The sequence below is a fragment of the Lepisma saccharinum genome, chromosome 1, assembly GCF_977018435.1.
Source record: "Lepisma saccharinum chromosome 1, izLepSacc3.1, whole genome shotgun sequence".
NCBI lineage: Eukaryota > Metazoa > Arthropoda > Insecta > Zygentoma > Lepismatidae > Lepisma > Lepisma saccharinum.
The window spans coordinates 189,577,326-189,859,563 of NC_139229.1; the positions used below are offsets into that span (position 1 = coordinate 189,577,326).

Consider the following 282,238-nt stretch of genomic DNA (forward strand, 5'->3'; position numbering starts at 1 on the left):
AAAGTCGGCAAGGCGTCTGATTGCCATGCTGGTGACTCGGGGTTGGTGATCTCGTAGAGGAATTCTTTGGATAATGAATACTTGTGGAATTCCAATGCTCTACAAGTTCTTAAAGCATTACAGGAAGGTCGATGATTCAAATGTCGAGCAGTTTCAGTGCCCGAGAATTTTCTTCAAGTGGAGAGTAAGCGTTAAGTTCGAGATAACATTTTTCGAGTAAACACGGACATGATCATAGTCTCTACTGTTCAATGTATTTGATGTGTCGACAACTCGGCTATGTTATCTACCCCCTCTCTTTTGATTTATATTTTTTAAGCAGTTCAAGATAGAGAAATAATGGAACATGTGAACGTAACGCAAATACTTGAGATATTCAAGTCCATTGTCTTCGTTGGAAAAGAAAAACTGATAACATTTCGACATTGCCAACGATTAACGTTACTCATGACTGGTCTGGTCGGTCAATCAAGCACTTCGTGTGACGTTCCTTCGTGACGTACATCGACAATTATTAAGAATAATTTAAAAAAGAAATATTGAAGCGCCTCTTTGATTACTAAATTCCATGAATAATTGAAAGTAAGTTGATTCATATGGGGTATTTATTGCGTAAGACATTGAATAATTATTCAATGAACAACGATAGCATCTTATTTTTTCCTAAGGTCCATACGAGTAAACCCTCTTATCTTACATCCACTTGAACAGTTTCGTGCAGAGGCGGCGATTGGGTTCCAAAACTGGGGGACGTAAGGTACCAAAACTGAGGGGCAAGTACAGTTTACTTTCTCTTGGTAGATAAGGTTTTGCATAGTGCGTGGGCAAAAGTGGCAAAAAGTTGGGGGGGGGGGGGTAACTGCTCCACGTCGCCGCCACTGGTTTCGTGTATGTTTAAGCTCCTTTTTTATTCTTGCATCGAGCCTAGATTTCGCTTTCGTGAAGAAAATGGGTCTATTAATTAACTTGCTCTATTTTCCTATCCACAACTGCATTGGAAAAGGGTTTATTTTTACCAGTCAACCCTCTCTTTTAGAAAAAAAAACGATTTTGCTTTTAATTTGGATGCATGCAAATAATTTCGCATCTTATTTTTCATACTTTCATTGCTGGTATTTTTCTGTTACAATACTCTGTACCGAAATTCTGTAAAACTTAACTGGATAGTTGTGTTTCTAGTTGACCGTATTTCAGGAACTCGTATACCCCATGTGCTGGTGTGATCTCTCTTTAACCAATACTTGTTTACAACTCGGGATTGACTCACTTCTTATCTATTAGACTTGAATGTTAGGAGATGAAATACAAAACTAAACGCTTAGAGATGACATCTGTCCTGCTCAACCCTTCCATATTGGCATGATTGGAATCGAGAATAATTGTAAGAAGAACAACAACAACAATAATAATAATAATAATAAATAAATGTAATAGGAAGCAAGTTAGCTTTGGCGCTCGTATTGTTTTTTATCGTCAAATGATGCATCGAGAAGCAAGGTGTGTGTGTAATGTGCGAAAATTCGAGGTGTGTAGGTACTGTGGGATGCATTGCTCGGTAAGTTGTTCATGACTATTTTCATTGTTTTTTCTCTTGCATCATGCGCGTTTTTAAGGAATAGATTTTACATGGCTGGCGCAGTGGGTCAGCAGGTTGTTTGGTGTTTTGTTTCAGTACTTGAAGCTCTCTCACTGCGTAAAACAAAACGAATAAACATGATAATGGACAATTTTTGTTTCGTAATACTTATGTTTCCCACTGCACAACTGTTACTAAGCGCATCATTTTGCGTTAAACACCGCTTAACTTCTAAGCAAATAATTATCCGTCATAATTAAACCCTAAATTAGTGTATTGCCACTGCTACCAAAGATTTTTTAAAACATGTCTGCTATTCTGAAGAAGTAAATTCGAATCACAATATCTGTGATAAATTTGTTTCAAGTCTTGACCTCTTATATCTTTGAAAAATGTTACTTCCTTTCATACGCGCTCATCACATGCTCAGAAAGCCAGCTTCATAGTGCGTAGTTCAACACGTAGATTGATTGATACGAAGAAGTTGCCTGAAATAAGTATTTATTGATAGGAAGTTTTATCTCACAGATTGTTTTCCCCTTTAACACCACAATGAATTGTTCTGCCCCGTAACTCTAAACTAATTTTCTGCATTTTAACGCTGAAAGTGTAAGAGTCAATAAAATACCATTGCCTCTGCCAATGGTCCTTAAGTTCAAACCTCCGTAGAACGAATGTACGTCGTGTTAAACTTTTATCTCTCTCCTGTTCTTAGCAAAGAGGTATCTTGGCATATAAGCGAGGAATCTGTAAGTGCATAACGTGCAGCGTAAGATAATAATCAAATTCAGATGACGAAGTGACAATTAGTAGTGAGCAAGACTGAATGGTTTGGATTATTTTATTTCTCTTTTCTGTCAATTTTGACTATGAGGATGAATGATGATACAAATGAAATTGATGAAGGGACACTCACAAAGAACATCCATGCGCAGGTCGGGATTCGAACCAGGGACCCCTGGCGTCGTAGCACGCTGTGCTAACCACTCCGCCGCTGAGGTCGGCACAGTCAACAAGAGGATGTACTAAATACTAAAGTAGTTTCCGATTGTGAACTTGTACTTCTGTGTCTCGATACTTCACACATGTTACATAGTGTCTCGTGTGAACTGGCGGAAATAATGGGATTGCCGACATAACAGAATGCACAGAGTGCTATTTGAAAATTTTCCAGTGGATGGGGGATGGTTTCCAGTAATAGCTATCAAATTTCAGATGTTGTGTTTCATCCATGTACCACAGAATGGCCAAATTTATATTCCTGGAAGTTTTTTTTTTACATAAATAACTGTGACTAAAATTAAATTATATGTGCGAAATATAGAAATTTAAGTTGACATTAATTTTCCAGGGAGGGGGATTCCCTCTTAACCACTTTGCGGACGTCCATAGTCAACTTGATATTAAGCGTACATTGTCCTTTTTGTTTGTAACAACTTGAAAACGATAAACTTAAATATTTATGAAATGTTAATACTCTGTTTTTCGAGCGAAAACAGTCGCTACTATAATTTAGACTGATCTGCATTTAAGCATTGAAGAACTGTTGTCTACAGCAAATCTGCTTAGCCGATCCGATTTGATTTATGCTAAATCGGACTGGAGCATACGCCTCCCTTGTCCCTCGACTCTGAATTATTGACGGGGACGTGTCCCTCCGTTGATGACGCATTATAATAGTCACAGATAGACTAATCAGGAAGTGACTTATGTAAGGAATGCGACGCATGACACTTTGAATACATTGTTGGTATAAACAATGACGCAGGAATCTTTTTCATTTGGGGACGGTGGTAGTAAGAAGTTCAACCTCCATACATATTAACATTCAAAATGTTTATTTTATTTACTTTTTACATTTTTATAACTATTCTCAAGATAGTTTTTGACAAGTTTTCAAAATACGAGTATGCAAATATATATAAAGCTCTGGGCTTCATTCTAATGCTTTGTATTGAAGGGTGTAAAATATGCCGACGTGCCATCAATTTTAAATCAGTCAGTAAATCAATCTCACAAAGAACATCCATGCGCAGGTCGGGATTCGAACCAGGGACCCCTGGCGTCGTAGCGCGGTGTACTAACCACTCTGCCACGGAGGGCGGCACAGATTAAGTAAGGTAACTAGAACCATAAATGGAATAATAGGTTCGAATTCTTTCGAACAGATAGTGTTGGCAAAATAAACTTTTTTGTGTTTAGCTAATAAGAAAGGAGATTATCTGAACAGTTGCATGCTGCGTCTATCAAATTATTTGACTGTACTCCCCCTTGCATAAATTTGGGGTGTTGCACTATACATCTGTTGTTTTCCAGTTCCTGCGCTACAGGGTATACTGGTGCTAATAAATATTTACTATTTAGGAAACCAAGTAAAAATTATTTTGATGAAACAGCGATTTAAACTCACTGGTTCAATTCAGTGTGATTAACGAGAACATGTCGACACAAGTGGTTTGTTATTTGGTTATTTTATATACTCTTTGTGGATGGATTTCTACTGCAAGGTTAACTAACCATGATCACACATGGATTGTTTGGCAGTCGAGGATTCGAACTCACAGATCCCTGGTTTTCTAAATCATAAGATTCAAAGCTGGCAGGCAGAAAGGGTAGTTCACTTCATTCTGGTGGTGGTGATTCTGATGATGGTAGTTTAATAGCCTTGTAATCAAGGAGTCCTGGCAGGCCCGTAGCCAGGATTTTATTTCGGGGGGGGGGGGGCTCATCCCTTATCAGCAGAAGCGTCGCCAGAAATTATTACCACTGTTATAGGGGTCAAGTGCCCATATTTCGGATACTTAATTTCAAATTAGATTTTCAGTACCTAAATGTAAACAAAATAAGCCATAAATGTGTTGATAAACATTGAACATATATTTATGAATGTTACTGAAAGTTATATTAACATTTATAAGAAATACTTGGTATATTTCATGAAACAAAGAATTGTATGCATATTTTTAGTCTGACAAAAAGGTTGCCTAATGTCGGATAGGGTATTTCCTAATTTCGGATAGGCTTACTAATGAGTAAAGGGTGCACAATTTCGGATAGTCGAAATTAGGTACCCGTGTAGCATCCGAAATTAGGAAACCCAGTCGCATAATCAATATGGCGATTCTGTGCGTTTCCCCTCTGAAATAATGTGACTGAAACTACGTAATAATGTTTGCTGAATCTCTCAAGATTATATAAAATTTAGACAGAAGTGAGAAAATACTAACCTTATAGTTGTAGGCCTTAAGTTTGGATGGTGAAATATTACATCAAAACTGCGGAAAAGTCAGAAATATCAGCCACACAGTAACGAAACATTGCTCAAGGTCACGCACAAGGGTGAAACTGGGGGACGATGTAGCGTGTTAGTTGGCACTATCTGCACTTCGGTGCTGCTGTTCTAAGGTGGAAATTTCTTGGTATCCGAAATTAGGAACCTATCCGAAATATGGGCACTTGACCCTAATTGTCATTTTACAATAAAATATATTATGAGTTATTAAAAATAAACCAATTTTAATCCAAATTTATTGTTATTATATTTATTATTATTATAATTATATAAATGGAGGGACTTTGCTATTCGATCCACCATATGAGTGACATTATTTCTCTTCCATTTTGTGCAATTAGTGTACTGAAATTCATACTTATTGTATTTTGTTATTAACTTTTACACATTCCGTTCAAAAAACGACTTTACAAGTTAGAGGCAAATTTTACTCATAAAGTTTACATTCTGTGACCTCTCACAAAGAAAACTTTAAATTTTGGGAGTTGTGGATCATTTATTCTTTGGATTAAATGGTAGAATATAAATATATAAGCTGGTTGCTCTATTATACACTAAACTATTTTCAATCTAATGTTTAATATTGCTAAAGAAGTAAAATTAATTACCACTATACACTATTTAAATTAGATATTAATATAATTTCGGGGAGGGGGCTTTAGCCCTCTTAGCCCTCCTTCTGGCTACATGCCTGGGTCATGGGTTAGGGGGGAGAAACGTAGTGGTTCTGATCCCACTTTAAAAATTTAAACTTTAAGCTTTAGGTCCCATCCTGAATAACGTTTCTGTGATAAAACTCAAGCTGTTAGAAAACACAGTTTATAAGTTAGAGGTTTAAGTTCTTGTTAAGGTTTCTTTTTAAGTTTTGCTAGGTATTTATTAAAAGTTCAGGTCATAAGTGCATTTTTAAGTTGCACATGTTGGTGATTTTTTGTCATAGAAATCCTAGCCTTAGTCATAACACTTAAAAATACATAAACATTGAAAACATATTGTGAATCCCCTCCCATAGACAGTAGCGCCACATGCCCGACAACGTCGATAGCTGACATCCGGCAAACTCATCGCAAAACCAGTTTCTCTTGCGGTACTCGCTAAACCCAAGTACAACGAGTCAAGGATAATGATTCCACAGGTTCCGACTTGCGAGGCTAACTGTATTCGTATTCGAATGGAAGTTTCTATATTTCCAGGATTTTCCGGGACACGACCTGAAGGGAGCCGCTGTGTCCCGGAGTCACGAAATAATTCCACGGGACAGTGTCCTGGTTTCCAAACAAAACTGAGAAATAACTGCTCTAAAATGATTTTTATGGTTAGACAAAAGGGAGGAATACCAGGAGAAGTCTCTGGCTTCTTGTAAACAGACGAAATATTTGCTGCAGCACGTATCAACTTCTCCGACCGTAGTTGCAATTTCTCCTCTTATCTTTATTACTTGATTATATTCGTTCTCTGTTACGTTTTTCCCTCTATCTCACATGCTTTCTCATTCTTTCTCAGTTATTCCCTCTCTCTCTCTTTTTCTCTGTTGTTCTGTTTCTCACCTCTACCCCCCTCCCCTTTTCATCTTCTGTCAAGTTTGAATCGTCAGTATTTTAATTTTTCTACGTGTCGCTATCCTCTTGCCCTTCCTCAGCATGTCTCTTGATTTCATTCTCTAGGACTCTTTCTCTTTTTCATTCTTCTTCATTTACTTCTTGTTGTATTGTTTTGTTTCTCCCTCTCTCTCTCTCTTTCTCCTTTTTATTTCTATTACCCCATTCTACTTTTTCTTCATTCTCTATTTCTACATCTTTCTTATCGTTCTGTTTATTTTCTATTTCCTCTCGCTTTCGTTTAATACTCATTTGTGGTTGGGATGGGAAGATGTGTTTTAACATTTTTCATTAGCAACCATATTCTTTATGTGATGAGAGACGGAATGGTGTGATGCATGCTTACCAGAGGGTGGATTTACTTGTGTTAAAATAGGACAATCTGCATGAAAGAAACTGAAAAAAAGCTAGTAACAATACAAAATATCAACATAATAATTATTTCAATGAATTGCAGGAGGATATATTATTGCATCATCTTCTAACACTCTACATTTCTATTATGATAATATTCTTCAAAAGATCTTCATTTACAATACAAGTTGCATCCGTGTTTCCAGTAAGCTATGTGAATATTGTACATCATACAACACAGTTTCTGATATATTGTAACCGTACTCAGATAACGTGCACATTGATATTAAATAATACTGTTAATACTCATCTCAGCGGCCGAGCTCGTAGAGTGACCAATTCAGTCACCGACAGGGTATGTGCTCACACCGAGTGAGGGTATGTGCTGAAATTCTGGCCACACTTTCATTTCATTTAACTGCAAATGCATATTTATTCAAGGACGAAGTTCAACCTATGTCTGCTCTCCCATCTATTCGAGTTGGATACATAGCACGATACAAAAATCATACGAGTGAGACAATGGTGTAGCGCAGTTCTCTGGAGCAAGTAAAATATTAGGGCCCCCTCAGTGGAAAAAAGAAACATCGTGATGATGCCAGAGTGGAACGGACGCACAATAGTTAGCAACCTCCCCCCCACCTAAGTTGTAAAATGAAATAACTTTAACCCTTCCTTCCCATTTTTTGTCATCGACTAAAGCTATGTATCAGTTTAGTAGTTTGTGGAAACTAAATCTGAGTGGTCTGAATCTCTGATAAATAACTGAATGAAGACATTAGAAATATTTTCCCTTACTTCAACACGGTGGCACAGCCAGGATTCTTTTTTAAGGAAGGTGAAGGCTTCACACAGCCAACTATTTTGTTCGTGATCCTTTGTATTTTTTGTTTGGAACGTTTTTTTTTTTTTTGTAAATGGAAATTGTTTAAATGATAGTAAACACTCCTTTTTTGGACTTAGATGTGGATGCACATTCAGCTCAGAAAGCCATTCTCTGGCTGCACTAGGCCAAGATTGAACGTAAGAGCCGCTCACATTATGCTTCTAATACTAATAGTTAGTTATATAGTCAAGCAAACTTATGATTTCAGTTACGGGGGTTGAACTGGACCTCTACATTGTCGATGGTGACCTAATATCAAAGGGTCAATTGCAATCTGCTGCTAAGAAGTAAAGGCGGACTCAAGTCTTAAGAGATAGAAAATTATTATTATTTATTATCTCAATAGAGTTACAATTAAGCCATACAACATTTCTTTTTCAACAGTATTAATACAAATAATGACTTGATGCAGCGACTGAACTTTATTCACTGAAAATTTGTCACTCAATGAAATGCCGATTGGAGCACTTTTATCACTGTATACGTTGTATACCCTGCGTGGCGGAATTTGGGGCTACTGGACTTAAGAGCAAAGGGAAAATTGCCCCTGGGCTCAACAGCCTGAGTTTTTGGGCCCCTTTAAAGTAAAACCTAAGAGGTGTGAAGGTTGTAGGAAATTTATCTCAGATCTTATTTCAATCTCATACTGAGGCTTGGGGGTTCCCTTGAAAATATTTGGTGGGAAGTTATATTTTAAATATCACGTAATATTACTGGTAATAAAAAAGGTCATAAATTATCAAGTTTGTTTCTTTAGGTAACAATAAGGCATCGATTGGTAGAGCAACTGAACCTTTCTTCGGAACTGTAGACGATTGGCACACTACACTACTATTACAAAAACCACGTAGCTATAAAGGTATGAGATGAGAGTAGCTTCCTATCGATTGCCATCTATGAACAAGAAACTTAATTCTGAATTTCGGAGGAGACCTATAATCTCAAGTTGCGCGGGCCCCTCTGGCTGAGACAACACACCACTGCTTATTATCGCAGACGTTCTGATATATGTTACTGGGAACCAACTTTCTGTTTCGTAAATCCATTATTTTTTTTTAAATAAGCGACACTAACTGCTGAATTTATGGGATTATATAAACTTTTAGGATCACAGAGAGAGAATATAGCGGGGCCCCTGCAGCTCGGGACCTCCCCGCATTGCGGGGGTTGCGGGGGCGGCTGCTATGCCACTGGAGTAAGACAAAAGAAGAAGAAAATACATGCTACAACTTCGCACAGAAGGGTATGCATGTGAAAAAGTAGGGTTATCCTCATCGTGCCAGCATAAAGTAATGCACAGTTAAATTATGGATCAAGAATTATGGAAATATATAACAAACACTGCTAATTTTGCAAAACAATTTGAATTGAACAAAATGCAATGGCGTTTTTACCGAGGAATTTTCTTTTCCAGATTTCTGTATTTCTTTTAAATAGTCATGCTGCTCACTTTTTAAAAGCTTATTTGGAGCTATACTGTGTTGTTGAGTCTGTTTTAAAGTTCATTTTATGAACAGAAAGGACTGGACCTACAAGTTAAAGTTGGAGCCGAACCACAGTGTATTTTCCTTCATCGAACCCAGACCCCTTGATAACAAGGCGTCCACATCATGTTTCTTCCAAAAAAATTAACACGTTAAAAGTACAATCTTGCCTCTCCTTTCCCTCCTTAAACTGAAGTTCTAACTTCTCCTGCAAATCTTTAATGAACAATAATTTTGTATATTCTGTTAAAATGTTGTTATTATGCAGTGTTATAAGTTACGACACTAATTGAGTTATATCTGATCCATTTCATACAATCATCACACCTCGTCGTTGCGATTAACCTAATTGATAGAAATCACTCAAAAATACATTAACAACAATGATGATAGCGTTAACTTATCTCTGATGTGTGTGAAACACCGCAACGAAAATGTTTGCAACTTTGTCAATCTCCCATGCATTTGAACCAAGGATGGTCGTTGTTTCTTTTGTTTTTTCGTTGGCCACTAATTAGACAATCACCATAGCCCCTCTCTCGCTGATTACCGTGTCCAACTTAACACTTCAACATATGTCTCTAACTTGACGGCGACGACTCTTCGCTCTTTACATTTCAAAGAAGTGGCACATCCTTCGTTTAGCAACCGTGTCCTGAATTCTCTTTTGGCTTTGAATTATTCATGGAGGACCCATTTACATGCCACATATTCGTACACCGAAATACTTCTCTTTAACTCTGTGAGATATGCTCCACACTAGCTTCCAAAAACAATCAAGAAGAATGTTAAATTTAAAGAGTTGAGTTCATTTATGGGATGAACGATGTTTATAAGTCAAATCAATGAACAATGAATGTAGAGAGGGTGTACTTGAGAACTTTCTCTTACCTTATTTTGAAATTTTAATTTATGATTTGAGATAATATAGTTTAAATCAAACTCTCTATAACAATAGAAACAATGACGTAGTATGTGAAATATGCTTCCGTCTTGAAATTATATGTATTAAAATCCGCATGATTAGGAGCCCAGATTTAGGAGAGTTTGGGATCTCAATTTGCAAAAGGGCTTCCACTGAAAAGGAAAAATAAATTTGAGAAGAGTCCCAAGATGAAAAAAAAATAGATTCTGGAATATTACTAAAATTATGAGAATCAACATTATAACTAGGATCATGATAAATTTGCGTAAAATTTGTGTATACATTTCACGTATATTACCAAAAACCGTGCATAATAATAAATAACTTATTTTTTCTTTTGTAATTTTCGTCCTTCAACTTAAAATTCTGCTGACAAGATAAAACCTTCCCTATGATGAAAATAAGAAAATCTGTTTCATTTTGTTGGTTCTCACAGGTAATAATCTGCGCAGTTGTGTGTGGACTGTGGAGATCTTTCATTTGGCTTTTGACGCAGAGTTCTTTGATCGTACGATATAAATATGCCAATATAATTAGATTCACGTGCTAGAAGAACTTTTCTTTTTATCTAGGAGACTGCAGGATTTTGTTAGCCTAAGAGTATTTAATCCGAGTCTGCACTTGATGTCGTGTCATCACGAGTCGTGGGTTTCAATTGTAGTTTGGCTAGGATTTTCATGACTTACCATATTTTTTTGGTAAGGGTGATGTGTTCCCTAAATATATAGAAATTCATATTGTGAAGAAACTAATTGAATTAAGCTGCTTTTTAAGGGCATATTTCGGCATATTTGGCCATTTATACGTAATAGAGCATATTTTGATGGATTTTCGGTCATATTCAGCATATTTTAGCTTTTTCAAGAAATTTACAGCCATTTTCGGAGTGGATCTGTTCACTCGAGGTTTTTTTTGGACTGCAGCAAAATCTTTTTCATTTTTATTTGAAAATTTCGAGAAAGTATTCATTGTGCATTGCAACTCGTGCCCATAAAGTGAACTAAAAATTGTTCGTATGTGAAAATATTTCAGTATACCTATAGCCTATTAGATATTGATGTTTGAAACAGTCCAGTTATAAGGGCATATTTTTCAAATTCTAGTGCATATTTTGTAAAATTTTAGGTCATTAGAGCATATTTTATTTGGCATATTTTGGTGATTTTTCGGTCATAAAAATCCTAGCCCTGATTTTAATCATTATCTGCACTACAAATGTGAGAGATACAGACAATAATCAAACAAGACAAGCAACCAAATCCCGTGACGCAAGCAGCCCGATGAGATCCAAGTCTGCCAAGCGGTTTTCCGTTTGTCGGTGTGTGGTCAGCGCATCGTGTCCCATCGACGCTGTTGGCTTGCTTTCGAGACGGGAGTCCGTAACGATTAGTGTCAAGTATCTCCCCAATTCTCCTCACGATGGTGGGTCTACCACGAAATTTTGAAACTCGCACCAGGAATCGAAGTCGGGACCCTCGAACCAAAGGCGAGAGCTCTAACCATATTTATTTATTTTTACATCACTTACTGTCTATTTACACATAGTGTTATTTACACAGATCTACACATAGCGAGATACAAGCTCGTACCCAGGATTCTTTTGAGGGGGCAGATCCGAAAATGTGGAACAAAGAGAAGATCCGAAATGCTGTATTAGGCTCTTTTGCGTCGCTTTTCTGCCAAGTTTGTCTAATCGCGACGATGAGGATGAGTGGCGATATGATGAAATTGATGAAGGAACACACAAAATCACCCATTCTCAGGTCGAGATTCGAACTCGGGACCCCTGACGTCGTAGCACGCTGTGATAACCTTTTTTTTTTTTTTTTTTAAAAAAAAAGGAAACCTCTTAAGCTGTAGTTTTCCCCACCTCAACATCATATCAATTTAACTCGTTTATACTACTTCTTCATTCAGGTCTTCAGGACAGATTAAGACAAACATCCATGTCTTATTCGAACCCGGGACCCCTGGCGTTGTACTGCGCTCACCACTCCGCCAATGATGTTGGAGTATTATAGACAGTGGCGGCGATTGGGCCCCAAAACCGGGGTTGGACCAAGATGCCAAAACTAGGGGGGCAAAGACAGCATACTTTCCTTTGTAGATAAGATATAGCATAGTGTAGGGGCAAAAGTGGCGAAAACCGGGGGGGGGGGGCAACTGCTGGGTGGGCCCTGGGGCCGCTTACCCTATCCGAGATCACCCATTCCGAGAATCGAACCTGTCAGTCCCTACCATTGCCAGAAAAAGGGATTGAGAAAGAAACGCTAAAATGTAGAGAAAAATTCAGAGATGTAAATTCGTAATTTTCCCAAGTGAGCCAACGTTTAAAAATATGTCCAATTTGATAGTTATTTATTTATATATTTATTTTAATCGTAAAAAGTCTGTTGTTAACAGTAATGTACCTCATCGAAACAGCATCTCCGTGCTACAAAGATACTGGGGAGATGTTTTCCAATCCATCTTATTGACTCCTGCTAATCGGTCTGTTACACAATAGGTCTAAATCACCGAGTAAAGCCTGTACACCTGCAAGCCAATGAGATGCCGTGGTCCATTAACATCTCTCAGTGGAACCGTTTTCTTCTTTCTTTTCCTCTGCACATCACATGTTTAGCTGGTAAAGAGGTTTCGGTCTTTCTACCAGTGGACGTCTTGTTTAGTGGATATCTGGACGTGTTTCTCTCTCTCTAGCAGTGTTTCACCTTACCTTCCGGAAAACCCTAAATCTTCCAGCATGGCACACGGAGGTGGCGAGGGTGAAAACCCCATATACGGACCATTTTTTGGAGTAATGGGGGCTGCTGCTGCCATAATTTTCAGCTGTAAGTATCGAAATTTTGCTGCAAAATGTGTTTGTGGAGTCATCAGAGTTGCCAAGTGCAGCCGAAATGGTCACTAAATTTCGAGAATTTGCGATTGTAGTGAATGATCATGAAAAAATGTTGATAATTTCTATCTGCAATTGAATAGCCTGTTGGTCACGTTAGCGTACTACTGTTTTAATGTACAGTAGTTAAGTATGCAAAATTTGGCAAAATTCGAATTGGACAATAGGACATTGCGCTACGACGTCAGGAGTCCCGGGTTCGAAACCCGGCCTGAATATGAGTGTTTGTGAGTGTCCATTCATCAATTTCATCATATCATCACCCATCCCCATCTTCACAATTAGCCAAAAGTGGCAGAAAGGCGAAGTAAAAATAAAACTAAATCAATCAATCAATCAATCAATCAAAATCGAATTGAACAAATGCAACATTCGGTATTTTTACCGAGGAACTTTCCTTTTCACATTTCTATATTTTCAAAAACATTTTGATCTTTGTTACTGAAGATAATTCAATTCTTCTTCCATAATAATACAAATAGTAATAATACAAAAGTTCTTTTTTAATTTTATTTTTATTTGAAGTTTAACCAAAGGATCACTGATCACATTTTTATAACTCACTTGGAGTTGTAGTTCTGTTCTATCATGATTATTAAACAAAAAATTAACACACAATCGTGGCACTCCCACCTTAAAATGAAGTTCGAACACATACTGCAAATTCTTTACGAACAAGAATTTTGTGGGTGCCTTCATTACCAGCAATTCTAAATTTGGTTTTGGTTTGAGTTGATGTTGTAAGTCCACTTTGTGCACAGTAAGGCTAATCGGGACCGTACCTACAGTATAGAGTGGAATCCGAACCACTATGTGCCTCCACCAGTTTCACAATTTTCAATGGAGTTTGATTGATTTAATTTATTTCATTTCATTTTTCTGCTACTTTTGGCTAATCGCTAAGATGAGGATGAGTGATGATATAATGAAAACGATGAAGGGACACTCACAAGACAGGCCCTGATTCGAACCCGGGTCCCCTGGCGTCATTGCGCGCTGTGCTAAACACTCTACAATGAACTTAGTTAACACAAAGTACGAATGTTGATGTTTCATTGGAGTCGCAACAAGTTTAAAAATAAAATTACATAAGCAGTGAGTGACATTATAATGGATCAATTTCAAACTTGTGTACCTAAACCAAACTTAAAATTTATATTAAGCAGTAAAATGCCCGTTTAATATGTCCATCCATATTACCGTTTTTTTAAAAAAAATATGTGACCAACAAAACTTTGAGATAGGTATTTAACAATAAACTATTAACAAACGAAACAAAAACTAGTGTAATATTTAAAATGCTTGTTGCGATTATAAACTCATGTGTCGATTCTACTATCTGATGTGTAGAAATCATTAGGATTGTCACCATTTCAGGGTTCTTGCTCTAAGACATGGTTGATTGGTTGATTTGGTGTTTGAGTGCAATTTATGCACATTAAGGCTAATCGGGACGGGACCTACAGTTTAAAGTGGGATCTGAACCACTATGCGCCTCCACCGGGCATCGAGCCCGGGACCCCTTGATTACAAGGCGACGACACTACCACTGCCCCATCGGGGTGCCCATTCCCTCAAGGCCAATGGCGCATCCCCCCAAAATCATGTCATGCGTCCCCCACCCCCTCACCATCATATCATTCGCTTCCTCAAACCATATCGTAATCCGCACAAAGTATTTAATTACGACAGCGTGTCTACCGAAAGTAACTTTTCCTTAGCTTTACTTAACACTATATTTGATCTGCCCTTCCTTCCTAAACAGAAGTGCCCATCACTCAAGGCCACTCATAAAATCGTTGATCATAATCGAGAATATCGTTTGTCTTGTAATGCAGCTATAGTGTAAAAACTTCATATTTCCCTCATTAAAGCGCCAAACTCGCATCCTAGCAACACATGATTGCGAGCGAAGCGAGCAAGAAAATTTTTACATCCATTTCTTTGCAGGCTTTTAAGAATATTAATTTAATGGGGTGTCAATACTTTCTTACGATCCCGAGATATTTAGTCTTTTCCAGCTTCTCTTTTGGCACGTTCGGGGTCGAAAACGTATGGATATCATATCTTGAAATACAGTCTCCAAAATTTAATGTTCGAACTATTTCTCCACTACAGAAATCCCTTCACAATCTAAGATTTAACACTTTGTCAAGAACTTACTCTCTCCTCATTAAAATGTAATACTCAATCCTACCACCAAAATTTCCATGCCAATTTTAGACTTACTGTTGATATTGAAGAATGGGTATTGCCTCCTCCAAAATATTAATTCTCAGTCTCGACACCAGAATTTCCGCAACAGTCTAAGACAATACTAATACACAAGAATTGGATACCACCCTCAATTTAATGCTCAATCCTCCTCTAACTAAAATACCCGCCATAATCTAAGACCTAAAGTTGGATACTGTCCGGCCCAATGTTTAATTCATTCAGAATCCCCTCCCCCCCCTAGAATACACGGGTCTATTAAGGCCTAATATTATGTAAAGGTTGGATATCCCCCGCCTTCGATAATACCCTTAAACACTTTCATTTCTTCATCTAATGAATTAAATATGGTGCATTTAAGGTGTAAAATTTTTACATATATTTTGGAAAAATATAAAAATTTTGAATTTTATATTATTTGAAGAGAACAACTCCCCCCCCCAAAAAAAAAATCTCGATGGCGCAATCTACGCCATAATCCCCCCCTTGTGGGCACCCCTGAGGCTAAGGCATGGAAGCAGGGTCGGGAATAATTGTTGTCACCCTTAGACCAGCGTAAGAAATCCGCCCCTGCCTCATCTGTTCTATGAAGGTTTCGTGACAATTTATATAATTGTTAGAATTTTCAAATGTGTAGATATATATCACATAAAGTGGAAATAAAGTTGAAGTATCACAATGGAGGATTTCTCTACAACCTGACGTATTCCAGCCAATGGCATTAACTGATGATTCTATGCTTGCCTCACTGTTTATAACCAACACTTGCGTCTTCCTAGTTATCAACATTGAATGAAGGATCATCTACCGTTGATTTTTAGAAAAATACCTTTATTTTTAACTAACTCATTTATATTTTCTCGTTTTCATCCGTTTCCTATAATCATAATTCATCGTGATTAATCTAAAAAGCGACGTTATTTAACCAAGATGCAAGTTAATTCGAGGCGAGCTCGAGAACACCGTTTTAAATTCAAAACGAGAACGAGACCGAGACTTAATGTCCGAGAGACTTTAGTACATCGATCACTGAACTACCAAGCCATGGACCTAATTCTCACAAAGGATGGACTGAATATTTTTAAATACATTTTCCTAGTTGACAAATCCTTGAAGGTGTATTGTTTTATGTTTAATGGAAAGAGAAATAAAAAGTTGTCACGATAATCTCTATTTGCAAGATCTTTAACGTTATAAAACTTTAGGTCTTCCCTTGTACTAATTTCTGATATAGCGACAGATCATTTTAGATTGTCTATTGTCTCTCGCGACCAAACAGGACGAGCGATTAATTTATGTTCCCTTGGGCTAATATTTAGTTTAGTTTATTTAGTTTAGTCGCGTTTCTTTCGATTTTGGCTAATCCAGAAGATGCTGATGAAATGAATATTGATAAGATGAAATATATGAAAGGACAATCACAAACGCACACGGTCCAAAATGTCAACATCTCTTCCACGTAGTGCAGCCTGGACTGCATTTTCCAGACTAGCGAGGCTCTGGCGTGTAGACTCTCGGCCAGTATAACCCTTCGTGGGGCTCAATCAATCAACGAACAAATAATTCGCTTAAGAGAAGCGCCAAAAAGATATACTCTCGCTTGGCTGACTTCGAGTCTAATATGTATCATATAATCCAAAGCTCTTCATAGCTATAGTTCCATATACTATAAAAATGCATATTTGTTATACCTTTTTAAAGTTATCATTTCTTATTTTTTTAAAGAAAAATAATGCCATTGAAAAGATTCTTCATTGAGAATCAAGTCGACTGCATTGCAAAAACGTCATCTGAAGTTTACCTTTGTTCTTATCATTCGACGAGCAAGCCATTATCAGACTCGTAAAACTTCCTGTCTGCTAACTTCTCGGTCACTCATTCACGCAGTATCCGGTTTTCTTCCCCTTCGCATGATTACCGTGGTGTTGCACTTCCAGTGAAAAGGAAAGGTGGGGGGGGGGGGGGGTGTCAGCTTTACTTCCTTGCTACAGCATTTCCAGGTTGCAATATAAAATCTTAGTTATGTAAGACTGCATCCAGTCAGGGGCGTAGCGAGGATTTTCTTTTCGGAAGAGGTCGAACCTTGAAGAAGAAAAGAAAAACCTGCGAGTTGGCAAATTTTTATTAGGAGGAAAATAAACTTGCCATCATTTATATAAATTGTGAGTGTTTGGAAAGTTGTTTTTAGAAAGTACTTGTAATTGAGCTATAGTTAAATTCTCCAAAACAGCTACTTTAAAAGCTGATTTTTTAAAATTTATTCTATTACTCGTATAATATATTTCGTGTATGAATTGCAAGGCGTTGTTATTGTACTTTTTTTTTTTTGCACTAAGTGAAACATGACTGTATAAGTCCGTGGCGGAGTGATTAGCACATCGCGCTACGACGCCAGGAGTCCCGGGTTCGAATGACCATGAAAAAATAAATATTAATTTTCATTACTTTATGATTAACGTAATGTATTTTTAAAATATATAGAGTAATACAATTAAAAGCGAACCCCATGCGCGTATTTAAGGGGGGAGGATTCAACGGGTCCAAACCTCCCTCTTTGGTTCAGTTAAATAACCACATTACCTGTTCTATCCGCTATGAGCAAAGACTTGTTCGTAAAAATTTCTTCAGACTTATTTTGTAATAAATTACAAGAGTATAGAACGGGATACGGATGGGAAAGAATCAACTCCACACACCAGATGGGACTGCAAAGCAAATGTCTGCAATTTTCCTGATAGTTTCGGAATTTCTCTGGAAAATACTCAGAAAACTCCTGACATTTCACAAATTCTATAATGCCATATGTAATTTCTGCCCGAAGCAGCTGCTTGTGAAATTATAGCGCGAACATTATAATTTCATTAGAAGTTCACGATATGGTTTGTTACCATTCAAGACTTAAGTATTCCTCAGTTTCTAATTTTTTGATAATTTGAAATTTCCCAACTGTTTGATAATCCCGAAAGTCGATAAACCATTTTCCAAACTCTAGATCGGAATGGGAAACTTGTATCTATTGGAAATTGTAACTGCATCTGGCTTAGCTTCAGCTATTAGTACTTCTACTCTCTCTGGGTTGAGTGGGTGGCTGTGGATTTAGGAAAAAAAATAGTTGGTGAAGAATATGATGGTGCTGATGTAATGGGTGGTAGAATTAAGGGGGTGAGATAAATAGATAATTTCAGAGAAGTGTCGAAAAGCAATTTTTGTACATTGTTCAGCACATATTTTAACCCTGGCTATTGCCCATTTTTGTGGAATTTCTGCTATATTGAGACTGTCAAATCAGTTATAATTTTTCCCCTCGAGTCTTCTCAAAGCAACAGCCCCTCGGTGTTTAGCACATCGTGGGTCCCGGGTTCGAAACCCGGAATGGGCATGGGAGTTTGTGGGTGTTCATTCATCAATTTCATCATGTCATCACTCATCCCGATCTTCGGAAATTTGCCAAAAGTGGCACAAAAAGCGAAATAAAATAATTCAAATAAATCAATCAATCTTCTCAAAGTAATTTGGTTGTTAAAAATGCAGTGCAAGATAGCTAGGGAAGTACTGCAACGTTCTCAAATTGTTTGACTCAAGATGGACAGAAAAGTATCAATACTCAGAAGGGTGACTTGTGAAATTGTATACACTAATAGTAGAAACTTTACTGTTGTCCATTTTTTGGACCATTTTGTAGTAGAAATGAAGCCAAGTTTCTCTGAACACAGTCAACACATTGAAAAATTGCAACAACTTATCCCAATATGAAATGCCTATTCCTCATTCATTGGAACAGAGTGTCAAAATGTTGGATGGGCTGGTTGATATTTTTTAAATTTTCAAATCTGAATGAAAAATGTGGCAAACAGTAATTGAAAAGACATGTCCAGGGTCTGCATTGTAGGCAGTAGAAAATTGTGACAAGCTCTTGTACTCAAATATGCACAAATTGTTGGTGATCTTGGCTACACTGCCAGTTTCATCTGCAACACCCGAGAGGATGTGTTTAACATTAAGGAGGTTGAAATAATGTCCTCGCAATTCAACGGGAGATCCTCGACTAATGGACCCTGCACTGTTAAGTGTGCATACATACGAATATTAAAATAACACCGATGATGTTATTTTCAGTTTTGTAGCAAGGAGGAAAAGACAAATTCTAACATTGTAATTATTTTTTAAAGAGAAGCTGGGAATAACTTTTTCAAAAGCATTTTCTGCTCATTTTATGTAGAAAAGTTAGAAGTTCGTAGATAGACTTAATTTAATAAATGTGTGACCTTTCATGTAGTGGCAGAGTGGATTTTGATAGCCAGATCATACCTAGGGACGCAATACGTCCCGGATTTTCAGGGACAATCCCGGAATGGTATCATTTGTCCCGGTGTTCCGAATAGTTTCTTCGGGATGCACAATTGTCCTGGAATCGGGTGGGAAAGAAGAAACGATTAAGACTATACTTTCCTGAACTTTTTTTTATACATGTATTTAAATGCATGGACGTAATTTTAAGATGCTCATTTTACAAAACAATCTAACTCTACATTGAACCACTCCCTCTCAATAATACAAGAGTTAACGAGATACAGACGATTCTGCAAATATCTTTGACTTCACGATGGCGCTACCATCTGCTAACAGTGCTGAATTTTAATTGTGATTCTCTTCCATTGTATAGTAACCTGCTTACTACGAGGGTCACTATTTATATTTTGAGCCTAACAATGAAAAAAACAGGAATTTGGCATTGAAAACTGCTTTATTGTTTTTCGAAGTATTCTCCTTTATGGTCAATACACTTTTGCATTCGTTCGAACCATTTGTCAAAGCAGTTTTTCCAATCTTCTTGAGACACCTCCATAATATGGTTTTTGAACGCATCAACGGCGTCTTCCGCCGACGAAAATCGTTGTCCACGCAATTTATTCTTGACATTCGGGAACAAGAAGAAGTCATTGGGTGCCAAATCAGGACTGTACGGCGGATGACCCATCAATTCGATTTTTTGACTGTTCATAAAGTTGGTTGTTAGACGAGATGTGTGACAGCTGGCATTGTCTTGATGAAGAATGATCCGACGGCGTTTGTTTGTTTTCCGTATTTGACCGAAGACCTCTGGCAAAGAAATTGTTGTGTACCATTCAGAGTTGACCGTTCTACGTTCCTCTAAAGGCACAGTTGCCACATGACCAGTTTTCCCGAAAAAACAGGCGACCATTTGTTTCGATGTGCTTCGAGCGCGAACAACTTTTGTTGGATTGGGTTCATCTTGAAACACCCATACAGTCGACTGCTGTTTACGTTCCGGCTCATATGCATATATCCATGATTCGTCACCTGTTACAATCTTATATACGTCTTTTGAAGCACCACGATTGTATTTATTGAGCACTTGTTTGCACCAATTGACGCGAGCGTCTTTTTGGGTTTTTGTCAAATTGTGTGGGATCCAACGAGAACATACCTTTCTCACAGCTAAATGATCACGTAATATTTTATATATGCTGGTGGAACTAATGCCTATGGTTGCCTCAATCTCACAGTATGTCACATGACGATCTTGCAGTATTAGGTTTTGCACAGCATCAATGTTTTCTTGAACAACAACTGATTTTGGACGACCTTCGCGAATCTCGTCGGTGAGCGAATGGCGGCCACGATTAAATTCGTTATACCAGCGTTTCACAGTGGCAAAGGATGGGGCTTCGTCGCCAAATGTGGAAGTAAGTTGATCGATGCACTCTTGTCTCGATAATCCACGTCGAAAATCGTAAAACATCATCGCACGAAAATGTTCACGAGTTAATTCAATTTTATTGTTGTCGCGCAATCTCCAAGGCAACATAAACAACACAAATCAAGCTATTGACAAAACATTCGAAGTACGTTATGGTCAATAATGCCAGACGATTCCGTGCAAACGTCAAATTGCGCCTAACTTCAATCAGTGTTGCCAAGGCTCAAAATATAAATAGTGGCCCTCGTAGTTTGCCAACATTTTGGAAGGGCAGCCCTCGGTGAACCCATACTTGGCTATGCCAATGCGTCCAGTGTCAATCTTATTTTACTTTTTATGAACTTAGCAAGTTAGAAGAAAAAACATGACTAAATATAAGACCAGTCTGCTGCTAAGGATTTAGACATTCTTTCTGCAAAAAAGGATTTGATATGCTAATGGATCTTTCAGTCAACTTGAGTTATTCTTGTAGTTTCACCTAACTCTAGAAGGACAGCTTTGTTCATATTTAATATTTCAACCTCGTTAGTCGCGATCACGGAGGTAAGAGGTGATGAATCTATTCCTTATACGGGATTTACTGATTTAATTTACTTCGCTTTTAATGCCATTTTTGGCTAATTTGCGAAGATGATATGATGAAATAGATGAATGGACACTCACTAAACATCCATGCCCAGACCGGGATTCGAACCCGGGACCCCTGGCGTCATAGCGCGATGTGCTAACCACTCCGCCACGGGAGCCGGCCTTATTCAGGATTCAAACCCGGACTTATACGAGAGTCATGTTTTACTTGCGTAAATAGCTCTCAAAGACGCATAATGTATGACAGATATGTTAACGTATTGTTTATTGATGGAACAAATACAAACTGTGCTCTCTTTAGGTTGGATAATCTGATTTCTGGTTGTATGGATAAGTATTAACTGTACAATTCTTAAGCTTTCAAAGCCTGACTTGTACTTGTTTCAATGTGTCAGTTTATACCAGGTGTTTTTTCGGAGTAGAATACATGTGTGAGAGATCTCTCTCTGTGCTTTCTCTCTCTCTCTCTCTCTCTCCCTCTCTGTGTGATATTTGTATTCACACAATACATACATATGTGTGTGTATGTACGTATGTATATAAAGACTAAACAAAAAGATTTTTATGTGTATTATTAGTTAGGCTTTAAAAAATATTCACATCCAAAAGCATGCTTGTCAAACTTACCTTAAAATAAGTTCTCTTGAAATTATATCTGATTTATAAACATTTCTTGATATGGAATTGTCTGCCTCCTGGCACATTTCTTTCACTTCAACTTCAATCTCTCAAAACTCTGGAAGTGTAACCTCTTATCGAGATTGTTTACTAAACCTTAAACGAAAGTAATCTTTATACAATGGAAACTTCGAAGCTATCCATTTCGAATAAAAATTGTTAACTTACAGTGGATATTGGGAGGAAGGGGGGGGGGGGGGCGTGCAAAAAAAAAAGTTTGTCCCTCTTGTGCTTTTGCAGAATTTTCTTGTTTTCTGAAGTAGACATATGTTGGTTTCTCCTCCAAGAAGCAGCCTGCATCAGCATTTGACCATCTTATTCTTGACGTTGCCAATGACCTGTTCAGGAAATATTGTAAGCATGCATGTATGGAAAATGGATAGCAAAGTACAGAATATAATTGGAATGTTATTCACTCCTTTACAAAGTTCCTGTGCACTTTACTGGTTTCAGAAGTCGAACTTAAAATGAGCCAAAAGATAAAAAGAAATATCTAACATTAAAAGACGTTTATTTCACGCCACCTGCAAGTGATAACACATTGTGTCCACTGATTGCGATAATTTTTATCAGCTATGATGTTTCAATAGAGATGAACATCCGATAAGAGCGTGAACTTTGATATTCTTATTGATTGGAGTCATAAATTCAAAAACGAAGGTTTCCATTCGCCATCAGGATTATTGTAGCATTTCTGAACCAATGGAAACAGGATATACATTTTCTTATCACCGTTTTCACCTCACAAGTTGGCTATCTAATAAGCACAATCCAGAATAGTCACCTTTCGTGTGTCGGCAGCTTGGAAGCTGTTATAGTACTCTTTGCTTTAGTGATTTAATTTGCAAAAAGTGAAAATGGGGGATAACCTTATCGACGGTTGTGTATATGCTGACTGTTCGGACAAACCCAGCTATGCTCCATTTTTCGGCGCGATGGGTGTTGCTGCGTCCATTATATTTAGCTGTAAGTACCAAAAATTTCTAGAACAAAAGATGGGCGAAGATGGTCTAAATTATGCAAAGATCTGCTTCGAACATTACAAACATTATGGTAGGACCCATCAGTGTGCAAAAATGTACGAGTTAATAAGTGTCTAAAGACATATATGTATATTATGAACGTACCTAGGTAGAGAATTGAGGTGTATTTATTTAGAAACGGAGCTAAAAAATATATATGTAGTTTTTCTGGATTGGCATGGTTACAGAATAGATATGATAAGCCAATTGCACAATTATCTCCTTATCTTCTTTAAAATAAGTTTATGTTATGTCAAGATCTCGCTACACAATAAAGAAAACTACGATAGAAGATATATAAGGCGATGCACAATTGTCGTCAGTTATGAGAAATCTCAAAGTTTCATCGCCACATACGTACCCACTTCTCCACACAGTCGCCTTGGACATTGACGCACTTGTCGTACCTTGACACCAGTTTAACCATCCTCTCCTCGTAACATGTTGCCGCCTGGCGATTCAACCAGTCCATGACAGTGTCCTCCAGTTCCTCGTTACCTCCAGAGCTTGTACCAGCAATGTTCCTTATCTTCTAAAAAAGGTAAAAGCTCGAAGCTGCGTCGATTCTCTTGAATGACGTGGTCCACCTTTTCTTTCAGTACATCCGTGATGACAGAACGTCGCCCTGATCGCTCCGCGTCATGAACGTCTGTTCTCCCATTCTGCACCATTTCCGGACACTTGTCACGTTTATAAGGCTATCTTTAGACGAAAGCATTTTCCTTGGCATTTTTCTTAACATTTATGCCATGGTCAAAATGTTACCGTGTAAAGTGAAATATCTTATGACATTTCTCAAGAATATGATTCTTTCTCTTTCAGTAGCATTTTTCGTAGCATACCCAATCAGAAGCGACCTCAAGGTCACGAATGCAGATGTAATGGCGGCCGAGCGAGATGTAAACAACGTCTCACTTCAAATTTTTAAAAGGCCTCCCCGATGGCGCAGTGGTAACGTCGTCGCCTTGTAATCAACGGGTCCCGTGCTCGATACCCGGTGGAGACAAATAGGGGTTCGGATCCCACTTTAAACTGTAGGTCCAGTCCCGATTAGCCTTACTGTGCATAAAGTGGACTTAAAAACACCAAATGAAATACATTTTTAAAGACCATTGAACCAAAAGGAATAACGTTTCCTATGAGACGGTACTAGGTACAAATCAATGGCGCTGCTTAAATACTGTACATAAATTATAACGTATACAGTACACGTATGGAAGAATGTTTTAGTTGTTTAAATTGTGAACAAACCGTGCACTAACCGATATGTTACACAAAATGCTTCCGTGTATAAGATTTTTGGAAGGATTTCCGTAGCATTTATTCTAAATGAAATGCTTCGGTCTAAATCGGGTCAAACACGTTTGCTATAGATTGAAACCATTCTCCGATGACTGTCACTGGGTCTAACGTTTTCTGCCTGCAAAAAAGGAATCACGCCAAGCACCTTACAGTCTGCGGGATTTGCAATCGGCGCGTTCATTGTTACAGCTTGTTACGCTCCACCACCCAAACAGGTCGGCGGCACCAACTGCACCAAGCAACCATCTACACCACATGAACACTGCGAAAGAATGACCGACTGGAACGAAACAGTTGCGCGGGGCTGTATTCACAAACGTTCTTCACTTTCCGAATGACCTACGTACATGTGGCTTATCATTTATTTTAATTACTAAAATATTCACAAGTTATTAACATTCTAGTGTACACTCACGAATAGAACGAAGTATAAAAGCTATGTAGCATATGGAAAGGATATATGCACTAATACACTGTTCTTCTAAATACAGTTAAGTTGAAGATCTATAAGTGCAATAATATTTTGCTCAAGATTTATATTTACTACGTTTCTAGGGGGGAAAAAATATTGTTTTTAAGTCCACTACGACACTACATGCTTATATATTAAACCGTATATTAATCACCTCCAGAGTATTTGCAACACTTCTCCCTAAACAAGGTACTTACCATTCGAGTTTTTGCTTCATATTCTGTTATTCTGTATTGTTTGAACATAGGGATGAAAAAATCTTGTACGCCCCTTTATGAAGTTTCTGCTCTCAAGGCACCGTGGGAAGAGGTGTGGAAGGAGAGGGATTAATAGATGAAGAAAGTAGAGGCCGTTGTAAGGAAGAGTTCAATACAACCTACAGTTTATAGTTTGTTGATCCAGTTTACTGTGCAATGTACCTCCACTGAAAATTGAACACGGGACCACTACGATATCGAGAATGCCCGACTATGCTGAGTGTAGACTAAACTATCTCAGTTTTTTGATATCTTGAGTTTTGTTAAATATTGCGCGGAATCGCGTTCAAGAAAATTCCCAAGAGCACAGTGGTCCTCAGCATTTCTTTCTTTATCGTACACTATCCTTTGTTGTGACTCCCTGTGGCACTTAACGTACAGTTGGCCGAATTTTGTGTAAGAAACGACAAGCTCAAATTTCTCAATAATTAGTCAAACCTATTATTGCAAGCCAATAAATTCTCTGAAATATGTTTAAGCCCTTGAGTATTTTCTCATGTTTCTTTTTCAAAATTAATATTGAGTAAAATTATTTTAATTATTTTACTCAATATTATATCAATTATATCACAAAATCTCAGAGGTTTCGCGGAACGCCTAGCGAATTTCACGGCACACCCGTTGAGAACTAAAAGTCGAATCACACGAAACTGGATATCCAGTAGGAATGCCCTAGTTGGCGCTGAACTGGCTACCTGGGTGGAAATCATGGCCGCCGGGCTGGCTGCTTGACTAGTTTTGAGGAATAGGCCATGTTCTAATTGCAATTGGCTTTCCTCGACTGGATTATGTGCAACAGCCAATCAGAGCCAAGTTTGGCCATGTGAAGATAACCTGCGAGTTTACTAAAGGAAAGTTTTTGTCTGTGGCTGTTTTTGTTCGCTCTTTGATAAAAGAAAAAGTAACAGAGATGATGTACATTCGTGTTCAGTTCATTTATATTTAGGTATTTATGCAAAGCGATGAGATTTGTACGTGACAAATAAGATTAGCCGATAATCAAAATCCTGATTATTACAAGTATATTAAATGTTTGATATATTTAGTTGAACAAAATATTTTAATTTTAAATGAATCCTGAGAATCTTATGTATGAATATGCATACCCGAGTTCATTAAAAAGCTTGTTCAGTACGCATTTATTACCATATTTTCTTTCGAGACAATTTCTAGTCCATACTTTTCTTCCTTAAGTTTTAATAACAGCAGTAATTCTCCTATAACGTTCTTCAAATCGATCGTCCGTCTATTTAGATTCACTGCTCTGCGCAATGTCTTATGGGAACAAAAGTATACCGACAAGTAAGATAACAAGTATCGTGTGAGGTGAAATCTAGAAGATAGATAGCCAGTCCAGCCCCAACTAGGGCATTCCTACTGGGATTCCAGTTCCGTGTGATTCGACCTTGAGGGAATAATAGCAAACAATATTATGCAAAAACAACCAACATTCGGAAACCACAGACAAGAAACTTTCCTTTAGTAAACTCGCAGATTATCCTCACATGACCTGTCGATGTATATATCAAAAGTCAATTATATATGGTTTTCTGTGAATTTGAGAGGCATGTTGTGAACCACACTGAATAAAATTCGAAATGTTCAACAGAAGCAGAGTAGCTTTAAACTGTTTATTTAACTGCACACGAAACCGAAACAAGCCATAGAACGCAATAAAATATTTTCCATACTTCCATTCAAAGTTTCGTTTCTTATTTCTACATTGGTGTAACTTACTGATACATTTCAGGCGGTACGTAACTAACTTGTAACTCCCACACTCCCACAAATACAATCAGATAATTATGTTTCTGGTCAGTGCTCGAAGTGGAAATTCGTAGCTGGGGGATATGCTTGGTCAAATTTGGGAATAGATGCTTGCTAGGATCAACATGGATACAGTGGATCACATGCGGCGATATTTTATGCAAATTCCCCCCACTTCGAGAACTGTTTTTGGTACCATTTTTAAAGAATGAGTTCACACATCCAAAAGTTATGTAGGTCAAAGTTCGCTGTACCAACACAAATGGTACCAAATAATTCATGTACTTACTTATATAATTGAAGCTGTTAGTATGGCGAGAGGACTAGAGATAAAACTTTAAATAAAAAATAATAATAAAAAAAAAACACTTTATTTTGAATATTTTGAAATATGGAATCCTTTGTATATTTCTTATTTACAAAATGTGCGGAATCTGTATGCCTCCAGTACCAAAACATCATGGCAAGAAAGAGAATTTTTCGAAATATCGATATAACTTCGGGGAAAATGAGGTTATGCTCTGAGTCTCCATTTCTATACCTTTCGAATGAGCTCAGAAAATGAACCCTTTAGCTTCATTCGTTCTGAAGTTTTATGAACTTTTCAACCTCTATATTGAAAACATCCAATGGAATTCGAAGGAAAAATATTTATAATTAGTAATGGAAGTACACCCCCCATTCTGGAAATTTAATAAAAACATGCAAATGTGTCAATTGTGTTGTCCTTTGGAGTACAATGAACTTACTTCAACCTTAGGGGATTGCGAAATACGTTGGGTACATTTTCGCTGCGTTAATTTAGGGTGCAACTGCAACATCCACTTTTCTATACTACAATTCATGGGCGTTGGCTAGGCAGAAAATAACAGTAGAGCAGTCACGAATCACGTAGCTTAAAGGAAGTGACACCTGTCGCTCGGTGTGTGGAGTTGGAAATAGAACTAACCTTCCTCCACATGCAAGGATTGAGCACACAGGAAGTTGATTGTGGCTTAGCACATGATTTAGCCAAGGGCAGGACCTTGACCCTGGAACTGTTCTAGGAAGTGTTTATGCTTACAAGATCTCGATATCACTAAAGATATCACCTTCCTCCTAAGATGTGTCATTCAGATCTCGCAAGGTGGAGAAAGGTTAGTACTATTTCCAACTCCACGTGCCGAGCGACAGGCAAGTAGCAGTTCGTTTAAGCTACGTGAGTGCTTTACTGTTACTTCCTGCGTAGCCAACGTCCATGAATTGTGGTATGCAACAAGTGCACGTTATAATTCGCTCCACCATACCTTAAATGGTGCCCATCTAAAATCCTTAACTAATTGGCATACCCTCGCATTTAAACATAAGAGGAACTCAGGTATACTACAACATGTTTCATGATTTAATCTAGCAAGTAAATACGACATTATATTGGTTTCAAAAATTGAGGACAAGAAAATTATTAGTAATAGAAAGTGTAGATTATTACCACATAGAAATTTAGCACCATTCCCAAATAAAATTGTCTCATTTTCAGTGGGTTATAACAAAAGTGTCGATTGGGTCATGAAAGAAACGTCAAGAGTTCTTCATAATAGGATTAACTGCTTTTTGGATGACCTGATTTATTTTTGAAGATATCTGGAGATGAAGTAATTACTGAGGGGCAACATTAAATCGTATATCTACAATCCACACTATAGTTCACTAAGGATTAAGTGCAAATTCCAATATAGGCGGAGGGCTTAGGTGCAGATGTCTCAACTGTGGAGGTGGGATGTTGAATAATAATCTCTGGACTGAATAAGGAATAATAATCTCTGGACTGAATAAGACCAGGCTGGTTCTGGTCATCTATGGAACAAGGGTGTACTGTACTTATTGTAATGAAGGGAGAGTACAATGTATAAACCGTTTTACTTATTACTGTTTCATTTACATATAGGTTTGTATAGTCGACGCGCTAGCTACGTTAACGACCGGCTGCCTTTGAAGTCCACGGAGCGCGCCCACCAGCTCCAACAATCACTTTCAATGCAAAGTGTTGCCACACATCTACTCTCCACATCTACTCTACGCCACCTTGTCCCTCCGCGCACAAGAACCTTCCCACGGTCTCCACATTCAAGTTGCAAAGTACGGCAACAGCGTATCCGCAGTCATGTGACTGAGACTCCACGTGGAGTCGACGAGCAGAATGACAGCTGCGTCCATTGGCTGAAGGACTCCACGTGGAGTAGACGAGCAGAATTACAGCTGCGCCCATTGGCTGAAGGTTGAGTGTGATTGGACGAAAACAACTCGCCCGCTATTTATCCCCACCCACGTTTATGGCGGCGAGTTTCTTTAGTCTTCGACGTTAACGAAGCAAACGCGTGCACTATATACAGACGTTACTAATTACAGGTCATGAAATGACCTAAAAATAATTTTCTGCCTTTAAAATGAAAGCTTCGTGTGGATATTAATGTGTCTGACAAATTTACAATTCATGATGGGTTAAAACAAGGAGATGCATTATCACCATTGCAAGGACATATTTAGGGGGTCCAGGGGGTCCGGACCCCCGAAAGATTTATCAATTAACAAAATTAAATAATGAAAAATATATTCGTTTAGCTGTTGTTGTATAATTTCCTCTTGAACTTATTGGAAGACAAGGATTATATTGAGATCATACGGCTTTGAGGGACAGGAAGGACGTATTTAGGAGGGGCCCAGGGGTCCGGACCCCCCGAAAGACTTACCAAGTACTAAAATTAAGTAATGAAAATATTAGCATTTGTTGTATAATTGATGGTCATTAATTTCCTCTGAACTTTTTTTAATCAGAAACATACTTTTCTCCAACTACATGTGACATCATTTTTGATGTTTGATAAATATTCAATTGTTCATCTATTTGACATTAATTTCAATGCCAGAGCACTTGTTTTTATGTAAATTATTCCGATCTCAACTAAAGGTAAGCTACGTAATGAATATGCACTGTTATATCTCTATTTTCATAGCTACAGTATTTTTACCTAATCGTGTAATAATTATATAATATTAATTTATATATTGTAATTTGTATTAATTTGACTTAATATAATTATTTAAATTATTTTAATTTAAACATTATCATTATTATTATTCCTGAGATACTTGATTCGGACCCCCCCGCCCCTCCCGAAACATATTTCTAGATACGTGCCTGCACCATTGCTCTTTAATTTTGCCTTAGAATATGCTGTTAGGAAGGTATAAGAAACTCATGAAGGACTAAAATTAAACGCTGTGACTCAGTTGTTAGCATATGCAGATGATGTAGACTCACTAGGGGATGATAAAAATACAATTAAGAATAATGCTAAAGTATTTTTCAGAGCAGTTAAAGAGATAGGTTTGGAAGTTAGCAAAGAGAAAACTAAATATACAGAATGCTTGCAGGCCGAAACCAAGTGTTAGGTAATAATCAAAATCTAATTATTAATAACAACTCGTTTGAACCAGTTTCCAAATTCAAGTACTTGGGAGTAATACTAACAAATGAAACTCATATTAAAGAGGAAATAAAAAGCAGGCTTAATTCAGGAAATGCGTATTGCTTTTCTCTTCATAAACTTTTATCTTCTTGTATAAGAAACTAAAAGTTAAAATATACAAGACAGTAATTTTGCCTGGAGTATTATATGGATGCGAAACTTGGTCCCTTACATTAAAAGAGGAACATAAATTAAGAGTATTTGAAAATAAAATCCTTAGAAAAATATTTGTACCTAAAAGGGATGAGGAGACAGGTGTGTGGAGAAGGTTACATAATTTGTATTCATGTCCAGATATTATTAGAATGATTAAATCAAGAAGACTTAGGTGGGCAGGCCATGTGGCACGAATGGGAGAGGAAAGAAGAATTTGCAGGATTCTTATTTGGAAACCTGATGGTAAGAGACCAGTAAGAAGGCCAAGACGAAGATGGAGAGATAACGTTGAGATGGACCTAAAGGAAATCTGTAGGGATGGAAAAGAGTGGATAGATCTTGCTCAGGATAGGGACAGATGGAAGGCCTGTGTTGCTGCAGCCATGAACCTTCGGGTTTAAGTAGACTAGAGAGTTAGTTAAAATGAAAGCTTGATTTTTTCATAAATTACAAGAGAGTAGTTGAATAATTCGATAAAACTCGTTGTTTGCTTGTTTAAACTACCAAGGCAAAGGGGAAAGAGCAATTAAGTGCCAAAGCAGTTTTCTTTTGTTGCATATCCATATGAAGGCAGCTTAACTGCCAACCCAAACAATTAGTTTGTTTTCTATATACTGTGTCAATGGAAGGCCTATGGATTTCAGTGGAAGGTGACTTTGTTTTAGTAGCCATTATTTCCGCACATTCGACTACGTTTCTTTCATTATTATTTTCTAAATAAAAAGAATCGATCCAAAATTGATGATAACCCCCATCAATCCTTTCTGGGTACGTTGCTTAACAGCGAAACTCTCGGATATATTTTGTATACATTTTTTCACGCCTGTGCGTTTGAGTTATGATATAATATTATTTAACCCGTAAATAATATTGGATAATTCTTCCTTTCTTTCTATTGCGGTTATTTTACTTCGTTTTCCACCTCTTGTTCAGAAGGGAGAAATACATCTATGCATTAACGGCCATGGGGTGCCAAAACTGGTGTTGGGGGAGGAGTTTACGTTCTCTGGTAGACAAGGCTTATCATAAGGGGTCATAGTGCGGGAGCAACTGTCTCCTCCCTCCCACTGCCATAAACCAGGGTTCGAACCTGGGACTTTCGACTTCGTAGCGTGTGAAAAATTTGACGGACATCGCCAATGGCGTAGCTATCACGCTCTTGTCTTTTAATCAAGGGGTTTCCGGTTCGTTCTCATGTGGAGGCACATTGCACAATGGTTCGGATTCCACTTTAAACTCCCGGGTTCGATACCCGGTGAAGGCACATAGTGGTTCGGATCCCACTTTAAACTGTAGGTCCAGTCCCGATTAGCCTTAGGGTCGGTTGCACCATCTCCGCTTAACGTCTTATCCCCCACTTAACACCATTTTGCGGTTCATCAATGTCCTCCTAACGTTACCTAGCACTTAAAGTCCCGGTGTAACGTAAGTGGCGGTCGGGCTTCACCTAACGCGTTAAGTGCCGGATAAACATGGAAAAGCAGTACTTAATGTGCATAAAGTGGACTTAAAGCAACAAATCAATCAATGAATCCACTTTAAACTGTAAGTTCACTCCCAATTAGTCTGTATGAACATAAAATGGACTTAAAACAAACAAAAAAAATTAAACAATGACGATTGATTGATTTAGTTTATTTTACTTTGCTTTTCTGCCAATTTTGGCTATTTGTGAAGTTGAGGATGAATGGTGATAAGATGAAGGCGATGACTGGACGATCACAAACAGATGGACAACACACAACTAGTTTTGCTTACGAGACGAGGCACTTCCCGTCTCGTCTTGTAAAAGGGACGGAACAAGGGAATAATATTTTCGAGTCGGACGGAACAGATCAAAGTCTCGTGAGCAACACTACACACAACCAAGCCCCATAGAGGATTATTCTCACCATATGTCCAGAGGTCATAGCCTCATTAGTTGCAAAAATGCAGGGGGGTCAGAACCAAGTTTCTCAAAATAATAATAATAATGTTTAAACAAAAATAGTTATATTAAATTAATTAAAATAGAATTAATCAAAATATTCAAATTAATGAATATTATATTTTTATTACATGAATAGGTACAAGGACGCTGTAAGAGTAGTGATATAACAGTACGTATACATTATCTAGCTCACGTGTGGTTAAGGTCGGCAAAATTTGTACAGAAAAAACTGCCCTGACAAGGAAATTAATGTCAAATAGATGAAGAATTGAATATTTATTAAATATAATAAAAAGTTGTTAGATCCAGTTTACGAAAAGTTAAAGTTACTGGTGATATTTTATGAATGTTAAGTTGTAAGTTGTAATTCATCTTGCAGAAATCTACTTTCCCACTGTCACTCAAGGTAGTATGATTACAATATAATACTTGCTTTCCAATAAGTTTGGCAGAAATAAATAACCCTCCATTAAAGAACAAGTATATTTTCATTATTTGATTTAAGTTATTTCAATATTTTCATTATTTAATTTTTGTAATTAGTAAGTTTTTCGGGGGGTCCTAACTCCTGGAGCCCCCTCCCCCTAAATACGTCCTTTTCGAGAGTGCACAACGTGGAAGTGAGGTTGACATTTGGGTGTCTTCGAAAAGGGTCACCCCCAGTGATGAATGTAAAATCAGATATTCCTTGCATTCTGACATCAGATCTTGACTCCCATTCGCTTATTTTAAATTGTTGGGAGGGGCATAGGTTATAATACATCAGTCTTACATACATATACATAACAGCTGACTTCCAAGCTCAAATGGTTAGCATAGAGCGCTACGACGCTAGTTGTACCGGGTTCGAATCTCTGCCTGGGTATAGGCACAGAGAAATAATAGTTTTATACTCTCTGGCACTGGCGTACGCAGGATTATTACATAGCTACGTTGTAAGGGGGGGGGGGTGGAATAACACTATAAAATATTTCAAATTACCATTTTTAACCTTCGTCTTAAATGTTGTTTAAAAGACAAAAAAGTTGCAATATTTATAAGGCAGGGTCTCAGTTATCACTTTGGTTTTCCCCTCGAGTTCTTTTACTGCTTTGAAAATTTTGATTTTCTTAAAATTTCGGGAAGCCCCCTCTGTGTACGCCAGTGCCTCTGGTATAGGTGTTAGGTGTTCCTTGTGAGTGTCCATTCATAATCGCTCATCCTCATCGTCGGGATTAGCCAAAAGTGGCAGAAAAGCGACGCTAAATAACAAAAATGAAATAAAATATACATAAACATTTTTTGGATTACTGAAGGGCATATCCACCCATCCACGTACGACGCAAGTGCTGATTTACCACAACAAATTATTTACAGGCAAATAATCTGTTAAAGTATGTTTTTACATTACAAGTGTGGATTCCGGTGCTCTTTTATTTGGCATTTGAAGTTTTAGAAGCGTGCTAGTAATATTTAATGTAATACTAGTGATATCTCGGAAACAACCTGCAAACGCTGTTCTACGCTACGTTACCAGGACAAAGTTACTACGAGAGTTCTTATTCGACATCCGTTGAAACCTATATACACGTAAGCCAATGGCAAACAGTCATACAACGTGCTTCTAGCTGACAGCTACCATCACATGATCTGAGGGCATAGTAAGCCATATTTGTCAGTGGGCCGGTCATTAGTGAGCAGACACATTTTTACGCGTAGTAGTTATTTATTGTTGTACATATACCCGATCTCGCACAATGTCTCACACGGAAAACCCTGGAAATCCTATCTATGGACCATTTTTCGGAGTGATGGGAGCAGCCTCAGCGATCGTTTTTAGTTGTGAGTGGAATTTTGTATTGATTTCAGATGCGTGTTAAAATCTGAATTTGTCGGTCTGCATTATATATTCCAACATATTTCGGCTAAGCCAGGTTATTTTGTATAAAATGCTTTAATTCGCTTAGCCCTTCTCTACACATAAAATATAAGTTGGTACAACTATAGGCTAACTATTTTGTTGATATAATGATGTAGCAGAAGAGACTATTGCAGACGATTTTGTAAGGATATGTCATTTGGATATTTCAAAAAGTTGAATCACCTCTGGTTTTTCCGGATCAGGAACGTGGTATATTACATGTATGCTGATATGAAGCTTGATGAAAGAGATCCTGTGCACGTGTCCATTTCATTATTGGAGCTTAAAATATGGGAAATCATGGTAGCATTTTTTTTGTGTTACATATGCTGTGAAATCGAGAACATTTAAAAGGTCACGAAATGATTAGTCTGAGGAGGGACACCGCAATGATTCATGCATGACTATCCAAATATAAGAGTGTTTAGTATCTGTTAATATAGACTCTTAAATTAAATTGTGGCTACCACATGAGAAATGTAGATTGATATAATCAGGCTGAGCACGGAAATTAGCGACACGGCTGTTCGTTACGTGTGCGCCTGAGGGCAGAAAGTAAAGTGCAAAATAGGGCGTCTTAATTTACGCCCCTTTTCTATAGAATTATTCACTGAATAATTTTATCCTTCTTGAAACGCAGGAATTGTAAAACGTTAACATTTCAATAAATGCCGTTGCCTAAATAAGCAATAGCATTTCACACAAGGCTGTTTTTCTAGGTTGGTGAAAACAGGAAGGTGAAACTGATGTTTAATGTGTTAATGGTTTGCATCCATTACCAAATTTCGTTATGAATTTACAAGAATCAGTTTTAAATGCAAGGTCAGATACTTTTTAAATCTCCTGTCAAGTATGGCATACTGTTAAAATAGGATTTGCACATGGAGTGAACCAATATTCTATTCTATCAAAATCCATGTGGTAAATCAGCCTACAGAGTATGTAGATATAAGAAGTTATTGTTGAAAGCTCACGTTTTATTAAAGTAATGACATCAGGGTGGGGTCAATTTCCACACAGCTGTAGAGGGTGGGGGTCTTAGTTTTCTGTGTGTGGGTTTGAATTTGCCAGTACTATTTTCCCCAGTTGTTAAATTAACATGTTTCACCCTTTGCAAGTTAGGCCTAAATCAATGGTTTAGGATTTTTTGCATATTAAATGAAAAATGTAATTATGCTTCTTTCAGAAACTCAACATTATATGACTTGAATTGAAGTGGGTCATATTGGTGCAATTTGGGTTGTATGAGAAATTATTTTCATGCTACATTCTAGGGGTTCCAAAGCAAATAATCATTGAAATCCATGATAAACTATGAAGTAAATTTGTTAGTTTCTCGTGAAAGCCAATGAGAATGCAACAGAACAGTAGGTTTACTGTACGATGCACACGTTGCACAAGAAAACCTATGTTGTTTCCCATTAGGTTCATGTAATTCTTGTAATTAACCCGTAAACCCTCAATTATGACAATATTATATTTTTCATGGGGTGAGGGTATTAAAACCACATTTACTAATATAAAGTTGATGTAACAGTTTGTTGCAAGCATGTAGTATGTGTAACTAGTTCATGTTGATCAGTTCTGATGTACAAATTATAGATGTACATGCAAAACAAGAATTTTTGAGGTAGTTGGTTGTACATTGGGGATGTAAAATTAAACGGTGACCTTTCTCTCCGTTATGGTGTGTGCTTTGTGTGGTTCTTTCTTAAGCGAAATCGTAACTTTGATTCCACACATGTTCTTTGAGATCTGAGATTTGATGTATATTCAGGAATAACCTGCATATGACACCTCTTGTCAACCATATGGAAACAACTTCAACCTTCCAGGAAGCAGTGTTGAATGTAATTTTTTGTCTTTAATTTGAATGGCTTTCTATATATTTGTTACATTCTAGTTAGGGCTATTGGTTGCCAGTGTATCTCCATTTTTATTTTACCTTCTGTATTTACGTTCATAGTTTTGGAGGTGGTTGAAGCTATAAACTCCTGCATATAGGGGGTTGGAGGCACATTGCACAGTGGTTTGAATCCCACTTTTAAACTAGATAGTCCTGATTAGCCTATCTGTGCATAAAGTGGACTTAATTCAAACAAATTCCTGCATATAGGAGATGTAATTTCCTAAGATTGTTCACCTGTACCCAGTACCTTATGCTTTCAGGCTAAACAAAACTAATGTTTCTTGAAATGAAACTGCTTTCAACTAAACAGCAAAACAATTTTTAGACTATCCATTTGTGCTTATTTTGTATTTCAAATGATAACATACACCGCTAGTATCTCTGTTATATGTTGAGATTTGAATTGTACCTTTTGTAAATGTAATATGTACATTCTGATATAATGAAATTAAGTGCCAGACAGATATATATATGTAACTGCTGTTACTTGTAGTAATAGTAAACAATGGTAAAGCAGGAAGTTGGTGTAATTCCACTAAGAACCTTTGGAGCGAATTTACAATACCGGAAGTTTCTTCAATTGCTTTACAATTCGGCATACTCGCTAATTTTGGCCTGATAATCATGAATCTGCAGTTAAAATTTGGCGGTCACTTCTAGAAATTGCAAAAAAAGTAAAAAAAAGTGGATCCCTGAACGGAGTAAACACCCTTGATTTATGAAGAAAACTATTTTTTGCAATAATTAGCATTTCAAAACTGTGTATGATGACCCTTAATTTTAACTATGCTTGCCTAACCTAACCTTACCGTGAATGGTTCGTGGGGCAAACATGTTTTCCACCTTTATGCAAGATGCCATTTTCTCATGCAAATCAATGGTCCATGCAACGGGTCTCACTTATTGCACAACACTTGAGCAACGATTGTAGCAAGACCGTTGTACGGAAAGGAAGATTTCTTCATAAGAGTATGGAGAATCATAGTGGTAATTGACAAGGTTATTTTGAAATTTCTAGACGTAACCTCCAATTTTTAACTGCAGATTTGTGATTACGAGGTCAAAATTAGTGAGTATGCCGAATTTGAAAGCAATTGGAGAAACTTCCGGTATTGTAAATTTATACCGAATCTATTTTTAAAAAATTGGAGAAACGGCACTCTTTTGAGATTTTCTTTCTTCAGTCTGCGATGTGTAGGGTTGGAACCTGTGTTTATAATGAAACTGCAAGTACAAGATGCTAGACAAACACACAGAAAGAACTCCTGGAAATATGTTGCCAGACAGGCAAAGTTGTAGTAGTGGCATATATTGTTCTAGTTAAGATTCAGTATTGCTTTTATGTTCAATAGAAGTGTGAAGTCCACTTTATGCACAGATAGGCTAATTGGGACTAGACCTACAGTTTATAGTGGGATTCAATCAACTGTCCACCTCAAACCAAGTACCCCTTGATTGCAAGGTGATAACGTTACTGCTATGCCATTGAAGAGACTAGATCACCAAAAAAAAAAAAAATGTTCTGCCAGCTCTTAGATGTCGATGGTAATTGCATCAGAATGACATCAGTGTCAGTTGGTCTTGTGTGTCCTGATAGGCAATAAACTACATTAAGAAATTAATTTTGCATTGCAGCTGTGACAAGCAAAGCAAAATATGTTGGTCTATGATTTCATAACAGAAAGAATTAATTTTATGCTTGAACTTTGGTCATGGAAAATATTAATAACACTGGCCCAGTGGAGAACAGTTTGCTAGTCATAGTTATATAACAAAGAACCTTCAGTTAAGAGCCAGCCTATTTGAATTGCTATACAGAATATAACCCCTCTCCTCAAATTGAAATTATGCACCTTTTACCTTTGTGTGATTAATATTTTTTTTAATTATATCATTTTTAAATATTTTTTTTTACTTTTAACAAGTCATAATACCCAATACCCAACTGGTGCAATATTCTCTATTGTTGGCTGGCTGAACTGTAATATATTGTTCTGGTATACAACAAGCAGTAATAATAGCAGCATCTTGATCATCAAATGGCTCAGTTTTGAAGGTCATTGGCTGGTAACACTTTTACAAAATCCATATTTGCCACTGGTGTAGAACAAAATTCTAGTGTCAGTTTTGCATGACAAGAAATGTGCGTGCATGCTTTTTATACCATTCATGAAGTTCTTACATCTAAATAAACTTGTGTAATGGTGTATGTAAGCAAAATTACATGCTTGATGTGAAATTACTTCTTGTTTTACCTTTGCATATAATGCTCTTGATAATGGAACCACAATTTACCATTGTAATTCTAATTTATTTTTATAAATAAATTTGAGGATTATCATATTTTTTTCCTTTTCTTTCAGCACTTGGTGCAGCATACGGAACAGCCAAATCAGGAACTGGCATTGCCGCCATGTCGGTGATGAGGCCAGAGTTGATTATGAAATCCATCATTCCTGTAGTTATGGCTGGTATCATTGCTATTTATGGTTTGGTGGTAGCGGTTTTGATAGCTGGTCAATTGGAAGAACCATCAGGTTACAGCTTGTATAAGTGAGTATTGCATCATTTTTAGTAGAAGTATTTGAATATGCCAAATATCAGTGACTATTCCTACATGCTCATTGTCTATGAAAAGTAACTTATTTGGGTGGGGATATGTACAGGTCCTGGATAGGAAATAGGACTATTGGAAATGAGACTAAATACTAAATTCCAATTCATAGTACCCTCATTAAAGTTGTCGTAGCTAGGGCTTGATGTGCAGTAAAGTGCATGCACATTATTGTTTCATAGTCTGAGGTGGGAGAAGTGATGTCTCGTGGCAACCAAAACTAGAGGGGAAATAGGTTACAAATTCTGCCAAATGGTGTCACTTTAGATGACAAATTTTAAATTTATTTAATGGCCAAGGTAATGAGAAATTGTGATATTCATGTTTCATAAGTTTTCGCATATTAAGTCATACAGAGATCACCAAGAAGAAATTGAATGCTAGCAGATTTAGTTGTAGAATTTTCTAACAGAAGGAATGAAATTGAGAAGGGAAGTTGCCAGGCAATTTTGCCAAAATTTCTGTAATTTTTAGTAACATGCTATTTAAAACATGTATTTTATATCTACATGATGTAGACTATATTATTGTAATTCAAATGTATTTTCCACTGGACACGTAAAACTAAAAAAAAAGGTACATGTGTGTGATCACTTGGCAAGCAACAAGATTGTGTAATTTTTTCAGTCAGATGCTATTTTTTTTTCTCCTTTGAAATTTTTATTTATTGCTTTAAGCTTATAACTGAATAAAGCTATGGAATACCAAATGAAAATTTTTGCCTTGTTAACTTCTTGCTTCTAAGAAGTCTGAATTGTTTACAGTTCTCTGAGAAAAGATTAGGCTAGAGGTTTAAATTGAGCACCACTAAACCGTTTGCACTTCCATACTTATTTTCCCTACCTGCCTCGTCAGAGAATGTTCTGAGACATGTAAAGAGAGTCCATTGTAGGTGGCACAGTGGCGTGCAAGCTTCACGATTCTTGCGGAAAAAAATTACAGAATTAATGATCTGTAACCAACAACATGTTTGTAATTTAGACAACGTGAAAATATATATAGATATTAGTGTAATGTTCACTTGTGGCTGCACATGGCAGTGAGGCATCTCTACTGTCATTATGAGCACCCACCTCTGGTCAGTAAGGTAATTGAAAAAGGACTAGTCATTTCAAGAGATGTGATTGCGTAGTTTGTAGAGTATCTGCTATGCATGAGACCTGGAGTGGGTGATCTAATTTTCCATTCTTGTCCCTGCATGAAGTGGCTCTGGGGTTCAGTAAGTAAGCTGCAAGTGAGTAAGTTCCTTTGGGGATAAAGGTTGTAGGAGAGTGATGCTAATCACATCACCTCCAAAAATGGCTGGGATTTAGAATGTATGGGGCTCTATCTTCACATCCCTCATGCATGTTAATGGCACAGTACAGTGTACATGGGGAACTTGACCATTTACCTTAGTTATTTCATCTGTTTAGGAACATACAGAAGTTTCAACGTTAAAATAGAAAGATGCAAATGCAGTTCGTTAGCCTTTTTTTTTTAAAGCTGGTAACTAATAAACTGGAGATATTGGTATATGAACTGATTGGTACCCATGGAACATATCACAATTATATTTTTTATAGTAATCATGATAAAGCCTTTTGTTTTATGTGAAATGAAAATTAATGTACCTTAGGGCTACTGGTACTGCTGATTATGTACTAATATTGGCAAACAATTGGTGTTTGCAATTCGAAAAACTTAATATTACTACTCATTTTAAATGTCTCATTTGAAAGTTTTACCAAAGATAATGTGAATGCCCTGAGCTGTTGCTTTAATTTGTGCAGTGATTATAGTTAGGGTTACCAGATCACTATAAGGGGTAAAGTAGGACATGCTGTTCAAAAACTTAGGGCTTTAAGTCAAAATGTAGGACACAGATTATTTGTAGTAAATAATACACCTTACTAGAATATGGTAGCAAGTAATATAAAATTGACACATTTTCAGTAAAATAAGTGTGTGTGTTAGTGATTTCTTAAATACAAAATTCCCAAGCTTGTAATCAATACACCTGTTACTGAACATGATTTGTTTTGTGGCCAATTTTCCTGAAAATTTAATGTTTAGTCAAAATATACTTATGAAACTCTGAACACCCAAACTCTTTGAAATTATCCTGAACTAGTGCAAAAAGTACACTATGAAAGTACTCTCAGCATTTGCATTATGACCTAGAATGGCAAACAAATATTCAGCAATTAACACAACTTGAAGTAATGTGAAACATAATGTCCTTAAAATAACTTGAAATGGTTCCAGCAGTTTTATTTGTGGTCGTTTTTTAGTTCAATTACTTTGTTTCATGTACCCCTTGCTTTACAATGAAAATATTGAATAAGAATGTGAAACACCTTTTAGGATTCACAATTACTCCATTGGTATAAGCCCCAAAGCAAGAAATTTCTCTTAGGCATCAACAGAATGTGGCCCCAAAATTTTGGTGATTAATACTCTTCGGTCTTTGTTCTAGCACATCACACTTTTTGCAGTGTCTGAATCAAAATCAATTTCACTGTTGAGTTTGAGAGTGCAGTCCATAGACTTGTAACTTGCATGATGTTTACCTATAATTTCTTTTTACTCTTCTGAAACACTTGTTTTCTTAATCAAAATTATGTCCGGGAAAAAGAGGACATCTGGAAGCCCTAATTATAGTAAGTGTTGGGGAGGTAAGAAGCAAAATTTGCCTCTAGCAAGTATTCTGTTATGTTGGGAAAAAATATTTCTCAAAGAGCTTTAATTTCATTCTGCAAATATAATTTTATGCAATAGAATTCCATTAACCTTTCAACACCACCCATATTTTTCATTTCTCTGGAACGTGATTTTTAATTTTTTTTATTTATATACACATGGAGGGATGGTATACTTGAATTTTAATGCAGTACAAGTATTGTGTGTCAAAAGATTTTTCCTTAAGGAAACCCATTTGAATTTAAAAGTGTGGGCTTTTCAAACATTAGGATATATACAAATAAAACATCAAATGGGAACTGCTTGTTGTCGTGTGTTGCTGTTAGTGGTTTAGCTGCAGATTTTATCATTGACAGTTTGTGATGGAGGTATTTGAGGCACAGCAACCATGACTCAATTCAAAAACCTTAAATACTATACCATGTACTACTGTTCATTTTAAATGCCTTACTTGGAAGGTTATATACAGCTTCACACTGGGAGAATATAGGCATCATTGTTTCAAAGGCAGCAGCACTGACAGAAAATTCAACACAGGTTAAAACAGTGGAAGCTGAGAATCAGTCTCCTGGGTGAGCTTGAGTTTTTTCGCTGAAATTTCTACTCTGGCATTGCTAGTATTTCTCATTCCACTGTGTAGCCAAGATGCAGCAGTCTTCCTTCCACAAAGAACATAACTGGTATGAAAGCTGCTTTGGGTTATTCTACACCAAAGTTAATACGCTGTATGCCACTTGCAAAAACAAAAACAGATTTTGTAAGACACTTTATAAACTTCGGTATGAGGAAAACTGGTTGCATTTGTAGGATATATTCATTGATTGCTATGTATACATATATACAATAGTTCTTTAATATTGCATAATACAATTTAAGTTATTTTTAATATGAACTAATTGCGTTATTCTAGGCACTCAACAGAATTTTCTATTTACCTCTGGATCATTGTGGGGCCACGATGATTCAATGAAGAATTTTTATGTAAAATTTACATTTTCTTCTACTGTACTGGATTCAAAATTTCACTTATGCATGGTCCTGACACCTCTTCTCTCTTGCCCAAAGAAAACTTCAACTCTTATGCTAAATAGTTGATACAAGTTCAAAATCTCCTACATAAAAAAGTTCCAGCAGTTGAGGGTTAAGACATGTGCATAGCTGCTGTTAATTGTAGGCAATATCTGTAACTTCACAGTAGGATTAGGGAGAAATTGTAAAAGATACATAAAAATGCAGTTGGAAGTTTGGTTGAAGATAGACGTAACATTTATTAAGAGATCATTACTAAAATCAAAGCGATCTTGAAATTCTATTTTTTTTTCTCTTCCGTCAAACCCTTGAACCAATCAGCTTGGTCTTGTTGCTATGGTGAGAAGAAATTCTTGTGGTATTATTGCCAAACTTATGCCTGACAGCAAAAGTTTTTGAAACAGATGGCAAAGGCATCCCCAACAAGGCCAAGCCATGGATAAGCCTAATGGTCGCTGCAGGGAGCAAATGAATGTGTGCGAGATTCTCTCTCCATGAACTGTGAGCGAAGGGTGCATGTTGACAGCAAAAATTAGCCGTGCGGTCTAAGGCATAATGGTTTGGGCTCTGGCACTCATGCAGGTTCGAGTCTCCTGGAGAAAGCATAGCAACTTTTCTTTTGATTTTTTGACGTGTACGAGACCAGTGGCCATCCAACATCGTGACAAAATTGGGGAGTTATGATTGAGTAGCATAACCCAATTGTGGGAACCTTCAACGACGACTGGGGGTTCGTCATGCTGACTCCACGTTACCCCGTAACTTGTTGGATGATCTCCAACCTTGGGGGAGTGAGTAAGATCAGGTGGGAGTGAGGCTGGCAGTCAGTAAGTAGGTCCGGTCCCTCAATGGGCTGTTGTGCCATGGATTTTTAAGTAATTTATATTTGTATTATCATTCCAGTGATGCAAATAAAAAAATTATGAAAGAAAGAGAAGATATAATTAAACGAAGACCAATAAAAATCTGATTTTTTAAAAACTCAAAACTTCACAAATGAAGCATACCCCCTCCAAATTGAAGGGTGTGAGGGGAGGCGGTGACAGAGGAGCACCCGCCACCACTTTCCCTTTGCCTCTCACTCATTGACTATCATACACATTCACTTATTTCAACTTTTCCTTAGGTTATTAGTTGTCTTTGAGTTGATAAGATGATTTGATATTTTCTCTCCCTCACATAAGAATTAATTTTTTGCAGTAGAAATGTGATTTGGTTGTGACGTGTCTGGAAAACAGGGAATTTTGCAGATTTAATTTGCAGTCTGTAATTTAAGTGTATTTTAGAGTCTGCAAGAGAAAAAGTTGCAAAATGAACAAGCAGTTCACTTCCACTTCTGGATTCGGTTCTTGTGATTCCACTTCGAAGAGAGATTCAGTTTAGAAACTTGTTTCTTTTGTTCTTATGATTCTCAGTCTTGTGCAAAATTGCGTTTCCTTCAAATTACTGTAATAAATTTTCACTTTTATAATACTATAAAACTTGCAGTCCAAATATCTGATTGATACCTAAGGTACATTGACAATATAATCATAATTATCGGAAAGGTTGGTAAAGTGAGGTTATATATTGTATATTGTGTATGGTTTCTGAACTTTTTCTGTTTTTATAATGTGGAGATCTGATATGGTGAAATAATGTACCTCTGTTACCTTAGCCTGAAGGATAGATGCATATGATTGAAGCACCCAATAATTTTGATGCCGATCATAATTTTAGATTTTACTATTCGAATTTTCACATGTTCTTGTGTGTAGAATGAAATTTGCTAAAAAAAAAAAAAAATTATGAAAGTAAAAAATATTTATACTAATTAATGGATTATATATTTAATTGAAAAACAAGAGGTTCAAAAGCAAAAATCGTGATAAACATGTCTGGAAAAAAATCATTTTTGGACTGGAAATGTGAGGAAATTTCATAATCAAAAACCCATAACAACCCTGCTTTTCAAAGTCGGTGAATAGCACTCATGTGCCAGTTTCATTATTTTTAGATAAGTTCAGGTTTTTAAAATAATTAACCAATGAAACCACTTTTCCAAACTCCAATGCTAATTAACATTGCTGCAGTGGACATATGTCCAGAAATTTCGTAAGTGTATATCTCTCTCCCTATTCATTTTGTCCACTGAGAAAGGCAGTGAATGAGTTATTGAAGTTTGCTTCAATCCCTATTCCAGTCCATATGCCATGCATTCAGCTTTTAAGGTACTTACTAGGAAGGCAAGGTCATGCCCATCCACCAGAGCTACAAAGAAAAGGAAATTAGAAGATTCTAAGATATGTATTTTTGTTTGATTTCATCACACTAGATTTAGAATTTCCTTTCTCCTGTAATGTGTTGAGTGAAATAAATTAGAATTTTTCATTATGTTAACTGGAATATTTAAAAAATGACATTCTTGCTATAAAGCCAGAGAAATTTTGACAAATAATGGGTAAAAACTACCACACCTTTGCAGTATTAAATATTAGGTAAATTTTTGGTCTGAATATGAATATCCTATCAATCCTCTAAAACATTTTTTTTATTCATCTGTCCATTTGCACAAGTTGGAACAAAATCCATTGAAGTAGGTCTTGAAGCTTTCCTATTCAACAAATCTATTGCTTATTCAGGGCCATAATTAATAACAGGTGCGGCAGTGAAATGGGCGATTTTGCAACCCTGGAAATAGCAAGTTACGTAAGGAATCAGAAAACGGGAGTGGTGCCATCTGGACAACAAAACTTTGCCATTGACACTGATATCGGTGTTCAGTCAAAATGGCACCGTGAACAACGCGGTTTTGCTGTAAAGGCGTTTACAAAACCATCGACAGCTACATCGCCGTGCAGAGTTTTTGTCACACGCCCTTACGGCAAAACCGCGTTGTTCACGGGTTCACTACACCATTTCGACTGAACACCGATATCAGTGTCAATGGCAAAGTTTTGTTGTCCAGGTGGCACCACTCCCGTTTTCTGATTCCTTACGTAACTTGCTATTTCCAGGGTTGCAAAATCGCCAGTTTCACTGCTGCACCTGTTATTTCATTGAATGAAAGCGGTTACGCGTTCTAGCAAATATTTGTAGCATTAAATATTGTGATAGTCCTTCTATACCTCAGAAACACCTTAAGAATCTTGTGGACCGTAATACCAATAAGATATCAGTTATCTAGATTAGCCTAATTGGGAAATTGCTTCGAACATATCAGATGCTAGCAGAGAAAGGCACTAATGTATAACATTTGTGTTCTGTTTAGGATATTACATGGATTCTTCTCTTGCATTTCAGAGGATTCATTCATCTTGGAGCAGGTCTTGCTGTCGGTTTGAGTGGTTTAGCTGCCGGTTTTGCCATTGGCATAGTTGGTGATGCGGGCGTTCGAGGCACAGCCCAACAACCACGTCTCTTTGTAGGCATGATCTTGATCCTTATCTTTGCTGAAGTGTTGGGTCTATACGGTCTTATTGTTGCTATCTACTTGTATACCAAATAAACTGTAGTGTGAGTGAATCAGTTTCCACTTTACAAGATGTCCCTTCATTACTGAAAAGGAATAAGATTGTCAGATATGCTGATGGTGATATTGAAGATAACTTAATTTCCATCAGTGTAGTAGTTAAGATTGGCAGAAATTTTAAAATTTGTTTGAAGTTTAAAAAAAAAGCACAATTATCAGGTTAATGTACCAAATATTGTATTCCAGACAAGAAGTGTGTTGGTTGAAAGTGAGTGTGATGTTTTATGATTATTTAATGTCTGTGTGAACATATCAAAGCATGTTGTATTCTGATCAAAATTTCAACTGATGAGTTCCTGTAGTTTTGATAATTGTTTTTGCTTAATATATATATATATTTTTAAAAGGTATTAAGCAGCTTTGTGTACATTATTATTAGTATAACAGTTTTGTTTGCCCACTAAGTGGGTGGAAACTTTCAGGCAACACATTTCTGTTAGAGAATAATCATGATCCCGAATGAGAACCAAGTAGAACCAGTGCTGACACATTTCACTTGCTGCAGACGAATTCCATTGAGTGTCATGTACTGTGGTTGTAGCTTCATTTTTTTTTTTTTTTTGAATGAGTGTGGGCTTGGCATTTGAGTGAATGTGTAAAAAAAATAGAGCTGATCGTAGGTCAATAAAAGACTTGTTACTATGGTTACATAAAGAGTAAATTTTGTGATGCGTTAGATGGTAGGATTCTAGGCACCATTTCACTGTGAGAATGACCTGAGTGTTGATCTCTTTGTACATTCCATTTCCTGTAACTTTGGTGTAATTGGAAGATAAAAAAGAAAAAAAAGCCATGTTATCTGTTAATTTGTCTACCTAGCTTGCATACATACTTTTGGAGCACTTTAAACATGTAATAGCCATTGAGATTGAATATTTAGTAACAGTATGTGTGAACAAACAAAATAAAAAAAAATAAAAGGAAAGTTGGAGATTGTGCTTTTGTAGATCAAGAATTTTGTCATAAAGTACGTATTACAACTAGGCAACAATGAACTGTGTTCACTAATATATATAATCTTCTCCCATTGACCTAATATCAGATTTTAGAACCTTTATTGTGATTTCTGAAGGTTTTCGTGTTTGCTCAGTTAATCTGTAATGTAAGGAAGGTAGTTTGCATTTGACAATTACATCTTGATCACAATATTACATGTCTTCTACAGTGCAGAATCACTGGATTGTCAGAAACATAATTGTCGACACTTTATTCAATGTTTTGTCTTCTGAATTCACGGAGCAGGTTTCAACTTGGATGATGTTGTAGACTGCCTTGGATGTGTATCCCATAGTATCGCCTTTGGTTGCAATGTTGAAGAATGTTAAGTTCCATTGTGTGAATATTGTATAAAAGTACTTGAACTCGCATTGATATGTTATTCATCATAATGTATTCATAGGATGTTTGTTGTTGGTGTACGAATGAAATGGTAAAATAAAGTATATAAAGTTAACACTGCAGTTTAATATAAAACACCTATATATTCTGCAGTTGAAACTTTGGTGTGTGCCATGTGTTGTGGTAAATACACTAATTGTATATAGTTACATATACTCTCGTTGAATCCAAGAAATGTAACTTTATCCGGGTGTGTTATGATTTATATACTCTAGCCTACACTTCTGAACGAGAATTAAAACAGTCAAAAGTAAGTGGTTACAGGTGATTATGTACATAAGCTAGTTAAAGTTGTGTTCAGTTTTTGAACAATACATTAGATCTTTACAAGAAAAGTATTCTATTGGGTAGTAACAATAGAAGAATTCAGTTAGTTTCCTCCAATTTTGTTCAAATATGTGCATTTCCAAACTGACCCTTGGATGTGGTGCTTGTTTTTCAATGCAGAATGAAGGAAGTTGATGTAAGTATATTACAAATAACCCAGTATTACTTTTTGAATCATCATCATCAATCTAAGGATATTAAGTCGGTTAAAATATTCATCCATAGCCACGAACGTAAGTGTTTGAAATGTTCTATGAATCCAATATAATTTTGGAAGAGTTTCAACTTGGTGGTTAATCCAAGTCTAGTAATTAAAATAGTGCTATGATTGTAAAATGTGTAATATATTTAAAAATAAAATGTATAATATGCATTTTCAAGAGTTTTATTAATCTTGTTTTGAGAAGTACGAAAAATCTTGATATAAATTATTTGCTGAAATTTAGAATTAAAAAAAAATATTTCCAACTTCATTCCCATGTGTAGAAATGGGAACTTTTCAACAGTTTTGCATGAAAGTTGACTAGTATTAAACTAATATATAAAAAAAGTGAAAGTGCTCGCCTGTGCTTTGCACCACACCATGAAGGTGTATAGGGGGTGTGGAGTTAGAGCCCCACATTTTCTTGACAGCCGAAGGTGGGGGTGATGTGCTCAGCACCATACCCCTGGCTGCCTTTACCCCCCCCCCTCCAGAGTTTCCTGCAGGTACCCACTTTATAGGATGCTGGGTGGGTGCCTTAAAGGTCCATTTTTATTTTTAATAATGGTGGTAGTTAATCTTCAAAAAGGTGAAGTAGTAGTGATAAATAGGTGCATTAGTTTTCCTCGAGGATATACAAAAACTTCTCCCATTACAGTCTGACACTTCTGGTTGTAATGATTTTATCAATAGGGGCTTCTGCTTATTCACACATGTACACCCTAATAAATCTGTAATGCAATTAATTTTTATTAAACTTTCTCACTGGACACTATCTCCTTCAAAACATCAAACTTTCCCACACTCAATCGGCTTCTCTTGACCAGCACCTGCCGCTTAGATACGTTCGCTTTGCAAAAGTTGCAGTGTGCTAGTTTGTCACAGTTTGCAACATGCAAGAAGAGAGGATTCGCTCTTCTAGCTCGCAGTATTATGGGCTAAACTTGCACTGCTAGTGTTACAAACGCAGTGTTACAATCACATTCCATTCGAGATCGTGCAGTGGAGCAGAGGCAAACACACACCGTAAATAGAGGGATTTTTTTTTTGGGGGGGGGGGGAGTGAACTTCTATGGTATCTTCGCCAACACTGTTCCGAACATGACGGGGGGCAGGAAAGGAGGGAGGGAGAGGGATAACTGAATGGGAAAGAAACACTTGCTTTAAACAATGTCTTGCATTGCATTTGCTTATTAGTCTTGGCCAAAATAAACTGTCCTTGTGGTCGAATTATCCACCCGCGCAAATGGAACGTGGATCAGTCAGCAGTTTTCCATTGCATGGCAAAATTGTTACTTTCAAAAGCTCGTTGCTGTTTCATTGCAAAGTGAACATGATGAAAGGAAAAACTGTACATAGCGAAAGCAGAGATGTAATATTTAATGTTGTTGAATATTTGGAGGGAAGTTAGTCAAGTGTGCAACAACTGCAGTAATAAGACCCATAAAGTGGAAAGAAAAGAGAAATTCTGAAGTATGAAGCAGGGCAACTTGAACTGAGTGAGTACTATCATTTTCTTTAATATTTATTTTTCGCTTGATTTTCTTGGTTTGATCAGTCTGTGATTAGAAATAAACAACTGCTAAATAGATTAAAACTGATTTTCTGCATGTAGTCATTGGACTGGCTACCTTGTTTGCAGGAGTGGCTCAAGATAAAATTTTCACCCAGGTGAGATGGATTTTTGATGTCCCCTACTTTCCACATTCCTCCAATATAAATCATAACCATGTTGTATATTTACGGTTTTAATGACTAAAAATAACAGCCTTAAGTTAAAAATACTTTAATGCTGTTAAAGAACACGTTTATTCTAGGTGTGTGTTTATTTAACACCTACATAATGACATCAAAACAATAATCTCTTAGCTTCAATTGCTAAATGATTTTGTAATATACTTATTTAAGTTATTCATCAGTAGCTTCAATTAATTCCAACTCTCTTTAAAACCAATAGCCACACAGCTGGTGGAGGCACATAGTGGTTCGGACTCATCTTTAAACTGTAGGTCGTCTATTTGCTTTTCGGTGCATAAAGTGGACTTAAAAAAATTAATTCACTCTTAGGATTTGGCTCTAATCAAGGAGAATGCCCCCTGTTAGGTGCCCCTGCTTGTTAGATGTATGCAAAAATTATTATTTTTGTTCACTATTATCAGCAGAGCTAGGGAGAAAGTTTTTACTAAATATTTTGCAAATCTAGAAGAATATTGTAGATTGGTATTTCTGTGTTTTTAGTGCTTTTGTCAGGTTATCGTATGTTGAATTATCTATACCCAATAACATCGCTCTTCTCGTGATCAACTGAAAATTCAGAGATATATCATTAATATTTTTTATATTTTTCATGAAAAAACTCTCCCATAGCCTCGTTTTCAGTACAAGGTGCTCATAACTTTGGTTGTCAAAACATTTAGCATCATTATGTACACAAAAATTGGAGCGAGTATTTGAGAGGGGGTGATAAAAAGACAATTCCTCTGGAAGCGAGGCTCAAGTGTACACCCATAAAGTCAAACCACCAGCCACCACTGGATTCCATTGAAGGTTAATGACAACCCAGAAGTGTTTGTGACAACAATAAGTGGCTCAGTGCCATGGGTGCTTATGTAGAAAAATAGCTCAAGGTATGTACTGTCAGAGTAAAACTAACTTTTTCGTTCTTTTTTTTTTGTATTACCAAATGGGTACTACTTTCTTGATGTGCCTCGTATTAATAACACTGGTCAACATGATTTTTTTTTCACAGTACAATAATAATAACCAAAGTTAACTCCAGAATATTGTTCCTTGCTTAAAGTATTTGCTTTGCTGCCTTCCCAGAAATCAAGAGAAATAATCACTTGTGGGTGCAACTATCTAAACATTTTCGTATTTTTGAACATATTCTGTAAGCAAGTCTCCATTTATTTACTTCTATTGAAGTTTGTCCTTTGATATTCACCTTTGGTTCTTTTTTTTTTGAATATTGCATTGTGCATTCTCAGTGCACACTGAATAATGTAGGTACAGTAGAGCGTCGATTATCCGAAGTAATTGGGGGACATGGGTGTTCGGAAAACTGGTTTGTTCGGATAATCGAACTGTACATGTTTATTTGCCAAAAAGAAGTACTGTACAGTAAATTTATTCATAAAAACAGGCATCTCTTTAAGTATGTATTACAAAGTAACGTACAATGGCAACTTTAGTAGGAATATATAGTATGTGGTACAGTTTATTAAACAAAAATATGTACATATTACATACGCATTTTGCATGAACAATACACACAGTACACAAAATTAACGTTTAAAAAAATCCTTTATTTTGGTCTGTCTAAGCAAGCCTACACGCTTACGAGCAGCTAAGTCACGTACTTTTTTCATTACAGATATCTGAAAGTGAGCGAGTACACAGTTCGGTTAAGCGGTCGTTCGGTTGACCGACGTTCGGATAATCGACGCTCTACTGTACTAGAATTTTTATGTAGTTTGTGGTGGAAATTACAGAACTCTGTAATTGTCTGAACATATCTAAGTGTTCACGAAGATCTTGAAAATTTTGGAGCATTATAGTCCAAAATTGTAGAATGTTTTTAGTTTATCTTTTGGAACATAACATTTTGGAACTTGAAACGATTATAAAAATGTATTACAGTATGTAGTTTGTTTCCGGGCTTTTTTTTTTTTTAATTTTGTCCAAGAATTCATTGCAACATTCATTATTATTTAATTGAAAGTGTCAGTTTCACTTTATTTGCTAACATTTCCTAGTAATATATATTATTGACTGCCCTGTATTTTTACATAATGTCCCAATGTTTGCCTAGTAATCTGGTATGACATCTTTCAAGTTGAAATTATGGATTTGCATAGATTGCCAAATCAGTCATTTATTGTTGCCGTATCTTCCTAACAAACTGTTCTTGTAATAGCTAACAAACAATAATTGCAAGGCTTCTTTCTGCAGAGAACCAACCTAAAACAACTAACTTTTTTACTGTATCACAATATAATTAGTGTGTGCTCACATAGCCTACGTATGTTCACACAAACTGTTAAATTATCCTTGACTTTAGCACCATGCATCTTTTCATATCAACTTTCAAGAAGAGCTTGAGAAATGCAATCTATGCCTAGCTTTATGCTATATATGAGCATCTTCACAAAAGTTTCAATTTCGCACTACAACAGAACTTTTTCCCCTGCAAACAAAAACTAGGCAAGCTCATCCGTCTGTTGACCTATTGACTGGGAATTTATACTATTCTAATGTAAATCTTCCTACATATACTAGAATGAGAATTTGACAGTTTTGAAAGGATGTTGATAGTAGGTAAACATATTTTCAAATGACAGTTTCACTCCTCCCAGTGCATAGCCAAGTTACACCAAACATAACCATAAGTAATTTTTTGTTATGACAGGCAACAGTTGCGACGATTAGGGAAGGCAGTTGCCCCCCCCCCCTTTTTGCCACTTTTGCCCCGCACTATGCTAAACTTTATCTACCAAGCGAAAGTCAACTGTCCTTGCCCCTTAGTTTGGAACCCAATCGCGAACACTGACAGGCAACATGACTAACTGGAAACAATACTGTGGTTAAGATGAACAAGTGCCTTTTCTATGATTAGTTACAATTAGTGCGATTCTCCAAATTAGTCTCTAGTTTCAGAATTGGGACTTTTCATTTGTGCACGTGTCACATCACCATTATCATGTTGCAGGACAGAAAATCAGTGAGTAGAGTAGAGAGAAAATCATAGGATATAATCGGTAGAAAACTTATATTTACAAACTATCAGTAGTAAGTTTATTTTAATTTTCATTGATGACTTGGAAAATCCAAGTATGGTGTCCTATTTTCATTTTCATTTCAAAATTTTCAATTTTAATACAGTAAATTCGCGATTAACCGAGGCTCCGGGTTAACCGAGGGAGTGGTTGGAAAACATCGCGCTTCATAACGCACCCCCTGTTTATTTACTAGTAAGTTGGAGTCAAGTTACCGTCCGCGCTGCACATGTTCGTTACATTGTCGGTGTATCCGATTGTTACGGTTGTGGTTAATTCTGTGTATAGGCTTATTCTAAGCCAGTAATGTAGTATGAGTGGCAAACGGAAAAGGTGTGTCCAAAATACTATGAAAGACTGAAAAAGTAATCTTCTCATTTATGTTGTACTAGTAATAAATAAGTACTATACAGTTTTAAGTGTTGTTTTGTCATTTACGACCTATTAGCACATTATCTCCGTATTATCCGAGGTAGTCTCTGTCCCAATTAGCTCGGATAATCGCGAGTCTACTGTACTTGGAAATTTAGGTTGAAACATGTGATCTCTTCACCATTATGACAAAATCATGGACAATTGTAGTTGTGATGTTTTGTATTTTGTCATCCGAAATGATATTCAAACATTAGAAAAAGTTCAAAACTTTTAAAATTTTAATTTTAAAAAGAAAAGCAGCAATATACAGTAAAACCTGTTAATCCATACTAATGGGGGGGGGGATAAGTTGACCGGTTTAACCACTATTGTATGGTTTAACGAAAGTCCGGATTATCTGAAATAACCTAAAAGAACAGTAGAAAGTGCATTAAAACTCCGTTTATAGCAACAAAACACGTTTGTTATGGTGTATTGAAAGGGCATAGTCTAAATACACTATATAGTACAGTACAAAGTCTGCGGGAAACAGAATTTCATCATTGGTTGACTGCCGTTTCTTTGGGAAGTTCTCTTGTTGACTTCTAGCCACATTTAAAACCTTGCATTCTGCTTTTTTTTTGCCTGTCCGGCTCATTGGGGTCCGGCTTAACGAGGTTTTACTGTATACGCAATTCTCCCCGAGATGCACTATATCGGCTTAAAACTTTAATAACTTGGTCTAATATATTGAAATTAATTTGTGTTGAACAAAAAATGTCATCAAAGGAGGAAAACAATTGTATTGTCACGGACACTTCTGGGTTGTAAAATCAATAGGCTTTCAATGGTATTGTTACAACCAAGAAGTGTCCATGATTGTATTTGTAGGACGGGAATTAAATTAAATTTATTTACAATTCCTGGATTGTTAAAGACCCAGGAACTCATACATTCTAATCAATCACGTATCTAGAAATATATTTCGATGGGGATCCGAACTATGTGTCTCAAAATAATAATAATAATAGTATTAAAATATTCAAATCAATTAATGTATTTTTATTACATGAATAGGTACAAAGACGGGTCAAGGATAGTGATGTAACAGCACGTATTCATTATCTAGCTTACGTACAGCTAAGTTCGGAAAAAATAAAACAACCTGCCTGGCAAGGAAATCAATGTCAAGTAGATAAAGAATTGAATATTGAATATAAAAAATGGATGTTAGATCCAGTTGACGAAAAGTAAAGTCCCTGGTAATATTTTATGCATAGGTACTGTAGTACTGTAGTATAACAGATCTTGCATAAATCTTCTTTCGTACTGTCATTCAAAGTCGTATGATCCCAATATAATGCTTACCTTTCAATTAGTTCAGCTGATTAAACAAGAAGTATATTTTCATTATTTAATTTTAGTTATTTTATTATTTCATTACTTTCATTATTTAATTTTAATACTTAGTAGGTGTTTCGACGAGGTTCGGACCTCTTGGTCCTCCCTAAGTACGTCCTTGATTCTAATGGTTTTTATTGGGGTTCCTTTACAGGACCGGAACTTTTTTTCTCGCACAATTTAAATTCGGTACAAGTTACGCATTGTTTCATTGGAAAAAAAATCCTGGACCGTATTTAAATTAATCCGGAACATAAGGTTCCTGGATCGAATTGATAAACTTTAAACAAAAAGTTTCTTTATGGTCTAGAACCCATTTACACCTGATGATTTTCTCTCCTGGACCGGAATTGAATTTATTAAGAATTCCTGGACCTTTAACAACCCTGGTCCTAACCGTCTGACTTACAACCGACCTCATTCCCCTGGGAATTTTCATTCATCATTGGAATTTCTTATTTCTCATCTATAGACATGCGTACTTCTGGGACTTTCAACGGAATCATTACAAGGCACAACCCAACCGGTTGTCCAAAACGGGGACATTGCATATTTTCCAGAAAAATGTTTTTCCTGCCTCCCCGAATGTATTTTGTACACAAACAACATTGTTTCCTGATAATCTAGGACCTACTGAGAAAAGAATTTGAAACATTTTTTTCATTGATAATTTTGCTTTTGGTAGCCCAAAATATGTTGTCCCCATTTTAGACGACTCTCCCCTACCCAGTGTTGTTCGATGCAGAATGAAGCTACATGGGAGCGGGTGAAATTAGTTTTTTTTTCTTTCATCTAATTATCATTCGGTCTTACCGTTGCTAAGTCTCCTAAAGAGTTAAGAAAACTGACAATAAATAATCGAATACACGCGAAACTACCGCACCCCCTCATGGATACATCAAACAATAAACACATCTTTCCTCACGTGCAAGCAACATTCCATTCAAATTGAGAAGCTACTTTTCCCACTTCCCATTTGTCATGTTTGTTTGTCTCAAATTGTAAATAAGGTATTGCGATATCTTGGAAGCTGTTTTTCTCTTTTCCAATTGTTGCATTAGTTTGTCCTTCTCGTATCATTGACGTTTTGGCTGTACCGTTTCAAGACAGGGATTAATGCCTGCTTTTCTTTAGTTGGTTCCGACTTGAATGTGGGCATTACGGTTACCTTGTGCCTGGCAGTAAGTCCATTGCACGCACAAAAGTTTTTTTACGTAACTGACATGAAGTAATCTTTTTCAGTCAAAGGGGTTAGAAATAGGGCAGTTCATTTCTAACTGTAGCATTCTTGCCTGTGATGCAACCATTATTCGGTTGATTTAGAAGTTGCATTTCCTATTTCCTTCCACAGCAGTATTACTTTTTGGCCCGCTGTATGTAGTATTTTAAAAGTAACAGGCTACTCACTGTCGCCCGTTTATATTAATACTCGTTTGGTTTTTAAACAAATAAATACAGATGTAAATATGGCGTATGAAGATACTAAAATAGCTAAAATTCGCTGCTGTCATTGATAGATGAGGAGATATGACCTTTTATTAATATATTCAACAATTATTTGGACAGTAGTTGTAGGCATGGAATAAAGGGCCTGTCAATGCGATAAAGAGGGCATTGTCAAGCTGAACAGGCTCGTGTAGGGTAGCCAGCTGGTCCTTGCGTATATCGTGAGAAGTGGCGACGCTTTAGATACAAAAATGATCGGCGGGACGGCGGCATAGTCAGAGATGGGGCCACACAAAAAAATCTCAGAAGTTTGAAAATTAATACAGAATCTTATGATAAAAGTTTATGTAACGACAGTTTTCCGTGCCCTCTCAGCAGGGGTCTACGGGAATAAATAATTAAATTATACATTAATAGCCAAAATATTATTTCTAAAAACTGGGCGGGGCGTGGTAAACCTTGCCCCCCCCTTTAGATTCACTAGTGATCAATTTCCATTTTTCGTAGAGGAAAAGAACACAACACATAGTATCCGTAGCAACACCTATATAAACAGATAACTGGTTGACGTTTTCAACACGAAAGAAAAAAAGCTGGTAGAATCATGTGGAAATGCTACAGATCAGACATTTCATCAAGGAAGATAGGTTTGAACATTGCACGTACACATACAGGGTGTCGAAGAACGTTCTCTCACAGATAAGGCAAATTGTGAAAAAGGTAAAGCAAGTCTTGAGTTTTGCGAACGATCGCTCTTTTTGAAATTCTATAAATAAAAAGAGGGTTGTCCGATCTTGATGAAATTTTAGCACGGTGCGGGCAGAGTGGTTTTAAATACATTTATTTATTTTCAGATTTTTAAAATTTGTCAAAAAACCGTTATCATCAACTTTGCGAAACAACTTTTTCTTAGTATTGGGTAGTCCTACAAATAAAATATTGATCTTGTTTTGAAGCTCTTTGCATCTCTTTTTAAAATCCGTTATCATTGTCAATTCACATTGCGAAACCGATTTCAGACAGATTTTTATTCAACGGAGTAAATATGTACGTTTAACGTGGCAAGACCGTACGCACCGACTCGCAGTGACAATCCGCAGTTTCCACGATTCAACGGACCCCGCTGTGTGATAAAATTGATAACGTTTTTTTTTACAAATTTTAAAAATCTGAAAATTAGGAATTGTATTTAAAACCTTTCTGCCTGCACCATACTAAGAATTGATTGGACCACCCGTTTTTTATTTATAGAATTTCAAAGAGAGCCATCGTTTGCAAAACTCGAAAAAAGCGGTACTTTTTTTGTTCTCACCACGATAAAAAATAGAAGGTATACTCGAAAAGAAATTTAGTTAGCATAGATTAACACAGAATTGAATAAGCTACATTTTTATGTAACTCGTTTTTATTTAGGTCTACTGGTTAATTTTTAAATGGAGTCCAAACTCGAGTTTTTATAATTTTTAATCCGACAGTAGAGAGGAATTGGCAAAACTGTCGGCGAATTAAAAAATGTGGTAAGTATGCCCAATATGGTAAAAGAAGTATTGAAAATGAAGGACATGCTCAAAAGGTATTAATTTTTAGTTTCTTTTTCTTTTATTTCCCCAGTTCGACTTGATGTGTCCGAATAATTTGTGTGGTCTGAGAAATGTTTATGTATGTTAAATTAACCGGAAGAGCAATTTTGTTTTGTATTTCAATATTTAGTTACATTTGATGGAGTTTGTTACCAATGTTATCGAAAACCCTTGATTGCCCAGATATTAAGCGAGCGTATGTACGTAAATAAGTAAAACACTTAGATAACTTGCTCAACTTGGCCACAACGGCGTTAATGAAATCTTCCAGAGACTGAAGTCTGAGTTACGTAGGGTCTTGATGAGCAGCGTGGGAGTGATGACTTCTGGGGCTCACACATTTCATTTTCAGATGGTCATTGTGGCTTATTCTGACACGGAAGGACATGGCCTTCAAGTAGTCCACAGCTATCTAGAATTTCAATGTGAATTTTAGGAAATTGACGATCAATACACTGTTGTGGGAATCATACCGTCGACTTTTTTTTTTTTGGGGGGGGGGGGCTTCCACTCCCTTCTTCCCAATTCCTCAACGTAAGCCAGATAACAATTGCTCCCAGCATCCTCTCCCAGGTTATTTTGAGAGTATGTACAACAAAAACGCTGGTAAGCATTCCTTCTTTATAGGCTCTATTCGTTTAGTAGAGCATGCATGCTATTCCTTTCTAGATACATACCTTGAACAGAAAAATGTCAACAAATTATATAGTTAACTGACATGATTTTACCTAAGTTTTATGTTACATATTTTTACATATTTGCCAGGATATTACATATTTTATATATTTGCTATTTACTTTACATAAAACAACATTTTTTCGGTAATTTCTTCCTATCTTGATCCGTTTTCCTATATTTTTGATCTCTGAAACATGATGAAGAAAATTTGTAGCTCATGTGATGTCATATTTTCTTATCAATGAGATGCTTAGTGCTTACGGTCACTTAAAATTGACTGCCAAGTCGAAAGACAGGCTGAAGAAGAAGAAGAAAAAACAAAACACGGGAACTGTTATTTATCGAAAGATGCTGGAGTTTCTCCCACCCCCCTTCTGGTTACATATTTTCGTTTCGCTTTTAGGTTTAGGCAAAGTAAATAGAAACTTGACATCGGTGGACAAGAAAGCTACTTTCCTGTACGTAGCGAGTTACACAATATGTTCCCTTGTACAAAAGTATTACAAGATTAGCTATGTATATTTTCATTCGATTGTTCTTTCTGTAGACGCTTTATTTTACAATTTGTTTCGAAATCTACAATAATTTGCGATGTGAAAAGTAATTAATAGTTTACAAAATTGGTTTCTTAAATATGTACATTTTGCTGTATTTTTTTGAGTTCATAATTTTGATACAATTTTTAATTTGAACAACTTATGTCCTTAAAATTATGTTGATTATGTTCAAATAAAATAAATATCTAGCAGAATTCTTGAAATTGCTTGGATACTCGATTGTTATTAAGATTACACATACTTTGACACTATATATTTAGCTACATATCCTTTCGATAAAACATATTTTAAGGTACATATTTTATCAATTATTGTTACATATTTATGTACATATTTTGTTCTTTGATATTACATAAAAATCCAGGGTCTTCTGATTTTTAAACCACGTGTTATTGTTGCACGTACTTTCTGGCACGCTGTTAGTAGGCTATGTGAATATTTTTATTTCATAGTAATTTTTTCATTAAATTCAATTTCCTTCGTCATATATATCGTGTATATCAGTCCTCCCCCTAATAAATTATAACCTTACACTTAGAGCAGCAGTAAAACCTGCCCTAAGTCACTCACGGGGACAAAATTTAATTATATCATCGCAAGGAATGAATATTACTTTTATTGCCTGATGAAGCATAGCTTGACATTTAATATTCGCTTACGATATATCGTTGCAGCAATACGTCAAGCGACTGCGACAGATTTATGACTACGTTTCCGTTTGAAGCAAGTCGCCTGTGAGGGAAGTGGCATTAATGGATGTTCGATGCTAATCCGCTCAGTTTACTTATGACGTCACAAGGTAGCATAGGAGCAAACAGAACTTCAGTCACGGGGCTTTCACGAGTATCCGTCTGCAGCACATCCTACCAGCACAGCGCTTTGAATTCAATTCTGGTTTCTTTTTAAATGTCCATTCAAAGTTTGTTTTTGTTTTTTGTGGGTATAACAGAGTTGACGTAATTGATACACATAAACAGTTGTGAAGTTATTTTGTGGCTCCCGTTGAATATTACAATTCGGATAACTTCTATTGTTGATAAGTCATCTAAGTTCACTGGCAGTAAACAGTTCAGTATTCCCGCCCCCAGTAATTTCCAGCTCGAATTGTGGCATTGCTGTCCTAGCAACGTTTAACCACACTTTATTATTTCCTCCATCCCTTCAGAAGATATACAGTAATTACATGCATTGACAATTATACAAACACGCAACATACGTTCGTAAATGGAATTTTCCCATATTTGTAACACCATCTGTTACATTTCTGGGATTATACAAAATTTCACGAACACATAGAGAACGTTGCGGAAACCCTTCGCTTCATCTCATTGAAGGGCTTGCGGGGTCGGTCTCTACGCCACTGTCTAGCAGCAGGGGGGAAAAATCCTCCGGTGACGTCTAATGTCCTAATGTCCAGTTCACAAATATATGTAACCGATCAAACCACCACTCTCTCTTTTGATTATGCACTTTCGCCCATTACTTTTACTTTACCCGAAAATTAAAGCAGAGCTGGTGTTCGCCATTTAACCACAAACAATAATCTTGTTAATGCTGTGGGCTCCTTCCTGGAAATGTACTCTACAGTCTGTATCTGTGCTTTATCACCAAGCAAGTACGCTCACTAAAAATGAACTGGAAGTTTGGGGGAAATATTGACCTTAAAACTATCCCTTGAACTTTTTGATCACTCCTCGTATATTAACGTGCAAATTTTTAAAATGTATTGCATAAATACACTTCGAAACAGTCACGGGATTTTCCAGGGTAGAAATGTACCTCCCCCACCTCGTAGCTCATGCAGATAACACAATAAATACATTGTTGTTGAAATGCAAGCGATGTGAGTCAGCAATAATATATTTCCCTAGTATAGATAAAAAGAGAGAACAATTGCATAATGAACGCATCAAAAGTAGGAGAATTGTCCACGATGTGAGATTGACGTAAGTTGAGGCAAATTTATGAAGTTAATTACTAATATTTTAAAATATTTCTTTCTTTAAAGAAAGTAATGTTTCGTGGCTAATCGCTCTTAAATATCCAGTTTTAAAAGTGGCACGTAACAAACGCGTGCCCACACTCGAACCAGGGCAGTAAATATCATCCTGAGAGACAAGTCCATTCTGAGGTATTCTAATAGAAACGGGTATCGGTAGCTTGAATTGCCTAATTGCCTTCTGACGAGTCTTCTGTCTCTGTAATCCGACCAGGTGAAGGGGGGCTAGGGGCAATAACCTTAACTTTTCATTTTCCTTTTCCCCTTAAATTTGACAGGAAGGGGGTTGTTTAAGGCCAGAAAAGTGAGGGCGGGGGTTTCTTTTTTTTCCGTCTGAAGGAAACACACCCAGTCTTACGGTCTTGTTTCGATATTATTGTTGTGTTGATCTTCTCAGCCCAGACTGTCTGTACGATTCATAGACATCTATCGATCAAGAAGTACTCTTAATACAGTCCTCGATGACGACTGACCCAATATATTCATTTATGCTCATATTGTATAAATATTCACTATTGTGAATACTCATATCTTGTATGAGTTCGCATGTATCTTAGAAACGAGGTTGAATAGCTGTGTTGTTACGAAGTGTCATGTTGTAACTTAATCTACAACATTTTGTGTTTTAAATCATGTATTTGCTTTAATTATTGCAACGATTACGAGATGTGTACAGTGCAACGCACACATATAAAATATATTGTATATAATACAATTATTCTTTGTTCAGTTCAGAAGTGCTGAGTCGCAATAATATAGCTTGCTGCCTTTCATACGTGTATGAGCATTAAATGATATGCAACATATTGGCGCTCAGTATCTAACATCGTTTGCGAGTGAACTTCTCTTGCCACAATCTAAAACATTTTTGAAACTACATGTCAGATTTCCTGTTATGTATGCACACTACAGAACAGTCCGTTTTAACACCAAATCCTTGAACTTTAAAGATAGGCTTGGTTTTGGCCGGTCTTCATTACGGTGAAAAACGATATTGCCTAAAATGGTACATACATTTATTGCGTGCTCAACAGTGAGAGAAATTTGAGGACGTTCAAGAATTTGTGTACACACTCGACATGGGCATTACGTAATAGGAATGTGGCCTAGTCATGCTTCTTTTTTGGTCTCGAATGATTGGAAGTTAGTAATGATATTTACAGCTGGTCTCCCAACGGTAACACGTCTATTTTTGTGTAACACATCTTTCTCTCACTGGCACTGCACACACCCCTTAACACCACCAACTGACTCCAGCCAACCACGAATTCAGGCCCAAGAGCATTGAAAAGGTTGTGGATTGCTGATTATAAAGCAGTTGTCTTACTTGGCTTCGAAATAGTAAAATAACAGGTACTAGAGCCAGTGGCGTGCCAAGGATTTTCGAAATGGAGGGGTTATGTACACTTTTTCTGGTAGTCAGCCCTCATTTTGCCATCTTTTCCTGCCTTTGACGTTCTTCTTCTTTTTAAAAGAATACTGGGCCAAGGGGGGGGGGTATGACCCCCACCAACCCCCCTTTTTGGGCACGCCACTGTCTAGAGCAAGCGAACGAAATTAAGCCAAGTGACTCGAGAGGGCTTGACCAATGAACTCGCGAGAGAAGTGAGTGCAGTTGCTTGCAGCAGCTCGCACTGCTTTGCTTCGCCAACTCGCTTTATACTCTTCTCTTCCGTTATGTACGGCCTTGCTCCACAGATTCCAGGGATAGAGTTGTAGTAATAGTCTTCTTGATGTATTCGCCCCTTACTTCTTGTTATTAGTAATAGATTTTATTGTGGCGAATTTCATGAACATCGAATGACTGCAATGAAAGAAAGGCATATCTTCCGCTTGCGTCATTTCCCGCTACTTGATGACTCAACTTGTATGTATTCATCCTAGCAAAAAGAACGTTATGAAGTATTGCAATTTTTCATAGTTCGTGTGTAGTTATAAATAAATAATTATATAAGAACCTTTCGTTCCTTGTCACCTTAAACGTTCATCGATAAACATTATACTCCCCATTATCCTATGAATTCAGTCATACATTTTTGTTTAAAATATTCATATTGACAGAAGCAATAGAAATGCCAATTGTGCTGGGGTTAATATCCACATGAAACTCGACGGAAACCATTCGCTTATGAATGATTCTGGTATGAATAACTATCGCGTGACATATGGAAAGCATTCACAGCCGCACAAAGAGATATACCGTGGAAGACTGTCTTCAAATTACGCACTTCTCTCATATGATTACAGAAAAGAAATACGTTATTTGTCATGATAACAAAAATTGTTAAATTGCTTGATTGCGTGTAATAGGAACAACGCAACATTCTTTATCGTTAAGCAATAAGGAAAGGGGTTTTACGATAGCGTAAGATTAACGTACGGTGAACTAAAGCAGGTATAAATATATCATTGCAACTTCTTCCTTATTCGCAACATAATAATAATAATAATAATAATAATAATAATCAGAAGGATGATAACGATAAAGATAATAATAATAAGCAAGAAAAAGAGAAGTGAACTTGGGAACTTTTGGCTGATTGAGAGAAAATGGTCAAGGTAACCAGCAAATAATGAGTAGCTATTTTTAAGTCCACTTTATGGACAGATAGGCTAATCGGGACTGAACCTAAAGTTGAAAGTGGTATCCAACAGATAATGAGTTGACGTCTACCGTTAGATTAACAGCGACGAGATGGAAGTACGATGGATAAGAAAATGATGTGAGGAAATGGAAAGAAAAGCCCATGGCCTTTGTTAAAGGTACTATCCCAGCAAATCATCTGCGTGACTGGAGAAAGCTTCAGAATGACTAAACACATATTTGAACAGCGATCTTCCGAATAGAAAGGCAAAAGGCATTAAAGCTCGTAGAGAAATAGATGTTGAACAATTGTCTTAATCCTATATGCAAGTGGGGTGTCAGTATTGGATCTGTTTAATGTTCTATTTCCATAATAGTATTCTGATTTTCCCTTCATTTTCATAAATTAATGTATTAACAAAATACTTTAAGTAAATCAAATATGGTTGTTGGATATTAACCATCATACTAATATCACCCGTGCACGTATTGTCTAAAGTTAATATGCGTGGATGAGTTGGTTTATTTTACTTTACCACTTTTGGCTAATTGCGAAGATGGGGATGAGTGATGATATGATGAAATTGATGAATGGACACTCACAAACACCCATACCCAGGCCGGGATTCGAACCCGGGACCCTGGCGTCGTACAGAATGCTCGAGTATTTCAATATTATCAGAATTTTGGGTATTTCAACATTATAACTTGGTGTCTGGACGTTAATACTGGGCATTCTTGGTGTTTCGACATTTCCGGTGTTCAGAATATATCCTAATTGTTTCTATAGGTGAATTTCGATGTCTCAATATTTTTTATACCGGCTCGGTACAGCGGCGTTTAACGTCATTCTCTGGTAGGACAATGTGACTCTTTTTTTGGAACTCGCCCTTTGGATTCATTGTTTTAGACGTCGTGTTCGGGGTGATCCCTTGATTTTTTAGGAATTATAGGAGAGATTTGTTGTTAATTTTAGTTGGGTCGGAGAAGGGTACTAAAGTTTAAATGTTACGGGGGGGGGGGTCGTCCCCTCCGCCATAGTCCTCACCTTTAAGCCGCCTATGATTCGTCATTTCTCTAATTGTCGTTATAATTCTACAAGTAAAGAATGTCAACTCTACACTCCCAACTCCGAGCTATTTTTTGTTACCTTATCAGTACTATGCTATCTTGCCTTCAGTCCATAGTTCGTTATTTTTATTTCTTTAAGAATATATGAGGCAACAGTGGGTACAATATGCATAAATTATCCAACTCCAGATTGAATACCACACTGGCCACTGCCAAAGTTAACTTCGAGTAGCCCTACTACACGGTAGTACAGTCGACAGCAAAGATAATAGTGGTCATAGTCTTCACCACGATGTTCATTCACTCCATTGTCCATAATGTGATGTTGAAGAATTGAAACAAAAATGCGAGAAATGCTCTGGTATCTGTGAAACCTTATTCCTTTAAAAAACATAGGATAGAGAAGAAAAAACAACGAAAATAGCGATGGACAATTTCGCCATCATTATCGTTTCCGCCGAATTGTAGAGTAGGATGCATAAGTATTAACAAGCAAATCGTCTATGTTCATCCTATTTGTTTTAAGCAATGAGAGCTTCAAGACTTGAATCAAAACACCATATAAGCTGTCCATAACCTCTGCACCAGCATTCCATTCTTAAAAACACGTAGGATGAAAGAGAAAAATTAATGAAAATAGTCATTGACAATTTGATTGACTGATTGAGTTCGTGTTTTAAGTCCACTTCATGCACAGAAATTCTAATCGGGCAAGTGGGATCCGAACCACTATGTGCCTCCACCGTGTATCTACCCGGGGCCCCTTTCATGGACAATTTGACGAGCAATACTTGTGCATACGACCATTGTACAGTATATTCTGATTCAACTAATTCCTCTTCTGTTGTTTATACAAATTGTACGTGTATGGGCAACGAATTAGTTGTAAGCACAATCGACTAAGATAATAGGAGACAAATTGTTCGTCTCTATTTTTCGTTTTTCATTTTGCAACCTATGACTTTTTATGGGAAGCCTCTGCCCAGTGACGTTTATACAAGGTTCGCCCATAACATAAAAACGAACTTTTTTGTGAACAAATGACTTTATCACCTTCAAAATAATCACCAGAGGAGGCAATACACTTTGACCAGCGTTTGTACAGGTCTTAGAAACACTGTTGATAGTCATTGACAGTAAGTGTTCGCAAAATATGCGTAACATTTAATATAATTTCCGCGACGTCGTCAAATCTTCGCCCTTTCATAGCCATTTTAAGCTTGGGAAAAAGGAACAAATCAGCAGGCGATAAGTCCGGAGAATATGGAGGGTGATTGATCACTGTCACTGAATGCTTAGCAAGGTATTGTTGTACAGACAATGCGGTATGAGGCCGAGCATTATCGTGTAACAGAAACCATTGGCCAGATTCACAGAGGCCCTTCCTAACCCGCTTCATCCGGTTTCTGAGTCGACCAAGCACTTCCTTGTAATACCACTGATTGATTGTTTGGTTAGGGACAAATTCATGGTGGATCAGTCCTTGGGAACTTTCTCCACATTGTCATCATTCCTTGACGTTGAATGGCGTCCTGATCTTGGTTCACCCTCGACACTTTCAAGTCCGCCTTTGAAACGATTGTACCAGTCATACACCTAGGTTCTTGATAATGCTACGGGCAGTGTATCATCTGTAACGTTTCGGTAAACGATTTACCCAATTTGTAACAAAACTTTATGCTGTAACGTTGTTCCATCTTGGTGCGCGTATTTTGTACGTCGCCTGCACAGTACCTGCAGCTGACGCACGCTTGCCCCTATACCGACTGCCTGTAACAGGTTGAAACAGTGGCGCAGGAACGGGGGGGTACAGGGGTACATTGTACCCCCGCAAATTTTTGAAGGGGGGTACTGTACTCCCCTAAATCCGTAAATCGAGTTGTACCCCCTGTACCCCCCTTTGGTAATTTGACAGCAGACGGAAGGTGCTACTGTTAAAATTACCTATTATCAATTCGCCCAATAAAAAATGTATTATTGTTTATAAATTTTAAGCATTATAGTCCTTACCACAGAAATTCAAAACATTTAATTGTAAACTTATTATACTACATTGTGCTTGCTACTAGTTAGTTCATTGACCTAAGTTCTTCGAAACCTCTTTAAGGAAATGAAAATTGTTTAAAATGTGTGTGGAACGATGGAATCAGATTGACTCTCAGACAATTACGCTGCAGACGATTGCTGCTTTGCGTAAGGGGGGGTACACATTTATAAAGCAGTGGTCACGTCGATTCGAAGATAAGGTACAAATCTTCATCAGAAGAGTATATGACTGACCCCATTTTCTTTTGAATTTATAATGGAATTTTCCAAAACGGAACACTTACACGAACGAGACGAGACACCACAGACCAACTGGGGGGGGGTGTTACAATGCACTCCTGCACCTCACCCATATTTTTCATAAATTTGTAAGAGGGTGTTGGGAAAACTATACTTAAACCTATATATTAAGATATATTTTTTTAAAAAAATAGAGTGCCGATTAGCCTATCTGAGAATGAGGTGAATTTGGAATAAGTTTTCATAACTTCAGAGTGGAAACCGAAAGAAAAATAAGCACAAACAAGAACGAGAAGGACCTCACCACACAGGAGACGAGATGAGGCTGTGACAATTCTCGACTCATCGCATCGCGATATCATCATTCCTAGGTGAAATGAAATCTTTCCTAGACATTTAAGCAGGGTGCAATTTGCGATTTTATCAGAGGGGGGACTATTTTTTTACCTATGCATTAGGTATACTTATAATTGGACATAAATTGCTTAAAATCTAATTGTGATATCGAATGCAATACAAACACAACGCCATTTTATGTTAAACTCTAAAGTCAAATTGTAAGAAAATTACATTAGTCACATGAATGCACGAGATAAATGAGACTCACTGCAGGTTCTATTGGTAGATTTTGGATTGGATTTACAAGGTCTCTGGGAGTAAGATGGGAATATTTGATTGATTGATTTTGTTTATTTTACTTCGCATTTCTGCCACTTTTGGCTAATCGCGAAGATGGGGATGAGTGATGATGATATGATGAAATTGATGGACACTCAAAAATAACAACCATGGGCAGGCCAGGATTCGAACCTGGGACCTCAGGCGTCATAGCGTGCTATGCTAACCCCTCCACCACGGAGTACGGCGAGGTGGGAATGTGTTTTGGATTTTCTTTGTAGATGCGAAAATCTTTAACTGTGACGCGCACATGCTTCTGCTTACATTAAAGTTTACATTTTCACATGAACGAGAAATTGACATGTCATCCTAAAACACACGCATGTATCTGCATTTAATACCACTACATACGAAAATAAATCTTGGCCGGCTCTTCACATTGTCCACCAAAAATTGAAAAGAAAGAATAAACTTTTGAGCGTATGGCTTTCCTTGCTACTTCTGAGAGCTGAAGGATTTCGGTTTTGTAAATGTACCGAATGATACACTAGACTCTCACTAATTCGGCCATTCCTTGCATATATGGGTGCCGGATTCGCGGAAGTGCCGGATTATTGAGAGGGTCGGAAAGCCTCAGTTCAACTTATCTAAAATTTCGAGTTTCTGCTTGAGGTCAAGCCTAACGTGTTTTCTTTTAGAAGCCATAGTATGTACTGAACTTTAGTGTAAGAAAGTCACAATTTCAAATACTGTACGTATGTATAGCATTGTTTAACATTTTTAACTAACAACATTGTTGAACACGATAATTCATTGTTGTGCGCGTCATTTCTGCTTGAGTGACTACAGGCCGGATGTGGTTGATTGATTGATTTAGTTTATTTTACTTCGCGTTTTTTGTGCCTCTTGGCTAATTTGCGAAGATGGGGATGAGTGATGAAATTGATGAATGGACATTCACAAACAACCAAGCCCGACCGGGATTCGAACCCGGGACCCTTGGCGTCGCAGCGCGATGTGCTAACCACTCTGCCACAGGGTCGGGCAAGGCCAGATGTGGGCCGGACTACTGAGAGGGCGGACTATTGAGGGCCGGATTAGCGAGAGTCTAGTGTATTACTTTCAGTACTTGAAGAGCGTCATTAGGTACAGCTAATTATATTACAAATAAATGATTTGTCAAATTTTTCACAAATATTTCAAAGTTCGACTTCTTACGAGTTGATTGGGAACCATCTGAACTAATTTTTTTCTTTTTTAATACAACACCCTATAGATGTCTGAGAAAATACCAAATACATGGCTTCTAAAAGGCATTGGATGTGGTACACATCTGCCATAAATTGTTTAGATATTTTTATGCGTAGCTATGGGACTTTTAAAATTAGAATGAACGGAACTGAAGTGGAACTCTATATAATGTAGTTTCTATATCCAGTGGGTGGGAGATGATTATTCCTGGTTGGGGTGGCTCAAGATCCCCCTCACTCCTGATTTTCCGTTCAGACCCACCGGAGCAGCCAGTGTTGTCACATCGGATTGGCAGAAAAGAGCTAAATCCCGCCTAAATAGGAATACAATTTCTGCGAAGCAAATAGAGGCAGAGCCTAGGCTGGATTGAACTACAACTGAGACCAGTTAGGTAATAGACGAAAGTATAGTTCCTTTGTTTGATTCGTGATTTGGACAAACCTTGCTCCAAAATACTAAGTTGGTAACAGTAGTACGTACAGCTGGGTTTCCCTTCCACGAAGGAGCGGAGTTCTGTCGTCTGCTCAGTGCTCACCACACAAACGTCAAACTGACCCGAGAAAAGTGTGGTTCTTCTTCTTCCCCTTCGCAACTCATTTCAAAGAAACAGAGACAGATGAAGAATTGGCAAGGGTCTACCACTATTCATTGGATTTTCGTGGTAACTGTCTCATGAGTGGTAGTTCTTTCTAGGAGTGTTTGTAGCTAAATCAATGTTCTGATAGCAAAACAAGAACGAAATGAACAAATATCTAGCTCGAAGAAATGTTTTCTTTACCGAAGGGGGGGGGGGGATAACGTCTAGCAGGCATAAATGTCGTACTGATAGCCGGTAACACTTTTTAAAAAGTCACGCCACGCCACTGGCCTTATATGTCTCAGAATAGTTATCCGATTTTAAAATCTGTTTTTTTTTCTTGTTTTTTTTAAAAAAAACTTAAATTCTAACAAAAACAATTAAAAATATTTATGCATATTTTGCATTAAATAACAGGACATTCGTGTGTGCTGTTCTAAAAGAGAATATTTCTCATGGCTTCACATTATACCTAGGTATCAAGGACGTTTTTGTGGGGGTCCAGGGGGTCCGGACCCCTTCCCCACAAAAGACTTACCAAGTAGTAAAAGTAATTTATCAAAATATAATTGTTTAGCATTTGTTATACTCAATTTTCATCAATGCCAATACCATGCTTGAACAGCGTAACAATTAAAAGTTAGGGTGCGGCAGAAATATCTCCCGGATTTCATTTGTGAATAACAAAGCAACGATACATGTTATGCAAAACTTTATTGAACAGTTGGAAAGAACAAGGTTTACCATTTTATTGCACATTTGCAAAGAACAAAATGTTCCAATTATTTTTTACAAAATAGCCACAAGTCACCATTTTGGGTGAGATAGTTGACTTTGTTTTAAAATGATATCGTCCAAATGCCGATCTGCACAGTGTACCCATTTCTGAAGTCTCGCCCTGAAGTTCTGCATTACCCTCCTAGTCATGCCTGGTCGGTATTGCCGCTCTTTCCTGTCTGATACCATCTTTCAGATCATTGGCTGTCCTCGGCCTTCCTTGGTAAACTTTAGCCTGCAGGTACTCCCACAGAAAGAAGTCGCAGGGTGCGAGCTCGGGGGAACGAGTTGTCAATGGAAGGTGACTTCGAAGTGAGATCAGACGCCCTGGAAACATTTCACGTAGCACGTTCATCGATACGCGTGCTGTGGCACCATCCTGTTGGAACCACACAGCCAATTAGCCACGTTTGTTCGATTGCGGCTGCAGGAAGTTGCGTAACATCCATACATAACGGTCAGACGTTACATTTACTGCGTGCCGTCTTCCTCAAAAAGCTAGGGGCGTTCATGGAGTTGTCTCGGTACATATGGGAAACAAAATGGTAACCCTTGTTCTTTCCAACTGTGAAATAAAATTTTGCATAACCTCTATCGTTGCTTTGTTATTCACGAATGAAATCCGGGAGTTATTTCTGCTGCACCCTGTATACTCGATGTTTTTTTCCGCTGAACTTATTGGAAGGCAAGGAATTTGGCTCATATGGCTTTCAAGGATTCCAAAGATTTATGTACACTACTAATGATAATATCCATAAAATATTAATCAGGAACTTTACTTTTCGTTAATTGGATCTAACTCCTTTTTTTGTTATTCAATAAATATTCAATTATTTTTCTATCCGACATTAAATTCCTTGCCAGGGCAGTTGTTTTTGTGCAAATCTTGGCGATCTTAACTAGATGTAAGCTAGATAATGAATACTTGCTGTTATATTTCTATTCTTTTACTATCTTTTACCTATTCATGTAATAATAACAATACAATATTAATTCATGTACATATTTAATTAATTTATTAATTAAATTAAATATAATTATCCTAATTATTATTATTGCGACACTTGATTGGACACACACACACACACACACACACACATATATATATATATATATATATATATATATATATATATATATATATATATATATATATATATATATATATATATATGGGAATTTTGTACCCCCCCAAATGAAAAACGTTCCTGCGCCACTGGGTTGAAACATACACTGACGGGAAGTTTAGAAGATATAGCTCTTTGCAGTGTTGCCAGAATACGGTACCTTTTTATTTGGTTTGGTTCTTTATTTTTGACAGTTCGGTTTCTTTATGGGCGGACCTTGTATTTCGATTCAAAACTCTCAAATTGCCGAAAACAGAATGGTGGACAAGTTGCCCACTGTACGTTACAGCGTGATATTGATCACATTCACATATTTGTACCCTGGATTAGATAATCTTACAATGAAGAAGAATAAAAGAAAACACGGAAGAAATATAAAATAATTACCACTTAAATCGAATCAATTTCGTATCGGTTGAATAGTTATGCTTTCTAATATGATGTTATTGAGCAGCAAGCTACCTCATTAGCAAGACGTGTGTAGCTATAGTACCTGCAAACACGGCAAAGTGTGTTGGCAGAGTTTTCGTATTCTGTAACCTGTGCTAAAAAGGAAAGCAAACTTTCCTCACATGTTTCTCGGCCAACTGCTCCCTCACACTGCTTCCTGTAAAGGAATTATAAAGGCCACAATGGCGTATTTGCGATTTTATTTCGGTACAGAGGGAGGCAGGGGTGTTTGCATGTGTCTACAGCACCGTAGAGACAGCAATTGCATCAGACAATCATACGTTATGGGTATTAATTTACAGAATATGAATTTGTATGCCAACAAAGGATATTAATAAGATTTAAATATGCCAATGAATGGGACTATCAGGTTCGAGGAACTTTTTCTAACTAACGCTGACCTCGACAGAATCTATCTTCTATATATTTAAAAATGTATGTCTGTGCGTGGGTGTGTGTATGTATGTTTGTTCCGGCATAACTCTCGAACGCCTGGAGCAATTTCAACCAAACTTGGTACACGTATCACTTGCAATGTGGAAAAAATACTTTGAGGGTAAGACACCCCCTGGCACCCCTAGGGGTGGGGTGGGAATTGGTAACATGTAAAAATAATCGAAAACGACCGATATCAGTCGGTAACGCGTCTGACTACCATGCTAAAAGTCCCGGGTTCGATCCCCGGCCGGTTCAAATCCGGGAACTTTTCTAACGTTGGAAGTGGCCCCGGCGCCCACCCAGCGACGAATAACATGGGTACCTGGGGGAAACCCTGGGGGGGGGGGGTAAAGGCGGTCAGGGGCGTGGTGCTGATCACATCACCCCCTCTCACGACCGGATCAAGAAAGTGTGCGTCGTTACCACACCCCCTATATGCCTTCATGGCGTAGTGCTAAGCACAGGGAAACACTTTACCTTTTTTTTTACCTTTTTATTAAATTTCGCACAAACATACATCCGTGATTCTATGCAATCCTGCACAACGATAGTGTTTCTCGGGTTGTCTAACATTCAGGCTGATATGACTTTGTGTTGCGAAAATGCCCGATATTAGTGTGGAATCCATACTCTTCGGAGTCGCTCCAAATGCCGTTTAACTCCAAGTTCATCACCCATCGGCATGGGGGTGAGACGGGGTGAAAAATAAAATGCCACAAATGACCTAGATAAGTGTCGAATCCATAGGTTTCGGAGTCGCTAAGCTAATTGGTGACATTCACGATCACATTTAAAATTAGTTGCATTTTACACTATAGTTAGAATTCATTATTTTCCTGTCTAATACAAGATTGGGATAAATAAATACCCGGTCAACGCCGGTGAATCAGCTAATAATATATAAACCAACCAGACAATGCCAGCTAAATATTGTCTAACAAACGCCTCCAAGCGAGAACAGTTGGAAGTAAAGATAGCAAGCGCACTACACAAACGCTAATCACTCTACGTGCTGGGGAAAAGGTTTATGACCTCTTCATGTCTTGCAGGAACAGGCACGATACGTGCAAATTGCGTGAAGAGTTGGTCGGTGTCGGCCACTTGTTGAGGCTCTCGGTGCATCGTCATGCTCGGTTGGCACGTATCTAAATCACAGCACGACCGACTGATGACTGCATATCAGAATATATCTCCACGCGCCAATGAACGGAATCTTGCGGTTTGAAAAGGATGTTGGCAAGGCAAGTCTTTTTCAATTCAGTCTTCAGCCTTCGTTTCGCTAATTTCCTGTCGCGGTCGACTCAATGACAGACATTTTGCTCGTCGAATTTTATGGAACAGATCTTGCCGTGTTAATTCATCAGTTTCATTGATGGTTTTGGATATATCCACATTGATACATCTGAACACTGAAGTGCAATATTTTTGCCTCTCGACATTTATTAGAATTATACAATAATTTTTGTCATTACTGTTGCTCACGAGATGAGATAAAACAAACATTTTCGAAACGAAACACGAGACAAGAAGGCATTTTCACGAGACGAAACAGACAGACCGAAGTCTCGTTTCGTCTCGGTTTTGAGACAAGACAAACTAGTATTTTCGACACTAGACGGCATTGTCACGAGACTAGACGAGACAGACCAAAGTCTCGTCTCGTGAGCAACTTAACTCCAATATAAATACTTTGTATTAAGTCAGGGGCCTAACTGTTACTTGAACGATTTGTCCATGTTCATATTACATTTTACTTACACTGAAGATAATGCCTCAACATAAATTACATAGCCTATAATTTATGTCGAACCATTATCTTTAGTGTAAGTAAAATCTATAACCCCGTGGCGGAGTTGCTAGCACAGCGCGCTACAAAGCCATGGGTCCCGGGTTCGAATCCCGGCTAGGACTGGGATGTTTGTGCTTGTTCGAAAACGAGTAAAAACGAGAATAGTGAAAATTGACATGTGTGAAAGTTTGAGAAATGTGTGAATGACGGGGAATACTGCCGAATAGGGGTATTCCTTTGAGAGAAAAAAAAGAATGGTTAGCACATCGCGCTACGACGCCAGTGGCCCGAGTTCGAATCCCGGCCTGGGCATGGATGTTTGTGAGTGTCCATGCATCAATTTTATCATATCATCACTCGTCCCTATCTTCGCAATTAGCCAAATGTGGCATAAAAACGAAGTAAAATAAAGTAAATCAATAAAAATCAATAAACTATAGATTATTACATAAAAAAAAACCCTTATGGCTTTATCCATAAATTATCGTTTGCATTGCACAATTGAGCTCTGGTTTAGAACCCCAGGTAATGAAGGTATGGATGTTCTTTACATTTTTTCCCTCATTACCATAATTTATCCGATAAACGTAACGATATACATGTGCGATATAAAGTGAAAAATGAACAAGAATTAGACTCTGGGAAAAAGTGAAAACAAAACACATATAAAGCACTTTAATCACCAATAATTTTAGACATATTGTATGTCACAGAAACTTGATGTTGGCCGTTGGGAGGGACGATTGTTCCCAGCACACTCAGGTTATTTGTGTGCCCTTTGTACCCTTGTCACACCATTTGTTCGCATGCTTGAATTAAATGCATCAAATTGATATTTCTGAACAGCCAGCGCACGCACGCAGTACAGTAATCAAAAATAAAGACGCAAAATTACAATCATTACGGAACATCCTGGCATGCAAAGTTGGGACAAATTGCTATAATAAAAAACAGAAATGACCTTCGATGCAAGAACATAAAGGATAGTCCACAAGGCACGTCATGTGTTCAGAAAGTTACTGCGGTATTTGTTATTTGGATGCATATTTTAATTAGTATTTGATTGTGTGATGTCCTCCCCCCCCCCCTCTCTCTCTCTCTCTCTCTCTCTCTTAGTGTGTGTGGGCAGGGGGTGTGACACAGAGAGAGAGAGGGAAGGAGGGAGGGAGAGAGAGAGAGATTTCTTCACGTGAACTTTTTACCCGAGATGCTGAGACCGGCTTACTATATGAAAGGGTCTCTCCGATGGCGTAGTAGTCACGTTGGCGGCTTGTAATCAAGGGGTCCGGGTTCGATCCACGGTGGAGGCACATTGCACACTTCAAGACTTTAGTTCTCGTTTAGCCTGTCTGGCCTTGAAACAAACTTGACTAATTTTTGTCTATCCGATACAATGTGCCTAACCTGGAGATCGAACCCGGAACACCTTGATTACAAGGCGATACGTCATCAGGGAGCTCCGAGAAATCCAAAGTGCTAGGAATTTCATTGATATTGGCAAGGTGATATTTCTGAACCAGCAGAGTTCACATGAACATATATACATGCATACTTGACCATATTCTACGTGCTATTGTATATTTTAATCATATTTAGCGTATTTTTGTTTTTTCAACGTGAGAGGAACTTTATTTTATACGTAGTTATTACCGAATTGGATTAAATTTGCTAATCTTGTGTGAGACGAATTCGAAAGAAACTTGTAGGTGCAACGCTTCTTTGGCTGGCAATAGACTGTCATTAATATTTGAAAATTGATTGATTTGATTTGACTTATTTTATGTCCCTTTTATGACACTTTTGGCTAATCGCGAAGATGAGGATAGTGGTAATGAGATGAATTGATGAACGGACGATCACAAACGCACATGAACTGAACACAACAAAAAGTCTCATGGACGATTATACTAGCTGTGAGTACAGAAGCCAAAATGAGTGTATTTACATTTGAAAATTTATATAAATTAGCCATTAAAGTTTCCTCTGTGTAACAAACAATATTTCGTTGTAATAAACCTATTACTTTAAAAGTTGTAGGTTTTTAAAATCCTGCAGGGCTTTTAAAGCACACTGTATATTGCAAATCGCCGCAATTCTGAACCACTTACATGAAAATATCCTCGCACGTGGTATTGATATTTGGAATAAAGTAAACGTTCCTACATTCTTTCAAATTTTATAATTTTTGTTTCTCTTCTGTTTTTATTCTTACACAAATAATTCACTTCGTGAAGAAAATAAGTACTCGCATATAACTAGAAATGTATATTGTTTTGGGGACATATTTTAAACATTTAAGGCATATTTATGGAAATTTTAAGTATAAGCTAAGTGCATTTTATAATTTGCATATTTTTGTGATTTTTAGATCATGAAAATCCCAGCGTCAGTGATTAGCCTTATGGTTTCTACCTTCGAGGGAGAAGTGATTGAACAGAAGTGTCGATGATGTCATCACATGGACTCGCTCGGAATCCAAGCATTTCACATGCTGGATGTTACGAGTATCGTCGAATCACGTGTCCACTTCAAAGATAATAGTTACAGAAAAGAACGAGGACACGTAATCAGGAAAAAATGGGTACTGATACCGATAAGGTATTTTGTGTGCGATAAGTAGAGGTTTCTTCATGGGAGAGCATTCGTTATATTTATTTTCATTCCGAGCTGAGGATTTTCCGTGTCGTTTCATGCAAAGAACCTTATACTTCTATAATTGTTAGAAGAGGAAACGTAATAGTAAATTAAACTAAGTGAAATCAACATGGTAGATGCTGTTATTTAATTTATTTGTACGTTAGGTTAACCACGACCATGAGGATGGATATTGAGGATGGTTGAAAATAGAGTCGCAAATGTTGTTGCATTAACCGGGTTTCGAACCAAGTCTTCATATTGTTACCTGCTCTTTGCAGACCAGCGAGGCTGATGAATTTCCACCATATTTAATTAAGTCTGCTGGCATGAAATCAGTGACAGGTGCTTTGTTATTTTTCAACTTTTTACCAGCATGTTTAGCTTCGTCGATGCCAGGTTTTGGACTAAAAGTTCACCTGTGTGAATTTCATTTATTCCTGATACGGTTGTAACGATACAATTTGCTTTCAATGGTATTGTTACACCCAGGAGTGTCCGTGACTGTACGTACATTTTACAAATCATTGAAGTAATTTTCCCACCTGCTCAAAATACCATTTGGATTAGCCAATAATATTGCCATTTTTTTATATTTTATTAAATTTGTTTTAGGTTGCCATCCTTTTCTAAACTCATTTACTCCTTTTCTGGTTTCAATTTTATAAATTTTGCATTTTAAATAATATATTTTTATTTCTGAAAGTGCGAGTAACTACACGTTTTATTCCACTATAGCTATTTAAATTCATAGCATTAGAGTCCTTTAAACACCTTAGTTTGGTTTACTTTCTTTTGGTTTATGATGTCCTAATTGTTACTGTTGCTGTATGTCACGTATATATTCCAACTTCTTATCTTATCCCTATCTGTTTCATTGAAATCTTCTTTATCGTATAGATCTTGCAAAATGTTAAATCTATTAGATAATGTAATCTTTCTTAAGTCTATCATATGTAAACTTTCCTGAATCCATTTTTATTTGTTTTTCATAATTTACTATTGAGAGTATTTATCTAATTTAGCAATTACTAAGTAATAATCACTTGCATGTCAGAGCCTCTATATGAACGTAGAATAGAGTTGTTGTTAACTCTGTGCCTAACACCCAATATGAATGGGGATCGCACCTGTCATTGGTTTGCGGATCCTTCAGCTGGGCGGACCGCATACCGCTAGTTCACCAACAATCATATCCCACCTCTGCCATTATGGGACGCTCATAGAGCTATGGCAGGCTATCTCTCCCCCTCCGGAATACAGTAACGTAACTAAAATGAATTTTTGACTGGTTGCAGAATATACTTAGTGCGAATGGATTTATCTGAAATAAAACTTCACTGTTACATTGAAAAGTAATATATTCTTGATACCATAACTCTATAAAAACTATTGATTGATCACACCTGTGTTTGAAATCATAAATAATGAAGCCAGTAGTTAGATTTAAAAACAAAACGCCTTTTGTATTTCTTATCACTTGCATTTAATTTAATCTTTAGTTGTTATGGAAAAGTTTGAAACTCGATTTATGTTGTAAAACCCAATAGACAAAGACTAGATTGCAAGATTTTCATTCACAGGATAAAAATATATGGTAAAGAAACATGTTATCAGTACTTTGACTGTTCAAACGTTAACAAATATGTCCACAGTTATGAATCCTCACATTGGTGAGCGAAATGCAGAAAAAAAGCAACTGGAAAGGAAGTAGACAAGGTTTTGCGGAGTCAAGGGGGGGGGGGAGGGGCAGGGGATTGGTATTAATTGTAAAGGTAGGCATGAGAATTGGAACAGCCAACAGAGCGAGCGCGGCTGCGTGTGTGAGAAACATATTAACATACTTAGAATGCACGATATAAGGACACATTCAAGGCTGGAGACTACGAAAGAAGTGCAGCATGGGAAATGGACTGAGAATCTTCACGTGTTGCAAGAACTCAATAATCGATATTCTCGTTTTTAAAATTAGTTTTTTGCATCTAGTCAAGGAAGTAAATATCACTTTCGTATATTATATTATCTTTGTATTGTATTTTTGTTGTTTAGCGTTACTTTTCTTCAATCTCTAGGTAATCGCGAAGATGAGAATGGTATTGAGACGAAACTGATGAAGGGACTCATGCTTAGGGCCGGATTCGGACTAGGGAGCTTCGGTTGCGAGATCGTCGTACAATATATTATGTAGACAACATATGCGAAGCGCGCGCAAACACACACATCCATATATTCACGCATATAACATTTACTTTCACATTACATTTTCATAAAAAAACGCAAGAGTTTTTCTTATAACTTGCAAATTAGTTCCAAACTATTTCCTAATTCGAGAATCTTCGTTTTATTTAATGAGCCTACTGATCCACAATCCAGTTCTTTCTGATCGTTTTCCACTCTATTCTTTCTAGAATCCTTAAATAAATTGTCAATATAAATCTTTTCTTTTTGTTGTACAATCGAGCATAAAGTCAAATTATCAAAATGGGCGGATGGTGTCCCCTCAGAAAGAAAATTTACTTTAATTTAAAATTTACGAATCACACCTCCACCTGCCTCATTTTCGCCATGTTAAACTATAGGAGCATTTCCCAGCTATTCACACGATACCACCCTAATCCCATTTGACGGTTCCCACTGCAAAGGCTCACGCCGACGTCAGAGAATTCCGGATGGGGTGGGCTCAAGGATATTAATTAATTCGAGTAAGAGAGAAAATAGAAGAGAGAGAATCAGAAGAAAGAAAACCAGAAGAAGGGAGAGAAATGAAAGAGAAGTAAGGCAATAGGTCATTGAGTAAGAATCTTTTTTCAACGCTCTCTCTCTTTCTACATCTTTCACTCTTTCTTTCTTCTCTGCTTTTCTCTTTCTTCTATTTTCTTTACTATCTTTTTCCTATTGCCTTACTTCTCTCTCATTTCTCTCCCTTTTTCTGGTTTTCTTTCTTCTGATTCTCTCTCTTCTATTTTCTCCCTTACTCGAATTATTTTTTTTCTTCCTTCTTTCTTTATTTCTTATCTCTCTTTGTTCTCTGCTCTTTATTTCATTTCCTTTACTCTTAATTTCTCTCTTAGTCTATTTTTCTCTTTGCTTCACTCTTCCTTTTCTTCTCTCTTTTTTCTGTTTTTCTTTCTTCTGTTTCTTTTACTCTAATAATTTTTCTCTCTCCCTTTTTCTTTCTTCATTTATCTCTCTGACTTTCTTTATTGCTTTTCTCTTTCTTCTATTTCCTTAACTCACTTTTCTATCTTACTCTACATCTTTTTCTCTTTTCTTCTCTCTCTTCACTTTTTAACTTTCTTTGTTCTTCTATCGCTGTTTCCGAAAATTTCTCATTCCTATTCGATGACGCTCCTGCAAATATATAAAGAAATAATTCGAATCTTTACCAGCATTCAGCATCAGGTTAGTTTCAACGTGTCGATTGATGTGATATGCAAGGAGGCGACTGGCCTCCCCGATGGCGCAGTGGTAGCGTCGTCGCCTTGTAATCTAGGGGTCCCAGGTTCGATACCCGGTGGAGGCACAAGTGGTTCGGATCTCACCTTAAACTGTAGGTCCAGTCCCGATTAGCCTTACTGTGCATAAAGTGGACTTAAAACAACAAATCAACAGCAAGGAGGCGACTGGAATTTTACAAGCGACGGTCAAGGGTCTGCTTAGCTGCTAGTCAAGGGCGACTTTTTTTCCTCTTGTGTCAGCATTGTCGAGCTAGAAGTTTGAGAATGAATCGTGCCATGTGACAATATACTTGGAAAGGAAGGAGTAAATTCTTTCGTGAGTGATACTACAGTCTGTCGTAAACCATGGGAAACAGTTTTTACTCTTCCGTAATCCCCCCCTTCCACTTTACTAAGAATGGTGCGTTCCCATGACGATTATCACCAAGGATTTACGCATTTTCAGTTCTGTGGCCTTTCCACGGAAAGAGGAAGGTAATTATTTGTGGAATTTTCAACATCCACGCTGCGTTACTATTTATCTTTTTTTTTTCCTGGTGGACGGAGTGGCGCGAAAATGGCGAAACCCGTTACATAAATAACTGGCTTCGTTGAAGGTCATTTTATTGTAGTGCAGTTGAATGCGAAGATGACCTAGGTCGCAAGGAAATATAGTTCAGGACGACGCGAGTAAAGATTGGGTGGAGAGGCAGAGAGATGGGCTGGAATATATTTTAGGGAGGCTGCGATATAGCGAAACGGACGAATATGCTACGTCTGATGCTTTTACAAGGTTAAGCGAACGTTGAGGTTGTTTCTTAGGTCTTATTCAAGACTACAAAATTCTTCCCCTTTTTTCTTTCCTCTCTTCTTTCTCTCTCTCTCTCTTTCTCTTTCTCTGTCATATTTCCATCTTCCTCTCACTCTTCCTTTCTTTCATGACTTATTTTTCACTTTCTGGCTCTTTATTTTCTTTTTCTTTGACTTTCTATCATTCTCTACCTCTTTCTATTTTTTCTTGCTCTACCTTTCTTCCTCTCGTTCTTGACATATTTCTATATACAGCAAAACCTCGTTAATCCGAACCCCGATAAGCCGGACTTAGCTTAATCCGGACAGCCAAAAGGCCAGAAAAAAAAGCAGAATGCAAGGTTTTAAATGTGGCTAGAAGTCAACAAGAGAACTTCCCAAAGAAAAGGCAGTCAACCAATGATGAAATTCTGTTTCCCGCAAACTTTCTACTGTACTGTATAGTGTATTTAGGCATATGCCCTTTAAATACACCATAATAAACGTGTTTTGTTGGTATAAACATAGTTTTAGTGCACTTTCTACTGTTCTTTTAGGTTATTTCAGTTCATCCGGACTTTCGTTAAACCTGTCAACTTATCCCCCCATTAGTCCGGATTAACGAGGTTTTACTGCGCTTATATTCATATTTTGTTTTTGTCTTTCTTTTTTTCTCTCTCTCTCTCTCTGTTTTGCTCCACAATAAACAGTTATAAAAGTGGTACTTGGGTGGGTAGAAGGGCAAGTTAAGACTAATTCATGATGGTCTAGAGCAGTGGTTCTCAAACTTTCTTCTCATTGTACCCTATAGTCGTAAGTAAACGTCTAATGAGCCCCCCCCCCCCGTAGGTTTTCTCCGAATAGTGGTGTTTGGGGAATTGTTTGGCTACCTGATTGGTATGGTGTTTTTGATATGTTGGAGCCGTGTATCTGCAATATAGCAAAATTACATTCGTGATGTATGTGGAAAGATGGTAAACCAAGAGACATTAGATTCCTGCTTTTATTATTTTATTGGGTGTTCATACGTTTACCTGATTAGTTACAAGAATAAAAATGTGAAACACATGTATGCTCAGAAGTATACAAAAAACTTTATTTTTCTTATATTTTTCCAGAGTTATTGAAATATAAAAGAAAGAACAAAAATAAGTTTCTAAACAAACTATCAACGCAATTTTTGAGTTTTTATTGTAAATCTCTAGTTTGTTGTGAAACGGATGTGCCTGCATACCCTGACACAGTTTCTTGATGTCTGGTTGTGCAATTGAAACTTTCAATCGGAGATTCGCCCTCAAATTTAGCCTATTATAGATTTCGAACGAGTATTTTATTTCAAAACATATAAACAAAGATAAGAGTGTCAGTGACAAATTGATCCATATTTTCCTGTTGAGCGTTAAAGCTATGAAGTCTGAAACAATTAAGTCTGCTGCTCTACACACCTGCAGCAAAAATGTTGGCATGTGGGTATTTTCGGCATTTCTCTTCCGAGCTGATCGCGTACCCCATTCAAATCGTTCATGTACCCCTGGGGGTACGCGTACCACAGTTTGAGAACCACTGGTCTGGAGCCCACCCTATAGGAACGCTTCTGGATGATTATGTCAAGCAAATTGTCCACCGTCATTAAAAAAAAAAGGCAAGAATTCCATCCCGCACATACACGCTTCAGATTGCTCATAGTGCGTTGCTCTCCACTTCATCTAAAAATAGTGTATGAAACTCGTGAAGTTTTCCTTTATACGCGCAGTCTGGTCTAGTGCACATGCAGAATCTAAATCCGAATTATCAGAATCTTGATAGCTATCCTTCGTTAAATCAAAATGTATCTGAGGTGGCCGAGCACGTTGAGCAATGGACACACTAGCTTGCTACCGAAAGTTTACTCTTTTCAGCACCAGTTGGGCATATATTTCAATATCGTCCGAATGGGCACTGGTAAAAAAAAGAAAAAAAACGTTGTACAAGGGAGTATAACTTTCTCCCCGTGTTGCAACTAGAAGCGTCTATGGAGAAAAACACAACTTCAACTACAAGTTACAGCTAATCAAATGGAAGTTTCGGCTTTTCCGCTTGACAATCATATCTTCAATCTGTCCTCTTTCCGTTGATATATTTTTCTATGTCATCGCACGTTTAATATTCCCAAGAGAACAAATAAAATAATACTCCCATAAGCGTAATACATTTCTCCTTGCCTCCTACGGCCATCCTGGCAGTGTTGCCAAACCTGATGCGCATAAAAGAGCTAAATTTCACCTTAAATGGATCTAAAGTTGACTTTCATGGAGCTAGATTTACGAAGTCTGGATAAAGTGCCTCCTTTTGAGAACTTAAAGCTAGAACATTGGTTAAATGTAATAAATTAAATTATGTAAGTATACATATAAATAGTGTTTGTGAGTGGGTTTATAAGACTCATAATTTGAGAATTTAACACAAATTGTTACACAACCTAAGATAAAGATAGAAAATTAAACCTTTGCAAACCAAATAGCATCCAGCTGTATGACCGATTCAATTATTGTTTCACGAGACATTACATAACCCTAGCTAGAAATTCTTAAGCTCAGGGCGATAATATAATACGGTTTATCTTTCAAAGAACTCACCCCCTCCGTTTTCTTGGGGTAAATATAATTATTTTAGTAACCCATAACAATAATTACGTGAATTTTATCTTCCTGTGACAAGAAGTTAGAAATACGGATTCGATATATTTTTGTTCCAAATGATGCACCTGCTTTAAATTAAGCAACATACCAACACTAAGCATTATATTTTAAGAAGTGATGTTATAGATAATTATAATCAGTGGCGTAGCATTGGCATTTCGGGTGGGAACGACAAGTCCGAAGGAAGGGTCGACTCTTTTTTGCTTAATAATTTACTTATGGAATTATTCCCCACAGGTATTTTATTTGCCTGAAGTCTGCTGGGGTTTTCAATAAAACATCACCCATGCATGTTTTAGCTAGAAAATTAGATGCCTCATTATGCCACAAATGTTTTGAACTCTGGTGTTTTATACCTTTTTTATACCTTTCTGCATGGCGCAAGTTATTAAAAAACCTACCCCAATCGCAAGCGCCTCTGAACAACAGTAGACGTCATTGTTGTGGATGATCCAACTACTGATTGATATGTTTTATTTTGCTTCGCTTTTCTACCATTTTTGGTTAATCGCGAATATGAATATGAGTGATGAAGTTGATGAAGGAACACTCACAAAGAACACCCGTGCTTACGCCGGGATTCGAACCAGGGACCTCTGTCGTCTTGGCGCGCTGTGCAAAACACTCTGACACGGAGGTGGGTTGATGATCCAACTATCGTACACTCTACTGACGCAACAGTGCAGATTAGTAATTCAGACCACTGTTTATTGCATCTGGAGAATGCTGATAAATATTTTAAAATAATTTTGTTCAGAGACCAGTCGATGTGAAGCAGGTTCGTACCCAAGGGGGTATGGAGGCCATGCCCCCACCCCTTCGAGCCATGAACATTTTTAATTTGAACGTATAAAAACCTACAAAAATTACGTTGATAGTTTTTCAAATTTTGCACGAATTCCGATTTTGTCCTTGCGCAAATGATTTGGTTGTTTTTGGACAGAGGCAGTCTCTAGAAGTCTGCAGTCTGCAATATTGGGCTATTTTAGTTTTATAACCATTGATGCAAGGCTATCAGACGTTCTGATTTAGTCGGGACAGTCCATTCCTTTTAATCCATGTCCCGACTTTTTCGTCTCGACTCGGACATTACTTGCTATAAAGAAAGACTTTGCACCACTGCAGACATTGTACTGGTTATGTAGGACTTTCTGTAGAATACTGTGTACATTTTTAAAATTGTCTGAACTTTTTATGAGTTAAAAACAGTTGTTTGGCACTCGACAAATAGGAACCCCTTGATTGTTGAATGCTTTCTTCTATTACAGTGTCACTAATGTTTCACATAATTAGAATAGAGGGGAATTTTCTATACTCTTTATATTATAGAAGAAAGAACTGCAATACAGAACCAACCATACAAGGGACATTTAGCTCTCCACCTGCACTGTGAGGTCTGTGATCCCTTTCGTCACCACTGAGCAGAAGGATAAAAAACTTTTGTTTTCTTTCTCCGACATCAGGGTTTTTCTGCAACTGATGTTCATTCTGCAACTCAATGGCTTAGGGTTAATATATTATGTAAATAGAAAAATCCACTTCACAGCAGAATCGTTGCTAGATTTTGGGGCAAAAAATTGCCTGAAGTACTTTTAACATGTATTGTTATTTGTCCAAAACACTCAAGAAATTTAAGTGCATTATCGTATTTACGAAATTCTGTCGATCGGATTTTTTTTTTTTTTTTTACTGCAACTTTTCTTCTTTTCTACTTGCAATTGTCTTGAACATAAATACATAGTGGTGTGACCGTACAACATACGACTTTCACAGTGTGCAGAGGACATCAAGGCCAAAAAAATCGATCCTACGAGCCGTTGAAAATGACATTTTCTATCCCACATGTATGCAACCCCATTTATAGGGACATTGAATTTTCGCGATGCGCGAAATCGAGAAATGTGAAAAAAAGATTCAATTTTGAACATTCTGCACGTAACTACACCCCCAATGATGAAATATGCCTGAGTTTTATTCGCGAAGTAACGCGAAATGTGTGCTTTTCCACGAAATGAACGCTTTTTCGCGAAATAACCGTGAAATATCATCAAATTAAGTAGGAAACACGCAAAAACCGGCAATCGAGGTTGCGCGCGCAAACTGTCGATTTGTAACGAAACGTTTGCTTAAAGTTTCCTACCACTAGCAGCTGAAGAACGTTCTATCTTCGATCACATCAGGAAGACGCAGGAAATTGGGATTTTCCATGCACATAATCTCAGTTCGAAAACTTCGTTCCCTGTCAAGCTTCTTCCCCCGAATGTTTGCTCAACTTCGAGTTTCATTGAACTTGCTAGCTGTAGCAGCGATAAGATTAGTCTGTTCCCGCACATCAAGGGAAACAATGGTGCCATTGGTGTTCAGTCATGAATGAATTTTGTTTATCATTATGTGATTTTTAACATGTGTTTGTGTATGTGCAGTAGTGATTATTTTATTTGTTGGACAGCAAGGATATCCTTTAAATACATACAATGAATAAATCACTTGAGATATGCAATTTAGAAATGAAGTGATTTTGTGTTGATGTTTTCTTTTTGGTTGGACAGCTAAGTACTTGTGCATGTGCACAGTATATAAAAATGAAGTAGTTTATCAATTTATAGCTCTTTTGTATGTTGTTTCCTCTCATAATGAAAAAGTGTGTGCATTTTTTTTCACCGCTGGTATATACCGCTGATGTACCATTTTATTTACCGCTCTCCTCAGTTTTTATTTACCATAAATTTGTGTCCCTACCCATTTAATATCTTCTTGCTTGCCACTGGCATTTATTTTTACTGTCGAATAAGATTCTAAAAGTGAAAATACACCATAGAAACAATATTTTGCCAGCAGACACACTACCAGGGTGAAGTCACTTAGCCGTTCCCTTCAGATAATTTATTTACAGGGTTTGCGCTGAGTCCAAAGTCCTGGACAACTGGAGGAGTCAGAAAAACAAGGCTAGAACTAAGGTCATTGGAAACAAATGATTCTTTCTAAAAAAAAAAAAAAAAAAAATTCAAAACCTGATTTTTGCTTGGCAGAATTTGTAACCGGAAACACGTTTCGTTTTATCTTCCCAACAATCTTCCTTTTGGGTAATATTGCTTTTAAAAATGTTCTTTCATTTATTTTCAAAAATGTTCAACAAACGTGATTCCTTTGATTAACTTACAAAGTTGAAGTGTAACTCTTATTTTTTTAGCATGTTAAATCATTACACAGTTATGTAAAATACTTGGAAAAGTCATGGACTTTGTAAAATGGGTGTGAACCCTCATCTATCAACCCCACACACATGTGTTGCTTTTCTTAGGCTATTTGAATTGTTTAACATTATGCATACATGTAGTCTACCTGTATCATACAATTTTTCTTTTCGCTCTCTGACAGAAACAAAGGTCAGGGCAAACTGCAAATATTTGGCACGTGGTTGTATACATATAGGTTAGAAAATGTTGTTCTTCCTCATTTCGTAGCAAATGAGAAAATTTCTGTAACCACCCTCTCCCATACACTCCCCCATATATATATATATATATATATATATATATATATATATATATATATATATATATATATATATATATATAGACACACGCACACACACACACACACACAGTGTATATTATGAGAGAAAATTTATGAAAATTCGCCTATGGGTCTGGCCCCCCTCAAAAAATCCTGGGCATGGGCCTGATGTGAAGAGTTTTCAAATGCTAAACATTTCCACTGACATAATATTAAGCAGTTAGATATAGAAAAAATAATAATAATAATAAAAGAATAGTTTTGCGGGTTAAGTGGTAGAGCAGCCACAGTCTGAACTTCTACCATGTGGACTTCACCAACTTATTTGACAAATACTGTCAACTTCGCTGTTTGTGCGATAAATTATACAATGCAGTGGTCATTAAGAAGTGGGGTACATTGGGTTTGGTAAAGTTACGTCAGTCAATATTGTGTATTGTAGTATCACGCAGCAAGAGCGCGAAGAAACGAGTAGGAATTCTGCTTCTGTCGTCTGCGACGGAAGGAAGGAAGGGTCACGTGTGCCGTAGAACCAATCACGTAGCTCTCTGCTCCGTAAGCCGGCGTTCAAGAGAGCATTGCGCGCGTGCTGTAGAGATATAAGCTTTCCCTCCAGATAGGCACCAAGAAATATAGAGTCCTTTACACCAAACTGCCCGGCGGCCGGCCAGGAAAGGCATTGGAAAAAAATGCTAGAACGAGTGTTGTTAGTGGAGCGTTTCAACCGGATCACGAAAAATAGCTATTATAATGCCATGAAGGTCAAACATACGTGATGAAATTAGTCAAGTTTTACTTTATATTTACAGCATTTACGCATTTTTGAAATTTTAAATCAGGGAACGCCGGGCGTACTATAATGCTACGCCACTGTAGATAATATAGTTTATATCTTGTAATTCAGCTATAGTATGAAACTTCACATTCACCCCAAGTAAAACGCCAAACACGCAGTTTTAGAACAGATTAATGCAAGCGAAGCGACCATGAAAATTTTTACATCCATTTCTTTGCAGGCTTTGGAGAATATTAATTTAATGGTGTGTCAATAATTTCTTAGGATTCCGAGATATTTAGTCTTTTCCAGCTTTTCTTTTGGTACGTTCGGGATCGAAAACGTGTGGATACCATATCGCTAAATACAGTCTCCAAAATTTAATGTTCGAACTCTCTCTCCACTACAGAAATCCCTTGACAATCTATCAAGATCTTCCTATCCCACCTTCAAATTTAATACTCAATCCTACGACCAAAATTTCCATGCCAATTGTAGACTCACTGTTGATATTGAAGAGTTGATATTGCCTCCTTCAAAAAATTACTTCTCAATCTCCACACCAGAATTTCCGCAACATTCTAAGACAATAGTAATACACAAGAATTGACTAGCCCCTCAATATAATGCTCAATCCCCCTCTAACTAAAATACCCGCCATACTGCTCCCACAACGTTTAATTAAGAATCCGCCCCAAAATCCACTTGTCAATTAAGGTATTATATGTAAGAGTTGGATATTTCTCCCTCCCCCCTTCTTCGATAATACACTTAAAAACTTTCTTTTCTTCATCTAATGAATTAATAATATGGTGCATTTGAGGTGTAAAATTTGTACATATGTTTTGAAAAAATATATAAATGTTGAATTTTATATTATTTGAAGGGGAAAAATCGTCCCCAAAAATCTCGATGGCGTAGTCTACGCCATAATCCTCCCGTGGGCACCCCTGGCCTCTATTCAGCCTCGAGATGACACCGAAAGCAAGGCAGGCATTTACAACTGGAAAATTTCGTATGTCTCGTCTCAATATGACTTCTACTACAGCATAGTGCATCCAAATGTCAAGAACCTGTGCTTATCTCTGTATTCCGAAAGAGTCGTTATCAATGACAATGTGATTCTCAGAAATAATTTTTTTAGTGTATGATGAAACGTATTGACATAATATGAAAACAGAAAATGACGTACTTTTCTGCTTATTGGGAACAGGTTGATGATTCGTATTAATGTGATGTGCACGGGGAGGAGGGGTTATGATGAAGGCTATACCGCCCCCTTTTGGGCCAGCTACTCTAAAAATAAAATAAAAGTTACATATCTGAAAAGGTGACACCAGTGTGCCGAGAAAAAAATCGGGAGGGATTTTGACAGGATCGTAATTTTCATAAACTATACAAACACACACACACACACATATACACAATGAGAGAGAGAGAGAAAATTGTTTCGAAAAAACAAAAAATAGCTTCTTGTCACCAAATATCTGTTTAAATAGGTGACAAATAGATGATTGTTCAACAGAACCAAATTCCCTTAGTAATCATTCACATTTGTTTACAGTTAAAAAATTACAAAATTGAGTAAAAATTTGCCTAATTTAGTGAAGGCTAGATACCAAATGTGTTTGTTTACGGTTACCAAAAGCTTAACCAAAACGTGCTTTGTCAATTCAAACAAATTATTTTTCTCTGTACCGTACGTATTTATATATAAATTCAGCATTAACAGTTCCTACATGCATTTTTCGTATGTTTGTTACTTTACATCTATGTGCACTCACCGACAATAAAAATGATACACCTAGATCCTGGAACACTCGCTTTCCTGCAGTGCGTTACGTGTGTTGCTTAACTGTATGGCGATGAGTAGATCGTAATGACAAATTTTCAATGACAAGTTCTTCCACCGCCGTGAGGTTAGGCAACACACATAACGCACTGCAGGGAAGCGAATGTTTCAGGATCTAGGTGTAGGATTTTTGACTGTACATAGACATTTCGAATTCTACACACTTCTTCCTAAAGTGTTTGGTTCTGCATCTCTAGAATAAGCAGTTAAGAACTTTTAATGAAGAACTATTCTAAGTTCCACGACTTGAGGAAACTGAAAATCAGAAAATAGTTTCAGGAAATCGGAATCGTGACGAGGATATTTACTTCCAGATCCTATTTTAATTTAAGAGAAAAATCGTTACAACATATTTCAGTCAAATGGTTATATTACCAACAATTCTATTCCATGTGAGAATAATAAAATGGGAGACTTTCGATTTAAATATTCCGAATATAAAATAAGTGTGGACATAGGAAGTTGATTTTGTATACTTTATTTATAGTACTAAGAAAATATAAAAAAATGGAGAGGCTTGACTTCTATGCCGATCCAGCCAGAGGCAGGGAACAGCGAAGGATGATGACTAATATTTCAGAGATACTTCGGGAGGTTGAACTTCTCTCTCGGCACCACCTTGAAGGGTAGTAAGATGTGATTTTGACTGCGAGTAAAGGTTGAGCTACGCATTTCAGTGGCGGTTTCAGAGTGAACATCGTTCGATTTTCCTGGTCGTGCCCAAAGGTGTTGCACTGTTTCGAACCATGGACGAGCCACGAACGATCCTCAACGCTTTACATATACTTTTCAATGCACTGTGAACCTGGAAATGATATTATTATTAATAATAACAAAATCAAATGCATGAAAACAGTACACAACGTGTGTTTGTATATATGTATATAAGTAAATAAATAATTGAAGGCTATGTTAAACCTGAAAAATCACGAGGGAATTTTAAATTTTCCTTCATTCTAGAATCTGCTCTAAAACTACCCTTGGTAAGGACTGGATCCGGGAAGAAAAAGGTAGAAATTGCTTGATCCGCTCGTGGCAGGTGACGCATTCATTTCTCTTGTACACCCAACGGCACAAGTAATAGTGGGCAAATTGTCCATTACCACTTTCATTCAGTCTGTTTTCCCAAGAATTGATATAAAAAAGTCAATAAGGACAACATCTACTTAACACTAGCAAAATTCCATTCCTTAAAACAATAGGATGTAGAATTTAAAATAATGAAAATAGGTCAATTTGGCTACCAATATCTTCACCGTTCGCTTCGTTAATGTTGAACCGGACAGCCGTACGTAACGTACCTAACTCGAAGGACTTCCGTTCCTGAATCATCCCTGAAATGTATGGTTGAACCTCTAGTTATAACTTTCCATCCCCTTGAGACATTTTGCCCTCTTATATTGGCCGTTGATTTCTCGACTAATGATCTCCCTATCCAATGTTCTGTGTCGCCTCCATAATTTTCATCCAATCTTCATCGTCACCATTAACCTAAAGAGCGACGTTTGTTTTCATGGTCAAAAGTAAGAAAAATCAAGAAACATGGAACTTTCCCACCGGTGTGAAGCATTGAAATCATCTGCTACATAAATGTCTAGAATTTCACAACCACATTGCCACCTCGCGTTCCCACTGGAGAAAGTTTCAAAACACCACGCAGCTCAACGATTACAGCTCGTTGGTTTCGCTTATCTTGGTAGATGTCTCCACCAGCAAGGAGAAGGAATCAGATTCTTTTATTTCCTTTCGGAAAAAAATGAAAGGGTGTTTTGTAGTTGCAAATTGTCAACCTTGAGAAAACACGTATACCATCTACCTGGTGGAAGTGCACCGTAGTGAAGAAACATATCAGATTAATCCACTGATAAAGATTTAACTTTAACACATTGCTGACAAGATTGTGAAAAAGTTAAACATGACTTACGTTTCCAATCACGAGTGATGACGTAAAGAGATACACACCACAAACATACATACAACATTAATCCTAATCACATTTTATTTCGTGACTGAAAACACGATTGTTAATCTAGTATTAAGTATACTTATAAAAATGTATATTATTTAAAGCAGCTGCGATAGGGGCATCCTTGTTGCTACGATGGGCCATGGGTTCGATTATTTGGTGAGTTAACTCGGGCAGGGAATTTTCCATTGATGTCCCCCATAATCAACTCACGTAGCCTCTTGTTAATCGGTACAGCATTACCTAGGAACAACTAAAGGATGCTGAGCTTAGACTACTAGAAGCACAGCGCACTACGACGCCAGGGGCCAGGGTTCGAATCCTTGCCTGGGTGTTCATCGTGAGTGTTCCGTCATCAGTTACATCAAATCATCCCTCATCCTCATCGTGGCGATTAGTCAAAAGTGGCAGAAAAGCGACGCTAAATAACAAAAATCAAAATCAGGTAAGAAGTGTTCAAATTTAGTTGTAATTGTCACGACGTCTGTTGAACCATGCTGTCACTGCGAGTCGGGTTAGCGACAGCGCGTGCTGTGTTGCCAAGTTTAACTCATATCTTTACCCCGTTGAATAGAAATCTGTATAAAATCGGTTTCGCAACGTGAACTGACGTTGATAATGGGTTTTAAAAGAAGCTGCAATGAGCTTCAAAACAAGCCCAAAATCGTATTTGCAAGAATATCCAATAATAACAAGAAGTTGTTTCGCAAAAATTTTTGGCCGAATAAAAAAAAATTGAAAATCATGAATTGTAATTAAAACTACCTGTTTTTATTTCAACACGGTCAGAGCACAAGCTTTTTTATTTGTAGAATTTCAAAGAGAACGGTCATTTAGAAAACATAAAAAACCGGCACAATTTTTTGTTCTCACGACGATAAAAAATGGATTAACGCAAAATTGAATGAGCTAAATTTTGATGTAACTCGTTTTTATGTAGGTCTACTTCTCGTGGTTAAATTTTAATTAAAGTCCAAACTCAAGTATCCATATAATTTTTAATTCGATACTAATCTTCAGCCCCGTAGCTAGATACATTGGCACCCTTTGTCCCCCCCCCCAATCCGTGATGCTAGCACCGACATTTCCTTCGATATTTTCTTCTTCTGTGCCATGGTTTGTGATTTTTACATCCTACAAATTTTGAAATGAGGGAAAAACTGAAAATAATAATATCGGTTATATTGAAAGATTCGTAGTTTGCATTCTGATTTAAAAATTTAGTATATTTAAGAATATTTCAGTAAAGTCTTAATGTCTGAAGAACATCTTTAAAAACGTACTACTTTGGGAATCAGAAAATTCCAGCAGTGTGTTACCAGCATATAAGCCTACAAGTAAAGGAAGACAAAACAGTTAAGAATAATAATTAAAATAAATAATACAGTGTGCAGTACGTTCTCAGTAGAAAAAAATGTAATTAAAATTACTGAACTCTGCTTAAAAAGAAATTGCTATATTTCATAAAACTAACAACAGCGACGCGCGAAGCCAGGATTTTATTTTTCGGAATGGGATGACAGAGATAAACATTTCAGGACAAGCTGAGAATGTCAGTAAGTGCATAATGTAAAATGTGCATTATGTTTGTATATCTATATACAGGGTAAGCCTGTAACTTTGTATCAACCTCTTAAATCGAAAAGGATTTATGCTGGAGAGTGGAGACATTTTCGTGACGTGATGTAACAGAGAACGTCATGTACGGAGTTGAATTGTGACGTCTATTTTCATAAGGTGAACCTCCAAAGGAAGCAGAACACTTCCTTCGTTACTTGAAAAATCTGGAACAAAAGCCAAGTAGCACCTTGTATGTTTTACTTCTCCCCTTACCTCTGCCAAGTGTACCTCAGCCTCCATAGCCTCGCCTCGTACAGTATTTTCATAAATTTATTTTTTATTTTTCTTTCTTTTATTTTTGTAAAATGACTTGGAGCCTAACTTATTGGAGGTGCAGAAGATGGACTTCAGATTTCAGGAGGTTTAAAAAAATATCCCTAAGTAGTGGGATTGACTGTATTATGAGCACCACTTACAAGTGTAGAAAAGAAGAGGTTTTTGATTGAACAACCCGATTTGGCTACACTTAAAACAATGTCAAGAGGGGCATATGCCCCAATTCTTCAAGTGTGATATGCCATGATTTTTTAAGAATTTTGAATTCTAGTGTAGAATAGAAGAAGCCTCAACAGACAGATTTGCTTACACTTAAAATTATGTCAAATACCCATATGATCTTATTGTTTATAGTGTGTTTTTCTGTCAAAATCCCAAGAATCCCCCCCCCTCAGACAGATTCGGCCATGTGTGTAAAAGCTATATCTGTGTGATTGTTGTTCATAAACTTGTCAAAAATATGGCTTTTTTGTTATTGTTTTTGGCCATATTTCTATGCTCTACAACTTACAGATCTAATTCAATACAAAATGCAAGCAAAAATTTGAGCTGTTGCCTGCTTTTTTTCTAATTTCTGATCAATTCCATTGCTCGGGGTAAGCAATTATTTAGCTCGGAAATGCATGAATTGATATTAATCTATCAAAAGACTAATGTTTTGCTTACATGCCTTGCCGGCACGCAAGAGATATAATCTACACAGCTAGAAGGGGCCATTAATAATATTTCTGTGTGATTCACTGAAGGGGCTATTAATCTTTCTGTGCGACAGGGGAAAGTGTAACAAAGATCATTGAGATAAAGATACAAATTTTCTGACACAGTGGCAATGAACTGCCTTTCATGCTGAAACCAATTCTTATTCTGATAATACGAGCATAGGCAAGGCTTAGAGAATATTATGACAGTTCAAAATCCAATTTTGTCTGTATTAGGGTCTCAGAACCTAGTAAAATGTGGATATATTCCATATGGAGAAGTGTTAATATTGCTAGGGGCTCTGGGTTTGAGTCCTGATAAAATGTGTAAGATTGAAATACATACAACAAAATAATATGCCCACACATGAGATATTCACTGCTAGCTGATATACAGTTGAGGTTTCAAAGCTGGTAGAGTGTCTGGGCCTCTTCGACAGCAAAGTGTTGGTATTATTGCTTTGTAATCAAGGGGCTTCTGTGTTTGAATCGGCCCTCTAGAATTGCTCTGTGACTCTCTCATTTCTTACATCATAAACATATGATTTTTCACCTATGAGAATAACACTACATATGGTGTCATCAGGTAATGCCTCATGGAATTCACAGATAATTTTAATATTTGTCCTGTCATTAACCACAACTTGTTTCCTTTTTGAAGTGTTGATTACAAACATGGGTCTCTGTGCTTTGAATTCATCTGGTGTGTAATACATGTCAGTATTGCCAGTAGTGACCCTTTTGTATGATGTAAATGCCTCATATAATTTAAGGAAATCATCCTTGGACATGTCTAAATTATAATTTTCTCTAGGAAATACCTCATTTCTGCCATTTTTAAGATAAATGTTCTTGATGTTGCAGCTATCAAATTTACTTGAATTTTTTTCCTGATTATTGTGTCTTCCAGTCTGAAACAGTACCACTACAAAATCCGGCATGTCATATTGTATACTGGAGAATGAATTTGTAGCATCAAACTCATAATAGGCACCAGATGCGGGCTTCTGTACACATTGATATGTATAAAATTGTAGAGGAATCTGTGGATTTTTTATTATATCTGCTTTGTATTTAAGAGCATAACTGGCTTCATATTCAACAACTGGGATTCTTAGCTCCATAGTCTGAATAATGCATTTGCCTGCATCTGGTAGGGTATTAGGCAGAGCTTCCCCTGTAGAGTTTAATGTACTGTACCTCATCAAAGCATTATTATCATTGGCAGCTCTTCTAAATGTGATTCTTAAACCACCCTTCCACATAATATCTTTGTAATCTGAGAAGAATCCTGGCAACAGGCGCATTGGGAACAGCACAGTGTGGCTCTTAGATATAATTTTATCACCAGCCTCAAATCCACCTATTTTGTAGTAAGAAGCCTCGGTTTTGGATAATTTTAGTGTGGCCAAAGCTGTGGAGGTAATGCCGGGATAATCCACTCTGTTTATAACAACACCATGCTTTCTGATCTCAATTTCAGAGAACAGATGCGGCACAAAATTATCAACCAATCTTATATTTGAATTTGCCGGATAATCTGTTCCATCGAGCTTTACAACATCAAATTTGATGTATAGATCTGCTCTGTGGGGGTGTATAAAGCCATCCCCCACATCAAGATCAACCTCAATCTCTGTGTTGGGTTGATTTAAATTTGCAAATGTCCTCCTGTTTGGGGGGAATGATTGTAGCTCATAGCTCTCAATATTTTCCATTTTTTTCTTGTATGTATTTTTATTTAAATATTAATCTCTATGATAGCAGTTGTTGTGGCTCCAGCAAAATCAACTAATTCTTCTTTTTCATTAGTGACCATCAATTCAATATTATCTATTCTATTATGGCACACAGGAAAATATAATGTTGGGGATGGATTGTAGATGATGGGCTCCATAAATTCAGAATTAGGTTTGAATGTTGCAATGATGCCAGTTTGTTTGTGAGTGCTTATGCCATTTGATTTGGTGATCATACCCTCAGCCACATTACAGTGAATATTCAGAGTCTCTATGGCTAAGAATTTGGGTATATTCATAGCAGTGTGTTTGATGGCTGCTTCAAGTTTTGTGTTGTTCTCAAATCCTAACAGCTCTCCTATAGTACCCAGATCCACTGTCTCTGTAGCAGATACAATCTCCACTCTGTGAGTGACAGAATTTTGAGTTAAAACTATACCTCTGGGTAATTGAGCATTTAGAGTGGACAGATTATACTGCCCTGGAGTGATGACAATTTTTTGATCCCCAACTGCAATTGTGTTGTTGTGGTGTGTAATATTAGGGATCAAGTACATGCCATAAAATGCTCTGAGAGCTATTGTTTTGGGATACACTATGTCATCATGTAATTTGAGTTTCAATATTGAATTTTGGCTGGTGAGATGGAATACCCCCATGATGTTTTAAATACCACAAGGCTTTTTGAAAATTTTCAATTGATGGTTTATTTATTTGAGACATATATCTAAGAACAGATAAACACAAATGTCCGCAATTAACATCTTTGAAGTTTTGAACATGGGCATTATTGTAATAAAGATTAGTTGATTTTAGATATTTTATTAAATTTTCAGGTGGAACACTTCCAAATGAATCAAACACAAATGCCTCATTTTTTAAATATTTAAGATAACAGATCCAGTGAGTGCCCTGATTTTTGTACTTATCCAAATTAACAATGCCACACTCTTTGTTGAGTGGTTGTTCTGGCAAAGAATCAGACATGTACACACCTCTAAAATGTTTGATGCCCAGTGGCTTGATTAAAGCTTCAATATCTTGGTTTGTAAGCGGCTCTTGTTTTTTTAAAACTTATTCATGGCTCTCTTAACACCTTTGCCTTGTTTCTCAATGGCCAGGTTATGGCGCTTCAATTCATCTAATTCTGCCCTATTCTTCTTGGCATCTATTACTGTTTTTGCTATGGCGGCTGATCCCCCGGCCAAGCTCCCCACAGCCCCGAGAGCAGCTAAGATGGCCGGGATGGTAAATATGAATCCCCCCACATGTGATTTTTTTCTTGATTGCTGTAATTTTTTTAATTGGGGGGTACTAAGCAACAATTTCATACCATGGCCCTTGGCAATACAAGAATTTTTTTTCTTGCGCTGCTTTTTTGTTAAGAGACTATCAATAGTTTTAAGAGATTTAAGACCTGCATAAGGTATTTGATACATAACACCCTTGGCCTTCATTGTAGGTTTATTATATACATATTCACAACCCCCACCCCAGTTTTTGTTTGGTGTTCATAGCTATGGTGGTTCCCAATGCTGCTATTTTTTCACTTAAAGAAGCATCTTTGCTTACAAATCTACCAAATGCAGCCTCTTCTAATTTCTTGTCTGCAACATGTCTCTTGTCAAGATCAGAATGTGTGTTGTATGCTATGTCATGGTCTCTACAAGCAGCATCTAGGGGATTAACACCAGGATCACCTCTGTTTAATCTATGGTCCAATTTTGTGCCTGGACCACAATACTGATAGCCTGGAATGTGTAGTTCAAATGGCAGCTTGTTTATAATGTCATTAACCAAGCCCCGACCCTCAGAGATATTCCAAAATTTAGGTGGTAGAGTATTAATAATTTTTATAAGATATCCAATCCCCTTAGTGTCATTCACTATAAAATTAGACAATTTGGTGCTTATCATGTCCATAATTCCAACTTTTTCATTGTAAAAATTGTGGTTGCCAGCATTTTCCTCCCCAGCTATCACCAATAACCTATCTACAAGTTTCCTGACATCATCAACCCACACAAATTCTTTGGGCAGGGTGTTGTATTGTTTGATTCCACTGCCAGTCTTGATCTGTGACCATATGGGCTTGATTAAATTATTGTATTTTGCCCCACTGCTAGACTTGACTCTTTTTTGTGTGGGATCATTGTTCTGGTATAGAGCATCTGATTTTATTAATATTTCTTTGTAATATTCATAATCTTGATCTGTATAGCTGCCAGGTCTCTTCCTAGTCATCAGTTCCCACAATCCAGGTGTGCCGGGGTACTTAACAAAAGCACCTTTTTCTCCGAGACGAGATTCTGAATATACAATCAGATCATCTCCCATAAATGTTACTCTGAAATTGCCAATTCTATGTATGATGCTACCATCACGCTCTGTGTCAGCATATAAGCCAAAAACCTCATCTTTGTTGTCTTTAGATGTGCTTAAATATTTTTGAGCAAGAAGACCCAATTCAATAGGATCCTGAGTAGCTTCAATTCTTCTAGGAGCAATAGGACTAGGTGTATGAATACTGGAAAGTGGGGTGAATGGATAATCTAATATGTTTCTTGCAGCTACAGGTACAAGCTCTGTGATCAAATTTTGATTTTGCTCTGTAACAGTTTTGATATTTTTACCTAATTCACCAATAGCATCAATTATAGGCTGTTCTGTTTGTTTGTGTTTTTCATAGATTCCCCGGTTCTCTGATTTCCATCCCTTAAATCTTTTTACAAGATAATCTCTTAATTTAAGATCATCAATAATTGGTCTTTTCATGGTTATTTATTTATGTTTCAATGTCTAGAAAATTGTTGATTTTATTTCTATATTTGCCACTATTGGGTGTTCTTGTCATATCAATTGTGACAAACCCATAACTGTCCTGGTTCCAGCACTTACTGCAAAACTTGGAAAAATCATTGTAGCTCAAGTCCTCACCTACATATTCATCATGTATGTGTTTGAGGTTGGTATGATCCTGATGAAACACACATATAAAATTGCTGTTGTCTCGGATCAGTTGCTTCGGTATTTTTGAAAAAGTCTGTGCCAGGTAGAAACAATCTATGTTTTTGTGTCGGCCCTGTGTAAAGAAATTTCTAACCTTGTTTTGATTATCCAGTATAATGTCATCAAACACAACAACAGAATTATCGAGACATTCATGGAGTGGCTTAACATCTGGTTCAAAAGTGGCTATATCCAATCCATCATATAGCTTCATCAGCTGCTGATATTTTAATTGTTCCAAGCTCTTAGAGAAGATATACAAGTGCCTGTTTTTCCAGTCTAACCAGTTGGGTGCCAATAAAAAATTATCAACCATTAGTGTAGTTTTACCACAAGCAGATGGCCCAACAATAAGACACCTAATATTATCAGGCAGCAAGTTGCCATTTCTCTTATTCTGCTGTTCAGGTTCTGGCAGCCTCTTTATAACATCCCAGGTGTTCATATTATTATTTTGTCTGCATCGATCCAGCTGTGTTCTGGGAGTCCTAGCCATTTGACAAGTAACTTGTTGCCTTTTCTGCGGATGATTTTTTCTATGAGATATGTGTCAGGCTGTTTAGTTTTGCTGAGCTCTTCTTCATAGAACCTGCCTTTGAGAATTTCTCCTCGGTGATCCTTTATTATATATGTGTTAAGGGTCCCAGGTTTAACTTGAACCACTGTAAATAATTCAGTGCTCCAGTTTCTTGTAAAGCCTCTTTTGAATAAGTGCTTATATTTGCTGATTCTTACTTGTTCACCCACCTTGTATTTGGCTTTTCTTGTTATTGGCTGGTTTCTAGGATAATAAACAGTACTGATCAATTTTTGCTCATCAGATGAAGTTATTTCAGAGGGTTTCATGTTGATTGTGGAATGGACCGAGTTGTTATATTTATGTAGAAGTTCTGGAAGAATATTAATCCATTTATAATTACCTTGGAGGGTAAATTGTTTATACATATGATTTTTTAAGGTTTTGTTGAATCTCTCTACAATTGAGGCCTTGAGGTCACTGTAACTCGAATAATGTTGTATTGCCTGGCTTTTAATAAATTGTTGAAACATTGAATTATAAAATTATTTGCCATTATCTGTTTGTAAATAGCGCGGTGATCTTCCACTCTGATTGATGATTGTTCTGATGGCTTCTGTAACACATTTTCCAGTCTTGGATTTGAGTGGCACAGCCCAGGCAAATTTTGAAAATGTATCTATAACAGTGAGTAGATACTTGTAGCCCTTGTTGATTTTGTCTAAGTTTTTCAGCTGTCCACTTGCCATTTCAATCAAGTCGCTCTGCCATAAATCATCTATGCCCTTTGTGACTACTGGCAGTCTCTTAAAATTATGTCTGGCTTGTCTGTGTAATTCATCAACAATAATTTGTCTAGACATAATATGTAAACAAGAATATTGCAACTATGGGGTGTTCAGCAGCTGATACTACAGGATTTTCTAAATATAATTTGTCCCCTATTTGTATTTTAAATTCCAGAGAGCCATCATCTTCAGCATAGGCTGTTTCTAATGTATTGGGATCTGTAAAATCCTCCAATTCTACACTGGTGATTTTCACTTTGTTATCAGCATTTGTTATTGATAAGGTAGGGTAGTGGTGTGCCTGTGGTTGAAGCCAATATTTGATCTTGATTGGTCTCAATGTGCCCCCAACAAAAAACTGGTAATAAAATTGTGCAGGGGACAGCATATATATTTTGCCACCTGGTGTAAATGGTGAATCATATTCTTTGTTGGGGATGCTGTACAATTCAAGAATTACTGTATGTTTAGGATTTTCAATTATGCCTGTTATTTCTTTTTCTGCTGTAAGCAATCTACTTGTTACAGATTCAAGGTGCTCATTGATGGTCCTAACAACATCATCATGGCCTGGCTTGATTTTTATGTCCACAACAAGTTTTTTGTATTGTTGTACAATCTCTTGAAGCTGGGTGGCAAAAACAGACAGAGCATTTGCTTGATTGGATTCCATGGTCCCTAGCTGTTGCTTGATATTGTTGTAAATTTTCAACAACTGCCAATTTTGAATTTTGAGCAGTAAGATCATGGACCTGTCTTCTGATATCCTCAAACAGGGCATGCAGTTCATTAATATGTTGATTAGTTGGAAGAGTGGCCACTGTCTGAGTGAGATGCTTGATCTCTGCCTGGATATTCTTGATATCTTCTGATTTCAATATGCGATTCACTGCTCTCTTAATATTTTTAAGTTCCTGTGATGTAGGCAGATTTGATACTGTATTTTGCAAAGATTCAAGTGCCAATTTTACATTGTTTAATTCAGAAGCATCAGCCACATTTTGCATAGCATTTTGGAGCAGGGCTATATCTGCCTGAGTGGGTGTGGATTGTTGTAAAATTTCAAGTTTTGTTTGGATATCATCGATCAAGTGATGAAAATGAGATAGCTCAGATTCAGTGTTGAGGTTTTCAAGCTTTGTGATTTGGTGCTGGACACTGACAAGGGTATCTACAATCCCAGGCAGGCGGGATTCTAGTACATTTGTCAAATCACTTTACACTGCTGCTATTGTACCTTCAAGATGGGTTATGGTACTTTGAATTTTTCCAAAATCTTCATATGTTTCAAGTTGCAGCTTAATATTGGCTACACTGCGAGTTATTGCACTCAAAGCATCAGAAGATGGCAAGTTGTTCATAAAATTTTCAAGTGTCTCAATTTTTTCTTTAACCTCGGCTATGGCATTGTTCAGAGGATCCAGATTTGGTATCTCCAGTGACTGAATCTGTTCTTTTAGAGTGGAAATCACTAGATCAAAATCTTCTGGTGATTTTATGCTTTTGACAATTGTTTGGAGCTGTGTCTGGACATTATTTATCTGTTCTTCTAATTGTTGTTTCAATTGCTCAGAGTTGTTAGCCTGGGTCTTAAATTTGGCTTGAAGAGCTGCTACAGCTTCTTCTAAACTTTGAAAATTATCCAATGTGGCCAAATCAGTATATTTCTGAAGCAATAATTTGAGTTCAGAATCAATTTTAAGAAAAGGGTCCATGCATTGTGATTGCAAATTTGTAATTTCTAATTGAAGACTGGCATTGAGTGTGGTTTGTAAAGCTTGTAAATCACTTCTTAATTTCTTGACTCTGACATCAAGCATCAGAATCTCATCACTGTGATCTTCATGTCTTGTATGGCCAAATATATCATTAGGCATTTTTGTTTTAGCGGTTATTTATTATTGAATATCTAATTCTTAATTCTATAAAAAAGGGTATAAGCTTGTCATAGGATCCCGGGACCTCAATATATAAGCAGTCACCAGCAGAAACAGTATAAACAGTGCCAGAAATCATGTTTGAGTGCTTAATTCTATAAATATTTCTCCCTACTGAAATTTTAACATCACCCTCAGGGGTTGTAATAAATTGCAATTGCCCACCTACAGGTAATTGGTAATGATTTAAATTATTGTTAAATATGTACAATGTTTTACCTGTTTTATCATCAATATCTGTAAGTATGCTGTTCAGATGAATAATTAATAAACCACTTAGTTTAGATATCATATCAGAAGAGGGTTGTGGTGTTGGCAGCTCCATAATAGCCTGTTTTTTGAACCCAAATAAGTTCATAGGCATGTTTATTTATTTCAAATCATGCTCTGTGTTTGGGCATTGATTCCCACTTTTCAAATCACAATGACCCCATGGTAGAGTATGTATGCTACATGATAAAATACATCTCTTATCATCATGTGGGTCCAGAGCCACTTTTCTTACAATATTGCTAGTCAATAAGTGATACACACTCTGAATTCTGGATTCTGATGTTTTGATTGTGCTACATGATTTGAGGCAATTTTTGTAATCTTCAAATTCAAGCTCTTTTTCCACAGTCACTCTGCCAATGCCCTTGGCTTTTTTGGCAACAACACCACTACATGTTTCAAAACTGTACATCTTGGCCCTTAACCCAGCAAATGCCACAATAACATCACCAAGTGTCTCATCTTTTAACTTGCCAGGCACTTTTTTGTTGTGGGGTTGAATCTTTGTATGTTCACTGGTATCAAAATATTCAAGCAATTCAGGCTGTGACATATCTTTATAAACATCTTCTGTTTTAATATCAAGAACAAAACTATCTGTATCCATGTACATCAGTTTTACACTATCACCATAAAAAGGTTTCAACACATCATAATACAATTTTATCATGTGTAATTTGGCCAATTCCAATATCACAGCCCCTACATAAATAGGTTTATCAAACTTAATTTTTGTTTTTTTCATGTTGAAAAGTGCCATATTTTCATCATAAATTCTTCTATAATTGAAATTAGGCTTTGCAACCAATTTTTTGCTCAGGCTGGGGTCAGTAATTATTTTAACATCGGTATGTTTTCTGACATTTTCAATAGTTTTGCCATACACAGAATTGACCATCAATTTAAACAAGGCCTTATCAAATTGGCTTTTTGCAGATGTTCGAAGCTCTGTGTTTGTATTAATATAAGGCTTCAACCATCTTGAGTGCCTGAACCTCAAAACTTTGCCAACTTTGCTCACTTGGACACCATGATGCATCAGGAACTGGAGGTTTTTGTAATATATGACATAACCCTGATTTGGCTCCAGTGTCATCATCAATTTCTTCTGTTTAGAGCCAGGTGAGCACTGAACCTCGGGAATTGGGGGCAGATCAGAAAATTTGTTGTGTAAATTATCTGGAATTGTCAGATCAACCTCTAAGAAGAGGCCATAGTTACTGTCATCAAAATCCTTAAGATCTTCAATATTGAAATCTTCAACCCATTCAAGCCCTGCATGTGGCAATTTTTTCATCATGGCATAACCATACAGGCTGTTTGCATCCACATACAATATATAATTTGATTGCAGTGCTGGATTATAATCAGGAATATATTTGTTATTTGCTATGGCATATCTCTGAGAGCATTGTACCATGCCCCCTCTTATACATTGCTCCATAAACAGATACATATCTTGATCTTGGATCAGATCCAAATGCATTTTAGTGTTTAAAAACATTGCTGACCATGCTAGGCCCGGAGCACTGTAAAAATACATTGGATCCAGTTTATAATTTTGCATGGAAGATTTTCTGAATGCCTGCAGTATATCAGCTAAGAGGGTCACATCAAGTTTTAAATATGCCATGTGATAATCACCAAATGTCTGGCATTTTAAATTGTTCCACATCAACTGGGCATGGTGATAATCATCATCACTGATTCCAGATCCTCTGATTTTGCTGTAAAACTCTTGTTGTGGTGGCAGAGCAGACTCATCAAATTTAGAAAAATCTGTAACATAATCATATGGATATACACCCTTCCGCCTAATTAATTTCAGGTCCTGATTTGGAAACAAAGCACATGTGATTTTGAATTGATCATCAGATAATTGAGTGGCCAGTGTAGCCAGGCTAGCAGACAGAATTCTGTAGGAATCAAGAAATCTTAAGTGAATAGGAACACCATTAACTTTAATTATTTTGCTAATAGCAATATATTTCTCATCATTTTCAGCTAAAATATTTAAATTCTGCTTGTCAAACCCCTCGTACCTGATCAAATGATGAAAATCATAATTGGATGCTCCATGGCAAAATATAGGGATAAATTTTGGTCTCTGGATCTTAATATTACAGCTATTACACAGGGCCATTTTGAATTTACCATCTGCATGAGAATGGTGTTTCACCTTGATTTTTGTATCTGAAAATTCAGAATCACATACCGGGCATTTTTCTGCATTGTTGAAATCTTCAATCTGTTTCTCTGTTAAAGGCAACATAGGTTTTGATTTTAATAAGACATTAGATGCTATGTCACGGCACTCATTTTCTATTCTATGTGCAAATTTTTTGATGGAATCTGCTCCCATGTATGAATCTTTTTTACTAACAACACCATCCTGTACAATCACATAATAAAAACTAGAAGGTTCATGTAACTGGTATGGTGTAATTGAAGATTCCTCAGGATCTGGGCTACAGAATGCAAGAGATTTGAGATTTGATTCAAAATCACAGACTATATATGCTGGGTGTTCCAACAAGGCTTCAAATTTTTTGAATTCTGCATTTTCAATTGGCATTGGCATCACCATATGAACAGGTTTATAGTTGCCACAGTATTTCAGATGCTCAATTAACTTGTTTTTAGCAATTTCTGCATTCTCTTCACGAATTTTTTTTACCATTTTTTGACCATAAAATACAGTTAAACATCTTCGGCACAACTTGAATATTGTATTGGATTTGTCTAGTTGTTTTCTCACTAAAGCTTCAAGATTATGTATCAGAGTGTAATGATATGTGCCATCCCCTTCAATTAAGAGCAGATCAATCGGAACAGCAGAATCATCATCAAATGTACTGATTATGAGAGGTGCTATCAAGCAATTGCCACGGCCAGTGGAACAAATAAATACATTAATAGATAATTGTTTACCATTAATATCCCGGGCCTTTTTTTCAAATTTATCAATATTCTGACAGACATTGGATATTCTAAACCCTCCATTGCTTCATCAAAATCATGTTCATGCTGTTTATAATAACTTATTCTCTGAGGATTCCTTGGAACTGGATACAAAGCAGCTAAAATACACCACAAAAAGCATTTCTCATCATTATTTTTTATATTAACCACGGCTTGTTTGTTTTTAATATTGGCAGGTAATGGCAGATATGTAGATCCTTGTAATGGGCTGAATTCAGAAATATTAATATATAACTTGTGTGGAGATCCGCATAGGCTCCATCCTGACTCTTTTCCAGCAAATTCAGAGTGTTTAATATTCAATTGATCTATCAAACTGCTTATTATTTTGTCTGAATTTGCATTTGAGTATACCGGTACAGTTTCTGTTATGTGGGGCTGTGTAAATTTTGTGCCGTTTGGTTTCTTATATTGTGTAAACAATTTGAGGGACAGCTTATAAGAGCCATTTTGTGTATTTAGAATTGCCTGCATATCAGAATTTATACTGTTCAAAAAATTGTTAATACCACATCTTGGCTCTGATACAAACCGATAATCCCTTAATTGGCCATTAAAACTGCTATGGATGGGTTCATAGCGTGGCTGCTTTGCGGGTCCAGCATTAACAGGTGCTTCATGCTTCCTTTTCAGACCAGATGTAGATGGTTGTGAGGGCAATATTGATGACTGTACATAAGAATTACACTTATGCCATTTGTAATATGCCTTGCTTAATATTTTATGGCATCTTGGACATATTTTTGTAGCCTTTCTGCATTTCTTACGATCACAATTATGCCGGTGCCTGGCCCAATTAGAACTAGATATATTTTTATTGCATTGATTGCAATATTTTTGGTTTGGCATTTTTGTTGTTGTTTATTATATAAAATTTCTTGGGGTTCAAATCAAAATTCTATACAAAATATCAGTTGGGTTCAGCAGTTAGTGGCTGAGCTGGTGCTTTTATACCCAAACAACAGCAGTAACTAGGTTTTGGTGATAGTTTTGCTCTATTATGCTGATGTACAACACACTTCACCAGGTTTAAAACCTCATCTCTATATCAACTAAATACAATTCAAAATTGGATTTTGAACTGTGCAATAAATATTCTGTAAGTCTCACTTGTGTTTATATTAACAGAACAAGGCAAAACCAGAATTGTATTCAGGATTGCATGTTTTCATACAAAAAAGCCATATTTTTGACAAGTTTATGAACAACAATCACACAGATATAGCTTTTACACACATGGCCGAATCTGTCTGAGGGGGGGGGGGGGATTCTTGGGATTTTGACAGAAAAACACACTATAAACAATAAGATCATATGGGTACTTGACATAATTTTAAGTGTAAGCAAATCTGTCTGTTGAGGCTTCTTCTATTCTACACTAGAATTCAAAATTCTTAAAAAATCATGGCATATCACACTTGAAGAATTGGGGCATATGCCCCTCTTGACATTGTTTTAAGTGTAGCCAAATCGGGTTGTTCAATCAAAAACCTCTTCTTTTCTACACTTGTAAGTGGTGCTCATAATACAGTCAATCCCACTACTCCCCTAACATGTAATTTTATAATAAGGCTATAAATTTGGGTTGGGGCGAGTGACCCCTTGCGCCTGCCCAGTTACGCCTGTGGGAATAGACCTGGACTATCATAGTACAGTGGGATCCATGAGTATTACCGTGCAAATTGTTCACAACTATTTTCATTAATTTTTCTCTTACATCCTATGTGGTTTTAAGCGATGGATTTTTATGTATGCTGGTGCAGAAGTTGTCAACAGCTTCTTTTGAGTTTTCATTTAATTCTTGAAGCTCCTATTGAGTCAAATAAAGTGCACGAACATGGTGATGGACAATTTGCACGGTAATATTCATGGATATCACTGCACAAGGCGAAGCAAGAATGGTCTTGGTTTGGCTCTCGGTAATTACCGTTGGCTACTTCAAGAATTCCGACTCAAACAGTAAACAGCTTCAGAGAATCGGCAAATTACCCAATGAATCAGCAAAGCATTGTTTCCGCCTCAAGGTCAGGAGGTGTACGCCAGAAGCACTGAACAAATTTACGACAGGCGTTTTTTTTTTTTTTTTTTTTTTTTATAAAGCCATTGCAATACCACACAGACTTCCTCGATCTGGTGATTCTGGTTAGCGGTTTATAAAAAGCATTTCTATTCCATAGGCGTGCGCAGACCCTCTGATTAGGGGGGCAAAAGCCTTGATGAAAGTTCAGTCGGGAAATTACTTGTATAAAATTTGATATTAAGTGGGGCAATTTTCCCTTTGTGCCACCCTGCAGGTGCTCTTGGCCACCTGGAAGAAATGATGCAAGAAAGACGTGAAAAATAATTCCATCTTGAATATTCTTCTGTCCTGCTACTCTCAGTTCTTTTACCCCAATGTCTGCCCCCTAGAATTGATTTCCATCCAAGGTTGGGGAGGGGCAATGCTTATTGACACCCCTGTGGTTGCGCCACTGTACCCCTTCCCCCGTAGTTGCTTTGAACTTTAATCGGCTTGAAAATACTTTATTTTCTTTAGGAGTATAATATAGTTTAATATCGGCGATAAGATTCCTCTACACTAAATTTCTAGGTGGAAGTATAATAATGTATGCATGTCTGGAAGGGGGAGCAACGATGGCCACACTCCCCTTAGTAATCGAATGTCAACCTAAAAGTATATATTTCACATGTATAATTTGATTTCAGTCTTAGTAATTTACATTAATGCGATAATTTCAAATTCAATTGGTGTTTTTTGAGGGGCAACACTAATATCGGGGTAATATACCTGTATACCTTGCTTGTCTCTCCGTTGAAACATCTGCGAACGTCCATGATTAGGGGGGGGAGGTCTGCCCCCTTGCCCCCGTGCGCACGCCTATGTTCTATTCTGAATGTTTTAAGTCGTTCTTCCACTAACCGAGATTCCGATATAATAGGAGGGTTCAAGGCCCTTACCATTCCTTCACTGAGTCAGGCTTGCTTCGAAAGTGGCCTATTCTGGACTCGATTCCATCCAAGGAATGGAATAAACTGCGACAATGAGGGCCAATAGCGGCGATTGGGTGCCAAAACTAGGGGGTCAAGTACAGTTTACTTTTCTTGGTAGGCAAGGCTTAGCATTGACAGGCCATGTTGCAGGGTCAAACTGGCAACAAGTGGGGGGCAACTGCCCTCCACGCCCCCCCTAATCGCCGCCACTGATGAGAGCTAATGATGAACTGATGAGTGATTAAATGGATGTTGGGACAAACACAATGATAATGATACATCCGTGCACAAGCCTACTCTCGACGTGAGGCCCCAGGCTCGGGGAAGAGTGTTGCCCCAGAATTCAAACCTGGGACCTATGGTTTGGTAGCTTTTTAGTTATGTTGACTACTCTGCCACAGAGTCGGGCGAAATTACGAAATTCACCAACATTCTGTGTAAATTTGTTGGTGTGCATTCAGTGGCGTGCCCAGGATTTTCGAAAGGGAGGGGTTACGTATACTTCTTTTGGTAGTCAGCCCTAATTTTTTGCAACATTTACCTACCTTTGACAATCTTTTTTTTACTTGGTCAAAGAAGGGGTGGTTATGACCCTCACCCCCCTTGGGTACGCCACTGTGTGCATTGTTAATTGGACATTACACCTATCTTAGCACTACTCCCTCGAAACGTATCGTTAGAATAGGTGCAAGAAGTTAAGCACTAAGCAATGAATAATGTCCAATTAAAGTTGTATGCTAATAAAAAACCATTGTCACTAACATTCAGCGAATTATTAAATTATAATTGGGTTGCCTAGTGTAAAATGTCGTTGTCCAGAGATGGTTAGTATCCAAATTTAAGTGTTTACTTTCCCAGTTATTACATAGGATGAGGCAGTCAAACGGGAAGATTTAAAAAAATCACAAAAAATAGAAAGAGCAAATATTAGTTAATTTTTAAACATGAATGTACTGACCATGAGTTGAAATAACTAGTGTACCTGAAAAATGTTCATTTGTTGAATATGGTGTCAGTAAGATGGCGTCCTTGGTTTTGTACACATTGTCGAAGTCTCAGAGTAAATCCGCCCATGACGCTTCGTAGCGTCTCCAACGGAATTTTGTGGATCTCTGCCGAATTCGCTCCTTCAAATCATCCCTGGTTCTTGGAGGGTTGTCCTTGAATACTTTGGATTTGAGGTAACCCCAAAGGAATACGTCAGTAGCCCACAAATCGGGTGAACGGGCAGGCCACGGAATATCGCTGAATGTGCTGATGAGACGACCATGAAATGCGAGTCTAAGCACATCCATAGACACTCTGGCAGTATGACTAGTTGCACCATCTTGCTGGGTCATAGCCATCGAGGGCAGGCAGGAAAAAGGTTACCAGCATGTCAGCATAACGTCCAGCGCTTACCGTCACCGTGTTACCGTGTTCATTTCCGAAAAAGTAGGGGCCGATGATTCCACGAGATGATAATGTACACCACACTGTTAGTTTTTCTGAATGGAGAGGCGTTTCATGGAGAGTGTGTGGATTAATTTCGGATGGGCGGATTTACTTTGAGACTCCGTCAATGTGTGCAAAACCAAGGACGCCATCTTACTGACACCATATTCAAAAAATGAATATTTTTCAGGTACACTAGTAATTTCACCACATGAACAGTACAGTCATGTTCAAAAATTAACTAATATTTGCTCTCTATTTTTTGTGATTTTTTTTTAATCTTCCCGTTTGACTGCCTCCCGATCGTTAGCGAATAAGATATGGTGGGGTGTATGGGCTTGCCTGCTTATCAGGAATTTCAAAAAATGAAATCATGTGAAATTGTTACAACGCACTTTTTGCTCGTGGCTGTGCGGAATATGTTATGTAATAAAGACTCCATAACTAATCAGATGCATATATGATATGTAAAATAAGCGTTTGATGGTGGAGTATAATTTAGTGTTGTCTTAAAAACTATGTAAATATGATGCATTGAGTTTATAAACGCTTTGATTACAAAAATGTTACGAAAATAATTTAGGTAAGTGGTTGAGTTTATTTGTTGCCGTGTTGACCAAGCCCGTTGAGCGATTGACCCAATATCTCTCTACCGAGGGTTCCACTTCATCATCATTGTTTCAATTAGCCGATCGCTGCAGAAAAAACGACGCGAAAAAAGGAAAATGCAAATGTTTTGGACTCTTATTTGAGACGTCACTGTCCCAAATCTCACAGCAGGACTGAGAGTTTTCAGTGGTTTTCCTCAGTCGATCCATTTGAATGCTGGAACTGTTTTGCAAATATAAGTATGTCTGAATGTCATAGGACGATTCGACATGGATATTCGATCATACCGTTTTCACATCCACCATCTTTCTTGTCGCTAGCTGGTTGACAATGAGTCCAATCTATTCTCCCACCGTGAGGTAAAAGTATGCAAGTTACATATCGCAGTCCAATACGAGAATATCTACTTCGGAGTATGTCTGTTGTCAGTTTGCACGTAAAGTTGCATGCAGTGACATCTAGCGACGTTAGTCCGTACAACTGCCGATGCCAGTGTTCCGGTAACGTGTGAATGGGATGAGGTAACGATTGTGAAGTTCTGAACTATTAAGGGACGAGCGACATTGGAGGGACATAAGTAAAGGAAGATGAAGAAGTAGTTAGCAGGTGGAAAGTTGAGAAAGGAAACGTCGAAATAACTGAAACCAGCAGGAGAAAAATTAAACGCGAAAAGATAATTTAATTCAAGAAGGGGAGTGTAGTTGTGAAAGACAGAACATGTGGAGATTAAATATCGAGATGGTACAGAAATTGTTGGAGAACTGAAAGGAAACAGAATGAACATTATACGGAAAGAAGAGGATATGAAGAGATACGAAGCAGGAAGAAGAGTTATAGACGTAAAAATAGTAAAGGAAGATTTTTTTAAAAATAGGATATGAAAAATAATACAAAAGACAGAATCCAAATTAAAGGGATATGATAATAGAAGAATAAGGAAATGGAATTTAAAGAAATTGGAACGGTTTTCCTCAAAAAATGTTATCACACTGAAAATAACCGACACTTAATTGAGGGCAGTGGCGTGTCTAGGCGGGATGTTGGTGGGGATATATCTCCCCATTGACAATAGATTTTCCAAAAATAAGATACGTTCGCTACGCGGAGAATGGAAAATGGCAATAAAAGAACCTATGCCAATTGCTCGATATTTTAAATCATTCATAGCATTCTCGGTTAACTGATAATACATAAGCATAAGCAAATGTTCGCCAGTCTCATGATCTCCAATCTGAAGTTCGTGGGTTCGAGTCTCTACCCGAGCATAGTCATTTCAATTTTATTTATTCTTTAAAACGTCCAAAACATTCGCCTTTTTTTAAAAAAAATGTGACAAACATCTAAAACATGTTATTTTACAGATTTATTTCAAACATTTTTTAATTGAACACATGACTTAAATGTTTGCTACTATCAATGTATGATAGTGAATTGACAAAACCTTAATCCTATTGTTTCCAGTGGCACTTTAGTGTGATTAAAACAACCATGCTTAAATTAACATAGTATTATGAATAACATATCCATTAATTAACATTTTCTTGAAATTTATTTAAGAATTTTTAGCTTCTTCACCGTTTAAACCTTTGATGCAAATACGTATACCAACAGATCGCGACTGCCCACGAATATAATGAGATTATCACGAACGCAGGAAAGAACCTTCTTAGCTCGTAAGACAAGCAGAACAATTTTATGTCTGAGTGAGGATTGCTTCTACTAATAGCAAAGAATGGACGGTAGATGAAGTGCGCATGCCACAATCGATGGAATTGTAGTCAGGTCAGTGTTTCCACCTCTGAGTACACAGTTCAGCATCATTAAGCAATTCGGATCAAGCAGTGACTTCAGTATGATGCTGTATTTGTGTGCTGGAAGTCGAATGAAAATGTGTTGATAGTTATTCAAAAAATGAAAATAAAGATGTTGACTGCAATTAAACCATTTCATTATATTTAATTGGATTTATTATTTGTTTGTTATTATAATATCACCACTACGACACATAGTAAGTTTTTTTCTTTTTCTTTTTAAATAAAACTGTAAAACCCTCATGACAATATTTCGATGTAAAAGAGATGAAAAAAGAGGTGATAGGTTGAATAATACTGAACTGCATACGTTCTTAATATTCTTAGATAAATGATGGATCTGAAGGGAAATAGAAACGATTTTACCCTAGGTCGGGGCAGATTGTGTTGCTCCGGTAATGCACATTCAGGATTAGGATTGCCATAGACTTAATTTGTATTTGTGATTTCACTCACAAACAAGTAAAGAACACTATCGCATTATTACTTACTAGAGTAGCACTTTAAGCCTTACTTCATTGCCCACTTTAATTTACAAGTCCAACGCTTGTGATTGAACAGGAATTCAGGCCTGGGCATGCGTGAGTGTCCCTTCACCAATCTCATCATACAATCATTCATCCTTGTCTCTCGATTAGTCAAAAGTGGCATAAAAGCGACGTGAAATAACCCAATTCAACCAATCAATCGATCTTTTAAGTAACTTCTTTTTAGAGTTTCTGATTGAATGTTGTTTTGTAGGAAATTGAAAACAATCACATGAATTGCTTTATCTGATTTTGTTATCGGCAGTTACACTAGAAATAACATCAGAGACATGATTTTGTAAGATAAGATAATGATGACATTGCTCATTGTCGTCGTATTAAGTAGCTACTTTATCGAATTAGTGGAAACCTACAATTAGTAGATTATGAAGAAATACTTAGTCCGAACTTGAACAATTTTAAATTTTGAATTTTTGTGATAAAGTTTTTAAAGTACTGTTCGTGCATAGATATGTTAATTGGAAGTGGACTTTTAGTTTTATGTGGAATCTGTAATGCAAAATTTCTACCTTCCCCGAGGAACACCAGGTAACTTTTGATTTCCAATCGATTTAGGCGAAAGGGAATACTTGAATGAAAGCACCCAGACTTCGCAGAGGAAATTTCCCTGCATTTAGGGGTAATTTCTCGCATATGGCAACCCTGGATCTGAGTGGCTTACTGTAGGTGCGTTGCGAGTAGGAAGTGCTGAGCTGATCGATACGCCAGAGGGCACCACCCCCGCCTCAACCACCCAGTGACCTACAAGTGCGCGTGCACACACAATGGAAGATGCACGTTAGCAACGCTCTCTAATTAATGAAACATGTTTTGCAATTAGCAAAGCCGAAATGCTCGACTTGTGGTCTTGCGAAGTCAATGATCTTCGTGCCATCAGCTGAGCCAAATCTCGGCCTCGTCACAAGAAATGCGATTGATTTGGTTTATTTTACTTCGCTTTTCTGCCACTTTTGGCTAATCATGAAGATGAGGATGAGTGATTCTATGATGAAATTGATGAAGGGACACTCATAAAGACCACCCAAAAGTTAAACTAATTGAAATTGTATATATCAGGGTCTCCCGATGTTATTGGTCTCTGGTCTCCTCATACATAAATCAGGCCCTGATAATCATGGGCGGAGTTTGAGCTTTTGCTTTGGGGGGGGGGAGACTCTGGGAGAAGCATATGATGTACCTGAGGGTTATTGAATATCCCCTAGTTTATAAGGGGTCCGGAGGCCTGCCCCCGGAAATTAAAAAAAAAAAAAAAAAAAAAGCAACAACAACTTAAAAACACTGAGTTTTAGGCCTTTTAGATTTGAAAATGTTAAATTTCCTCGCTTAAGTAAACAAATATTAATTAGTTTATTGGTTGTCAGTTTTATAAGAAGCAAAACAGTACGATTATTGCATTTTGCATTTCATTATTTTTTATTGATACAATACTCGTATTACTTTTAAAAAGTTACGGAACAATAGTAAGCTTCAGAAATTTTAGAAAAATTAAATTGAAAAGTTCTTTTGATGCCTCAGCAGTAACTGTTGACTCAACACAAAGTCATTTTACGTTTTTCTTTCTTCAAACTGTACACATCAATCAAATCGTCTAAGACCCGCTATTGCGGCGCAATTACCGCAAATGCCATCATCATGCCAAAAGTCAAGAATTGCTGTATGGCTTCATAACAAAAATGTAGTAACTGAACTCAATCATGTGTTATTTTTTTAGTCTTTTTTAAGTTGAGGGGGCCAGGCTCCCCTGGCCCATCCAGAACTCCGCCTATGCCCTGATTGTATACACATACGTCAAAAGTCAGTTCAATTATTTTTCTGTCGCTTAATACTTGTGCTGTGCAGCTATTTGTTTATATCCTTCGCTTCTGTTTGTTTTGCAATCATGAGTAAGTTTACGTAAGAACGCCGCTAAATAGTTTCCGTGGGAAATAAAATTGTTTCTCACGCATCGCTCTCTCTCTCGCGCGCGCGCGCGTATTCTTATGTCCGTTTCTCTCACTTCCTCCCCCTTTTCAGGTTTCTATCGCTTTTCTCTCGCGTTTCTCTCTCTTCCCTATCTCCCCATTTCCTTACGTTCTATAAATTCATGTCTCTTCTCACTTTCTCCCCTCTCTTTCTGGTATCTTGCTTCCCATCTCTTCTCTCACTGTCACGTCTCACGCTTTACCCCTCTGCATCGTATTCTACTTCTATTTTATTTAGCTTCGTTAATTCGCAATTGTTTCTTTTCGTGGTACCGGCTCTTTGCTCTTTTTCTGTTTCTTCCCCATTCATTTTCATGAATTATTTCATTCCCGCTTTGAATTTGTTTTTGTGGTGTCTAATCCCTTTTGTGAATTAGCTCTTAATTATATTCGACTTTATTCAGTCAGTGACCATTCTGTTAGTCCCTTCGCACTCATTCTATTGCACTTCATTCTTCTTGTACTTGTTCGGCTGCTCTTATGATTTGGTTACCTCAAGGTGGGTGTTCCCTCTTGACGTTACAACGGCATAACATTTTAATATCGAGATCATTGTGATTACAAGTTTATTGAAAATAAAAGAACCACAAACTTGAATGAAGTTTCACATCTGCACTTAATACGTGTATCTTTAAACACTGACTGTGGCGGAGGTGGGAGTGGAGGGTGAACAGGCGGAAGATAAAAGAAGGGAAACTGCAAGAATTAGCGTTGTCTCAACAGAAACAGGCATAACCGGTTTTTAATTCCGGGCAGTTGAACCAGAAATATTCAGTTGATCTAGTTTGTCGATCGATCGGGTAAGTGCTTCAAATGAAATTCACTTTCCCCGTTCTCATTAATTTACAAAGCACGGCGAGAGAAATTGTACTCCTTGCACATTTAGACCATTTGCACGTCCTCTCTTAACCACATGATATGCACATCGGAAATTAAGTTTAAACACACACACTATACATCAGTAACATACGTATACAACAAATGAGACCATAGCGGGACCCTCAAGAGAAATAATAAATCACGGGCCAACAAAAATTACCCCCCCCCCTCTTGTTCGGTTTAACCGCCATATATAGTAGATTCAGTTCTTAATGAATTCAGTCACCATCGGCGGCTCAAGATAAAATTTTCACCCGGGCGAGCTGCAGTTTTGGCGTCCCATCCTAATTTCTACCTTGCCACTTCACCTACTTTCTATCGCCATTTTGTATATTTACGGTTTCAACGAGGAAAAATAATAGCCCCATTATTATTTTACTATTTTTCAAATACCTTAAGTGTTACCGTTAAAAAACACGTTTATTGTAGGTATGTATGTAGATATGTATTTATTTAATACCTGCACTGCAGTAATCCCTTAAGGTAAATTGCTACATGATTTAGCAATAATTTGTCTTCACAAATCCATCTTTTTTTTTTTTTAAAAAAAAAAAGCTTATGTTATCAGAAATAAGTTTTTTGATTTACTCAAGAGAGGCGTCCCTGTCTGGCGCCCCGAGGGCTGCACCGTGTCGCACGGCCCTTGATTTGCCCCTGTCAGTCACAACCTTCATGTTACACCCTGTTTGAATATTATGTAAAAAGAAAGAAAGAGGTAAAATAAATTTGGATACAAGGGAAATTAATTACTCGCGACGATGTAGAAAATCCACGGAACGTTAAAAAGCTAGCAATTTATTTTAGTTGAGACTCTTCTGAACTTTTTCCATAGTTGGAAAAAAAAATCTTACTTTGTCTTATCCTTGGAGCTATCTTCTTTAAGCATTTATTACGTATCACAGCCAGCAACTTTGCAATTCAAGGTTGCACATTACTCGCGTGTTGACAAATTGACACGCTGTTATGGTACAACATGATGACTTTTTCGGTGACGTAATGTGCTTTTCGGTGCAACATTGCTGACGTTGAATCAAGGTTGATGCTCCAAGAAGCACGATGGAATGAATGGAACTCAACTCGCTAATATTCTGAAACATTGGAATTTCTGAGTGCCAAACGCCAGATGGCAGCACACGTTGAAACAGGGGCACGTTTTTTGAGAGAAAGATCCACACCGTCCGGCTCCGTCACTGCAACTTGTGGTTTTACATAAACGATATTCCCATCAGTTTGCAGCTGGTTTTGCATGGGTTGTCACTCTATATTTCTTCACTAACTTTTGCTAATTCATCGAAGAAGTCACATACTCCATCTCACTTTTACACATAGGGCAGTGGCGTAGCAGGCGGTGGGGGTAGCTGTACGGGCCCCGCTATGTTTTCTCTCTGTGAACCTGAAATTTTACATACAGAAATTCAGCAGTTAGCGTCGCTTATTTTTTTAAAAAAATGGATTTACGAAACAGAAAGTTGGTTCCCAGTGTCTGCGATAATAAGCAGTGGTGTGTTGTTTCAGCCAGAGGGGCCCCGGCAACTTGACATTATGGGTCTCCTCCGAAATTCAGAATTAAGTTACTTGCTCATAGATGGCGATCGATAGGAAACTTCTCTCATCTCATACATTTATAGCTACGTGGTTTTCGTAATAGTAGTGTAGTGTAGTACAGTTGTGATTAAAGTAGAAAGATTCAGTTGCTCAACCGGTCGATGCCTTATTGTTACACAATACCTAAACAAACAAACTTGATAATTTATGACCTTTTTATTACCAGTAATATTACTTGATATTTAAAATGTAACTTCCCACCAAATATGCTCAAGGGGGCCCCCAAGCCTTAGTATGAGATTGAAATAAGATCTGAGATAAATTTCCTACAACGATCACACCTCTTATGTTTTACTTCAAAGGGGAGCACAAACTCGGTATGTTGAGCCCAGGGGCAATTTTCCCTTTGCTCTTAGGTCCAGTAGCTCCAATTCAACCACGCATACAGTGCTCAAAGTGCCCTAATCACTCCAATCGTCATTTCATTGAGTGACAAATTTTCAGTGAATAAAATCCAGTTGCTGCTTAATTTTCTATCTCTCAAGACTTGAGTCCGCTGCTATTTCTTCGAAGCAGATTACAATTGACCTTTTGATGTTAGGTCACCATCGACAATCTAGGTGTCCAGTTCAACCCCCGTAACTGAAATTATAAGGTTGCTTGAGTATATAACTCAGTATAAGTATTAGAAGCGTAATGTGAACGGTTTTTACGTTCAATCTTGGTCTGGCATAGCCAGAGGGTGACTTTTTGGCTGAAGGTGCATCCACCTCTAAGTCCAAAGAAGGAGTGTTTACTATCCTTTAAACAATTTCCCCAAACAGTATTTTTTTTAAATATATGTGTATTATATGTAATTATTTATCAGAGATTCAGACCACCCTGGTTTAGTTTCGACAAAATACTAAATCGATGACAACAAATGGAAAGAAAGGCTTAAAGTTAATTCATTTTACAACTATGGGGGGTTGCTAATTGTGTGTCCGTCCCACTCTTGCATCATCTCGATGTTTATTTTTTATTTTTTCCACTGAGGGGGAGCTCCCAATACTTTACTTGCAGGGGGCAGAGAACTGCGCTACGCCACTGACATAGGGCTACCATAGATATATACAATATATATATATATATATATATATATATATATATATATATATATATATATATATATATATATATATATATATATATATTTAAAAAAGGTTTAGCTTGTTATCCGCGGCAGCTCGGTTCGTCGCGAGTCAATAATTTCCCATGTATCAAAATTTATTTTACCTGTCGGCCTCCGTGGCGGAGTAGTCATCGCAGCCCCAGCGCGCTACGACGCCATAGGTCCCGGGTTCGAATCCTGGTAAGACACATTTTTTTGTTTGTTCCAATGAGGAAAAATAGAAAATTTGAGTAAGAAATGATGTATGTGAAAACTAAGAAAAAACGATTAAAGTGGAATAGCTACTACGGCTTAGAGGTATTGCTAAAAATATAAAAGTTGTTTGAGCATCTGGGAAGACCCGGGTTCGAATCCCGAGGGGCCAGGAATTTTTCAGACATTTCCTTGTTTCTACTAAGCTCTGAGGCCCACACAGCCTCGTACAAATTAGTACCTTGGTGCAAATCAGGGGTGCCCATCCCCCCCCCCCCAAATGTATGCCGAATTAATTACTCAAATTATAACACTCAAATTATTTTTGTCAGACAAAATTTGCTGAAAAATATAATACCAGAGGTGCAACCACAAATGTTTGACTGGGGGAACAAGTACCAGGATAAAGGTACCAATAATAATAATAATAATAATAATACTAGTGGTAGTAGTAGTAGTTATTATCCTCATAAATTACTCAAAAAGGGGATGATAGAAGTCTGTGCTAAAGCATTTGTTTGGAACAAACGATTTGAAATATTTTTTCAACACCCTCAATTTCACATTGGCTAATAATGGAAATCAAGCACACAAACTGTATTTTTGAATAGCAGAAAAACAACATATGTTTTTCACATATGCAACATGAAGCCAGTGGCGGCTGGTGGTGTGGCTCTATGGGTTTGCACTTCAGCCTTGCGTCAGAAGAAGTATTGCATTGTGAACACATCACTATACGACGTACGTTTTTAGAAGCGATATCGGGCGGGGTCACGCAGAGGGTGTGCGTGGCGATCAGCCAATGGCAGGAGTGCAACGTTGTACAGTTAGGAAACAGCGGCGCGAAAGTTAAACGCCGTGTTCTGTATTTTTCTTGCGCGCAAGAAGTTTCATAAAACTCACCACTTTAAGGTTCATCATAAGATGGGGAAAGGCATTTTGAACCTTACTGTCGCATGAATTTCCGTCGCCTACAGGCGGAGTTATCGTTCCTTGAAGAAACACGGGAAATATCACGTCTCAACATACACACACAATAAATAACCCTTTCATTTCCCTTCCGTATGTTTTCTCCCTTGCCACAATGTTGAGGCAGCTGAGTTGTGGCAAGGGAAAACAATGGGTGTTAATTTCATCTGGATATACACAATGACCCTTCATTGTGGTGGGTGTTCTCGAACATTGCGAGTATGGGTCAGTTTGAGTTCAGTGTTTTCGTAGCAAGGGTGGTGTAAAATTATTCACTTATCGTTCACTCGTGCGCCACAATGAACAGTTGTGAGAAGATTAAATACAGCCCTTTCGTGCAATAGTGTGTGTTCGGTGTGTTAGCAGTGTTCGTAAAGCCCATAATACTGCAAGCTACAGGCGCCAATCCCTTCCCTATCCTTGCGTGCTGCAAACAGTGGCAAATGAACACACTGCGACTTGTGTGAAATGAACGCACCTCAGTCTGCAGGCGCTCATACAAAAAGAGCGTGGAAACGTTTGATGTTTTGGAGGAGATAGTGTTCAGTGAACAAGTATAATAAAAATTAATTGCATTACAGATTCATTTGGGTGTGCACGTGCGAATAGGCAGAAGCCGCTACTGCATGGAGCGACATAGAATAAGAAAATACATATGCAAAAAGCTAACACTAAATTGTGTACGTATTCAAAGCTTATTCAATAGAAATATACAACACATATTATTTAAATACATTACATTACAGATAACAAGTAGATTGCGAGCGAACCGAGCAAGAAAATTTTTAGATCCAATTTTTGCAATTGAAAACAATATTGATTTAATAGGGCGCAAATAATTTCACTGGACGCCATGGCATTCTCTTTCTTACAACTCTTCTTTTTTTTTTTGATCATTCGGCGCCCATGGCCGACTCCCGCCGCCCCTACCTACAGCTCTGAACTAGGGATGGCCAAACGGATCCGGATCCGAAAAATCCGGACCCGGATCCGAAAGTTCCAGATTCGGATCCGAAAGTTCCGGATCCGAGAGTTTCGTAACTCAATCCCATTATAATATTACCACACCTTAAAAGGTATTATGATCTTCGATTACAAATAAATTTTTCATTCGTTAGTCCTTCAAGATTTTTTTTCAAGAGCTGTTCCTAAAATACTTTGCTACGCATCGGCTAACACACACGTGCACACAAATAATCTTACTTGTTTAACATAAAATGTCAGAGGTGATTTTGTAAATGCCATTGAAACGAATATGTATTCATTCGAATGTATTGGAAATGGAGACACACATAAATGTGAGACATTCCATTCCAGGATGAAACCTTTAACACATTTAAAAAGATAGAAATGTTATACAAAAACTATACAATTGTTCTACAGTTACAGTTTTAAAAATTAAAATAAAACATTATAATATATGCAATATTATATAATTACAAAGTGTAAGACTAAAAGGGAGGTTATTTAAGTGTCCCCCTCCGATTTCCATGAAACTTCGCAGGTGTATAGAGGAGCCCAAAGGAAGAAATACATGTTTTTTGTTTCGGCTAAAAAACTGTTCTAGGAGGCAAACCCCCTCAAATGTCAAGATGAGGACAAATTTAAGTGGGAATTTGACCCCTGTGTCCCCTTCCGATTTCCATGAAACTTGGCAGGTGTATAGAGGGGCTCAAAGGAAGAAATATATGTCTTTTGTTTCGGCTAAAAAACTGTTTTAGGGGGCAAAACCCCCTCAAATGTCAAGATGATGACAAATTGAAGTGAGGATCTGACCCCTGTGTCCCCCTCCGATATCCATGAAACTTCGCAGGTGTATAGACGGGCCTAAAGGAAGAAATACGTGCTTTTTTGTTTCGGCTAAAAAAACTGTTCTAGGGGGCAACCCCCCTTCAAATGTAAAAATTAGGACAAATTTAAGTGGGCATTTGACCCCTGTGCCCCCCTTCGATTTCCATGAAATTTGGCAGGTGCATAGAGGCCCCCTATGCCATATTTACGTGGTTTGGGGGTCAGATCCCCACTTCAATTACTCCTCATCTTAACATTTGAGAGGGGTTGCCCCCTAAAACAATTTTTTAGCTGAAACACAAAAACACGTACTTCTTCCTTTGGGCCCCTCCATACACCTGCCAAATCGGAGTGGGACACAGGGGCCAGATCCCCGCGTCAATTAGTCTTCATCTTGACATTTGAGGGGGGTTTTGCCCCCTAAAACAGTTTTTCTTAGCTGAAACACAAAAACACGTATTTCTTCCATTGGGCCCCTCTAAACACTGCCAAGTTTCATGGAAATCGAAGGGGGACACAGGAGCCAATTCCCCTTTAATTTGTCCTATTCTTGACATTTGAGGGGGAGGGAGGTTGCCCCCTAAAACAGTTTTTTAGCCGAAACAAAAAACACGTATTTCTTTGGGTCGCTCTATACACCTGCCAAGTTTCATGGAAATCGGAGGGGGAGACTTAGACCTCCCTTGTAAGTGTATTAATTACAAATCGCGCACGCGCACGCGCACACACACACACACACTATATATATATATGTATGTTTGTGTGTGTGTGTGTGTGTGTGTGTGTGTGTGTGTGAGTGTGTGTATGTATGTATGTATGTATGCAGGTAACAATATATAAACAAATTCTTACTTTCCAAAGCGCTCATGTGGGATGGCAAAACAGATCCGGATCCGAAAAATTTTAGGATCCGGATCCGGATCTGGCCATGCCTACTCTGATCTTGACGAAAACAAGAAAAGCAGATAATGCGAGCGAAGCAAGCAAGGAAATTTTACAAAATGTATTTTCATTTGCATAAAATTTGAAATCGAAGGGCGTAATTGCTCCTCTGTGCACCCCCTGCAGGTGCCCTTGGACGTCATTGTTTGTCCCCCCTTGCCCCCCTAGAATTGACTTCCATCAAAGGTTGGGGGAAAAGATCCACCCTGTGGTTGCGTCACTGTATAATACAGACATATTTAAACAATATATGTTTACTTTAGATACTTTAGGCTCACTGACATTGTTAGTCAACCTTATTCTGCACAGTCTGTCTGCTCGACTGACCTTGTATTAATGCGAATACCATGCCCCCCCTCCCCTTCATCCAAACTGATTCTAAAGGCATAAGAGGTGGTGTTTTATTTCAGCCCTATCTCCGCGAACACCCACAGGTAGAAAAACTGTACATAATAACCAGAATTAAAAATCAATAACAAATCAATCAAACGATACGCTCCCGCCATTTTTGTGTGAAGATGTATAGAATTGGTATAAAATTTTGTCCCCCCCAAAATTCCCTTGACGCAGGCGTGTCATGAAACCCCCCTGTGGGCACCCCTGGGTGCAATCGTGGAGGTAAAGGTGGCCGGGTGTGATGCTGATCACATCATCCCATATGCCTTCATGGCATGTAAGCACTTTTGCTTTTTTTTAGATTTATCGAATAAATGCAATCCTCGGATAATGTATAGCAAATTAAATTATTGAATATTAACGAGATACTCATGCAAGGATTTCGTATTGTGATATGAAAAAAAAATAATGGATATTTTTTAAAATTTGTAATTAAAACAAAATGACATTAGGAATTTTACCGTCCTCATTTGAGAACACCACTTATTCACTGTCGACATGCATAATATTATTTTGAAATATAGGAAAACCCTATGCGATATTAGTTATGAATGAATTAAATATATTCAAATCATCACGGCCTCTAAGTCAACAGATACTGTGGTAAATGAACACTTAGTGAGCTTTGAGACCAAAGCGACAAGCGACACATGTCGGACTGGACCGTCTTCTCAACAGTGTGCTTGGTCGCACATCTTATCATCACAAAGGCCGACAAATGCATTGGAAAACCATTTATTAAAATATTACTGAAGAGTGTGCTGAAGGGATGTGTTAACTTCATTTTGATGATTTTTATTATTTGTGCGTATTTGAGATAGTTCTTGATTCAGTGGCGTAGCGCAGTGATCTGGGGGAGGGGGGCGCAAGTGAAATATTGGGGCCCCCGTTAGTGAAAAATATATCGAGTTGATGCCAGAGTGGGACGAATGCACAAAATTTAGATACCCCCAGTTGTAAATTGAATTAACTTTTACCTGCCTTCCCGTTTTTTATCATCGACTTAGGCTATATATCAGTGTAGTACGTAGTTTGTCGATACTAAAGCAGGGTGTTCTGAATCTCTGATAAATAACTGAATGAAGAAATTAGAAATATTTTCTCTTACTTCAACGCACTGGCACAGCCAGGATTATTTTTTTGGAGGAGGAGGGGGGGGGGCAGGCTTCACACAGCCAACTATTTTGTTCGTCATCCTTTCTATTTTGTTCGAAACGTTTTTTTTTAAAAAATAGGTTACATAAAATACACATATATTTAAATAGTATACGAAAACTACGTAGCTATAAAAGTATGACACGAGAGAAGTTTCCTATCGATTGCCATCTGTGAGCAAGTAACTTAATTCTGCATTTCGGAGGAGACCCATTTGTCAAGTTGCCTGGGCCTTTCTGGCTGAGACAATACGCCACTGCTTATTCGCAGACGTGATCATATGATATGTTACTAGGAACAAAATTTCTGTTTCGTAAATCCATTTTTAAAATAAGCGACACTATCTGCTGAATTTCTGGGATTATAATTATAAAATTTCAGGAGTACAGAGAGAGAAAGAACATAGCCCCTACAGCTCGGTCCCCCTCATCGCGGAGTTTTGCGGGGGCGGCCGCTACGCCACTGTCTTGATTGATTGGTCTATTTGAATAAGTTCGTAAACTAAGTCAATATTTATTTATTTTATTTTCAATAAACTTTTTATTATCCACCCAAACAATGCAGAAGTCAATCTGAAAGAAGAGGGAATTCAGCCGAAAAATACAAAATGATTTGGGCTCTGTCCGAAAGGTACAAAGTACAGTCTTGAAGTATGGTCTTGGCGGAAGTGACGGCACCTAGTACAGTTCGAAAGCACCAAGAACAGAAGTACGCAAGTACATAGCGTGCAGTACAGATGGTTGGCGACTAGGTCACGTGGTTTCCACACTCGTTATTCATTTGTTTAAAATCACTGAGGTAGAAAGCGAACAGCACAGGTAGATACACGTTATTGGCCAGCAAGTTGTTGGTTATAGTTATTCTAATGTGTGGAAATGTATGTGTACGAGCATTTGAAAATGCTATGTGATTTCTATTGTGAAAAACAAGTGTTTAAATGGCGAGGAAAGCAACGAGTACTGAGTTTTATCTACTAGTTGTATTTGGCGCTGCAGTCGAAGTGCAATTCGAAAGACAGCACTTTCAGTCCACGACTTGAAGACCACACTCCAAGACCATACTCTGAGGATGCTCGCTTCAAGTACGGTCTTGCACCTTTCGGACATGGCCTTGGTTCCATTCGGTGAAACACGGTCGTTCACGCCAGAGTAGCTTGCATAGTCTGTGTCTCATGTGTAATAGTGGAATAATCTGTGCTGTGTTACTGCCAAATGACAGATGTGGTCTTTCTCATCGCACAACGTGTTGACAACCTTGCGTTTTGACGTCACTGGAAAAATTTCATTGTTAGGCTAAATGCCTAAGTTGTTAGGTTAGACGTGTTAGGTTTAGTTCTATTAGCATACATAATACTTTTACAGTGTATTTATGCTAAGAGAACTAAACCTAACAGACTTAACCGAACAACTTACATATTTTTTAACTGACGTCAGAACACAAGGTTGTTCACGCGTTGTGCGATAAAAGAGCCAACAGCAGAAAGGGAAAACACGTGCGTCTAAAAATGTACTGTGTAAGAAGCAGCAGTAAGTTAACTGAATAAATTGTAGGAAAATGAAGTTTGCATACAAGGTAAAATATTCCGAGTTAGCTAAGATGTTTGTCAATGTACTGGTATATGAAATGGGAAAAAAAGCAGTAGAGCTTGTCTTGCCAGGGATCCGGTTTCAGTCCTTGTACTAGTATTGTTGTTGCTTGGTGCATGTGCACTATTCTGATTTTATTTACATACTCGACAAAATAGATACAGTAGAGCGTCGATTATCCGAACGTCGGTCAACTGAACGACCGCTTAACCGAACTGTGTACTCGCTCACTTTCAGATATCTGTAATGAAAAAAGTACGTGACTTAGCTGCTCGTAAGCGTGTAGGCTTGCTTAGACAGACCAAAATAAAGGATTTTTTTAAACGTTAATTTTGTGTACTGTGTGTATTGTTCATGCAAAATGCGTATGTAATATGTACATATTTTTGTTTAATAAACTGTACCACATACTATATATTCCTACTAAAGTTGCCTTTGTACGTTACTTTGTAATACATACTTAGAGATGCCTGTTTTTATGAATAAATTTACTGTACATTACTTCTTTTTGGCAAATAAACATGTACAGTTCGATTATCCGAACAAACCAGTTTTCCGAACACCCATGTCCCCCAATTACTTCGGATAATCAACGCTCTACTGTATATATCCAGGATTTGTTTTGGTAAATGTCTGTTATATCGGAGACACCGTTCTGGTAAATGTCTGTTATATCGGAGACACTTTTCTTCAAATTTACAGGAGAAACTACTTACGGAAATGAGTTTCTGTTGCATTTATCAAACTTCGTGGAGGTATTTTGTCACTATGGAATGCTGCACAAAAGAAAATAAGCACTTTTGATGTAATAAAGTACCATTTTGTGCGAAGCGACAACATTATGTCGTTGTTTTCATTATGAACCTGCAGATGGCGCGAGTGTCGAAAGTCATGCGGTCTTGCGAGAGGAAGAAGTGTTTCCAAATGTGCCTTTTTTTACCAGAATTTTTTTAAAATTTTTTTTAACTATGCTTACCTAACCCAACGTAACCTAACCTTGCCGGAAATGGTTCGTGGGGCTAACGTGAATGGTTTTTGGGGCTATCGTGAATGGTTTTTGGGGCTACCGTGAATGGTTTTTGGGGCTATCCGTCAATGGTTTTTGGGGCTATCGGGAATGGTTTTTGGAGCTATCCGTCAATGGTTTGCGATGACATAATGAACACGAAAGTAGGTGTTTTTTGGTTAAGAAGGTTGCAACACTGCATGCCCACTGTAAATCGACAAAACACAAGCACGAAGCGTGATGATCCACAGCTGTGCGCAAAATATTCTATGTTCCGCAACGGAAGAAAGGACCCAAAAGAATTACTCGTAATCTGAAAAATCGAAGTTATTTTTGTGTAAAAAGCATAATGGCACCTTGAAATAGGTTCCACAATACACAATTGGTAAGTACGAACCATTTGAAACTGAAAATATGTGTTAGAAATGTGTCTCCGTTATAACAGACATTTACCTTTGTTTTAGGAAAAGAAAGGTTCCGGGGTATCAGTTGTATAAGCCGAAGACACATTAAACTCGTTTAGGTAAACACCCTACCTTACCGGAAATGGTTTGTCGGGCTATGTATGAATGGTTCGTAGGGCTATGCGTCAATGGTTGAATTTCCGCTATGAAACATTCCCACAACACACAAAACACCTTCCAGATGTTAGACAATACTACAGGAACTTATTACGGTAAGTAGTTTCTTCTGTAGAAATGAAGAAATCTGGCCGAAGGATAGTAAACTAGTACCGCACCCGGCATCTGTTCGGGTAAGTACCTGTTTCTTTTTACACTTTCTGTTCACGATAGCCCCACTATCCATTCACGGGGTCGAGGTATGCCTACGAGGTTAGGTTAGGTTCCATTAGCACTCATTTCACCTCTAAATATGTGCTTCATCATCTAAAAAATTCCTCAGTACGTTCAATTGCGCATATCCGGACAACATCGGTTTTTCTCGATTTACTCCTTCAGGAAATTTTTGCTCGCTTTGGGATTTACGTTGTTGAATTCCTTATAAAATAAGCTTTCCAACGATATATGACACGTATTCTTTAGGAAAAGGACTTAAACTAGAGTGTTACCTTAAATTGGAAAAAAAAAACCCGCTCACACGTCATCTTGTAAAACTACCGTGTGGTTACTACACTGACAGGGGGTTACATAATCGAACGCACAGAACATTTGATTCACGTAGTCGACGGTAATGGCGGCACGAGCTATCGTACATCGGAGATGCATAATGACAAAAAATACATTACTTACAGGCCAAATAAGTTACACGATTCGAAAAAACAATTTCCCCGGCTTCAGAAAGTCCTCAAGAACGCAATTCCGTAAGTACTTTCTCGTCTTTTCTCCTGTAAATTTGAAGAAATCTGTCTCCGACTTATACAACTGTAACCGGTTCCGGTACTCTTTTAAGTTGTTTTGTTATTGTGTTGATCATAATAACCAAAATGTGGTCAAGTTCATAAATGATACTGCATTAATGTATGTACACACATACCACATTCCTTTGGTAAAAATAAAATGTTAATAGTTTTATTCTCAATACTAAAATGTGCAAGGGCGCCCACGGGATTTTTTTTTCTCAGGGGGCCAGCCATAGAAACTTTTATTATTATTATTTTTTGTTGTTGCCTATTACTACTACTATAAATCATAAAATTCAAATTGAATTGGGAGCGAATTGACAATATAGAGAAAGTCTCCAATTTTGTTAATTTTCGGTATACTAACTAATTTGGGCCTCCTAATCACGAATCTGTTGTAAAAATCCCAGGGTCACGTCTGGAAATTTGAAAAAAAAAGCCAATTTTTTTTTATATAGGTATATTTGTGTAGTTTTACGAACAAAATGTTATAACTGTGCTTGCCTAACCTAACTGAACCTAACCTTCCGTGAATGGTTTGTTGGCCAATGATCACTTTCAATAAGGAATTCCTAGTTTTGTAGCACGTAACCGACGAACAATGTTTCAAGGAACATGCCATTTTTCCTGAAATCAGCGGTGAAGTATATGCGTAATTTTACGAACAAAATATTATAACTATGCTTGCCTAACCTAACCTTACCTGAAATGGTTATCCGTGAATGATTTGTGGGCCAATGATCACTTTCAATAAGAAATTCCTAGTTTTGTAGCACGTAACCGACGAACAATGTTTCATCACTACGGAACATGCCATATGGAGAATTATCACTGTAAATAACAACATTATTTTACAACTTCTACACGTAAATGTACAATTTTAACACGCGACCCCCACATCGTAACTCCAGATACGTCACCAGGAGTGCATAAGAAGTGAGTATAACAAGTAGGAAGTGAAGTACAGACTTTCTCTTTATTGTCAATTCTTACCTTGGTAACAGTTTACTATCCTTCGGACACCTATAACTTCTTAGTTTCGTCAATTTTTGACATTCGTACTTACCTATCTACCTATGTTCGCGGAACATTCCGTGAATGTTTTTTGGGGCTATACACCCCGGAATCGGTGGGAAATTTGAACTAAAAAAAATATTTTTGTTTGAAATTTTTGAGTCCAAATTTCCCACTGATTCCGGGCTCCGCCCCTGGAGTGATTGACCTACTGCCCCCAACCGCTAATGCGGCTCCGGCTCCCCAGCTTTCTCTATAGACTCCCTGTTAAAGACATGTTAGAAATTGGCCGGAGTCACCTGCCCCCAAATGAGCCCCAAACTTTTAAATTTGAAGAAATCCGTTTCCAGGATACGGAAAACTTACCTGAATTTCACACAAAACACCTTTCCGACTTTAGACAATGCTACAGGAACTTATTACAGCAAGCAGTTTCTTCTGTAGAAATGAAGAAATCTGTCCGAAGGATAGTAAACTAGTACCGTAATGAGCACTGTTTGGATTAAAAAGAGTTATTTATGTTGAAAAAAAATACTTAAAAATTACCTTATGCAAGTATGCATGCTTCCCATGGATAATGTATTTTCCGTTGACAAGCGTCTGTAAGTATCATAGACTAGTGTGAATTTTAGGTTGAAGTAAATTGGAACCTTAGTGGAATGCATTTAGGGACTTTATTTTAATGCTAAGAGAAACAAACCTGACCTGGCTAACCTTACCACGAAAGCATATATTGAACAAAATCTTAAGTAATCGCTAAAACTCTGCAGAATGTGTTAACAGACGTAAATCGAAATCAAACCATGTAAAAATTGCATTTTTGTGAAATCACAATAAAACAAAAGGAACTTGGCGCCTAATAAACATCACTTCGTTGATGATCATTTCTTTGTATTTTTGTACTTTTCGACAATGCACAGATATCAATCAGTCAGAGACCTTCATGGTACCTTTGATCCATGCTTTTATGTGCCGAAGGGTAATGTAAAATAATAATATTAATATTTCAAAATGATGGGGTGTGAATTACAAAGGTCAGATTCAGACTTCAGGAAAATATTTTCCTGAGTTTTAGTAATGCCGAACAGCCAACAAATCCCAAAAGATATTTAAAAGAGATTAATTCTTGATATTTTCTGCACTATAGGTGTCTGGAATTTCGTGTCACGAACATCCGGATTTTTAATATTTCATTCCCAATGCCATCCCGCACATCTCTAGTTACGAAAGTCAACATGATTCTAGTTCTCTCTCTCTTCTAGTGTCTCTTGTGAAAACTTCTCTTGTCAACTTGTTGAACACGGAAGTTAGCTCAGTTGGTAGAGCATCTCATGGGTACCACACGGGAGACCCGGATTCGAAACGTGGGGCATATGATATGGACCAAGAATTTTTCCAGTCATTTTCCTGTTTCTGCCCAGCTCTGAGGTCCACCCAGCCTCATATAAATTGTTACCTTGGGGGTAAAGGTGGCCAGGCGTGATGATGATCACATCATCCCAACTATGGCAGAGATCAAGAATATGTGGAGCTCTATACCTCCACATCACCCCATATGCCTTCATGGCACATGTACACACGCACAGGGGTATCTTAACTTTACTTTACTACTTATGGCAGTTAATTACTGTAACTGACAGTGTGTAAATCACAGAAAACCATTTAGCCCACCTTGTCCTCTCATGTAACAATTTCACCTTCGAAAACCAACATTTCCTACAGATCCGAGGTACAGCCATGGGCACCAGAATGGCCCCATCCTATGCAAACTTGAGCAAGAGTATTTGGATACCCAACCCCTCCTCTTACTCCGCTTCATCGACGACATCTTCATGGTCTGGACACATGGAGAACCTTCCTTATCAGCTTTCCTGGACCAACTTAATCACTTCCGTTCCATAAAATTCACCTAGACGCACTCCCCCAACCAGATCACCTTCCTGGATGTGGACGTGCACATCGAGGGAGGACACCTGACTACCTCTATCCACATAAAACCCAACAACCACATGCAATACCTACACTTCTCCAGCTCTCACCAGTTCCAAACCAAAAAAGCCATTCCATTCTCTCTGGCCCTCAGGGGACAGCACCTGAACACTTCACCCACCTCCTGCCAGAATTATAACCTCCGCATACACCAAGCCCTGGTCAACCGTGGATATCCCACCATCCTGGTCACGAAACAAATATTGCGAGCTGCCTCACACACCACTACCAACAAGAAACCTGCTGCCACCAACCCACCTGCACTCATCACCCAATATCATCCCCACCTCAACAAAATCAGGCACACACTACACACTTTTTTCCCCATTCTCCACAGTGATCCTGAAACCAAAAACATATTTCCCGACAAGCCCAGAGTGGTTTTCAAATGTCCCCCCAACCTCCAAAACATCCTGGTCCACAACACTCTCACCACACAACCAACACCCCCGCTGCCCACAAATGCAACTGCCCTAGGTACACAACCTGCTCCATCCTCATTACCTCTCGCACCCTCCAGGTGCACACGGCCACTGGCAAATTTCCTCCATCCCAAAGGGACCTGCCATGCCTCAACCTGATCACATCCTTACCTGCAACATCTGTGGTGATTTTTACCCGGGGGAAACATCAACGGCCCTCAACCTCCGCATCAATAACCACCGTTCCTCCACCCACAACCTGGACTTCACTGTCGCTGTGCACACCAACCACCACAACATCTGTTTCAACGACTGCTTCCGGGTAGCGATCATCCATCTCCTACCCCAACTAGCCAACACCTCTGTTCACAAAAGATGGGAGAGGGCCTATATATCAACCATGATTGCCTATATATCGGCCTGAACAAGGCCACCCAGTAATGCCCCCACCCCACCTCACCTCACCCCACCCTCCCAACCCAACCCAACCCATCCCATCCCATTCCATCCCACATGCTCACAGTTTTCGACAAGCCTGGTAACGAAACAGTTTTTTTTTTTTTCGTTCTACGCATCACTACTTCTTCTTGGATGGGGACCTGGCAACTCTTCAGGGCCCCAACTTTCGGTTCTGTCCCTTTCGTCTCACACCAATGATGCTACTAAGTTAGCGAAAATTTTGAATTTTTCCACTGTCCGGTGAGTGTTTGCTTTCTCTTTCTTTGATTTTTATTTAGCCCTTTTGGCCCTCCTTGCTTTTATCCATATATATATATATATAATATATATCTTAGATCATTGTTTACTGCTGAAATGTAATAACACTAATTTTGCCGTATGTTCTTCTGACATAATTAGATTGCTGAAGTGTCAAAAGTAATAATTTTTCCTACATATTAAATTTTAATTTGTGTATCTTTTTTTGCAGTTTTCCAATTTACTGGGAACAGTATACAGGAAAGGCAACCTTCTTTTCTCTCCTGATGGTAACTCTGTTATAAGTCCAGTAGGAAACAGAATAACGGTATATGACCTAAAGAAGTAAGTATGATATGTGTTCTTCTAAAAGTTCCATTGATTTTAATATTTTACCTTGTTCGATTAATAATCTAAGCTCTGGTTAATTATGTTGAACTTATTTTGGTCCCTTCACAGACTCCCTTGAGAATTAAGTAAAACTTCAATGTTTTATTCAATATAAAATTTGTTTCAGAGCATGGAAACTACAAATAACCATGATATTTGATCTGAAAGTATGGCCCACCTGATATTTTTCCTGGGAGGGCACGTCATATGTGGGAGGGAGGAAGGGGAAGGGGGGGCTCCTTGATTTTGTCGTACATCATTCATAAAGTTTCAGAGGGCGTAGAGAACATGAAGACTACCAAATTATCTTCATACCATTTTACTCACTTTGAGGCTCCTTATTCTGTATAAAAGATTCTCTTGGGCTATCGACCAGGTGAGTTGTGGAAAAGATTCCAAGCTTTTGAGAGCTAACGTTACTTTCATTTTCAGGGTAGGAGAGAGTGACGTCAGCTCTCGAAAGCTTGAAATATTTTCCACAGCTCAACTGGTCGATAGCCCGAGAAAATCTTCTCTTTGCCAGGAAAGCTTCAAGTCTTACTTCCTTATTCTGTAGCTTCATAATCAAAGGATAGAGGGTTTGATCCCTGGTGGAAGCACATTGCACAGTGGTACGCATTCCATTTTAGACTGTAGGATCAGTCCCAATTAGCCTATCTGAACATAAGGTACGCTTAAAACAATTTTTGACTTTTTTGGTTTTGCTCATTTGAATACTGCGAATTCTCAAAAAAATGGCATTTAACCACGTGACTAAAATTCACACTCACATTTGTTATTTCTGTGGAAAGTGACAAAATTATAGTATGTTACTGGATAGATTATGCATCCTGTAAAGTGTAAATATCTTACAAATCTTGCAAAATCTTTCTATTATGCAAATTCATCTAATATGGGAAGCCATACGCATATGCAGAGGTAAGTAAATGACTTCATCATGACAGCACCTCTGCTGGCATCTTGTTTCCATAGAATACTATCGCTTTTAGAATATTATCAGACAGTGAATGTAAATGCCAATAGCAACCATGATGCCATGGGATTGCATACATTCAGTATGGAAAGTGCCATTTTTTAATGGTTCGTAGGATCGAGGAGCAAACAGCTAATCAGTTTTCTTTGATGTCCTCTACAGCTTGTGAACAGTACCCATGGAGCAAATAGCACACATAAATGCATGTCTGTCGTATCTTATGATATTAATTTGTAATTGTTTTTGTGTTTGCTAATTTTTTCTGTTTCTTTTGTAGTAACAAAGCTGAAACTCTTCCAACAGAGAGCAAATTTAATTATGAAGCTCTTGACCTGTCACCAAATGGCTGTATCTTGCTAGCTGTTAATGAAGGTATGTTTCGATGCATCTGCCCACCCTCAGTTTCCAAGAATTTTGTATGTTTTATTTTAAAGAAATGTGTATGAGATTAAGAGAGATTTAATTGAGGAGGTGGGAAGTTTATTGGTGCTGTCCGGACCCAAACCACTAACCAACCACACATGTTTTAGCCTTGCAAGCAAACACAAAAGAACGGTCTCCAAGGTCAGGTCTTACAAGTTGGTTCCTTTGCCACATAAGGAAAGGACAAATGAACATTGAAAACCTGGTTTTACTCATCATTAATTAGTTAACGTAAAAGTGGCAGAATAAATCGCATTAACCCTAAAATAGCATGACAAAAAATTGTTGCAACTGTTTGGGAACCTCTAATGTATTACATTTATAAATCTGATGTTTCAGCCATATGAATATCTTATTTATTTGCTGACATGTGCACCTAAATCATATTAATAAAATGTACCTTTTTTTCAGTAAAAAATATTTTAAAATGATACACATTTTTCTTGTGATGCAACAGCATATTTATTTTTATTGTACAATTTTAAGAAAGTTAGTGTCTACATGACATAAATGACAAAGAAGTGACAGCACTACTGAGTTGGAAATTTAATAGTGGCAACTATTAATTTACAAATGATACGAAAGAGATAGCTCTGTGAAACTTTTACAGCCTTTTGACGTAGTCACCAGCATTGTGTACAACCGTTGCCAGCGATGTGGAAGTCGTAGTATTTCTGTAGCAGTGCCTGTTCTGTTGATGGCTTGAATGGAGCAGTCTATTGCCTGAAGAATCTCTGGAACAGTTCGGAAGCGAATGCCCTTCATCTTAGGGATCAAATCAAAGTCACAGGCACTTAAGTCTCGGTAGTATGGGGGATGGTAGAGTATCTGCCAGCCCCATCGAGCTAACAAATCAGTCACAGGTTGCACTATATATGCCCAAGCATTGTCCTGCAAAATGACAGGAGGATTCAGCAGAAAGTGTCTCCCTCTTCTTTCGCAACGCAGGTCACAAGTTATATTCCTAAAATGAACGGTAATACCACAGACAAGTTAATATGTTAATAAAATTAACTTGTCTGTGGTAATACTGCACATTGACAGTCTGTCCTGGAAGTATGTTGAGTATCACCAAGACTTTCACATTAGTGGGGTTCTGACTACCCAACTTTAGACTGCCAACTCAACGATACTCTATTCCTCTCGTCACTGTGCGTGTGCCTAGTGTTGGAAGGAAGAGTCCATTTACTGGGAGGTAGCTTAGGTATCAAACTAACATGTGGTATCAGTGGGTTCTGTTTCATGGTGTGTGTACAGCAGTGTTGCTACTATTAACTTTCCAACCCACGTATATATACCTAGCGTGCACGTGATTAATTACTAATCAGAGTTCACTTTAGTATCATCGTCTATTCTATTTCATTCTCTTTGCATTAAGATAAGGTATCATCTTGTTCTAGATCAAACACACTCAACCTGCAAAACTTGAGACTTTTTGAAACAAAGTTGCGTGTGCAAGGATTATTATGTACAAACATTGTTTTGCATGAAATTAATTGTTAGGAGTTAATCACATGAAGGTCAGCAGCAAGTCACTGCATGTCTGAAAGGGTAATGAGTATACTGGGAACACCAGTTGCAGCTGCTCCAGCCTGTTAGAAAAATTTAGAATGTGTGGAGGCAGATTTGATCCTGCCATAATATGTACGAGTTAAATTGTCCCAAAATACGAATCAAAGGTTTATATGGTTTTTGTATATATTTAATAATTTCTCTCTCTTTTTTTTTGTTTCTTTGTAGACGGTGAGGCTCATCTCATTAGCTTGATAAGTAAAACAATTATTCACAAGTATCGTTTCAATAGACCTGTTAAGTGCATTCGATTCAGTCCAGATGGAAAGTACTTCGCAGTCACAAAGGAGAATCATGGTAAGTGTTATTTCAAGAAAACTTGCTCTTAAAAGAATGTTTGGTCTGCCTGTGTTTATTGTAACTTTTGCCTTCAGTATGTGTGAAAGAATAAGTATATATGCACAGGGTACATCAGAAAAATCCAGACAAGCAGACAGTTTATTGTAGCTAGTGTTTATTCATCAAAAACTTACACTTACCAAACAAGCTTTCATATATATCACTGAATGGATCCTTCCTGAGTCAGTCAGCGACTTTCCAGCATGAAAACTTTCAATAATCACACCTCTCTGATTGTATTACATACTCGACCTTACTTAACTCGGCCATTCTGCATGTCTTGCATGCTCATCTGCCCTCTGGATGCATCAACAAGCAGCTACTGCAAACAGACAGTGTATTTGTGTTTGGGTGGGTGGGGTGTTGGGGTTGCATGGTAGATGTTTTCTACGAAAAATGTAGCTGTTTTTCAGCTTGTCACATAGAGAGTTGGTGCTTTATTTTTAATTGCTCAAATGCTCCTAAATATCAGTTTAGTTATTCTCATGGGGTCATATTGTTATACTGTTGTATTCACAAAGGGCTCAGTGACACTCAAATAGCACACTTTTCTTAAGAAATGTTCTTCATATTGTTAAATAACTAGTTTCCTAGGTTAGATCTTGTTTCCCAGTTTTATATATTTGTGTGTGTATTTAGACAATATACATAATTAGCAGAGCCCAGAGGTTGATGTGAAAGTCCACTTTTTTGGTAGGCCTTGAAGACAGTGCTACACATAATGGTATGAACCATAAAACATTGTTTTTATTTTGCTTTATTGCATTTTTAAGTTTTCCTACTGCATTTAGCTACTCCACAGTTGTATATGATTCTCCAAAACTTTATATCAGATAATAAGTCTTTTTCTTCAGTGTTTCCAACCACCAAACATTCAGTTGTATCGAATTATTAAAGCACTGACACAAGTACGTGACCCATTTTTCATTTATGAAAAATTCAAGCTTACAATTAGCCGGCCTTTGGGGGAGTGGTTAATGCATCATGCTACGATGCCAGGGGTCACGGGTTCGAATCCTGACCTGGGCATGGATGTTTGTGAGTGAGTTTCATCATATCACTCATCCCCATCTTTGCAAATTAGCCAAAAGTGGCACAAAAAGCGAAGTAAAATGAAACAAATCAAATGAATCAATCAATAAATCAAGCTTACAACTAGTTTTTTAAAGTCTTTATGTCAATCTTCAAGCCTTATTAATTAGGGTGTTCAAAGAGAATACACAATTCAGAAAGGTTTGATACATCAGAGCTGAAAGGAGCCTGGAGAGAAATTATTGAAGCAAATTAGTTAGACAATTTTGGAAACTGCACAAGATCCAAAATTGGAAGAAAAGTGTATTGAGCACAGTTGAATGGAATAAGGTAATTAGGCAGGCACATGAAGAGTTGTTCAGTCTTGTAGAAGGTAGACCATCTTGTTGGTTTTCATATGAATCCTTCTAACCCTGAAAATACAGATGGGAATTTTGTGGAATGTTCGACAAGATTTAACAAGCTTTTGCGGTGTTTTTCAAGAAAATGTGTTCCTTTTAGTATGTAGTGTTACATATATTTAAAAATATTACCTAAGAATGTGGATTGTAAGGTTTTTTACATTTTCTCCTCTGTTCTGTTACAGTGTTTGTATTCAGAGCTCCCGGTCCTCATACAGGTGAATTCAATCCATTTGTTATGGAACGGATATTTCGCGGAGCTCATGATGAAACTGTGTGGATTGAGTGGTCTACAGATTCACGGTAAGTGGACGTTTGTATGGAATCAATGTGTCTGATGTAAGTATGGATATTTTGATGCAGCCTTGTTGTATTTATATTTTACATTGTTTTGCTGCCTCTTTTAAGATAATCATGATGATGTAGATTATTTCGATGAGGGTGTTATTCCATCATTGTGCTTGGCCACTGAGTTTGTTTTATTCCATATTGTGGGAAGTGTATTATTTTGAGTGATTTTTAACCTTAATGGGGTGCATTATTGGGGGTTATCAGAAATTTATAATGCACTGTGAGTCACCAATAATTTTGAAGATGGACTACTTTATTTAATGAAAGAACCTTTTATTCATGCTAAAATGGTATTCCCACTTCAATATTCTAGCCCATGAATTGAAAGGATTTTCTCCATGCAAAATGGAAATTGACTTGAAAACAGTACAGAGATTTTTGATAAATTGTAGGAATATTTTGTATGCATTTGTAGGCACATTGATAAAATACGGTTGGTAACACTGAAGGAGTTGGAAGGCAGGATGCTCATGAAAGGTGATGCACACTGCTCAACTGCAGAATATAGTGTTCTGAAATCTTCCGGATTCTAAGGGTGTTTTGAACTTTCCTCATCTCTTTGCTCGCATGCTAATTGTCCTGAAAATCAAATGTGGTATTTTTTGTGTCTAGAAATGCGAGGAAATTTTTATTAATGACTAGAAGCCCGTAAACTGATCATTCTGTGACATGGATGAATGCTAGTCACTGTTAATCACCACACAATTTTGAATTCCTTAATTGAGAAATTTCCTCCTTGATTTGTAAATTTATATAACCATTTTCTCTTTTCAGGATGATAGCTGTTGCATCCAAAGATATGACTACAAGGTTGTATAGTTTGGAAAAGTTTTCCAATTTCACAATGTATAGTTTGGGGAGTCATACGGATTCATTAGTTGCCTGTTTCTTTGAGAAGAATTCATTCGATATGATAACAGTTAGCAGGTAAGATTACCTATTAATTGGGCATACATAGGTGATGTGGTCTGCAGATATTAGTCACAGTGACAGTCATCAGTTTTTCAAAGGAAACATTATTTCATTGCAGTATCACTGACGGAGACAACTTAACACAGGTAAAATCAGCAAAAGCAAATAATTGGCCAAAACCAGTGCTGTATTGGTAGCTCAGTTGGTAGAGTAATGACAAGGTGTACCAGAGACCTTGGTTGTGTCAGTCAACCTGGTGTGATAAATGAAAACCTTCTCACTGTGTGCTGGCAATGTCATTTTGTTCAAATAAAGCACTTACAGCAGGTACTAATACTATTTTTAATGTCTCTTAATTGTGCTGTTTTTGTGTTGTTTTTGAACAAAATAAATTTATAACATTTGTGTTGATTTTTCCACACCAAGTTGTAAAACATCAGGAAAATTGATGTATTGCCCAGAAAATCTAGAATGATGAAGAAATTTGAATTCTGAAATGACATGAATACCATAAGCCCCAGCCAGTGTGGACAAACATGTTGAATGTTTGACTTGTAACTTATCCATTAGATTATCATGCAAAGTTGAAGATTTGAACACTTACTTGCTGTGTGTTTTATCATTATTGAGTAGTCTGAAAAGTTATTTAACAATATCTGGTGAAATCTGGAACGGAATTTACAAAATGACTGGGAATCCTGATATAATAAAGCAATGAAACTTGATGTAAATGCGAGAGTCATATTGAAAGTAATGAGCAACAATTTTTCATGAACCAAGTTTTGGTTTTATTAAACAAAAACATACTACACCATAATCTACAGAAAAGTCTCCATTTCTTTGCAAGCATTTTCCCCACTTTTCTGGAAGCTTGAAAATACCCTTAGGTTGGAACTGTTCCAGCTGCTCGCAGACACTGATGCACTGCTTTCTGTATGACCTTTGTCATCTGGTACCGTTGGCCTTGTAACTGTTGTTCACAAAACCAAATAGATGATAGTCGAAGGGTGCAATGTCGGGACTCTAAGGAGGGTAAGGCAGAAGTTCCCACCCCATTATCCCAATTTCCTCCCTGGTAAACTAAGCAGAGTGCAGATGTGCATTTTCGTGTTGAAGGACTTTTTTCTTTCCAGGACGTTTATCCCACAATGCATGACAAAGCTTGTGAAGTCTTTGCTATAACGGCAAACATTTACAGTTACCCCAGGTTCAAGAAATTCAACCAGAATGCACCCCTCTGTATCTCGGAAGATGGTGTCCATAACTTGGCCAGCAGATGGCACTGTCTGCTTTCTTTTTTTGCTGGTGATATAGAATGGTGCCATTCCATGCTCTGCCACTTTGCCTCCGGTTCATAATGATCGAACCAACTTTTATCACCAGTCACAATACTCAATAAATAATCATCGCCTTCACTGCAATATCTCTGAAGAAGTTCTTGAGTGGTATTTTTTCGCTGCTCTTTGTGGTTTGCCGTCAATAAACGTGGGACACAGCGGCAACAAATTTTTCGATAGCCTAACCTTGCAATCATTTCTCCACTGCACTGTGTTCTATGTAAAGTATTGCTGCAATTGTATCCACAGTGATCCATCTGTCTTGAATGATGTTGTCAACTCTTTCCATGTTGCGTTCCGTGAGGGCAGTTCGTAGGCGATCACTCCAAGATTGATCTTGATGCTTGAGTTTCCATTTTTAAAATGTTTTATGCATTTTCTAACACTGCTAACACACATGCATACATCTCCATATGCACGCTGAAGACTATTCTGAATTTCAGCAGCAGGGATTCCCCTCTTTAACGAGGAATTCAATCACAGCCCACGACACAACTTCATGTGCTCAGCAATCGAAGCTAATGACGTCACACTACCTCGTTGCATTCAGTAAAGTCTTTATTTGGGATTATTTACTTCGTTTGCATGTATTGATGGATTCGGATTTTTGAAAGTTGTTGCTCATTACTTTTAGTATGCCCCTCGTAGAATGGAAAATTCATGCAATCAAAGGAAAATCAATGCAGTAAGACATAGCTTTGACGATTTATATCCAAGTACTAAACATTGCTTAGAAAGGTGTTTTGAAAAAAATTGCTACATAATTAGATTTAACTGAAATTGTTATGTAAAACTTGACAACTGATAACAGTGGGAGTTTAATTTCTATCTATTTAACATTTCTTTTAAAATATGGAGTCCATGTAGAGTCATACTTCTTCGTAATGATATGAACAGGTTGTTGCACACACTTACAATAAAAAAACATGTTTTATGTAAGGAAGCACTATATTTTTTAAACTGTCCAGAACGTTTTGAAGCACTAGTAAGTGTGTCCATAAGAATAGTTGCAAAACTGATCCAGAACCGTGAATGAAACTACAAGGCATTCTTGATAAGACTACATTTCAGTCTTTTCAAATTCATTAAAAAAAAATGCACTAGGTTCGCACTATTATATTTACTTGAGTGATCACAAATGCATTTAATTGTATTTTAGGACTGAGTTGACACCTTTGAAATAATAGTGATCCAAATGGATACTGATATTTGAACATTGTTACAGTTCAAAGCTGTTCAGGATAATTTATAAATTTTAATACAATATATGTTTTTCACTGGAACTATACCATAGCAATGTATTTTCAGAGTTTTTGCCTTAAGTCCATTTTATGCACAAATAGGCCAATTGGGACTGGACTACGCTTATTTTAAGTAGGATCTGAACGCTATGTGCCTCCACTAGGTCTCGATTCCAGGAAGCTTGATTACAAAACAATGACGTTAGCACCATAACATTAAGGAGGCCATAGCAATCTACCAGAGTTTGTTTTAAATATTAATAATTTCATATGAGATAATCATGTAATCCCAAGAAGCCATCTCTCACCTTAATGTTTTTGCAAAAATAATGACAATTATTCATTTTGCATAATTCCCAGGTTATTTATACTCCATGAAAGTGTCACGTGAAATTTTTGTAGACTCTTGAAAAGTATCTGATGGTACAAATGATTAAATTCCATCGCTTTCCAGTATTTGTATGTGCTCAACTCTATTGTGTTTTAATAATTGGGAAATGAGACGCGGTAGTGTGAGTACTATTTTCTCAGTATTTATCTATTGTGTTTAATTATTTATTTTTGAAAAATGATGGTTTCTCTGTTAGGAATGGACATGTCTGTGTATGGGAGTGTAGTATTGAACCTGATGAACTTGAACCACTGGAACCACCAGTAAAGAAGAAGAAAGAAGAAGATTCTAGTGACAGCGAAGATGATGTTCGGAAGAAGGATGATCCTCATGAAGGATCAGGAGATGAGGGTAAGTTTGTTACAGAACAAACGACTAAATACCGCATACTTCTTTATTTCATATTAAACAGCGTGTGACTCGGATGGCATCTGCAAGGAATATTAATTTGTCTGCCAAACAGTTTAAGTCTTGCTAAGAGTATAAGCTTTAAATTTTACTCCAATCAAACTTACTGAAATATGAAGTTGTTTCGTTGAATTCCATTGAATTGTTCAAATTTGATATCCTCCCAACTTTTGGTTGTAATTTTACATTATGACTGTAACATACCAGTCAACCAAAAGCATGTTTCAGAATTATAATTACCTATTTGTATTCCTCTAACATTTTGATGAATTTATTGCAGATGAAGAATCTGAAGAGGAGGAGAAAAAGAAGAAGTTGTTCTACAAAAGACTTGCTCGGCATTATCTGTCGGATTTGGTGAAAGACAATCGAGTGAGTCTTACAGCCGCTACATATCACAAAGAAACACACATCCTGGTCACTGGCTTCTCTAATGGCTCCTTTTTCTTACATGAGATGCCGGATGTAAATCTTATTCATTCCTTAAGGTAGGAATTTATGTACTGTGGATAAACTTCTTTCTGTATTTGTGTAAGAATTAATTTCCATTGAAAACTAGGTATATGATCTGCTCACCCATGTCTTGTAAATAAATCGGCTCAACCCTAGTTTTCATTTCAAAATTTGATGTGCTGCATTTTTTTATTATTCTAGTTTACTGTTGTTTCAAGCATTTGGACACATTTTTTGAGTGGATTTTGGGAGATCGTATGCTCCCTTCAATAGACATTTATTTGTTGTTTGATCAGCAATCGTGTGTTCTTCCAAAATGTTACATCAAAAAGTGTTTTATATGTGTGTAACAAACATAAACTAGAAGAATAATTATTCAATGAAAGCAATACGTACATGCAAGAAGAATTCTGCATTTTTTTGTGATAACCAGAATTAATAGAATCTGCAGGTTTATTTAAATTATATTTACTTTATATAATTTTAGATGATTTGTTGATTGTGAATCCGGTTTATTAATTTTACATATATTTTGTAGTATTTCAGAATATGAAGTCTCTTCCATTGTAATGAATAACACAGGCGACTGGATTGCTCTTGGTTGCATAGGGTTAGGCCAGTTGCTCGTTTGGGAGTGGCAGAGTGAGACTTATGTCATGAAGCAGCAGGGGCATTTTAATAATATGTCATGCCTCACCTACTCACCAGATGGCCAATACATTGCAACAGGAGGAGAAGATGGAAAGGTATGTTAGATATTTAGTTTCCGTATGACTCCAGTTCTTGTCCATTTGATTGTATACAGAGCGGTTCATAAGTTCCCGGACTAAGGCAATAACAAATTCAAAGTGAAAGGCGTACGAGTTTTGACTGTTTATTTAGTCAGAATAGGATCCATTTGATGCGATACATTGCGCAGCACGAGTTTTCAATCTCTTCATGGCCTCAGAAAAGTCTGGAAGTGTCTTGAGATTTTAGGTCACAGCCTTCTGGATCTCCTCAATCGAGTCGAATCTTGAACCCTTCAGGTGCATTTTCAGTTTTGGGAAGAGGAAATAGTCCGGAGGTGACAAATCTGGTGAATATGGTGGATGGTGCAACGTGGAGACTTGCTTTTCAGCAAGGAACTAGTGATTTATTGCTGCTGAATGAGCTGGGGCGTTGTCTTGCAGCGGGGAAAAAATCACGAGAGGTGAAGAGGTCTGGGGGAACTCGGATTCGAGCTAGCAAGCGTTTTAACACTTCCTGATAGAATTCCTTATTTACTGTTCTACCTGAAGGCACAAATTCTCTGTACCACTGTGCCACTGCTATCGAAAAACACGATGAACATCGTCTTCAACCTTGATTTTTGGAAGCACAGTGTTTTTGGTCTTGGAGATGTTTTACCGACCCATTTGGAACTCTTGACGTTTTGTTTCAGGATCGTAGGCAAAACACAAGTCTTGTCACCAGTAATAATCTTGTCTAAAAAGTTCTCGTCACGGTCAATCATGGATAACAAGTCTTGACAAGACTCAACTTGATCCTCCATTTGCTCCTGTGTCAGAGCATGTGGGACAAACCTTGAGCACAGCTTCCGCTTGTTCAAATCTTCATGCAAAATCCGCAAACCACTGTTTTGGGGATGTTTAGTGTTTCTTCAATCATCTGAGACGTCATTTTCTGATCCTCTTTAATCAAGTTAGCAACAGCTGCGATATTCTCGTTGGTCCGAGATGTTGTCAGCCGACCACTGCGTTTGTCATCCTTCACTGTCTTCCGGCCCTCATGAAAACGTTTGTGCCACTCAAAAATGGTTGTCCGACTCAGTGCTGACTCACCGTATTCCTTCTGAATCAGTTCCAATGTGTTTGTCGCTGAAAATTCAGCTTTGCAGCAAAATTTAATTGCTACCCGCTCTGTTTCTCCTTCTCGTCCATCTCCCGAGTCTGACACACACACACAACACCAGGTTATATCAGACGTCCGCACTCTATAACAACAATGGCTAGACTGATGCCTCTCAGCATGTCTGTTCGAAAGGGTTCAAACTACGTAGTTCAACAGTCATCCACTAGATGGGGCTAATGGGAAGGCTGCAAAATAATAAATATGGGAACTTACAGACTGCACTGTGTATGCTTTCACATACAGGGTGATTCAGTTAGTGTGCAAATGAAACAAAAAATAGGCGATGCACCACTGAAAAGTTGGGGATAGGAAACCTAGGATTGGAGGACTAATATACTGAGATAATGCCCTATTTCAGTGTGTCTGTCCTCAATTATCTGAATGTTACCTTTCCTGCTTACTGGATTGGACTATTTCCTCACCTGTGAGGTCACCTGACCTCAATCCTGTCGATTTTTCGTCTGCGGATATCTGAAATCTCTTACGAGACCCCAGTAGACACAGACATGGGATTTGTTGCTGTGATGATCACTGCCTGTTACATGATTTGCAACACACCACTGATATTTGATTGTGTACTCAACTGTCAAGCTTGCAATGTAGTTGGTGGCTGTCATTTTGAAGTAACCTGTTGAGAGTTATCTAATTATACATTGCTAACACTGGTTTGTCAATTGTATGACACTAGTTACTGTATGTACAAGCATGTAACTTACACGTGTAAATCATTGTCTATAAATGAAGCTACTTATTGTATGCCAGCAGTGCTGTCCATATATGTCACTTATTTGTCATTCCTATTTGACAGTATGCACTAGTGCTCAGCATATTTCACCCCATATCTTATTACGTTGGCTACATTCTCCGGATGTCTGCTATTTTCACTAATACTGGACAAAAACATCAACGTGAACATTAAAAGTGTAAAAATATTCCCAAAATATTTAATTATGTTCATAAAAATAGTATGTATTCACTCTGCAATACTTTGCTAAAGTCTTCCAAAAACATTGAAATAGATGTGTATGCTTCAAGTTTATGGACTTCATCAAGGTAAAGAAACATGCATTTATGCAATAATCAACCTAGTTTTCAGTGTTGGCTGTAATTTTTTTTCTACAACTTAAGAAATTTCTATATAGTAATGCATTGATCTTATTGTCCTGATATCAGCATCCCCAAGGTATAGTAGAGTATACAAATGGCAAAAACACTAATCAGCAGAGGAAAAATATACTTAGCCTACCCAAAAAATAACATCATAAATACACCAGTAGATTATCATGAGTGTTGACTTGCACATGTAAAACCAGATTAGCGTACAAGGGTAGAACCAGAAATCTAAAATTCATACCATTATTGCATTTATGATTAAGATTGAAATGCAGATTTTGTGAAAACTTCTATCCTAAACTGGTGACAAGGAGAAGGATATGGTGACAAAATAGTAGAATTCTAAGAAAACACTCTATGCAAATACTTTGTTGTGTAACATAATCACTTTGTAATCAAGGGGTCCTGGGTTCGATTCCTGGTGGAGGCACATAGTGGTTTGGATCCCACTTTAAACTTAAGTGCAGTCCTGATTAGCTTATCGGTGCATAAGTGAACTCAAGCTTTATTTTGTAATGGCAGGTGATTAAATAATATATTAACCCATTAACTGAGGTGGAGCTATATATGGACACTCTAAAAATTGGTCTTTTTTGCGGAGCATCTATATATAGACTGTATTTCAAAATTAACGGTTCTTGTATTGCAACAAGTAATTTTCATAGACACCAATTTTTTGTGCTTGTAGTAGTCTGTATGGGCTATTGGTAGAGGCACATATTTTTGGTAAATAAAAAAGCAAAATTTCGGTACAAAAACAGAGTCAATTTTGGGTTCAAAAGTGGTAAATAAAATAAAATTTCGGTGTTATAGCGGTGAATAATCACTTCAAAAGTGCTATATAAAATGACATTTTGGTTTTATAATTATGAATATAATCCTAAATTTGATTTAAAACTCCACTTATTACATAAAATAAATGTTATTCATTCTAATAGCACATTTACGTTACCAGAGTATTAAGTTTATTCCTGTGTAAAGGGGTTTATTTTTGCTTCTCAAATATTTACAGCAGAATTAATCAATTTCCGTGAATTGCGTAACTCGCAGGATACTTCAGACTTCAGAAAGTGTCACGTCTGTATATAAATGGTAAATTTTGTGTTTAAGAGTATATTTCGCATTTTGCAGTTCATTTCGCATTATTTCGTGACAAAAAAGGGTAGAAAAATGCACCTCACACCTTTCAGAAACATGAAAAATGTACATTACAACATGTTATTTCATATTTCGTGTTTTCGTCAAACGAAATTTGCATGCCTCTAGCTATTGGCAATCAAACAATCCATTGTTGATTCTTTGTCAGTTCGTGAAAAATATTACTTTTTTCCCAATATGGACTTAGAGCTGTGTTGGTCTAGTTGGTAGGTTGTCTGGCTGCCATTTGAGGGATTCTTGGGGTGGGAGTTCTAAGTTTGGAATTTTACCATCCTTGTCCATGCATAAAGCAGCTGTGGACCCTACCCAGCCTCAAATATATGGATACTTGGGGCAATCCTGGAGGGTAAAGGCAGTGGGAGCATGGTGCTGATAACATAACCTTCAATTTTGCTGAGATCAAGAATATGTTGTGGGGCCCTACCCCCCAAATACCCTAAATGTGCCTTCATGGTATGGTGCTGTATGCAGGGGAAATCTTACCTTTTACCTTACCTAGTATGGGATGTTTATTTGTAGCAGAGTCTATGTATAGATTGTTTACCTTAGCTTCATTTTGCGGAAATACTTTGTTGTGTAACATATTGTTTTGCGTTATTTACTATGAAGAAAATTTGCAGTTGCATCTATATATAGATAATTTCTTTTTGGATGCACTTCCTTTCAAGGGTGTGGCAGGGAAGGGGTTAATGGCTTAAAATATACATTATGTGTAATTTAGAAGTTTAGATACTTATTAATGTAATATTTACCTCTGAAGTATTATCGTTCAACTTGCACAACATATGATCTGTTTAACATAAATAAATCAAATCAAATGGGTTATAAAAAATGTATAATAACTGGGTTGTTATAGTTTTTTGAGGCAGTAGCTTAAAACCTGTTGAATTGTAAATTTTTACAATATTTTGTGTTTTTCATGTTTATTGTACACTTCAAGTAGAAAACTTTTTTTTTTTGTAAAAAAAAGCATAATTATTCAACACAGGGCTCAGTGTGTAAAATATTAACTGTACAATTATTTGGTTATAAGTAGCTTCCATAGTAATTTGCAAAATTTTTTATTTGTAGGTAAAAATTTGGAATACCAGCACAGGCTTCTGTTTTGTTACCTTCAAAGAGCATACAAGTGGAATCACAGGCATTCAGTTCAGTTCTAACAGAAACTTCATTATTTGTTCTTCCCTAGATGGCACTGCCCGGGCCTTTGACATTATCAGGTACTTCACAGTGTTAAAATGTTGATCTTTGTAGAAAATAATTCTTTATTGCACAACTTGCTTGTTAATATTGCTTATGATGTTCAAAATTTACGCTAAGCACCCTCTTACCCTATTATTGGGCCATTTTATATTTGTGGGGTGAATGTTTTTTATGTCAGCTGTGAATTAGAAGAATAGTGCTAAAAGGTTTTATATCGTTTAAATTTACCATTTGGCTTTTTTAAAAATACAGGGTGTCCACGGTAGAGGGATCGAGAAATAAGTGATAATTTCTAGTGAACAGAATGTATTGGTAACATAAACTTTTACTTTTACTTGATACAAAACTCACCGAGTTTCAGATGATGTTCAATGCAACTCGATATGTGTACCTTTGGTGGCTCTGCACACATCTAAACGGTATTCAACTTCCCGCCAAGTGTTCTCTAGCATTTGGGGAGTCACAAGTGCTACTGCATTTGTGATGCGGCCCCTCAGTTCCTGCAAATTTCTTGGTCTGTCTCCTTGATAAACAACGTCCTTAACATATCCCCAGAAAAAAAAAAAAAATCAAAGGGTCAAATCGGGTGACATGGGTGGCCAGGCAAGGGGTCCTTCTCTTCCGATCCACATATCGGGGAAACGTTCATCCAAGAAGTCACGCACCTGTCGATGATAATGGGCCGGTGCTCCATCTTGCTGGAAAATCGATCCTGGGGGAAATTGGTCTATGGCGAAGTTCTGCAACATGTCCAGATACACATGTCCTGTGACTGTAGCCTCTAAGAAGAAGAATGGTCCAGTGACAGAGTTCCTCGTCAATCCACACCAGACATTCACTCTCTCATGTTCTTGAATAACATGGGGAATCTCTGAACCCCATATCCGGCAGTTGTGCCTATTAATTTTGCCGCATAAATGAAAGGTTGCTTCATCCGAGAAAACAATCTTGTCCAGATACGAGTTGTCATTTTCAATTCGCAGAAGCATTTCAGCTGCAAAATGTGCCCCAAGCGGACGATCATTTGGCTTTATGTGGTGATGAAGCTCGATCTTGTAAGCAGTCAAATGGAGTCGCTTGTGTAAGACCTTGTGAATAGTCGATCTAGGAATTTGAAGTTCGGAACTAGCTCTTCGGATAGACTTCCTTGGACTCCTTGCAAATGCCGTTCTCACACGTTCGATTGTTGCCTCATTCACAGACGCTTTCGCATGTTTGCCGGTTTGCGGTAGTAAAGAACCTGTTTCTCGGAGTGTTCTGTCCCATTGGAGAATCGCTTTATGACCAGGTGGATCTACATTCCACGTACGACGAACACTGCGTTGAACCCGAGTAACAGATTTCTCTTCTGCTAGCCATAACACGCACTGAACTTTCTGTTGCTGTGTCCACATGTTTTCCACTGCGCGATCGACTACTGAATGGCGCCTGGCTTCCTTTCGAGACAAAAGCTATTGACGCGCATGCGCGACTGTGTAGCTGTCTAAAAACAGTGTTGCACAATCTCGGAGAGTTTCCCTTTCCTGTCATATGAAAAATACAGCAATATCCTTATCTGGTTTTAAATGGCGAGCATTTATTTCTCGATCCCTCTAGCGTGGACACGCTGTATTAGAAGTTACATACCCTTCAGTGAATGAAAACAGTGGATCTTCGAAATTAATAGGATTTAACCATTAAATTGTGCAATGGGGAAGTGCGAAATTTCTAAATTTCACGTAAGTAATTTTAAACCATGTTTACAGCATCCATCATGAATTAGAAGTTACTTGTAGAGAAATCTTGTATTTAGTATGAGATAGCTTATACATTGTATGGCATACCATTTCTATAAATCATAAGCAGTAACCTAGTTTAAAGAAATGATGTTATATACTTTGTGGCATGAACCCAGGTAAAACTTTTAACCCAAACTTTGGAGTTTCAGCAATTTTAAACTACCCAAATGAAACACCAGTTCATAAACAGCACCAGGAAGATGAGTAGGACTTGCAGGAACAGCATTTAAAAAATGTTATTTGTCCCATTTGTGTTGCTGAAAACAACACTATGTTTACTGCTTGGTTTCCTGCTGACAGTGGCATCATAAATAAAATACACATATTCTTATGTTCCAGGGACGTACAAACACTTTCTCTCATGGGGTGACAGTCAACTCTCCTTTTTTTTTAGAGCTCACATGCAAATTCATTGAATGTTTGTTAAGTTTAGACTCCATATCAGGGGCTTGAAAGCTTAATTTTTAGACATGGAGGGTGGATCGTAGAAAAGTAGATAAAATTACTGAATTAGAAGTGGAAACTATTTATTGTCACCCTGTAATTAATGCATCCGAGGTTGATTCTGATGAAGACGCATTTGCAGAGGTTTTGATTCTATTTTAGACTGTAGGCCCAATTGCATGTAGCTTATTTCAGCTTTAAACAGACTTAAACAAGTTTTATTTTTGTCATATAGACAAGCTGGCATTGATTATATGCAACAATACAGGATGTCCGGAATGGGACTGACAGTTTTGAGAAGTTTGTGGTTTTAATATGGATAGAAGTAGATAAAAAGAAAAGCAAGCATTTTCAAGATAAACTCACAAAGTTTTATTAGTAGCAGTTAAAACTCAGCACAGCTCAGTATAGCTCCACATGAGCTCCTTTTGTGATACGGAGGATGTGCAACCTGAATTCAATTTCTCTCCATGTATTCTGTAGCATCAGAGGCGTGACAGAAGCAATCACATTCTTCATTCGGTCCTGCAGTTCTTGTAGGTTTTGTACCTTTGAGCCAGAATACACAATGTCTTTCACATAACCCCAGAGAAAAAAGTCCAGAGGGGTAACATCAGACGAGCGTGGCCAGGAAATTGGCCCATCACGACCTATCCAACGATCAGGAAATTCTCTATCAAGATACTCCCTCACTTCTAGGCTCCAATGTGGTGGGGCATCATCTAGTTGGAATATCAATGTAGGTTGTAAGTGACGTAATTGGGGAACTGTAAAGTTTTCGAGCATATCTAGGAACACATTTCCTGTTATTGTTTTTTTCCACAAAAAAGATTGATTTTTTTCATTTATCATTTCAGATATCGTAATTTTCGAACATTCACTTCCCCAAGGCCCGCACAGTTTGCCTGCATTGCCATGGATTCCAGCAATGAATTTGTTGCAGCAGGTGGTCAGGATGTGTTTGAAATTTACTTGTGGTCCATGAAAGTCGGCAGATTATTGGAGGTAGGAAGTTTGTTTAGGTTTTTGTTAGTGTTATTTACTAAGGGGATGAGGTATACTTTGCATAACATGCACATTCATTTTAATTTTGTTAAAATTAGTGCAAGTATTACCAAAAGTTGTCAGCTTCTAGGTTATGCATTTCTCCTCATGTCACAGCAGACTTTAAGTTTATTATTAAGTTAGACAAAGTTTACTGAAAGTACCGTTGATACATACATTTCAGCTCCCATATTTTTCTAGAGGAGAATGGAAACACTCCCTCTTCAATTTAAAGTTTTCACTAATACGGAGTGATGTTTCAGCATATTTTGTAAAGGTCAGGACTTCAATCTTCCTTTTTTCCATCCATGTGGTTTGTGCATTTGTAATAACCTTTCTCGTATGCGATGCATGTATAGCCTCTCCAGATGGGAACTTTTCAAGGGCGTGCTTTTTAAACTTGTAAAACAAAAAGTTCCTGCTGTTCGAAAAGAAAACAAACAAGAAAACAATTTCATCTCTATGACAATTAGTTCTCAAGCTACAATTTTTTTCTGTACTTTGCGGCAAGTTTGAAAAACGCACGTTTGAAAAGTCCCCATCCAGAGTGGCTGTACAAGTATGCAAGGCTCCATCTGCTAAAGGTTAATTTGTATGTTCAGTCCCGGTTAGCCTATCTGCGCTTGAAGTAGACTTCAGACAAACTTTGACTTGACCAGAATATGTATGTTAATTTGTGTATACAAGTATACAGCAAATTAGATCACTCATGTATTTTTTGTATGTTAATAGCCAAAATTTTTAATGTAAAATACTTACGAACACATACTACTGTGAGCCACTTTGTATAGTGTGGCAAAGGGATTTTAGCAAGAGTTATTTGATTCCTGAACCAGATGTTGGTTCATTTCAGGTACTTGGTGGTCACGAGGGTCCAGTTGTGAGCATAGCATTCAACCCAAACCCTGCAAGTACTGCCATGGCAAGCGTTAGTTGGGACAAGACTTTGCGATTATGGAATGCAATTGAATCTGGAAATGAACATGAAACAATCGACCTCACATCAGATGGTAAGTATGCATCTCTTGCTTTTGTCATTCATGTTGTTCGATTTTTTTTTTTTTAAACATGACATCAAACAGTGGTAAGTAATACTGTACATTATAACTTCCCCTCACTTGCTTGTGATTCGATCACTTGCAAGAACGGAACGATATAATTTCATACAGAAGCCCTGCTTGACATATTGCTTTCTTTTTTTCAGTAATTTGTCTCATGAGTATTAATTGTTCTTGGAAGTTACAGTATGCCAGAAAAACTGCAATTGAATTTGACAGGATGTCTGTGAGTTTGAAAAACTGGGAAAAGACAGTGAATGTACTTTCTCCGGAAATGCCATAGAAACTTACTCTTTTTCTGGAAAAAATGACATTTTTGTAGTAGTACAGTAAGGGTTTTTGAGAGAGTCGGAAAGGACAAGTAAGAAATATTTAATTTGTTGCTGACAAACAACACTTCAGTTTGATATACTGAGTGTAGCTGCAGTAGAAATTGTAAATCAAATACTCTAGGAAAAGGGGCCATGGTTTGAAGTCTTTCATGCAGAAATCTAATTCAGTAAGTAGTTATTGGTGTTTTCAATTTCTTTGTTTCTGTTTTTGATTTGGGTGGGGGGAGGCTTAATTAGATAATGTGATACCCTCATATCAGCGATATAAATTACTAATGGCTGACGTATCCCTAATATTTGTACTTTTCTGTCATGTAATCAATCTCCATTAATATGCCTCTCTTCTCAATTTTGGGCTTTTGTCATAAAATAATAATATTAAATGTTGTTATAGGTGTATGTGTGGTGTATAGGCCAGATGGTGAGCAGGTTGCAGTTGCAACTCTGAATGGACAGATATCCTTCTTCATGGTGAAAGAAGGCATTCAGTGTGGATCCATTGAGGGCAGGAATGATCTCGGGAGTGGAAAGGCAGACACAGATTTAATTTCAGCCAAGAAGAATCTTCAAGGGAAGTAAGTTACTTTGAAAACATAATAAAAATATATATATTAGGGATGGGTTGATGTGAAATACCAATCAGATATAAAATTTGAAATGGTTCTTGAAGAATCTGGATGGTTCATTGACCTCCTTAATAAATGTGTGTTACCAGATGACTGCAATGCAAAGAAGCTATATATTTAGACATTTAATTTTTCAAAAAGTTTGGCATGATTATATACAAAAGAATTATAACAAAATAACAAAGTATTGCACTAAATAAAAATATATTTATAGATATATTGGATTGGTAAAATTATTGATAGAGGCACATATTTTTGATAAATAAAAAAGCAAAATTTCGGTACAAAAACAGTCAATTTTGGGTTCAAAAGCAGTAAATAAAATTAAATTTCGCTGTTGTAGTGGTGAAAAAGCGGTATATAAAATGACATTTTGGTTTTAAAAATGTGAATATAATCCCAAATTTGATTTAAGAACTGCACTTACTACACAAAATAAACATACCCTTTGTAATAGCATATTTATGTAGTAACCAGAGTATTAAGTTTATTCCTGTATAAAGTGGTCCATTTTTTCTTCTCAAATATTTACAGCAGAATTAATCAATTTCCCGTGAATTGTATAACTCACAGGATAATTCTGACTTCAGGAAGTGTCGCGTTGGTAAATAAACTCTAAATTTCATGTTTGAGTCTATTTCGCATTTTGCAGTTCATTTCGCATTATTTCGTGACAAAACAGGGTGCAAACATGAAAAATTAACACTACAATGTGTTATTTCACATTTCGTGTTTCCATCAAAAACTAAATATGCATGGCTCTAATTATTGATAATTTTACCGATAAACCGATACACTGATATGCCTGTATTGGACAGCGATAGAGTACAAAATAATCTGTCCCAAATATACATGACAGCCGCACTAGAACCTACAATTGAGATATTAAGGCATAAAGAAAACTTTTGTACTAAATTGTTATATGTGTATTTCTGTGATTTTACTTTGCTTCGACATTCTCATCCTTAGGGGAGTTCTTCACAATCATCTGTGTTAACACATTCGATCACTAATTTGTAAAAATGAAATTAAAACAACGTTTATTATTATGGTGTCCTTTGTATCTATTCAATGTTTCAACCAAATAAATATTGATCTTCAGGCAGCAGCAGAAAACTACTCGAATATAATTACATTGTAAAGGTTGCGAAAATAAGAAAGATAAATGATTGATGAAGGGGTCACTTCACAGAACTAACTAGAATGGGAGTTAGACATGAAATCTTTGGTGTCAGTATTGTGTCTTTACCACTCAATGTTCTTTCCAGTCTGAAGTGTTGCTTGCAACTATATATAGATATCAGTATTGTGTGTGAAGAGAACAACTTTTTTCTGAGTCTCGATTAAACTGATTGATGAAACATATTAGTATGTAATGGATTACATTTTAACATTTTCTTGCATGAAAAATTGTGTTCAATGATGGCAATAAAACTAGTACATGATGTCCAAAAAATGAAAGCAAACTTTCAAATTTATATGTGAAAAAGTCCAGTGCTACTAATAGTTCCACCTTGTTTTATATTCTCATAAAAATAATAAACACTACATTACTTTTTTTGAGACAACTTTTCACAAGTTTTCTCATGGCACTTTTATGTGGTCAAGTCCTGCTGCTGCTATTTAATATTGATGGATAACTTTTTCTTCTTTTACAGGCAGCATTAAACTATAGCAGTTAGTGTTGATAAAAAGTGTTACATCAACAATATTTGATCTGATGAAAGGATCAGTGTTATAATGTTGCAACAAAAAGAAGTGTAATACTTGTTCAAGCATAATCTGTGTTTGAAAGTGTGATTCAATGATGAATACACACAATGATGATGAATTATTTTATAGTTTTCTTCACCCCTACATATAGGAATATTTATGGATAGTTCAAAAACTTTCTATTCAAAATTTTACCATATACGTTTTTTTCTGAGAGTGCAAATGATATGCTTTGTTTATATGTATGTTTTGTTGTGTTAAATCACTTCTTTTCTTTTTTCCTCCAGATCATTTACTACACTCTGCTATAGTGCTGATGGCCAGTGCATATTGGCTGGTGGATCATCAAAGAATGTTTGCATTTATAATGCTAATGAAGCACTGTTAGTAAAGAAGTTTGAGATTACTCAGAACAGGTCTTTCGATGCCGTTGATGTAAGTACTATATAATATTTTTAAGATTATTGATTTTTTTTTTATGCACCCGGCACTCAAGTCAACTTCTTGTCCATGTACTATGTTTAGTAACACCATTCTTACAGGCTAATGAGCCTCTGACACATGGACACACAAGCAGTGTGTTTTTAATTTGTACTTGATAAGGAGTTCATTCCTATAATATGTGTTCAATTATTTTTGCTAAGGACTTACGTCTCCATATTAGAAGGGTGCAAATAATCCTGTGCTGATGCACCTTTTTAATTTTGGGCAGGTGACACATTTGTATGGTATAATTATCCTGTAAATGTGTGTGAAGTTTTTAAAATTTTACACCGACATTCTGTGGCAAAATTAATTTTTCAGCTATTTTCATATTACAGTTGTCTCTTTCCTGGAATATCTTGTGGTATATTTTAAAGCAAAACTCTGGTAGATATTCCGAACACAAGTTTTCTTTGCTACAATTGCCGGCCCCTGTGGTGAAGGGCATGGATGTTTCTGAGTGTCAATTCATCAATTTCATCATATCATCCCTCATTCCCATCTTCGCAAATTAGCCAAAAGTGGCACAAAAAGCAAAGTAAAATAAAGCAAATCAATCAATCTTTGCTACAATATTCAGGCATTCAGTATCAGTTGGAATTCTAAGAGCATCGACATCAGTAACAGTTTATAGTTGTATCAGCTCAGTTCTAATTTTTAATAACCCTTTAAAAAATATCATCTGTGGACAACTGGAGATGGGTCAAATTAATCGGTAGTCCATCTGTATCATAGTTTTTCTTGTATGTATGCATTGCTTGCATTGTAGACTTATTTTCCTGTAGTTTACGGTTATTACAAGCATAAGAAAACAGTTTTTCAGATTCTTCATAGAACACACGCTCCCTTCATCAGACATTTCTTTTCATTTTGACCAAAGATACTGTTATAACAATGGTCAGCAATTTTTTAAACAAAAAGAATCCTTTATATAATGGATGTTGTCAATGTTACATTGTTAAAATATATCAACTTAACTGAAAAGAAGCAGTCTGTTTTAGTTTTATTTCAGATAAAGAAAATTTGATCACATTATTTTTTCATTTAAAATTATGAATCCCAAATATCATCAGGTAATTCAAATTCATCATTGTTTTCACAAAGTCTCTTGATGTTTTCTGTTACATTAAATTTTAAAGATGGTGGCTTACTCCATTTGTGAAAAAGATAACTCCATACTGGATCTATGTTACCATTTTCATTATTTAATTTATTCCAGTGTTCTTCTGCAATGAATGAAGCTTCCCAGACATTTAACTCTATGTTGCCCGTCAATCTTTTTAAAACCCTTCTCTTTTTAATCAAATGCTTCTCTTCGATGATGTGAGCTGACAAACCTGTTCTTGGGTTTAGATTTATAATGTCCAAATCGTGTTCGTTCCATCTTATTGCCATTTTCCTTGCTTCATGTCCTACATAATCCTTTGAACAAGAACAATTTATATTATATACTCCTGTGGTTTCCACATCTGGTAGAGAGTATCTCATTTTGAATTCATTAAATGTACATTCGAAACTTCTTGGTGATCTAAAAACAATTTTGAAATTAAATCTTCTAAAAATTTTGGCAATTTTATGTGAGAATCCCTTGTGGAATGGAATGCTTACAAATTTATTTTCAACAGATTTTTCATCTTTGTCTGTATTTCTCTTTTCCTTTAGTTTCCTTGCAACTTGTTTTTTGATTTAGTTTATTCTGTTAGTGTGAAAGCCATTTTCTTTTGCTATATTAAAAAGCTTTTCTTCTTCATTTTTTGATATTCTTGTTATTAGAACATAGTCTTTGTGCTCTCAGGAAAAAAATTAAAAATATATTATCCATTGTTATACGCGAATGTTCTGAATTGGCATGGATGTATTTTTCCCCTGCTAATTTTTTTCTATGGACTGATGTTTTATAACGAATATTGTTGTAAATACCTTTAATTGTGTACTGTATTAATTTTTATGATGTTTTTTAATTTTATTTTAAAATCCAGGTGAAAAAGGAGTAGGTTAAAAACACGTATCTTGATGTAAACTGTAAACGGGTATATTGAAGGAGTTCAGAATTTCCTCACTAGGTGGCAGCAGTTTGTGGCACTGTCACAAATAATGTGATTTTACTCAATAGATGGCTTTTGCTATACCTGCGTGTATAGAGAATAGGTAGTGGTATGAAAACGGATTATTACAACATTTTATTGTTGGTCTGTGTGATGATTGCTGCGGCAATAGTTATGTGGTAAATTTAAGGATTTACGTCGTTTTTGCGAACTTAAATTGGAAAGAAAAGTGATTGACATGAGGGAGAAGGAGTGAGCATAAAATCTCTTGAAAATAGAAGAAGAAGAAGAAGGATAGACGGGAACCGGAACTGAAGGTGGGGTTTCCGGAAAAAAGTAAACAGAAGGTGAAGGCTGTCAAAGAAGAGGATGGTACAGGAATCGAACGTTATCAGGATTGTAAAGATAGTGCCAATTCTGATACCTGTCGCCTTTTAATCACTATGCTTTGAGAATCAAGTACGTGTACTTATATTAAGGCGAACGTCCAACAGATCGGAAGATGAACGGAATTTTCAACGGGCGACAGTAGTCACATGGTTTGTATTGTATGAAGACATGTGAGTACAAAATACTGCTTATATCTGAATGTCAATTGGAGGGTTGTATTTGGAACTTTGAAAAATCCACGTCCTGGTGTTCTACGCATGCCGGCATATGTTTGGTGCGACTATGGCCATATTTCGCGTACTTTCCGCGTAAAATCCTGAAACATAACAAAGGGCATTGCGCTGTTATTTTGAAATGCTGCGAATTCGAGAATTGGATGAACTTTAAATCACTGGAAAGGAGTAAAATTTGGACTCATGTAGTGAAGAATTTAGCATTTCCTATATCTGTATGTTAAAATGAAAATGGTGAATTTCGCTCTCGGTCATGTGACTTTTCTCGAGCGTTTAAGCAAGTATTAGTAGAGGCATGGAACCTCTCATAGCTAATGACAGCTTTGAAATGTAAAACAAGTTGTTTGATAGCATGTTTTCATGTAATAGTTAAATTTGAAATCCGTCTGATTTTTTTTTGTAAGGAAGTCCATGTTGGGTGGCATATGTATGAAACATTTCAACTTGATTTGAGTGATTATTCAGATATGCTTGTTATATATAAAGGTGCAGGTGTACCTTCTGAAAATCTGTAAGTTATTGAGCAGTTGCTTATGTGGAACATTTACATGAACAGTGACGGAAAGTCAGTAACATTGGGGGTTAACGTCTGTGTTTCTAAAAGTTATTGATACTCCTTTTTGTCAATAAACTGGTATTTTTGAATCGCGGTGTGGTATTTCACCTAAAGGTTTTTCCCAGTGTATATTTTGTATGTTGTGTACTAATGACTGTCTTCCCTTCCAGGAGGGGGGGGGGGGGGATTCTAGTTCGCACTGGTCATTTAAGGTAACAAAAAATCTATGCGAGTCATCATCAAGTAATGAGACCGGTACGGAGTAATTTTTGATAAAACTAATTAAAATTCAGGAGAAGATTCGACCGTGGCACTTACCATTGCTACCTATGCTACAGGTTAGGCGAATTAAGACAGGTTTGTAGGTTTGATATATTGTTGGAAGTTAGGAAAAGGTCAGGAAGGTAAATAGGGATGAATGGATGAGTGTTGGACAAGCCTATCATAGGGAATTCGTCATATAGAAGATTATGAGACTTAGTGGCTATGTGGCTGCAGGTGTCTCTTTAAAAAAAAAATAAAAAAAATTGAAATTTCTAGTTGTGGGTAAAGATGGGTACAGAAGGGGATCCTGTGACCCTGGAGTCACTTCTAATGTTTATAAAAGATGGGAACGAACAGCTGAAAATTAGCTTAGGAAAAAGTAATGAGTCATTTAGGACAGAACTTAAGGACAGCTTAGAAAAAACTAATGAATCAGTAAGGGTGGAACTTCAAATGTATGGTGAGAGGCAAGAAAAAAATTGCCAAGATCTCAAACTGGAGTTGAAATCAGATATGTCTGAACTTAACCGAAGATCCTCCCCCCTTTGCCTAAGTTTATCACAGTATAGAGTTGAGTGTATGTCTAGAGCAGAAGCGATGGAAAAAAGATGTGAATTGTTGTCTGAGAAAGTGGATAGTGAAATACAGGGAGTTCAAATGGCAATGGAAGATTTAAAGAGGAATCATTGGGAGCAGTTGATAGATTGGGAGGAACGGTTGCCGGGAAAAATAAAAGAGTGTTTGAATGTCAATTGGGATGCCAGGGTACCAGTTGCAATAGAGTCATGTACTTCTTCCAAAGTTATGGGGAATGAGTCGTGTAAGTTAAAGAAAGAAAATTCTTCATCAGATATGAACGAAAATGTGGGTTTGTCTCAAATGAAAAGTGAAGAAGGAAATACTGTCGACTCTAAGGTCTTATTAACTTTTAAGACTTTGGAGGCCTCTATGACCACCTTTGCGGGAGCAATAGCTAGTTTGGAGGATAGGTTAGTTAGAATCAATGAACCATTGCAAAGTAAGGAAAGGATGAAGGAACGAAACACTAAGTACCTGCAAAATCAGGTGAAGTGGGGTAAGGAATACAAAGTGGAGAAAGTTACTTCCACTGATGGTTCAGGTCCGGATATTATTTTAGATAGTAGTAGGAATTTGGGATCGAATGGGATCGGTGTGAGCAGCATAGAATCCTCTAGTGAAGATGGAACTGTACGGGGCAAAAGAAGCTTTCTAAAAACTAGGCATCGAAGAACTAAATTGAAGTACTCAGAAGGAAAAAATTCAGATCAAAGCAAAGAGGTGGATGGGGTGAACTTGCATCTGGGGGGTGAGAAAGGGCATTTGGCCACAGCCACTCGTCTCATAGTATTAAGCCTCAAGATTTACTAAAATTCCCTAAATTTAACGGTTTAATTACAGATGTAACGCCGACAGAGTTCATGGAGAAAGTAGAGGAACTTCTTGATTTATATGGGATATCGGAACAGTTGTATATAAAATATGTACCTAAGTTGTTGACTGATAGTGCCAAATTGTGGTATAATGAACAAAAGTTGAATCTGACTTCATATTCAGACTTCAAAAAGGAGTTTTTAGCGCATTATGAAAGCTCCCGATGGAGAAGTTCATGTTTGGCAAAAATACTCAACACACAATATGTAAAATCGTCGAATGAATCTGTATTAAATTTTTTTTCAAAAAACTTCAAACTTTTACGGTCAATACAACCAAAGGCTGAAGAGTCTCACATCATAGCCCAACTTGGCACACTGTTGCCGTATAAGTTGAAAGAGCATTTCGTTATGATGGACGTTAGTACTTTTTCAGATGCGATACATGTAATAGAAAATTATGAATCCTTGAGAGAAGTAATAGTTAAGAATGATACAACGCCCAATCCCAAGTCCAAAACATTTAAGGGGGGGATTAGTAAAGTCTCTGTCTCTCCAGCTGTAATGAATAAGTCGTTGACTCAGGAGAAAACTGATATGAATAGTCAGTTAAGTAGTGGTTGTAATAATTCACGCGTGAGTCCCAAACGATCTAGAACTTCGCAAAGCAGAATTAGCAATTCAGAGGGTTTTTCTTCGGGAAACGAAATGCGACTCATGCCGAAGGGGGTGGCGTGAGTTGTCTTTGTGGTAATCCTCCTGTGAGTAGCGTTTCAGTGGGTGGCAAGACGAGACCTGAGGATTGTGATAATGGGGATGGTACACTTCAGCCACTTTTAGAAGATAAGCAGCTGATTGGGGACAGTATGATAATCAGATTGGCTGAAAAATTTGGGGGATACTCGGCGAAGTATGAAGGAGGAGTGAGAAGGATTGGTATGGCTGTAAGTGGACAAACGAGCGAGCATTTGAATCAAAGACTTCGATCGTGTTCAAAGGTAGCTGACTCCGTAGTAGTGTTGATAGGTACTAATGATGTCATGAAATTCATGTCAATAGACAAAATTAAACTCAACCTGACTGAGACATTAAGTTTGCTGTCTGCTAGAACCAAAGAAATACATTGGCTCACGCTACCTCCAATACCTAGAACTATGTTAAATAAGTCGACGTATGGTAGGGAGAGATGGGAGGAATTAAATAAACACATTCTTTCGTTTCATAATGGGGAAACGGTGAAGGTCTATGATATATCTCAGGTGTTCTTTGATTACAAAGGGAATATCAGAACAGATTTATTTGAGGAATTTTTAGGCAATCCTGCTAATCAAAAAATAGATAGGATTCACTGGAATCGCAAAGGTATGATCCAGGTGTTAAGTCAGTTGAGACGACAGGAAGTTTTTAAGTCAGTTGGTAAAAATGAATCGAATTATAATTTTCAGACCAGGAATAATGGCAAAGTAGACTCAAGTGTTTATAGCTCGAACGGGGTCGAAAATCGCGACGGTTCGGGAAACTACTTCGGTACTCTCACCAACAAGCAGAGGGTGAGAGGAAATTGAACAACCCTGCTGTGTTTTTTGTACATATGGATGATGATAGTGAAAATGATGAAGTTAGTTCAAATGAGATTCTTGCACCGATAAATGTAAAATTTTGTAAAAGGGCTTCTGCCATGGTAAAGGTCACCATACTTGATCAGCAATTTGTAGCTTTATGCGATAGTGGAGCCGAGGTCTCAATTATGTCGTTCAATGTTTGGAAGAGATTATCATCTTTAATTTCAAGGCCCAGATTGGAGCCCGCAAAAGGCATAAAACTAGTCGACTACTCCGGTTCCAAATCTAAGACGACAGAGGGTCTTGCTCAAATATTGATTAACCTAGGGGGGTGTAACCTTTATGTACAGTTTGTGGTGGTAAAGAAATTGAATGTAGATATAATATTAGGATTGGATGTGATATATGGGGTTCAGGGAGAATTGAACTTTGATCGGAATGCTTTCTTCTATAATACACCCAATGGACGAATTTTTCAACGCTTCGTTCCACTCCAGGAACTTTGTAACATGGATCAAGGGTTAGGGGTAAGAGAAGTTTCTCTAGAATCGCTGTCCCATGGAGAGGAGATGGTGGATTTCGAGTCGAAGATAGAACGCGACCATTGCTTAAATGAACAACAACGTCAACTTTTTCTGGGTATGTTAAAATCTTTCGAATCCATATTTTCAGAAAAGCCAGGTCTTTGTACGGAATACGAGCATAAAATGGAGTTGGACACTGACCAACCGGTCGTGACTAGAAATTATCCAATACCTCTAGCTTATCGGGAGAAGGTCAGGAATCAAATCCAATTGATGCTCTCGTGGGATATCATTGAATTGTCAGAATCCACATATCATTCTCCCCTCCTAGTAGTCCCAAAACCAAATGGAGACATAAGATTATGTGTCGACTTGAAAAAATTGAATCAACATGTACGGTTGAAACAATTAGCACCATTAAAAATTGAGGAATTGTTGTCCTCTTTTCAAAATTGTAAGTATTTGACTTCACTTGATCTTGGAAACGCGTACTGGCAAGTTTCGTTACACCCAGATAGCCGAAAGTATACGGCCTTTTCGTTTGAAGGAGTGTTATATCAATTTCGACGGGTGGTATTCGGATCGGTGAATGGAACGGCAGTTTTTGTCGACGTCATGAATAGAGTATTAGGTTCTTATTCAGACTTTGTGGTGATTTATGTCGATGATATTATCATCAAGTCACAAGATTTTGAGTCACACGTAAAACACGTTAGCATGGTCCTTTCCAGGTTGAGAAAGGCTGGTTTCACTTTGAAGCTGAGTAAATGTAGGTTTGTTGTAAGTGAATTGAAGTTCCTGGGACACTTGATTAGCACGGAAGGTTATAAAAAGGACCCGAGTTATGTTGAAAGTATTCTCAATTTGGTGAGACCGAGTAATTTGAAACAATTGCAAAGAGTATTAGGCTGTTTTAATTGGCTTTCCAAATATGTCCGGAATTTTGCTTCCGTGGCATCTCCTCTTTACGACTTACTCAAGCAGAAGACAAAGTGGAGATGGACAGATGAGGCCGAAAGGTCCTTTGAGAAACTAAAAGCTTTAGTGGCCCAGGAAGTTGTATTGAATTACCCGGATTTTGAGCAGACGTTTTACATTCAAACTGATGCATCATTAATAGGCATTGGCGGATATTGTTATCAAGTCAAGGGTGGAGATATGAGGCCACTAGGATTTGTAAGCCGATTGCTTAAATCTTATGAAAAGGCGTATACTTCTACCGAAATTGAGGTACTGGCTATTCTGTATACTATCAGCAAATTCGCTACATATCTAAAGGGCAGAAGATTCATAATTGTCACTGATCATAAATCTCTGACATGGCTGGAATCCGCTCACACCTGGAATGCCAGATTGACTCGATGGTTTCTGCAAATTCAGCAGTATTCATTTCAAGTGGTGTATTGTAAAGGTTCAGAGAACGTGCTAGCGGATTTACTCAGTCGAAATTTACCGGATGCCGATGACTTTCATTATTTGGTTAACATTGCCGCTTTCACAAGAGTAGATCAAGATATTTTCCCATCGAAATTTCTAATCGAAGCCCAGTCGGAAGATATCACACTTAATGAAATAATCAAACATTTGAGAGGAGAAGAGGACAAAAGGGACACTCGTTCGAGAACATGGAATCAAACATATTGCTTGAAAGATGACATATTATGCATCAAAGATTTTCATAATACGTCTAAGGTTCGAGTTTGTGTTCCTGTGAAGATGATCGGTAAAATACTGATTCACTACCATGACGAGCAAGGGCATTTTGGTGCCGCAAAAACTTTGGCTCGCATTTATCAGTCTTTCTCCTGGAAAGGGATGAGATCAGACGTAAAATCATACGTTAGAGACTGCGAAACATGTTTGCGCACCAAGCCAAATAAGCACCCAGCTAAGTTCCAAGCCCGAACACATGTCACTGACAAGCCCGGTCAAGACCTGTTCGTAGATTTACAGGGACCCTTTGCTTCTGGTCCAAAGAGAGAGAGATTTCTATTCACGATTTTGGACTCGGCCACACGGTATCTCGTTGCTTACCCAATAGTTAACAGTAATGCTAAGACCGTTGTCAATAAATTGGTAAATGTTTATTTTGTGCATTTGGGAGTACCAAAAAGAATTATTGCTGATAATGGTCCACAATTTCGATCAAACTACTTTCAAGAATCAATGAAAGCTTGGGGGGTGAATGTTTTATACATACCAGTTTATCACCCTAGTACTAATATGGTCGAGCGATACCACTCAGAGCTGAACAGACTTATGAGAGTGCTCTGCTCAAGTAATCATGCTAAATGGCCAGAAAGGGTGGCTCAAGCTTTGCATCTATTAAATAGTTCAATTTCTTCCCAAACGGGATATTCTCCGGAAGAGCTGCGATTGAACGTGACTAGGGGGATTCTCGATTCGCCAATAGTAGATCATGTACCAGACAATGGTACCTGGAACGCTAAATTATTGATGGCAAATCTTACTAGTTCTGGTAAACGGAAGAAAAGGCTCCAAAAACTCAACCAGGAAAAGGTAAATCATTCAGTCATTAGTGAAGGCGATCTAGTTTTTATCAAAAGTCATGCTCTTGGGAACTTGGGTGAAAAGGTAATTAAAAAATATTGCGAGTTGTTCCTTGGTCCTTACCTATGCATAGTAAACAATCACAATTCAACTTTAGAATTGGTGGATTGTAACACAGGTGAGCGGATCACGAACCAATCCATAGAAAATAGTAAACTATGGAAATGTTCTCAGGAAAAACGACTTAAATGGATTGACAAAATGTTGAATTCGGGTTTCATAGATGAAAATCAGTTCGATCGCGTGGTAACTGACTTTGCCAAGTCAGAGGATCACGTGAGAAATGATTCGGAATAAGGTCTAGGAGACAAGGATGGGAGTGGGTTAACTGACTCTGGTGGGCCAAGTAACATCTTACCTGCGGCGGGTTAGTAACCAAGTAGGGAAGATAATGCGGCGGGCTAGCACAGAGATCGGTGGTCTGGCTCCTTTCCTCTCAGTTATTCCAATGCTTCAATATTCGTAAGTCCAATGAGCACTTGAAGTTCTTGCACCTGAGGGAATGCAAGATTTTGTACAGTTGAGAGAGTAAATGTTATGAGTATGATAGAGTTTGGAGCTAAGTATTGTTGTAAAATGATTGAACTGTGAAGCGATGTATTGACTAAATCTTAAATTTGAAATGAGAGGTGTAGTGCACCGTCGATGTATGGTTGCAATGGGTTTATTGAAGGCCTCGGATCTTCTTCCTCTGTTTTGAAAATTAGGGAAGGCATACTCAGGTACTCAAGGTCCTTGAAGCTTAGGGGCAAAATTGGCTAAATTCTTTGCGAAGGGGGTAACGCAGTTGCGAGTTTCAAGCTAGATAGTGCCCGCGGCGGACTATTAGTCAAGTAGACATCACCTTGCGGAGGAGCGGTACGTGACTGGATATTCCATTCCTGAATTAACGCTTGTTGAGATGCTCAAGCAAGTAATGACCGGTACGAACTGAGAATCCCAACTCTCGGAGGAGATCTCGAATAATTGGTCAGTATAATGAGTAATTTGGATATATGTAAAGTAATTTAATCTTTGTGTTTGGTAAATAGTCTGGTAAATAGTCTGGTCCGGTATTAGAGACCTGGGTACGAATGATGGAGTGTGATGGTGTGAGGTAATTTGAATGGGTTCTGCCCATGTTGGGCGCCAATTATAACGAATATTGTTGTAAATACCTTTAATTGTGTACTGTATTAATTTTTATGATGTTTTTTAATTTTATTTTAAAATCCAGGTGAAAAAGGAGTAGGTTAAAAACACGTATCTTGATGTAAACTGTAAACGGGTATATTGAAGGAGTTCAGAATTTCCTCACTAGGTGGCAGCAGTTTGTGGCACTGTCACAAATAATGTGATTTTACTCAATAGATGGCTTTTGCTATACCTGCGTGTATAGAGAATAGGTAGTGGTATGAAAACGGATTATTACAACATTTTATTGTTGGTCTGTGTGATGATTGCTGCGGCAATAGTTATGTGGTAAATTTAAGGATTTACGTCGTTTTTGCGAACTTAAATTGGAAAGAAAAGTGATTGACATGAGGGAGAAGGAGTGAGCATAAAATCTCTTGAAAATAGAAGAAGAAGAAGAAGGATAGACGGGAACCGGAACTGAAGGTGGGGTTTCCGGAAAAAAGTAAACAGAAGGTGAAGGCTGTCAAAGAAGAGGATGGTACAGGAATCGAACGTTATCAGGATTGTAAAGATAGTGCCAATTCTGATACCTGTCGCCTTTTAATCACTATGCTTTGAGAATCAAGTACATGTACTTATATTAAGGCGAACGTCCAACAGATCGGAAGATGAACGGAATTTTCAACGGGCGACAGTAGTCACATGGTTTGTATTGTATGAAGACATGTGAGTACAAAATACTGCTTATATCTGAATGTCAATTGGAGGGTTGTATTTGGAACTTTGAAAAATCCACGTCCTGGTGTTCTACGCATGCCGGCATATGTTTGGTGCGACTATGGCCATATTTCGCGTACTTTCCGCGTAAAATCCTGAAACATAACAAAGGGCATTGCGCTGTTATTTTGAAATGCTGCGAATTCGAGAATTGGATGAACTTTAAATCACTGGAAAGGAGTAAAATTTGGACTCATGTAGTGAAGAATTTAGCATTTCCTATATCTGTATGTTAAAATGAAAATGGTGAATTTCGCTCTCGGTCATGTGACTTTTCTCGAGCGTTTAAGCAAGTATTAGTAGAGGCATGGAACCTCTCATAGCTAATGACAGCTTTGAAATGTAAAACAAGTTGTTTGATAGCATGTTTTCATGTAATAGTTAAATTTGAAATCCGTCTGATTTTTTTTTGTAAGGAAGTCCATGTTGGGTGGCATATGTATGAAACATTTCAACTTGATTTGAGTGATTATTCAGATATGCTTGTTATATATAAAGGTGCAGGTGTACCTTCTGAAAATCTGTAAGTTATTGAGCAGTTGCTTATGTGGAACATTTACATGAACAGTGACGGAAAGTCAGTAACATTGGGGGTTAACGTCTGTGTTTCTAAAAGTTATTGATACTCCTTTTTGTCAATAAACTGGTATTTTTGAATCGCGGTGTGGTATTTCACCTAAAGGTTTTTCCCAGTGTATATTTTGTATGTTGTGTACTAATGACTGTCTTCCCTTCCAGGAGGGGGGGGGGGGGGATTCTAGTTCGCACTGGTCATTTAAGGTAACAAAAAATCTATGCGAGTCATCATCAAGTAATGAGACCGGTACGGAGTAATTTTTGATAAAACTAATTAAAATTCAGGAGAAGATTCGACCGTGGCACTTACCATTGCTACCTATGCTACAGGTTAGGCGAATTAAGACAGGTTTGTAGGTTTGATATATTGTTGGAAGTTAGGAAAAGGTCAGGAAGGTAAATAGGGATGAATGGATGAGTGTTGGACAAGCCTATCATAGGGAATTCGTCATAGTTTGAATTGTTGTATTGTAGCAAAAAAAAAATCCATCTGTATCAACCAATGTAGGCATATCAGCTTTATTGATAAATTTTCTGATTTGCAAATTATACTGATTTGATATTTCTATAAGTAGCCTATAATTTAGTACAAATCTCTGCCATTTCGGTTTTTTTATGAATACATTTAAAGCAAAACTCTGTATATAATTATACATTCATATTATGTTTATATGTATTTTACTGATTTGATATTTTAAATTAATACATTTAAAGTAAAATTCTGTGTATGAATTAAACATTCATATAAATATTTCCTGCGCACAAGATTTTGTAAAGTAAATGTCTCAGTGTGTGGTTTCTTTTTTAAAGAGAAAACCATTGAAGCCACCTTCTTATGTGCATTACTTAAGAAGGTGAATGAACCATTCAGATTCTTCATAGAACATCCATTTTATATTGTATTGGCAGAATATTCCCTATTGGTAATGGTAAATTCTATATCAGTAATTTATCGACATCGCCAAAGATTTCATATTAATCCATCTCTACTGTACTATTCTTCATTTTAGGATTTCATAAACAGACGTAAGATGACTGAGTTTGGCAACATGGCTCTGGTTGAAGATCGGGATGATGGAGAGAAAGCGACTGCCATACGGCTTCCGGGAGTCAGGAAAGGTGACATGGCATCAAGAGTTTTCAAGCCAGAAGTGCGAGTCTTCAGTCTTCGATTCTCTCCAACAGGTAGGTTACGTATAGATATTCTTCCATATTTAACATCCTATTCATGGGCATACTGATCTCCATTTCATACATTTTTGTATGTGAGAGAGAAAGTGTATAAACATTAGTATATTTTTTTTAAAAAAAGATTTCTCTTGATGGTTATATTACTGATTGATGTATGGATACATGTTAAAATTACTCAGATGCCGATCTTAGTTGTTGGTAGGCATGCAATAAATATTAATATTTAGTAAACAGTTGGGAAAAAAATATTATTACCAATGTGTAAGATTGACATCTAAAGAATTGTAATATGTGGTGGTGGCATCAATCAGCAAGCTTTGAAAAATATATGTATTTTGGAATATCCTTATATTAGAGCATTTAACAAATTTGCTGCATGACTGGGAACATTCAATTGGCAGAAAGAGTGTTCATAAGTTAGAAGAAATCCTTAAAAATATGGTGTTTTTTTCAACTAGAAACGTTGCTTTCATGTTTCTACTTAATGATATACTGTAAACAGAGTTGTAGTGTGTTAAAACATTGGAGCTCAGTCTGGAAAATTTACTTTAAAACATCTGGGAAAGCCACAGAATTTTCATGATGGCTGTGGTAAACACAGTTTAAACATTACACAAGAGATGTGTGGTGTTTCCGCGTTGCAAATTGAATTGTTTTTTCGATGAATTTCGAAGGCCACTGCCTTCATTAACGGCACCTAGGACAGAGATGGTACTTCATCACTGCTTTGTTTCTTCCTGGATGGTGGTAGTTTCAATTTCTCCCATCTGACAGGTGTTTCTTGGCCTTCGTCATCTGCTGTGCTTTCTGCTGGCAAGTGTTTTGGTTTCTGCTATGTGGTGGCAATGAAGGGTCGTCTTTGCCAGGCTGGGCTGTCTGCTGCTAGGTGCAGCATGGTTCATGGAATGGTTCCAAATGCCGTAACCTGTGTTAAACAGTAGCTCTTCAAAATTAATAAAAAAAAAACAATTCAATTTGCAACGTGGAGACACCAAACACCTCTTGCTTTTTTAAACAAGTGGGAACTCTATCGATACAAATTGTTGGTGTAAAAAGCTTATTTCAGCTTTTCGAACCTGTACACAAATCTTGAACTTGGTCTGTTTAGATTACTTAGGAATATAGTATATAGAATTAAGCATACACTACTTTATTGTAAATTGTATACTTGAGTTCTGAGTACTGTACAACTATACTGTGGTAATTGATTTTGAAATTGCTTAGTAATTTGTGACATTTTTGATTCCTAAATGAAATGCCACAGATACTTATACTTTCAGTCATAACAACAAATCTGGAAGATATATACAGCAGACGTTCTGCCTTATGAAGCTTCCTTGATATAGATATATTTGAAAGCATGTCATCATCATCATCCTTCGCCGTTTCCTGCCTCTGGCTGGGTCGGCATGTGATTGCTGAAATTAGCACTCTGGAAATGTTCATACTTATTTAGCATTAATTTAACATTAATTTTTTGAATTTCCTGTATGGATTGAACTGTCAATCAAAGGCTTTTAAAAGTATCTCAATGTTTGAAGCTTCTTAATGCAGAAAAGCAGTGTAAACATGTCTCCCAGTTTTTGTGTTATTAGTAGAACTCTGATTTTTAGGTTCTAGAAAGTGTACTTTTTAGGTTCCTAAAATAGGCTCTAAAAATCCTAAAATAGGTTCTAAAAATCTTAAATTAGACTCGAAAAATGAAAAATACTGATTATATACAATCGTTAAAAACAAAATTTCACAAGAACCGTAATAACAAAATATTAATTTTCTAATCAAATTTTCATTTCTTCACATCATTTTCAAAATTACCTACAAATAATTATATATATATTTTTTTTACACACTTGTGCTGTTAGCGAAAGTTACTTGTTGATAATGAAAAATGAAGTACGTATGTATAATTTGCTGCACAATATCAGGGTGGCTACTCACTTGGAATTCCTTGAATTCTGGGAATTACACATGACTTATTGCATCCAGGAATTATGTGTGAATTATTGACTCTGGAAATTATTCATGAATTTTGATAAAACATGAAAAAATGTACAAGCGAATGTTTTCTCTATTCCCATTAAATTTATACATATTTATTAATGCCCTTAGGCAAGTTTCTCACAGGTTAGCTTTTATTTGTATTATTTTTAGGAAGAAGAAGAAAGCTACATGGAAAATAAAACAAAATTTTCTCAATCTGGTTACTTTGTTAGTGTCTTTTGCAGAATAATGTATCTGACAGATGGAAGATTGTTGCAGAATAAGATATCTTGAAGTTGATTAGGTAAATTTTTGGATACATTGGAATCACACAAACTCTTTATATTGTTAATATTTTGGGGGGGGAGGGTGAGAATCGGTAATACGTAAGGTTGGAATAAAGAAAACATCTGCTTGTATCCTTGAATTTTTGGAAAGTTCACCTTGAAATCCAGGAATTATAATTAAATTTTATCTTGGTCCTTTAGTGACCACCATGAATCTTTTTGCATGTTATCCACACTCAAACTCCGCCTTTTGTCTGTGAGGATCAATTAATGTTCTGAAAATTATCTTTCAACGGAAACAGTCAGTAATGCAAATTTGAATGCTGAAACGTAACTTCGCAAGGCGTGAATGCCAAAAAGAACTAAACTGAATTAGAGTGAGCAGCAAAGTTTGCACTTTAGACTGTGCAGGCAGTAAAGATGTTTGCGTGCCAAAACTGACGATGGGGCCCAGTTTAAGGACAGTTTACTTGATCTTAGTAGGCAAGGCAAGGCTTAGCATTAAGATTCTATAGTGCAGGTAAAAAAGTAGGGGGCTGCCCCTTTAAGCGCCACCACTGTGTGCAGGTAACAGTAGCGTCAGACATTTTGCTTTGTTTAGGGCTTTAATAAAGATCATATACATGGAGGGTGGGAAATCGACAGAAAACATGTTTCAAACACGCCAGTCATTGACTTATTAGTAAATACCTCTGCGAGATATAAAAATCCTGTAAAACCTTTAAAAAAATAAAAAACCTAAGAAAAGGTTTAATTTAGGCACATAAACCTAAAATAGGTTCTAACAAGCAAAAAAGGTTATTTTAGACACTATAAAACTTCGTCAGTTGTTGCGTTTTTTTAAAAAAAAAATGTGTATATAAATTATTTTTCTCCCAAAAAACGTTGTTGGCATTTATTTTTCTTCTGTTTATTATGTGAATAATTTTCGCCTTATTTAAGTAATATTGAACTCGCGCATGTTTCAACATTGCTGAAGGAGAAAAGTGTGAGAAAAAAGTATTTCATGCTGAGTCAGGATATTGCCTTTCGGTTAACATTTCTTGTGCATGATTGACTGCTGAAGTGGACAGGTTGATTTCGAACACAAAGAAAATATTTCTGAAATCTCCCTCTCGAACCCGAAAATTTCAGGAAGTTGCGATTGAGCTTAGTTTACCTCAGCAACCAGTCTTGACGAGATAGGGAAGAAAGATCATTTTCTATTATGAAAAACATTCTCTCTGACAGACGACTATCAATGAATGTTGAGAACTTAAAAAGCACCTTGTAGTTATGTGCAATCAAGATGGAGAAAATTGAAATGCTCTTCCCAATTTAGATTTTAACATTTTGCCAGAAATTATAGATAAAAGTAAGCGACTTCTAAATGTGCCTTTTTCGGTTTATTTTGCCTTTTTTTTTCATTTTTAGTGCCTATTTACCACATTATAAATGCCTTTTTGCCTGCCTATTTTAACGAAAATAAATGCCTGAACCTCTTGGGCTCTAGTTATCACATATATCATACCGGTGATCATTACAAATTGGTATGCGACATTTTGCGCACACAGTTTTAGTTTTTCTATCAGCCACTGTCACACAACTGGCATCTCACTTGTTTTTCCAATCTGGCTTTTTGAAGTGGTTCTTCTTGTGATTCTTCCATTTCTTGCCTACCTTCTTCTACGCCAAGAACTTTGTTCGTAAACAACACTACACTTTCAATCATAGTATGATCAAATAATAACTTCCATGCTTTGCATCCCGTACTCACTTGCCTTGCAGCATTTTTCGGACCCGATATTTGCAACACAATATTCCTCTGAACAGTGCGTGTTTTTGCTGCTTCCTTTTTTGTCCACACATACCCATTTCTGCCCTTTAACACATCACTTGAACAAATTTCATCACCATCACTGCCAGTCGCACTTTGAGCACTAAATTCATCACTGTATTCAGAAAAACATGAAACGTTGTCTTGAAAATCTGATCCTCCATTGTCGGAATCATAGTCATCTTCTTCGTCCAACCAAGCTTGCACAACATCTCCAAAGTTTTTGTCTGATGTCCTCAAGGCCGGTTTAAACTGTTTAGAACACACAGGAGTAGAATTTATAAAAAAGGCCTACTGCAAAAATCGAAACGGTAATACTAACATGGGGTTACACACCACCCCAACCACCAAACTGCTCGATTTGAGAGAGCTCTGCTTACAACACCAACAAGGAACAGTTATCTCATCCAGTTTAAAATAACAACGAAAGTCAAGAGCAAGTATAGATAAGACATCAGCATTACCAACTCTATAGTTTAAGAACTAGTAATGTTTGAAATTCCCCCTGGGGTTACTGGTAACCCCTGTTAGCGTTCCAGGGTTAATGAAACGCCGTTATAACTTGTTACTTCTTATTTACCTGCAAAGGAAAAAAAAATAGGTTAAAAACCTAAAATCCGAGGTCTAGTTATTAGTTATCAAAGTTTGTATTTTTGAAACATACTGTGTAGTATTTTATTTTTGCATCATGATGCAAAATATTAAAAAGCATACTAGACTCGAAACAGCCAAATATGTAGCATATTTCTTTGAGTCTGAACCTATGTTGTTTTTATGTTAGGTCAAGCGTGGGCAGCAGCTACAACTGAAGGACTTCTAGTCTATTCCTTGAATCATGGAATGTTGTTCGACCCATTCCTCTTGGAGGTGGATATCACTCCAGACTCCATAAGAGCAACCCTGAAGGAGAAGGATTATGCTAAAGGTTTGTTTATGTGGTCATATTATTTAGCCACTTGACGGGTCTCAAATATCTAAATACATATTTCTGGTGATTAAAGTAAATGAAAGCTGCTTCGGTGGTTGAGCACAGGAAGTAGTTGAATTTTAATTTTGCCTCCAAAGGTCTCACATTCCAGTCTCAGCATGGGTATGGGGGTTATTTATTTGTTTCATGTAATCATCTTCATTCTTCCAGTTCACCAAATATGCCAGAAGAGTGACATAATATAATAAAAAGGAAAAAAAAGTAAGTGAAGCATTATAAAATGCCTGCCATTTAAATCATTGTAACAAACTATTCGTTATCAGTAAATTTTGAATTTGTATTATCTTTATTATCAGTCAGTAGTTTTCTAGAAATCTTTATTTAACCTTTCAACTTGTAAAAAAGAACATTAACCCAAACAATAAATACCAATGAAATATGTTTTGAGAGGCATCCTTTCATCGTTATTATGATCAGTATTATTGTGTTGTTTGTAAATGCAGCATTGTACTGTGTCTGGAATGACAATTGCAGTGAATCATCTAAACTAATTCTAAATTGAATGGTGATTTTGATTCATCCAAGTGAACAGATCTACTGTTTCACAGTGATCCATAATTTATGTGAAAATGCACCATTTAAAATTTTTAGTAAGACTGATGTTCTTTCACTTACCTTACAGTGTTTCATATAGAAACACTGTTTTTCTTATATTGGTCTCTTTGTCATGCTTACCGCTTCACCAAATCCTCTTCTGGTTCATAATTGAATGTAGAATTTAATTGAACAACCTTTTGCAATAATCATTTTATTGAATAGCTTCACAAGCTGAGTTGTCAGATTGCATTTTTCCCTCCTTCAGCTAGTTGATAGGTACACAATTTTACCGTAGTGTCTGTAGTGTTTGTTTCCAAGTTTTCTGCATTTGACTCCTTTTGCAGCACTTATGATGTCTATGAGGCTGAATGAGCAACGTGTGATTCAAGAAGTGTTAGAGAGTATCCCACCAAATTGTGGTAAGTTTTCATTAAGGCTATATTACAAGTTTAGATACAGTTAAGGAAAGCATAAGGAATTTCAGGATAAATAAAATAACATAGGACTGAGCAAATATTACTTTCATCTAAGATTGAAATTTCTGTTGATGCAGGTGATTATTTCAAAACAAACTTCGATGCACTGTAGATGATGGATAATAGCTTGAATGCTTTGATTTGTCCATAGAAATGAACTGGCTTATGAAAAGAAAATATCTCCACTCTTAATTTTGCTTCCATTGCAATTGACAAGGTTCATATACAGGGTGTATCAGAAGTGATAGCACAAACTGAAATGGTGAAAATTACACGATAGTAGAAGCAAAAAAGTCTCAGTAAATATAGGGTCATAAATGAACAGTTTGCGAGATAATTGGTTATGTATGTATGTATGGTTATGATCTGCCACGGATCTGAATGTTCGTACACATTGTTTATGAGATAATTACTATCTTGTACTTTTCACAGTTTCAGTTTGTGTTATCACTTCTGATACACCTTCTATGCACAAAATTTGACCTGGTTTACCGCAACAATTCTTATTTATTGTATATATTTATTGATATTAATTAGACATAATAGAAATAAAACATTAATGCAGGCATGCAAGTAAATAAAAAAAAAGAAGGCTGACAACTTAAAATTTTCCTGCAATTTCTATGTCAGTTATTTGTAAATAGTGATTGTAGACTGATAATGCCATATTGATTATTGCTAACGATTCAAGGTGAAAAAACTTAAAATGCAGGCAAATGTAAAATCCATTCGGCAATGTAAGATCTTGGTTCTCCTTTGATAATTTTCATATTTACATAAACAGTTGGCAACTTGATTCCACAGTTATATTGTTTTGTTATGTCTCTTTAGAATAGAGAAATGGAATTAGTATTATTTTGCTAAATATATAATTCATTAATTTTTAAAAGACAAAACTTCAAAGGTGGTACCTGATCCAATATATGCAACCTGGAGGTTTAATAGCCTACTATAATCCTGTACGTCTCTTATTCCCCCTTTATTAATAATAAAGAAGTGAGACGAGGATTATATTATCTGCGCAGTGGAAGTTAATTATCTTTCAGTAGGTATTTAAACTATTTAATGTAAACTTAATATTCTTTCATCCATAATCTTTATTAACAAATCATATCATTAAATATACTTTCCAAATTTATATATGCATCACATGGTTCATTCATACCCAATCAAAACACCTAAGAACCACATTTTAGTTAACTCAACAAAATAACTATGTATTATCTCCCAATTAAATTATAACAGTCCGTCCAATTAGATTGTCAAAAGTCAGTACATAACGGCTATACGAGTCCGAGCCAACTGCAGTCCTGCCCAAAACCCCCACAGCCAACATGACCCGGAGCAATCTGCTCTTAAAAAAAAAACAAATTCCTTCTCTAGCACTTTTAAGAAGTCGAAATAACTATATTAACGTTAGGCAAATTACACCAGGCCATGCAGGCCCAAAAAGGGCGATACACGGAAATACAGTATACTCAGCCTGTGGCCAGTTAGTCCTACGTCTCCCCCAGTCGGCAAGGATCTGCCACGCCAAACTCCTCGCTCAACCAGCGCAGAAGCTTAGCCTATGGCATACCCTACCTTAGTCACATGTATATTGAGTCTTCAATATGTCGCCAATGAGCTATCGTACACTATGGGCGTACACTACGTATATAGCTTACTCAGCAAACTGACATGTAGTGCAAATTTCACATAAGTGCTTTTTCTTACAGTTGAATTGGTCACTCGGAATCTCCCACAAGTGTATGTCGAAAGGCTGTTGAAATTCGTGGGAGCGGCATTGGAATCTACACGACACATTGAATTTTATTTAACATGGATTCAACATCTTTTCACTTGCCATGGCCCGCAACTCAGGAGCAGATCTTCTCAAATCATGCCTGTTTTACAAATGCTGCAGAAGAACATGACCAGGAAATATGATGAACTGAGCAAAATGTGAGTACTTTATTAACAGCTAACAATTTATTTTTATTCTATCTTAAGTTAGGCTTTTCCATGTTTCAGGGAATAAATAATGCATTGACATATAACAATATAAGTAATTTCGGTAGCCACTGCCACCATCCTCATTGGAATTTGTTGTGTCGCTTGGTGCGTTTCTGTTGTTTTTTCCTAAATCGCCGCTAGGTGTGCTGCTGTCGCCTGTATCTCTGTGTATATGTCGTCTGCTGTTCACCGGTGTTATTGCTGCAGTAATGGAAGCCAGGCATGGTGTGCCTGACCACTATGATCAATTCATGGTTGTAGTGCATGATGGCGTGTGTTTCTTTGATTTTTGTGTCTATGAGAGTGTGTGCTTTCTCAATTTTATGGTTGTGGAATTTGATATGCTTTGCAAGTCGGGTGGTGGGTTGGGCAGTTTTTGCATTTGATAGGTGCTGCTGAGGATGGTGGCAGTGGCTACAAAAATTAATAAAAAATAATGTAACACAGCTTCGCAGAAAACGTGAGTACCTTAATTATCTATTACCACGTCTCTCATTCCCATAGTATGAATATAAGTAAATAGTGTATTCTGGTATATTAGGGTTTTTATTATTTATTTTCCATTGTCTGTTGCATTTTGGAAATTTTCAAATACCTACCCTTTGCTCTCCCTGTTGGTGTAGTGGCCAATCCTATCACCTGGTGGCACGGGTAGGCCATCTCAATTAGTCTGTGGGTATAAAGTAGGGCCGAGACGGTACCATACTGATGCTGATACTCTTTACCAATTCCTATTGATACTGTAGTAGAACCCTGATTTTATGTTCCTCGATTTTACTTTGACCTGCATTATACATTCAATCCTGATGGTCCCAACATAGCAAAATGTTAAAAAAATTTCCTCGATTTTACATTTTCCCACATTTTAAGTTTTTCAGCTTGATCCCCTGAAAAACGTAAAATCAAGGTTCCACTGTGTGTCACCCCAGTCGAATCTGGTCATGCTTCTATTTGTAAAGCAGGAGCTCAACATTAGCGCGTGCTAGATTATGCATACATTATCTGTGACTTGCATGAGATTCGAATGTTCTGGAATTAATCTGCAGTTCTTAAGATAACAAAATTACTTATTATGTGATCTTTTTAGGCATTGAAAAAATATTTTAGGAAGGTATGTAATTTACAACTTTAATAACTTTATGTAAATACTGTAAAAGTCTAAATTGCATGATGTAATTATGGAAATCCATGGATACGTTTAAATATGGTATTTTGTAAACAACCATTCAGTATTAAAGAGAACCAGATTTCTGTATATTTTGGCTTTCTTACCCGGTTGCCGTTAGGCTGGTATCACAAATCAACCTCGTAGGAAGAACTGCCTGTGCCCCATGTCGGGCTCTGCTTATACTTGGGTCAGTTTCTCATAACCTGCTGCTCATGCTCTGGGTTCTTGCGATACCATCAAGCCGTGAATAATCTTGGAAGGGTTGCCCGTTACAGATTTGTACACAGATCTGCATCTGTCAACTCGATCTGAGATTGCCAGTGGATAAGTTTTATTGTATATTGTGCATAAAAGGATAATAAATCAAACTTTATTGGAAGAAAATTCCATAACTTTTCATTTCTAACTAAAAGAAAGGTATACATCCGACACCAGTGACCAGTCAGGGCCTGCAATCTGTTTACCCTAATAGCTAACTGAGAAGTCCGATCAGGGTAACTTAGTAGTGACCATTTCAAGGCCCTAGAGGACCAGTGTAGGTGTGTGTCAACTGTACATCAGAATATAAAAATACTGTTATGTAATCACAAAATACAGTGTTTTCACATAATACGAGGGCAAATCGAAAAGTCTTTGCACCTAATTTTTTTCTAGCTTGTTATAAGTGTTATTACAAAGTGAGATATACAAGCAACGAAGTAGGCTTTTCTTGGAACGGCCCTATTGTAACTCTGATTTCTTCCACGGCACGGCGCTGTTATCAGTAGGAAATGATGGCCGGAGTGCTCAGGAAGTCTACGCTGTATGAGCAGCGAAGTGTTATTAGTTTTTTATGGTGCAAAGGACAAACAGCCACAGATATCCACAGGGAAATGGAGCCAGTGTATGGGGACAAGTGCTTATCAGTGTGAAGTGTGCAGTGGTGCTGAAAGAAGTTTGAAAATGGACAGGAAAATGTCGAGGACAAAGAGCGATCGGGCCGACCTCGTTCCTCGCTGACACCGGACATTACCTGTGTTGGTGAAATGGTGAAAGCTGATCGACGTGTTCATCTGAAGGACATTGCCACTGAACTTGGCATTTCCTATGGTAGTGTTTACGACATTGTTCACGATTCGTTTGGATACCGCAAGGTTTCGTGTCGGTGGGTTCCTAAGCTTCTTGATGATGTCCACAAGGGCAAGTGAATGGTCATGTCACTGAACCATTTGCAGCGTTACGTCGACGAGGGTAACAGTTTCCTGGACCTCATTGTCACTGGCGATGAAACGTGGATACTGCATTACACTCCTGAGACAAAACAGTAGAGTATAATGTGGAAACATCCCAGCTCGTCAGTAAAGAAGAAATTCCGAACAACACCATCGACCGGTAAACTGATGCTCACAGGGTTTTGGGACAGTCGAGGACCGCTCCTACTGGATTTCCTGCCAAGAGGTGAAAGCATCAACACAGAATGCTACTGTCGCACACTCTCCCATCTGCGAGCAGTCATTAGGAATAAGCATCAGCGTATTCGTGAAGTGAGCAATGTGGTCTTCCTCCATGTCAATGCGCAACCACACGTGGCAAAAAGAACAATCACCAAACTTCAGTCATGGGGTTGGGAGATAATGGAGCATCCCCCATACAGCCCAGACCTAGCCCCCAGTGATTACCATCTTTTTGGTCCATTGAAGAAGTTCCTGCAGGACAGAGGTACACGAACGAAACCGAAGTGCAGAACGTTGTTTGTCGTTGGTTCCGTGATCAGCCAGCCACCTTCTATGCAACGGGCATTGTGAAACTTGTGGTACGGTGGGACAAGTGCCTCAACAGGTGTGGTGATTATGTGGAAAAATAGCAAAAAGTACGTAGAAGATTGTGTATATCTTTTTTTTTTTTTATGGTTTGTAATCTGGTAATAAATAGTTAAGTGCAAAGACTTTTTGATTTGCCCTCGTATTTATTCAAAATCAAAGGAAACTTCAAATGTAGAATAACTTATAGGATAATTAGACTCTGCAAAAGTATTGCAGAGCATTTTTGCATACCCTGTAAACAATCAAATTGCTGGAAAAGAGTATCGGCCAGAATCTGCGAATGAAATCCAACCGATACTTTCCAATACCAATACCACTGATACCGATACTGATACATCGGCATCGACTAAGCTCAAATTTGTTGCTTTTAAGAGATTAGATTTTCTTCTAAGATGCTTTTGAAATATTTTTAGAAATTACAACACCGTTAATATGCAAAAAAAGTCAAATAAATAATTCAATTTAATGATATGATATATCTTGAATACATAATACATACTATGGAAATAGTAAGGTAGAAATTTTAAGGATAGCCTGCTGCTGTTTTCAACATTGTGAAATAAAACCATGCAGTTACATGCCAGTCATGTGGCAAAATATTATATGTGTTGTTAGTATTGTGTTAATTTCTGTGTAATTTCAGATTCAACAAAGAAATAGAAACTCCATGATTAATGATAGATTTATTTGATTACAATGTCAGTGATGTTTCTTAATTTTTATTCTTTGCAAGCAATGCATGCAAGTACTTTTTTATGTTGAATATTGAAAGTGTTCCTTTTTACTCTATGAAAATTCACATCTCACTCTTCAACTTCATAGTTTGACTGTGGTATGAAACCAATTGTTTGAGAGGACCTTTTTAACCCCCCTCCCTTTCCCCACCTGCCATTAAAAAAAGGTAAAGTGTTCCCCTGTGCATAGCACCACGCCATGAAGGCGTATAGGGGGTGTGGGGGTAACACCCCACACTTTCTTGATCCGGTCGTGAGTGGGGGTGATGTGATCAGCATCACGCCCCTGACCGCCTTTACCCCCCAGGGTTTCCCCCAGGTACCCATGTTATTCGACGCTGGGTAGGCGCCGGGGCCGCTTCCACCGTTAGAAAAGTTGGTCATGATTAATCTAGAATGATGAGAAAGTCATGTACAGTGGTGTCTCATAGTGTTCATAGATTGCATTTGTTCATACATTGCTCCCAGCTTACTTTGGAATTGTTTCATAGTAAGCTCGTGGCAACAGATCTTGGGGTGCCAGGCTGTGGAAATTTCCACATGATGCTGGACGTTTGGATATTTTAGGCCACTTTTCTATCTTTCTAGGTTACTCGCTATGATAGAGACGAATGGTGAATTATGATGAAATCAATGAAGGAATAAACAAAATTAAACTTCCATGCCTTACCTAAAATTCAGACCTACGACCCCTGCCTTTGTAGCATACTATGTAAACCATTTTGTCACAATGGCTGACTACTGTGATCAGCATGTCTTTATATTTCACAGTACAAGTTTAGTTTGGACAAATGATATATCCATTTTTCATGTTATTTGTTGTATATATAAAAGAAATGGCCTAGTATATTACATTGTATCGAAAGACATCCATTTAGTGGTTATGTGAAGAGAGGTAATTCACTCTAATAAACTTCCTTTTTCCGTGCTGTTTTGTTTGGGATTGATTTCGCCACCTGTCTGGTAGCTTCGTCAGCATGCTAGTGAAAAGGCCTAATATGTTGTTCTTAAACTTAATAAAAACCACCTTCAGATTCTGGTGTAGTTGATCACTAGGAAATGGATTTATATGTAGTAAAAATGTGCTAAATATGTAAATACATATTTTGTTATGTTCACCAAAATATGAGTTCAATATGGACTTATATTTTTATAAAAAGTTAAATTTTTACAATTTTAAGACACTACGTATGTAACTTGAGTTTTAAAACAATTGATTGCGCTTCTCTAGGCATTGTAACTATTACCATGACCATCTTGAAGAGAAATCAGAAGCGAATCCCGTACGTGTGCCACAAAATCGTTGCTTCTGGTGATGCTGTTGGGCTCAGAACTAGTAGCAAGGGTGGGGTTAGCAATGTGCTGCTCGACTTGGGACATTGTCAAAATAACGTTTATAACAACCAGGGCCCAATGCTTGAGCCCTCATTCTCTATTGTTGACAACAATTGCAAATAAACAGGAATTTCAAGTGTTTCACAATAGCAAACAGTTCGGAGGTGTACAATTTAAAAAGAAAAAGAAAGAAAAAAAAATTGCTCGGATGACAGAAAACTTGTAATTAACACAATTGGGGGGTATAAAGAAGGTTGTAAACTTTCGTTTGTTTAACATCACTTCGGACTTTTTCAGTTATTCACAAGAATTTCACCCAACTCTTTTGGTCACATGGGAACATGTAATTATTGCGCGAATATGGAGTAATATATGTTTATTTATTTAAAGACATGACACTACAGGCAAATGCCCATTTACAGTGTCTTGTATTATAACACTGTTTGGTACACAAAATATGCAATCAGAAGAATTCAAAAAGTACAATAATATGATAATATGTGTTACAGTAATATAAATGTTCTGAAATATAAAAATATCTAAAAATAACTAAAATATGTAAAATAGAAATACCTAATATATGTACAAATATGGAAAATAAAAACTGAATTTTTTGAGTCTACATGCCATGATGCGCAACAATATTACAGAATATAACTATTTTCAGCCTCATACATAAATGTGTATTTACATATAAACCCATTCCCTGTTTGTTCACTATTCTTGCTGCATTGTTGAATGACTTGGATTCACATCATAAGCTTGCACACAAACCTTAATGTCACAATATTTCCAAATTTCAATCTAAATTCTATTTTTATCATAAGCTTATCAAGTGGGACTTCACAATGAGTTAGTGGTAATGCTGTCAAATTGCAATCAAGGAGTCCCAGGTTTCATCTCTTGTGGAGTCACATAGTGATTCCAGATCCCACTTTAGCTATCTTTGTGTAAAGTGGTGTATAAACACACCGTAAGTGTATTAAGACTAGCAGTGTAATTTTTTTTTTTTAATTTGCAGATGTGATTTTAACAAATACACTATAAGTTACATCTTGAAACAAGCTGATGTTAAAGCGCTGGATGCCACCAAGATGGAAATTGATAATGATGATGAAGACGATGGTTATGTTGATGACGAGGAAGGAACTCTTGCACAATTGATGAAAGAAATTTTATACAAAGAATAAATTATTTTGTACTGAATTTTGAGTTGGTTCCTTAGTGTACTATCACCATAATTGAGTTAATGTTTGAATAACTATTCATCAAAGTCTTTTCAGATTAAATTGTAATTCACACTTGTTTTTTTTTGGATTACACGTGTGGCATTTGGAGTTTTTCGTGAGTCTTTTTCTGATTTTAATAGCATGTTGTACATGCACAAACTAAGTTGGAGCCATGTTCATAGCATGAGGTTTATAATCATGTTGTGCTCTATAAGTTGTGATAAATCTGTTTTTGATTTCCTAGAAAGGCATAATAGAGATTATTGATTTCTATAGACAACACTTTTCTTCGAGACCTGCTGTTATCACCATTAATGCATCTCTAGTTGTTTTAGTTCTTGAGATATTGGTTGATCCAATGAGGGAAATCTGTCCAGAGAATGGGTGGTATAGAGTTAGCTGTAATCTATCTATTCCAATACCTTGTATATTGATAGTTGACTTGGATGAAAACAAGAATAACATTATTTTTAAAGGCGAAGTATAAAAGAACTTGGTTGTAAATGTTATAAGGCAAAAAATAATACTTAACACAAAATATTGTGTCTGCACCGTGTACTTGAAAATACATTTTACAGTAGAACTTTGTTTATCCGCACGTCAATTATCCACATCATCAGTTATCCACACACTCAAGAAACAGGTACAGTACTGTAATTTAGGCATGTACTGTGCATATATTACGAGTGTTTTCTCATGTCTTTTGTTTTCTTGTACTGTATTCGTATGTAGTACTGTGTACTGTATGTATAAAATAAACCTGTACTGTACGTGCTTTTCTTTGTTAAATAAACAAATGTTTGATTATCTGCAAAAATCATTATTCGCATAATCTTTGGTTCCAATTAATGTGGATAAACGATGTTCTACTGTATTTACTATTCATAAATAAATAACACATTCTGTATTTTTAAAAGTGGTGACATTTCATAAACTTCTTGTTCACACCATCGTACCCAATGAAGTTTAATGAAGAAACCAGGAATATGCATTAAATGAAATATTTTGTGAATCGGATCCAAAATTAACATTTTTTTGTGACAAAAAACATGATCTTGCAGCTGCCAGGTGTTCGTGTTTAATCATATTTTAATTTTTGTATCAGATGTTGTGGTCATGGATGTATATTTTCCTGACTGTTGACACCCGTCTGAAGCGAATGTTTCCATATTTGTTATCATTTGAGTTATATGCTTAGTCACAAACCATCTTGGATCAGATTCAACAAAATATGGAATACATATTACTGGTTTCTTCATTGGGTGTGGTGATGCAAAGAAGTTTTGCGAAATGTTTCTGCTTTTAACAAGAAAGAACATGTTGATTACATAATTAAAAGTAGGGCTGATTCCATTCTGATACGTTGGTATTGGTCAATGCCAGTATGCTAGAATTGGTATCGTTTAGAATTAGGGCTGAGCTGATACTGATGCTGTTGTATCGGTATTGGTCGATACCTGTGGTATTGGAAAGTATCGGGTGGATTTTATTTACCGATACTGGTCAATACTTTTTCCAATGTTTCGGTCTCTCGCTGGCTCCACAAAAATGCCACGCAACACTTTCGTGGAATCTACTTAGCCTAGAAATTATGCAAAATTTGAGGTTTTCATTATTTTGCATCAGTGTTGTGTGAAAACAATTGTTTTACGATGACATAACAGGTATGTTAACATTTGGATGTAATTATGGAATATTTTGAAACAAAACTCTAGTAAATGGATGGGATACTCACTCACTAATATTAATCAATATTTTCAACTGCTTTTAATTGTTTTGCAGTTGCAGTCTCGATGCGAATCTGAGAGAGTCTGAAATGCCACGCAACATTTTCGTGGAGTGTGAACATATTGGAAGTTAGACAAAATGCATAATTGTCATTATTTTTGCAACAACTTTGGTAAATTCCTATGGGGTAGTTCCATTTTAATGCTTACTTATTAAAATGAATAGATATTGTGAACTTCTTTGAATAGTTACAATTTTCTAGTATCAGTATTCTTATCCAGGGGAATCGGTAAGAATATGGCATTTATATCTGTATTAGTTCAACATGGAATTGGCTAGACCCCAATTAAAAGTGATTAAAATTTAATGCTTGCCTTTGAACATCCCCATTTTTTTTTTTTTTATAAAAACAAGCAGACACAAACTTTACAAACTCATGAAGGTTTTCTGCTGGTTTACACCACTTTGTACTGATTTCTATAGGTATAATTACTGATTCTTCATTCAGTATAAATAAAATTGTTTTTACATAAATATATATTATAGGGAAAAGTCAGGTTAATAGTTTAATTGGTATATTTGAATAAAAGCATGTTGGTGTATTGTCGAAATTTTTACACATTTTAACTTTTGTACAGTTTGCAATCGAGGACACAGTTCTACCACGTTTATAGTGTTTTTGTGAATATAAAGATATCATTCCATATACTATCTTGGTTTTGTAAAGTAAATTTCTAATAAGTAACTTTTTTTCAAGGGTAAAAATTCATTACAGGTGTGATTATATACACTTATTCAGAACGTAAATGAACCACTCTGGTTCTTCATTAAATATTTGCTATTTTTTCTGAAACAGTATAATAGTGTTTATCACCATCAGTAAATTTAATATTGATACTTTATCAGTAATAATTTCAGATGTGTACATATGTCATATCTTAAAGTTGTTAAAAATGAAGAGTGTTGCACTATAATATTCTATGATTCATCAATTCAATTTCAAAAGAGAGCTCTTATTATTAAAAAACAGAAACAAAATACAACACGCAACACCAATCAATTTTCACAATGTATAGAGGACTTCAAAGTGTACAGTTTTTCTGATAGTGGTAGTTCTGTAAGATGGCAAGAGTCTTCTGGCCATCCAGCCTTTTAGTGGAGGGGTTGAGGCTAACTGATTTGAGAAGAGTCTTTTGTTGTCAGAATTTTGTGTCTGACCATAAATTGCACACTCCCACCAAAGGCATCCATTCTTAAACTGTTGAAGAGAGACAAATGCTTGTCTTTGAAAACAGTTGCTGCTGCTGTTGTGATTTTGGAAATAAGAAGAATGTAGTATAATTTCCCCCTCCCCTTGCACTGATCTAAACATGGTTGAAGATTAAAAATTGCAGAGATTATCGTCTACAGTGCCCATAAATTGTTTATGTAGTTTCTAAGCTGTATAAGGAATGGTTTGTAATTGTTCATTGTAAAATGTTAATACAAATTAATTTTTATTTTTGCAGTTGTTTTATGATTTAAAATTTTGTAAAAAAACACCTTGAAACCTGGAATTATGTGTGAATTTTATCCACGTTATAGAATAGCCACCCCAAGCAAGGGTGCCGACTTTCCAAAATTTCTGTGGGTGCATATCAATGGCGGTTAGATCTGTAATTATCAAGTATTGTATACTTTAAACAACTTACATGCACAATGATTGCAAGATGCAATGATATTATCAACACGTTACTAAAAGAAAATTCCACATTCATACAAATTAAAATGATAATTTTAATTGTATTGCAGAAAGAACTATGCAAGGATTTTGTTGTGAACAGAAACTACAAAATGACTAACTTTATGTACCAAATAATAATAATAATAATCATGACATGTTAACTTTCAATATTAAACACATTCCTTCTTACGTCATTTGCACTTATGAATTTTTTTGCAATTTTGGTAATGTCAATATTTTTAGTCTTTAGATTTCTTCTGAAAAGAAGAATGAAGTTGCTCAATCCTGCCGAAAACTGAAATTAACATTTTCAGGAAAATAAGAAATCTGAATTGATGTAGGTTTGAAAAATATCCACTAGCCTTCCCACCGACTTCACTTTTTTCTTCGGACAGATCTTCCAAAAATTTCAAGAGAACGCCATAATTACTTTCCAACGATTGTAGTTATTTTACCCTCACACACCACCTTGTGGGACAGAATGGTTGCAAAGTCAGTCTGGGAATGTTCTTGTAGCGATTGAAACACTGCTAGCCTCTTTGGTGAATGTCTTACAAATGATATTAATTCACGAAGAATCACCAGAAAGTCTCGCACATAACTGATACCTTGCATCGCATCTTGCACTACCAAATTCAAATTATGCGCTGAACAATGAACAAATATAGCTCTCGGTTCCAACTGAGTAATCCTACTTTGTAATCCTGTTAAATGTCCACTGACATTACTCGTGTCATCATAACATTGACCACAACAGTATTTTATGTCTAGAGATAAACGTCTTATGACATCCTGGAGGACTTCAAACAATGTCCTAGAACTTGTTGAAGCTACTTCATAGAAGCCCATAAACACTTCTTCAACTTGCAGATTTTCATCGACAAATCTGAAGCATATGGATATTTGTTCCTTCACTGATATGTCGGAAGTCTCATCTACAATGAGAGAAAAATATTGTGCCGCCTCAATAGATTTAACAATATTTTGCTGTACATCGCTGGATAATAAAGAGACAATTTCATTCAATATATCGTGAGAAACCCACTTATATGTACACTGCTCGCCATTAAAATTGCAACACCCAGAAGGAAATAAGATAGAAACACGAAACTTGGCAAATATGTAGTTCATAATAAGATAAGAAAATGATTACAGTTAGAGCTCGGTGGTGTGACATGTGACACGTAGAACATGGTTGCATAACCCCAAGGAGCTAGTAGCGTGTACAGTAGGGTTATGACTAAAAAAATTTTTGCAAAATTTTTTATCTCCTGTGGTCGCAAATGATGAGCTTTTGTGACCTGATTACTAAAAAATAATTATTACAGGTGGCTCTAAAAAAAAACGTCCCGCACCAACCCGTTTCAATTTCAGTGTGTGTCACAAGAACTGTATGTACGGTACTGTAGCCTGTAGCTACTAAAAAAGTAGATCTTTATAATATCGCTCACGATAAAATGACTAATAAGATGTGTTTATACTTTTAGTAAAACATTATTTAAAATTATACGTATATTTGTATATGTATGTAGTTACAGATTATGCTAATTATACAGTGTGTGTGACTGTTGGTGGTTTCAAACAGCGAGGATTCTTCGGAAAGAGCATTTAATATTTTTATAACCCTACATTATCAATAACAACTAATTTTGGGGCTCTTTCGAAAAATACCACAAACAACATTTGAAAAGGGTATTATTAATGTAATAATTAGTAAATTAATGTAGTAATTATTAAATGATTATTTATTAAGTGACAAATTGTGTATATTTTCTCTATTTTCAGGTTTCGTAGTTCAATATTAGTATTATAATGGCATATTATAAATCAAGTGAAGCGATTAAGAAAAATGCGGAATTGTGGATGCAGAATGTAGCTATTGATGGAACAATAAGACGAGATGTACCTATAATTGAAACATTTAGTTCTTTTACTCGACTTCCTCGAAAGAAAGACATTATTGGTCGCTATCATACACATCTGGAAACAGAGAAAGATAAGAAAGAAAGAATGTCTATGATAACTGGTGAGCTTACTGTTCTCTGGGAAAAATTTAGCTTTCCAATTTTATCAAAACAAGCAATTATGTCAAAAGTAGTTAAATTGATTGAAGAGAACGATAAAAATAGAAAGAGGAAAAAGGATTCACTTCAAGTTGAAATAGAAAATATATTTGACATAACGAAAACAGATTGACATTGGTGTGCCAAGAAGATAAAGAACTATACAAGTTACAAGTTAAATCACAAGGTAAAATTGCATACGTAACAAGCACAGTTGCTCCACAATCGTCCATCCATCCCTCTAAGCGAGTGTGAAAATCGGCTTCACAATCTGAACCAAACGCTGTCTTTGCCACTGATGTAGACGACGCATCATCAGCAGAAGTAAGTAGTGATGAAATTTTTCTGACACAGCATATGTATCAGAAGAAAATGAAAATGACAAAAGAAAACAAGTCGTGCGTTTCAACATCACATGCAACTTAGTTGGTGACAAAAAATCTCTTTCAATTAATAAAGCTGCTGTAGTGTGCTCCAGTCTAGCCGAAGATGGAATCAGTGTTCCAACACCATCACAGTCAGGTGTTTGGCGAGCTGTTATAAGAAGTGGCGAAGATGAAAGGCGTAAAATAAAATCTATTTTGCAAGAAGAGAAACAATTCTGCCTTCATTTCGACGGTAAGCAAATTGCAAATCACGAGTATCAAGTGGTAATCTTGAAGAGTTCACTTAGAGAATTGAAATTAGGTATAGTAAAATGTGAAAGCAGGTCATCGCAGGATATTTTTAATGCACTGCAAAGTTTGCTGAATTAATTTGATGCGTGGAAGAACTTCAAAATGATCGTATGTGACACAAAAGCAGTAAATACTGGACGAGTAAATGGAATTGTTCAAAAATTAAAAAGTGAAATCATCACAAGAGGATTTGATCAGCCACAGTACATTGGCTGCCAGCACCATATTCTTGATAGAATCGTAAAGCATGTGTTAGACTTCTTTAATCCGATTTCTTATACCAAACCAACTCTGAACTATGAATTCGTGGACGAAGTGATAAAGCAATACGATGTCTTGCAGCAGTCCTACAAGCCAGAAAGTTAAATGATAACTGTTCAAAATCCAGGTTGGCGAGATGATTTTAGATTTCTGTATGAGTTATGTAGAGCATTCAGTTTCCTTAAAGAAACTGGTGCAATCCCAGCAATTAAATGGAGAAAATTACCGTCTCTTCACAATGCCAGATGGAATTCACGTGCTATATATGCTTTTATTTCGTACTTCATCATTCCTAAATGGAGAATATCACTGCAAATACCGTGCTCTTTCATCTCAAATACATGGCAGGAAGCCTGGTTTTCTAACCAAATGTTCAACGCAGAGATTCACCAGAAACTGATGGATGGAATTTCCGAATTAAATTGCTCTGCAGCCATGAAGTGCTTTGTAACTCACTGGAATGTTGAAAGATCCGTTGTAGATATATCACGGACGAATATTTGTGCCGAACGAGAGGTGAAATTAATGGAAGAACTGTACCAGAAATGCAAAACATAAATATTTGAATCTGAAGCTTATTTCAACTAATACATTTTGACTGCGCTGAATGTACTTAAATTTGAGAATTTTCATTGTCATTGGTGCGGAACATTTTTTATGAATTGAACGAAATAATTGTCATTGTCTGATTCTGTATTAAAAAGTTCATTGATTTCTACTACAGGCTAAAAAAATATTTTTTTGTCATAACCCTAGTGTACAGCCTCCACGGGCGGCAATAACTGCTGCAACACGGCGAGGCATGGACAGAATGAGTCTATCGATGTCTGCTTGCGGTATGGCGCCCCAAGCGGGTTCCACACGGTGGCAGAGGTCTTCAACATTACGTGCCGGAAACCTGAGTTGGGCCAGCCGGCGACCCACCATGGACCAGACATGTTCAATTGGCGACATATCCGGTGAACATGCTGGCCAAGGAAGCAGGGGCACGTGGTTAGCTTCCATAAATGCGAGGACATTCCTTGCAACATGGGGGCGTGCGTTATCCTGTTGAAAAGTGGCATTATGCAGTGCATGGATTAATGGGACAGCAACAGGGGTGAGAACCTGTGTGATGTACCGTTGGCTGTTCAATGTCCCTTGAATGCGTACGAGACGCGAACAAACACCTATGGTGATGGCACCCCATACCATGATACCCAATGAAGGCCATGTCTGATGATGCATGATGCAGGTGTCATGAAGCCTAGTGCCACGGTGCCGCCACACGCGTGAACGTCCACCATGATGTTGTATACAGAAGCGGGATTCATCAGAGAACACTACAGCATTCCACTCCGCCATCCATGCACGACGGTCTTGGCACCATCTCGGACGCAAATGCCTATGCTCTAGCGTCAGAGGAATCCGCAACAGTGGGCGCCGGGAAAAAATTCCCCGGTTCGCCAAACGACGAAGCACGGTTCGTGGGGACACTGGACGTTGTAAAACATCCCGTACTTCATGCGCAATCCTCGTTGACGTGGCAGTTCTGTCTGTAAGGGCCATGCGTATCAGACGTCTGTCCTCTCGTTCCATCGTCCGACGCGGACGTTGTGAACCTCTACGTCGCTCTACAGTAGCTTCCTGGAGCCACTGGTTCCATACACGGATCACTGTGGATGCATTCCATCCTACACGGGCACCGATCTCACGGTAGGATAATCTGCATTCACGGTATGCAACAATTCGGCCGCGATCGAACTGGGAAACCTGCTGGAATCGCTGCTGTATTCGACGACGTGGCATTGCTGACCGATTTTAACACACTACACTCACGACCATGCACTTTCACTTCTCGTCTGCACCTATTTGACCTGCTACAGGTACCACTTACCAGTTGGTGAGGCAGGCGCACATGATGGCCTTGAAAACCTAATAATTTCCTTCTGCACCTCTCCTCTACACACTGTGCACATTTCGTCCGATTCCGATTACTCCTTCTGGGTGTTGCATTTTTAATGGCGAGCAGTTTAGTTCGATGCAGCTAAGATTTCAACTCAGGAGCATCTTCTGCTCTAAGCAGCAGCAACTGATGAATATTTGATGCTTCATCGGTGTGACCCTGAATTGCTATTCCTTGCTGACTTAAAAATTGGAGGGACGTTATTATCTTTAAAATCGCCTTGCGTGCATTTTTCATATCTCCTAATTTATGTGTTGAGATAAGAGATGACACATTGGTTCCTTGTTTCGTAGTTGCCAGAGGAGTCACGGACGAACGATGAGGTGTACATTTTTCGTGAACCCTGAAACGTTCAATTGCCTTTTGCTACTGGGAAAATCCATTTCGAACAAATGTATTACACGAATCCATGTCTGCAGAAGTAGCAGTTGCCGACGGAAGCACTATACTGGAATCAAAAGCATTTTTACACTCACTAGAGAACACTTTGTCCTATTCTTTGTCGTAATAAATCCAAGGAAATGTCTTTTTTCATCCTTCATGGTATGACCTGCCTGATGATTTCTTGACACTTGTTGCTACTGTACTACAGGAACTGGCAGAAGACACATTCTCGGGTTCCTTATTTTTTGACTGAACATGCTTTTCACTATGTTCAGTGTCAGTAATATCCACCTGTGATGACGTTGACAAACGTATGACGAATTTATCCATACCGACTAGCAAACCTAGTGTTCGAATTCGAAAGTATGTAAAGAAGCAATACTCAATATTGTGTTTCAGCTTTCCACACGCGTCCCGTGCCACGTTTGAAAATTGCAAAAATTTTTGCCCGGCGAAGAGCTTTTGCTCCACGCATCCGGTCAGTAGACCCTCTTCTTTGTACTAACTCTTAACACGGTAACACCTCTTTTTTTTTCTGAAAATGAGAACTTCCCAGTCTATAATCTAAGCTCCCGCGTCCTTCCAAGCCATTGTCTCTTGGAGGACAAACAAAACGATAACAATCCAGATTACATGAAAACAACTTCACTTAAATCGTAAACCACGCTGCTCTTATCTGATTGAAACAAACAAAAGAAGAAAAAATCAACTATTGAGGTAATCTGTCACAATCGGCTTCCTTGTGTTTCGGTTTATTCTTTATTAGTGCTCAATATCGGCAAGTAGTTATTTTAAAACAATTGTTGACGAATGGAGTGGGTGGATTGTAGTGTGTCACTTGTAAGGAAACATCAAAGCAAGCCGAAAAGACGGGATTCTATTCACAATACAATATACTTCCATTGTTATTGTGGAGACTGCCTTTGACTTGGCCAGAGACAGACAAGGAAGGGGGGAATGTGTTGCTTGGTTGCCTTTGCACAAACACATTTGAAACAATTATGTTTTAGAGGTTAGAAATTTTAACTTCCACCTCAATGTTTTAATTGCTTATTATTTTTTGATAATAGCAAGTGAGAAATATTTATTTTATTTTGTTTTTATCAAACTAAAAATCTTGTGGGTGCGGTGGACCCACAAGATTATTTATGTGGGTGCTCGAGCCCCGGAGCACCCACTTAGTCGGCGCGCATGACCCCAAGTTTGTAATAATGCTCTGTCTGGGAAATGTCACTTTCTATCCTGTAAGTATGCAACCATATGTTACAGATTCACAATTACCACTGTCATTTGTATTTCTATCCGGATAATATTCTAAAAGATATATTGGAAAATGGGGAACACATGCCATCAGACACTCCTTAAGGATGAAGATATTGTCCTTCCCCTTCAAGTTAGGGTTTTATCATCATGCATACATGTTTCTTAATGTACAGGGCTGTTATAAATTATTGAGCACATTTCACGGATGAATAAAAAAAAAGTAAAATATCCACATCTAGTTTTTTTCTCTTTTAATAGACCACATTGAACAGTTTTATTTACAACATCCCACCACTTTTAATAACTTCTACATGAGCTCCATATGTGGCACGTAAAATATCCAGGCAGTATTCAATTATATGTTTAACAGTGTCTTACCCAGCATTTCGGCAGTTATTCCTCCAATAACTTCACTGATCCATCTTATTATTTCACCAGTGTCACTAACTTTCATTGTGTACACCCTGTGCGTGACAAACCTCCAAAAAGGGAAATCCAGAGGTGTTATGTAGCAGATTGAAGTGATCAGGGAATTTGTTCTTTAAAGTGGTGGGCTGTTGTACGTGTTGTAAATGAAACTGTTCAACATGGTCTATTAGAGCCAAAAAACATATGTTGGTGCTTCACTTTCTCTATTCATCCTTGAAATGTTCTCAATAATTTATAACCACTCTGTATTTCATGCTTTTGCATTATAGAGGAACTTTGCAAGTTTTGTAATGAAATATTACTACTCCAAAGGACTGCTCTTGCCTAGACTACGTAACTTAGGTTCCCTGTTTCAGACTAGCTTTGTGTCACTTTGACCAAAAATAAATACATCAGTAGCAACTGTAAATTTGCCGCATGGATGATAGAGAGTTTAATTTTTGTCAGTGTTGTACTGTAACAACCTGTATATTTTACCACACAATTGTGATGTATAATTAATGACATTCCAACATTTTGCCCACCTTAATCCTTCGTGGGTCGCGTGAGAAAAGTTACAGTGATGGTTGCACACAGTGCCAGAGACCAGATTTTTAAAATATGCTAAAACTTCAAACCCTCAAAGAGGAAGGTTAAAAACTCAGCTGGACATACGGAGGATGTTGGCAAAACAATCTATGGATAAATAACCACATTAAAACTACACACCCTGATCTAGAGACTATGCCCGACCAATGCAGGGTTAAGGGCATATTTTGATGAGATAGTGTTGGCCAATAGCAGTTCAGCCCTAGCTACAATATGATGACAAAAATTCATTTTACATGGATCGTCACTAGTTTTTATATCAAAACATGGATGGATATGGAACTCCTAACCAGTGTATCTAGAAGGAAAAGTTTTACCATGTCTCATTTGTAGGGAGACAAATTTATGGTAAATAAAAACTGAGAAGAGTGGTAAATAAAATGTTAGATCAGCAGTATATACCAGCGGTGGAAAAAAAAAATTGGCACACACTTTTTCATCATGAGAGGAAACAACATACAAAAGAGCTATAAATTGATAAACTACTTCATTTTTATATACTGTACACATATACAAGTACTTAGCTGTCCAACCAAATAGAAAACTTCAACACAAAATCACTTCATTTCTAAATTGCATATTCGAGGGAAGAAAGGAATGCAGCTTGACAGGGAGCGAAGTTTTCGAACTGAGATTATGTGCATGGGAAATCCCAATTTGCAGCATCTTCCTGATGTGATCGAAGATAAAATGTTCTTCAGCCGCAAGTGGTAGGAAACTTTAGGCAAACGTTTCGTTACAAATCGACAGTTTGCGCGCACAACCTCGATTGCCGGTTTTTGCATGTTTTCTACTTAATTTGATGATATTTCACGGTTATTTCGCGAAAAAGCGTTCATTTCGTGGAAAAGCACACATTTCGCATTACTTCGCGAATAAAACTCATGCATATTTCATCATTGGGGGTGTAGTTACGTGCAGAATGTTCAAAATTGCATCTTTTTTTCACATTTCGCGCATCGCGAAAATTCAATGTCCCTACTCATTTGTTTTGTTTATGTGCAGTATGTTGAAGAGTGAGAGAGCATGCATTATTTTCTTCTGGCAGTGATGCTTGTAATATATGCAGGGTCCTTCTTAATTGACAATAAAGGGTTTCGCCAATGGTGCAGTGGTAGCGTCGTTGCCTTGTAATCAAGGGGTCCCATGTTCGATACCTGGTGGAGGCACGTAGTGGTTTGGATCCCACTTTAAACCGTAGGTCTAGTCCTAATTAGCCTTACTGTGCATAAAGTGGACTTAAAACACCAAATCATTCATTCATTCGTTGACAATAACAATTAAAATTACTTCCTAGGTTAAAAGAAACAAAACTCGTCAAGTGTTAATAAGTTTGTGCACCTCTTTATCGCATGAATACACCAGTATAATTTCAGCAATGTTTTATTATACACCACAATCCATACACAATTTGTTATGTTCACCATGAGTATTCATACTGCACGTACCAGCTCAGGTCAAATAACTATACAGAAATCGTAAGCGGAAAAAATTGATCCAAACTTTTAATTTATTCCTTTCTCATGTATTTCCTTAATTCCATTTGCAAGAGTATTTTTTGTTCTAGTCTTACAGTAGGATATGCTCTTATCTCAAAATTCATCAAAGGAGAATATTTCGTAAAGTGTTTCAGTTTTAAATTTGTTTTTGTAACATATCTGAAAGTTATGGAGAAGCATATAACCATCGACTGTCAGAAAAATTATGTGGTGTACTTTAAATTGCGTAACCTATATTCTGATGCAATGCTTCTAACCTAAATGTTGTTACTACCTATTTTTCTCACTAAGTCTCTCACCTTCTAACATCACTTTCACACATAATCCTCACATTGTATTTGTGCTAACAGTAAACTGAGAAAGTCAAAAGTTCATGTAGAGATGGGAGAGAGAAATGTATTTTAATTAAATGCCGAAAACTGACACGTTTCCTGCACCACAGATCATAAATTACTATTGAAATATTTTAAGTCCCCATTGACATCAATTAATTTTCCATGCCTTATTATGTGTGTGCTATTTCTGTATCATGTGTAAATTCCATTTTAAAAAAGCTATTCTCAGTTTACAAATAATTATCAGGTTATAAATACAACACATGTTTACAATAACATTTTGCCACAGAATAATGTACAAGACAACCACAATGTTCTTTTTTTTAATGGAAAGTTAAGGAAACTGACAACACTATCAACAAACACACTCACTGTCATATTTCCTCCTCGCCTTTTTTTATAATAAATAACTATTGTTTATGCAACATATTATTTCTTAAGTAAAAGTATTGGCCAATAAATTATAAGAAATAACAAGAAGAATACTGGAAACACAATTGTTGAAATCCTATCAATTTCCCGCCACAAAATCTTCTCCTCCCCAGATTTAACGTCCACCCACGACAGCTGGAGAAGTGATCGAGGATGCTTCTTGATATGCGTTTTTCTGTTTCGTAGCTCAAGTGCTTCATCATCCCAAGCTTGGGCTGCATGAGGAATACCAGCAGCTGTTACACGCTCTGTGCGAATAATGCTCTGAAAAGAAATGTTTAATAACTTTTAACAAATTTTACATTAAATATTGAAAAAATCCTCTCATCAAGGACGTATTTGAGGGGTGGGATCCAGGTGGTCTGGACCACCCCTTGTAACATTTACCAAGTGCTAAAATTAAATAATGAAAATATGCTTATTTAACATTTGTTGTTTAGTTGGTGGTTATATTGGAAGGCAAGGATTATATTGGGATCATAACTTTGAATGACAGTACCAAAGAAGATTTATGCACACTACTACTTATAATAATATGCATAAAATATTAATCATGAACTTTATTTTTCATCAACTGGATCTAACATTCTTTTTTTGTTATTCAATTCTTTATTCAATTCTTTATGTATTTTACACTAATTTCCTTAATTTTGGCAATCTAAACTATTCTGTCTTTTTACCTACTCATGTAATAAAAGTACAATATAAATTAATATACATATTTAGTTGATTTAATATAATTATCTTAATTGAAACAATTAATAATATAATCATAATAACAGTAATATGATACACTTGGTTCGCCCCCCCCCCCCCCCTTCCTGAAATGTATTTGTGCCTGCCCCTCATCTAAGTCCAGCTTACCGTAATGAGGGGACTTAATAACAGAAATGACACTTATCCTCATGCTCATCTATATCTCACCATACTCGTTATTGTAATTTGAACTAAGGGTTCTTCAGTTTTAAAGTTTTTTTAGTTTTTATCCCAGAGTGTAATGGGTGACAGTGGCGCAGGAACGGGTGGGTACAAGAGTACATTGCACCCCCCTAAATTTTTGAAGGAGGGGTACTGTACCCCCCTAAATCCGTAAATCGAGTTGTACCCCCTGTACCCCCCTTGTTAATTTGACAGCAGACGCAAGGTGAAAGAACCTATTTTAAGTTTACCCAATAAAAAAAGTGTACAGTAGACTCGCGATTAACCGAGTCCCGATTAACCGTGGCTCCGGGTTAACCTAGGAAGTGGTTGGAAAACATCGCGCTTCATAACGCAACCCCCTGTTTGTTTATGGAGTCAAGTCACCGACCGCGCTGCACGTGTTCGTTACATTGGTCGGTGTATCCGATTGTTACGGTGGTGTTTAAGTCTGTGTAGGCCTATTCTAAGCGGAAAAAGTAATCTTCTCATTTATGTTGTACTAGTAATAAATAATTACTATACAGTTTTAAGTGTTGTTTCGTCATTTACGACCTATTAGCACATTATCTCCGTATTATCACAGTTTTTCCGTATCCGAGGTAATCTCGGTCCCAATTAGCTCGGATAATCGCGAGTCTACTGTATATTGTTTATAACTTACTGGCCTAAACATTATCTTCCTTATCACAGAAATTCAAACCATTCTAAACTTTTTCTACTACATTGTGGTTGCTACTAGTTAGTTCATTGACCTAAGTTCTTGGAAACCTCTTTACGGAGATGATAATTGTTTAAAATGTGTGTGGAACGATGGAATCAGATTTGCTCTGACAATCACGCTGCAGACGAATGTTCTTTTGCGTAAGGGGGGGGGGGGAGGGGTACACTTTTCTAAAGAAGTTGTCGCGTCGATTCGAAGATAAGATACAAATCTTCATCAGAAGAGTATATGACTGATCCCATTTTCTTTTGAATATTTAAAATGGAATTTTCCAAAACAAAATACTTACATGAATGAGACGAGACACTATAGACCAACTTGGGGGTACAATGTACTGCTGTACCTCACAAATATTTATCATAAATTTGTAAGAGGGTGTTCGGAAAACTATACTTAAACCTACTATATATTAAGAGATTTTGAAAATAGATTAGCCTATCTGAGCATGAAGTGAATCTAGAATAAGTTTTAATAACTTCTGAGTGGAAACCGAAACAAAAATAAACACAAACATGAACGAGAAGGACCTCGCCACACAGGAGACGAGATGAGGCTGTGACAATTCTCGACTCATTGCATCACGATATCATTCCTAGGTGCAATGAAATTTTTCCTAGACATTTAAACAGGGTTCAATTTGCGATATTATCAGAGGAGGGGGGAGGGAATTATTTTTACATATGTATTAGGTATACTTATAATTGAACATTAATTACTTAAAATCTAATTTTGGTATCGAATGCAACACAAACACAACGCCATTTTAAGTTATACCCTAAAGTTAAACTGTAAGAAAATTACATTAGTCAGATGAATGCACGAGATAAATTAAACTCACTGCAGGTTCTATTGGTAGATTTTGGATTGGATTCGCAAAGGTCTTTGAGTGAGATGAGAATGTTTGATTGATTTATTTGGTTTATTTTACTTCGCACTTCTACCACTTTTGGCTAATCGCAAAAATGAGGATTAGTGGTGATATGATGAAATTGATGAACACTCACATGCCCAACCTGGGACCTCTGGCGTCAAAGTGTGCTATGCTAACCCCTCCGCTACGGAGGCCGGCGAGGTGGGAATGTGTTTTGGATTTTCTTTGTAGATGCGAAAATCTTTAACTGTGACGCACACATGCTTTTGTTTACATTAAAGTTTACCTTTTCACATAAACGAGAAATTGACATGTCACCCTAAAACACACGCATGTATCTCCATTTAATACTACTCTATACGAAAAGAAACCTTGGGCGGTTCTTCATATTGTCCACCAAGGATTGAAACTGAAAAAAAAACCTTTTGAGCGTATGCCTTTCCTTGCTTCCTCTGACATCTGAAGGATTTCGGTTTTGTATATGTAATGATAGTACTTTCAGTGCTTGAAGATTGTTATTAGGTACGGCTAATTATATAACAAATAAATGCTTTGTCAAATGTTTCACAAATATTTCAAAGTTAGACTTTTTACGAGTTGATCGGGAACCATCTCAACTCAGTTTTTTTTCTTTTTTTAATACAACGCTCTACAGATGTCTGAGTAAATACCAAATACATGGCTTCTAAAAGACATTGGATGTGGTACACATCTGCCATAAATTGTTTAAATATATTTTTATGCGTAGCTATGGGAATTTAAAATTAGAATGAACTGAAGTGGAACTCTATAAGTATGATATATTCAATAATGTGGTTTCTATATCCAGTGGGTGGGAGATTCCTGGTTGGGGTGGCTCAAGATCTTCCTCACTCCCTTTAATCTCAACCTGCATTAAAATGAATAGATGTATCTTTGTTCGCAATTTTCACATTTCGAACTCCTGATTTTCCGTTCCGTTAAATTGAAATAAGCCCAGAACGAAGTCCAGAGCTATATATGTTTCAGAATTGTTATCTGGTTTTAAAATCTGTTTTAAAAAAACATAAATTATAAGAAAAACAAAGGAAAAAAATAGTTACGTAAATTTTGCAGAACATTCGTGTGTGCTGTTCTAAAATAGAATATTTCCCATGCCTTCATATTATACCTACGTATTTAGGAGGGGTCCGGACACTTCCCCGAAAGACTTACCAAGAAGTAAAAGTAAATAATCAAAATATAATTGTTTAGCATTTGTTATATAATCGATGGTTATTTCCGCTGAACGTATTGGAATGCAAGGAATTTGACTCATACGGCTTTGAAAGGTTCCAAAGATTTATGCACACAACTAATGATAATATCCATAAAATATTGATCAGAAACTTTACTTTTCGTTAATTGGATCTAACTCCTTTTTTGTTATTCAATAAATATTCAATTCTTTTTCTATTTAACATTAAATTCCTTGCCAGGGCAGTTGTTTTTATGCAAATCTTGGCGATCCTAACTACATGCAAGCTAGATGCTGTTATATTTCTATTCTTTTGCTATCTTTTACCTATTCACGTAATAACAACAATACAATATTAATTAACTTACATATTTAATTAATATTTTAATTTAATTAAATGTAATAATAATTATTATTATTATTGCAACACTTGGTTGGACCCCCAAAATGTATTTCTAGGTGCAGTAGTATGTGTGTTTATATATATGGGATGCTGAATTTTGTACCCCCCCCCCCCCCCAAATGAAAAACATTCCTGCGCCACTGATGGGTGATCTTGATCAAAGGCACCAAAGAGTCAACTTCCCTTCATGTAGTACGGCTGAAAACTGCATGCTTAAGGCTCTGGCAAGGATTATGTAACTCACAGTCAGTATAATATTCAATGTGGTTATGTGTTGTCCTGTCCGTTAGGGATGTGCGGGACAGAATATTTTGGGTCGGGATGGAAAAAATTCGCAATTTCCCGACAAAGTCGGAAAATTTTCGAGACGGGATATGTTCAAAATTTCCCGAAGCTCTTAAAGTCTCGAATTCTAAACGTCATTTCCACTTTACGTGATTGTTTTTGCATTTCTGGAATAAAAACTAACAATTTACGATAAGTTCCAGACACTTCCAATCCAGAAAATGTCGAGAATCAACGACTTTTTAAAATGACCATTCGGTATTTCCCAACTGCTCGGGATCCCGAAAAGTCGGGAAGTCATTTCCCGAAGTTGGGATCGGGATAGGAAATTTTTTTCCCGATTCCAACTTTTCTATATCCTATTGTCTGTGTGAGTACAGAGTTCCACTACACCAGGCATGTCAAACACGCGGCCCGCGGGCCGCATGCGGCCCTCGATATATTTTTGTGCGGCCCCTTTGCTATTACCTGTTTTTAAGTAGTAGAGCCTTCAGATGTAGTAGTTGCTAAAATATCTGTGTTATTATATAACACGATGTGACATTTCACACGTTTTCTTCTTGGACAGGATATACCCGTCGGTAGGTGAAAAAAGGTGGTCGTGTTGCATTATTGGGGTGGAATTGGAATTCAAAATTTTGGGTGCGTCAGCACTAAGGCTATTTTGAACCCGTCACATTATACGGGGTCCATTCCCTTATCTTTACACATAACAACTCTAACGTTGCATAAGTAAAATCATAAAATATTAAAATCTTCTGACTTTTGTTAAAAACTGAGGCTGTAAAGGAGCACTCAGCACAAATAAGGACAAAAGACAGGACAACACAAACAAAATTATACTGGCCATGAAGCCAGTCACCAGTGCCTCGTTAGTCTGCAGTCCAGGGTGTACTATGTGGAAGTGAGGTTGACTATTGGGTGCACTACGTGGAAGGAGCACCCTTTACATCCCTTATTGGGGTGGTTGACGAATGTAGTGTAATTGGAGTTGATAGCTAAACACTCAAAACCTTTTGCCGAAGGCGAGTTTATTAAACGGTGCTTGGTAAAAGCTGCTGATATAGTTAATCCCGCAAGTGTAAAAGCTTTTCAAGGCATTTCACTATCCCGCAACACGGTTGCTGAAAGAGTAACCGAACTGGCCTGTGATTTGAGTGATCAAATTAAAACAAAAGTGTCAAATTTCTTTGCTTATTCCATCGCTTGTGATGAGAGTGCAGACATCGGGGGTGTAGCTCACTTAGCTGTGTTTCTTCATGCTTGTGATGAGGAGTTCAACATTTTCGAGGAGCTATTGGACATTGTACCGTTGCATGACACTACTACCGGTGAGGATATATTTATTGCTGTCCGTGAACTTTTGGGGAAGTATGATTTACCTTTATCAAAGTTATCCTGTGTAGCTACGGATGGTGCCCCTTCAATGACGGGAAAAAAAAAAACAATGGTTTTGTGACAAAACTGCAAAACGAATTTTGTGAAACCTGCGATAAACACATGTTCCATCATGTGCATTGCATCATTCACCAAGAGGTCTTGTGTTCAAAAGTAATCAACATGGAAAGTGTGATGAAGCCTGTGAAAAAAGCTATCAACTTCATAAGATCCCGTGGCTTAACCAGCGACAATTTTCTACTTACTTAGCAGATTTAGAAAGCGAATATTCTGGAGTGCGCTACTACACAGAAGTGCGCTGGCTATCGTGTTATATGGTTCTTGAAAGATTCTGGAACTTGAAAGATGAAATATGCCAATTTTTGGAAATGAAAGAACAAGACACCAGCCTTTTTCGCAACCAATGTTGTTCCAAGATCTTTCCTTTCTTGTTGATATAACGAAACACTTGTCAGATTTAAATTTGAAACTGCAAGGAAAAGATCAATTAATCACCAACATGAATGATCAAGTCAAAACATTCGAGCGTTAGTTATTGCTTTGGGAAAAACAGTTAAGAAACGAAGACTTGACGCAATTTTCAACTTGTTCTAAATACAGATCAAGTTCAAAGGACCCTGTTTTGTACAAAAAGTACGTCGCAAAAATTCAGCTTTTGAATACTGAATTCGGGAAAAGGTTCCACGATGTTCGTTCTTTCGAAGACAAGATCTCCTTGTTTTCAGCCCTGTTTACGACTGACGTAGAAAAAGTGGCAGCACATTTGCAGATGGAAGTAATTGAAATTCAGTGAGACTCAACTTTGAAACAAAAGTACAGCGAAGTGTGTATCCCTGACTTCTACAAGTACTTGCCTGCACGTTTTCCAGAGACACACACATTTGCGTGTGGAATAATTTCCATGTTCGGTAGCACTTACCAGTGTGAAAAACTTTTCTCACTCGTGAAAGGAAGCAAGTCACCAACGAGATCCAGATTATCAGACGTTCATCTTAGCTGTGTTCCGAAAGTAGCTGCTTTAAACAAGATGTCTCCTGATATTGATAAGTTGGCGGCAGAAAAAAGATGCCAGCTCTCAGGCAAGAAGCAATGATCAAGTTTCAATGAATGTTCAATATACTTTATTAAGTGTTATGTTAGTCATTCTTTAAAATAAAGTATTAAAGATAATTTAATTTTTTCCTTGCGGCCCGCCCTATCTAACACTACTGACTATTTGGCCCAGTTCAGATTTTGAGTTTGACATGCCTGCACTACACAGTCTCAGCTTTTATCAATGGTATAGTGACACTCATTGCGTGAAGTGGAAATCATTAGGTGGGGTAATGTTTGTTTGGGATCTGAAGGGGTAGCTGGGAAGAGAGAGGAATCCAGTGGTTTAACTAGTGACAGTGATAATAGTGTTTACATGTGTGTTATTTTGTCAATTCTTTTTAATGAATTTAATTTTTATCAATGGGTGTTAATTTTATTTCTTCACTGTGTTTTGTTCTTAAGGAGTTCACCTCCAAAATATTTGTTAGTTCTATTAACTTCTTTTAAATTTTTATTTGCTTAGAGACTTATGTCCCCATATTAAAAGAAGGGTGCTGATGGACCCATTGTAATTTTTAATAAGTACACATACCATTAACTGAAGTCCACCAGTACGATATTAAACGATACAATAAACATCTGATTGTACGTGTCTAAATTTTACATTTTCTCACCATATACCTCCATGGTTTCCGCTGCAACATTTTCCTGGATTATACTTTTATCTGCATTGTAAGTGCCAAAAAAAAAGTCCCCTAAGACATAAATAATCATGGTCTTGCTGTAAATATTGCATGTGAACCTGAATGGAACTTTTGGTTCTTTAATTAATGTATACAACCAGATAACTGAAAGGTTTTGTCGTAGAAAGTGTATGTATTCTGAAATTATTTTACAATGGGATATGTGAATTTTTTTCCACTCATTCATAAGGACAGTAACTAAATGGGAAAATTATGCTGTGAGTTGTAGACTGCTTATGTAAATATAATGCAGATTAAATGGTCAGCAGTTTTATCAATAGTGATATGTCATTATACTGAATCTATTGACTGATCTGTAGATTGACTATTTTTTAAGATTTAGCTGAGTCAATATTAATCTATGTCAAAAATTAGTACAAATGTTTGTGCACATGACTTAAGCTTTGAGGTTGTTGCTTTGCAATTAAGGGATTCTGTGTTCAGTTCCTGGTGAGGGGTACATTTCAGTTGCTTTGGTTGCAACTGTAAGCTGTATGTTAAGTTCTAATTAGCATTTATATGTGCATAAATGTACTTTTTTCAAGAGAAAAGTGCTCAATATTTTAGTAATGATCTTAATTCTAATACAATTTTGTGGTGAACCATGTACCAATGTATTGGAAAGAGTGACAAGATGCATTTCTGAAAGAAAACTTTACTAGTTTATCAGAAATCTCTTGTTGAGTGTACGGATTGTACAGCATGGATAATGCGTTGTTTGATGAAATGATGTTCTGTTCCATTGACACCCATATTCTGTAAGGACTGATATTGTCTGACTGTTTATGTTCATGCACAAATAATGAAATTTAAAAGAAAAACTTACTATTGGAAATATCCTCGACACTTTTACTGATGATATCTTCTCATTTTGGTAACGTAGATCCAACACTTTGACGACTACAAACTCACCCAAGGCAGAAAATACAAATACCATGCAGCCAGCCATCCACAAATCAAGAGCCTACAAAATAAAGATGATGATATTTTCACTCATATAGAGGTACGTAGAACTGCTGCTATGTATATTTCTTATGACAATAATAGTTAAATCACAACACACAAAACTTTAATCTCTATATGCGACTAAACATCAAGAAAAATGAAACAACAGCATTACCTTAACGTAGGCTACAGGAGGAATATCAGACTTGAGCCCCGTGAACATAGTGACGAGCGTCAGCATGGAGGTTACAAGCAGCGTCACTCGTCCCGGGATAGCATCCAACCCAATCCAGAAACTGAACCATGACAACATCACCACCAATGCACTTGGGGCAAATGTCTGAATCAGATGGTGACCAATTTGTCGCTCAAATCGAAAGTATGCAGTTAGCCGAGAGAAGTTACCTGTCAAGAAAAGACAATATATGATAGATTCATTATTATACGAGGGTCACTATTTATATTTTGAGCCTTGGCAACACTGATTGAAGTTAGGCGCGATTTGACGTTTGCACGGAATCGTCTGGCATTATTGACCATAATGTACTTCAAATGTTTTGTCAATAGCTTGATTTGTGTTGTTTATGTTGGCTTGGAGATTGCGCGACAACAATAAAATGGAATTAACTCGTGAACATTTTCGTGCGATGATTTTTTACGATTTTCGACGTGGATTATCAAGACAAGAGTGCATCGATCAACTTACTTCCACATTTGGCGATGAAGCCCCATCCTTTGCCACTGTGAAACGCTGGTATAACGAATTTAATCGTGGCCGCCATTCGCTCACCGACGAGATTCGCGAAGGTCGTCCAAAATCAGTTGTTGTTCAAGAAAACATTGATGCTGTGCAAAACCTAATACTGCAAGATCGTCATGTGGCATACTGTGAGATTGAGGCAACCATAGGCATTAGTTCCACCAGCATATATAAAATATTACATGATCATTTAGTGTGAGAAAGGTATGTTCTCGTTGGATCCCACACAATTTGACAAAAACTGAAAAAGACGCTCGCGTCAATTGGTGCAAACAAATGCTCAATAAATACAATTGTGGTGCTTCAAAAGACATATATAAGATTGTAACAGGTGACGAATCATGGATATATGCATATGAGCCGGAACGTAAACAGCAGTCGACTGTATGGGTGTTTCAAGATGAACCCAGTCCAACAAAAGTTGTTCGCGCTCGAAGCACATCGAAACAAATGGTCGCCTGTTTTTTCGGGAAAACTGGTCATGTGGCAACTGTGCCTTTAGAGGAATGTAGAACGGTCAACTCTGAATGGTACACAACAATTTGTTTGCCAGAGGTCTTTGGTCAAATACGGAAAACAAACAAATGCCGTCGGATCATTCTTCATCAAGACAATGCCAGCTGTCACACATCTCGTCTAACAACCGACTTTATGAACAGTCAAAAAATCGAATTGATGGGTCATCCGCCGTACAGTCCTGATTTGGCACCCAATGACTTCTTCTTGTTCCCGAATGTCAAGAATAAATTGCGTGGACAACGATTTTCGTCGGCGGAAGACGCCGTTGATGCGTTCAGAAACCATATTATGGAGGTGTCTCAAGAAGATTGGAAAAACTGCTTTGACAAATGGTTCGAACGAATGCAAAAGTGTATTGACCATAAAAGAGAATACTTCGAAAAACAATAAAGCAGTTTTCAATGCCAAATTCCTGTTTTTTCATTGTTATGCTCAAAATATAAATAGTGACCCTCGTATGACTAGTCATGATGTGCATCTTCAATTTAAGATTTGACAGTACCATCTTAAAAAAACAGCAATCCCTTCCAAAGTGGTTTGTTCTGATTTGTCAACAATTTTCGCTAGTCTTCCAATTCACCCTTGTGCTATCAACAATTTTCCTTAGTAATCCAATTCACCCTTTTGGTACCCCCGTTCTTTACAACTGAGCATTATTCAATAATTCTCTGAATGTTAGTGACAATGGTTCTACCAGTAGTGGCTGCTGCCTATTCGCGCACTCACACGTGCACACCCAAATAAATATGCAATGTAATTAATTTTTATTATATTTATTTATTGAAAGCCATTTCTTCAAAACAGCAAATGTTCCCGTGCCACATCAACTTCCATTTACTTCCTTACGTCAGCTGAGTAACTCGCGTCAAATAGGCGGCATGAACACAATTGCAAAGTGCTCCCAGCTGCACACCGAAGTGGCGCTGTGTTTGATGGTGGGTAGAGGAAGCAGAAAAACTCTTATGGCTTGGATAAAGGGCTTTTGGACTCCCTTTGCACAAAGAATTGTGACATAGTAGCTACTGACATGAGTTGTTCCCTCTTTGTCATGTAGTGTTGCAATCTTTCCACTCCTCGCCATGTGACATAGTTGAGAACAACCCCATGCATCATTGCAAATTGAGGGATTTTTTTTTTCTCAGCAAGGAAAATTTTGATCTCTCTCACCTCACGTGGTTCTGAGCAAGGCATTGAAATCCGAATGAGGGGAGGATGTTAAAGGAAGGGGAGAGGGCGTGGCATGTAGTGACAAGCATATTCAACCATGCAAGGCCAGATGCGATGAGTGGAATACGTTGATACAGGTGCTGGAGAAATAGTTTTATAAAATGTTAGCGGTTTGAATTAAAAACATTCTCAATGTCGTAGGAATTGGTGCATTTAGACACTCTGACTTGTATTTTTGTCACACAACAGTCAGTCTAATTCTTTATTCAGTGCATACGAGAATCTGTAACTTGTACTATTGTCACATATTTGAGATAATTTTTACAAAGGTGTTGGCAAGAACTAGTTGCATTTGATCACGGTTTCGAGGATCCTCATTACAATGACTAAAGTAAATAAGAACATTAAAAATGGTAATTAACTTAAGTGTATGATGAAATGTTTATGTGGCATTAAACTTGGGTTTCTGATGGTACATATTTACATTGAAGAAAGATAATATATATTATTAAAACATGACAATTACACAAAATACTGGCAATATTATTTTCCCTTACAAACCATAGCAATTTATTGTTATAGCATTGTGAGTGATTTTTGTTAGGTCGTCGAATGCTGAATTTTCTACAGGTCACAAAAGAAGCCAAACAACCAAACACAACACATTAATGGCTTGGCTGTGGATGACTCTTCAGTTATGGTTGATGGATACCCATTGAGTTTCATAGGAGATCTAGGAATGGCAGGTGTTTGTTTTGTTCCTTTTCCGTAGTAAACCTAATTGATGGATGTATGCTATTCAAATGCTGGAGTAAATCTGGTAGTGTTTCGTCTCCATGTGGCCATATTACGAATGTTTCATCTACATACTTAACCAATGTCTTAGGATTTCTGATTCAAAATTAGAAATAGTGTCATAAAATTACAAGGGTGGACCCAAAAGAAACCAGATTTTTTTTTTTTTTAAAAGCCATGTATTTTTGTATTTTTTTTTATGAAACAACCTTATCACCTTCAAAGTACTCTCCATGACACGTCCAATCTGTGATTCCATTCTTGGAAACATTTTTTAAACTGATCTGTTGTGATGGCTGACAGCACCTTCCTCGTTTTATTCTTCACCTCTTCTACGTCATCAAATCGCTGTTCCTTCATGTCGCAAGTTCACGAATTTTATCGACATTTTCATCTATTCTGGAAGTTGACGGATGTCCAGAACGGGGTTTGTCATCAATCGACATGTCACCTTTCTTGAAGCAAGAAAACCACTCGTACACTTGAGTTTTCCCCATAGCGCTGTCCTTGTAAGCTGTGTTCAACATCACAACCGTTTCTGTGGCATTTTTGCCGAGCAGGAAACAAAATTTCGCATCCACACACTGTTCTCTTACATTGGCCATCATAAAAAACGAGGTGCGAGTGAAACTGCTTTTACGAAAAAAATCACCGTGACCAGAGACAAGCTTCCACGGCGAAGCCACTGGGTGCACTGAACTCACAACGAGTTGCTCGACGCTTGCCTGGCAGGAAAATTCGTACTATGGAAGCTCTGCCCAGCGCAGCATTATTCTGTTTTTTTTTGGGTACCCCCTCGTAGTACAGAATTCCAGGGCCCTGAAGTAGTTGGTTAGAGCACAGGATTTGTAGTAAAATCACATATCTGTCATAGGTTCGATCCCCACCACCTGCAAAAAGAACTTTGTTCATCTGAAGATGAGAGAAGAGGTGGTCTTTTAAAAACGTAGAAATTAAAATAAGTATAGTTTAAAGCACTAGACAATGGATAATGTCCAATTAACATTACATGTTAATTTGTTTCTCGTAAGAAAAGAAAAAGACGACATGCAACTGACATACTTGTATTCTAGTCCATTGCTATTAATCAAAGAAAAATTAATAATTTTCATCTTGTAGCACAATATATTAAAGAATGTAAAAAATGTATTCTCCATACCTTCTTTTTCCATTGTATATCCTCTAGTTTCCTCAATGTCCAATGGTTGACCTATGTTGTATTGCAGTAACTTCAGATCAGGGTTAACAGTTACTCCATCCATACCCCATTTTAATCGTAGCTTTTGCTCATGATATGAGACTGAAAATATTGAATAAGGTTGCAGGTTAATGCTGTGCAAAAATACTGCTGAGATGAATCCAGTAAAAAAATCACTAGTGTATTCTTGTTAATAATATGTTATTTGTAGAAGGACATAAGCCTAATGTTACATTGTTTGGCACATTCAACAGTCATTTTAGCAATGGTGACATCTTTTTTTGTTCATAATTTACTAAGATTTATTACAACTACAATACAGTTATAATACTTTTCTGGGTTACTTTATAAACTGAATCTGATTTCTTAAATCTTTTGATATGTGTTTACATTCACTCTCTTATCAACAAGATAAATAATATGTTTTTCAAATCATATGAACCTTCATATTATGTTTAAAACTTAGTTAAATAACAAGTATACCATTAGCATATGACACCAAGGGTTCCGAGCTTAAATCCCAACCTGGGCTTGGGTGTTCTTTGTAAGTGTTCCTGCATTAATTTCATCATATCATCACTTATCATCATCATCATCATCATGATTAACCAAAAGTGGCAGGAAATCGGTACTAAATAACAAAAAATCAATAACAAGGACAACAATATTGTACATATATAGCCTCTTTTCCTAGAATACAGTATTAGAAAGTCGGTTCCTAATGTGAGACAGGGATAGAGAGAAATCATCCAGGCGCCAAATGTTTGTCATTTCATTTTGCTTTTATGCTGTTTGTTGTTGTTATAACTTTATTTTTCGTAAGAACTTAGGATACTTACAACTTTCGATAGCCATAGGGCATACTTGAATGTCCATAGGATAACGTTGGAACTCCATCTGGCAAGCAATGATTGCATGCATTCGGGCTGCATATCTGACTGTATTGTTACGGTACAGTGTTACACTTGAGAATTTGTGCGTCAGTGTAGCAATCTCTGAAAATATTGCATAAGAAATCAAACTTCAGTTTCACGCCAAATATATGCATACAGTACAGGGTGGCCAGAAAGTCCCTTTACACCTCCACTAATTGCATCCCTACACGAATAATATTTACAGTTAGTTGTCCAAAACATCCGTATGTGCACCTCCATGATCCGTGCACAGCTTGATATGCCCATTGATGGCCATTGGCCGGAATGCATGCAGGCCTAAGTCCATTTTCGTGTGGAGCTGCATTGTGCTCCTTGCAATTCCAAGTTCTGCAGAACACTTTCTTGTCGACTTGCAGGATGAATGCATCACCGACACACTAACGTCTGCACACGTTTCCTTTCGGGTTGATGGACGACCAGAACGATGGGCATCCAAAACACTTCACAGGCGAAAAGCTTTCTTCTCCCACGTGATCAAAGTCTGACGACTTGGTGGCTCCTTACCGAACCGTTCACGAAACCTATCCATCACCTGCGGCATATTTTCGTTGTTGTGCTTCCGTTCATGGACCCGCACAGTTGTCACTAAGCGCTCCTCCAAAGTGAAGTGACTGGTATCTGCCATTGTTGTTCACCAAACACGGAAAGGTGCGACAATGAACTGGTCAACGTACAGACTTTATTCTCCCTCCGCGGGCAGTGACGTAGCAGGCACGTGACAATTCACGTGAGGTGCACTGTTGCCATATCAATTATCAGGATGGGAGGTAAAAATCTTAAATATCTTTCCATCTTACATTGTTACATGCATTTCGTTCGGGTGTAAAGGGACTTTCTGGCCACACTGTAGAGTCTCAATAATTCGATGTTCTATACAATCCAAGGGGAAAAAGAAAATGAAATCTTAACTTTTGTTCAGATAAGTGGATTTGTGAATGTAAACAATGCACCATCCTGAAGAAGAAGAAGACACTTGACCATTTTGTTAAAGTGTAAGTTCAATATTGTTAACTATTTTTTTCCCCCTAACATCATCATTACTACAACAATACTGTACATCCCATTTTTCACATACTGTAGTTTTTGTTGTATTATTTCTTCTTTCATCTCTTCCGAATTTTTTGTAATTCAACGAAGTCTCCATCATCATCGAATTATCAGAACTCTACTGTATATCTCTGTATATTGCTAGACAGTAAATAAATTAAATATTACATTAAATATTACTTTTCATGATGAAATACATTTGGCACAAAGCATGTACATTGAAACATTGCTTTTATGTTCCCAGATTTTACATGTTCCTGCATTGTACATTGAATCTTGATAGTCCCAACATAGCAAAATGTTATAAAATTTTCCTTGATTTTACATTTACCTGGCTTTTTCAGCATGGTCCTCTAAAAAACATAAATTCGATGTTCAAGCATACTGTGAACCCAGGGTTTGTGTGTTTGAATCCTCTATAAAGTAATGAAGTTTGTTTCAGATAAAAGTTTGGCCATAACCCATGTAGTTAATTGGACCTGCAATGTGTGTGAATGGATTCATGCAGAAATCATACTCGAAAACTACCATTCTTCCTTACCTGAAACTTTTGCATTTATTATATATGGATCAGGTTGCCATAGATTCTCAAAAAATTGAGATGGAAGAGTGACATAATCATCTCCCTCTTCAAAAATGTCATCTGGCATGAGTAGTCTTGGCTCTACCCACCTTTGCCTCACAAACATGTCCACCCTGTGAGGAGAAAAAAAATGTCAGTATATGTATATAGGGTAAAAAAGTCTTGAAATAACATTGCACAGATGCAAAATCAGGATACAATGGATATTTCAAATCAACTCGTAATTTCATAATTGATCTGATATGTTCGGTACTATACTAATGCCACCATTACTTTCCATTAGGGATGGGACGATATGAAATTTTGGCCATTACCGATAAGGTACCGATATAAAATTTATCGATACCGATAACCGATATACCAATCCGATATACCAATCCGATATAAAATTAGAAATGGTCCTTGAAAAACCTGAAAGGTTCATTGACCTCCTTAATAAATGTGTGTTTCAAGGTGACTGCAGTGCAAAAGAAATTGCATATTTAGACATTTACTTTTTTAGAAAGTAGGGCATGGAGAATATCCATAAAAATTACAACAAAATGGCAGGATTCTGCACTAAATTATAAGATATTTATCGATATATCGGATCGGTAAAATAGTCTCTAATTTTACCTATAAACCGATACACCAATATGCCTATATCAGCTGATACTGATAGTGTACCGATTAATTGGTCCCATCCCTACTTTCCATTTTATCATTACAACCCAGGACTGTCTGTAAATATACTATAGACTTTAAAATGAACCAGTTGCAACAGCAACACATTATTAAATTGCAAGACATGTAATTGAATTACCAAGACATCACGAAGTTTATATCAGGACTTACCGAAAATCCATATCTTCTACATTAATGGAATTTATGTCAACAACATAAATGCTGAACTCAACAGTCACCGGTTCTCGAATGTCAGTTGGTGGACGTGTCTCTAGAACAACAAATAATTTACTTTCGTTGTTTTTCTATAACATGGTGTGCCTATATTAAATTGACAGATTGATTACAATGAATCTATATCAGATCTTTTTTCTTAGAAGCATTGTATAAAGCTGCAAAACTGAAATTAACACAGCTTTCTGTTCAGATTGCAACTGGCTTACACATGAGTTTCTGTTTTCCAAGTTTGCACAAAAGGTAAATATACACTAACTGAAATTCGGCTTTTCACAATATGCTTTTTTCTTTTTTTATAATTATGTACATACTTTTATAAGTTAACTTCCAAATTTTTGCACACAAAATGGAACAGATTTAATCACAAAAGTTGACCATTGTAATAGGCCAATTATAAGCGTCAATTTACCAGAGTTTTGCTTAAAAACAGTCAAAAATTATAGAATATCAAATCACCTGTTATGTATTCACAGAATACAGATTTTCTCATATTCTTGGTGCAAAATAAATGTAATGCTTTACATAACTTCCATGATAATTAGACTCCATGAAAGTGTTGCATGGCATTTTGCAGACCCTGTGAAAGATCACAATATCGGAAAAGTATCGAAGTATTGGTAAATAAAATCTAACCGATACCACTGGTATTAGCTCAACCCTATAAACAAATTCCTCTTCCTAATTGTCATCCGAATGGACAGTTGCAAGATTAGTGTTCTGAGTATTTCTCTCTGGATTTGAAAATATTGACTCAAAATGAAGAGAAAAATACTCATATTCTATTAAAACTCACAAAGTATACAGTACTGGGTTATTGAAAACTATCTCCCTGATTTACTGATTTTATTGAAGGGAAATTATGGAACACACCGTTAATATATGAGTCTATATCTGTGCCTGGTTTCCCACAAGTTTTTTTTATTCGAATAGACCTTCACACTGCTGGTTCCACACTTCGCCGTTAGAAGCATGCAATGCAACATGGCACCTTCTGGAGAGAAGAAGGCATTCTGTGTCCTGCAATTGACAGTGGTATGGCTACATTCGTAGATGTTTAGACAATTCTCTACACAGTTTTTGTGACAGTTGAAGCTCTTGACTTGCCTGATTTGTTGATTTCCGTAGGCTTTGTTGGAAAGCGTCGCAGACCCAATTCGTGGTCTCGTTCAGCCCTGATGATCGGCCACTGGATTTCCCTTTGCACAGATAACTCATAGCCATGTATAGGTTGTGTCACGTACGAATTATTTTCTCCGTTGGCTGTTCTTTCTGAAACTCCATCCTCCACTGTCATAGTAGGCTCATAACAGACTTTGTTTCATGGAATTGCATGATACAGAAAGTCTTCTTGTTTCCAGATACTGCCATGTTGCACTGTACACTCCTAGCGGCGAAGTGTGGAGTGAGTGGTGTGCAGAACAATTTGAAGAAAAATTGTGGATATCAGGCACAGACGTACATATAATGACAATATGTTCCGGCCATAAGTTCCCTGCAATAAAATCATGAAACCAGGGAGCTTTTTTTAATAAACCTGTACATACATTCTTTGTTTATAGAAAGAAAATTTAGGCGATATGAATTCAGGAAAAGCAGTAATATTTGTTTATTGAATTTTATTCTGATATTCCACAAGAACCAGAAATTAGTTAAATGCTGAACTATCTAGCATCTGAAAGTCTAAACTAAATTAATTATGTAAAGTGGGAGATCAGTATAATATTACTCAATACAGTAGCAATATAAAAAATACAAATTATGTTAACCAATATTAAATTGATCTGATTTAAATTAACTCATATGATCAAATACAAAAGACATTTGTGTAAGTTACAAAGGTAGCAGAAAACTAAAGCCTACTTTGGAAATAAATATCTGAATCATTAAATTACAGTTATATACACAAAATATATTAAACATACCTTTAACATAATCCTCTGGCAAAAGGACTCTTGGTTTTATGGTGTAATTTTTTGTGCAAGTCATACATGAGAAGCTGAAAAACAGTGTTTAAGTTTAATGTCATTTATTGTGTTTTGAACATAAACATTTACATTCAACTGCTAACTACCAACTTTTTAAACTAGTAGCCTAACTAACATGCTCTGCACCCCCCTGCAACTTTCAGTTGTGTGCCCTACTCGTTTTAAAAAAGCTTCCTTTTCTAAGACATTCATTCACACCTACATTTATTTTAGGTATATACAAATATGAAAATACATACATGTATCTTGAATCAGTGAAAAACTGGTACGAAAGGTTAAGACAACAAACAAACTGTAAAAAATTATAGATTATAATTATATATGAAAATACATGCAGGGTGGCTACTTACCGGGAATTCCTTGAATTCTGGGAATTATGCTTGAATTCTGCATGAATTTTTCTCTGTAGATGTGAAGAAATGCTATTAATCCAAATCCCATTGAAATTATAAATGCCCCGAGGCAAGTTTTTGACTGTTTATCTTTTAATTTTATTGAGGAAGGAAAAGATAGCTGCATGGAAAATAAAACCGAATTCTCTCAGTCTGTATGCTTTATTAGAATCTTTTTCAGAACAATCTATCTGAGAGATTGAAGATGATTAGGTAAATTTGAGATTGAATTTTCTGTGCAATTAACTATTTTTTTTAGGGGTCTCTCCGATGGTGTAGTGATAACATCATCGCCATCAAAGGGTCCTTGGTTCAAAACCCAAGGGAGGCTCATTGCACAGTAGTTCGGATCACACTTTAAACTGTAGGTCCAGTCCTGATTAGCATATCGTGCATAACATGGCCTTAAAACAACAATTGAATGGCTTATTGCAGAAAGGGACCTGAGTCACTTTTGCACAATTCTGAGAAAAACAAGAAAAATTGTATAACATTGATAGTGTAAGAAAGAAATGTGCCATTGTTGGCTCAAATATTCAGCATAAAGAAATGTTAATTTTGCAACCCTCAATGCGCCCCCCTGCAGTATGCTGCTAGAGACAGTTGAGATGAAAAGGTTGTGACTCCGGTATCTTTCTGCAATAAAAGTGGAAACTTTGAGAAATAAGACGAGAAATATCCTACAAACGCCCGTTTGTCATTGCCACCTAAGCTAGGTTAGGTTAGGTTATGTTATATATGCCACAGAAAATTATAGATTCATCAATGAATGACAGTGTACTGCAATTTCTGGACATTATTGTCGGTGTTTGAAGTACAATAATGTACGAGGTCATACATGCATGTGTTACTCTACATCTGAGTCTGTTTCATTGCCGTGTGTACTGGGCCACTGAAGAATATCTTCATAAAATCCTTTGACGTAGTCTGGTCATGGTCTGGTATATATGACAAGGCAGTTCATATGTATTTTAATTTAGTAAGCTTGATCGTCATACGTGCAACTGGGAACGTACGTGGCGTAGGAATTACAATTCTTGCACCTTTGGACAGATAGAAGGTGTGAGACATCAAACCTTTGATGACTTCGGAAACCTTGACAGTACCCTTCTGTTCAACACAGTATTCAAAGTAATGATACTTGGAAATCTGAAAATACTGCCTATTCTTGTAGGAACACATGGTAGTTTCCACAGATGCCACATTTTTTTTGTAGACATGAGGCCACCACGTTGCAAAATCAATAATGTTACTGGTGTCAATAAGTTTGATGTATTTTTACCGCCCCAAGCTGCATTACAGATTAGCGTACACAGTTCGTACAACATATAAATACGGCTAAGTTTATTGCAGAAAAGGACCCGAGTCAGTGACTCAGGTACCTTTCTGCATTAAAGTATACTTTTCACTGTGCATTTTCTTGGCTATATCCTCGTGTGCACTAAAAGATGTGTCTGTGACTAGGAAAATAAAAAATACCATTAACTCCGATATCTCAAAAATGTGACTCAGGTCCCTTTCTGCAATAAGTCATTCAATTAAATTAAATTCAATTAACAATTTTTCTTAGAGTAGTATATTTCATAAATTTTGACTTGTGTTCGTAGATGTATTTTGACGTTTCGAGTCTGAGTATGTGAAATGGCAGATGTAAATCCCACACCTTATATTAAATATTTTAAATATATGTACCGTTTAATTAAATTGAATTAGAACTTATGTATACATTGGAATCACACAGACCCTTTATATTGTTAATATATTTGTGCATGTGTGGGGGGGGAGGGGTTAGCTGAGAGGCAGTAATTCGTAAGGTTTATCATGGTTCTAGAGTGGCCAGCCTGTACTCGGTTACTACAAAAATTACGATATTGTTAAATGCCCATCACCCACCCTGTGCATTTTTTTATGTAAGCAATTTGTAGTGCTACCTAGGTATTTTGGTCAAGTCCAGTTTTTGAACCCGATCACTTTCAATGCTTGACAGCGCCATTCCACTCAATCAAAACGACCTCTTAGCTTATGAAGACATCACAGGTAGGGTCAAATACAGCATATAAGCACTGGCACATCAGGAATACTACTAGCCAGAATTTTGTTTTCTAGCAATAGGAATTCTGCAACTTTGCTGATGTTCGACATGTTTCTTCTGATTTGAGTTGACAGTACAGTCCGAAAACAAACAATTTCTGTAGCTATAGTGCAGAGGTAACATGAGGAGAGGGTGCCAATGCAAGGTAACCAGTGTTACCGCAGGTAACCGCAAAATGTAAAGAATTAAAAAGTTGTTTCAATAAAATAACAATATTGCTAAATATGTTAACCAACAGCATTGCCGTCAAGTAGATATTGCAGAGGACATTTTTTTCTGCAGCCGACAGAAGTGCAGAGGTTCCACTACCCTGAAGAGGTAACATGAGGAGAGGGTGCCAATGCAAGGTAGAGCGGGTGATGACTTTGGGACAGTGCGCTACGAGGTTATTCATATGCCTGTTCAGGGGCCCAGTTACCGGTCAGGCCTGCCGGAATGGGCCAGTGTTGTCACATTGGATTGGCAGAAAAGAGCTAAATCCCACCTAAAGTGGGGATACTATTTCTGTGAAGCAATTAGAGGTAGACTGCTGGATTTAACTGCAACTGAGACCAGTTAGGTAATAGATGAAAATATAGTTCCTTTGTGTGATTCGTGATTTGGACAAACCTTGCTCCAAAATACTAAGTTGGCAACAGTAGTACGTACAGCTGGACTTTCCTTCCACATTGACTGGAGGAGTGGAGCGGAGTTCCATTGTCTGCTCACCACACAAACGTCAAACTGACCTGAGAAAAGTGTGGTTCTTCTTCCCCTTTGCACCTCATTGAAAAAAAAAAAGACATTGATTAAGAATTGACAAGGGTCGACCACTATTCATTGGATTTTCGTGGTAACTGTCTCATGAGTGGTAGTTCTTTTTAGGAGTGTTTTGTGGCTAAATCGCTGTGTGGATTGCAAAAAAGAAAAAATGAACAAGAATCTAGATCGAGACCTGTTTTTTTCATGGGGGGGGGGGGGGAGTGATTATGTCTAGCAGGCATAATTGTCGTACTGATGGCCGATAACACTTTTGAAAAAGTCACGCCATGCCACTGCTGTAGTGCAAGGTACATCATCTTCATATCTCCCAGTAGATAGTAGCAGATTCCAGTAACTTTCTGTGGGGTTTAAAACGGTGAAGCTTTCTTTGATTTGTTTTATTCTCTGAAATCTATTGTTTACTTGATTTACTAAAATATCTAAAGCACGGTATAAAATTTTTACTTTAAAACAATACAATGGATCGAGAAAGCCAACATCTTTTGTCATTTCATCGAAGAAGTTTTTTTTTTTTTCTGTTTGGTAAAAATTGACTTGTCTATTTGCCACCTTCTGATCATTTCTTTAGCTCCATTTTCTACCATTCCAAAATTATTCCGAAGCTCATTAAGACCATGCACTGACTTTTCTAGAAGGCTACATGTCTCACCAAGGAATATGCAGGGATTTTGTAAAGTTTTGGTAACAACATTTACATGTTCCAAGATTTACTTTTGAATACAAGCATTGAGGGTGAGGAATTTTCTTTCGTAATGCAGATGCTTTGGCTATTTCTGCATTTTTCTTTGATGTTACTATGATTTTTGGCAAGCAGTTTGAGATTAAATGAAAAGTGACTTGAATTGCCAACAAGGAATCAAATCTATACGACCATCTAGTAGGGCACAATCTTTTACTTGCCTGTCGTCTACACTTCGGCGACGCAATCATTGACTTGAACTATTCAGCTAATGAAAGTTTTCTTCTAATCTGGTCATTCCCTTCTAATACTTTTCTAGTGATGAACAGTTTCTGTTTGCAGTTGTAGGGGCATAAAAATATAATATGTTTGGTTAAAAATATATTTTAATGCCAAAAGGAAAACTTATGTGAACTATCGGTCTTTGTTAATTTGTCATTCTTACTGCACCACCTAAGCTTGTGTACCCCCCTCCCCACACCATGTGGTTTGCAAAGGTGTTATTTACACCCCTGTTGTAAACCCTATGCTGGGTAAGACCAGAGGTTTTCAACTTCTACTAGATACCACCTGTTACCATGCTGGTGATTTCTATACTCTTAAACAACTTCCCCTAGAATGGACTGACATAGCTATTTGTGACACTCAGACTGACTGACTGGGCCACTTGTATTTAGAAAAGGAAAATCCTGTCAAATTTTTGCAACAATATTTTAATGCTACAAGTTTCTAAATAGAATATATTCACAAAAAGGCATTCCTAAGAGTGAAATCATAGAATAATGGTAAATGATCAATGTTAAAGTGGGCAACGATACAGATTCAATTCAAATACAAGCTGCTAGGTCTTTTTTGGATAACTATTGAAAAACCACTTAGTTGCTCAGACCTTGGAAGAAAAAAGAAATATTCAACAGGAGAAACAATATATTTCTATGAGCAAGCAGGTCATCACCTCAAAATTAATTTTTGGACCCCTTTGAAGTTGTTTTCAGCTAAAAGAAAAATGAACTACACTGTCACAGTGTAGCTAGGAATCTAGAATATAGTGTAGCACACAACATTTTAGGAAAATGAATGCAATTTATTTTCGTTGGTCTTCTATGAAAAACTAAATATGCTGACCAAGGCAGTAATTTATTTTATTAAAAACATAAACTAAACGTAACGTTTCAACCTTCTAGCAAGGTCTTCTTCAGACTCTGTATCAAGTACAAAAGTAACAAGATACAAAAACGGGGCATTATATATACACAAACATTACTCCCTCCAGACTATTTAGAAAGTCGTTTGGAACTTTCTAGCAGGTGACTTTCACTTTCCAAATTTACTTTCACCTAAAAGGCTAAACACAATTACTTCCATATAGAATGTGGTTGGACTTTTAATCTCACGCTCTTTTCCCTTCATTTTTCTTCCTTCTCCTCTCCTCTTTCTCTCTTGTCCTTTCCACTCTTTCTAACATCTTCTTCCATTCTTTGTTTAACTTCAATCCCTCATTCCAGACACAATGAACTGGAATGGGGGATTGAAGTTAAACAAAGAATGGAAGAAGATGTTAGAAAGAGTGGAAAGGATAAGAGAGAAAGAGGAGAGGAGAAGGAAGAGAAATGAAGGGAAAAGAGCGTGAGATTAAAAGTCCATGGAAGTAATTGTGTTTAGCCTTTTAGGTGAAAGTAAATTTGGAAAGTGAAAGTCACCTGCTAGAAAGTTCCAAACAACTTTCTAAATAGTCTGGAGGGAGTAATGTTTGTGTATATATAATGCCCCGTTTTTGTATCTTGTTACTTTTGTACTTGATACAGAGTCTGAAGAAGACCTTGCTAGAAGGTTGAAACGTTACGTTTAGTTTATGTTTTTAATAAAATAAATTACTGCCTTGGTCAGCATATTTAGTTTTTCATAATCATGGAAACAAGGCTTAATGGTGTTATAATTGGTCTTCTACAGTATGTAACATTGTTATTCGTACACATAGAATTTCCGAGGAAAAAATGTCATATCTACTATTAAATATAATCATTTTCATATGTACCTGGAAATTAATGTTAATGGAGGTTTCACAAACAAAGGTCAATAAAAATGTATGTTCAAAGTGTATAAACAGAGCATATAATTTGTGTGAAAAGAGAAGAACACGCTGTTTCATGCAACATTGTTATTCATACAGGCAAGAGTTTCAATCTTCCTCGCATACAGCGCCACTGCTATTCAGGCGATTTTGTGCAGTTTGCAACTTCGTAACAAGTTTGAACATGCAGGTGCACTCCTCATCAAACGGAATGCTGGCGTAGGTATTGTTGTAGGCCTATCGTCTATCTATCAGCGTGTTCGAAATGGGCAAGGTGAAGAAACTTAGTTCCAATCTGAAGGATGTTATAATAAATTTGGCCCTTAGATGTTATTCGTTAAGAAAAATTGGACAAACAGTCAATAAATCACACTCCACAGTTCAATACATAGTTAAAAAAATTTAGAGAGGAAGGTTCAACACAGAATGTGCCGAGAAAACCAAAGGAGAGACAGTTGAATAAACATGATGAACGCTTTATTTTAAAAAGAGTGTGAGAAAACCTCCTGACTAAGTGTTCCTCAGTTACGACCATTAGTAGAAAATGTTGCTGGCAAGATGATGTCCGATCAAACTGTCCGACGTGCCTTGTGGAAGCATGGATATCATGGCAGAATACCACGAAAGAGACCGTATGCAAAGGGGTGAATTTTTATTTATTTATTTATTTATTTATTTGAGAAATCCTGAATACAGAGAAAATCCATTTTATATCAGGATATCAACAGCGAGAGAAATAGAAATTAACAAATGAGAAGCACGCACACATATGTAACAAGAATAATACAATAAAAATAATAAAAATTAAACAATAATAATAAAACAATAACAAGGGTATAAAAAATATTAATTACTCTTCAGCTGCTTGATGCACGCATTTCTGAAAGCCTGCTTAGATAGATGAAAGCCTGGAGGATCAACTAGTGTATTGTATCTTGTTTGTAGCCTATAGAGCAATGACCTTTGTTCTAGGGATAGCCTTGAGATTTTTGTATAAAAGAAGTTGTTGCATTTGCTGTTGGTACGTGGGATCCGGATGTGAAGATGTGGCAAGAGTTCGTTAGTGAAAAGTTGTCCATTCATGATTTTGAAAAGAAATGTTAGATCTGAAACTTGACGGCGAAGGGAAGGATCATGAATTTGAAGAGTGGATAGAATTTCGTGTTTGGAAAAGTTTGCAAGGGCTGGGCATCTATGTTTGACTATTCTGATAAAGAAATTTACCACTTTGTTTGTTCTCTTTATATTGCTATCACAGGCCATTGACCAAATACAGGAACCATATTCAAGAATAGGTATGACGCACGATGTAAAGTAGGTTTTGAGGGCAGAAACATGTGTGATATCTGTGAATCTGTAAATTAGCCCAAGGGTTTTCATGGCTCTCGAAGTTATGTAATCTATGTGGTGGCTGAAAGTGAGTTTGCTGTCGAAAATGACTCCAAGATCTTTGTGCTGTTGTACGAACGGGATGATTTTGTTGCATAATCTATAGGATGGTGCTGTAAAATTGGATTTGAGGGTAAACCTCATAAAAACAGATTTCTCGGGATTTATTTTTAGATTCCAGCCTTGGCACCAGCGTTCAATGTGTGTGAGATTGACTTGCATGGAACAAGTGTCTTCAACTGAAGCGATGTTTCTAAATAACTTACAGTCATCAGCATGCAATAAAATTGAGCATTCTGGAGAAATATATTCATGAATATCGTCCATGAAAAGAGTGAAACACAGGGGCCCTAGAGAACTTCCTTGAGGCACACCGTAAACTACAGGGAGCCATGACGAAGAGCAACCAGATATGATAACCTTTTGCTTTCTATTGTGCAAGTAAGATGAGAGTAATTTAAGAAGAGGTCCGTGAATGTTGAATCTGTTTGAAAGTTTATGGATGAGTTTTGTATGAGGGACAGAGTCAAACGCTTTAGAAAAATCTAAGTAAACGACATCCATGTCTTGCTTGGCACTCAGGCAGTTAACCGCGTTGGTGAGCAAACAAGCAAGGTTTGTGTCACATGAAGCATGAGGAAGAAAACCGTGTTGAGTGGGAGAGAGGAACGGAGTAGCATGCGCAAGGATACGATTGGAAATTATTTTTTCGGCTAGTAGTGCAAGTGCAGGAAGTAAGGAAATCGGACGATAAGAAGTAACGTGAGTTTTGTTTCCGTGTTTGAGTATAGGAACTATATTTGCTTGCTTCCATGCAAGAGGAAATACACCCTCGGAAAAACATTTGTTAAAGATTATGCTGATTGGTTTGGATAGAATATGGGCTAATCGTTGTAGAAATATGCCAGGGATATCATTAGGAGCGTTAGCTTTGGAACATGAAAGAGATAGAAATAGACTTTCATTCGCGAAAGAGCACATCCACAAGGACCAGGAATTTTGGGATAGTGTCATATGGTCAGACAAGTCCAAGATTAATATATATATGGGTCAGATGGGATAAATAGGGTCTGGAGAAAATCAAATAAAGACAATGATCACATTAACACAGTCCCAACAGTTAAACACTGTGGTGGGTCATTAATGATTTGGGGCTGTATGTCGTCCAAAGGTGTTGGTACCATCCATGTTATTGATGGTATCATGGATGCATATATCTATTTGGACATGTTGAAGAACAATGTAAAGCAGAGTGCCCAAAAAATGGACATGCCGCCTATCTACAGATTCCAACAAGACAATGACAGTAAGCATAAGGCATGATTGGATTGGATTGATTTGTTGTTTTTAGTCCACTTTATGCACAGTAAGGCTAATCGGGACTGGACCTACAGTTTAAAGTGGGATCCGAACCACTATGTGCCTCCACCGGGAATCGAACCCGGGACCCCTTGATTACAAGGCGATGACACTACCACTGCGCCATCGGGGAGGCCCTCATAAGGCATGAGATAACATGAATTGGCTAATATGGAATGTGCCCAAACTACTACAAACACCAGCTCAAAGTCCAGACTTAAATCCCATTGAGCATTTATGGGCAATTTTGAAGAGGCGAGTCCATAAAGCAGGTGTCAAGTCCAAACAAGAGTTGAAAACTGTTGTGCAAGCCGAGTGGAATAAAATAAGCTCTGAAACATGTCGGAAACTGGTTAATTCTATGAAGAACAGGTGTCAAGCAGTAATTAAAGCCAAAGGATACGCATCAAAGTATTAGAACTGTCAGTCAATTTGCTTCGAATATACTTTTTCTTTTATATTTTTAAGTGTATGAATAGAAAAGTTGTACAAAAAATGGCATGTTTCTCTTTCAGTTTCATTTAATTTATTATTGTCATTGGTTATACAGAATTTGGGTAAGATTTTATGTTCCTAATGATATTAGTTATTGAATTGTAAAGAAGCAATTTCAAAAGAGTGTATTTCCTTTCAGATATTAAAGCATTTTCTTTGAAAATCCGTGTGTACGAATGAGAATGTTACATATTGTATGTGTGTATATTTTAAGAAACTTGTACTTGTGAATTTCAAAATAATTCCCAGTAGTCAAGTACTTAAAATATAAAAGACATACATGGTAAGATTTTATAAAAATGTACTATAATATCCTATACAGAACAAATATCCAAGGGATAACCATAATGTCCAGACAGATTCATGGATATTATGGATATCCATTAGACGTTCATGGGATACCCATCTTGGACATCCATGGTATGTCTCGTCCTGGATATTCATAAGATCTTCCATCTGTATATCCAGAGGAGCTTCAGTGCTGGACCATCGGATATATGGCATTTGTCCACATTTTATTCAAAAATTGACATTTTTTTTTTATCCTGGGAAAGGTTTATTAATAGTGTCTCGCCATTCAACTACATGTTAGGACCTAAATTCTTTGATGCAGTCTTAAATCATAAGTTCAAAATTGGTCCTCTTCAGTCGGTTGGTCGGCAGGCAGGCAGACAGTCAAAGATACTACATATAGTTCTGGTCTCAGATTTAACCTATCTGTTCAGTAACCATCCCAATCTATCACCCCACTCCAGGCCCAGCTACATATATGTGCCATTTCCAATTCATCATCCAGCAAACAAAAACTGTTCAATGCACCTTTTTGGTCTAATGCTTGTTTCTCTTCTCACATCGTCTCACCACATTGCAGTACAATGCTTTGTTTCCTTTACACATAAATGTGCAGACAGGCCATGAAATATGGAGAACTTTCATTTTGTGTGGTGTGTTTACTGTTTCCTTCCATTTATACATATGTAAAAACATCACAATGAATAATCTCCATCCTGTCAGTTGTGGAAAATAAGATATTAAAAGTCGAAGAAACAAAACAAAGTGCATTTGTCCCCGTAGTGCACAAGAGCAGTGAATCCTCAGTAACATACAGTGTTCACTTAGAGAATTAACAATAAACAAAGAAATTACCTTTTTGCAGTTTTTTGCTAAAATTTCTATATAATAAGTAATCTATTTGTAGCTGTAAAATGATGAATTATTTTACTGAGAAAGAGAAACTGCAAGTCAGTCACAGTAGTGCAGTTGCTTGTTTGAACCTCCACAGGACAACAACTGCCATACTAAAAGCATGAGGCAGCAGGCAGAAGCTCTAGGGAAAAATACATGCAAATAGGTACTGCTGAACCTAAATATCCAAAAAGCAGACATGCACTGCTTGTGCTCTCATAAAAGCTGCAGCTGAACACACCATTCTCTCTAGTGTTGCCCTGTGGGCTTCAGATTTGAGGCTGAAATATTACATATCCAATCTTATTTTTGTAGATTGTAACAGAAATGTGTGGGTAGCAGTGAATGAAAGCTTGAATTAGAGATGATGAATTAAAAGAGATACGCAAAATATCTCTTGAAGGCATTCAGACGTTTATCCCTGAAGATGGAAACACTTCAGGCAAACAAAAGTAAAATGTAGAATCTTTGACAAGAAACGAACATCCAAATAATCCTGTCATTGTGTCTAGTGTGTTAGTTTTTGAAGTGCTTGGATAGTTGGTAGAAAGTATTAGATGATGTGTTCAGTGAACTGACAGATTAATTATAATTAGGATATGGATATGGATGTAGGGCTCCTTGATGGTGCAGTAGTGACATTGTTGCTTTGTAATCAAGGGGTCCCAGGTTCGATACTTGGTGGAGGCACATAGTTGTTCTTATCAGTGGCGTACGCAAGGGGGGTGTTACGGGGTTTAACCCCCCCCCCTTGAGCTTGTGGAAAAAAATTAAATGGCCAATTTTTCAGTCAAACATCTGGGACAATAATATTACTATTACTACTTCTACTACTAATAATAATAACAATAATAATTTGAATTATTATTTCCATGCAGCATGGAGAAAAGCACAGCATTCCAAACACACGCGTCTTTCAGAGTGATGCCTTGAAAATAAACACGAGTTTATGAGGTTAGGTTAGGGTAACTATGATTTAAAAGAGAAAAAAGTTGTTTTGTATCTCAGTTGCAACAATGTTCAACACACTGGCGTACGCAGGATGTGAATTATCGGGGACATTTATGCGGGGAAAAAGCCGGGAAAATTCCACCAATTTCGGGAATCGAATCTGCATCTCCCGCGTGATTGTCACTTGTCAGACGCTCTACCGACCAGATCACCGCAGCTCCTTGGATGAGTTCCATACTTTGATTATTTCAATTTATTTTAATATATTTTCTCGTATTTATGGATCTTCTTCACCCTTGAAATGTCTCACCTCGTTGACCAGACAATTATTTCGTAACAAAGAAACAAAAAAGTGCTCCCAGAATTTGATAAAAATCGAATGACTAGAAAGTAATTTTGTTCTATTGTTTTCATAAATACTATATTTATGTAGATCTCTACTACTTAATAGTAGTAGTAGTGGTATTAGTAGTATTATTAGTATTAATTCAGCTAATTAATTAATTATAAGTATTATTAATTAATTGTGATTATTATTATTTAATTAAAGTATAATAAAACAATGGTATGTGAATTTGGAAAAAGTTTTAGAAATAACACCCCCCTTGATGAAATCCTGCGTACGCTACTGGTTCGGATCCCACTTTAAACTGTAGGTCCAGTCCCGATTAGCCGTACTGTGCATAAAGCGGACTTAAAACATCAACTGAATCAATATGATTAGGAACGCTGCTATATTTGCTCATACACCTCACCCCACCCCTACTGCAAAACTTTATACTCCTAAATGAAAAAATCTGAATAAACCTTTTCGCCTCCCTCCTCCTCTTTACCTTGTTTGGTGGAGAAAGTGCAAAAAATTAATATATGTCATAAAGACTTTGGTGAACCCGGAGGAAAACAATTCATGAGCTACACCTTACCAAAACTAAATGTTGTAACAGTTCTTTGAGAGCTATGGCCCAAGGTGGTCACCCTCCAGAAGGCGACTCTCATGAAGGAGACCTAGTGGCGGATCCAGAAGTTCCAGTTGGGAGGGGCGAATAATAGTCGTGTCTGACCTCGCCGAGAATAAATTACCTGCATTTGCACTGTTTTATATAACCAATATACTGTAAACACGAACCAAGCTGACTTCCATATTTTAAAGATTGGAGGTCCATAAATTGGATCTAGAGTTGGAATAGATGGTTAACCTTATTATTGTATGTCTTTATCATAATTCACTCCATTCCCACTACACACTGAACGATCAGGTATGAGGAGTAAAGTGAATGAACAAAGAAAAAAAAAAATATTGGATTCGATCCCCTTTTGAGGCATATTATACAATGGTTTGGATCCAAATTTAAACTGTACCCTGTAAAGTGGTCATTACTATTTTTTTAAAAAAAACAATAGCATCAAGCTAGTTGAACTTGTTGATATAAGACAGAACATTTCAGTCTTCAAAAATATTAGGCACAATAATATTCAAAACCTTGGCAGTTGGGAGGGGCGATCGCCCCTATCGCCCTCCCTGTGGATCCGCGTCTGAGGAGACTTCGTCTTTGCCCTCCAAAGATTTGTGAGGGTGAGAGTGTGTGAGGGTGAAGGCAGGTCATGAGGATGAGTGTGAGGGTCTGATCTGAGAGTGTAAGGCTAGTTGTGAGTATGAGGCGGTGACTGGCTTCATCTGGTCTAAGCAACTGAATCAGCTATTTACCAAAACAACTTTAAGTTGCATTTCATAAAAAGGATTGGACAACGTAATTATCAGTCGAAAGCTAAGCAACAAGGTTGATCTGAACAAAGTCATACCTTTAAAACAAAGCACATTGATATTGTCACTCATTATCACAGACATTAGTAATCTTATATGCTCAGGCTTTCAAGAGCAGAATTTAATTATGCTCATGGTTCATATGAGACAAAGATTATCTTCTGGAGGAAGTGCAAACATAGCCCCATCGGACATTTCTCACATGTCAATTATTTCCTCTTTGAACCCAGATTCTGAAAATAATGAATGTATACTCCACAGATAATTGTCTTTCCTAAGCAGATAATGGTGTTCAGGTACGGAGAGGAATGACATTTACAATTGGGTAAACAGTTCAGTGTCAGTGGCGTGCCTAATGGGGTGTTGGTGGGGCTTATAACCCCCTCCCCCTTGGCCCAATATTCATAAAAATAAGAACATCAAAAGTAGGAAAATGTGACAAAATGAGGGCTGACTACCAAGTAAAAGTATACATAATCCCTCCCTCTCGAAAATCCTGGTCACGACACTGTTCAATGTAATTGATAATGAATATGTGACATTTGTACGTCTTCTGTATCGCATAGTAACCCTTGTTCTTTTTTCTTCAAATAATGTGAATTTTCGGTAACACTTTACTATACCGGAGACGGATTTCTTCAAATTTACCTGAGAAAGTACTTACGCAAATCATTTTCTGTAGCGTTGTTGATGTTCGAGAATGTAGTTTTGATCCATTTTAATGCGAATGCATGTGGTTTTCTACGAAAATCTATTTCTGATGCGCTATTGCTGCTGCCGCCACGATGTTGTCCATATATGCTAAATTGAACGAAAGGAACCTCACCTAACCTAGTAGGCATACCTCGTCCCCGTAATGGTTCGTGGGGCTATCGTGAATTTTTGGGCTAACGTCAATGGTTTTTGGGGCTACCCGTGGATGGTTTGTGGGAAATAAGGAACAACAGTAAGTACTCGTTAATGTAAAAAATATACATTATTTTCGTTATAAATTCATTATTTCACCTAAAGAAATGTTCCGCAATGCAGAAGAGTACGTTAGCAATGTAAAAAATTGTGAAATAAATCATTGATAAGTGTCTCCGATATAGTAAAGTAGTACCAATGCTGGACTGTTCATTACTCTAGATAAGACATGCTCTCATATGTTCTTGACATAACCAGGGCCAGATTTAGACATAGGCCCGGCCATAGGGGAGCAGGAATTTGGGGCGGAAAAACTGTTCTATCTTCATATGTTCTGGACGTTTCATTTCGCTTATTCTTTTGTCGCTTGAAACCAGAAATGAGTTGTGTTTTATTTCGTATGGAAAGGATATGGTTAAGGGCAAAAATATCGATGATCAGCTTTGACCGTACTCTTCGAAAAATAAAAAAACGTGTTCCGAAAATAGGTTTTTGAGAAAGACTGACATTTCATACACCAAGTTTTTAGGTTCCTGTTTCCAGAACCCTTTTTCAGTTTCGGTCTTCCGTTAACAGTTTGATCTAGATATCATGCTAGAACCAATTAGAATTAGAATCACAACCGTGCGTTTTCTTTACATTTTGTATTAGTAAAAATGCGTTTTAATAGATGATGATCACAGACAGCAAAAATGCTGAAACTCGTTTCGAATCATATGAAGAAAATCTTGGTCACATCATAGAAACTTATGTCCAAAGATGCTAATCTATCAATCCAAAGTTTTAGCGTAGCTCTCTTCAGACTCTCCAGGTAATTGCTTAGGAACGTTTATCTAGACTTCTTTGTCCCTCTTCTTCCATGAAAATCGTAGTTCCATCTTCCGGTCGCGGTGAACCAAAAGGTACAAATTAGCTCCGTTAATTATTAAATCAAACACTGAACTGTTTTTTTTTTTTTTTTTTGTAATGCACATAACATTTTCAGAAGACGGTCTGAGAAGGCGGCATTTTTCATATTGGCCTGTTAGGAGCGAGAACGTTTTAAATGAGACTCTGGCTGGGCAAAACTAAGGTCTTGTAGCAGAAGGAAATGAGCTGATTGTAGAAGTTCTTTACCGTTTTTTTTTACTACTTATACCCTAACAATGACCAGAAATTATATGTAGAATGAATTAGTGAAGTTAGTTTTCGGGTTGTTTATGTAACCTAACTCCTTTGCTTTGTGCTCCTTTTTCTGTTTGCGAATCCAATTTCCATGGAATTTCGTGTGATCACCCACGTCGCTGTGGAAACTATAAAATAGAGCCTGCTTAAAGCGAATACGAGTTTCAAATCTTTTGCAGTTGGGTGCACAAGTGTTGTTTGTCGATAAGGTTTAGCATAGTGCGGGGGCAAAAGTGGCGAAATTTTATTCAGGTAATTAAAGCGGGATAAATTTCAGAAAGCTTGTGGAAGACTCCCCTATGGCGTGATAGTAACGCTTCCAGTTGCCGCGTAACAAAAGTATCCCACGTTCGATTCCCGGTGGAGGCACATTGCATTCGTCTCACTTCAAACTGTAGGCCCAGTCCCTATTAACCCCCAGCATAAAGTGTACTTAAAACTAACTTTGACAAACAAACAAAACCACGTGGTAGATTCGTTGTTCAATATGAGAACAGCGCAAGTATCGACAAAGATACATTTGCGTATTTTACACTTATAGGTAGGCTTGCCAACCCTCCTGGAATAAAACTCACTCTCCTGGTCTCACGGACAAATTTTATTTTATTTTATTTTCTTTTTATGGTATTTAATTCTCAAGAATTGTGTTATAGTATTACAGCTGTAGGAGAGTCTGTGTATCTGTATTTTGATTTTGTTTTATTCACTTACAAATTGTGATTGCTAGGTTTTGTTGGTCTAGTTCATTCAATTTTGTATTCGCAGTCAGATAACATGATATTAGTCTTCTAGGACATTTTAATCTAAAGGATTTCAATTCTGTGTGAAATCTCCCGGAATTTTATTCTTTAAAGTTGGCAATCCTATTTATTGGGGGTAGAGAGGGCACGTGTACAATCTAGATATGTCACCTTGTTCTGTCCTTACGCCCTTCATTTGTACACGATATGAATTCAGAGCGTATTCTTCACGTGGTTTTTATTTGTCAAATCTTTGGCTTTGTTTCCATCCACAATGGGTTGGTATCACCGACTGGTGACGGCTAGGTTTGCTGTTCAAGAGGACAATGATACACATAGAAGCCTTATCTAAAAGTAATTCAATGCCTTCGCAGCGCTGTTCTCGTGGCTGAATTTATTTCAACCTCGATTCTGGTTGGCTATAATTTGGAGGCACATCTTCCCTGCCGTGTCAAAATCTCGCGGTTCGTGGGGAACACTGCAGTAGCGGCTCGTGCCTAAAATAACAGGTGAAGAAGTACATTTATAGGCAATGAAAAACAAATAGTAAGTGTCAGTGGGACCCCCACAATTTAAAACGTCTTTTTTGTCTTCATCCGTCCATCTGGAAAATGGTGTCTGCAACAAATTACACACTAAGTCATTTACTGAGTTCATTGTACAAACCACAGCTCAACACATGATAGGAAACGCGAGACACACACGCGGAACAAGATCTCGCGAGAACGCAACGATTTTGCCACAACCACTGGATGCAATGTTTTCTGTCGACGAGAGAACTGCTGCACCTAGATGGCGACACCCGTTCAATTCCAACGCTAGGTGACGTCACCGTTGCCATAACAACCGGCTAAAGTCTTCCGCAACCTGGCGGCGTCTGCTCTTGGTTTGTTTATGCTACGACGAACTCTTCACGTGCGTAGCGCCGAGCGGCGTATTATTTGAGTATTATCGTGTGGGTTCTGCTGGGAAATAGTTTAATTTAACAAGCAAATGAAAAATGTCAATATTAATTTGAAAATTAGGTGAAAACATCTGCACTTGTTGCACTTGGCCTGAACAGTGCTTTCAATGCAAGGCACACAGCGAGAGAGCATCCTTCTTCAAGTAGTTTACCAATAAGGTTAAATTGTAATGAGACGAGAGAACTGAGGAAGTAAGTTCACCTGCCCAGAACCGAACATGCGACCGCCGCTACCGCGAGCAACTGTTTTAATGTTGTGTACGATGGTCACTATTTATATTTTGAGCCTAACAATGAAAAAAAAACAGGAATTTGGGATTGAAAACTGCTTTATTGTTTTTCGAAGTATTCTCCTTTATGGTCAATACACTTTTGCATTCGTTCGAACCATTTGTCAAAGCAGTTTTTCCAATCTTCTTGAGACACCTCCATAATATGGTTTTTGAACGCATCAACGGCGTCTTCCGCCGACGAAAATCGTTGTCCACGCAATTTATTCTTGACATTCGGGAACAAGAAGAAGTCATTGGGTGCCAAATCAGGACTGTACGGCGGATGACCCATCAATTCGATTTTTTGACTGTTCATAAAGTCGGTTGTTAGACGAGATGTGTGACAGCTGGCATTGACTTGATGAAGAATGATCCGACGGCATTTGTTTGTTTTCCGTATTTGACCGAAGACCTCTGGCAAACAAATTGTTGTGTACCATTCAGAGTTGACCGTTCTACGTTCCTCTAAAGGCACAGTTGCCACATGACCAGTTTTCCAGAAAAAACAGGCGACCATTTGTTTGGATGTGCTTCGAGCGCGAACAACTTTTGTTGGATTGGATTCATCTTGAAACACCCATACAGTCGACTGCTGTTTACGTTCCGGCTCATATGCATATATCCATGATTCGTCACCTGTTTCAATCTTATATACGTCTTTTGAAGCACCACGATTGTATTTATTGAGCATTTGTTTGCACCAATTGACGCAAGCGTCGTTTTGAGTTTTTGTCAAATTGTGTGGGATCCAACGAGAACATACCTTTCTCACAGCTAAATGATCATGTAATATTTTATATATGCTGGTGGAACTAATGCCTATGGTTGCCTCAATCTCACAGTATGTCACATGACGATCTTGCAATATTAGGTTTTGCACAGCATCAATGTTTTCTTGAACAACAACTGATTTTGGACGACCTTCGCGAATCTCGTCGGTGAGCGAATGGCGGCCACGATTAAATTCGTTATACCAGCGTTTCACAGTGACAAAGGATGGGGCTTCATCGCCAAATGTGGAAGTAAGTTGATCGATGCACTCTTGTCTTGATAATCCACGTCGAAAATCGTAAAGAATCATCGCACGAAAATGTTCACGAGTTAATTCCATTTTATTGTTGTCGCGCAATCTCCAAGGCAACATAAACAACACAAATCAAGCTATTGACAAAACATTTGAAGTACGTTATGGTCAATAATGCCAGACGATTCCGTGCAAACGTTAAATCGCGCCTAACTTCAATCAGTGTTGCCAAGGCTCAAAATATAAATAGTGACCCTCGTATGTACGTACATAGCCGAATTATAATATTTATTTCGCTTATAATTTCTGTTATATTCTAAGAAGATTCGAAATATCTATGCAGGCTAGAATTGATCTCCAGGGGTAGGGTTACCAGAACGCTGTAAGGAAATGTAGGACATAATGTCGCAAAATGTAGGACACAAAACATTCACAATAAATAATACACATTTCCAGAACATGTTATAAAGAAATTTAAAATTTTCAGCTTTTTTAAAAAATATGATTTCTTAAATGAAAAATTTTCAAACTTTTAATCAATAGTAAACAATGAATTTCATACTACATGTTTTAACTTCTCAGAGAGTCAATTTTAATCAAAATTTTACGTTTAGTCAAAATATATTTATGTGAGACTGAATAGTCAAACTCTTTGAAATTATACTGAACCCCAGTATCAAACTTTTTACAGATTTTTGATAAAAAAAATTCTCCCATGGCTCCGTTATGCTGATGGTAATAAAAATACTCTCTCATTATGACCTGGAATTGCAAACAAATATTCAGCAATTACCGTTACTTGAAATAGTCCCAGAAGTTTCATCCAGGGTAGTTTCTAGTTCAATAACTTTGATCTCTATACCCCCTGCTTTACACTCAAAATATTGAATAAGAATGGAAACGCCTTATTCCATCAGTATAAAACCCTAAGTCAAGAAATTAGACTCGGGCAGTGAACAATGACATCATCAGATGTGACAATGTTCTAACAGAAACCTTTATTTTCGTTTTGGGCAATGACTGAATCAAAACAAATTTCACCAATGAGTTTGAGAGTGCAGTCCATAGACTTGTAACTTGTATGATTTCTCTTTGTTTAACTAAAACACGTATTTTCCTAATATTATGTGACGTTCAAAATGTAGGACATTTATGATATTTTTCAAATTCCTTCCGGACGCCGGACATAAGACTAAAATGTAGGACATGTCCGGGAAAAACCGGACGTCTGGTAACCCTATCCAGGGGGAGCTCGTGGGTTATCAGGGGAGGGATTGTAAACCAAGTTCATTTTCCAAAAGATTAACTGTATTAAATAGAGGTATGTGTGTGTGTGCGCGTGTGTGTGTGTGTGTGTGTGTTGAAAGGGGGGGGGGCATTAAGTTAATATAAAATTTAGAAATATCACACAAATACTACAATATTTTTCTATATTTTCTAAAACATCTCTTGAAGTGTATATTCAATCATAGTGCCTAACGTATTAATACATTCCACTCCCGTCCGAAGCAATAAAACTTCCCTTCGTTTCCAAAAATTGGAAGCTGTTGTCCCTTGACGCACATGTGGAAGGAACGTGGATATGGCATCAAAGTCATTAAGATACAGATAAAGAAGCTCCCCTGTGAAAGAACTTTCTAAAGTCTAGAAAATCTTCTAAATACTTGCCGCTACTTAGCCTTCAGCTCATAAACAAGATGAACGAATGTATTTATTTATCCTTCACCAAGTTGTGAGCAAAATAATATCTGCTGTTTTCATTTTCAATCTTCACTGTAAACAAATGACACAAAATAGTTTTACCTAATGTCAAAGGGGTTGACGGCAGTCCCCCCCCCCCCTCGCGGCCCCTGCCTGGCTACGAGCCTCTATCCATGTCATTTTACACAGTTTGATGTGGACTTTATTGAGAATTTTGTGTTTAATCTCATTCCTTGTGAGAGAATATATTTAGTGCAGATAAAATTACTTCAAATGAATTGAAATCTTGGAGGTTGGGGTGGGGTAATATTTATGTAAACGATGTTATGTTGTTGTATAGGCCCCTTGAAGAATTATGCGGGGGGCGGGAGGAGAAAGTCGACGCCCAAGTCCTCTCCACACGCTGTGAAAGTTCGCCAGCTTTCCTTTCCTGGAACGAACCGTAAATGATTCAGGTTGCAATTTGCACCTTGGACAAACACACGATGTTATCAGAGGAATGTCCACGTAAATGGTGCCATAAACAAGGAGCACCCTTCTGTGAACATGAGACAGAAACGCGCGTGAGATGGTGTACAGGCAGCAATACGACAGGAAGTCTTGAGAGGTTGAAGCGAATGGAATGTGGCACCTTCCCTACTTAATGATTACGGCCAGAAAGTTTGACCTAAAATCCCCCCCCCCCAATAACCTATAAAAATTACCTTTAAGTTATAAGAAAGTGACCTATAAACATACTTTAGAGGTTAGATAGTAAACTGTCATTTTTGTTACAAAAGAATCAATTATAAAGGGTGGCGCAAAAGTCATCATCCTATTTGAACTGACCTTTATTTTGACATCTTGTTGTTTATATCAGTAGTGTTTTGTCAGTTAAATAGAAGATACTCACGAAATTTATTGTGTGCGAAAATGAATAAGTATACCCCACAAGAACGTGGAAAAATTGTGACAATTTTGCGTGACACTTTTCCGGGCAAAGTAATATCCCGTTTTGGTGATTTGCCATGGCCGGCCAGGTCCCCCGATTCGACCGCTCCAGATTTTTTCCTTTGGGGATATTTGAAGTATCGGTTTATGTGAATAAGCCAGAGACGTTACAGCAACTAAAGGACAATATTCAGCATGAAATTGAAAACATTTCCCCGCAGATTTCCAAAACCATGTAAACGCAATGAAAAGAGCCCAAATTTATATCAATTCGAATGGTGGTCATTTATTGAGGACATAAAACTTAGAAGTATCAATAAAAGTTTAACACAAAAGAACCTACTTTGTTTATTTAAAACCCAAGCTATAGGCTAAGAAAATCAGGTGATGACTATTGCGGAACCTTGTATGTGGAAGGTAATTTGTAACTTGGCACAACTAGAAGGTGTTTACCACTATTGACAACACTAAGTGGCAAAGACAATTAAGTACCAATGAGCTTTTAGTTTGCATCTGAACCTTCAATTCTTTCCTATCTCTGTCCTTACTTGCGATAGGCGCCTATCTCTGCATGTGAGCCAAAATTAGATGAATTTTCCATTGTGTAATTTTCAGAGAAGGAAATATTACTGAAATTCAAGAGATGGGTGACCGTGAAGGAGCAAAATGTATTTACAAAACCTCAAGACATCATAAACATCCAAACTTGAACCATCAATCATAAAGAACTTCTAAATCCTATTGGGATTAAAAAATATATAATAAAAAATATACTTTAATTAAAGAACACTGAAAATGCCCAACAAGCCCAAAATGACTAAAAAGTTTAAAAATACAGCAGTAGTAGCGTATTCTCATTTATTGTATATATTTATTATGTATTAATTATATATAATAGAAATAAAACTTCAATGCGAACATGCAAGGCAATAAGAAAACAGGAGTCCGACGTTCCTGCAATTTCTATATTATGCTAAAGTTGGGAGAATACGCCACTGAAATAAAAACATTATTTGGTTATAACTAAAGAGTGTAAAGATCGGAGTTGATCTTTATTGTATTTTATGTAACAGCCGGACAGCAATTAGAAATAACGGTTAGCTATATGTGTACATTTGTTATTTGATTTTGCTTTGGTGTATTAAAATTTCCCTGTGCTAAATCCTGAATCACACGGAACTGTATTTCCAGTAGCAATGCCCTAGTTGGCGCTGGACTGGCTACCCATTTGCTAGTTTTCGCCTCACAAGTTTCACTTGTTACCGTACTTGTCGATATTCTTTTGTTCCCATAATGGCGGCCGCGTGAGATGTAAACAACGTATCACTTCACACTTTTAAAATACGATAACTATTCAACCGAGAGGAATATTGCTTCGAATTAAATGGTTTTAGGTAGAGAAGAATGGCGCTGATAAAATACATACTTTACAACGTTTACTGTATACGTATGGAAAAATATTTTAGCTTTTTCAATTGTAAGCACCGTGCACTCACCATAGACAGTGTAACTCGACGTGCCTTCCGTGCTGTATGTATTATACATTGTAATTGGAACAGCTAACCGAAATGATCCATGAAATGCTTTGGTGTAAAACTGTAAAGTACGATCTGTTATAAGATTTTTTGGAAGATATACGTAGCATTTATGCTTTCGTCTAAAGCCGGCTTAAAGGTGGAGGTGGTCGAGCAATTTGAAGAATGTTGTAGGAGAATTACTGCTTTGTGCTTTTATTAAAAAAATGAAAAGTATGAACTGAAGACTAAAATTGGTAAACGCTGTAAGTGCCACAATAATTTAAACACCGTTTTCCACGTTAAACTGAAATGTGCCATGCTTTATAATGTGGTAAACGTGAAATGTGGCTGGTAGCCCTCTAATTAGTTCAAAGGGCGTGTAAATAGGTCACTAGTGTGCACGTTCTTACGGACTGATGTGCGGAACGATGCGATTTCCCAACACTTTCGCTTTTGGCACTTACAACGTTTACCACTTTTAGTCCTCAACTACTGATTGGCTCGAAAAAAAATATGGTAATCAATGCGTACCGATCAAGCTTTTTATCTCGGGTTTGCATTATTTATACATGAGATTCGCAGGATTCATTAAAAAAAGTCAAACATTTATTAATACACTTGTAATAATAAGGATTGTCATTTTCAGCTAATCATATTTGTCACGTACATATCTCATCGCTTTGTATAAATACTTAAATGTTAATGAACTGAACACGAATGCACTGCACATCATCTCTTTAATTTTTATTTTTTTTATCAAGAAACGGATAAACTATAAACAGCCAGCACTCGGAAACCACAGACAAAAAACGCTCCTTTGCAAACTCACAGATTATCTTCACATGGCCAAACTTTGCTCTGATTGGCCGTTCCACAGAATCCAGTCGAGGAAAGATAGTAGCAATTAGAACATGTCCTATTCCTGAAAACCAGTCAAGCAGTCAGCCAGGCGGCCATGATTTCTACCTAGAAAGTCAGTACAGCGCCAACTCGGGCATTCCTACTAGACATCCAGTTTCGTGTGATAGGGGCATAAGCTGCCCAGTTGGGGGAGCTCTCGTTTTTTGGGAAAAGTGAGCCGTTGCATTGGAAAATTGCAGATCTGCGAGGTGTAAATTTCCGTAGCCAACCGGGCTCCTATAAAAGCATCGGTTTTGGGTAACTGGGCGACCAGAACAGATCTGTTGTTTACGAGGACAAGGAGAATCTTCGTGTAAGAGGGCAATCGCTGCAGAGACTACAATGGGTGCGTTCCGAAAGTCTTAACGAAACGAACGCATTCAACGAAAATAACTGGGCTTGTGAATCTGGTGAACGCAGTTATTTTGCATACTTATGGGACACTCTAGGCGAAAGCGCAGGCGCAGCGTTTTGTTTAGAGAAAGTTTCCGCATGGCGTCAGCGGAAGGACTGTCCTTATGGCAAAAATAAACTGTACTGTGGACATTATTACTCATTTAATCACATTCTAAGAACGGTCAAGGCATATTCATCTTGTGCATGTTGCTTCATATCGGTCTCTGTTAAAATTATAATACATTTTCTGAGCTAGTGCAGTTTGAATCCTTCAGCACGCGCTTTGTCTGCAAGGAGCAGACGATTCTCACCGAACAAACCAGCCTCCTAGCCCTTGCGTTTGGTGAATCTCGTTCTTGCACGAAACGCACGGAATGCGACTTTTGGGACAGCATAATGAAACGCACGGAAGCACTTATGGGACAGCCAGTTACCATAACTCGTTTAACGCGTTAAACTCGTGCGACTTTCGGAACGGGCCCAGTTTAACGTGGGATCTGAGCAACTATAATGCCTGGGCCCGATATCGAACCCGATACCCCTTGATTACAAGGCGAAGACGTTGCCACTACGCCATCTGGGAGGTCAATCGAACTGAACTGATTCATATGGAAAATAAAAAGTAGCATTTGGTGTAAGCCAACCCCTATTTGAAATTTCCAATTTTCCAATTTGAAAAGTATTGCACATATGAAATATTCTGAGAACGAATCGTATTGCCTCTAGAGAATGAGTGCAGAGTAAGGTGACGCGCTAGAACGCCTCCCCTACTTCTGCTAGGAGGTTGACTCTGGAATATAATTAAATTCAGGATAGGCCCGCAGAGATTGTTACGCTAATTCTTCGTTAATGGAAGTACCAATGATGGAAGCCATAGGTGCGAAATCGATAGATTAGAGATCAGTTGATTTGAAAAATGCATATTTGTAATAATTATACATATGTAAATAGAAGCAGCTTATAATAAACCACATATTAATCACCTCCAGACATAATTTGAATTAACAATATACTTCCTAATCAAAGTACTTGCCCATTCGAGTTATTCATTCATATTTTGTATTTCTGTATTATAATTTTAGTATGAACTTAGGCGCGGGGGTTGGGGGGGGGGGTGTCGTGTGTATAACCCCTTTATAAAAGTTAAGAGAGAAAGAGATTAAAGGTAAATGGTAACAAGGTCCGACAGAGTGGACATTGTTAATACAAGGAAAATAGGCACTTCTTATGTTTGACATCGTCTTCAATGTTCCGATGCTTATGACAGCAGGCGGGACAGAGAAGGCTTGTTATTGGGCCACACTGGAATTATTAGATCGATCCGGGACCGCTGGCACCAAAGGCGTGAGCGTTAATCGTTAGGCTACAGGCGATTACCCACCAATCAACTTGAATAACAATGAAAGTATGCTGTTGGTCTATTCGTGGTTACTGAGAGCCATGCGCATGCTCTATTGAAATAGGCATTTGACAACGGTTTCGTGAGTTTTTTTATCTATTTATTTATTTATTTAGTACTTACCGTGTAAATATGACGAGAGTAAGCGAAAGCCAGGTTTGACTTTTCATTCCGCGAGGCTCTCCACATCCTGCGTCACATGGATGTTCGACAACTTATGGGCTGTGAACGGAATAAAGAAAACATTAAGAAGTTTTTTTTAAAAAATGCACAAGACATAAGAACGGAAATAATTTTTCGGGAAATTGCTAAAAGAAAGGTGTAACTTCATTTTACAGCTGGATAATATATATATTTAAAGGCACGGCCATGGAATTAGGTGGTTCGCAGAAGTTCGCGGTGTTGCCACGTCGGAGCACAACCCCGTGTGTTCGGAGGTTTAAGATAATGAAATATCTCGTTGTAGAGTTGTTCTTTGTAATCAATGTAATACAAACTGACAGTATTTGCTGGAAAGGTCAGGGATGACGCAAAAGTGCCCCGGAGAGAGGTGGTCTGAAGCTCGAACTAGGCAACGTTGCCACACAGTGCGCGGGAACCAGCGACTTTTTTCCCGCTCTCGCTTTGCTTTTCCCATATGTGGCACCAGCGCAATTATGCCCAGCCGCCTATTTTCATGGCCGTGCTTTTAGTCTGTCAAAGATATAATTGTTAGACAAAGCAGCTGGTAACAAATAAATGCCCTTGTCAGTTGTCTTTTCCATTGTTAATGTAAGGTTAAAGCCCAGGTTGAGAATCAACCGGGGAATGGGCATGGACGTCCACAAGATTGTTTTCTATTTCCAGAGAGGAGGCAAACGAGGCATATTGTTCCTATACTAACACCTTTTCCAGTTTTGTTATGTTCCTGCAACACAGCCCCCTGGCATCATCAATGCTCGCATTGGTTACAGTATTCTCCGTCGATTTTGCACTAAGGGTCCCGGAGGGTCAATGAATTAGGTAACATGGTAGCATAGACACCGATTTCTTCAGACATTTTTTTTTGGGGGGGGGCAAAGCTAAGAAAAGCATAAAGACCAATTTCTTTCCGTTTGCGGATGAAAGGGGGGTGAGCAATTTTTAAAAAATCAATAGTAGAGACCTAAAAATATGCACCCTTGAGCTAATATTTGAAAAGTTGTAATTACAATTGCTAGCTCTAATAACAAAAATATACCTATCAAGGTACATCGAACTCCATGAGCTGGACAAAAAACTACTACATTTTCATTATATAATGATGTAACAATGTTTTATGTGTAACTTTTGATTGAAAATTTGATTATCATATTTTGTTTATGTACTGTACTTTTTCCCATAATCCTTTATGGGAGTTTAACATCTTCGCACATGCTCACGCATATACACACAACCATATTTCTTTAACGTTGGTTACGCATGGTATAAATATGTAACACTAGCCACAGTAATGCAACTTGAAGTAGCACGCACATGTTTACAGGTATAACGTACAAGTAAAAAAAAAAAATACTATTCCTGATTAAATAAAAGAGTCGCATTTTGCAAAACAGAATATTTTCAACTTCTACTCGGCTTTTACGAAGGGATATAACATTTAATTAAACATTTCATGGTCCACAGAATTAAGACGCCTTTTGAGCCATTGTACTTTGTAAATATGTAGTTCTTGAGACGGTGCAAAGCACAGACTACTTTCAGCCTCGCAATAAGAATACAGCGTCAAAAGCAAGCGCACTAGACATTCTGCTTTTCTTAAATAGTTGCACGGGGAGGGGGTTGCTACAAGACTAGGCTATTTTAGGCTATAGCCCAGGGGGCCACAAGTCCAGGCGGGGCGCACAAAAATGAGACTGAAGAGGCAGACTTGACAAATACCATTGATTCCTTAAATTTGTAATAGCCTAATAGGAAAATAAATCAACACGCTAAGTGATTTTACTTGCTTTTCCATGAAAGAAGGTAAAAGGAAGGAGTTTCTAGCGTTGAAATAACTTTTACATTGTAACTCTCTTTTCAATACTGTGTTTTAGCCCCGTACAAGTCCAAAATCAAGTCAAATTCTTAATCAGATGTGTGTATATTTTAAAGTTAAAAATGTTATTAATACAGAGCATGCAATTAATATAAATGAATTAATGATGATAATAATAGTAGACCTAATGTCGGCAGGGCCCAAAACAAAGGATAGCCTAGAAGGGGGAGTAAATTTTATAATCCTCCCTGAATAGTTGCCCTAACTATGCACCATGGGTACTGATCGGAACATGGAATATCTATAACATATCGTTTATACATTTTTTAACGAACTTTCTAATGATAATACATAAAAAACGAATATATGTTTCGTTATTCGTTTTACTGTCCTAGTTCGATAACAGTTCAATTTAGTTAGTGTTCCATCAAATTGCTTTCTTATTGGTATTTCCACAAAATACTTTTAGTTCTCTGAGATAGGGACAGGTTTAGGCCACTTTAATGTCGTTTGCAGGCGTGAAACCATGCTCCTTGTCACTCGGAACAAAGACGGCCTGTATTTTTATTGTAGTTATATTAATGGCTCGGATCCATCCCGAAATAGTTCCTGCGCCACTGTATAGTTCAGGATGGATCCGAGCCAGTGGCGGTGATTGGGTTCTAAAACCCGGGTTGGGTAAGGTGCTAAAACTTGGGGGGTCAAAGGCAGTATATTTTCCTTTGTAGATAAAGTTTGGCATAGTGCGGGGGCAAAAGTGGCGAAAAATGCCCCCTTCCCTAATCGCCGCATTCGCCGAGCCAAGTGTTTTACATATGATAATAATAAAGTTTATAATTAACAGTTTGATGAGATGTAATAAGCCAATTAAGTTTTACGTAAGGTTTTGTAAACCTAGTTACTACTTACAATTTTGTATTTCTTCCTTCTTAATATAGTCATGTGTTCCACTTTTTCCCCCACTCCGTTCTTCTTTCTCAACCTTGAGCCCAACATCAACACCCCACCACAATCCACTGCTATATCCTGATCAAAGACGATCAATTCGTTTTTTCATTCCTTTCTTTTGTCTCTTTCGAATGCAAGTAATAGCCAAAACAGTCCAAATTTTGGCGCCTCAGAAGTTCATAAGGTGAGGTAACCGATACTACATCAACAACAGACACCGACAATGGAAGTTAAAAGCAGCTTACATTCGTGTGGAAAACAATGGCACCTATTTTTCGATGGACTGACTCATTCAAGAACACAAGGGCTACAGTATTCCTGATTCTTCCTTTATTCTCGCACATAATCATAATATACCGGGCGTTTTCCTTAAGAGCCCGTATCACCGCTGGTGACGATACCTAAAAAATAGGTTCTTGCGTCGACGTTCTGTGCTCGAACAGTCAAGTGTGTGTCATTTAAATTTTACTGAGTTAAAGATCAAATATGAAATTAGTTATGTCGCGAAGCCTTTTTTTAAATACATTATTTATTACGTAGTTTTCCTTATCTCAATTTCGTAAAATTCACTTGCTCGCCCATTGTATGTAATAACTTAAATCAACATTTTAAAGCGCAAGAAAGCTTCAACTGTTCTTCTACAGCAAAGAAATGAAACTGATCTTACATAATTTTCTTTAGAATGTCTGTAGTTTTTCGACGTACAGAGCAATGTATGTAAATTTTAACTTCGACTTTTCTAAGCTGGTCGCGCTAGCCGTTTCCCCCTCTGTACCGCTCGCGCTCAACCCCGCCCCTCCTCCACACTCCTCCGCCGACCCTTTTTTCTTTCACAATCGGCCAGTCTTCCAAGAAAACCGCATGCTGAGAGCTAGGAAAAGAAAAAAGAAGGCAGGGAAAGGTTTTGGGTGAGAATCAATAGTTTGGGCGATGCTTGTAAACAGTTCTTCACTATGCGATATCCTAATACTAAATCACGATGGGGTTGTAGTGCAATGACAACAGTGAAGGACGGGGGCTTTCCCCAGTATATTGTTCACAAATGGGAAGGGCTGGTTGCACAGACTGAAGTACACCTGTACAAAAGGTTTGCCTGCAAAAGAAAAATTGTGCCAAATTATAACTTTTTTTTTGTGAGAACACGAAAGGGATTTTTTTTAGGGGGAAGGTGACTTTACCCAAAGTTTTTAGATAAATATTGTGTAAATTCTATCTGGTGGTGGATTATCAACCAGCCACGCAAATGAATGACTTTTTAGCTGTCGATCATAAATAAGTTCAATCAACGTTCATTGTCAGTTTGAGATATTTCTGAGGGTCAATGGTAAAAAATACTTGATGATCTGTTATGGTAATAGTGCTATTTTTAAACATTTTGAACGTCCGTTCAATTTAATTTCGAATTTGACTCCTTTCATGATTTGTAAGTAGGGGGATAAAATATATTTACTTAATACTTTACTGCGTTATTTTATCACCAATTACATATATATATATATATATATATATATATATATATATATATATATATTACAGTCAGACCCAAAGAAATCACAACATAAGATAGTTCTGTGTCATCATATACAAAAATACTTTTAGGTATAGGTCTTATGTAAAATAAAATACATTAATTATATGTTGTTTTTTCTTTTCCAAAGACATTATTTAGTGGAATAATATGACAGACTTACTATTGATAATGACCATACAAAACACACCATAAAAAATTAATTCACTTTCAACTTTCTGGGGCCGGCCACCGTGGGGGAGTGGTTAGCACATCGCGCTACGACGCCAGGGGTCCCGGGTTCGAATTCCGGCTTGGCCGCGGATGTTTGTGAGTGTCCATTCATCAATTTCATCATATCATCACTCATCCCCATCTTCGCAAATTGGCCAAAAGTGGCACAAAAAGCGAAGTAAAATAAAGCAAATCAATCAACTTTCTGGATATACGACAAATAACAGTATTTCTGTATAAGGAATTTTAGGCGTGCTCAGATCCTCCGATTATGGGGAGCAAGGGACTTGATAAGAGTTCAGCTGACGAAATAAAGCCCTCATTCCATCTCACTGTTTTTATTACATTGGTGGGAACAAAACAGGGTCGTGTGTGTCCCGACCCACCTAAAATCACTTTATTAGATGAATTTCAACTTCAGTGGCACCATTGTTCTCTGCTGGCGCTTTATTTTCCATCTCTGTCGTTCAAAGACTAATGTACGTATAAACCTGGTTTAGTACCGCAAATTCAAAAGAACTACACATAATTTATTCATGTGCAATATATGGGCAATTTATTCTGCAGACACATACAGATAATATAACTAAAGAATGAAATATGTGGAAGTGTTAATAACGTTACGTATCCCTCATTTTCATTTTCGAGTTACGTGTAGCTAAGCAGCCTGACAGGAAGTATAGGAAAGTGTTAACTTCAGCACCAGCTCAGCGAAAAGCATTCGCCAATATTTGCAAAGGAAAATTGATGAGAGAGAAAAAGGGGAGGAGTTTTGATTAGGAGGAATGCAAGTTGGATCTGGCTCGAGAGAGACAGGGGAGTTGGTCTTGGGTTTTGAAGAGAAGAGGAGAGTGGTTCGGGAGTAAGAAAAGGGAGTTTTGAGTTTGGGAGAGAAGAGAGTGAGGTTTGGTTTTGAAGGAGATTGAGGCTGGATGCAGACTTTGAGAAACTTGTTTGGAAGTGGAGTGCAGCGAAGCTGAGTGACAATTTAAGAGGCGAACTTCAGCAAGCGAGTGAGAGGTAATTTAGGAACTCTTCGATCCACGATTCTAAAGAGAGACAGGTAATTTACTTTTCTAATGCCATCCTTTGCCAATGCAGACTTAAGGTCATTGTAACCCAAATCATGAGAGTTGCCATTTTATAAAGGGTTCTGTAAAGTTAAGTTTTTCAGGTACCTCCTGCAGTTAGCAGATGCAGCCAAGCGAGAACTTACGAGCTACCGCTAACCCCCAATAGAATAATTACTTTAATCTAAAAGGCCACAGGTTTGATCCCCGAACACGCTTAGTAAAAGTGTGTCACAGGACGTGGTAGAGGTGCGAATTGGGCCTCTCATCCATTTCCTTTCCGGAAATGCGATGAGAATAGACCGTTAATTTTCCACGTAATGGTGGTATCAGCCTTCATTTATTTCATCTTGCAATAAATGCAACTGGCATTTCTTTGCCAACCCAAGAGAGTGATGATATTGTGGAAACTTAGTCGCACACTTTAACAGTAACCCCTTTTACTAACTGGAACTTAATTTTTTTTCTCACATCTCACTTCTTAGTGCTTTGCACTCTTAACGCCACTTAATGTTCTCACAAATTGCATTCATTGTTCTAAATTTATATTGGTGACCACGGCAAATTATTTCATTTTTGACAGCGACGTCGTGATAGTTAATGATGTGGAATGTTCAGTTTAGATTATTGTGACGAATTAGATGCAACCCTAGATAGAATCCAAGCTTTGGCAGAGAATGTGGTTGGCGGAGAATCCAGTTTTGTAAATACTCAACCATCTGCGTCCTCCACCCCAATACGGCGTAGCCCTGTATTTACCCGTAGCCGGGCTAGACTTTTGCCTGTTAGCACCCCAGTTCGAATCCCGCCCAGAAATATGGCATGCACAGGTTTTATTAACCCGTTCTTGTTGGACGGCTTACAGTTCCAAGGCACGGCCGGAGAAGATGCAACTAAATTTTTTGATAGAGTGGAGAGTTTAGCTCTACTTAATGATTGGGATACCCCGAAAAAAACTACAAGTTTTGCCGGCTCTTTTACATGGGCCAGCCTTAAGATGGCACCAAGCATGGGTACAAACTATGGGAAATCAGGCCATTACGTATGATCTCTTTAAATCTAAAATGATTGAAGAGTTTACCGGATCCATAGACAAGCTGCAATTAGAAGAGCGCATTAAGCATAGGCTACATCGAGACGACGAATCAGTGTCGGACTACATAAGAGATAAGCAGCTTCTCTTATGTAAAATGGATCCGAACATGCCCATCAGTAAACAAATAAAACATTTGTGTTTGGGTCTTCAACCTGAATACATTCGCGAAACTTATAAGAAGGAATATGCTTCGGTCCCTGAGCTCTTGCGAGATTTAAAGCAATTCGAAAAAATTCAGTTTTTGATCAAACAGAGAAAAATCCAGGAGTTGATGTCAGAAGCTCAGAAAGGTTCATTGTTCTATCCTGTGAATGAATTGAAACTGCCATGTGCGCAACAGCTCCCCTTTCACAACACGCCGGCGAGACCTTGTGAAACACCACGTTCTCAGGCCCATCCCGACCTCGAGAAGCGTGTCACCGCCATGCAGGCTGAACTGGATTCTTTGAAAGTACACAACGTTGTACCTTCGAACCCAGGACCTTCGACCCCGGGACCTTCGTCTCAGGAAACAGGTCTCGAAGCTCAATTAAAGAGTTTATCTCTTAAGATGGATGAAATGGTGAACGCCCAGAATAAGCAGGACAGGCATACACAAGACACCCGAAATAACTTCCCTCGTCATAATAATTATGAAGGTCAATCCTACAGAGGTAACTATAGAAATAACAGAGGTTCTTTTGACCGTGGTAATGATAATTTCCAACAAAATGGTTATCGTCGGAACAGACATTATCAGACCCCCAATCGCGGCCAGTGGCGCAATGGAAATTCGCGCTTTCATTCTTGGCGCAATTTTTCGCGGGGCCGGGGCGCGACCGGTGATCGGGGCGACCGGGGTTCGACCGGTGACCGCCGTGAGGGGCAGAGATGTGATATTTGCAATTATCCCAATCATGATTCGTCTGTCTGTTTTCAGAATAGAGACAATTTAAACGACTAGGGACTGTGCATAAAGGAAACATATGCCCAGCAAATGTTGTAGGTCGTACGTTGACAGTTTCCACTTTTCAAAATGCTGACTTAATTTATGTAAATGGTAAAGTTTGTGGTACGCAGCACAAGTTCCTTTTGGATAGCGGATCTCAAATTAGCGTTATAGGAGATATACCAGCGCCCGCCCATACCCCAAGATTTAAAATTAATACAATAGTTCAAGGCGTCACTAATGGGCAACTCCAAATCAATGAAATTGTAATTTTGACCTTTTCTTTTAATGGACATTCTTTCAGACACCCATTCAGATACATTCCAAAATTTTCGCATGGCATTATATTGGGGAACGATTTCTTAAAGAGTCACAAGGCAAATCTTGATTTTGAGTCCAACAAACTTGTTTTAACACGTTTTGGTACTCCTCCCAGAAACCGTATCCAGAGGGAAAGTGGTAAACCTTTTGCTGTGTCCGTGAAAGTTTCAAATATGCTACAACACTTTTTACAACCAGAATTTGTGGCACCTAAAAAGATTAGAGTAAAACCTAGATCTCACTTATGCATTCCCGTGAAATTAGTTAATACTCACGATAAGGCTAGGAATCTTTTAGAACCAGATCAACAATTTCAGACCAAATCCGGCTTACTAATCCCCCGGGCTCTTCTCAACTCGGATTCACCCCTGATTTGGGTAACCAATCCACTTATGCATAACATTATTATTAAAAAGGGGACAAGACTAGGACAGGCCGAACTTTGGCATCCTCTTTGCACTCGTGACAGCTCTAGCCAGTGCACGGACGCAAGTAGGGAAAGTTTAAGTGAAATCTATGTTCAGAAAGAAAGTTTTGGAGAAAGTACTAAAAATGCACAGGTTAATATCACAGCAGAATCACAACAACCCAGTGGCGTGCAGCCCGACGTCACTACACTTGACATTAATCCCGAACTGCAACCCGAAGAGAAAGAACAATTGCTACAATTACTGCACAAATATAAACAGGTTTTTTCGTGGTCCGAGGATGATATGGGTAAAGCGACAAATTATGTGCACAAAATCAGGCTAAAGGATGATTCAGATTTTCATTTGCCACCTTATCAAGTACCGATTCATCTTCGTGCGCAACTTTATGATCAAGTTGATACTTTGTTACGGCAAGGCGTAATTCGTCCGAGCACCTCACCCTTCAATTCTCCTGTATTTTTAGTTCGTAAAAAAGATGGTGATTACAGATTACTCCAAGATATGAGATTTCTCAATTCACGTACTGTCTTTGACGCGCTTTCGATCAGTAATCTCCAGGAAACGCTCTACAACATGGGTGGCAAGCGGTACTATACTTCGTGTGATCTCCGCAGCGGATTTTTTCAAATACCATTATCGGAGAGTTCAAAACAGTACACAGCATTTACAATTCCTGGGAAAGGTCACTATGAAATGCAGTATGCTGTACAAGGCCATATTACTTCTCCAGCAGCGTTAACCCGCTGCCTTCAATTGGCTTGCTCTGGCTTAAATAACGATCATTTTTCATCCTACATGGATGATCTCTTCTGCTATTCCGACAAATTTTCAGATATGTTAACAACACTTGAACGGCTATTTCAATGCCTGATTGCTGCAGGATTACGCCTGGCCCCACACAAATGTCATTTTGCATATTTTCAAATTATGGCACTTGGGCACAAGATTGGAAAGCATGGCTTTTCCGTGTCTGACAAAATAATTGACTCCATCACCAACTATAAAGTTCCAACTACTACAAAGCAGGTCCGACGTTTTTTAGGACTTTGTTCTTATGTCCGAAAATTCATCAAATCCTTTTCAGAAATAGCTGAACCACTACAAAGATTGATCGGTAAAAACAAGAAATTCGTATGGACTGACGAGCAAAAAGCAGCCTTCGAGAAGTTAAAACATGCACTGATTACAGCCCCGGTTCTGTTACCATACAGCCCCGGCAAGGAAACGCGTCTTTATACCGATGCAAGCACAAAGGCGATTTCTGGCGTTTTAATGCAGCCTAACGCCCAGAATGAATTCCAACCTATCGCATACTGTAGTCGCACGTTAAAAGAACATGAAAAGAAGCTAGGAATAATTGAATTGGAACTTACTGCAATTCTATATGCTTTTAAAAGCTTTAGATTCTACTTACTTGGCAGGGAGTTCGATTTATTTACAGACAACCGAGCTATTACCTATATTCGCACATCACGTCATCTTTCTGCTAAACTTTTAAGGTGGTCTTCCATTCTCGAAGAGTACAATTATACTGTATCACACTGTAGATCTACTCAAAATATAGCAGATTCACTTAGCAGAGAGTGTGGCAATTTGCCTGCCGACAACGAGCCAGAGTTGCCAGAACCACGCATGTTTTTATTGCAGGACACCACTGTGGACGTCGCCTCACACCAGCGTGCAGATTCATTTTTTGGTGATATTATTAAAGTTTTGGAAAGCCCAGAAGACGAAAATGTGGACATTTCGCCAGCCCTTCAAAGACAAGCGTGCTCCTACACACTGGAAAATAATTTGCTATATAGGCAACATAAAATGGCAGGTGGATCTCGGAAACTACTATGTATACCCCGATCCTTGCAAAAATCGGTTGTCGAATCGATTCATTGTTCTCCTATAGGTGGAGCTCACTTTGGCTTTACCAAGACGTATCATAATGCTCTTTCTAGATTTTATTTCCCTTTCATGAAGAATCTCATACAGAAAATTGTCAGGGAATGTATTGTTTGTCAGCAACATAAGAGACCTGTCGGATTCCCAAATGGCGAGCTTTTAACCTTCCCCCCACAAAAACCTTTTGAGAGAATTGCGGTCGATTTTAGCGGCCCCTATCCTGCAAGTGGCATGTTACGCCACAAGTATATTTTAGCGTGCTCAGATTTTGCGACTCGTTTTCTCATTGGCAAGGCGGTATCCGACGTTTCAGCTGCGACCGCTGCTGATTTTATTTACGAGGAAGTAATACTTAAATTTGGCTGTCCGCTAGAGATCACTACGGACAGGGGAACAGGATTCACCTCCAAAGTATTCCAGGAATTGAACTCTAGAATGGGGATACAGCTTAAGTTTGCGCCCGCTCAATTCCACAATAGAATCGGGATTATTGAAAAATCACATGGCACTTTGCAACAGATTCTCAAGAGATTTGTCTCGAGCTCACACTGTAACTGGAGCGATTACTTGCAACCTGCTATTTTTTCCTGTAACATTAGCAGGAATGAGAATTTGAAGAGTTCGCCATTTTTCCTACTTCACGGCTTTGAACCCAGGACTCCGGCGGAAGCGGCTCTCCACGCAACACCGTGTGACCACCCGTCCAACGAGACGAAGATACGCATCCTGGAAAAAGCGCGTTTATCAGCCGCCGAATGCCTACAGAAACGATTCAAGGAGACGAAGAAATACTACGACAAACGGCATAAGTCTGTGAACTTCAATCAAGGGGACCAGGTCTTGATATTTGATCCTACAAACCGCATTGGCGGGGCGCGATGTTTCAGTAATATTTTCCGCGGGCCTGCTACAATTTTAGAAAAAATAAACCCCAACACATACAAGGTGGAATTCACGAACAAGCGGGGTAAAACCGTCATCGATGAAATTGCTGTCCAACGCTTGAAGATTTATCACCCACCTTCAGATGGAGATGGCGACGAAGATCTGCCCATAACAGAAGGAGGGGAGCAAATCGAGGATTAAAAACAATGCATGTACGCGCGTTATCTAGTCATACAGGTTTTACAACATCCTTTTCAACGAGTAACTTTTCTATATCTTTTCATTTGTTAATAAATTTTATGTGTGAATAATCAATTGTTACTAACCAAACGGTTGTCACTAAGTGAAATATTCAGTCATGCACACTAAATTACATCGTCAGATAAAGCAATATTGACTTTCAACAACACCGATATATATTTTCTGTAATGCGCATGGACACTAGGAGTTTATTTAGTAACTACACAATACCATAATAGTATATTTTAATGCGCCTTTTGATTACCCTTTCTCCAGTTACCCAGGGATCCCAATTAACTGGTGAAAGTACCTTTCGTTATCGACGAAATGGCATAAGATGTAGGTCTCCAGAAGACTTTAGTTATATTTTTCAAATAAATGTGCTAAGCACATATAAATAATGAAATGTGAACATAAGATGTTCCACTGTAATTTTAGTGTTAGAGAATTTTCATGGCTGAACAACACATTCACATATTTATTAGCGTCGATTTTTTTTATTTCCAGATCATCGGATTTACATCTTCCCAACTTTTTTCCTTTTACCCGCCTCTAATAATAAATTTTATAGTGCAAACACAGAATAGGATTACTTATATTTAAGCACCGAATAGGAACCGCACAGCTACGGTATCTTTTGAAAATATATATATAGAGCTCATAGCACGCCTAATTAACGAAAATTTAGTGTACTAAGTGGTCAGGAATGGATTGCAACCATCCTACTATGAATAGTTTGGGAGTACTTATAGTATTATATATTAATTTCCCATCAGTTCAGGCGTTATCATTTACAGAGATATTTTCAGAAGCGTTCCAATTCCCGTATGTAATCTGTACCAGTTTGGTCATTGCGACCTTTGTTATATGTTTTATTTTAGTAATTATTTTACTCTGTTCTCGTTTTTATCGCTCTAAGCCTGCAACAAAGAAGCTTCAAGTACAAGACATTGTGGTATTACATGACATAGCTCGCGAAGTTAACTCAGAAATGAATCATGTTTATGATAATGTTTGCATGGAACTAGAAACAAACACCCAGGGGATAGTACCACTAAACCCTTCTCCAATACCATTTGTTCAGATTGAGTGTAGACAGCACCTTGCTTCTCCCACCTGTGCTCCTGAAAGACAGTTACCTGACGAAATGGATGAAGGTGTTACTGATCCTTATTTAATACCAATTTCAATTAATATCCTAGCTCAGGATCAACCCATTGCTTTTGTCCATCACGATATGTATGATGATTTATAATTGATTTACGCGCCAATATAAATTGTTTATAATTTTTTTTCCTTGTGATAAATTTATAGTTTCCATTACGTCTACACCCCAGATTTGCACGCGAGTTCTTGGTGCACGGTTCAGTACACATTTCTGCAAGCGTCGTCACGTTTCTCTTTTCCTTACAATTTTTTTTCTCTCTCTCTCTCTCTTACCCCCCTCCCCCCTTTCCTAGTACCCAGCGGAGAACCGCACGAACGCAATAACTCACATTTCTTGCAAGTTAATTTCCTCCATTCCGTTTTCCCAGCGTTAGTTAATTCCAGCAAACTCTAACGCCTACGATTCAGCGTTCCCATACACCCAGTAACCTTGGACAATTCCGGCCGAAAGGTGAAAATTGATACAATGACAGGATTGCAATATGACAATGCACAATGGCTAACTCCGCTCCTTTTCCAAGGAACTGACTATGAGCAGAACAATACATCTCTTGTTACCTTTTCCTGACTTCGCATAATCTGTTGCCTAGCGGCGACTGTATTGCTCTCGCAGCCGGACAAGATCGAACCATGTTCCAGCATGCTTAGCTTTTAGAATTTCCCCACCCCAGAATTTTTACGAGAATTATCCTGACGCCACAATTTCTTGCAATTCAAGCCATCACTCTCATCGAAGCTGCGGTCGAAATTTTACTTACTAGTTGGCGATAAAAATTCATCATCATTTCCAACGAACTGTTTCAGTACTCATAATGATGTCTGGCCTGTTCCAATGCCTTCGTGCGTAAATGAAAGTGACTTGCCAGAGATATTTAAATATCTTATTTTTACATTCGTAGAATTATACTCAAAAATCCACGGGCAGATTTATGTTCATATTACATTTACAAATTAAGAGACGACGTAACTGTAAATTTAATCAATTTCTTAAACCGTCGTGTGTTTTATTCCCTTCGGCTAATTGCAACGCACATCACGACGCATATTGCGACGGTACGCGAATTTCATACCGGGGGTTGACCGTGACGGTCGCTACCCGTGTCCCAGTGACTCTACAGTCAGGCGCGTACCGTCCGGACCGTTGTGGATTCCCCACAACAGCCCGTTTTGGCTTAATTAGCCTTGATTGAAATTTTTGATTGATTTTTTTTGTTTGTTTCATTTTTTTCCACGCCTACATCTCTTGGTCATATGAAATGCAATTTACACCTAGCAACCGCATCAATTTTGCAAATTTACTGATGAGTCTCATTCTCCTTTGTTTCAGACACGAAGCGAGGATGCCTTACTTCGGTTGGATTATATTCCTTCTATCCCTCACCATTCCTCCAACCTTGCCCTTGACGACATCAGATGAGCGCGATTCGATTTTTATTCAATCACTTGGCTTGCACTATGAAAAACAAAGTCTACTGATCCATACTCACCGCAACATATATACCACGCTTAATGTGCATCTAGATGTGAACATTGACATCAAAGACCCCGCCGACTGCCCTCATGGGTCTCAAATTGCCGCTCAAGCCCACGCAAAAATTGACACTTATTTACTTGAAATTTCCAATTATTTTCCTTGCCGTTTTGTAGTCGGTGACACGAGACCCCATTGTAGTTTAACTCCAAACATTTCATCTGACGCTCAGCCTAGGAATAAACGTTCCTTAATCCTAAATTTACTGAACCTATTTAGCGTGGGTATGTCAATTTATAATACTTTCTCTATCCATCACCTTCAGTCCTCGGTACAAACACTCGCCGAAAATCAACATGAGATCTCTGCAGAACTCACACGTATGAAACAAGATGAACTGCGTACCTCTGGTATAGTTAACAACATTTTATTGATCCTTAAACGTTCAATTTTGGATTTGCAGAAAAATTTAATGGCCAGGTTCTGCGATTTGTACACAGCGGAGCGTCATATTTTGTCCCTTCTCCAAACAGCTGGAATTTTTGAGCGTGTAGATTTTCTCATAGCCGAAATAGCAACGAATAAACTATCATATCATATGATATCTCCCCATTGGCTGCGCACTTTTATAAATTTACATCCTGATTTCAAAAACACTCTGTATACGACAGACGTAGGTTTGTTCTACACTTTGTCCAACGTATATCTTATTAATTACGATATGACTTCACGTTCCTTCCATTTATTAATGGAAACTCCTTATCTATCATTAAATTCAATTTCTCCAGTGTTCAGAGCAATCAATCTTGGCACCCTTCGACAGGACAAATGGTCACGAGTTAAAGTACCCGAACTGACTTATACGATCCAGCATAACGGCTCTCCTCGTGTAGTGGAAATTGTGGACAGTAGTTGTCAGTTCATTTCATTTTTATATATATGTAGACACGCCGAATTGTCAATCCAGGAAAACGTTATTTGTCTTCAGAATTTGGTTTACCATAACTCTACAACTTCCTGTGCAATGGAAATAAAATCTCATACTGGCCCCGAGCTACAACGAATTCGAACACGGAATGGTGTTCTGATCTCTGGTAAAGGACAATTTAAACTGTCTCAAATTCTTCATGGCAATGTCAATAGTCAAACCACGGTGTCTGTATTGGAAGGAAATTCTGTGTTTTTGCATTACAACGACTTCGATCAACTTATTTTTGCTGATGAAATCATTCACACTCGCCAATCGCTGGACACGACAGTCAAAATGAAAGATGTTAATCTCCCTTTTAATTTGTCTCTCAATTTTTCTGACATCATCCTTCCGGATTGGACAGATATGAACTTAGCTTTACTGAAATTAAATCAATCTTTGGCCACAGAAATCCCGTTACATGAGATCGTTTTCTCAAAATACTCAATTGCCATATTCCTTCTGGTCGTCTGGAATTTTGCACTTACCGGCTATGCCTTATATCATTATTACAAGAAGTGTCGTTCTTCAACTAGTACATAACAATTTAACTTTCACTTATTACGTCACTGCATTTACCCTTCCGACAACCACATTTCTAACAATCACGGCTATATTCCAAATTTTGTTCCGATTCGCATATCTATTTTGCTTTCCCAAACCTCTGTAGATTTACGGACAATCATTGCAATTTTGTTAGCCTTCTATCAATATTTTCACCACGTTTACACTCCCGTAATGGTAAAATAATGTCTCACATCGTGAACCTTCACATCTTTAGCATATCAGTTATTTAAAATTGATTTACATTCTTTATTGCTTTTTATTATTAGTTATTATATTTTATTTGACATTAGGCCCCATTTTTAGTGATTTTGTACCTTTATTTGAATGGCATACTCTGGGTTATTGTGATTTTAAAGACTGTATTTTGAAACCTTTCCCTGTTCTTTTTTTTTCATTGGCCACCTCATTCCTATCCTCACCTAATAATGTCTCGTATCTCCATGACGTCTTCATCGCATAGCAGAGATTACCTGAGACGCCTTCAACATTGGAATTCTACGCGCCGGTGACCTTCAGAGAGCAGCTCCATTTACCATCGCCTCTCAGTTCGTGGAGTCAACAATTTCAGTTTTCACCCGGCATACCTAAACCCGCCGAGTACTTCGCATTACCTCCTCGAACTCAGGACTGCACTGTGACCGTTGGCCGATGAGATTTGTGCCAGCCACCAGAGCACACCTACAGTTTTCTCCCATTTCTACGCTCCGGCCCTCAAGATGCAGCGGATACACGCCCACTTTTCGCAAAAGTACTGTCTTTATTTCCGCTGGAATTCCAGTCAGAACTACATTCCAGCTCAAAGTGATGCAGTGGATGAAAACTTTTCCCGTCATGTGTCCCAGCCTACAAGTTTCAAGTGGCCAGAAGAAAACATGACACATTTTACCCCATCTTCAGTATCCTTCGATTTGTTTACCACTCAGACGCCCGTACGCAGCAAGACCAGCTTTACTTTCATGTACGGTCCCCACCACAAGTGTGTTACCATCTTCGAGTGCAGGCATATGCAACCGGCCAAGCACACCTACTTTAGCTGTTACTTCTACAGCAAGGCAGACTTTACGAGACTAGGTTCCCTAGTCCGGTGAACAGCATTCTCCCCTGGATGATGAATTCTACAGTACAGTTAGCAGCACAAATTAATCCAACTGTTTCTTCCTTCTGTTCACCCGCCGATCTTCAAGATTTACCCCCCGCCTCATCAAACGTCCCTCACCCAGAATTTTACATCCAGTGGTACAATCATGAACACTTCTCGTTCCTTAAGCTACAAAAGGACCGATATTTTCAAGTGATGATTGGGATGTAAATTGTGACCCCCTCGTTCCGGTTTTCGCAGTTGCAAACACTTTTGCACGGACTCCATGGAATGCAGCGGATACTACACGCAAGTGCTTTCGTGTGTTTTCAGAACATTCCGGACCTTACATAGGAACTTTTACGCCATACAGCAAGGACTGTAGGATTTTCATTTTTTTTTATTAACCAAGATATACACATATAATGGACATTTGATTTTAATATTCCACTCATTATGTATTTGTAGTGGCCTAAGTTGGGTTTCTTTACTTATCACGTGTGTATTCAAATATCTACTCATATTTAATGGACGGTGTTGGACAATTTGGTATTTTAATACGTAATGCAGTATAGCATTATTCACTATAATCTGATATATTTTTAACAATCTTTTTTTTCTCATTTTTATTGGAAGATGGTACTTATATCTATACATATATTATTCTCTCAGAGAGATTCAATGGACGGAGAACCTTGCGTGTGCTTCGATACAATATATATTCACCAGGATCCTCTTATGTTAGTGCCAATTGCCTTGTAATTTATTGTGGCGTGAGCAGTTGCTCCCATATTCCTAGTGTTTTGGTGTTAGCCCCCCCAAATGCTTAGTGGGTGGAGCCACAACTTATGGCTTTGGCCATTCTGACGTCAGTTCAGCAGACAAGTGATAAGCAACTCCTCTCGTGGGAGGTTTGGCCGAGTTCAGTGGTGTGTGTGTCTGACGTATCAAACATAGTTCTCTGACCCGAGCTGACGTTACAGCTTAGCTCGTGTTGATAAACATTTCTTGGAAGCCAATGTATGCGTGCTCAGCATAAATATTGTAGTACGCACGCGTTCATTTCATTCATGCTAGAGACGAACGAAATATGGCATTGGACTTCTCATTTTTGATTGCCATCTCGGCTTTTAATTTTAGTTTGCTCCCACAGAGCTTTTGTCTTGATATTCGATAGTCCAAATTAGATTACGACTTGACACCTGTCAACCAAATCTAATTTTGACTGCATTTTTTTTCCTTCCCTTTAGTTTTAGAGTTAGTCTGTAGTGTTCATTTTCACTGATGTGAAATGTATTTTTATTTTTCTTCACTAAATAAATAGACCTTCTAAGGGACTGCATTGGCATAACCGGCACTGTACCTGCAACTTGTCTAAACGTTTTAAAAATTCAAAGGATTTTTTTTCGCCCAGCTGGATACCGTTACGTATCCCTCATTTTCATTTTCGAGTTACGTGTAGCTAAGCAGCCTGACAGGAAGTATAGGAAAGTGTTAACTTCAGCACCAGCTCAGCGAAAAGCATTCGCCAATATTTGCAAAGGAAAATTGATGAGAGAGAAAAAGGGGAGGAGTTTTGATTAGGAGGAATGCAAGTTGGATCTGGCTCGAGAGAGACAGGGGAGTTGGTCTTGGGTTTTGAAGAGAAGAGGAGAGTGGTTCGGGAGTAAGAAAAGGGAGTTTTGAGTTTGGGAGAGAAGAGAGTGAGGTTTGGTTTTGAAGGAGATTGAGGCTGGATGCAGACTTTGAGAAACTTGTTTGGAAGTGGAGTGCAGCGAAGCTGAGTGACAATTTAAGAGGCGAACTTCAGCAAGCGAGTGAGAGGTAATTTAGGAACTCTTCGATCCACGATTCTAAAGAGAGACAGGTAATTTACTTTTCTAATGCCATCCTTTGCCAATGCAGACTTAAGGTCATTGTAACCCAAATCATGAGAGTTGCCATTTTATAAAGGGTTCTGTAAAGTTAAGTTTTTCAGGTACCTCCTGCAGTTAGCAGATGCAGCCAAGCGAGAACTTACGAGCTACCGCTAACCCCCAATAGAATAATTACTTTAATCTAAAAGGCCACAGGTTTGATCCCCGTACCTTCCTTCTGTTCACCTGTGTCACAAGACGATAAGAAATTTGCTAGTGGGAGAGTCCAATTACATAGGAAGTAATTCACTACCCTTTCCTTACGTAGTTACTTGGAACTTTCGTAGGTTTGAAGATAGTATTTACTTTTATTTCTATAAAAGCATAATGTTGTTTAAGAACGGTTAGATTCCTCTGCACTAAATTTCTAAGTGAGACTATTAAGGGGGAACTACTTCCTTCCCCCACATTTACTCACCGTATGCAAAGAGTGTGAATACTTTTTTGCTGAAATGGGAAAATGAACCACAGCAAGAAACTAATAAAATACGCGTACGTCTGTTTTTATGAACAGCTGCAGAATTATCTACAAACTTGTTGAAATTCACAGTTTTGCTAGCTTGTACTCATTGGACGAAATACATACAGCCAGGGACGGCGCTACAAGGAGGTTAGGGGGGATGAAACCCCAACAACAGATCTAAAGCTCCCTGTAGCCCCCAGATTTTTATAGTACGGTAGACGCCTTGCGATCGAAAATTAAAGAAGTAGAAGCTATCTTACGTAATATTTTACATTATAAAACTTCCCTTAGGGCAAGGCCATTGCAATGTTCAAGTACATTTCCTGCTTTTATAAGATCGCAAGATTATTACAACGTGTTGTACGTAAAATCGTGGTTGGAGGTGGCAGCTGCAGATCTGCATGGATCAACAACGGACCAAAGGCTCCCCTCTACCAACCTACCACACACAAACATAAACACAAACATACCCTCTACGCTCTATATATAATATGTGTGTGTGTTTGTGTGTCTGTATGTATATTATAATGCATGTGTGTGTGTGAAGTTCTTGATCTCAGGTTGACAGTCACATCTAAGAGCCTAGAGGGTGATTCAAAAGTCCCTCAACAACTCATATATAAACACATTGGTGTGTTCCAAGTGGACGTCATGGCACGGTGCTATATGCACAGGGAACTTTAACTTTACCTTTACCCAGTGGCGGCGATTGGGTTCCAAAACCGAGGGGGGGAACAGTATATTTCCCATTGTAGATACTGTACGGTTTAGTATAGTGGGGGGACAAAAGTGGCGAAAAGTGGGTGCCGACTGTCACCCTCGCCGCCACTGCCGTTACCTGTATATCTTGTATTCGTTTCTGAACCCCTGAGTAATTAAGTTTAGTTTTTAAATACGCATATACGAACCCTATACTATGTCAATCACTGAGGGCCTTCTAGAGACTTACTTGTCTCTGCCCCCACCCCCGCACTGCGGGGTCTTGCGGCTTGTAGATCCGGCAGTGCTCGTTTCTGTGTTCTTCCCCTGTTCTTGTATTCGTGTATTTAAATTATTTTTGTATGAGATTCATATCTCAGTGCCAGTGAGATCCATATCTCAGTGCCAGTGATGATGATGTATTATTGTCCTGTAAACACATTTCCAAATTATCTCATGAAAACTGAAAATTCTGATTTTTTTACCATGCATTTCCGTCCGAAGTTAAAAAAAAGAGCAAATGCTGTCGAAAAGACAACTTTGAGGTTACTAACTCGAGAATTTGTTCTGCACATTTTTCTACCAGAATGTTATAAAGTCTGAATTACTAGGAATTATCACACTGATAATTCCACTTACACATCAGCAGGTCAGTGTTCGCGCAAGACGTGTGAAGTAGAGATGGCCAAATCCAGATTTTTTTTTTTTTTACTATTCGGGAATCCGATGGAAAAATGAGAGAATCCGGATTTCGGAGGTAATCTCCCCATTTCGGAGACAATCCGGATTTCGCTACAACCATAACTTACGTAGAATTTTCAGTGAAAAATGCAGGCTCAACGAGGACTCGAACCCAAGGATGAAAGGATGGAGAGAACATCGCTGACAATTATACGATTGCCAGCAGGCAGGGTTTCGGAGCTAGGTCGCGGTGGTACTAAAGGAGCCCTCCGGAGCGGAGTGATTCAGTTCTTTTTCACATGCATGCTCGGATCCGGAGAGATAGTTCGCAACTATGAATAATAGGAGTGAACAGACAGATTCAAGCATATCTGGAAACTAGTAAGCTGCGTGAAAACTGACATACGTGTATTTCAGGATAACTATGATAGATATGAACAAGAAACTGTATTAGCCTTATCTGCGGATGTTTGAAAAGTCCTGTAGTAAATTCACAAATTCGTCGTTCCGGTTCAATATGAGTAATATGCATTGCCTGTAAATAGTCTTAATTGTATCAAAAATGCTAAAAGTACACATTTTACTAACTACACGACTTTCCCAATGATTCCAAATGACTAACTTGGAGTGATATTCATGTGCATTAGCACTGGCCTCCGTGATGGAGTGGTTAGCACATCCGGGAGTTCGAATCCCGGCATGGATGCTCTTTGTGAGTGTCCCTTCATCAGTTTCATCATATAATTCATCCTCAGGCGGAGCACAAAGCACGACGCCTTAGGTTGCAAGACACGTTTTTATTACGTTAAGAAAAGAAAGAACATCAAAATCATCTCACCTAGGATAATCCACCAACTGCAGAAAACACAAAAGAATGTCTTCCGCCTGTTCTGCACATGTGTCGCAACAGGCTGAATAGCTATGCACTACTACAAAACATCGTCATTATTTCCCTAGTTTACAGCACCATACAGGAGAGATATCCTGCTACTCGATGTTATAAACTATTCCATATATGTTGGTCATAGGCGTGCGCACGGGAGGGGGGGGGGGAATTGCCCCCTAATCACGGACGTTCGCAGATTTTTCCACAAAGGGACAAGAAAGGTATTTTTTTCATGGGGCATATTACCCCGATACTAGTGCTGTCCCCTCTAAAAACACCACTTGAATTTGAAATTATCGCATTCCTGTGTCCCCATTACATAATAATTAATGTAAATTACTATGACTGAAATATAATTATACTTGTGAAATATATACTTTTAGGTTGACCTTCGTTTTCGAGGTGTGGTCATCCTTGCCCCCCCTCCCAGACGTTCCATGCCGCTATATTATTATACTTTCACCTAGAAATTTAGTGGAGAGCAATATTGTCGCTGTTATTAAACAATATTATACTCTAAAAGGAAATGGCGCAACCACAAGGGGACAGGGGGGCATTGCCTTATGCCTTTTTCCAACCTTGGACGGAAATCAATTATAGGGGGGGCATACATTGAAGTAAAAAAAAGCAAGACTAGCAGAATCTATACTAGTAGCAGGACAAAAGGATACTCAAGACGGAATTAGTTTTCACGTCCATCTTGAATTATTTCTTCCAGACGGTCAGGATCACTTGCAGGGGGTTACAGAGGGACAATTGTCCCCTCGACTTTAAATTTTATACAAATAAAAATACATTTCGCAAAATTTTCTTTCTCGCTTCGCTCGCGGTACCTGCTTTTCTTGCAGTCTTGTCTACTTCCGAGCCGTAGCTAGGAAGTAGCGGGAGTTGGCCCTGGGCGCCGAACAATCTGATTGAGAAAAATTGTAAAAGAGAATGGCATGCCGTCCCAAGAAATTTTTTGCGCCCTATTAAATCAATACTGTTTTCAACTTTCAAAAATTTGGATCGAAAAATTTTCTTGCTCGCTTCGCTCGCAGTTTCTTTTCTCCAATAAATTGTAAATTACCAAAGAGAAAGTAAGAACAAATAAGTAATGCGGACAGTTGCTGCTATAACAGTTTGGTTTGGAGGAAAACGAGCGCTCACATTTCAGAGACAATCTATATAATTTTTGCTGTTGGTTTGTTAAGGGGCGGATGAATAGATTACGTAATGTATTTAAATAATATGTTAATACCTAGGTATATATATATATATATAATATACACGCGCGCGCGAACACACACACACACACACACACACACACACACACACACACATATATATATATATATATATATATATATATATCACATCAATGCAAAAAACTAAAACAGTAAGATAAAATGAGGTTTTCTTTCCCGATCTGACTGAATTTTAAAGGCTTTTGCCCCCCCCCCTTATCAGAGAGTCTGCGCACGCCTATGATGTTGGTACCTTCTTCTAATAATAAAAACAAATTAAAGTAACTGTAATATTAAATTAATAATTAAAATATTAATTAATATTGTTATTACATGAATGGGAAAAAGACGGCATATTAATAGGAATATAACCGCACATATTCATTATCTAGCCCATGAATAGTTCAGATCGCTTCAATTTGTATAAAAACAACTGCCCTGGCAAGGTGATTGTGAAACAGATAAGGAATTGAATATTGTTTGAATAACGAAAAAGGATGTTAGATCCATTTGACGAAATGAAAAGCTCTTAATTTAATATTTAATCATATTACTTAAGTAGTGGTGTGCATAAATCTTATTTGATACAGTCATCAAAAGTTGTTTGACCCCAATGTAATCCTTCCCTTAGAATGTTTGACGGAAATACACGTCTCTCGATTATACGACAGATGCTAAACAAAACAAGCATATTTACATTATTTAATTTTAGTACTTCGTAAGTCTCTCGTGGAAGATTCGGACTCCCTGGACACCCCGCCTCCCCTAAATAGTCCTTGGCTCTCAGTTGTATTGCGATGTTCGTCAATGTGTGTTTTCTCGTCTATGGTTTTTCTTCTTTCAGACACTCGGAAAAAGTTTTGTCTTGTAACAGGAAACCTGTTATGGTCAGACTCTTGAGCGAGGGGAGAGTAGCGGACAGGGAACCCTGTGGTCTGCTTCTTTCGACAGAGCAACCCCTCCCTCCAGCAAAGTCTCAATAGGTCTCCCATGCAATGGATTTGCCTTCGAAGGGGGAAATGGAATCAATATTGGTAAGACTAGGAAGAATAAATGACATCTGTCCGCTGCTTTTTTCGAGCGACGCTGATACGGGCTCTTAATTGTGTATTTGGAAAATTAATACTGAGATACAGTATAACAACCATTTCAGAGCAGAATCCTGCGAAATTTCCCACAGAGTCCTCAAGTAATTTATGAAATTTGCAATACACAAATAATATTTTGTTACAAAATGGAAATCGTGTTGAAAGTTATACATTATCCCCCTTATAAGGGGCCCAACTGCCCCCCCCCCCTATTTCGGCGCCCCTGCATGCTGGCATGTTACACGTGACAACACATTAGACATTACTCGCGGATGTGTGGGAACATCGGTTCCCCTTGAAACTTCAAATATTTTAAAATTCATTTCCTACCCTTCAGAACTGGCCTAAAAAGGACAAGGTAATCTTAAAATTGCTTCACTTAAAATTTTCGTATTTGAATTGTGTCATTCTTGTTATAATTTTGTCTATTTTATTTAGCTACGGAAAGCATCACAGCAATGGAAAATTCCCTTCTACTGCTACCAAAATACAAATCAATCTTCAGTTCAGAAGGATGTGGTGCAAATCAATACGCCATTCACGAACTTACCTGGCGAGAAAAATGAAAATATCAGTGTGTGCTGTGTCCTGATTGTTTTCGAATTGCCAGGCGGATACATTTCATAAAATATTATTTTTGGCCGAACTTTGGAGGTTTATAGTTATTGCCTTTTTTTGTTTAACATGTGAATACTACACGTATCTCTTCACATTGTATAACTATCTCTTGTTACATCAATTTGGAGGTTCTCTTTGGTCGTATCTTTCGTTCACATCTTCTAGCATGGCCGTATAATACGGAAATAATGAATTGGATTCAAATTACATCAGCTCAAAGATGGTGCAATTTTAATTGGTATAATTTGATCGTGACTATTTATATGTGAATAATAAACACTTTTATATGAAATAATTTTTTAAACAAATGCCATTTTTTCCCTAAACAATTTGCATGCAAATATTGGCTGGATGTATAGCTATTAATTATAATTCACCATAACAATATAATTTTTACTTCTAAGATTGTTAGAGTTGGGCCTTTATTTTTAAAACACTGTGATATTAATATTACTTTCAAAATCTTTTCACACAATGTGTTTTTTTTTTACCGAATTTGAGATGTTGTTTATTTGATTATAAAATTAGTACAAAATGTTTGCTAAAGCAATAGCGGGAGTTTGTACCCGTTACCCCCCTGCATGGTGTCTTCTGGCAAAGCCATTCAATATCCATATTGTACTAGGAGAGGAAAGTAAGGAAGGTATAGATATTGAGAAATGAACTTTGTTTATAAATTATCTCGTTCAGCCTGTAATAGAGGACTCGGTAAGAATAAATGCAATATTCATGCAGCATTTCATAAGAAACCATGGACACCTTCCTCTTGTCCCTTAAGAACCGTGGATCTACTCCTCACAAGCAAAAAAAGTTTTCGAAAATAGTTATAAATACAACTAAAATTAATTATACCTTTACAACTACAAATGAAAATGTCGCAACTACATTGCAAAGAAGTGTTAATTATTTCAACACTTTACTTCCGTTTTGTAGTTTTCGAACTTCTCTTCGAATCTCCAAATAAATAATTTTCATATTGATTCACAACTCCGGTTTCGCTACAAGCGCAAATTTTATTACTGCCTCGTTAGCCGAGCTCATTAGTAATGCAATTACGAAGTGTAAATTTACAATGCGTTTTGGTGAACCTAGCGTAAAATATAGGATCGGCCAGGATTCAATTGATTCATAACTTGCAATTTCTTCAACCACTGAGCTACCGGGTTGGCTTGATTCACATCTACGCTTAAGCAACACTCAGGGTCAGGTCACGGTCCGCTCACGGTCAGGGGGTATCCACGCTAGCGCTCAGGTTTCGCTCCGGTCAAGGTACGACCATCGTCAGTTGGATGCTTCGCAGTGTACACAGATTTTTCTGGTACAAAGCGCCTGTTGATTGTTCCAATTACAATGTTTAAGAATTTTTCAACGACGGACTTGGCTGTTATAGCAGTGGCGGTAGAAGAAAATTACAAAAAAGACATAGAATTACGAAAACGAAAGCGGCTTTGGATCCATTGTTGCAAGCCGCAAAACAGAAGGCTACTTTTATATCATATACCCTTAACTAGTAGACAACGACAGAAAGGTTTCTAAGCAGTGGCGTGGCGTGGCGTGACTTTTTCAAAAGTGTTACCGGCCATCAGACGTTATCCTCTCCACCCTACCCCCCCCCCCCCAAAAAAAAACATCCCGTTGATCTGTTTTTTTTTTTTTTTTTTTTTTTTTTTTGTTCAATCCGCTCAATGATTTATTTAGCCACAATCACTCCTAGAAAGAACTACCACTCATGAGAGAGTTACCTCGAAAATCCAGTGAATAGTGGTTGAGCCTTGTCAACCATCTCTGTTTCTTTGCAAAGAGGTGGAAAGGGGAAGAAGAACCACACATTCGGGTCAGTTTGACGTTTCTGCTTTGAGCAGACGACAGAATTCCCCTCCTCCAGCCAAGGGAGGGAAGTCCAGATGTACGTACTACTGTTGCCAACGTAGTTTTTTGGAGCAAGGTTTGTCCAAATCACGAATCTCATCAAGTACTTATCTTTTCGTCTATTACTAAACGGTCTCAGTTGTAGTTAAATCCAGTTTTGGCTTTGCAGTCTAGCTCTTGTTGCTGCAGTGAAATAGTATCCCCGTTTTAGGTGGGATTTAGCTCTTTTCTTGAAATCCAATGTGACAACACTTGCTGATCCGGTATGCAGCAGCGGCAACAGGGCCCCTAAACAGGCATATGAATAACCCCTAGCACACTTGCCTCCAAGTCTTTCCCCGCTGTTCCCTTGCATTGGCGGGCGCCCTTTCCTCTTGTTGCCTCTTGAGGGTAGCGGAACGGCCTGTCTCTTCGCTTTTGTTGGCTGCAGAAAAAAATGTCCTCTGCAATATACACTCAACTGCAACGCTGTCGGTTAACTTATTTAACAATGTTATTTTATTGAGAAAAACACTTTTTAATTTCTTTACATTTTGCTGTTACCTGCGGTAACACCGGTTACATACACGCCACGCCTCTGTTTTTAAGGTGTTTCGAATGTCGCTTGCAACTTTTGAAAGCATATAGAAAACAATCAACTGAGTCTTTAATAAAGAAAGACACGAAATTCCATGCTGCCGTTTCTCCTAGGTAAGAAACATTTAATTAGTTTATATAATCTTATTTATTGCTATCAACGTCGAAATTTTGGAAGTTCTCAACCGGAATTGAACCCGGAACCGCTCTCAGAGCGCTAACCATTTGGCTACTCAAACTAAGGAAAATGTAACCTTGGAAGAGATTGCTTATCAATTTTTATCTGCGTTGGTGGACATCCTTAAAATAGTCCGTGGATTAACACTTCGGCAAGTTCGATAGTTCGCAAATATTTTGTCACTGCTCGTGTTTGTCATTCTTTGTGTTGTACTGACATGTACAAACTTTACGTTATTAATTGCTTCCTACAGCTATGACGTGTCGTAGGAATCACCCGTGTCACACTGTCCTTTCCATCTACGTAATGCACGGTCTTAACGGATTATCATGTATATCGGTGTTGCGTTTATTCAGAGAAGAAATGTAGCTATACAGGGTGGGAAATAACCTTTTGCTAGGGGGCCACAGTAAAAAGTAACAACAATTAAGAAATTATGGTAATACCAAATGTTTACTACGACAATTGTGGTTACAAAAACAAAATTAAAAGTTAGTATGTCCGCCGTTTGCTTCTCTCACAGCACGAAGACGATCAGGGTAGGAGCTCAGAAGATTCGCAAACAGTCCGTATTCCATTCCATGTCACGGAGGACTTGTTCCAGATGTGCAAGGAGTGTTGCCGGGAATAGCGGTCCGGTCCGCGTTCCACTATCATCAAGGACTCAACTGCGTCCTTCAGAATAGCCAAAAAGTACTCCGCTGCATTCAGGTCCGGTGATGCACCCGGCCATTCAGAACTGCTGAAGAAGTCAATGCCACTTCGCAGAAGAAGGTCTTGGTTTTAACATTTGCCTTTGTCATGAACTAACTTTTAATTTTGTTTTTGTAACCACAATTGCCGTAGTAAACATTTGGTATTACCATAATTTCTTAATTGTTGTTACTTTTTCCTGCGGACCCCTAGCAAAAGGTTATTTCCCACCCTGTATGTTGATTTGGTTAATGCACGTTGTTATTGCTGGAGGTTGTACTCAGTATCTTATTAGTATTGCACAGTCTTCAGTTTTATGAAGCACCAGAACAAGTTTTCCTGTCACAGAAATGGAAGAGTAAATTTACTCAGGAAGGCCGTTCAATTGTTTACGATGTGGAGTTTGGTACATAAGATGGCAGAATTTTTGACATGTGGTTATCTACATCTTCCGTGGTTAACGACAAATATATATGTAATATAAAGGAGTTTTTTTAAAAACTAGTTTCAACTAATGATAACTGGAAACAAAAGTAATATGCACACTTGAGAAATTTGAATCACAAGTCAATATATGTAGTTAATATGTACCTTTTAAAATACTAATCTAGACATCACACATCACCACGAATATTTTACAAACATCACCGGACCTTTCTGTACTGTGCAAATGTATGCATATGAATTGTATGCGCATCTGAACACATTTTGTACGATTCTTATCCAAGGATACCACCTGACATAACCTCACTGTTTGAGTTATTCCTGATCGTAATCCAGTATCTAATTTTTGTGGCCTATTTGAAAACTCTTTCTTTTTGCCGACCTCCTTGGCGAGTCGTTAGCACAGTCCGCTGCGACGCCAGGGGTCTAGATTCGAATCCCGGCCTGGGCATGGGCGTTCTTTGTGAATGTCCCTTCATCAGTGATTAAGAGAAGTAACAGGACATTGCACGAAATCCCATTTCCATGGAAATAAAACTTTTTATAAAATTTCAGTAGTTAGCAAAGTTTTCCCTCCTCACGCGGTTGCTAATTTCATGTGGAAATGCTTAATGAGAATTCTACAATTAAACTCGAAATACCTTGCAAGTAGCATGTTTCTCCAGTAGGAATGAAGACAAAGAATTTTCAAATTAATTAGAGAACCAAAGAATCGAACTTATTACTTACGGGATGAGAAGTTAGCGTGTTCAAAAGTTCGAGTCTCATTCCCTTTCGAATATGAAATAGATCTATTTATGCATAACATGTCTCCTGTGCACGTTCGAACATCATAGAAGAGTTACTTATATCCTCTGATTTAAAAAATCCAGTCCCGTGGCGTGGAATAATTGAAAATTTAAGCAACAAAACGAACTATTCATTGTCCTTATCCTGAGTAAGTGAACTTAAGTTTACCCTTTCCGGTTTCTCTCAGATTCATATTGTATAGTCTCATATTAACATAGAAGTTTTAAATTTGTATTATTATTATTATTATTGTGTCAAATCCTTATTCTGAGTAATTCTCATTGTCTATACCTTCGAATTACTGTTGGGGATGTATGGTACGTCGTACCAGTATCACACACAAACATGATAACAGAGTGGATGCATGGACACAACCATTTACTTTGTTCGTTAATAATATAGAATCTATAAGGGAGGTTTCAATTATAAGGCTTCATCCATTGATATATTTAAAATTATTTTTATATTTTACTTGGCAATGTCACATAGAAACGTCAAAAATCTATTAATGACGCGAGCCATGTGTTTTTTTTTAATATGTACAAATAGATAAACAAAAACAGATATATCAAATTTTCCGGAATGTCGAGTTCGAATTGGTGATTGGTCAGCTTCCCGCTCGCCATACCTTATTGATTGAATTAGATTATTTACGTCGCTTTTCTGCCACTTTGGCTAATCGCAACGAAACAGCATGTGTAATATCATTCATGTGAGAATCATGATTATGTGGGCAAGCTGAGAAATATCACTGTATAGGCAGTGGCGGATTAAGCTTCCTCGCCGCCCCTAGGCACAAACTTAATGTGCGCCCTTCTCAAAAGAAAAGTAGTAACTTATATGCAGTATTTTTACAGCCTAATATAAAAATTAGTGAACATACTGAAATTAAAAACAAAGGATAAAAATTAATAACAAACAATTCATTTTCTGTATGTGCTATACCTAAAATTATGTAATATATTGAGAAATTAAATTCACCACTCACCAGTCAAATTGTAGAAGACAAGTAGCTTGTATGACCGTTTTCCGGATTTCCATGCCGTTCAATGTGTTCTGCAAGAAATGGATCACACTCGGCAATAAGCTCTAGAGACATCATGTATTGCCCGTTGTGCAGAGAATGGAATTTTTCTTCGTGACCACGTAAGGGAAGCCCGCGACTTGTCAACTTCTTTACGACAGCAAAAACTCTTCTTAAGACACTGGCCCAGTACGTAACTTCCGTCTGAATATGTGATTGCAAATGGTTCTCCAAGGTCCCAACAGATTTCTGCCTTGTTAGGAGTGTCAACTCGCAGTTTTTGTGTTCTTCAGAATTTTCGTGTGATGCTAGAATATTTTAAATGCTTTTCCAGTCTGAAATGCCGTGAGTTGCGATGCTTGTCTTGCCCTTGATGACCTGCATGATGCACAATAAACGGCACCAGTGCTGCACGAATATACAAAATAATTCCGCAAAATTGATTCGCCATTTACAAGTTTACGAAAAAAACGCTATTATTTAAAAATCTTGTCTTACCTGCTATGAGTCTTTGCGATTTAGAAAAATCGTTTTCAGTATTCTGATTAATTCCACGTCTTAGAAGAATGTCAATTGTAGACTCATTCAGACACCACTCGTCAGGATCGTCACTAACGAAATCTGCACTCTCACTGTCACAATCAGGAACTCCTACTAACTGAGGGGGGACAACCTCAGGTCCACTTTCTTCCTCCACTAAACCCACAATATGCTTCAATTTTTGAACTGCTTTCTGAAATCACTTGTTCCTTTCGCCTAAAAAATGTGTCCACTGTACCAAGCTTTTTCTGTAAGGTTGCTTCTCTTTCACGCTTTTCGTTTGCAAGTTTACGATAAGCCGCCCCACTTAACTTTGTTTGTACACTTCGCAACATCTTATTTGACCGCCCCGAAAGAATTCTAAGTCCCGAAATCGTAAACTTAGCAACATTGCACTTCAGCTCCAGGTGAGAGTAGCCAACTTTGAGAAGGTCCTTCCACTAGACGAAAAACGCTGCGGTGATAGGTTTTCAATTTAACACTTTCCATGAACTTAGAAACTATAAACTGTTATTATAATACACAATCAAACAGAAATAATAAATTGGAAAAAGAACCTTGAGAGATATTTACGATTCTGCTTGCTCGACTTGAAAGTTGGGGGTGTTTGAAACACGGAATAGAGTTTTTCTCCACCTGGAGGAAATTGCCATCAAGTTTGTGCAGAAAGAAGCAAATTTGTGAGGAGTTTGTGCGACATTTTATTTACAATACCTTGCATAATATCGAACAGTTCTCAAAAACATATATTTTACACGACTTGTCGAGAAAATGTGCTTGAAACACAGGAAGATGAGAGTCTTCAAAGTAAAGTAAAGTAAAAGTAAAGTGTTCCCCTGTGCTTAGCACCACGCCATGAAGGCGTATAGGGGGTGTGGGGGTAACGCCCCACACTTTCTTGATCCGGTCGTGAGTGGGGGTGATGTGATCAGCATCACAAACGTCAACATGTTTTTAAGGGTATAACGTCGTTAAGTTAACGTAGAGCAGTTGGTTAGGCGCTGCTATCCTTACTTTTCATCAAGCGTGAAAGGTCGCGGGTTCAAATCCCGCCCTCTTTCTTTTTTTCTTTTTTTGTTTGCTGAACAGATACCGTTGATATTAGAATATTTAGAAAATGAATCCGATGCACACTTGAGGGACGTCCCTTCTGCGCATATTTCCCCTTAGAAGTTGGAGATTTCCATGATTTAAAGTTAAAACTTTTCTTTTTAGTTATTGTTCATATGTTGTGTTAACACACACATCATGATTAATTCACAAATCACATATATGTATTCAGGATGCAAAATGTAATGTTATTTAAGTTATGTATTGTTTGTTCTTCACTGACACCTAAAATATTGATTATTTGATTTCGATATACTAAAAAAAGATATACAGTGATGGCTCTGGTCGGAATTTATTCGGCTTACGTATAGGGCCGGTGGCAACCCACCATCGTGAGGAAATTGGGGAGCTTCGAATGAGTAAGCGTAATCCGGTCCCGGAAACCTACTATAACGGCTGGGGATACGTCGGGCTGACCCCCCGACTATTCCAATACTGGTTGAAGATCTCCACGCTTAGAGGTGACGAAGGAAAGCGTAGGAGGGAGAACGGAAGTCGGTAGGTAAGCCAAGGCCCTTCAGGGCTGTTGCGCAAAGGATTATTATTATTATTATATTAAGTAGTGATGTAGTGCAGTACTGTAACGAAGGAGAACGTTTAATGAGTTCAAATTGCTAAGATTGGTAATTTTATGTCCGTTCCTTCGTAATGACTGTTGTCAATCCCCTCACCACCATCTTACCATGCGTCTAAAACTAATAGTAAATCGCTAATTAACATAAATAAATTGTTATTGCGACGAAGGCCGATTCGATAAGAAACTACTAATAAGTATTTATATAGTGAGTGACAAACAAAAAATTCAAAACCTCATAATGATCGTTAATTCCTCACTGCTTTGTATCTAAAATGTTTGTCTTCTTTGAACAGAAAGTACGAGTATCAGATATAACAAACTATCCGCACTAACTTTGCAATATTCAAACCGCCATTACAGACTTAGCTCTACGTAACTTGATTCTGGGCATTCCACGTGGCATGTGACTTCCTCCTATCTTCGAAATAACTTTCTCTTACTATTTCCTTTCCTCTCGTGAAATACAGAGACCAATGTTAACTTCTTAGCACGGTGGATAAACTTTACACCCAACGATATACTCCTGAAAAAAAAATTCTGCCTAGGTGGAAATGGAATCTACGACCTCCCTCGTAAGAATCAAGCACGCTACCTCTTCTCCAGGTAGCTCATGTTAAAAATTGCTACCAGTTTGAAGAAATCAATTCGCACATAATGTCATATGTATAATTTCCTCATGGCAATTTTTATGAGGAAACGAATTCAGATAAAATCGAGAAACACTGAAAGGGAAAAATGATGAACATGTCTATTGGCGTTTTGTAAATTGTGTAAAAATTCCGTGTTTTGAACAAGTAATCGTTTAGTTACGAAGTATTTTGTTGTTTGTTTAAAGTAGGAACAGGAGAGCGAAAAGGAGTCATTTGAATCAGACCCCGTTTGACAAGAAACTTCAGCTTTTTTCCTAGGACAGTATGAAAAGAGAGAGGAACGTATGAAATATAAAATATGTGTGAAATTAAAACAATGGAAACCAAGATAATACTAACGAACTTCAAACTATGAAAAACATACTTTCGTGGTGGAAAACTCCAATATGAACTTGATGTTTTTCTTTATTATGAAGTGGAGATATGGGACGATACGATCCCTCAGCAAGAAAATTTTAAGTTAGCTACCTCCAACTTTTTCAATGGTCATAATTACTAATTAGGGTCCGGAAGTTGATGAAAAATCAACTTTTTTCTGACCCTTGAAAACAATGCTAAACTTGATATCATGTCCGTTTCCCTTCAGGTAGAGCCTGAAATCATTTTCTATTTTACATTTTATTTTTTTTTGCATTTTTCGGCCATCTTTTGGCTTTTAGTTTATTTGTCAGTATTTTTAACAGTTTTTGTTGCATTTTTACTTATTTTTGAGGTTTATTTTTCTCCTCCCCTGTTGTTTCGTGCTTTTTAAATGCATTTTCTAGTAAAACTTAGATATTTAGATTTCTTGACATGGTCCTTTTAGCAAATTCACCATGAATCGAAAATACGGTCAATGGAAAAGCATAATATTATTCTTAACTGAAATGTTTGGCAATGGATTAAAATACTTTGTGTAAAGATCTACTTTGAGGTTCTATTTCTGGACACTATTATCGCTTAAATATGTAGTTTTAAAGTAAAATTAGTCAGAATATTAAATGCAATTACACTCTGGTATACGCGAAGCAGAACTGTATTTTCGGATGCTGGCCGACTTCAGTATCATAGAAGGCTCACTCTGAAATGAGATGAATTGGTTGATTTGGTATTTTAAATCAACTTTATGCATAGTAAGACTAATTGGGACTGGACCTACTGTTTAAAGTGGGATCCGAACCGAGTACATAAAATAACGTGAACCGTGTGGTGTAGGGGGATCGTTTGCTTATGGAATGGAAGATCATGGGTTCAAACCTACTTCTTTGCAAAATCATTTTTGGGAAGTAAACGGCTTTGGACGAGAATGCTTATCTACGTTTCTTGGATATTTCCGTTGATATTTATGCGATTTATGTCCAGCATTTACGGATGCAGAAAGTTGGCATGTAAGTTCCTAATATGTGTTAACTTATAACAGCTGAATGAAAGGAAAAGTAATTCCTAAAATCCTGCCAATCACTGAAAGATTAAAAACATTAGTAGAAGCATTACTTGAGGCATGCACAGTGGCCACGATTATGGAGTGTGGAGGGGCAGATGACCCAGCACTATGCTAAACATTATCTACCAAGGGAAAGAAACTGTCCTTGCCCTCCCCCCTCCCTCCACCTTGCCCCATCAGTTTTGAAACCCAATCGCCGCCACTGAGCATGCATCGCATAAATGTTTACAGTAATATCATATAATATTATATTACGTTATTAGAACACTTCGTACTCGGTAAATAAAAAGGAAAAATCAATAAGGAAAGGGTGGGATTTGAACCTATGATGTTTCGATCTTGACGAAAACAGTAAAAAAGACGAAAGTGCTGTCATCTAACCAACTACTCCAGGAGATTACTAACAAAGAGCTCAGTAAAACACGTTAATCTCAGTTGAAGCAACCAAGGAATATAGAGATTAGGTAAAGCCATCCGAAGATTGCCGATCTTGCACGAACGCGTGACGTCACCGGAGAAGCAGTGAGCTAGGCTGAAGCAGACGGCCCCAAGCATTTATATGGGAGATTCAGAGAGCGAAAGTATATTATTACTTTTAGGAGGGGGAAAATAATAATTGTCATCCTCCAAGATGGTATTGAGGCATCCTTTTAATGATTAGTAACATAATTGAAAACGCGCTACTTTTAAAAGGGGGCAAAGTACATGTGAAAAAATGTATTTTGAAAATCCATATTCCTGAAACTTTCTGACCGATGCGCTACAAAGAAAGTTGCGTGTTCTCCTTTAGAATTTCGTCATTTTACACATCGTAATATAATTTTAACAAAAACGTGGCATGCTAAAGAAGAATTAAAGAGTTTTAAAAAATAATTGATTAATAGACTTAGTTTATTTTACTTCGCTTATCTGTCACATATGGCTAATCGCAAAGATGAGGATGCGTGATGATATGATGAAATTGAAGAAAGGAAAGTACACCCATGCCCGGGCGGGGATTCGAACCTGGGGGCCCTTGGCATCGTAAAGCGTTGTGCTAACCACTTCGCCACGGAGGTCAGCATTACAAGGAAATAAACAGAAATTGTCATCTATGTTTTAATATGCGAGAAACATTTCCGAGGAAGTTATTGAAGTAACAAATAATTATTACAAGACATTGTGATGAAAATTATTAATATATCTGAAATATCGAGAGTTGACCTTGCAGTCTCTAAATGTACTTTTAGGGTTACGCAAAACCTTTACTCAAAATTGATAGTGTAAATTTATAAGCTATTAAAATTTAAAACTTATTCCTGTTCGAAAAGAGAAACTGCCAAGTCAAATTAATATTTCGTAGAAATACATATATTTGTCTTTGATGAGGCCAAGAGAGTATTTGGAGGGGACGCTGGCTTGGGAAGGCTATAGCCCCGGATCTCGATCTGCAAAGGGGTTTCCAGTGGGAAAACATTCCTATGAAATAGTCCAGAAGAAGGGGCGAAATGATTTTTTTTAAATGGCTCAAGAATACAAAGATATTTGACAAGCTTAGTCTAAAACTTACAACTGAAGTCGTACGTGTGTGTGTGTGGGGGTGGGGGAGGGGGGCTACGTGAGGTAACACAGTGGAATATGATTCACAATACTAAAATTAAAATAAATATGTGGGAACGACACAAAAATGCATATTTTGGCTAAAAGAGCATTCATTCATTTATTTATTTTGTCGTTTTACTGGGGGCAGATAAGAGAGAGAGAGAAATTGTCGAACGAGAATTGGGGGGCGTTCCTGCCCCCCCCCCCCCGTAGTGTGGTCACTGCCTATGGCTATGCTGGAGAAGAATGCACCAATTAATACGCTATTAAATAAAACAGATACTTTTAAAACTTTTAATCAAATTATTTGTGAACTATGATTTAAATTTAGAGAGAGCACATACCTGTTTAATTTAATTTGGATGAGTTAACTTCTGAAGCCTGCCAATTCCGAGCCTTCTTCCGGAGTAACTGCACTGCCCTTTGAGCCGTAGCTGCTGCGTTCAGGTGGCGGAACGAGCAGAATACTAATTAAAACAAATATGTGACAAATATATATAAAAAAACAACGTGTTGCGGCGCCAAAGAAAAGACAGAAGAAGAAGAACGTGGAGAGTGCAGTGATATTTTACGGGAAGCAGCAGGCACGTATCCAGGAATTCCTTTCGGGGCGGCGGCTGAACACCATTTTTTAAAGGGGTATCACAATTGTATGTTTAAGGCCAGTGGTGGCAATTGGGTTCCAAAATGTGGGGGGGGGGGGAGGGTGGACAAGGAAACAAGCATTAAGAGGCCATAGTGTGATAGTGTGGAGGCAAAAGAATGGGGAGCAACTATCTCCTAAATCGTCGCCACTGTTTAAGGCTGTCATTTTAATCAGAACGTTTCCATGCATTAATATTGTGTGCCGGAACCATCTCGGTATGTATGTTTGTCCATTTCTTCTCATCAGGCATCAAAACATCTATGTACTAGAAGTGTTTTTACGAAGGTGTTACACATGCACGGAATGCACAATCCACTCGACAACGCAAGATTCAAACTGTGTGCTGGGAACTGGAATCAGACAGTTCACGAATATTTCTCTCTCATTCGAGCCTGAACACCACTAATGTGTCTTGTCCTCCCATGTTTGCAGCTCTTATAAAAGCCGAAACCCACCAAATTGTTCATATTCATGCCTAAGCACTCGCAAGTGTCCAAAATTGTCTGTTGAGTGTGTGTCGAACCCAGTAGCCTTAAGCAAAAGTATTTTTTTATGCCATGAAATTCTCGGACTGCATACACAAAATTTGGTCCTGACACAACCAAATCATCACTCAAAACTTTGATTTTCAGTTGATCTGTGCAGCTTATTTCTTTTTTAATAAATCGCTCCAATGCCCAGCCCGATACTGCCAAAATATTCACTTTAGAGAGAGAGACCTTCGATCTCTTTGTCTTTCGACCCGAACTACTCGTAGCACTACTCGAAGTTCCGCTGTCGTCAATGTCTTTAGCTTTGGGACCGAACTGGAACTAGTGGTAGACTTCGTTACTTTACGGTATTTAGTCCATTTCATTTTCGAATCACTAGATCTTATAAAGCAACCAATGGACGCTGACTGATCACTAATCGACTGTATGAATTGTCACACTTACCTCTGAAGTCTCCACCTATTCTGTTGTACAGATCAACCGGGAAATTGAAGTCGCGTATTAATATCCTCATTATATTCTAGAACGTTTCGCAGATATCACGATTCGTAAATATTGCCAGTAGTTCGACTCCTTCTCTTTTTCAAGAACGTTCCCTCTCGCGCTTTCCAGAGTTAAAAAAATGTCAATGAATCCGAATCGCCCTACCTGCGGCGCTACCTTTGTTGTGCAGCTTCCAAATGCTGACAAGTCTCTTCTACATAGTGTTCAAGTTCGCTACGACAACACCGAAAGCGTAAGAAAAGTTTACGTGCAATATTATCAACTACAGGGTTATAGAACATTCTCCATCTTGCCTTGATAAGTATTTCTCTCCTAAAATTATCGTCACATTATTCAAGAAGACAAAAACCTAATTTTATCTAGTGTAAAATGAAAACTTTCCTGGTGGGGGGAGTCCAAGAGTTACGATCCCCACCTTGGATACGCGCTATAAACAATAACAGGGTCCGTAGAACATTCTCCGTCTTGCCTCGATAATTATTTATCTCCTTAAATTATCGTCACATTATTGAAGAAGACAAAAACCTAATTTTATCTCGTGTAAACTGAAAAAATTCCTTGGGGAGCGGGGGGGCCCCCTCGAACCACCTGATCCCTACCTTGGATACGCGCTATTAACAATAACAGGCTTATAGAACATTCTCCGTCTTGCCTAGATAATTATCTCTCTCAAATTATCACCATATTATTCAAGAAGCCAAAAACCTAATTTTATCTAGCGTAAACTGAAAATTTTCTGAAGGGGGGCTTGAGCCCCCTGATTCCCACCTTGGATACGAGCTGTTACCAATAACAGGGTTATAGAATATTCTCCGTCTTGCGTGGATAATTATTTCTCTCCTTAAATTAACGTCACATTATTTTATTTGACACCACAAGAAACAAAAAAATCTCATTTTATCTAGTGTAAACCGAAAACTTTCGGGGGGGCTTGAGCCCCATAAGCCCCCCCTTGGATACGTGCCTGGGAAGCAGTCACGTTTATAACACCCTTACATTTACATACAATATTATAAAGTTCTGCTTTTAGATCTCGCACAATGCCTTTTTCACAAAAATGGGCAATCTCGCATTTTTTTATATCAATCAAGCTGTGATATTATAGATTTCTTCCATTAGTTTTCTGATAATAGTTTTCACAGCTTTCCATAGCATTTAGGCATGATTTCAGTTGACAAGAACAAAATAATCTTATTTCAAAACATAGAGCAAAAATAAATCCAACGCGCTTAAGTTAAAACTCCCTTACATTGGAAGCCTGGAGAGAACAAAACAGGGGTTCCTTCGTAACACGATTTATTGAAAACCATTTTATACATTTGAATCAACTTTGTGATAAATTGATTAGAAAGGATGAATCTTAACAGTAAAAGTTGTAACTTTTCCCTTGCTACTATATTTTAGAAGATATTCGTTGTCAAATTTCTCAATATTTGCATAAGGAACCAGCCTTTTCCGTGCCGTGTGTTTCGATGGTGACGTCATGCATCCACGGACAACTGCGCATACGATCTGCGCCGCCGAACGAGCACCCCCTGGAAGCAACATTGTGCCGGAGTTTCGAACCATTTTTCGCCAAAAACGAAGGAAAAGACACACTTTGCAGAATCGTTTGGTGTTGTGCAAGGTATATTTACTAAACATTTCGCATAAAATCATCATAAATTTGCCTTCTTGCATTCAAATGTGACCGCAATTCTTTCCAGGTGGATGAGAACCTGTTCAGTGTTTCACAATGCACATACAGTTTCCTATTTTCAAATTCAAAAAGAAGAATCTTGAAATATTTTCAACATTCGTATTTCTACTTAACATTTTTTTGTCTACTCATATATTTTATTACTGTTTAAGGGTATGTTTACTTTATGGAATGTGAAAGAATGAAAAAAAAAATCACTAGCGTTTTCATTCAGCAATAAGAAATGTTGCAAAGTTGGCTACTCTTAGTTGGCTCTGAAACGCTATGCTGCCAAATTTACGAATTCCGGACTTTGAAATTTTTCAGGGCGGTCAAATAAGATGTTGCGAAGTGTACCTGCTGCATAAAAAAAACCACCAAATCGCAAACGCACTAGCAACAAACTGAATGCACCAGCCAGAGAATACAGTAAGACAAAAACTAGTTGCGGTCCACGCGAAAGCTGCACTCACTCACTCACTCACTCATCAGCGGTGTTTATGTGTTTATTTTTTTAAAGACTGGCATTGTTACAGATGCGAGTTTCAAACAATCAGTCTTTCTTTCCTGCCTGGCCATTAACAAACGCTTAGTGGAAGATCGAGGGGTATGTGTTTACAAGAACAAACCAACAAAGGCTGGGGGCGGCTTGCAGGGCAAGGCTTGCATTGCCATTGTAAGCGATAAAAGCCACGGCACGGGTTAAAAACAAATTGATTGGCGTCTGAAGGAGGCAGAGCAGACGAAATATTTCTTGATAACACATAAATCCGATACATCAAGGTTTCTTTCGTATGAAGCGAAAGTGTTGCAACCCGTTGATTGTAACATTGGTTTCATAGGTCTAAATTGTCATTGTGTACGTAAGACACTTTTTATATTTCTTGATATTCTGGAAAAAAGATTTGCCGCCCCAAAGAGTTGCCGCCCCTAGGCACGTGCCTAATGGGCCTATTTGGTAATCCGCCACTGTGTATAGGAATATGATTTACTCTGGAAACAATGGAAGTCTAAAAATTGTCCAGATATGCGTACACTGTAACGCTGCCACCTTGTAAACAAGGGGTCCAGGGTTCGATCTCCGGTGGAGGCACAGCGGTTCGGATCCCACTTTAAACTGCATCCCGATAAGCCTATCTGTGCATAAAGTGGGTATCAAATATTGGAAGAATACTGGAAATTTTCATGACACATACCAGTAAGGACGGCGTTATCATGTGAGGGTAGCTGTGCAACTCATTCGAAGCAGTACGTTACTGCATATTTCTCAGCAATCATCACTCAGCACTTCTTTATCATCTCGGGGAGAAAATTACTTCACTCGAGATAGGTGTCAAAAGCATTTCAAAGAGTAAGAAAAAAACATGTAGTTCATCTCTATGTAGCGACATATAGCTCGATTATAAATCCATTTACTAGACTACAATGCACAGCATTTTTTGTGTTAGGAAGAAAGCAACATTGTTCATTTCTCCCATTGGGCATTTTTACTTGTGAGTTAAAAAATCACCCCCCAAGGAAGGTCAAGGAGACAATTTGACCCTCGCCTCCCCCACGACCGAGGAAAATGTATTGCTCTGACTTGTTTTTTTGCTACTCAAATATTACGTATTTTTCTTCCTTCCGTTTTCTTCCTTTACTTTATTTTTTATTAATTGAAATTGAAAAACTTAAATTAGTACAGATCAATGGTTCTCAACGGGTGCGCCGCGAAACTTCCGAGACTTTGTGATATTGCTGCATCTAGTATAAATAGTTAAAATAATTTCACTCTATGTTAGCCCAAATTTAAAATAAAAGAACAAGAGAAAAATGTTCAAGAGCTTAAACATATTTATTTTGAAGATGATTTATTGGGTTGCAATAAAAGATTTGAATTATTAATGATAAACTTGAGCTTGTCCTTTCTTACACAACCCCCATTTGGACCAATTCGTATGGTACTGTGTTGCGGTGAATCGCAACAAAAGGATAGTGTGCCTTGAACGGAAAAAGGTTGACAACCACTGTTCCGCAGTAATAATCATAATAATAAATCACCTTTATCAGATGGACGTGTTTTGGTCTGACCGCTTTTACAACAAACCCTTGTCAGTGTTAACTAATGCAATCCAAAAAAAAAAAAAAGGATTGTTACAAAGTAAGAATTAATACAAAAACGGGGATAAAACGGTTATATGTGAAGTTAATAGGTATGTTGAGTTGTTGATTGTATTTACTTTCTCATAGCTTCTTTACATGGACGTCGCCAGAAATTTTTGCGGGGGGTCGGGCAAATGCTAAAAGTTGAATAGCATAAAAAATAACAATGAGTATTATTACCACGGTTATTAATGTCATTATACAATAATAAATATTATAATCTAATAGAAACAAATTTTATTCGAAATAAAAATAATAATAATAATAATTATTATTATTATATAAATGTGGAGACTCGATCCACAAAACGAGTGAGTACCAGCACAACTACTCTTCATTATTTCTTTTACATTTTATGCAGCTAGTATCTGAAATGAATTTTGATATTAAGTTTTGCACGTCTCGTTCAAGAAAACGCTTTAAATTATAAGGGAATTTTTTTCATAAAGTTTGTTGTGTCACCTCTCTCACCTACAACTGTAATTATTAGAATTTTGAAAACTGTGGAACCATTTCTTCCTTGGATGAAATGGTAGAATATAACCTTGTTCCTGTATTTTTCACTCAATATTTTCGATCCAGTGCATTTTTACTTTGATTATTCTGTTCGAACACTAAGTAAATGAACTTTTTTTTCTGTTCTTAACAATAAGAGTAACAAACTTTCGGCTTTCTTGTATCTTCGAATGAACGATGTCAATTTCCAGGGGGGGAGGTGGCGTCCACCGACCCGTTCAAACCCCTCCCCCCCCCTCGACGTCCATGCTTCTTTATACATCTTTGATTATTAAAACGAAAGTAAATGACAAGCAGCATTCTGCACCTTCCCAAATTCCAACCAAGGATGAATAATTTGTGTAACCCACAATTCTAACAAGATCACTGATTGTAGGAGAGAATGGATTCTCTACGGAATAGATTACCTGTCGATAATCACCCTTCCTTATTTTTTTAAATTCCAAGATGCAATAAGGTTTTCTACCAGAACTAAATTTAGTTTATATCACGATCATATAGTTTGTATGGTTATGCACTTTTTCCGAAGATATTTTCCCAGAAAACTGGCGTGTGTAAAGAAATGTTTAAGGTGTGCAAAGTTGTTTTTTACTAAAAGCACTTGATATATATATATATTAATATAATAACGTGTTCTTGCAAAATTTTATGTGACTTCGATAGAAATTTGAGGTGCGTGCGTATGGATAAATTACTGGTTTCCAACGCCCCCTTTTATGTATTTAGTGTCGCTTCTCTGACTTTTTTTTTTTTTGGCCAATCGCATTGTTGATGAAATATGCTTACATTGACGGCACACTCGCATAGGAAGACCTGTGCTCGGGCCACCAAGGTGGCTGTGACTTTCATATAAATTGCGTGAAATAATATTATTTTTTAATGTTCATTTTTAACCGATACCAATAACCAATTTGATGTTAAATGGTAGATATTCCGGCCCAAAACCTAATTTATTAATGTATAGCAGCTACCGAACGCGTCGAGTAGTTTACTCATACTCACGGTCTCTCAACCTAAGGTTCCAGGTTCGACTCCCGGCTTGGTCATGAATTTTATTTGTGAGTGCCTTTCTATTCAATATCATCTAATCGTCGTTCAACCTCAT

The 282,238-nt window shown here is 37.5% G+C and overlaps 3 protein-coding genes across 5 annotated transcripts; 2 read left to right on the top strand and 1 right to left on the bottom strand.

The window, feature by feature from the left end:
• Window positions 1-12,744: 12,744 nt before the first annotated feature.
• Vha16-1 (Vacuolar H[+] ATPase 16kD subunit 1) lies at window positions 12,745-48,368 on the top strand. 3 transcript variants are annotated; one of them, XM_083110028.1, is made up of 3 exons: window positions 12,745-12,946; window positions 38,798-38,987; window positions 46,042-48,368. In XM_083110028.1, exons 1-3 carry the CDS (start codon window positions 12,859-12,861, stop codon window positions 46,244-46,246), a joined length of 483 nt encoding a protein of 160 aa, XP_082966154.1. In that variant the 5' UTR covers window positions 12,745-12,858; the 3' UTR covers window positions 46,247-48,368. The 3 variants fall into 3 exon arrangements, with proteins under 3 accessions (XP_082966154.1, XP_082966145.1, XP_082966162.1); XM_083110019.1 differs by lacking the exon at window positions 12,745-12,946 and adding an exon at window positions 23,020-23,179; XM_083110036.1 differs by lacking the exon at window positions 12,745-12,946 and adding an exon at window positions 34,239-34,446.
• A 76,952-nt stretch (window positions 48,369-125,320) lies between these two features.
• Window positions 125,321-185,684, top strand: LOC145977770 (periodic tryptophan protein 2 homolog). Its single transcript, XM_083110049.1, has 19 exons — window positions 125,321-125,407; window positions 132,141-132,253; window positions 133,549-133,643; window positions 135,435-135,563; window positions 137,224-137,341; window positions 138,164-138,316; window positions 141,467-141,621; window positions 141,959-142,166; window positions 142,670-142,877; window positions 147,367-147,515; window positions 150,578-150,725; window positions 151,618-151,774; window positions 152,549-152,729; window positions 154,781-154,928; window positions 167,992-168,166; window positions 173,037-173,180; window positions 174,125-174,199; window positions 175,975-176,200; window positions 182,312-185,684. Exons 1-19 carry the CDS (start codon window positions 125,390-125,392, stop codon window positions 182,478-182,480), a joined length of 2,769 nt encoding a protein of 922 aa, XP_082966175.1. The 5' UTR covers window positions 125,321-125,389; the 3' UTR covers window positions 182,481-185,684.
• A 9,422-nt stretch (window positions 185,685-195,106) lies between these two features.
• alka (glycine receptor subunit alpha alkaliphile) lies at window positions 195,107-239,529 on the bottom strand. Its single transcript, XM_083126456.1, has 9 exons — window positions 239,447-239,529; window positions 214,211-214,284; window positions 212,223-212,322; window positions 211,347-211,501; window positions 209,663-209,818; window positions 208,785-208,925; window positions 204,560-204,789; window positions 204,266-204,403; window positions 195,107-196,110 (listed from the first exon to the last, which is right to left on the bottom strand). Exons 1-9 carry the CDS (start codon window positions 239,491-239,493, stop codon window positions 195,844-195,846), a joined length of 1,308 nt encoding a protein of 435 aa, XP_082982582.1. The 5' UTR covers window positions 239,494-239,529; the 3' UTR covers window positions 195,107-195,843.
• Between the last annotated feature and the right edge of the window lie 42,709 nt (window positions 239,530-282,238).

Excerpts from the sequence above, each read along its gene's own strand:
- alka (XM_083126456.1), bottom strand. The coding sequence starts at position 239,493 with ATGAAAAGTCAAACCTGGCTTTCGCTTACTCTCGTCATATTTACACG. Across the intron at positions 209,819-211,346 it reads AATAAATGCAAAAGTTTCAG|AGATTGCTACACTGACGCAC; the intron begins GTAAGGAAGAAT and ends CAATATTTTCAG. Across the intron at positions 208,926-209,662 it reads CCCTATGGCTATCGAAAGTT|TCTCATATCATGAGCAAAAG; the intron begins GTAAGTATCCTA and ends CAATATTTTCAG.
- Vha16-1 (XM_083110019.1), top strand. The coding sequence starts at position 23,071 with ATGGGGGATAACCTTATCGACGGTTGTGTATATGCTGACTGTTCGGAC. Across the intron at positions 23,180-38,797 it reads TGCGTCCATTATATTTAGCT|CACTTGGTGCAGCATACGGA; the intron begins GTAAGTACCAAA and ends CTTTTCTTTCAG. Across the intron at positions 38,988-46,041 it reads TCAGGTTACAGCTTGTATAA|AGGATTCATTCATCTTGGAG; the intron begins GTGAGTATTGCA and ends CTTGCATTTCAG.
- LOC145977770 (XM_083110049.1), top strand. Across the intron at positions 137,342-138,163 it reads GAGTGGTCTACAGATTCACG|GATGATAGCTGTTGCATCCA; the intron begins GTAAGTGGACGT and ends TTCTCTTTTCAG. Across the intron at positions 154,929-167,991 it reads GGTCTTTCGATGCCGTTGAT|GATTTCATAAACAGACGTAA; the intron begins GTAAGTACTATA and ends TCTTCATTTTAG.